The sequence below is a fragment of the Vulpes lagopus genome, chromosome 2 (assembly GCF_018345385.1).
Source record: "Vulpes lagopus strain Blue_001 chromosome 2, ASM1834538v1, whole genome shotgun sequence".
Taxonomy (NCBI): domain Eukaryota; kingdom Metazoa; phylum Chordata; class Mammalia; order Carnivora; family Canidae; genus Vulpes; species Vulpes lagopus.
The window spans coordinates 68330320-68618677 of NC_054825.1; the positions used below are offsets into that span (position 1 = coordinate 68330320).

At 35.7% G+C, this 288358-nt stretch overlaps 1 protein-coding gene and 2 pseudogenes across 1 annotated transcript; 2 read left to right on the top strand and 1 right to left on the bottom strand.

The window, feature by feature from the left end:
* Window positions 1-61571: 61571 nt before the first annotated feature.
* LOC121480855 lies at window positions 61572-62633 on the bottom strand (annotated as a pseudogene).
* Window positions 62634-99297: 36664 nt separating this feature from the next.
* On the top strand, window positions 99298-211030 carry LOC121477394 (14-3-3 protein zeta/delta-like). The gene is given in 6 exon segments (XM_041731653.1): window positions 99298-99435; window positions 101832-101872; window positions 103294-103374; window positions 188523-188696; window positions 209795-210271; window positions 210273-211030. Coding segments are annotated over 6 exon segments (954 nt in total). The 3' UTR covers window positions 210316-211030.
* A 32551-nt stretch (window positions 211031-243581) lies between these two features.
* Window positions 243582-244255, top strand: LOC121477405 (annotated as a pseudogene).
* Window positions 244256-288358: the final 44103 nt, after the last annotated feature.

Here is a 288358-nt window from a genome sequence, read left to right on the forward strand (position 1 = left end):
TTACTCTTCCATAAAATAGAAAAGAAAGAAATACTGCCAAACTCCTTCTATCAAAAGCAGTGTTAACCTGATACCAATGTCAGACATCACAGGAAATAAAAGCCTACATATGAATATAAATGCAAATATGTTAGCAAACTGAATCCAGCAGCTTTAATGGGATTACACACCATGAATAAGTGGGATTTATTCCAGGAATAAAAGTTTGGTTCAACATATGAAAATCAATGAATATAATAAACTTTATTAATAAATGATCTTAAAATGATCATTTCCATAGATATAACAAAAGCATCTGGCAACATTCAACATCTTTTCATAATAAAAAAAATGATCCATAAACAAGAAATAAAGAGAAATTCCTTACTGATAAAGAGCATCTACAAAAACACATAGCTAGCATCATGCTTAATTACAAAAGAATGAACTTTTCCCCAAAGACCAAAAATAAGTCAAGGATGTCTGCTCTAGCCACTTCTATTCAACATTGTTAACTATACTGGAATTAAAATTTAAAAAAACTTAATAAAAAACAAAACAAAACATTGTATTGGAAGTTCTAGCCAGGACAATTAAGCAAGCAAAATAAATAAAATAAAAAGCATCCAAATTGGAAAGGAAGAAGTAAAACTATTTCTATTTGCAGATAACATAATATTTTATGCCTTAAGTCCTAAAGAAAACACATACACACACACCATAAGCAGGAGCTTGTAAAAGAATTCAGCAAAGTTGCAGGATATAGGAAGAATGAGCAAAAATCCACAGATTTATTTTTTTAAATTCCAGTTAGTTAACATAAAGTGTTATATTAGTTTCAGGTGTAAAACATAATGATTTAATACTCCACTGATATCTTTACACTTGCAATAGACAATCTGAAAATGAAATAAAGATAATTTCTGTTTATAATAGCATTTAAAATTATTAAATACATAGGAACAAATGTAATCAAGGAAGTACAAGATCTGTACAGCAAAAACTACAAAACACTGGAAATTAAAGAAAACCTATACAAATGGAAAGATATCCTATGTCCACAGATTTGAAGATGCAGTATCATTGGTGTTACTGCCCAAGTTCACCTACAGATTCAGTGGAAACACTAACAAAATTTTAATTGCCATTTTAGCAGAAATGGGCAAGCTTATCCTAAAATTTATACTGAAATTCAAAAGACCCCAAATAGCCAAAGTAATCTTAAAAACAAAAACAAAGTTGGAAGACTCACACTTCCTGATTTCAAAAATTACTACAAAGGTACAGTAACCAAAAGAGTGTGGTACCAGCATAAAAATAAAGAGATAAATGGAATAAAATTAAGAGTCCAGAAAAAAACTCATGTCTGCATTCTACTGATTTTCAACAGGATGCCAAGCCTATTCTATTGAAAAAAAATAGTTGTTTCAACAAACGGTGCTGGGAAAACTGAAGATCCACATGGAAAAGTATAAATTTGGATCACTACCTCTTTCCATATATATATAAATTAACTTGAAATGAATTAAAGACTTAAAGGTAAAAGTTAAAAGTGTAAAACTCTTAGAAGGAAACACAGGGGTAAATCTTTATGAGCTTGGTTCAGGCAGTGGTTTCTTAAAAAATGACACTAGAAGCACATGTAACAACAACAAAATAAAAATAAATTGGACATTATCATAATTAAATTTTTTTGTGTGTCAAAGAACACTATGAAGAAAGTGAAAAGATAATCCACAGAATGGGAGAAAATGTTTGCACATCTGATATATAAATGGAATATATAAATATATATATATGTATATATATACACACACACATATATAGTATACATATATAAAAAGAAAGAGAGAATTCAAAATATACAACTTAACAAAAAAAACACAACCTAATTTAAAACCTTGCAAAATATTTGACTAGCCATTTCTCCAAACAAGATACACAAATGACAAACACATGAAAAGATGCTCAACACCATTATTTATTAGAGAAATGCTAACCAAAGTCATAATGAGATACCACCCCATAATCACTAGGTTGGCTATAATAGTAAAAAACAAAAACAAAAATCCCATAAAATAACAAGTGTTAGTGGTACCTGGGTTGCTCAGTGGTTGAGCATCTGCCTTCAGCTCAGGTTGTGATCCCGAGTCCTGGGACTGAATCCCTCTGCCTTCATCTCTGCCTTTCTCTGTGTGTCTCTCATGAATAAACAAATAAAACCTTAAAAAATATATTTATAAAAAAATAACAAGTGTTAGAATGAGGAAAAATTCCCTCATACATGGCTGATGGGAATATAAAATGTGGTAGCCACTGTGGAAAACAATTTGACGGTTCCTCAAAAATTTCAATGTAGACTTACCATCTAATCCAGCAATTCCATCCCTAGGTACATACTCAAGTATCCACAGAAAATCCTCACCACAAATTATATCAACTAATAAATGGATAAGCAATATGTGATAAATGCTTATAGTTAAACAGTATACAGCCACAAAAAAGACTGAAGTACTAACATATGTTAAAACATGGTTGAACTATACTAACTAAATGAGAGTAGTCAGAGAGAAAAAGTCACACATTGTATGTTCCATTTAAATGAAACATCCAGAAAAGGCAGTCTACAGAGACACTAAGTAGTTTGGTGGTTTCCAGGAACTAGAGGAAGGAAGACATTGGAACTGACTGCTATTAAGATGTTTCTTTTTGAAGTGATAGAAATGTTCTGGAATTAGTGCTCACAAAATTCGTAAAATTATGAATTTACTAAAAACCACTGAAACGTATATTTTTAAATGGTGAATTTTGTGTAAGAAAAAAATCAATTGCCAAAGAAAGGTTCTAATTTCTGTCTAGCCTATGGGTTATGCTAACACATTTTTTTTTTAAAAAAACAACAAATGCAGGCTAAGAATTAGGAAATACTTCTTGTTCTAACTGACATCTCCTGAAGGGATAATCTGCTGGGGCACAGTTTCATGTAATAAGAAATAGAAGAATAGTCCTGTGTAGAAAACAAAAGTAATTATGAATTAAATATATAGAAACTCAGTGAATGGCCAATTCTGGAAAGTATAAGCGACAAATTTCATTTCCTCAATTATGTGTGTGAATTTAAAAGCATCCCTGCTTAGAAAAAGTGGGAGTAATGGTGATGAAAAGTGGATTTTAGTGGGTGTTGTTTGTTGGGTGGTAACTTGCTAGAATAGCAAGCACTAGCTGAGATCTGAAAGATCAAGGCAGAGCCAAATGATAAGAGAGAAGTGTGTAGAAGCTACAGAACTAGGAAAGGGGACAAAAAAGATTGGTTAAGAGCAGCCAGTTTGGCTGAGTGAGGATTTTTCAGTATTAGTAAAGAAGATGCTAGTCCAGGGTCATTTGTGTGAGTGAGAGAAAGGATTTACTTGAAGGATTTCTGCGCCTAAACTGAAAATTTCAACCAAATAGAGAGGAAAGGAAAAGGGGGAGAAGGGGGAAGAGGAAGAAGATGGAAGTGAGGAAGAGAAGGAGAAAGGAGAGGAAAGGAAAGATGACCAGAAGTTTCTTGTAAATGTACCAACATGGTAAAGTTGAAGAAACAAGGCTTACTCTGAGGAAGACGACAATGTGGGAGGAGAAAAAAGACACTAAAACAGAGGAAATGCCTAGTAAAAATCAGACTAGTGACTTTGATTTATTTGCATCAACTACATGTAAGCAGTGTGAAAATTACCCACATATCCATTATCTGCATTTTATAGATAAGAATATAGGAAACCATTTGTCGTCCTAGTGGCTCCTTACAAATGAGTCAGAATTACCCAGAGGGCTTGTTACAACCCAAGCTGTTGATCCTTCCTAGATCTTTGCAGGCCTGGGACTGAGAAGGAACCCAAGACTGTGCAATTCTGACAAGGTCCCCGTGTGCCTGACAGCTGCTGGTTCAGAGACCACACCCTGAGAATCACTAACGTAGAACAGCAGGGTGCAAAGAAAGAAATCCTGGTGGCCTGTGACTCTAGTGTCTGTAAAAGGATGGATGAGAGTAGAGAAGGCCGACCATGAGCCAGTTATTTACAGAACACGTGCCTACCTTGTGCTAGGTACTAGAGATGCAAGATGGAAGCAGAACAGGCAAATGGTTACTCTCATGTGGCTGATAGAATACTAATGCCTATGCACTTGCATCTCAATTTTTGATAGTGACGTTATTTTTGTTCGAATTTTACATGCTAATTGTTCTTATATGTAACCATGGAAATCCAGGATTAGTAAAATGTATTGTGAATTTCAATCCAAGATATACAATTTTGTATATATCAGATTCTGTTATGAGAAGAATGGTACAAAAAGGATATGTTACAATAAAGTCTATTAAATGAGGGCATGAGGATCAAACAGCAAAAGCCGGAGCAGATAAATCAAGAAACCCCAGTAGACCTATGCCCCAAGGGTTAAAAGCTAAAAAAATTGAGTTGGTTGCTTAATTTCCAAGTAGTCTTTATGCCAAAGGAGAATGTCTTTAAGAGGCCTGAAGTGAAAACAGACCAGAATTAGCAAATAAAAATATAGGATACTCAGTTAAATGTGAATTTCAGATATACAATGAGGTTGGTTTATTGTTTTTTTTTTTTTTATGTAAGTGTTGTGTATTATTTGGAACAAACTTATACTAAAAACTTTCTCATTATGTACCTGAAATTCACATCTCACTAGGTGTTCTGTATTTTATCTGGAAACTCTAATCTAAATGGACTTTGACCAAACATTCATTCAGTGAACATTTAATATGTCATTAGTCTTATGAAGAGGATAGAAGCATAGAAGATATCCTGTGCCACACATGAGACAATAAAGAATAAAATGATGTCCAAATGGCAAAGGCTTTTGGGGGGATCCCTGGGTGGCTCAGCGGTTTAGCGCCTGCCTTTGGCCCAGGACATGATCCTGGAGTCCCGGGATCGAGTCCCATGTTGGGTAACCTGCATGGAGCCTGCTTCTCCCTCTGCCTGTGTCTCTGCCTCTCTCTCTCTCTCTCTCTCTCTCTCTCTCTCTCTGTGTGTGTGTGTGTGTGTGTGTGTGTGTGTGTGTCTCATGAATAAATAAAATCCTTTAAAAATATGGCAAAGGCTTTAAGTAAAATGGAAAGAGAGACTAATGTGACTGGAAGAGTCAAGGAAGGGGCACTCCATCAGCAAATACAACTTCATCTGCTACTGAAGGTAAGTAGAATTTGATAAGCCAAAAGCTGGTAACAAATCTATGTAAAAGAGGTAAACAGCATGAATATGAAGTGTAGCATCTGGACCAAGGACAGCAGGCAAATGGGAAAGGAACGAGATCACTTGTGACAGATTGAGCCAATTCCCTCACCAGCTGTATAGCATATAAGACCTCTTAGAGCACAATTACTGACCCTCATCAATATTTCAATATATATCCATGACCATCAACTGTATCCCCATTTTGTTTCAACTTCACTAGAACCACATGGAGAGATTTGAATGCAAAGCACACCATAGGATATCCAGACAGTCTGAGCTTTTAAGACAAAGAAATAGAATCTGATGGTTGGGATGCTTTTATAATTACAAAATAAGTGCATCTCTGGTCCCAATGCAATCTCTGATTCCAGTTTGAAATGAAGGTCTGTGCTACAGCATCTTGGAGTCAGTAGATCTGGGTCCTGTCTCTTGAGTATTGCTCACAAGTGACAGTCTTTTGGCTTCAGTTTCCCAGCTGTAATGTGACAATCTGAGATTATATGATCTTTCAGGGCCCTTCCAATTTAACATTCAGTGATTAATTGAATAAATCATCCATTCATTAAACACTTACTGAGAGCCTGCCATATGTAAGGCAATTTGTTAGGAGCTGTGATGGATACAAAGGGAGTTATTTATTCATAGTTATTTATTCATCATTAGGCAAAACTCTGAAGCAAATAGTTAGCTCCCTTTCCCCATCTTTATGCTGAGAGACCTACTTGGGCACTCCATAGAGGGTCTGGCCTCTGGCCCACTGAACTCAGCTTGCCAGGATTTGTTCTCCTGCCTCTCCTTTATTTTACTCCATCTTCTAAGTTTTCTCAAGGAAACTCCCCACCCATCTGCATTTCAGTCACTGGGGGTTCCTGGCCTCAGCTTTCTGGAGTGAGAATTAATTCATCTGATGAACTCAAAGGTGTCAAAACCCTAAACGGGGAAAGAGGGGGGCTTACATAGAAGTACCTGAAAGTAAAAGGGGCCTTACTTTTTTTTTTTTTTCTATAGACTTCAATTGAAAGAAATTCATTCAGACTTCAATTGAAAGAAATTCATTCAGATTAAACAAAGCCAATAGAAAGAAAATAAACATTTCTCAGGGTTAACTAGTGCTAGGACAGAGCTAAGTGCTACCATGCATCACCTTATTTGATCTGCATAACCATCTCGTGACAACAGTTTATTATCTTATAGATAAAGCTGAGACAGGGAATAGGCAGTAAACTTGCCTTAGGGCAAAAACACCAGCGCCATGGGTGGTCTAGATTCCTCTAAATACCACATGGATGCTCTTTCCACAGGCATGGTTCCAGGTAGCCAATATATTTCAAATAGCTGTGTGGCATATCAGCTAGTAACAGTTGAAGTAACAGACAGTGTTTAAAGAATAGATCAATTTTTTATAATAATCTCAACTTCAATGGCTTCATTCCAACATGCTTTTGTTGCTGTTGTTCAAAGTAGATTTACAGCTCAAGGTGAGGCTTTACATATAATTCCTGCAACAGCAATACTTGCTCACCCGATGCCATACGTCATTCGTATTATAGCTGGAACAAATACTGGAAAGTACTAAATGGGAATCAGTTGAGTGTGGGGATTCTTTGGCAAGTGAGCTTCATTCTAGTCCTGTATATTTGTAAGGCTGGCCTGCATCTTTAAAGGAGGGGCTTGTGTGTGACACAGGTGGGAGAGGAAGCAGGTAAGCAGAAGGAGAAAGGAAAAGAAAGAGAGGGAGAGAACACAAAACACAGAGAGCTAGAAACAGCTCTCTAATACCCATAAGGAGTTAATTTGGACACCATGACTTTAAGGCAACTGAGCTTTTTAATGATTTATATAGCAAAAGGAGAAGCTTTTCGAAGTTGTATTATTATACATGTAGCTGTCTTTTTAATCTTTTTGTGACCCAGGGTCTCTGTGATAATCATATAGTACTTTGTAAATACAGCAATGCCCTTGAGGATAATCATGTGTTCAAGGATGTATGCCTCTACCCTAATGAGCTCCTGATCACTTTGTTTTTCGTGGTCGTGTGCATTTTAACAAATGAGTTCTATTTCCCTTAGCTGGCAGGAGGGAGCTTGGAAGAAAAACTTTTTTGGGTATAGGATACATACCGAACCATCAGACTTACCAGGTTAAAAATTCAAGGAGAGCATGGTTGAGCCAGAAAGGACAATTAGAAAAGTGAAACCAGAATATAAGCCTGAACAATGATACCTGGTGCAAACCAAAGCAAAGATTTTTTTAAAAAATGGGATGAAGGAATGAGCTTTGGAGAGTTAGAGAAAGGGAGACTCCCAAGGCGAAGTCTATGGATGATGAGCCAGACCCTGCTCATCCTGTTCAGGGCGTGACTTCTTTATAGGCAACAATGTTCCCTGATTGTCTCTGATACTGTTTGTTTTTCCTGGGTTCTCTGACTTCTCCTCTCTTGCTATTTTATCATTCTCTATTGCCACCTTCCAAGGCAGTGTCTATGTAGGAACCCCTCTTGGCCCTTTGAATCATTTGCTACAGGTATGGATTTGAAAAACAAAGACAGTTAATAGAACTGTAAGTTAAAAATGAATGAACAGGCTGTCTGTGAGGGCCTAAAGGTAGCACAGTACTCATGTTTGGGTCTATCCATGACATCTATTGTAGCTATTGAGATAACTTCTTGATTTGTTTATGGATTTTATCTATGCTTTAGACGGGAGATGGTCTATATAGATAGATAATTGCATTCATTTCCTCCAGCTTCCATAATGAAGTGCCACAAACTAGACGGGTTAAACAACAGAAATTTATTTTCTCACAGTTCTGGAGCCTAGAATTCTGAGGTCAGGATGTTGGCAGGGTTGACTCCTTCCAGGGGCAGTGGGGGAAAATTTGTTCTACGTCTCCGACCCCCAGCTTCTAGTGGTTTGCTGGCAGTCTTTGGTGTTCCTCAACTTGGAGATGTATCTCCTAGATCTCTGCCCTCATCTTGAACATGATATTCTTCATATCTGTGTCTCTGTGCCCAAATGTCCCCTTTTTATAAGAACACAGTCATATTATATTAAAGTCTGCCCTAATGACCTTGATTATATGGAAAGATCCTATTTTCAAATAACATCGCATTTATAGATGTGTGGGTTAGGACTTCAACATCTTTTGGGAGTAGGGAAAGGCACAACTCAACCTATAACAATAATGTGTTTGTGTGCATATATTCTATAAGGGAAAAGGAGCACTGCTTAGGCTCCTATATAAATAGGACCTCTGTGAGGTGTGCCTTTTCTTACTCAAGTGTCCAGTTATAAAAGCCAGACTCATCAAATCTGGGCAGACCACATGATTCAGGGACTTGGTCCTCTGCTCTGCTTGAGACTAGAAGATGCCAAGGGCTTTCTAGGCAGGTGTAATGGGAAGGAGAAGAGTGCACTCAGGACCTCAGAAATTAGACTAAAGATCTTCTGCCAATACATAACCAAGCAGAGTTCCCTCCAATATCTCTACATCTGTACTGAGCAGTGAGGGGGGGGAGAGAGAACCTATGAATAAGTTAAGAAATGTAAAAGTATTGGCTTGGAGTGAAAAGAAATAGGTCAAGATGATATTAAATAAGGATAAAAGAGCATTTTTGGTGAGTTGTAGTTGTTAGTAGGTCCCAGAAGTACTTGTACATTTAACTGAATAATTACTGATGCGAAGAATTTCCTTGCATAGTCATTTATTCAACAAATACTCATTGAGCACTTACCATGTGACAAGAATTTGGGTGACTGGGAATAAAATGATGAATAAATCACAATCTTTCTTTTAAAGTAACAGTCATGAGTGGCTGCTAAGTTTTTAAGGTGAGACCTGAGATCAGATTCCATCTGCAGTCTGTCTGCACTTGTTTCCTTATTCATAAAATGGAGGCAATAATAATACCTAACTCACAGTGTTATTATTAGAATTAAGCTAGCTATTATATGGAAAGTACTTAGCACACTGCCTGGAAAACATTAAGTGCCAATGAATACAATTATCTGTATTATGATATATTCATAATTAATATTATTATTTTATCTATAGCATGGGGGAAAGAAGAGTTAATTCTGGTGGGACCAGCCTAAGAATGGAATCACCAAGGAGATGATATTCAACCTGGCCTTGGAAGTCTGGGTTAGGATGAAAGTTAAAGGGTGGAAATATAATAATAAACAGTACCCCATACTTTCTACCATAAGCACCAATTTGTTCAGAATTAAAATGCTTTTGCATTTTAGTCACAACTTTATAGCAAATTTTAAAGAAAAAGATAATTTGTCATTTTTGCTCAGACTTGTCAATTATATATATATAATTTTTATATTTATATTTATGTATATAAATATATAGCACTTCAGAGGGTAATGAAGGGGGAATAGAGCAAGGGAATATAATTGGAGATATAAAAAGAATAATTCAAAAAGTATATATGCCATTTGTACATCTAAGAATTATGTTTTGCAGGACAATATCCTCTGCTGAACTACCTATAGTTTTACTCACCAGTCAGAATTGGGGCTTCTTAATAAGCTACTGACCATCAAAAAGAGCAAGCAGAGGTACACAATCACATAATTTATCAACAGGTAAGTGCACACAGAGGAAGGCAATCTTTAAGCCTCTCCTTTCAAAGCTGAAGAGTAGCTTAAAGCCCATCTGACAGAAAGTGACAACACACAAGTTTGATGTTGGAAAACTGGCCATGTAAAGCACAGTTCAAAAATCCTTAAAGAGCACTGCCACAGGTGACAAATAAGAATGAAACTCAAAAGGAGAAAATTTGGAGAGAACTTAAACTTCACTAAGACCCTCAAACATCTCTGGAGAAGGGACTATAAATAGCTTTGGGGAAAAAATTACAGAAATAAAACAAAGAGACAAGATGAAATGTTGAAAATATTATTCAAAGGGTAAGTGTGGTAGGAAAATTAACTTTAAAAGATAAAACTAACTTACAAATTGTGATACTACATATCATTCTTAATACTTTAAGAAGATAATTTTAAAACAGAATTTTTCATATTTCAAAATAAGAAAAATTAGGATGGGGGAAATGAAAAAGGATGGTTAGCCAAGAGTGGAAACTGTGGAATATGTATATATGTATACATATATATATACACATACACGATGATATATTACATATATGTAATCAAAAGAATGCAATTTTTTCTCTATCCCTTGAAGAAGAGAGTATTATTACTTGAGAGCTCACTATTCAAATAGATATGTGTTAGCACTGATTTATATGGGGCCAAAAAAAAAAAAAAAAATCAAAGAAGATAGTCACAACCCTTGTAAAGATTTTGTAATTATCTACAAAGAAACAAAATATTTAGGGAGAATGGTCAGCATTTTAGTTTATCTCTCTAAAGCGTTACTGTGTTGACTCTGTCTCTGCCTCTGAGAAATATGCCGTCAATAAATAGCCCACACTATGCACCCGGTCCTTAGTGGACCTACTAATCAATAAACCCTCCCTTAGCATGGTTTTTCAATCACTAAATCTGTTGACAAAACAAACCCTCCTTGCCCAGGCTGAAATTTGCATCTCATTTATTAATCCAATAAGCATAATCAAACTCCTGGTATTAGGATCTGAGAATACTAAAATACATAAAGGGAAACGTTGTTCTCAAAGAGCAAGTTAACGGGGAAGGTCATTCAGTTGTGGTATTACACTAGTGGTCATCTAGAGCTCTGCATGGTTAATCTGAACAGGGAAAATGTGTGAGACTGACTACCCTGGCAGGACTAAATTCTGTTTTTTAGTGACAAAGGCAAAATTTAGCTAACATATTTGTTCCAGGTTAAAAGTGAGTATGAGGCTTTTTGGTGCTATTGGATGACCCTTGTTTTGGTGTGTTTGGTTGTAGCCAGTGTTGTGATCCATAAGTGTGTTCTCACCTTGGGAATGAAAATGGACTGTTTGGGAAACAAGGTTCCGGATATGGAGAGGGTTTCAAGCAGACACTCTCACGTGAAAGGGGATAAGTGGCAAGAGCATGGAACCAAAAGGAAAATAAGTGGCATCTGAAAAGGAAACAGGTTGGGGTAAATTCAAGTGGCAGAGAAAGTATGAGAAGCCTGAGTCCTTTATCCAGTGGGACTTGAGGGGCAATGATCCCTTTCTGAGCAGACATCTCTGTGACTGATTGTTCCTATCTGGAAATCCCATATAATGGGTTATTCATTCCTGTAGGATATCTTTTCCTAAAGTGTATTTTGTAAAAGACTAGTTCCATTAAATACTAATCCATGAACATGAAAAATGGGTTTCTTGGTTAAATAATTGGAAAACTCATGTTATATCTGTATTGATTCTGCAGGATATATAATTCACTCAGATGATTTAGGAGTTCTTAATTTCATGTGTATGTGCATGGGTGTGTGTGTGCATGTGTGTAATATATGTGTGATGAAACTCTTTGGAAGTCAGGTGAAGCCTATGAAACCCATTTCAGAAAATACATAAAATGAAATGCATAAAGATTATAAAAGGATACCAATTAAGTTAAAATTCAGTTAACACATTTTTTAAAAAAGTTTTAGTTTTGGAATAAATATTAAATATGCTTCTATACTACATCATCTAAATACTATTATGAAGCATCAGGTCTCAAAATGAACGTAGTTTCAAACCACTGATAACAATGAACAATATTTCCAGATATCAAAACTGCAGTATGATGTGAAAAAAACTGATACCTCCTGATGACAGTCAGGTACTGTGAATGTCTTTTACGTACATTCATAACTGAAGGAAATGATAAATTTCTTTCAGATGTTGGTGAAAATAAAGGGGTAAGTTTTTTACTAAGCCGGTTCATAGCGCAGTCTTTTTTTCCCCATTCAAGCTCACTGATCCTCTGTTTGCTATCTATAATGTCATTGAGGTCCTTGAACCCCAGGAGAAGAAAATCCCTAAAGATAGACTTTAATGTTGCAATTTCTTAAGGAAGTGCAGGCAGGGTTAATAAAACAATAAAGGGATGCAGAAACACCCAAGGGGAGAGCAACAACAAAGAAGCCTGTGGTTGAGTGGAGGGAAGAGGAATAGTGTTTCTAGAATGCAGGGAGGACTGAAGCCATGGGGAGGATCTGCCCTATAAGACCTACCATCACAGAAGAGGTCAGCCACTGCCACTTCACTGACACCAAAGCGGGGGCGGGGGGGGGGGGGAAGCTGGGAAGAAAAATTCATTCTCCTCGTGCTTTTTTATCTTCTGCAGATCTTCTATTGGCCAAACTCCATAAAAGGTCAGCTGGCACAAAGCCTGGGTAAAACTTTTCCCAAGGGTTAGCCTCCAGGGGATCCACAGCAGGGCAAAGAAAGATGGATAATAGCTTGGTGTGGCAAGGAATATGAGAAAAACTAGCACACTAGCTAGGGCAGATTTTTCTGATGCTTCAATATGCACTGTGCTCACTCAATATATATAAAATTATTAATTTAATAAGGGGTGTTTATTAAAGCTATCTTATCTCAGGATCCAGTTTTCAAGGGACATCATGGAGGATTAATATTCTGTAGAACACAAGTTTGCAGATGCCACTCTAGGATTTGCTGGAGATATGTGTATTTTATAACATCAAGTTATTTAGCTATCTGGCCAGGGTAGCATATTAGTTAGCAAACACCTGTGAGAAACCAAAAAGACCTGATTTGTGGAATAGCTACAATTATTTGGCAGCAGTGAGAACCAAGAATGAATACAATGGAAGGAAAATATATCCATACAGCCTCGATAACTTACTCTGGGTTTTTTTGTTGTTGTTGTTGGTTGGTTGGTTTTTTGGATTGTTTCTGTTTTTGTTTTGTTTTGGGGAATTTTTTGTTGCTTTTTACTAGAAGAAATAGTTGAGAAAGTATCCATTCCATCATAACAGTATAGAGAGCCCATCCCTCATACCTAGTTCAGGAACTCCAGACTCCTTGTGTGGCAAGCAGTTCGCACATCCCAAGTGGTCAGCATGGATCCTGGGCAGATGAGAGTGTTCTACGGCCTTTTCACTGAGGACATCAGCTTGTGGTAACCACTCTGATCACAATATATCTTTCAAACATCATGAATAAACCATTGTGTACCTGTCACTGAAGTTACCTAACTCTCACTGGCATAGCACCTTAGTCCAGGTTAGCCAAATGCTAAAAATTACTTTGTTGAGAGGTAGAGAAGAGCCATAAAGAAAGAGGTGTTAGTTGATTGTTTGCAAAAAGGGCCAATCTCCACTCTTTCCCGCATCCACACCATTTGCAATGTGGCTTTGCAGCTCCTTCCTTTAAGGAGTGGAGTCAGTTTCTCACTTCCTGTAAATGGGGTGCCCTTACAATTTGCTTTGGACAATATAATATTGCAGGGAATACAGTATACCAGTTCTGAGCCCAGGCATTAAGAGACTTTATCTGCATCTGCTCGCTGTCTTGGAAGACTGCCCAGCAGCCATGTGAACGAACCGGAGCTAGCCTGCAAGAGGATGAGATACCATGTGGATCAGCATCAAGTCAGACCATTTGTCCTAGCCAAGGCCTCAGATGTGTGAGAGCCAAGTCAAAATCAGTAAAGCTGGTCTACAGCTGACCTGAGCTGACCACAAATTAATACAGAAGTCTAGCCAAGACTAAAGCAGTACCCAGTAGACTCCAAATTATATTGCTGACCCACTCAAACATCGGTAAAATAAAAGCTTGTTGTTTTCAACCACTGCTTTTGGGGATGGTTTGTTATGCACCAATAGCTAATTGATAAGTAAAGCACAGAATAGAACTCTATCTGGGCTCATTGTAGTTCACAATTTTTAAAAACAATTACCGAAAGGCATGTGGGTATCATAAAAACATCAGGTTTCTTGTCCTTGAGAAATTAGTAGGAGATTCAGAGAGGAAATACAAAATAGAAGTAGTGCAAAAATTCAACTTTGAACACTTCGCATTTGTACATAGGACAACAGTTATAGTCCTGGATATAGTACATAAGGAGATAACCATAGTCCATAAAGAAAAAAGAGCAATAAAAAACACATTCTTAAGGATCCTATGTCATGTTGTCTAAAACCTTGAATTTCTCGATGCTAGAGCAACAGTGCTTATGACCTGTCAGCTTCTAACCTCCTCGTGGAATCCTAGTGAATGTGTTTTGTGTATGGGCAGGAGTTTTAGGGTCATGGTCCACCTCTGGCAACTGACTGGTGAGCATCTTGACACAGTAAACTTATAGAAAAGCCATTCCAAAAGCTTTTAGTAAGTACATGGGCAACCATACAAAGAATAATGACTCCTGCCAATAAAAAAGTGTTTTTTTATAAGACAGTCCCTGAGAAATTGCTCTACCAAGGTCAGAAAAGCTTTCTTTAAACAGCAAGTTTAAAGCTGTACAAGAGGACTATGAAGGGTTAAGTGTTGTAGTGCCAATGCTGACAGGAAAAAAAAAATCAAGAACAACTATGGAAGTAAGAAGTAGGAAGCTTTGGAGCAGCACACTTCAATCAGTTAGCAAGCACTAGAAAAAGCATAGGCTTTGGCACCAGATGGTCCTGGATTTAAACTTCAATTTTGTCCCTTACAACCTATAAGGCCTTGTCCATATTGCTTACTCTCTGAGTCTATTTCATGTTTTAGGAGATGGTAAGAGCAATGCTTGCCTCAGAGGGTTATCCTGCAGGTTAAATGAGATAGTACCTATCAAAAAATTGACACAGTGGCTGGCATATAGCAAGTGCTCAATAAATTTACATTGCTAGTTCCTTATGTTGAAGGCACAGCATAATCTTCATAAATACTTTACTTTGGCTATCATAGTGTTTAAACTGAACAGAGTTTTTATCAAGAGCTCAATCATACTCTTCGGAGGCAGTAAAAAGCATGACTGTGAGTTGTAGATAATAAGCAAAATTGAGAAAGAATGCATCTTCGTTTGATGCTGTTAGTCACCGTCCAGGAACCCTCCAATTTTCAAAGGATGCATTCCAAAACTAAATTTGAGTCATATTCTGGAAACAATTTTATAGATGGTGGTTAGATTCTCAAGCCACCTCAGAAGAGTATGCTTAACCCAAAACATGGTTGACTAAAGTACCTGAACTCTGAGTCCCAGGAGGAGAGCCTCATGTGGTAGAACAGAAAGTTACCATGAAGAAGAGGAGAAGGGAAATGTGGAGGGGGAAAAAAAAAACCCTCAAAGTATCGGATAAATGAAAATAGCTAACATTTATGGTGCATCCTTTAGGTTCCAGGCATTGAGCTATGTGCATAGCAGTTTTATTATTTAATCTGTATAGCATCTCCTTGAATAAGGCATTTCCCCAATAAACATAAATAAACAGCAATAAAAACAACCTAGAAGTTCAAGAAGACTAAGTAATTTATCCAAAGTCACAATGTGGTAAAGTCAGTGACTAATCAAGAGGTGATCAAGAAACAAGAATTCAGGGGATCCCTGGGTGGCCCAGCGGTTTGGCGCCTGCCTTTGGCCCAGGGCAGAATCCTGGAGACCCGGGATCAAATCCCACATCAGGCTCCCATTGCATGGCACCTGCTTCTCCCTCTGCCTATGTCTCTGCCTCTCTCTCTCTCTCTCTGTGTGGCTATCATAAATAAATAAATAAATAAATAAATAAATAAATAAATAAATAAATAACAAATAGACCCCACCCCCAGCAGAAGAAGAGAGTTAATTAAAATTCGAGCAGAACTCAATGATATCGAGACCAAAAGAACTGTGGAACAGATCAACAGAACCAGGAGTTGGTTCTTTGAAAGAATTAATAAGATAGATAAACCATTAGCCAACCTTATTAAAAAGAAGAGAGAGAAGACTCAAATTAATAAAATCATGAATGAGAAAGGGGACATCACTACCAACGCCAAGGAAATACAAACGATTTTAAAAACATATTATGAACAGCTGTACGCCAATAAATTAGGAAATCTAGAAGAAATGGACGCATTCCTGGAAAGCCACAAACTACCAAAACTGGAGCAGGAAGAAATAGAAAACCTGAACAGGCCAATAACCAGGGAGGAAATTGAAGCAGTCATCAAAAACCTCCCAAGACACAAGAGTCCAGGGCCAGATGGCTTCCCAGGGGAATTCTATCAAACGTTTAAAGAAGAAATCATACCTATTCTACTAAAGCTGTTTGGAAAGATAGAAAGAGATGGAGTACTTCCAAATTCGTTCTATGAGGCCAGCATCACCTTAATTCCGAAACCAGACAAAGACCCCACCAAAAAGGAGAATTACAGACCAATATCCCTGATGAACATGGATGCAAAAATTCTCAACAAGATACTAGCCAATAGGATCCAACAACACATTAAGAAAATTATTCACCATGACCAAGTAGGATTTATCCCTGGGACACAAGGCTGGTTCAACACTCGTAAAACCATCAATGTGATTCATCATATCAGCAAGAGAAAAACCAAGAACCATATGATCCTCTCATTAGATGCAGAGAAAGCATTTGACAAAATACAGCATCCATTCCTGATCAAAACCCTTCAGAGTGTTGGGATAGAGGGAACTTTCCTCAACATCTTAAAAGCCATCTACGAAAAGCCCACAGCAAATATCATTCTCAATGGGGAAGCACTGGGAGCCTTTCCCCTAAGATCAGGAACAAGACAGGGATGTCCACTCTCACCACTGCTGTTCAACATAGTTATGGAAGTCCTCGCCTCAGCAATCAGACAACAAAAAGACATTAAAGGCATTCAAATTGGCAAAGAAGAAGTCAAACTCTCCCTCTTCGCCGATGACATGATACTCTACATAGAAAACCCAAAAGCCTCCACCCCCAGATTGCTAGAACTCATACAGCAATTTGGTAGCGTGGCAGGATACAAAATCAATGCCCAGAAATCAATGGCATTTCTATACACTAACAATGAGACTGAAGAAAGAGAAATTAAGGAGTCAATCCCATTTACAATTGCACCCAAAAGCATAAGATACCTAGGAATAAACCTAACCAAAGAGGTAAAAGATCTATACCCTAAAAACTATAGAACACTTCTGAAAGAAATTGAGGAAGACACAAAGAGATGGAAAAATATTCCATGCTCATGGATTGGCAGAATTAATATTGTAAAAATGTCAATGTTACCCAGGGCAATTTATACGTTTAATGCAATCCCTATCAAAATACCATGGACTTTCTTCAGAGAGTTAGAACAAATTATTTTAAGATTTGTGTGGAATCAGAAAAGACCCCGAATAGCCAGGGGAATTTTAAAAAAGAAAACCTTAGCTGGGGGCATCACAATGCCAGATTTCAGGTTGTATTACAAAGCTGTGGTCATCAAGACAGTGTGGTACTGGCACAAAAACAGACACATAGATCAATGGAACAGAATAGAGAACCCAGAAGTGGACCCTGAAATGTACGGCCATCTAATATTCGATAAAGGAGGAAAGACTATCCATTGGAAGAAAGACAGTCTCTTCAATAAATGGTGCTGGGAAAATTGGACATCCACATGCAGAAGAATGAAACTGGACCACTCTCTTTCACCATACACAAAGATAAACTCAAAATGGATGAGAGATCTAAATGTGAGACAAGATTCCATCAAAATCCTAGAGGAGAACACAGGCAACACCCTTTTTGAACTTGGCCACAGTAACTTCTTGCAAGATACATCCACGAAGGCAAAAGAAACAAAAGCAAAAATGAACTATTGGGACTTCATCAAGATAAGAAGCTTTTGCACAGCAAAGGATACAGTCAACAAAACTAAAAGACAACCTACAGAATGGGAGAAGATATTTGCAAATGACATATCAGATAAAGGGCTAGTTTCCAAAATCTATAAAGAACTTATTAAACTCAACACCAAAGAAACAAACAATCCAATCATGAAATGGGCAAAAGACATGAAGAGAAATCTCACAGAGGAAGACATGGACATGGCCAACATGCACATGAGAAAATGCTCTGCATCACTTGCCATCAGGGAAATACAAATCAAAACCACAATGAGATACCACCTCACACCAGTGAGAATGGGGAAAATTAACAAGGCAGGAAACAACAAATGTTGGAGAGGATGCGGAGAAAAGGGAACCCTCTTACACTGTTGGTGGGAATGTGAACTGGTGCAGCCACTCTGGAAAACTGTGTGGAGGTTCCTCAAAGAGTTAAAAATAGACCTGCCCTACGACCCAGCAATTGCACTGTTGGGGATTTACCCCAAAGATTCAGATGCAATGAAACGTCGGGACACCTGCACCCCGATGTTTCTATCAGCAATGGCCACAATAGCCAAACTGTGGAAGGAGCCTCGGTGTCCATCGAAAGATGAATGGATAAAGAAGATGTGGTTTATGTATACAATGGAATATTACTCAGCAATTAGAAACGACAAATACCCACCATTTGCTTCAACGTGGATGGAACTGGAGGGTATTATGCTGAGTGAAATAAGTCAATCGGAGAAGGACAAACAGTGTATGTTCTCATTCATTTGGGGAATATGAATAATAGTGAAAGGGAATATAAAGGAAGGGAAAAGAAATGTTGGGAAATATCAGGAAGGGAGACAGAACATAAAGACTCCTAACTCTGGGAAACGAACTAGGGGTGGTGGAAGGGGAGGAGGGCGGGTGTTGGAGGGGAATGGGTGACGGGCACTGAGGTGGACACTTGACGGGATGAGCACTGGGTGTTTTTCTGTATGTTGGTAAATTAAACACCAATAAAAGTTAATTTAAAAAAATAAATAAATAAATAAATAAATAAATAAATAAATAAATAAATAAAGGAAACAAGACTTCAGCTAATGGATTTCAGGTGGAGTTACCTTCATATGGGGAATATCCTTTACAGGTATTGGCTAAAAAATAGTTTACAGAAGTGTGTGTCTATACATATGCACACTTATATCGACATACAATTTGTCTATTTAAATATATGTAATTAAATGAAATCTAGACAAATGATACACAATTTTTCAAATAGTACAGGAAGATATAAAATGAAAGTTAAGTAACTCCCACCACCTAAAGTTCTATCCGTATTCTTCCAGTAAAGCATATGACTACTGCACATACACAAAGGAGAATGTATACCGCATGCTGTGTATATTACTTAATAATACATCTTAAAGCTCTCTCTACATCATCAATAGGTGAAACTCATTCTTTTCACAGATGCAGAATATTCTGTGCAAAATGTTAACTTATTAGTAATTGCTATTGATGGAGAATTTTGTGTTTTCCAATTGTTTGCTATTGCAAGGTATATCCCATTCAGATATCTTAACTTACTTGTGCAACATATCATTAGGGTAACTCCTGAAATGTGAAGTTACTGGGTCAAAGGTCTTATAATTAAAATTTTTGATTAACAATGTCAAATTTCCTTTCAAAAATGTTGCACCAGTTTCTAGTTCCACTTATACTGTCTGAGATAGCTTCTTTCTTCACACCCTCACCAATGCTAAATATTACTGGATTACCTTTTTGCCAAACCCAATACAAAAAATTGTATCTTAGTTTGACTTTAAGTATGTGTGATATTCATGATTTTTATATGTTTACTAGTTATCTGTACTTAACTTTTCTATGAATTGTTTTCACTTGGTAGTTATCCATCTTTTTGCCCATTTTTTTAACTCACATTATTTTTTCTTATTGATTTGTATAAGCTTTTTCTTTTTTTTTTAATTAATTTTTATTGGTGTTCAATTTACCAACATACAGAAAAACACCCAGTGCTCATCCCGTCAAGTGTCCACCTTAGTGCCCGTCACCCATTCCCCTCCAACACCCGCCATCCTCCCCTTCCACCACCCCTAGTTCGTTTCCCCGAGTTAGGAGTCTTCATGTTCTGTCTCCCTTCCTGATATTTCCCAACATTTCTTTTCCCTTCCTTTATATTATAAGCTTTTTCAAAATTAACAAACTGCCTCTTTGTTTTTCATGCCTCTTGCGTATTTTTTTTTCTTTCTACTAATCAGCCACCTCTTCGACTTCAACTTCATCTTCTTATGCAAATTTCTGATTATGATCTGACTTTCTGTTAAATTATCTTGCAAGAGAATATGTTCTGGTTATGCTATTAGGAATAGTCTATGAAGCTTGGGCAGCCTGGGTGGCTCAGCGGTTTAGCGCCACCTTCAGTCCAGGGTGTAATCCTGGAGACCCAGGATTGAGTCCCATGTCAGGCTCCCTGCATGGAGCCTGCTTCTCCCTCTGCCTCTTTCTTTCTCTGTGTCTCTCATGAGTAAATAAATAAAATCTTTTTAAAAATTATTTTTAAAAAGGAATATTCTGCAATGTGTAAGAGTTTTATTTCCTCTAGTGAAGTGACACATTGGCAATCTAGTTTTAAATATACTGCTCAGAATTATGTATGTCCGTGTACATAAGCTTGTTTTGAATCTTTGTTATTTTGAATTCTCAAAGATAGATCCAATTTTGGTGAGCAAAGAAAACATTTTCTTTTTTCTTTTTTATTTTTTGTAATTCCAGCATAGTTAATACACAGTGTTAAGTCTGTTTCAGGTAGGAAATCATTTTCTGATCCTACAAGACTGAGAGCAACACATGGGGTCATTGTTAATGCCACATTCATGCTAACTCTGCAAGGTAGCTCAGGGTGTCCCATATGCCTGCCAATCGCTTTCTTCTGGAAATTGCCAACCTTGCCTTTACCTCTTCATTCCAACTTTTTAGAGAGCACCGGGGCATCAACAGAAGAAAAATGTAGAGGTAGGGCTCTGGTCATTGTTGATCTTTGTAAACCAAGGAGAATTCTGGGGAGATGGATTGTTCGGGAGCATGAGGCAGCTTTAAACATTTAAAGAGAATTAGATGCTGCACTGGGAGGATTCAAGGGATTTGGAACACTGAACCTCCAAACTCTGTGCTCCTCCTGAGAGCCTTGTAAAGGTTCACATTTACTCATCTCAGTTCACAATTATTAATAATTAACATTGATTACGTATTTTGCAGCTTCAAAACTATAGTCTGTCAAACAAATAATTAGTAAATACATAATTTAAAACCTTGCAGTCTTATTCAAGCTCATGAAAAACCTGTTGCATTTTTAAATAATTTTATTATAATTTTACATAAAATCTTCAAATAATAAGGCAAACCAGCCTAGTACTATATCTAAAAGATAAAAAAATGACCATTCAACAGGATCAGTTACCTCTGCAGGGTTGTAATTAGACATCAGGACTAATTTTAGTCCTGAGTGTCATGACAGAAGAACTTCCTGTCATTTTACAAATTATCTAATTATGTTTGGGGGAAATGCCAATTCTATGACCCTATAATTTAAAAAATAGCACTTATAAGTGGATTACATAGTCTTTCCCCACAACTCTACAGGAATATTGATTCCCTAATCCTCTGTCATTACACTTTACATGCTTCTTAGGTGAGAACCACATTCTTCAAGTATTTGGCATATGAATACTCAGTTCCTATGTGGTATATAATATTATCATGTTGTGTATAAGGAATGAGAGTTGTTGGGAAAAAAAGCAAAATACTCAAAACTCTGAGCTATAGCTAATTATTTTCAGTTTTTAAATTTTGAGATCCCAATTTATTATGTACATACATGTGTATCTATACCATTTACCGACTGACAAGTATTACCATTTATAAATACATGGTTCATATATATGAAGTACAGCTATAAATTAATTAATATATAAATAGAATTAATATATCTATGAATTGAAATTTACTTATGATTGCATATAAACAAAATTATTAAATAAGACAATATCTGTACAGAAAATATACAAATAGCATAATGTATGGCATTATTCATTCAAAACACATATTATTTGAAAAGTAGCAAACATTTTTAAAAGTCCTCCTTGTAGCAAAATGTGTTTGTGCTTATTTGTGCAATCCCCTTTAATACATCTGTGGACAAAGGAAAGCATCCTTGATTTTCAAGGGCAACTACAACCTGGTTCCAATAACTAGAGTTTAGAAAATGCTCATTTTTCCTTTAAACTCCTCAGAGAACAAAGATTCTCTAGCTACAGATCTTTAATAGCTTCTGTCTAGATTCAGGTAGATTACACAATATAAAGTATAAACAGCAGATGTTAATTTGAATTTAAATGCAATTGAATTGTCCATCAAAAGGAACATCGCTCCAATTTATAATTAGCCTCCAAATAAATGAAAACCTATTCCTGTCTAAAATGAAGCTTAGGTCTGTTTATAGAACAGTCATCAGATCATGTGCTTCCACTGCTTACAGACAGAACCCACTCTTCCCTAATGGACTTTTAAATCCATGTAACTGTCAGCAAGGAAAGAACAAACTAAGTGGGCATATGATACTACATTAGCCAAACTTCCCCCTTCCTCCAGCAATCAGGGGGTCTGATACGGTCTTTGTGCCCATCTGCATTTTCTAGAATGAACTCAGACTCTAACCAGAGAAAACTGGGAAATATTAATCTTCCCATGCAGTTTACCTTAATATCAAAACGAATTAGAAGTGATCACAGTTTTCCTCAGGATGAAATGTCATTATAAATGGTCATTTATTTGTATCTGGGCTGGAAGATTAGAGAGTCCTATGAGAATTTCTAACATGTCATCTTTTCTATAACAGTTTTGTTCTGCCCATAAGTAAAATAGAGGAACCAGACAAGAACAGATGCCAAATTCCCTCATTATGTATATTCTAAACACAAGTGTCTTCAGAATCTACAAAAACCTGAACACATTCAAGAACTCAGTTAAATAATCATTCTGCATGCTGCTAGCAATATTATATTACTTCCTGACCTTCAGACATGTCTTCATGTGACCTTTTCCTCCTTTTCCATTAAATGTTTTAAACGTCTCTTCTTGTGAAGCCTTCCAGACTCTGTGCTTTTCAACTTTGTCCTAATCCCCCTAATACCTCTCCCACTGCATCACCTTTCCCTTCTCTCTGTCAACAAGAGATTCCTTGACCCTATTTTGCCTTAAAAACACATTCATTTAAGTCAGACTTTTTACATTTAAAATAGTCTAATTACTAAATAGCTACCATCTTTTTTTTTAATAACAAGATTTAGGCAGGGAGAGAGAAATGAGTAGTCCCCATAACCAGACATCAGTATAATGTACAGCTTGACATCATATTGCTTATGGTGCTTTTAACAGTTTTCTCCATGGTGACACACATGGATGACATTCTGATCAATGACCCAATCTCATAGGTGAACCCAGGTATGGGAGCAACCATCAGAGTGCCAGACACAACTCTACACCACCTTTCTTTCCCACTCAAGGAGCAAAATAGAATGTAAATGAATAAGACCTACTTCCTTATACCAGTGATCAGAATTGTTTTAATTTCTTAAAACAAAAAGGGAAACACCTTGCAAATGTTGACACTGTATTAATAGAAACAAATTATTTACCACGTACCACAGAAATGATCACAGCTTATCAGTGTGTTGTGTCTCTGTGGTTAAGACTACTTGCTACAGACTGTTATTTTCTCATATACTTTCTCTAAACCTTGTCATTCACCAAACAATGTTAAGCATACCACAGGAAACCCTTTATTGATTTTGTGGCTAGGTTTAAAAATAAGTGATTTCAGAAAAATCCAATCAGATATATAAGAGTTTTTGAATTAAAAAATTAGGAACAGATAAGCACAGAAGGATATCAAATGTGGGTAGAGTTAAACCTAATCACAGTAGAAAAAGAGAACCAAAAACACATTACAAACACTTGGAGTTAATAGATCAATCTACCCATTCCTCAAAACAACTGGCATCAGATAAACTCTCAAAATGCCAATCTGCCAAGTTGTCGACTAGCACTTGTGATACTCTAGAATTGTGCTGTTCAATAAGGTAGACGGTAGTCAGCTGTGACTATTCAAATATAAATGAAAATGAACTAAAATATACCAAATTAAAAATTCAGTTCTGCAGTCACACTAGTCCTACTCATAGCCTATAGTTTCAGATGCTGTCCAACTGAACTTTTAAGAAAAGAAAAATGGAGGTTCCTGGGTAGCTCAGTTGGTTAAGTGTCTGCCTTCAGCTCAGGTCACGATCTCAGGGTCCTTGGATTGAGCCCCACATTGGGCTCCCTGCTCAGCAGAGAGCCTGCTTCTCCCTCTCCCTCTGCCACTCCCCCTGCTTGTGTTCTCTCAGTGTCTCTATACATATCAAATAAATAGTAAAATCTTTAAAAAAAAGAAAAGAAAAATGTTCTGTATTCATGCTGTCCAATATGTGTAGTCCCTAGCAGTGGCTACTGAACATTTGAAATGTGTTTAGTACAAATGAAGAACTGAAATTTTAATATAAATTAAATTAAATTTAAACAGTTATATGTGGCTAGTGTTCTATACATATAGAACATTTCCATCACTGAAGAAAGTTCTATTATACAGTGCTACTCTAGCACCATAGGATCTCTTATGTTGGGATGCTAAGAAAGGGAATGGGAGAGTGTAAAAAACAAGAGTGATGCTACAGCAGAAAAATAATATTTTTTCACTACCTACTATCTGCCAAGCACTTTGTTAATACGCTTTCCATTTGTCACTTCACTTAATATTCACAGCCCCAAAATTGCTATTGTCCTAACAGCAGTAGCTTGGAAAATATTTGAGTCCACATCTGTGTGATATCTCATGTCATACTCTTTCTACTACTCCTTGACACAGTATAGTTATGGCTAGTATTCACATGGTCAAGATAAAGGAGTTTAAGAATGAAGTCCCATGTCACGAAAGCACGTAAAAGGAGGAAATGCTACTTTATATATCCAGCAAACATGCAAAATGTGTTATTTTGAAAGATGGTATAGACCAAAAAGGAAACAGAATTATGGAAAATGAATGACTGAGTTTCATTATTAAGGGAAGATAGAAATGAGTGAATTGCCAAAACTAAAACTGTAGTAGCAGTGATCATCATAACAACAGCTACCATTTATTGAATGCTTACTGTGCTCAATACTTCATGTTCATAATCAGCCACCTTCTGAAGTGCAGGTGAGAATGTCACTGTCAGAAATAAAATAGCAGTCTGGGAAGCAGAAAGGTCTGACTGATTAACCTCTTTCTTATCGTCTTAAGTGAAATTTCCCAAAGCCTTTTCCCAGGTACACACAACAAAGTGATGAAAGAAAAGATAATGTCCAATGACAGTCGGTGAAGAAATGCATTGCCATTGTTGAAAGTCCTCATTTAAATTTTAATTTGCCTGTTTCTTAATTATCCTTTCATATGTCCTAATTTTTTTTTCTCTAAGTTTGTACGTGGTATTCATAATCATTTTCAAGGCTGACATTAAAGTTTTCTAGGTTGGTAGGCTTGGGTGAATGGCTTAATTTTATGCATTTTTTACAGACCTGTAAGGTTATTGTTGATATTAGAAAGGATCTCCGTCCATCTTGGCCTTTTTAGCATTATCTCCTTTCTAGTTGTTTTTACCAGCAGTCATGGGGCAGAACTGTTATGGATGAAAGTACATTTAAGGAAATAATAGACTCTTGACTGCTGCAATATCCATCTCATACTGGCTGGAAATAACTTCAGGAAAGCTAATTATTAAATAATCAATACCAATAGTCTCTTAATTAAAGATAGTGTATGTGTTAACACTGAACACAATCCTTGGCACATAAAACTCACAATTATTTCCTTTTCTCCCTTTCCTCATCTTATCCCCATGATTGGGACAGATTATAATAAAAATTGTGACTATAAGTAAATTTGGCTAGGCATTTTCCTCTTTGATTCAAGATCACAGCAGAAAACCAATTTCTGTTCCAAATCTTCTATAGATATGGTATAAGGAGAATAATTACCAATTCTGACTTTCAAATCTCCTATAATTACTATTAATGCTAACGGATACTTAGTCTATATATATATATCTCAAAAGATGGTCAAATTAGGATCACACATTTAAAGAATATATATGTATCTTAATAAGAAAACATATTCTTGGAAATGTACTACTTTGTCTTAATGGGCTAAAACAAAGTAAGGAAAATATACTTTTATTTTGCCTACAAAACAACTTTAAAAATTGGCCCCACTGATTAATTTGTGATAGATTTTGTGGCAGAATAATTGTGTAGCCATTAAAAAGAATGAAGAAAATCTATAATTATTAGAATGAAAAAAGATCCAAGATATATAGTTATGTGAAAACAGTCAAGTGTACAAGTGTAAGCATGCTATGATTTCTTTTTAAGCAACCTGAAAATTTGAATGACTGTCAAATTGATAGACAAGAAATACAGAGTGATGGATGAATGCCGGTAGATTATTATCATCACCATTAAGCATCACACACAAAAATCTCTTAATAGTAGTTACCTCCATGGAGGGTGGTGTGACATTTTATTTTATACTTAAGTATAATTTAAATTTTCTAATCATGTACATGTATTACTTTTAGAAACTATCACCAGGAGTTACATGGGCATTGACATTGTAATCCTCTTGCTTTCCTACTTCTATTAAACACACACACACACACACACACACATATACAGTGTATGTCATTTTATAAATGACCTTTCATACTGTTGATGAAAGTTTAACTGGTCTGTCATTTTCTTTGCAAAACTTGCATTGCCAAACGGCTGGGTTTTTAGGAGCTGCCTTCTAAAATAATAGAGTGATATTGGTTTGGGTACCTAACAATTGGGTCAAAGAAATACCACTGGTCATGAGTGCCTATCCTAAAAGGAAAAAAAAAAAAAAATCACAGCCTGTATCTTAAAAAAAAAAAAAAAAGGTCACATAATATCCTCCATTTATTTATGATGACTTTCCAAAATTCTACCTTCTTTTGTGTGTTCCCCTGCCTGCAGATTGAAATAGAAATATGATGCAGAAAAATAAATTATGGCTTGGAAGAATTATTATTTTGTAACCATTCAAAGTTCCACTAACATCTGGACACAGTAAAAGCGAACAATATCTCCCTTTTTTTTTTTTTAAGAAAATGTACAGAGGGCAGCCCGGGTGGCTCAGCGGTTTAGCGCTGCCTTTGGCCCAGGGCCTGATCCTGGAGACCTGGGATTGAGTCCCACATCTGGCTCCCTACATGGAGCCTCCTTCTCCCTCTGCCTGTGTCTCTGCCTCTCTCTCCACCTGTGTCTTTCATGAATAAATAAATAAAATCTTTTTTAAAAAAAAAGGAAAATGTTATAGAAATGTTTAGGAAGCTAACTATATTCAAAAATATTAAAGTTTTATTTTTTTTATTTATTTTTTTTTATTTTTTTTATTTTTTTTTTTTTTAAATATTAAAGTTTTAAATGTAAAGGTAGGTCATGATGGAAAAGATCTAGTACTTTCTCAGAAAGAGGACATCTATCACAAGCAGACTTGTTACCTCATTTTCCTCACCCCAGTCCCCTTTTTCAAACAAAGGAGTGTAGTACATTTTCTTTCTTCCAGGACAAAAAAACTAACATTCACAACTGGAACAAAACCTGCCAGCCATTCCACTTTAAGGGCCTGATGGACCCTTGTCAATTACTCCTTTGGCCCAATGAATCAAGTATGAGTAATAATTTCAATTTTTTTCCCTTTTTATACTAAAAGACTAAGGATTGAAAGCCTCTTAGAAACTTAAGTGTCAGTTAAGCCCTGGGCCATCTGGTGGCTCAGTGGGTTAAGCATCTGCCTTCCACTGAGGTTAGGATCCCAAGGTCCTGGGATGGAGCCGGGAATGGCCTCTGGCTCCCTGCTCATCAGGGAGTCTGCTTCTCCCTCTCCCTCTGCCATGCCCAACTCCCACCTTGCTCATGCTTTCTTTTGCTTGCTCTCAAATAAATAAATAAAATACTTAAAAAAAAAAAAAAAGAAAGTTAACCCTTGTTTGTTTGGCATATGAACGTTGGTGGGGACCTGAATAGGTAATATGAACCAAGAAATAATATGGGCTTAAGATTTCTTCCTCACATTCAACATTTGCATAAATTCTTAAATGAAATATTCAGAAAATGTATACCATTCCTGAGATTTTTGAACTGAAAGAATAGGATGTGTTATAGTGTAGTGGGGGATAAATATGTAGTTTTCAAATTTGCTATTTTTGATGTGTCTTCAGGTAAGTAACTTTTCCCTACAGAACCTTAGATAGAAGTGGCTCAGTGGTTGAGCATCTGCTTTTGGCTCAGGTCATGATCCTGGAGTCCTGGTATGGAGTCCTGCATCAGGCTCCCCACAGGGAGCCTGCTTCTCCCCCTGCCTATTTCTCTGTGTGTGTGTGTGTGTGTCTCATGAATAAATAAATAAAATCTAAAAAAAAAAAAAAAAGAACCTTAGATAGAAAACTAGCTTGCTATATGGTTAACACTTATTTAAAAGCCCAAACTGGTAATACTCTTCTTGCATTTGCAAAAGTACAGATACCTTTTGAAAAACACGGGTTTGAACTGTGTATGGGTCTACTTATATTCTAATTTTTTTCAATAAATATAATATAGTAGAGTACAGTAAATGTATTTTCTCTTCCCTATGATTTGCTTGATAATATTTTCTCTTCTCTTGCTTACTTTACTATAAGAATACAGTACATAATAATATACAAAATGTGTGTTAATCGACTGTTTATGTTATTAGTAAAGCTTCCAGTCAATAGTAGCCTATTAGTAAAGTTTCAAGGAGTCAAAAGTTATACACAAATTTTTATGGCCCAGGAGATCAGTGACCCTAAAACCCACTTGTCCAAGAGTCAACTATATATCCATGGAACACTCACCCATGGGTTCATGATCAAAACATTTTGGAAGCATTTTGTACTATATCTTCCTAATGGTAATTCACAGTGTACATTTACATATTCCAGACTCCTGAGTAGTCAAACAAATAAGCAAGTTTAATTTTTTTTTACATATTTTTAAAAGATTTTATTTATTTATGAGAGACAGAGAGAGGCAGAGACATAGGCAGAGGGAGAAGCAGGCTCCCTGTGTGGAGCCTGATGCAGGACTCGATCCCAGAACCCTGGGATCACAACCTGAGCTGAAGGCAGATGCTCAATCACTGAGCCAACCAGGTGTCCCTGTTTTACGTATTATTTCTCAATCTTTTTTATCATGGAAATATTTTCCTCATGTACTTATTCATATTTCATTTAACTAATATTCCATAAAGAGGATACTTTGGATAACACTAGATAACCCTACCTGTTTAGAATAACAGAATGGTTGTGAGCAAGCAACCACAGAAGACAGTGAGTATCTCAATGAAAAAAAGGATAAAAAGGAAAGATCCACATGCTAGGTCAATGCCCTATTAGGATTCTCAAATTGGGCCAACTAGACTACATATTAATGGATATTCTTGCCTTATTGTGACTCAGATTTGGACAAGAGGCAGAGTGAGACAAACCACTGGGGGAAATAGGGATGCACTTTAGACATCCCGGAGGTCAACTCAATCTCATTTGCAAATGACAATAATAATCCCAGAAATACTGCATAATATATTCAAGACTATTCTGGTGGTCAGGAGCAGCCCTGGTATGAAAACTCATTTTGTTTTTTGGGTTTTTTTTTTTAATATTTTATTTATTTATTCATGAGAATACACAGAGAGGAGAGAGAGAGGGGCAGAGACACAGGCAGAGGGAGAAGCAGGCTTCACGTAGGGAGCCCGCTGTGGGACTTGATCCCGGGTCTCCAGGATCACGCCCTGGGCTGCAGGCGGGGCTAAACCGCTGAGCCACCCGGGCTGTCCGAGAACCCATTTTGAATGTGATGCCAAAATACTTCTCTTCCAGAGAAGAATGCTATAGCTAGGTGAACACATTAATGCTTTCCTAAGAGCCCACATCAACTTCTGTCCAGTGATGAGTTGAAAGATGATTAATTAGCTTAAATATAATTGAACACTATTATTTGGGGGCCCATATAAATCTATGCTGAGAAAAGAACTGAAGACACTTAAATATTTTCCAATATTTGGGATCCCTGGGTGGCTCAGAGGTTTAGCCCCTGCCTTCGGCCCAGGGTGTGATACTGGAGTCCCGGGACTGAATCCCACATCAGGCTCCCTACATGGAGCCTGCTTCTCCCTCTCCCTCTGCCTATGTCTCTCTCTCTCTCCCTCTCTCTGTGTCTCTTATGAATAAATAAATAAAATCTTTAAATTTTTTTTCAATATTTCTTCCATGCTGTATAATTTCTATGGATCCTATGATCTTTGAACTGAAGAAACAGAAAGCAATGGAATGCATAACAGTACAGTATAGTGATGAGTGTAGTGGCTAGATATCACTCATCTACTGAGCACAGAAAACACAAAACCTATAAGCCTCTATAGAACCACAAGTTAAAAATAACCTGGTCTATGATATATAATGGGTTTAAGGGGTCTCATGTACCAGTAGTTTTGTTTTATTTACCCTGGGGGCTTAAATAGAGGCTAACTCCTACCCCTCATCTGCATTTTTCTAAGACTCTATGCATAAACTTCCTTATGATAATGATAATTATAATAATAATGAGGAGGACTAGTAAGAGTAATAACAATTACTGGATGTTTTCTATATCTCCTATACTGTTCTGAATGTTTTAAATATGTTTACTCATTTAGTCCCTATAATAATGCCCTGTAGCAGGTTAAAATTATTTTTCTCATTCGCAAAATGTGGTAACTAAAAGACCAGCTAGCATTCTAAACTTGCCCCAAATCTCATAGTTCTAAGTAGCAGAGATGGGATTTAAACCCAGGTAATCTGATTCCACAGGTGACAGTCTTTAATCATTATCTTTAATCATTTAATTATATATTGCTCATCTATGTCTGCTGGTGGTCATTTACTTCATTCATTTCCACAATCACTACCTCTTGTGATTCCTCTGTCATTGATTTCTAAGCCTGGAGAAGTATCAGGATCATCTAGAGACAGCAGAATTCTCTCTTCAAGATACTCTGATCCATACTAGACTGAGTAATTTCAAAAAGCACAAGTTAATCTGGAGGCAGATTCAAGGACCCATGTTTGGAAGCCATTGATTTAGAACCCTTCTCTCTTGACCTTATATATCAAAGACACTGTCCAGGTTCACAGAAGCCAATAGAGGAGGAAGGACACAAAGCATAGTCAGATATATTGGTGAAATCAGCCTGTTAATCAGCCTGAAGTCTTTGCATCTTCTTCTCACACTATTAAATCCTTGAGGACAAGAACATAGCATTGCTCAGATTTGACCTTCTATGAGTGAGACTAGTGCTTGATTCATAGTAGATGCTCAGTTAATACTTAATGCCTAGGTTTCTGGGTGAATCTTTTTTTTTTTTTTTTTTTTGGTTCCGGGTGAATCTTACTGAAAAAAATGGCAGTAAAATAATGGTTTTCCAAAACACTAAGTTTTCTGACTAGTTATCACCTATTGGTCTGATTATAAAAGAATCATTACTTTTCCCACAACATTGTAAATGGGACATAGTAAGAGGGCTTATTCACTATATTGACACGAAGGAAGAAATGGGAGCAAAGGAGGAAACCATGTTTAAATCGTGCCTGGTTAGACAAACTACACATCAATGTAGAGATCTATATTCATTTCACCACATTCATTAAATCAAATGAGTAGAGCTTTTTAAAAATTCTTTCAAGGTTGGCTTCATAGGACCCTCAAATGAATTTACCCACTCATCCCCCCTTCACTGCTGCCTAATTGGCCCACCACAGGCTAATAGTCAAACAATCTTCAGCAACGATATATCTTTTTTGAAGTCTTTTCCTAGAGCCCCCTTTAAGGATAGCAGTAGGTTTTCCCTTGAAGCTATTTTTTCTCTCTTATTTGTTGTTGGTTTTTGGGTGTTTTTTTTTTTTTTCAAGCATTTTGGAGAGGGTTTTTTGCTGCTTGTGTCTGAAGCAAATCAGGAACAATAATTTGTTCTTTGTGGATTTTTGGAAGCTACCCCAGTGGGAGCAGCTTGCTGTGACCAGGATTTCTGCCTGCGATGGTGGGGAGGGGGGCCACAGGAAGGCTGCTGAGGCAGAGAAGAATGCTATAGCTAGGTGAACACATTAATGCTATAGAGCTGAGAAGCATAACTTCTGATCTCAGGAAGATGCAACCAATGAGTATATGCAGACAAGACTACCTGAGAGTTACACAGTTATCTCTGTAAAATTGTATACAAAGTAGCAATTACTGGATGAGGTGGAAACACCTGTTTCCTTAGACACAGGAATGTCATACAGATATGATACTACAGGTAGAGAAAAGTCTTCATGGGCTCTGAAGTTGAAAGGAAGCTGACAGCTCATTTTAGGATGACAGGGAAAGCATTCTAGATGAGGGGTGGCTGGAAAAGATCTCAGCTCACTCAGAACATGTACATTTTGATCCTGGCTCTGCCATTAACTGGCATGGTAGCCCTGTCTAAATCACTTCATCTCTCTGCCAGAGTTCCCTCACCTGTAAAATCAGCAGCTCCAACTGCTGGCCAAGAGTTCCTTTATAGTGTAATGTGCTGCTTCCAAATTAACAAAGATACACACGCACATTTGTATCTTTTGACTTTTTACCACCAGGTAAAAAGCTTTTGACTTTTTATCTTAAATTGACTTTCCGGGAAAACATACTATAAGAGAAAAGTAATGTGTTTTAGGGATTTATGTTTTAAAACAACCTTCAAAATATATAGCCAGAGACACATTTAACCCAGTCATCTATTCCAAAATTTCAGGACAGTGATGTTAAGAACAACTGATGATGAATCTCAGGCCCTATAAAGACACTGAATTATCAGATAAAAAGGCAACACAAGATATATTTATGACAAAAGAAAATGGGATAATTTTTAGAAATATATTGAAAGGTAATATAAATGTTTTTTAAATGCAAAATCACTTATCATATCATCCTGACACAACTACTCTTATTTATCCATATCATCTATACATACATACTATATTTATATTATGACAATGATACACATAGTATTTTACATTTCACTATTTTCACAAAACTGTCTCATAAACATAACTTGGTGTTTCTACATAATTATCATTTAAATGGCTTCATAGTATTAAACTCTGTTAATGTACCATAATCTATTAAATCATTATTTTACTAGACTTTTATTTTGTCCCCAACTCTTTGCTATTAATATTGATTATAATAATTTTTTTTATATTCAGTATGCTTTGTTCCTGTTCAAATGTTTCCATAAAAGAAGAATTTCTCAGGCGATGCATATGAATATATTTGTGGCTTTTGCTACAGATGGTCATGTTACTAAAGGGATTATCAACTGGTAATACCACTAGCAAGGAATGAGCACATCATATTTACCAAAACTTCATCATCTCTGATGATGATCATTTTTATTATGTAATATTTTATGCATTTCAAAACTGGCAGAGTGACAATGATATATGTATGACAGAGAGTCCTCAATAAATATTTTTACTCTTCTCATAAAAACTCTGGACTTATGTTGGAGATTCATGTATTCATTCATTCATTCATCCTAATTGATTTATTCAGTCATCCATTCAAAAATCTTTTACTGGGCACAACTATGTAATGTTAATATGCTAGACACTGGCTATTCAAAGTTATACCCTCCCTTGATGGGGGGTACCTGAGTGGCACATTCAGTTAAGTATTAGACTCTTGGTTTTGGCTTAGGGTCGTGAGATCAAGCTCTGTGTGAGGCTTTGCACTCAGTGTTCAATCTGCTTAAGTTTCTCTCTTCCTCTCCCCCTGTCCCTCCCCTGCCATGTGCACACTTTCTCTTTCTCTGTCTCTCTCTCAAATAAATAAATAAATCTTTAAAGTTATACCTTCCCTTGACAGTTGGGTTTCTCAAAAAGAGAAATCTATGTGAGGACATATGTGGTCACTTCTTTAATCACCGTATGTTCCAGGATGTGAAGACAAAAATATAGGTCAGCTAAGTATTAATTTTGATGTTCTCCTTCTCCCTCTTACATGGCTTTCTCTTCTTCTCTGTTCCTGCTACACTATCCAAAACACAGTAAGTGCTTAATAAATTGTGATTTTTAAAAAAGATTTATTTGTTCATGAGAGACACACAGAGAGAGAGGCAGAGACACAGGCAGAGGGAGAAGCAGGCTCCTTGCAGGGAGCCCGATGTGGGACTCAATCCCAGGACCTGGGATCACGGCCTGAGCTGAAGGCAGATGCTCAACCGCTGAGCCCACCCAGGCATCCCTAAACTGTGATTTTTATGACTCTTTCTCCCTCATCCCCAAAGATGTATGTATGCATGTATATATATATATATATATATATATATATATATACACACACACACATATGTTTATGTTATTCCAACAAATTTAACTATTCTCCAACATGAATCCTCCCTCAAGAGCCATCATTGAGTGCTTAAAATATGTCATGCACTATAGTAAATGATACACATATTTTATTTTATTTTTACAGAATCTGCCCTATAGCCTCATACATTCAAGAAATTATGTAGTTTGACCAAGTTCTTCCATCCTCCAAACCAGCTACTGAAGCCACCAAACTTCTGGTGAGCTTAAATAATATCTATATTATTAAACCAACCCTTCTGATGTGACTCTTAAAGGAAAATTTAAAAAAAAAAAGACCAAAGTCAGGGATACAGGAAAGATTATTAATGTGTCTTTTCTATTTACTCCATTCCCCCCTCCCTTGGCTTGAAAGCATTATTATTCTTTCTTAGATAAATTAGTGCCTATGAATTTCATAAATAAGTCTGTACAACAGACCTATTCAGACATATGGTAGAGATTTCTGTAATACATGCCATTCATCCTTAATGGTTTTTATTTTGAAATTCTCTTTGTAAAGTGCAGCGTTAGTTCATTTTGCTTCGTGAAACACTTGTGTAAGTATTGTTCTCTACAAACAAAGCAGCATAATGTAGAAACAAATTATTTAGAAGTAAATTAAAAGGACTGAGCATTCTAAAATGCAAATCACACAGCTTTCTACTAAACAGATAAGCCAAGGCAGAAGATGATTTTTCTTGTCTCAACAGACTACCTTGAGTACAGCTTCCATATTGCCTCCTGTATCCTCCCTCTCTTCTCCCTCTCCCTTGAAACACACCCAGAGAGACCATGCAGCTCTAATGAAAGAAGATACCATTAAGTCATCATATTGTTCTGGCAATATTTTTCAAAACAATCAAGAATTAGAATGCTGCCCCAAACTCTCCTGGTTTCTATGCACTGCAAAATAATTCTTGATTGTACAAATGTGTAAGATGTATCCCCATAATGTCTATAGGGCAGTCAAAAAAAAAAAAAAAAAAAACACCCTGCCATGCTTTTTAAATTTAGCCTGAAAATGTCAGCACAAGTAGAACAGTAAAATGAATGCATTGTATTCTAATACCAGGTTGAAACTTTTGATGACTCAACTCTGGAACTTTTGATTTGGTGGAAATAGTGTATAATGAGTTTTTCTTCATTTTAACCACTCACTAGAATAAAATAGTTAACAATAGTTAACATTGACTGAGATGAGAAGAACTATAAATTAAAAGTAGGACTTTGGATTTCCTTCAGGCATGTTTTATGCTTTTTAGTAAACATTTTATTTCTAACAGATAGCTGAATTTTATAAAACATAATATCCCAACCAGAGAAGGATTGCCAATTCTACCATGAATATGTATCACTTAACGTTGGTTGGTTGGCTGGTTTTTGTTTCCCACCCTTCTTTATTCGTAAGACACTTTGCAGAGATGCAGTTGGTCTTCCCAACAAATTGATAAAGTAAGTACATCAGATATTCACATGGTGAGGAAGCAGAGAAACTGGATTAAAGCTTGGGTCTTCTGCGAGCATGTGGTGGCACAATTGTATGAGCAACCAACTCAGGGTCATGGCTTTAGGGTCTTGAGATCAAGCCCCATGTCAATGTGGAATCTCCTTGTCTTTCTCTTTCCCTCCCCCTTTGTTCCTTCTGCTCACTCACTCCCATTCTCTAAAATAAATTAATACATCTTAAAAAAAAAAAAAACAAAACTTAGGTCCTCTGATTCATCTCACTGATTTTTACCTTATCCTCTGGCAACTTAAGCACAGAGATAATCTTCCACATGCTCCTTCCTTGAGGAATCTTGCTTTCAAGTTTACTGAACACTTTGCTCTGCTTCAGAAGGCCAGGAAACATGATGAAGAGTGTAGTCTCTGAGGTTGGCTTCAGTCCCACCCTCAACAAGCTGAAGGCTGAGCACACTATTTGAAACTCTCAATGACCCAGTTTTCTTATCTGTCAAATAGTATCAATTATATGAACCTTCATAATGAGCATGAAATGAGATTAATATATGGAACTACCTAACCTAACAGAGTGCAAGGCATATAGCATTAATTTAATAAATGTCAACTACTTTTATTAGATATCTCAGCTTACACATTCGAGAAAATACTCTAGAATAAGTTTTCTGTGTTACTTCTGTGAAGGCATGAGAGATACCTCATTTAGCTTATGAAATTCTTTTGGAAAAAATATTTGAGGAATGTTTTACCAGGGCAGAGTTCACTGTGGGAAAATACATTTTTAATTCCTTTGCAATGAGATTTTTACCTTGAAATGACATAATTTTCTTGAAGGAACTGCGAAAATGTCACGCATGCACACTTAGATATTTACATGTTCATTCTAAAACATTTTACAAATAAAACAGGAATGCTGGCATTCTCTGTCCTTTTGGGTAAGGCACATATATATGCACTCATCCTCAGATAGAGCTGTCAGTGGCTTAAGCTTTGCCTTGTTTACTTTAAAACCTAATCTGCACCAAGATTGCCCAGCAAACACCTTGCTGGAAAGATACTTTTAATTCACTGGAATAGTGGAGTTCTTCAGGTGAGGTGATTCATGGCTGGTGATGAGAGCAGCTGAAACAACCTGTTTTCATAGATTTCTTCCTCACTTTATTATAAACCTCATTAGTCAATAGGCCCATTGAACTATCCTAACAGCTTTAGTACCTCAAATATTTTTGTGGGAGGGTTAGGAATAAAGAGACAGAAACAAATAAACAAACAATTGGACTTGCAGATGGAAACTTTCAATGGTCTTAAAAGGCCAAGTACCTACCATAGGTGCTTAGGTACACAGGCAAAACCAAAAAAGGGAAAATGCCTAAGAGGTTAGAGTTCTTCTTTTCCACCTCTCCCTTTTACCTGTTTAAAGTCTTCAGAGTGAGGTTTCTAGAGAAAGTTCCTTTCCAGGAAGGGACTTCACACTACACCCAACAAAATCTCGTTACTTGGAGGCCAAAACATATAGACATATATAGCTGCCCTCTCTCCTGTCACCATATATTGTTGTTATCGTTTGCTACCAAAATGTCATAAAAATATTGGTGCCAATGAAGTGGAATTAAAAATCTGGGTCTAGATTTAGAAAAAAAAAGTTTGAATATTGGCTCTTTTGTGTATTAATTTATGAATTCTTTTCACCCTCCCCCAAATGAAAGAAAAAAAATGACCTCATCAAAGTGTGAGGAAGAATGCAGGTCCCTGTGTTGTGTACCTACAGTGTTAAAAGTTCCCCTTGGAATTATGCAACAGGAATTTATTTCAGAGATGAAAACGATGGGATCCAAAGCACTGCTGTTTTCAATTATTTCACTGTCTTAAATCACTATCTGTAGGGAACAACATGATCTTAGCCACAATGGGATCCACATTTTTAAAAAGGGAGAACAGCATAGAGGTTAAGAGACAAAACCAAAGAAATGGGTTGATTACTAGGTTTGGAAATAGACCCACTCAGATGTATGCAGTTAGAGGAAGGAAACATAGAAAAGACAATGGGCTGATGGTACCACCTCTGGATTAGACTTGGAAAAGTCTAGTGTAAGCGAGACACTTAAAGAAGGAGGCAATGCAAAGCAATGTGTGACTCCCTATAGATTTCTGAACACATATGAGAAGCAAGAGGAATGAACCAAAGGAATCAGAGGTCAGCTTGGGCCATAGTTCCAAAATTATTGCTGCCATAGAGGAATCAGCAAGCATATGTAGGAGGTAGGAGGAGATTTATTCACCCTATTCTGAGATGTGAAAAGAACATATAGTTTCTTTATTTGTCTCACATGATTCTTCTTTAAACTGCACATTTGGACTTCCTAATTCACAATATTTTTCTTTTTTCTAGTTTGAGCAGTCTCCTTTAAATACTGGGTCTATTCAAAGTTAAGTCACTAGTAGGACTATTTATTTCATCATGTTCTGGAGGATATAGTCTTTTTATCATACATGTTCTGTCTTTTCACATTTCTTCCTTTTCTCTCATTCTTTCCTGAGATAATTTGTAGACTGACCATGGGTTCACCACAGTGAATAGAAGGAGCTTCAATCCATGCCAATTAACTTCAGATGCTCTCACGTCCCAGAATTAGAGAAGTTGGACTAGTCTGCTCTCTATGTGGATAGCCGGAAGTAAATTCAAAATATTTAGCAATGAGTATACCATAGCATGAACCAATCAAAACAGATGCCCAGTTGATAAAAATATCAGAAGAGATACTGACTATAAACACATGATATAAGCATGCCATTGCAGACCTGCTAAATATAAGCCCTGTGCGTGACTACTGAAATTTGAATGTCCCACCTAGGCTTTTGGAAGAACCTGCAGGTACCCCTCATTGGTGTCCACTGCACAAGCTTTTCTCCTGTCAAGGGTCAGGATCTTAAAAACCCGCCACCTCATTCCCTAATTCCAAAACTGTTTTTCTTGACATAATTATATAGGGCCAGAGGAGCAGGTTTTCCATTTTCTCAGTCTCATCATGAGTTTGCTCTACCCCTTGAAATGCGCTAAACCTCTCTGATCTATTCTACCATTCTTGTTTCTTGACTTGTTGAGAGTTAATGGATTTGATTTACTAACAGCTAATGGATTTAGAAAATCCCTTTTCCTCAACAATACCTGATTTTCAAGAACATTATTGTGCTAAAGCAGTCAAGAAGTTAAGCTTTGAAATGCAAAGCTGATCACTGAACCTCCTATTTAATGTAGTAACCACATTTTGTCCTTTTGCAGGGCAATGGCCTCTTGACTTAGCAAGGCAAAGATTTAAATATATACAAAAATTGTTCCTTTACAAGTATGAATTAAATATTGACAGTAAAAATTATAATCAATTTTAAAAATTAGGAAAATATAGGAAATATTAATTGTTAGAACACTGTAATTTATATCTTAAGCAGTATATTAATTAAAGGTAGCATGGGAAATCCAGATCCATATATCAAGAGATCAAATCAAGACATTTTTGATAAATTGCCCAAAGCAGCCAAAGAAATAGAAATTGGTAGTCTGGGAAAAGCCCTTCAGTGAGTCATGGATCGTCAAGCAGGATTTTAGGCTATGCTGGGATTTTTTTTTTCCCCACTAATTTTGTTGTTAGAGTTAGATCAGAGGCCATGAAAAAGACCACTGTGGATTTATCTCAATTAATTTTCCAATCCTACTCCCTACTTGCAATCCCTAACCTAAGTCTTCACCACAAAAAGATACTATTGCAAGCCTCAACCTCTGAGGTAAATATAACAAAGCAAAGGAAGACAGAATAGCAGTCTATAGGACACCTGCAATCTAATTTAAATGTAGAATTTAAGGAGCCATCCTATTCATCCTTCTGATTTTCTACCCTATTCCAAAAATTTAAGAGAGAGAATTTACTGCCTGCTAAAACTTAAAAGTGTCAGCACACGGAGAACCAGTTAAGTTTGACTCTCTAAGTATCTAGAAGATGACTTCCCACACAAAATACAAGTGTAAATCATCATGGTCTACCATGACAGAAGTTTCTGTGATGGAGAGTAAAATCTCACAGGTTTGGGGGAAGAACAATTGTTCTCAAAAACACCAAAGCGATATTAAAGAATTCACTGCAGAAGGTCTGAATCACTGCCTACATCCAACCATCAGAGGTATGTAAATCCAAACACAGAAAGGTGGAGGTTCAGATTCTCCATCTGAATGCATAGATGAACAAACATTTTCTGAATCTTTAAGTGATTTTTTTCCTGAGCAGTGCTAAGATCTACTGGTATATGCTATCCTATTCAAGATACCGTTTTCTAGCGTTTAGAATCTGGCATTTTTCCCAGTTACTAAAATTCTAATGAAAAGAAGCAGTCACACAAACCCAACCTGACAAGCTTAAGATCTTTTTTTGGTTGTCTTCTATAATTGCTATTACTTGTATATTTAGAATAAATGGACACTGTACCTCTGTGTCAGTCACTCATTCTTACATGTTTCACATTCTCTTGAATTATGTGCAACTTTAGAAATTCCCAATCATCTTACCTTTAAACACCTCAGCTTACAATATAAAAGGACGTAAAGCTTATTTAAATGAAGACATTTTACATGGCTTTGCCTGCACTCTTTCAAAATACTCAGTCAATTAACATAAGCTACCTTCCAGAGGATTTGCTTTAAGTCAGGTGGAAAGGAATATTATTTCAGAACTAAAGAAAGAAAAAAGAACATGGAATGAACAGCAAACCAAACATCTGAAAAAGCATTAAGACTGTTCAATTTCCCATACTTTAAAGACGGTGGTGTGGTCTTTTTTTTCCCCTTTAAAACGTTCTGCCAAAGATTGCGTTTTGGGCACAACAAAAAGGCCTCGAGGAGGTCTCCGAAGGGATATAATGTCCAAAATGTTTCAGTCCCTTCTATCAGACGCTCAGGAAGTCTCTCTGCAGCCTCCAAAATATTGCAGGCTCAATTACCCTCGGGGTGCAGTGAGCGGGCAGCACCATTAATCATTCCCTGGGCACTAAATGCCCTGGGAACAATCCTGAGTCCTGTAGCATTAAGGATGTCCAGGGACTGAGCTGGTCTCTGACAGCTGGGCCATGCTGCCACCTGGAGGTCAGCAAAAAACACAGCTCCTCAGATGCCAGGCTTTTCCCTCCAGTTTTGAGGGGCTACAAGGTGTGGGCTGTGCTGAATATTCTCTCCTTTCTGAGCATTTAACCCTGTACTTACTCCTCCTCCAAAATGTGGGGACTTTGCTCTTCATCGTGCAGTGGCTTGTGGAGCAAGTGAGGCCTACAGCAGTGGGTGAGGGCCGGCAGTCCAACAGTCCTTGCCCTTCATGCCTTCCTTCGTCCATACTCTCACTGACCTTGGAGCCCCATCTTTGGATGCACCTTTTCTCTTGTTCACCCACCCATTAACAGCAACACTGGGTATCTCGTGTTCTGTTCTAGAGACATCATACCCATGCTCTGAGTAAAGCGCTCCTCTGGGTGAAGAGGGAGAAAAAAAATAGAGGGTCGCGGCCCAGGGTTCACACTGGGTGAGCACCAGCCATTGTGGGACAAGCAGAAGGGATCCCTAAATCTGTCAGGGATGTTAGGAAAGTACCTGACAGGAGGGACTCTTCAGAGGCATCATGGAAGGAACAAGGGTGTGGTGTGCTTTAGAAATTTGATGAGCCAATGGTCAAATCATATCTACAACTACAAATCATGCAACCTTTCCAATTTTTATTTTCCTGACCTGGAAAGTTTTTCATAATAACACCTATTATATAATGGTATTATAAATGGTATTTCAGAGGCGGTAGAAATTATATGTGTCAAAAAGCTGGGATGGTGTATTAGCTCAACACCATACACTTGTTTTTAATTATAACAGCTCTAGCAAAGCAGGCTGCACTTCTCTGGGCAGAGAAGGGGGCAGGGAAGGGACAGTACACGCCATGTCAGACAGTGGGAGAAGAGTGGCTTTAGGGTTCTCCATGTGGCGTGTGATCACTAGAAACACTTCTTTTCAGTTTCACCTTTCTTTTCGGCTCTCTCTCTGTCTGTCTCTCCTCCTTTACCTTGTTCTTTGTTGCTGTTGTTGTTTTTCCACATTGTCCCCACTCAACATTGTAAGGAAAGTAAGAATGCTGCTTGTTGGGGGTTTGGGGGGGCTCAATCGGTTAAGCATCTGCCTTTAGCTCAGGTCCTGAGATTGAGCCCCACATCTGGCTCCCTGCTCAGCAGGAAGTCTGCTTCTCCTTTCACCTTGGCCACTCCCCCCTGCTGCTTGTGTTATCTCTCTCTCTCTCTCTCTCTCTCTCTCTCTCTCAAATAAAATTTAAAAAAAAAAAAAAAAGAGGAAGAAGAATGCTGTTTGTTTCCAGAATATTAAACAAGTCTTTAAGGTTTCAGCTAATTCATGATAAAAATGTTTGTTTGGAGAAGTAGGCACCTGATTTTTCATCAGATTTCCTTTAAGAACTCAGTAGAGAGCCTGGTAAGTGGTACTGCTATTCTGATAAAACGCTAGGACTACTTTGTCCCTACAGAATGCACTAGGTAAGTTTGAGTGAGCTGTAGTGACACCTCCTGGTAAGAGAAAGGGAACATCGCTTGATAGAAAACTCCATGCCTTTACAATATTAGGATCAAAAGCAATACATGAGAACATTTTTTTTTCACATGCAGGGTTTTCCTGTCTAAAAAAAAAAAAAGTTTGCAAAGATGGATACACATTCATATATACACATACTCAGGTTTCACTAGCTTCCATTTAAAAAACCAGCTAAATCCAAAGAAGAAAAATATTGTTTTTATTTCAGGACACCAAATAACTAATTTGACTTCTTAAAAAATCTTTCATCCACTTTTTTTGGCATTGTATGTAAGAACCACATTCAACATTCTCAACAGTCTCACTAAGAAGTGAGATGCTAGGGAAGTTTCTGTATGTATTATTTTTAACGTAGGTTTTTATGAAATGCTGATCTGATACTTCCTCTTGAATGCCTCAACTATCAACTCTCTGAAACCCCACCCCCAAGCCCACTCTGTATCCCAACACTGCAGTTTCACTTAGGCCATCCCGGGACTGAAATATCTTCAGGTCTAGAGTTTTCCCAGCCCACCCTATCGCTCACCTCTCCACTCTCAAGCTCTCTACCTCTTTCAAAATGCATTTGTGTTTTGACAAGTGTATTTAGGGCCCTGTGTACCAGAGCCAAAATAATAAGTGTTAATAATTTAACCTTTTGTATCTCCTTAGTGACATATAGCCTTTGCAAATATGAAGTTAGCCCTTCTATGCAATTCCTTGATTACAAGAGTTAGAATCTCAGCCATCTATCCATCCAACCATCCATCCATTCAATATTTTTTCACTTGCCTAGTACTACATGCCAGACCATCTGCTAGATATTGGGGCAGACAAATGTAACCATGACAGACATTATCTTTGTTTTAGAAAATTTAAATTGTTGTGGTCAAATGGGGTGGGGGTAGTTAACAAACAAACAAAAAGTTCAAGTTGTGGTAGGGCCTATTATGGAAACAGTGTGGTATAGAGACTGAAAAAAGAATAGCAGGTATCCCTTAGATAAGTAGAAGTCAGGACAGGGCTCTAAGAAGAGAGGTTGTGGATGGAAGACTTGTAGGACATAAAGCAACTATATGGACAGTTTGCTAAGAGAGTTCCAGGAAGAGGAAACAGCGTGTACAAAGGCCCTGTGATAGAATGGAGTTGGTATTTTCACGGAAATAGTGAAGAAACAAAGTGGCAAGAGATGATGTTGATGTAGGTGATCATAAGGGTTTAATTCAAAGTGCAATGAGAAGTCCTTGAATGGTTTTAAAGAAGAAAAGGTATAATCTAATTTGGGTCTTGACAAATAGGTAATAATACATGATAGTACTTATTTTATGCCACTCATAAAAAAATTATCCCCATAATTATTCCCAATTTTATCAGTGGGAAAATGGGAGTAAAGAGAAATCAAGTAACTTGCTCCCTGGTCTCACTGCCAATAAGCAGTGCTGAGATTTAAAATCGGGCCACCCATCCATGGGGTCCATGCTTCAAATACTATGCAATGTAGCCTCTCTTATCATCATCTCTGCTAGAGCAAAAGTGGGAATAACCTGCTAGAAGCTGAGGCAATGATCCAGGCTGACATTATGGTGTCTCACTCCAGAAAAATAGCAGTAGAGATGGTAAAAATTTAATGGATTCATGATATATTTTAGCAGTAAATTCTATATGTCTTGGTGGATTGAATGTGGCAGGCAAGGGGAATGTCTGGTAGGGACAGATATTTCAAGAACAATTGAATCACACGGCAGAAATGGCTTTTACTATTATTCCTTCAGTGTACATTTTCTATGCTACCAGCATCTTCCCATCAAGAAGTTTTCTCTTGGAATGCCTGAGTGGCTCACTGGTTGAGAGTCTGCCTTTGGCTCAGGTCATGGTCCCAAGGTCCTGGGATTGAGGACTATCCCTCTGCCTATGTCTCTGCCTCTCTCTATCTGTATCTCTCATGAATAAATATATAAAATCTTAAAAAAAAAAAAAAAAAAGTTTTTTTCTTTCAGGCTAATATATTCAAAGGATTTGCTAAAGAGCACACACTTCATCTCAATATTCATTGGAACAACCTTTTAATGTGGTTCATTAACTTTTCTGGTCGTTTCTACATACATATACAAAATTGTATGATGTACTATGTACAGTTTAGGATTTTTTCTTTTACACTACATCATTTACTTTTACCTTGCCAATAGTTATTTTTTGAAAGGATTAGTTTTAAATAATGCTTAACATTCTATTCTAAAAATGTGCTATACTTCATTGTTTTATTCACTCTTTGGGCAGCTGTGTTGCTTCTATTTTTCTCTATTCCAGGTAACATACTTTATATTCTTTCTTTGACTGCAACCCTGATTATCTCCCAATGCTAAACAACTAAAAATGTAAGTTTTAGGTCTCATGGAATATTTTTATTCCCTAACAAATTACATGTACGTATTTCTAACTTGTAGTCCACTAAAATATAATAATTGATCAGTGCTGTAGGAGAGAATCTGCAAGAAGGCAGATTATGTGGGAGCAAATACTAGTAGGTGGATAAATGTGGCAGTGAGTATCTGTAAAAATTATTTTTTGATTGAGTCACTTATATCAGTGAATAATAGGAAGCAAGGCAGTCATCTGAGAGTGAAGGTGTAGAAAGATATACAGACTGTTTAAGGAGAGAAGGCAAAGTAGATATAGTCTAAGAGAGGGAATGTAATAAACTAACACAATAAGAGTATCTCATAACTTCAAGAACCCATTAACCATTAATGCATATGTACCTCATACACAGTCCATTGAATAAGTCCTTATTCAAGGACTCAATAAGTCCTCATGAGTCCAATAAGGATTTATTCAATGGTAGTGTAATTTTCCTAGTCAGGGAGTAAATTTCCTGATACCATCAAGTCGCCTTGATCTCTCTCTCCCTTTGCCCTCCCCCCACCAGCATGTTCCTCCCCGTCCCCCCCCCAAAAAAAAACAGATAAATAAATCTTTAAGTAAACCTTTAGGCAAAGATAGGCATTTTACCAATTTGGTAGGGAAAATAGGACGTTTCCAATTGAGTATTGCATGAAGAAAATATCAAAAGGTTAATAAATTGTAAACTCCTCTAATATGCCATATCTTTGTAGGCAGAAATTTGCAGCATATCTCTTTGCTTCCTGGTACCATGTACAAAATACATACTGAACAAAAATGTGGAGAATAAATGAAGTATTTACCTTTTCCTTTTTTATTTGGTTATTCTTCCTTTAGGCAGATATAGACATGGCATAAAGAAAGGAAAGGCCAAATTCTGACCTAATACCATAGTATAAAAAATCGCAGTTACGTTATAATTCTCTCACTGCATTCTAGAGACACTTCAATAGCCATTAGAGAATAGAATAGGATTTCAACTCAGATCTTTAGAGGCAGCTATTCTTAAAAATTAATTCACTTGATAAATGTTCAAGTTTCTTCCTCACTTTTTTCTATGTGAACATTTATCCTATGTGCTTTGAATGGATGTTACCAAATCTCTGAGTTCAAATTCATAGCCCCAAGAGTTATTCATACCTCAACAAGCTGGTGAAGAATACTTAACTGGTCTCCAAATCTCCGAGGGATAATTTGAAGACAAGTTCTCTATCCAAATGTTATTAATTACATATTTAGCACCTTAGGTAGCTTATTTCTGAGAGGCTTTAGAGATCAAAAGAGATATGAAAAAAAGTGAAGAGAATCAAAGCTAAAACATCAATTTGAATTGAGCTGCACAATGAGAATTTACTCCAGTACTTTGTAGCAATGTAATCTATAAATAACCCTCTGAGGTTCACTTGCCAATTAAGAATCATCACATGGCATGCACCTTAGATGTCAGGAGCTAATTTGCATGTCTGTGAAACATTAATTTGATGAAAATTTTAAAGCTTTATGCACTACTTATATCATAATTGGAAGCACAGTAAGTGTACCAATATACAGATTTTCATTGTATCCAATGTGCTTCTTAAAAGGCCACCTTTAAATGATTAGTATTTATCATTGTCTGTTGGAGAGTTTGCTTCAGTTCAGGACAACATATCTGTGTTTTAGACTTTAAATTATTTTTAACATTAACCAAAATGGAGATGTCTGGGAAAAGATGGGAGACAGAGAAGATGAGAATCAGATTTATACCTAGAGGTAGCTGGTCAGATTTAGAAGTTTAATTCAGAGTCTGTGGCCTTAGCCATAAACATGTCACCCCGGGTCAATAATTTAGTTCTAATTTTTTTTCAAGTTTTTACCTTTTTTCTCCTTGAGTCTTTCAACAGTTCAAAAAGAACAGTTTTGTGGGTGGTCCCTTCTAAAAGCTTAAAATGGTTGTTGATTCAAGCACAAAGGGAAACAACCAGTGGGCACTTACATTTAACTACTGTATTTAAGTACAGTACTTTGAAAAAAATATTGTATTTACATGGCCAGAAATTTCATAAACTGACAGCTTGGTGGAGTGAGCTTGCTTTCAGAATTGCCATACTTGTCAGTCAGGTCCAGCCACTGGCTGACTAGGTAGCAAGCAGAAAAGCCAATTAGAGACCAGGGAAGAGGGGAAGAGAGAAAGAGAAGAGAAATATCTGAAAATCTCCACTACCAAAGAATCACAATGATCTTTCCAACAATTATTTCCACTCTCGAGTCTTCAGGCTATTTGGAGATTAGTACACCCAGAGGGGAATTCTTTCTAATGAAAATATTTGGTTACTTTCCTTTACCGGTTGTTACTATTAATAGTGTTTTTCCAGAAAGTGGAGCTAAGCTTCATTAAAGATGAGGTCTGGATTTTTAATTTAATGCAACAGATATGCAAATATATGTTGACTCATTATTACCTAATTTGTTATGTGTGTATGAATGACTTCTCTATCCTGCCAGAATATAAGTATCTTTAAATCAGAAGTCATGCCTAACTTTGGCTAGTAGACCTTAATAACTACTTTCAGATTTGATTGTATTTCTGAACACCTACTCATATTCATTTTGATCGTCTGTCACCCCACACGATAAAAAATATACATTTCCACAAAATACACAGATAAGTGGAATAAGATAAAGTCACTGAGAAATATAACACACACACATACATATATTACAGAGCTTTAGATGATCAATAAATTACTCAGATTGGCTCTGAGCCTTCTTTTGGCCAAAGCAAAAGAGAAAATGTGATCAGTTAAGAAATACACATTATTCCTTAGATTAAAAATAATTTATCATTGAAAGCTATATATAAAAAGTACACACAATTTCCATTGTTCTGTATCTTCATTTCATAAATGTCTACATTTTATCACTCAATTATGTTAATCTTTAATTTAAAGAAAATCTAAACAAATATTGGCTATTAAAAAAATCTAATTCAATACTTCTTCATAGTAGTTTATGGGAAGGAAAACTAAATTTAAGATTTAAATGCACTTATTTGAATCACTTAACCAATTTGTTCATGGTTGCATCCAGTTATGAAAATTGAGTGTCAAGTTTCATCTTCCTCATTAATCATTTACTAAGTTCTAAACTTGTAAGAGGAAACTGAACCTTTTTAAATAAAATGTCTCCAAAATAAACGTTGACAATTTTTATTTTTATGTAAATAGAACAGCATTCCCTCCCCTCCAGCCTTCCTCACACACCTCACACCTGGTACCAAAGGGGAAAAAAAAAAAAAGTATAAGAAAACAATGGGTAGTTTTCATTACTTAGGACAAAGAAAAATTAATGGAATTAAAGTCATTTTTCAAACCTAACAAAGCAACGCACTATGATACTCTATTACTTTGCCTTATGATACGAGAAGATAGTGCCTGAATTATTCAAATGTATATTAATGTGCCACACAGCTTGGACTTTTTTAAAGGTCAAAGAAGTATTCCTCAATGAATTTATTCAGTGAAACCTGCCCTTCTCTTCCTGTGTTAAGCTCTGACTCTTTCCAGGTTTAATAAAAGTTGTTCTCTCTCTCTGCACTCTTCCCCACACTAATCCCTGCATTTTCAACAGGAAGTTCCTTACAATGTTGAAGATATTTACACATAAATTTATGACATAGGATAAAAATAACAGAAGATTCAGAGTCAACAGAGTATTATTTTAAAAGGAAATCAATTGTGAAGAAGAGGATCAACATAAACTCGGCGACAGTCTGAATGATAGTATATAGTACAAATAATTCTCTATTTGGGGGTCCTGAGAAATTTCAGCAAGTGGTTGTGGAGTAATGAATGTTTGTAATTCATTAGCTACTATTTTAAAATGCAAAGCACACCATGACATCAATGATGTTCTTTTTAATCTCAGCAAACAGGCTATTACAATTAAAGCACTTTCAAAAAGACAGTATATTTGAATATAGATTTTGATAAGATTTCAATATTTTAATAACAATAATTCAATAACATTTCATAATTCTATAGAAAGAAGGAAATGTGTTGTAAGATTGGCTCAAAAATATATGTTTATATACACCAACCTTCTGTGCATATTTAGTAAGAGCTAGCATTTCTATCCTGAAAATGTCTTTTCCTTGGTATCCTTTAGTAAGGTTTCAGCATATCTTTAAGAAAATAATCACTGTTTACTTAAAAAAATATATTTTTCCCAAGTAGAGAAAATAATAGATTTTAAAGTGCTTGATTTTCTTTTCGCACTTTCCATCTTCCTTCAGCTCCTAGACAACAAAACAATGGTTCTTTCTTCATGTGGAAGAGTAAACTCAATAAACACAAATGGCTAGGGGGCCTCACAGCAGTGAAATTATGGCTTCACAAGGACTTTTTTTTTTTCTTTTTGAAAAAACACATTTAAAAGGGCCTTTTTCAACATACTTTAAAGTCATGCATATTTCAATGATGTAATTAAATTGGCAACACTAAACATTGCTGATTGATAAATGAGGCCAAAATAATTAAGTTCTGTTTTTTGTACAATCAAGATTTAGTACAACAATCAATCTGGGTAAGAATTTGGAGTCAGGAGATTTCAGAAGATGAACAAGCAACTAGATAAAACTGGTCATGTGGGAAGGTGATTAAATGAGTCTACAGTTTATGCATAGCTGTGGATACCTTCCATGCCTTAATCTTCATTAGAACCTGATTGATTCATTGTTCATGTGGTCTCATACTAAACTGGACATGGTGTGCAAGTAGACAAACAAAAGAACAGCTGAGAAGATAATCCTATGCACTCAATGAGCGCAACTGATCTTGAAAATGTAAAAATACTAATAGGTTGAAAATACAGAAGTTTTTTTCAAAGCCAAAAAAAAAAAAAGAAGAAGAAAGAAACCAACTAAGAGGCTCAAATGCTGCCACGGAAAAGATTAAGGAATAAACGTTAAGAGTCGTAAGAGTGTGTGTGGGGTGACACAATTTACTTCCACGTGTATATTTATGGAACTGAGTACGTTGGATGTCTACTCAGGTTTCCAATTTTATTTGTCTTCTACCTAAGTCTCTTCTCCTTCCTTAGGGTAAATCACACGGTTTTCCATACCCTATTAACAACACCCGCACTCTGCATGGTCTTCCCTGTGGAATCAGACTATGGGCAGAAAGAGGTGTTCATGTTATTTCTCTTGGGGGCTGGAACTCCAGGCTTCAGCACACTGATGCACTTAGCAGGTGCATCAGGCCAGTCAGAGTAAAATAGAGCCAGGGCAGTTGGGTGTGTTAGCAGCTACTGGGATTTACAACGAGCTACAAAGATAATATATCAATATATGTACATACACATAAATTAAAAAAAAAAAAAAACCCTTCTTGTCGAGAGCTTACTCCGATTAGTAGCCAAGGACTTTAGAGAAAGAAGGAATATCCTTCGCAGGAAAACGCACCTTCCTTTGTAGTGGGCTACAGAATAAGCATGAACAGGTGATAGCGCTGTAATTCAGAAAAATGGGAAAACTCAGGAGTGTCCTACTCCCCAACAAGAGGGGCAAACACTAGCTGCGTTTTGGCATCTTCAACTGCGGATCAGCCTCGCCGTCCCTCTCTGGGTCCCTCTCTGGGTCCCTCTCTGGGTCCCTCTCTGGGTCCCTCTCTCTGGGTCCCTCTCTGGGTCCCTCTCTGGCTCCGGGGGCACACGTCCGCCTCCATGAATGTCTGCACGCGGCCGGGGGGGCAGAGCAGTGACCGCGAGCACACTAGTGCTTGCCCGTTTGGAGAGTGGAAATTGCACTTTGCTTGTAAAAACGGATCCCCCCCCCCACCGCACACACACACACACACACACACACACACACACCCGAGCCATGCAATTCAACTAGCTGAAAGCACACAGAGAATTAAAGCCACATTCAAAGCCAGAGGGGGAGGGGGCGAGGGGATAAACCCCACCCAGGAACCTTTAAGAGAAACAGGTGCCAGCAGGAGACAGCAGCCACTTGCCACTAACACTTAAAACTCCATCTTCCTGACTCTGCAAACAATTTCTAGGGGGTGGGGGTCCGCGCCCCGTTTCCGAGGGCTTGATTCCCCGGGTTGTCCCCTGCGAACTGGAGTCGGATCTAAGTTTCGCGCTCGGGAGCGGGGTTCGCGGTCGGCTGCCCCCGCCCTCCCCGCGCCCCGAGAAGTCCGTGTCCACACCGGGGAAGCCCCGCGGCTCGCCCCCCGCAGCCGTCACTTCGGTCCAGGGCCCGGGGAGCAGGGTCTGCGTCGCCCGCCGGGCCCAGGCACGGTCGCGGCGAACAATGAGCCCGAGGAGGGACCCACCCAGCGAACGCCCGCGCCGCAGCCCGAGGGCCACGGGGACGCACGTCGTTGCCTGCACCGGGCGAGCCTCGCTCCCGGAGCCCACCCGGTAAGACGCCGCGTCCGCAACGGAAAACCCGAAGGGGGGCGGCGCGGCGGGCCGGACCCCGGGAACCAGCCCCCGGGGGGGCACTCACTTAAGCCCGAGTCACCGCGGGGGATTCGGGGTGGCGGCAAGAGGTGGGGCCAGGAGCCATAAAGTGGCTTCCGCCCCCTCCCCCGGCCTGGCACGGCTCTGGGATCGGGCAAGACACAAAAGACGGGCGGGAGCGGTGCCACCAACTCCGCGGCCGCCCGCAGCTGCGCTGCGCGGGCGAACGCGGCGGGGCCTCGGCCCGGGTCCCCGCGCCGGCCCGGGCGCGCCCGCAGGCTCGGAGCATCCCTGCGCCGCCGGCTGCCCGGGCGCTCGCCCCCCCCCCGCCCCCCGGAGCTTGGAGCTCCGCAGAGAAAGAGGCTGAGGGTGCAGAGACGGGGAGAAAAGGCGAGACTTACTTGGCGGCCCGAGACTCCCGCTCCGGACTCGGCAGGTGGCGGCCCCGCGGCCCGGCGGAAGGCGCTGGCGCGGCCCCGGCCCCGAGCGAGCCCACTCGGGCGAGCGCGCAAACTCCCCTGGCCCCGCGCCGCGCCCGGCTGCCCGCGCCCCGGCTGCCCGCGCCCCGGCTGCCGCCCCCGTCCCGGAGCCGCCTCTGCCCTGGGCTCCCGGGCGGCTGCTCCGCCACAGACCACGCCCTGTCACCTCGCCAGCCCTGCACTCCTTCCCCGCTGACACTTCCACCGGTTACTCCGCCGTCTGCGTCCTCCCACCCCCTCAGCCCACGTGCTCCTGCCGCTCCCTCGGCTCCAAACTTCCCCTGCCCGAGCGCCCCCGCCCCCCCCCCCCCCCCGAGCCTCCGAAAACCCGGGGTCTCGGCGGAGGCAGGGTCGGGGCGGCGCGCAGCTGACTGCCCACGGGGTCACCCCCCGCCCCCGCCGCTTGAGGGAGCAGAACCCCTTATTTTGATCCCCTTAGTGAGATGCTTTAGGCATCGGGTGTCACCTATAGGGGTGTGTGTTATCGATATGTCACATATCGCTCTTCATAGAAGTGTCACTCGGTAACCATCCAGCAGCTGGCTCCCCATTGACCTTTGGGGTTTGCACTATCAGCCCAGCTTTCTTCATATGCAAAGGAAAAAAAAAAAAAAACTCAGCAAAATTCCAGAAAACCAGCTTTTGCCCAATCCAGTTTTTTTTTTTAAATGCCCGTTTCTATTGACAGCCCATCTCCCCCTTTTTTGCTGTTGTTATAGGATGATCCTGATATTCACTTTTTCCCTGTTCCTGCGGACAGAATTAGAGATCCCTTTCTCAGGGACCCCCCTCAGCGCTCTGTTCATTCTCCGCCCATGGTATTATTCTCCCCGTGTGACCGCCTTCACTACTGGTCCCTAAGTTTCTCCAGGCAGAAGTTTGTCATGCTCTAACTTTATCAGCAGCTTCTAATGTAATCCCCAGGAAATACTATATATGCTTATATACTAAAAAAACAACTGTTCAAGGAATGAGCGCCCTTTAAATGTGATGCCAACGTTGGTGGTTTTCTATCCCGTTTAAAGGACTGAAACCTTCAATCACATGCTTGTCTGCAACTCAACTAATAGGTCATGTTGAAAACTAAAACCTTTTTACATTTGGCTGGGTGATCTCTCATACATTCTTTAATGTGACCCTTAAAACAAGTCCTCTTTGGAGGTGTTACTCACTCCAACTTGCTGAGTATCACAGAGTTCAAGGCTCCTAAGCAGCAGAGCTGGGTTCCTCATTTCTCCAGACTAGCGCAAGCTGCGTGGGGTTGGCATTCTTATCACACTACCACCCTGCTCTGACTGCCCAATGCCACATGCCAAAGCCACCTACTAGCTCCATGCAAGAGCCTGCTCCACCAGCCTTCTCCAAGTACCATTTTTCCCTTCCTTTGTTCTCTCCTGTGACTCTTGAGCCTCCTAAGTCAGAGCTCTAAAAACAAACAAGCAAAAAAACAGCAAAAACAGAAATTTCCCCAAACTCAGACCTCTTATAAGCACTTATTGTCTTAACTCTTACACTTAAAGAGATAAGTTGTTTTATATATATCTTGCCTCAGCTGTCCTGTGTCTTACGCAGGGATTTATTTCTTTGGTTCCTCAGTTGAAATAAAGAACAGATAACATTGTTAGAAACATCATCTAACAGTCAGCCATTAGTCTGAGCGCTTTGTACATGTGATTAGCTCATTTAATCCTCAACAACTTTAAAAACTAGAGACTATTTTATAAATGGGAAACAGACACAGAGGAGGAGGGGCCACCCAGCCAGTAATTAGCTGAACAGGGGTTAGATGTCTGCCCCAGAGGCTGTTCTCTCTCCACCTTCAGTGATGCCTTGTACCTAAGAGATGTTAACAAATACTTCTAAATAATACATATTTATTCCTTTACAGGAAATAGGCAGAACTCCAGGTTATCGAGGACATGTGATTGGCCCTAATACCACCAGAACTGCTTTCTTTGGTGGTGTCATAGACTCTGCCTCTGACATATATTTGAAATACGAGAGGAACACAACCCAGGCTCAAGGCTTCAGGTGTGTGTGAGACATCACCAAGACTTCAAGGTTGAATTCCAGGGCTTTCCTCATAGTCAGCGAAAGACATCCCCAGCTAAATTGACTGCTGGCTAAGCCCACCCAGATGAATTTGTGTTCTTTTAGGGATCCTGCTCTGTGTGAGTCACCCCCCCCCCATGCCCTCGTCCCTGTGGCAGGCTGAATAATGGTTCCCAAAAGACATCCTTGTATTAATCGCTGAATCCTGCCAGTATTCTTTATGTGGCAAAAAAATGGACTTTGCTGATGTGATTAATTATGGGTCTTGAGATGGGAAGATTATCCTCATCCTAAATGCAGTTGCCATGTCCCTGTAAGAAGCAGCAGGAAATTTGACACTCAGAAGAGAAGGCTACATGATTACAAAATGATGCAGCCACAAGCCTAGGGATGCCAGCAGAAGCTGGAGGAAGCGAGAGAGGGATTCTCTCCAAGAGCCTCTTGAGAGAGCATGGTCCTGCCTCTGTGATGATTTTGGTCCAGGAAAAGTGATTTTGGACTTCTCGCCTCCAGAAATGGAGGAAAATAAATATTTGTCTTAAACCACCAAGTTTGTGGCAATTTGTAAAGCAGCCAAAGGAAACTACTACAGTCCTCAATCTAGAAGATGACTTCCTGTACCTAGGGTTGAAATAGATGTCCCAAAGAGTTGGTCAGCCCTCTACTGTGGTTGGCAGAGCCAATCAATTGATAGAGAAAGAAGGGGCCATTTGACCCCTCAGCATAATACTATAAAAAAGCCCTATAATTTAGACTTTGTCATTACCTCCAAATAATAAATACATAAAATAACTGGGATACACTTACACAATTTAAAGTAAACTTGAAATTTTATTTTGTTTTCCTCTATTTGACCATATACCTAAAGTATACAATGGTTTAATATTAAAATACATATGCTATCATTATGTGGTGAATAGCAAAAATATATCTTGATTGAGTTAGAAGTGTTAATTTGTAAAATGAAAAAAATGTATAAACACTTCATAAACTTTATAACACATTTTGGAACTATTCTTACATTTCATTATACTTGAAATTCCAGAACAAAGAAACAAACAAAAAATGTGGCCTAGACTTTTTTCACCTCTGAGAGGTCCTAGTAACTGAGATGAAGAACTTTGATGAATTTACTAAATTTTTCTTTCCTCTTTTTTTTTTTTTAACTAGGCCTACCAGAAAATACAGGACACCCAATTAAACTAGAATTACAGATAAATAGCTAGTAATTTTAAAAAAATAGCTAGTAATTTTTTAGTATAAGTCCACATGCCATTCAATATTTGGTACTGCAAATCCTCTCTATCTTGTTTTTGTTTTGTTTTTTTAAGATTTTATTTATTTATTCATGAGAGACACAGAAAGAGAGACATAGGGAGAAGCAGACTCCCTGCAGGAAGCCTGATGTTGGACTCCGTTCCAGGACCCTGGGATCATGACCTGAGCCGAAGGCAGATGCTCAACCACTGAGCCACTCAGGTACCCCAATCATCTCTATTTTGAAAGCTGTTGTTAACCATGCATTATTTAGGATTTGGGGGCATGTTTATACTGAAAAGTTATTTATTGTTTATCTAAAATTCAAATTTAACTGGGTGCTCTGTATTTTTATTTGCCCCATCGGACAATCCTAATTTTGACTCTTAAGTCTATTATGCATTTTCCCGTTCTTTTCCCTTCCCCAGAACCTCCAGCTTTCCCCCTTCAGTTTTCATTGGGACTAATTTACATTTACTTAAAGCAAGACTAAAACAAAATTTAACCCTTCACTGCTGGCCTAGGTTCCAAAGGCTTGCTGCATATAGAAGCAGAAGGAGAATGATGTGAGTCTTCTAAGATTTGGTCATAGGGCATAAATCTGGTCCACCATTAGAGGATTTCCCATTAGGTTACACAGAGTATTAGGCATGCTACTATTTATCATACAAATAGTAGATTGGATTAAGATGAAGACTTGTTTTTCCCTTTTGAACTCCTTCCCCATCACTCACAGGCCTTTGAATTTAGTACGGTAATTCTGGCCAGCAGTAAGTACATATTCCTGGTTCATTTTACATTCTTTCCCTATAATTTCTGGCACCTAGATGTATAGTGGAAGGGGCGGGAGCAGAAAGGATAATTTGTGTGGCCTGTATTAGAAACATGAGCAGTACAAATAAAGCAAGTCAAATAAATCACTAAGTTATTTGAGATTTAGTTTCTTCTTCTGAAGAAATAGAACACAAATCCTCATTCTACACATTCTATATCTCGCTTGTATCATATTTATATCTTCTTAAGACATCTAACACTCTCCATTTTGAATTAAAATTATTTGGGGAGACAGAGTCAGATTTGGATACTAGTACTTTTGCTTTCTAGTTGAGTGAACTCGGCAGGTTTTTAATCTCTTTTAAAGATTCTCAAGTGAAAACAGAGGGATAAACTAACAAGAATCACCTCATAAAGTTGTTAAGAAATTAAATGAGAAAATATCTACAAAATGTTTTACATAGGGCCTCAATATAGTTTAATCAATCAATAAATGTTAACAATTTTTTTGGCCTTACGTGATATTATCAAGCCATACAATGCTGTATTCCCCAGACACGTCTCCTACAATAATGTGCACATATTATGTGCTCAAAGCATATTAGCTGAATCAATGGACAAATGGATATAAGGTAATTTATATTAAAGTGCTGTGAAATTGACAAAGTGTTATAGAATTTTAAGAGGTTAGTACTAATAGTAATAATTAATAAGTAATAATAGGTAACACCACGGAGTCTTTGATTCTGGCTCAGCTTTGAGAACTGCTCTGCAAGAAATGTTTGATGCCTAACCTTTTTCATCAAAAAATTCAACAGTGAGAGATACTGTCTACAGAACAGCAACATCTACTGATCAATGGAAAATGTTTCATTCATTCCACTTTGCTCAATAAAAATTCCCTATCTTCCTCCAAAGACTTTTTACTAAATTTCTTTTACTGCACCTATATTAAGTTTTATTTAAATCTGACAGAGACTGCCCCTTTACCCCCACAAAAAATGGTTTTTGTTTGTCTCTCCCTCTCAGAGTGGGGTTCGGTGGGTCATAGCCAAGGTGGTAACCCCAGATTCCTGAGGGATGCAGACTCCAAATTCCCTGAATTGCCTTTTGACTGATGATGGCTTTCGGGTCTCCAGAAATCACTTGTCTCTACACTACAAATAGAAGGGGAAGGTTAAAGGGTAGAAGGGTAGAAAATGAGCCCCCATTGCTGAGTCAACCTTCTTGAAAGAGCTTTCCAAAGCTCTCTGCAATGAATTTTACCTACCCTGGGTGCACGAAGAAGCAGGGAAATGCCACTTTTAGCAGGACACATTGCTGCTTGAATGCAATTAGGGTTCTGTTACTCAGGAGAAAGAAGAGAATGGATATTAGGCAAATAATGAGCTTTGTTTGCCATTGACCTCTCTGCTTTTCCCTTTCATCTTCATCTTTTAAGTCCTGCTTTGTTACCCAATCAGCAACTCCTTGAATGCTCTGTAACCTGAATAATTTCTTTCTGTGTGTGCCTTTTTCACTATTTCACAAATCCACTGCTTTCTCTTTTATTTTATCCACACACTCTTTTTTCAGTTCTTATATTGGTTGCTTACTCACCCTAAAGTTCTTTGTACATTTTATTTTTATTCAATTATCAACTTCTCATACTATCCACTATTTTCTTTCTCTGTTGTCCAGCTCTGCTCTTTGACTCCACAATCATTGACTTTATGCATTTTTCTACGTTTAATCCAGATGCTTTCAGAGCCTTTGATCTTTTGTAATCTAGAAAACATTAGTTTGTAATATGATGTCTGGTGTTTGCTTCAGAATAACTCAGTGTTGGAAGAGGAGGGAAGTCAGTGGTGTACAAATGAAACAAGATTAGCCATCTGTAGGGGAATCCCTGGGTAGCTCAGTGGTTGAGCGCTTGCCTTCGGCCCAGGGCGTGATCCTGGAGTCCCAGGATCGAATCCCACGTTGGGCTCCCTGCAAGGTGCCTGCTTCTCCCTCTGCCTGTGTCTCTGCCTCTCTTTCTCTCTCTTTCTGTGTGTCTCTTGTAATAAATAAATAAAATCTTAAAAAGAAAAAGACTAGCCGTCTGTTAAGATTATTGAAACTGGGTGATGAATATGTGGGAATACATTATATCATTACTTCTAATCTTCTGGATGTTTTACAAAGTATATAATAAAAATTAAAGAAAGAAATGATTGCTTGAACCTCGATTTTGCAGACTCTCAAAGTATAAAGTCACCCCCAAAATTTCTTCAGAAAATTTTGGGAGGCTTACATTGTGTTGGCCACTTCCACTTTTGGGATTTTTTTCTCACATTGGTGGCGCTCTGCTATCCATATCTTCTCATATATAACTGTCTTTTCAGCAAATTACAAACACACATGCATATTCCTTTCACACAAAGTAATTTGAATAAGGTAGCCCTTATGAAGTGCTATTGGCCCTATGCAGGGTTTCTAATATTGCATATATACATATTGCATAGCTATGTAAAATAATACCTTTCTCTTCTTTCCTTTGAGCTATGTGTGGCCTTTTAACTTAGTTTCCTTGAGATATAAACAGAAGTTTTGCGCAATTCCCTGCTCCTCTACCCTTGTTTTTTCCCCTGCTAATTGAAATGCAGACCTAAATTTCAGAGCCTGGCCAGCCATCATGGACCGTGAGGCAAAGCTGTTAGATGGCAAAGTGACAGGGTAGAAAGAGCCTGAGTCCCAGAAAACCGGAGGCTACCATGTCAGGCCTGGACTGTCTTCCTTTGGTTTTGTTTATGAAGGCAAGGGGAGTAAACATCTATCTTATTTAAGCCACTGTTGTGTTATATGTGTTTTTTCTATTACATGCTGCCAAACCTAATCCTATTTGATATACTTACCAAGGAATTTTCTTTTTTTTCTAAACAAGTGCATTTCTGAGCCTAAGAGAAATTCTACCACCAGATATTAATAACTCTTTTCCTCCACCTTATTACACCTAATTCCTATATCCATTCCCAGGTCCAGTGATAGACCCTTTCTTCTCTCCTTGACTTGTTATTGTCTAAATACAAATGCATTGCAATGGTCATCTCTAAGTGGTTTAAATATTAATTTAACAGAAGAATATGTTGACTCTTTCAGTTGTCTATTGTTGCTAACAATTCACTTCAAAACTTAGTAGCTGAAAATAGCAATGTGTCATTTTTTCTCACAAATATGTGGATTTACTGGGATCAATTGGATAGGTTCTTCTGTTCCACACAATAGAGCTGAGGTTCCTCAGGGAGGTATATTCAGCTGGAAGATCTGTTGTGGCTGAAACGTTGACCATGGCTTCTTACCTCTAGGGCTTCCCTCCATCTGGCCTTGCATTATTTTGTTGTCTAGCCTAAGCATCTTCACAGCATGATGGCTGACATCCAAAAAAGGAGATTCTGAGGGGACAAGCCCTAAAGTGCAAGTACTTATTAAACTTTTCCTTGCATAATGCTTGCTAATTTCCAATTAATTTCAAACCTGCAGATGAGGAAACTGAGTACAGGGAGTTTTAATGATTTATCCAGAGTCATGGATTTGGTCAGTGGCAAAGTCAGGTTTTAAAACTGGTTATGCTGACTCCACACCATAAGATGCAATTATGGCTGGGACCGCAGAGTTTGGAACATGATTATTGTCTATTTTACATATGTAAGCTTTGGCTCTCCAATTATTTCCAATTAGAAAATCTAAAGGCAGCGTATTATGCAGCTTTTCAGGGTAAAATCATGAGTGTGTTTTGAAATTTATAAAACATCGCACAAATGCTAAAATGTGAGAGCTGCTTTATCTTAGCGTATCCTCCATAGTGCTGGCTGAGAGTTGCTGTGTTACACTTTAGTTGCACACAGTGTGACTAAATGCTGTGTCCTCTGGAGCAAGACTGGTGCATGGCTAACTTCTGGAGGGATGGGGGGCATGGGAGAAGGGCTATGTCTTTCTCATGTCAGTTGAATTTCCAGGCATCACTCTGCTTACCTCAGAGTTCAGACTCACTCTTGCAACAAATGCAGAAAATATACAGAAACCCTTAGATGACCGGTTGAGTTTGCATGAAATCATCACCGTGTGTCATCACTAGCAAAGAAGTCTGAAGGGAACACATGGGGCACCTTTAGCATTTTTAATGATGTCCACTTCAGTTCATATGCCAAGGATGCAATGAATTCAAGTCAGTTGTTTTAGGAAATGCTTGGAGTCCAAAATGCACTGCAGTATAATTTATTTTGCAGGAATATCACAAAATGTTTCACAGGTAATTATGTTTGATGTAGAAAAACACAAATTCTGAATGTGAAAATTTGTTATGCAGGTTGCATTTAGAAAAGAGGTAGGTAAGGTTAAGGCAGATTGCAAAGACTAGGGAAATAAAATTTTCAAATAATAGGATTCTGAGAGTCTTGTTTAATTAAAGGAGTGATGGGGTAAGTTTTAAAAGGGCTTAAAAGTGAGAAGGGATTCCTGTAGGGAATCAGGTTCCTCGTGTCCTTTGGTGTAAAACCTACTAACTATACTTAATTAAAGTAAGGGTAATTACATTAACATATTTAATATCTTTTGTTTCTTGTGTACCACTTTGATCGTCTGTGCAAAGTGACATGCCCTCCCCTGCCATCTCCTACTCTCTTTCATGCTTGCCCTACTCCAGCCACATTGGTGTCCTTGGTGTTCTTCACACATACCAGGCCCACTCCTGTTTCCTACGCCTGGAACATCTTTCCTTCAGCTGTATGCACAGCTAACTTTTTTACCTCTTTCAAATCTTTGCTTAAATTTCACCTTCTCTATAAGGCCCTATTTAAAAGTGCAACCACCCCCCCAATCTCAGTATTTCCCAATATCCTTCATCTGCTCTGCTCTTTTTTAGACCAAAATCACCTTCTAATAGCATAGTTTACTGTTCACTTTATTGTTTAGCTCCATTTCTGCTTTGTCTGCCTAGAAAGCCCTACAATGGCTTGAAAGCTTTTCAAGTCTATTAAATGCTTATCTCAAGATTTTAAAAAATTGGGGGGGTACAAATGGTTGGTGGTTTTATTAAAGCATGGGGAGAGGACCCATGGGCAGAAAGAGCTGCACCTGGGTTGTGAGGGGTGGCTGATTATATACTTGGGAGTTGGGGGAAATCAGAAAAAGGAAGGTTTTCAAAAGAACTTTCCTATGCTAAAGAGGACCTACAAGATACTGGAGGCTTTGCCATAATCAAGTTAAGGTTGTTTTTCTCTCTAGCAAGACATTCACATTAAGACAGTTGGGAGCTCCCTGGAGGAATGTTATGTATATCCCACCCAGGAGAGGTAAGGTTGGGGATATCAGCTCATGTTTTGTCCTCAGCTAGCCTTCTGCCCCCCCATCAGTATGACTTCCACACAGATGTCCACTGGCTGTGGTGAGCAGCACTAACAGAACATGATTCAGTAGAATTTTTAAGGTATTTTTGGTTCAAAGCTCCTCTGGTTATCCATGATTCAGATGAGATGTTTCTTCTCTTTAGGGCCACATGGGCCTCTCTATTCTATAGATTCTGCTGCTTTAATAACTTCTTTTGGCTTCTTCTCTTGCTGCTTCTATGCTTTCTGCTCTTTTGCCACAAGTTGATAATTGATGCCCATGCCAATGAAGAGATAGATGCCTGCAATAATTAGGATCACGCCACATGCCCAGTAGGCATATTTGTAGTTTCTATAGATGTTATTCAGACGACCTAAAAGTGGTGGCCCCAGGAGGACAGGACAGCATTCCACAATGATCACCAATCCCACGGTGCTGGAGAACCTCTGGGATCCAATGAGGTCCATCAGTGTTTCAAATAACACCAAACTGAGCCATCCAAATGCAAATCCAAGGAAGCCCACATAGATGCAGAACCCAATGTAGCTGGAGGATAAAGGTGCTAGTAGATGACACACTCCACTTGCAACAATAGAAGCTGCAAAAAAATGCTGAACTCGAGGTCTTATCCACTTGGTGTTGGCTACAAGTCCCATAGAAGGTCTGGCTATAATATTGAGAAAAGACAGAATAGAAAGAAGGAAGGCAGACTTTCTCACTAGAGTAATGTTGACTCTTGGCATAACTATTAAGAAAGACTAAAGGAGTAGCCAGCCCAAAAACCATGATCACATTCCCAGAGAGGTATTGTAGAAAGCCTCTGTGGGTAAACAGGGATAAGTCCAACTGTTTCTCAACTGTTTGAAAAACTGATGGTTTCTCTTCTTTAGGGTTTCTGCCATTAAAGTCTGTATTTGCATCACCTGCTCCCTTTTTCTCATCAGGTTTTCCAGCTTCCTGAAGGGATTCTTTAGACCTATCTTTCCCTGCACTGGTTGGTGCCAGCCCTATTGGTCGCATCAGGGCTCCAGCTTCACAGCAGTTTAGTAGGAGGCCCCCAAGAATTAGGAAGCTTCCTCTCCAGCCAAAGATATCAAAGAGAGACTGATTGAGGGGAGCCAGAGTAGAGAGGAACACAGGGCTGCCTGCCATGACCAGTCCATTAGCCAGCGGTCACCTCTTGTAGAAATACTTGCCAATAATGGTCAGAGCTGGATTCAAGTGGGAGGCAATGTACTAGGCTCTTGAGATAAGTTGAAGGCAAGCCCAAGACCTCCAATGAATCCAATGAATCCAATATACAAGTAAAGTTAAAGGTAACACAGAAGATGCTCAATAAATACTGGTTGAATAAACAGTAAAGCTCTCAATTGTGCAATGTCTATTCTTAAATAAGCCTTTTGTGACACCTTAATGTTTAGACTTCACGTTGCCATGCGGTTATAACAGAGCGTCATGCTTAATGTCATGAGAAATGAAGAGCGAGTTGTATGAAAAAAAAAAAAAAGAAATTGAAGAAAGGATCTGAACCAAAAGAAAGAGAATGTTGTTCTGAGATAATATAGTTAGGAAACAGATGCCCTAATGCCACAGTTCTAGTTCAGGATCTACAAATAATAGTCCTAAAAATTGAGCTGGAAGAGGCATAGGGCTAAGAATAACCAGTATGGTAGAGACATTTTGATTTGTCTCACTTTCAAATTAATCCCTGTTTGAAAATTCTGACACAAAATCGTTCCTCAAGAAGATTCTTGCAAATATGGAATTACTAATTACTTTATATTTTTAAGGTTTAGTTAGCAATGAGTTTGCCGACTCCAAAACAAGAATTTTTCTAAAAAGCCCCATCTCATGTTCAAAAATTTCAGGTGGTTAGTACAAACTGGAATGCTAAGGTAAAAGTGATTCCTGGGCTATATTCAGCATTAAAATAAATGGCCATCAATATTGATGGTCAATGTCTGCCATGGGCTTGGAAGGTGGGAGTGTGACATTAATGCCTATATTTACCACCCTGGGCCTAAAAGATCTCTAAGTTATATCATGCTCTGTGAAAGACAATGTATTAAACATTAGCAAAAATTCTGACAGGAAATTTCAAGTGAATATATTAAGGATTATAACTAGCTGGAAGGCAAGCAGTGGAAATAAAGCATCACTGAAGATAAAATTTAAGTTAGAACTGCCATGTTAATATATGGACTTATTCACATATATTACTTAATAAATGAGGCTTCTTATTAAAATACATCTGAAAATTTTTCAGAAGACTTAAGGGATGCATATGTGTGTGTGTGTATGTGTGTGTGTGTGTGTGCATGAGCATCTGCATCTGTGTGTTCCTTTTTTTTTACTTGTTTATTATCTGTGTCCCCAAGTAGGCTGTATGTTTCATAATGGTAGGAACCATATATAATTTGTTCATGAGTTCCTCAAACATAATAGGAACTTATTTTTTTTTAAGATTTTATTTATTTATTCATGAGAGAGAGAGAGAGAGAGAGAGAGAGAGAGAGAGGCAGAGACACAGGCAGAGGGAGAAGCAGGCTCCATGTAGGGAGCCCAACGTGGGACTCGATTCCAGGTCTCCAGGATCACGCCCAGGGCTGAAGGTGGCGCTAAACCGCAGAGCCACCAGGGCTGCCCAATAGGAAATTATTAAATACATTTTAAATGCATAAGTTGAAATATGGCTGGTACTTGTGCAACATGACCCTAAGGACGTCATAACATTTTGTTGGGAAAATAGTGGCAAGAAAATCATCACTTTGATTCATTTTTTTTGTTCCTCCTAAGAATTCTAGCATAATTGCAATTATAACAAATATTTTTATTAACAAACCATAAATCTGTTATCATAATAGTTACATTTTTCAGATTTTTACTGAGATATATCAGCCATACATTATGCTGTGCCCTATTCCAACTATGTACAACATCATTTGGGTCTACAGTTTAAATATATCTATTTTAAATGCATATTTCTAAGTAATTACTTTCAGAAAGTAAGAAGTTAATCTAAACATTTGTTAACCCTATGGACAACTCCAAGTACAACTAAAAAATAGAATTTCTACTTGACAAATGTAGGGGGTAAAAACAAATAAAGTCTGCAAAGAAAACTACAAAAATACAAGGTACCTAGTAAGCCAAAAAAAAAAAAAAATAGAGAAGGCATAAAATAATAGAACTAAGATTAAATATATTTATTATGACACTTACCTGTGAGTTAAACTTGGCTCTCAATAGCAGATGCAAAAAAAAAAAAAAAAGAGAGAGAGAGATGGAAGCAAAAGTCACAATAATAATATCAAAGTAGAACTCAAGGAGAAAAAAAAGCATTGAATGGGACAGTAGGTAATTCACTTGATAAAATTCATTGTGAAGGGATAACAACAATAAATCTCCATGCACATAAAATACAGCAAGAAAAATATTATAAATAATTTGACATCAAAAACCACTATAGTGAGGTGCTTCAGCTAAGTACTTTGACAAATTAAGACACAAAGTAAATAAGCACAAATGCTTGTTAACAATATAAATTTATACTCACAAATAGAAAATACATATGTTGTCAAACGTGGGAAATGTTTATAAAACTTAATCATATATTCAAAGCCATGAGAAAACCCTCAATTTAAATAAAAATGGAAACTAGATGGGCCAGTTTACATCTTTTTACCAAATATCCACAAAACTAAAAATTAAGATTCCATTGAATAGCAATTTAGTTAAAGAGGGAATAAAAATGCAATTAAAATGTCTTTAGAAAATAATTAAAAAGAGAATCCTATATATCAAAATTTCTAGGATAGTCCAAAATACATATTCAAAAGTAAACTTATATCCCTATGGGTTATCATTTAAGAAAGATAAATGAATGAGATATCATCTTATTTGAGAAGCTAGAAAGTTTTAAACAAGGCAGCTGTAAAGAAGGCAAGAAAAGAAAAACTAATGGATTCACAATTAGAAAAAATATAAAGTGAAGAGATAAATATGTAGAGTTTTTTAATGGACATATCTAGAAAATATAGTTATTAAAAAGAAGGAATGTAAGCAGATATCAACAAAGGGCTGGATATGTAGAGGCTTTTTAAACTTGAAGGCAATATATAAAATTACAACTGGGGATCTATTGGATTGCTTGATCATTTTAAAAAATGGGAATGGCAAAAGCTTAAGCATATTAGAAGGCAAAGTGGGAAAATTCTTTGTGCCTGATACGCCAGAAAAAAGATGGTATCCTTAACTTCAAAGAAAGCATGACAAATTATTAAGAAAGTGGTAGTACTTCACTGGAAAAACACCAAACAATGTATAAAAACATATCTAACCTCATTAGAAACAAAGAAATGGAAATTAATATAACAAGAACTATATTTCACTAAACAATTTGATGGGTTTTTTAAATTACAGTGTCTAGTCTAGTAAGGAGTGTAATAAAATGTGTACAATATAGTTATTAAATTAGTTGAGAATCTAAAACTTCATACATATGCTAAGTAGGAATAATAGCATGGAAAAAGAATTGGATGGAAATACAACAACATACAATAAAACTCATCTCCTGGCTGTGAGAAATTAGGTTTTTGTTTCAGTTTTCCTAGTTTTCCAAATGTGAAACAAAATTGTCCAAAATGTGTACACAAAATTACCCCAATTTTAAGCCTAAATAGGTAATTAACGTACATAATTTATGTATTGGTCAATAAAAAAGGCAGCATAAAAATGTGTCACTATATGATCTCAGGTATACAAACAAAAAGTTATGAAAAATAATAAAAAGTAGCACTGAAAATTTGAACAATGATTTTTTTCTGGATCACTGGATTAAGTGATATTTTTTCTCCTTTGCATTTTTGCTAACTCTAGTTTTTCTTACAAGCATGAATTACTTTCACATTCAGGAAAAGAGTTCAAATTTAAAATATTAATGGGGATGAAATGTATTCAGTTGTAATAATATGGTTTATAAATTTGAGGGTGGTACTTCTGTAATTTGAGTTATGCCTATATGCTTTTCCTCTATTAAGAAAACTAACAGGAACTTCTTTTGTGGGATCATGTAAGTGTGAATGGGATTTAAGAGGCTTGATTAAATAGACATGACTTACCTGTATAATAAAACAGTAATTAAATAATTATGCTCTGATTAGATTTAGTGTTCAAATGCACTAATACAATAACCTTTCTAGGTACATCTTTGTTTTTCCAAGGGGTTATGTTTTGTCAGGCTATTTGGTTAAATCAATGTAAAATTCCTATCCCAATCCTGTTGGGTTTGATATGAGATCAATCTGCTCTTCAATGGATAGCCTTGGGAAAATTTCCAGGATAAGGGAAAGAGCTTGAAGCACTACAGTTAACTTTTATATGATTGTGATGCTATAAAGCTAAATGATAACTCTGTAATGGGCTGGGTTTGTTCAAGAGTAGAATAGCCATTAAAACCTTATTATCTTTATATGTGGGGCTTCTCTGCCTCCGCTTCAGAAGATTCTGCTTGGGTATTATCACTGGGCTGTTACCACCAAAAATGATAATGATGAAAGACCTGGGGCTTAAGCTATCATGGTAACAGTTAAAAGAAATGAAGATTTTTGTGAAGGATATTTTTGTGTGTATGTGTCCAAATGTGTGCCTATTTTTTATTAGATTGATTGACTTTTTATTATTGAATTATAGTGATTGTTTATATGACTTGAATACAAGCTTTTTTTTTTTTTTTTTTGTCAGATACACATATCACAGATATTTTCTCCCAGTCAATGGACAGCCTTTTTGTTCTCTTGATAACATCATGTTATCTTATCTAATAAATCTTGATAATGTTATGTTATCTTATCTAATAAATCTTTTCCTACTTTAGAGTTATGAAGTTTTCCTCTAGGAAGTTTAAGTTTAAGCTTTTACATTTAGTTCTGGTTCATGTCAAATTAAATTTTGTGTATAATGTGAAACTGGAATGAGGCTCATTAATTTCAATAGGGATACCCAGTTGCTTTAGCACATTTGTTTAAAAGACTTTTTCCTTCATTGAATTGAATTGACACCTTTCCAAAAATTATTTGATTATACATGTATGATCTATTTATGGAATCTCTATTCTATTCCATTGATCTGTAGGTTTATTTTTATATCAATACAATGTTATCATGACTGTTGTCATGAATTACTGCCATATGTCTTGAAATCAGGCAATGTACATCCTCCAATTTTGTTCTTATTCAGGATTTTGACTATTTTAAATACATTTCTTTTCCATATCAATTTTAGAATTAGTTCATCAACAAAAAGACTACTAAAAATTTGAGATTTCATTAAATACATTGATTAATCTGGGGAAAATGAACACTTTAACAGTTTGAGTCTTCCATTTTTTTAAAATGATTTATCATTCTGCTCTGCTTATTTAGATATTCTTTTAGTGTTAATTAAACATTGTTGAATTATTTTCTTTTTTACATGATTCAATAGTTATGACCAATCTTTCCTTGTAAAAACAAAATGCCCCTTTCAAAACTACATTGTGATGTGATACAGGCTTTTTTGTTTTTGATACAGCTCTAGAAAATAGTCGGCACCAAATGCACGTAAAAAAAGTTTTAAGAGTTACTAAAAATGCAGACTAATAATTTCTCAATGCAGCTTAGAGGTTGAGAACAGGATGCTAAGAGTTAATGAATGTTCCAAATACAGGCAGTCCCTAATGTATAGAGCATTTCCCAAATATAAATGGCCACCCCATCAGGCTCACAGGAGCAGCAGAAACTCCTCTCCTGCTTCTCCCAGTGACTATACTACCAGACACTCTAAACCCATTTCTATGGCCCCAAGGAGGGAAAGATGGGAAGAAAAGAGAGGCAAAGCATCTGTCTCCCCTGCACAGAGGCTTTTCCTACAGTTCATGTTTGCTGCCATTCCCACATTTGCCTCCCTGTCTCCACCCAAGTTACCAGCCAGTGGACGGAACTAGAGAGCTCTTCTCACTGTGTGAACATTGAGGGCAGGGAGGAAGCCACAGGGGCCAGCACTACAGGGCCTGAGTTCCTGGCAATCCAATTTGGAATTCACAAATCATTTTCTTGCATATTAAAAAACAAAACAAAACATAATCACAAATGGCAGTTCACTTCTACCATTAGAACGTTGCATTCATTGTTAAGCAAGTTAGTGTGTTTGGGCTTACACCCCAGGCACCATTTATGACACTCTTTAATGGGGAAAATGCTCTGAATTCCAAACAACTTTCTTATATATGGCCCCTTGAAAATGCAGCATGGAATGAGTTTCTTGACTCCCGAGTGAACAGGGCAGTTGAAAGGGGGGCGGGGGGGGAGGAATTGTTTTTTGGTTAACAAAGCCATGTGCAGATCCCTTCAATGGGCCACATGTAAGAGGTGGAGCTCAGCAGATAGCTCCTGAAGGCACTTAAGTGTCTAGGGCCACTATGAGTGTGACTAAACAGCATTGTTTATTTTCAAAATTTTAACAAGGATGCAGGTATTTTTAGCACCTGGCATTAGCTTTGTAGGCACTCATACCAATAGCTACCCCACCCAAACCCCATCCTCTGTTAACTGGTGGTCCAACAGGAGTGAAATATAAGAACCGAAGTTTAAGAGACCTTTAGGGGATAGCTGGGAGAAATTTTTGCCTGATGACTTAAAGCAACATGACTGGCCAGTCCACTATCTTTCCTGCAAGAATCGTGGAATTGGCCATTTGAGACTTTGTTGTCAAACTACTTAATCTTCTGGCCTAAGGTCTCCAGGTCTCTTCTGGAAACTGAATATGGTTCAGAGGTTCTGCAAAGTTTTATAAAGAGCAGTTAAGCAAACTTTTCTTTCTCTTTGCTGTACCAGAGCAAATGACTTTTTCCTAGAAAGGTGTCAGAAACAGATCAGTCATCAGTCACTTGTGTAAAGCTGGTATTTTAGAATAGCTCTTTAGATATTATTGAAAATTCAAACCTAAGAATGCAAGGTTCTGGAGCATCTCTTCTTTCCACTGTCAACAGGAATAAAGTAAGATTGATAAAGGATTTAAATAAGCCTATTATCTGGATGCACGTGGACAGAGTTTTAAAGTTGCTGAAGTCATGGGGCCTTCCAAATAGGAAGAACTGTGACTTGTGAAAGGAGCTGTCCACATCCTAGGTGATGGGCAAAGGCCTCTACTGGAGGCTGATGAGAAGAAAAAGGGAATAATTCCCAGCAAAATGAACCTGTGAGTGGAAGGCAGAGATTCCTCCATAAGATCTAGCCAAGCTTTTAGATGGCAGAAATGGAGTACCTCAGAGGATCTGGGCACAAAATCTTTCCATAAAGCTGAGACTGAGAATGACTTTTTGTTTTTTTGTCAACAGCTGTTGAGGACAAGCAACTGAGGTGTCTCAAGAAGAGTGCAGAGCAACACATTTGGGGCCAACTGGAAAGGAGGCACTGGGAGCCAGTAGCTGTAGCCCTGGGGTCAGAAACCATGCCTGGGGAATGATGTGGCCCTCAATCCCCACCATTAGTGTTTTGACTCCCTCCTGTATATGACAGCAACAGAAAGGTAGTTTTTTATTTTCTTGCCAAGGTTTTATACTCTGTTACTAGTGAATCCTGGACCCCAGGTCAGCCAGCCAAGCTCTGGTGCAATGAGGCTGTAGGCAGTCCTCCATCACCAGGCCGCACTGTGGCCTTGCACCTCCTGCCCTCACACCTCTCATAGAGTCTTGTCACATCTGCAGTTTACAAGGGAGTGGGCACACAGGAAGTCACATTTTATCCCTACCAGGACATGTCTCTTGGCAGCGGTCTGGAAGGTGGGATCCTTCACAACTCTGTGATGGCAATGGAGCTTAAACAGAGCACCTACAGATACACAACCCACCATCTCCCCACCTGGCTCCTTTGGGCTAAAAAAAAAACTATGTTTGAAATCCTACCTCTCTAGAGTTTTGTTTGGCTACAAAGGAAGCAGCACTCTCTTTGTAGAAAGAGATACTGGATTTGCCTCCAGACAGGTTCAGGACTTTGTTGTGAGGAGATGATGGGCCCAACCCGGGCTTATGACTATTACCTATGGACCTGGGCATGGGCTGCTAGATGAGGCCTGCTTCTCCAGGGCTGCCCTTTTTACCCAGCTCTTCTCTGCATGAGGTGCTCATTGCAGTTTTAAGGGCTGATTTGAGGTCTCCTCCTTCACACAAGAACATGTGATCCTTGGGTTTATTTGGGTGTGCCAAAGGTAAAGTGGCAGTGACTGGGGACCCAAATATATTACCAGGTGGGTTCAGACGCTGAATCTGCATAGGCATCAAAGGTACCACTTCCTTTCCCCTTTGGGGGATTGGTCCTTTTAGGTATGTTCTAAGTGAGGCTTTTCAGTTGGTCTAAAAGTATTAGATGCCATCCTTTTGGGCCTGCTCAAAGGATCAGCTTCCAAAAAGATTGCTCACCCCTCCCACCAAGGACTTCATGGCTGGAGCCAACCAGACACTCTCTGGACCCTGGAACACGTCACCTATGGACAGGGGCACCTCCTCCAAACCTTGTTAAATACATTTGGCCTTAGTTTTAACTTGATTTCCCAATTGTTTGTTGTTAATATATAGAAATACAATTACTTTTACTATATTGACCTTTTATTCTGCAACCTTGTTAAATTCTCTTGTTTTTCTAGCAGGCTTTTCTTCTTTCTTTCTTTCTTTCTTTCTTTCTTTCTTTCTTTCTTTCTTTCCTTCTTTCTTTCTTTCTTTCTTTTTTTTCAATATTTCTTAGTATTTTCTATGTAGACAATTAAGGGGAGCAGATTTTGCCACCCCAGATATGCCTTGCACATAAGAATTGTTTTAGGCTTATTATTTTAAAGAAAGAAGAACCTCTGAAAACAGAGTAGAACTCGCCCTTTTGTAAGAGACATTTATATTTATTAGGGAACCTCTATGTATAAAGGTGTCTCTTCAGTCTCTGTACAAGGAATAGAAAGATGACTAAATCTTCAGAAACTTACCAATGGAGAACGGAAGGATTTAGATCTCCACAGCAACCACACTCTTACTTGTTACTATGCTTTTCCTGGCAACCCCTCAATTAACAGGCCTCCCTTCATATCACCCCCCCTCCCAACATCTTTCTTTTGTAGTTAGCTGAAGATGGTATTTAAGGTATTAGCTTAAGCCATTTTGGGGAATTACTCAGTTTTCCATGTATATAGAAAGTATGTGTATATAGAAGGTACACCTGTTATTAAACTTGTTTGTTTTTCTCCTATTAATCTCTTTTGATACAGGGGATCTCAGCTAAGAACCAAAGAAGTTAAAGAAAAATTATTTTTCCTTCCCAACAACTATCATATAATTTATGAATAAGGAAAATTTTACTTCTATCCTTCTATGTTTTGTCTTTTTTAAAACATATCTTTTGTCTTCTTGCTTTATTGTACTGGCTAAGAACCGTTGATGAGTGATGAGTTTTAAGAAAAGACATCCTTGCCTTTTGTTCTGGTATTAAGGGGCAAATATTCCTTCATTTGCCATTAAGTATGTTACCTTTAGATATTGAAGATGCACACTCACACACACGTATTTTAATGTTTTGGAAAAACAGATATTTGGTCAGTATGGTAAATGGTTTGTGTATATGAACCCTTATTAGTATATTTAAATATTATGTTTACATTATTACTATCTATTAACTCCAACATTAAACTGAGCCTTTAACAAATTAAGGCATAAAGACTAGTATTTTGAAGAGGTGTGGCAGTAAGCATACCTGGAGGAGGTCATTTCCGAATCCTTTGTGTTATTTTTATTTAATTTTAATAATTAATTTTTTTATTTGAGTGTATTTGACACACAATGATATGTTAGTTTCAAGAGTACAAAAACGTTTATGCGTTATACTGTGTTCACCGCCAGTGTAGCTACCATCTGTCCCTATATAAAGTTATTGCGATACCATCGACTATATTCCTCATGCTATGCCTTTGATTTCCATGACTTACTCATTCGGTAACTGGAACCCTGAATCTCCCTCTCCTTTTCACCCATTTTTCTCATTCCTCTACCTGTTTGTGTTGCTTTTGAATTAAAAAATAAATGCACACAATAGTTCTGTAAAAGTTGAAATATTTAGGAATAAGAACTGATAAAGACACTGACTGACAACACTATAGTTCCACGAATACATCACTATATTAAGGATTTTGTTAAGCTTATCTTCCAGATACAGATATCTCAGTTACTTCCCCATGTTTCCTGGACACCAAATCCCCATTATTGCCAGGAATCTGGGTGCAATTATTACACAGTGTCAATGGCCCCATGGGATCTCCTACAAACTCAGGGGCCCTCACCTCCACTATGAACTTCATTTGTCACTTTTCCTGCCCCAACTCCCAAATGTTCTGATCTGACCTTATGGAGGCTACTTTGATTCCTTTCCCTTTCTGCCTTTCAGTTGTTTATATGTAACAGAGAGGAGGGTTGGGAGCTAAACACAATGTTTATTAAAATATTGAAAAACAAATTCATGTTTTATATAGAATTGGCTGTGTGTGTGTATATATATATGTATATGTATATATATTAGCTTTAAAAACAAAGCAGGAGAAAAAATCGTTCTACTGAAGAGTCAGAGTATGTCAGGAATGGCTCCATTATGGGAGACTCCTGACATCCAGGGAGTTGGCAAGCTCAGGCACTACTTTTGTACTTGAGAACAAAGAATGTAAATCCTTTTATAAAGTTAAGAATCCCTTTGTTCACAAAATAATCACATCCTATTTTATCTGTTTTGTAAGTTTGGATTTTTGTATTCTGGGTCTAGTTAAAGCCAAGCACACCCATGGTAAACACAAAAGTATACTGCTTTGTTCCACAGTACTTTTAAGCCTGCTGTTTCATATGATCAAAATACAGGGCAGCATACAAATGCATTCAGTGTATGTAGAAACTCTTATTGTAATATTGGCTAGATGGATTCCTCTCCAAGTTCATCTGCTGTAAAGCTACTCCTTCACCCCTACTGGACTCCACCACACGCCCCCTTATTAGCTTTCTGTAGTAATTATGCTTTCACTACAACAAAATTTTTACCTTTCCTTGAATTGCTATCTTCCTTTAGATCTCCATGCTGTTTCACTAGTTGTCTTTGTTGCCTGGAACATCCTTTCTCTCCTCTCAACTGATTAGATCTTACCCAGTTCTTAAGATCTAATGCAAAAAGTGTTTATCTCTGAAGCCTTCCCTGAATTGTTAGCTACTATTGAAAGTCACCATAGCACTCTATACCCATTTTTATTAGAGAATTTACAGACAACAGCTTGGCTGTTCGTGTTGTTCATGTATCTTAACTAGACTAAGCAGGGCCATGTCTAACTCATTTTATATTCTGAATACTGAGGACAAAATAGATTCTTGAGAATCGCTGGCTGAGTGGCTAAGTGAGTGAATGAATGAATAAATTGAATGAATGAATTTTTAATTTTCCTTGTTCTGCTTTCTTGAACTCCCTTCCTTTCCTCTAGTATCTTTTCCACAGCACTTAATGCATTCTAACATACTACATAATTTTCTTGCTTTTTATATTTATTGTCACTGTCCTCCTAGTAAGGCATGGTGTTATCTTTAGAATGTCTTAATATTTATTTAAGCAATTCATAAAATAAATAATTCCTGCCACATATTTTCCCTTCTAATCTCATGTCTTTGATTTTTGTGATTTAGGAAGTAGGCTGACTTTATATATTATCCTTATTTGTAATTTCCCAGTATCCTGACACCTTTGTCTGAAATTCCTTATCATCTGAATAGGATTCTTTGTGATAAGGATTTGAGTTTCTGTTAAGTATTTAACCACCAGCTAAAGGTTCTCACATTTTATCAGCCTAAATGAGTTAACCCAAATAAATTTATCAAACTGGCTATAGTAGAAAACATGACACAGGAAAGCATTCACCCATTCAATTGGTATTTTTCTAGCACTACCCATGTGCCTTTGTTCACTAAGGTGGACACAGTCACTACCCTGACAGAGCTGAAATCTATTGCTGAGAGCCTCAGACATTTGGTATTTGCAACATACTTACAAATGCTGGAATTTGGGTTTGATTAAAAAACTGCAATGTTCATATGTAATCATTATCATAAGACTGCATCTCTATAAAAGTGTCCACAATTATCAACAAGTGTCCATGATGATTAATATTATTTTATCAATAAAATCTTTTTAAAAAATTTAAAATAATACAGGGGCCTGAACGGTGGTATTAGGAAGTCAACAGTGTAATTTATATGCATATCACCCAATCTCAGCCTTCCCAGAGGCAGGGTCAGGTTATCAGAGTCCAAAAGTCAAGTTTGAAATAGCAATCCAAGACCAAGACCAAGCTGAATTCTATCCAAAGGAAGCCCAGGTGTTTTCTGCAAGAGAATTTCTGTGTAAATCAGCTCCAGACCCTGGAACAGTTGTACTGGCCTGGGGATGTAGTTCCTTCAGTAGCGGAGGGATATTTGGAGATTAATATTGAAAACTACATTTGGTCTAGGTATCATCAAGAATCTGCTGTAGCTCCTCATCTTCAAACCACCCCTCCAGGCTTAGAATAAGGGCCTTTGACTTCTCAGCAGCTCTTTGGGCAAAGGCTGGCCAAACAGGCCAATGTAAACTCATGAAGCTTTTTCTGGAGCAACTAGCTATGGACACTGGCAATAGTCTGTTTTTGAAACAACTGAAATGGGCTGTGTGTAATTTAAAGTTTTCAGGAAGACCTCAGACAGTTCCTATTCATCCTCTGCACTCTCATTCTGTTGCTTTCTATTGTTCAGAAGCATATGAACTTCTGAACTGAGTAGTGTCTCAGCTGTTACCCCTTTAGCTCCATGTTTCTGTTTTCTGAAAACTGTTTACTACCTAGACTAAGCTCTATTATATAATAAAAAGGCTAAGGTCTCATATAACCTAGTAAACATTCTGCCTTCCCATGATGTTAGTCTGACCTCATAGTACAGTGCTTATCTCTTGCTTCTTAGCTTTCTACCCCTTCCACAGACCATTCAACAACAAAAAAAATTTTTATAAGCCAAAGCAAAAGCAGTTTAGTTACAGGAATAAATTGTATACTTTGATAAAAATTTGGGGGTACACTGAGAATTTCTGATTTTGGATATTGTGCAAGTTTGTCATGGGAATGGGAAAATGGAAATGTCTCTTTGATAGAAAGATGTGAAGCTAGTTGGCAGGGATGTAAGAATTCTATGTAGTCAGCAGGCAGTGTGAAGGCCCTAAGAAGGTCCTCGTCCAAGGAAGAAGGATGGTGGTGCCTATACTTCTACCTCACACATTCAAGACCTACTGGTATTCTGAGGTGTTGTTGATTCATAGTTATGGTAAATTTCATTCAACCTTAGCCTAGTATACAATTGTAGGTCTATTGTCACATTCCGTTCCTCTGGATGCATGCATTCCTCAGGCAGTCTTCCAGAACTAGGCTAGTCTTCTAGTCTTCACTATTAAGCCTTTCCCCAAAAGCACAAGCTCTCTCTCTCTCTCTCTCTCTCTCTCTCTTTTTTTTAAGATTTTATTTATTTATTCATGAGAGACACAGAGAGAGGCAGAGACATAGGCAGAGGGAGAAGCACACCCCTTGAGGGGAGCCTGATGCGGGAATTTATCCTGGGACTCCAGGACCACACCCTGAGCCAAAGGCAGCCGCTCAATCACTAAGCCACCCAGGCATCCCATAAGCTCTTTTTCCCTTCTTCCTTAGACAGGGCTCTAATTCCTTCCAGTAACCACTGCTTTTTAAATAACATGCTACAATTTCCTTATAAACTACATCTGTCTATACTCTTTTTTCCTAGTGTTCCTTACTTCTTGCTAGGTATAAATATCATGTTAATTGAGTTTCATTTTTTTTCCTGTTAAATGTAGGATGACATTTCACTCCTTACAACAGCAGCTTTCCACCTATATTTGACAGTAGTTTTTATTTTTCTCTTGTAGTTAAACTAGTACTTAATAGAATAGAAAATGTAGAAATAAATACATATAAAAGTTTGTAAACCTGCGGATTGAGAATCATTTTACAATATACATTTAACAAGAGATATCCCCAAAGTATAAGGACTTTCACATCTTTGAAAGTAAAAGGTAGAAAAAGATATGACAGGGAATTCTAAGCAAATGAGAGCTGTTGATTCTTATGTGCCATGTGCATAGGGAGACACATTCAAGAGTGTTCAAAGCAGGAATATTCATAATAGGTCAATCTGCAGGTCAATGGATAAACAAATAAAAATATGTTCATAACAAATCCTCTACATCAGAGTCAAAGAATAAGCACATCAACATGGATGAATCACAAGAATGTGTTGTTTGGCAAAAGATAGAAATCACTAAGAATACATATGTAGAATTGTTTTATATGTAAAATGATAACTATTGATTAAGAACATGGAGATATTGGTTAAACTGGAAAAATGGTAAGGAGATAATTAATTACAAACCATCAGATTTGTAGTCACTTAAGGATAAGGTGTGTGAACGGAAGTTGATGTGATTACTGAAGGGCACACCAGAAGGTCAAAGTATTGTCCATATCCCATTTCTAGAGCTGGGTAGGAGAATATATGGATCTTCATTTTACTATTATTATCTATGATTCAATATGTTCTAAATATAATTTTGCATATACTTAATAATTAATAAAACAATTAAAAATAAAAACATCATAATGAAAAGAAATGGGAAAATATTAACTTGTACTCATATTTAGCATAGTAGCTGGAATACAATTTAATATATGAACAGCTTTTTCTCAAGAAATTAATAGACTTTGGCAACTTTCTTGTAGGGTATAAATTCTGTAATCTCAGATTTTCTGAAAATTGCCATGTGGCTTTCTAGCTTCATGTTCTATTAATAACATAATAATTAAATATTAATTACTGATTCATAAATGGTTAAACACATTTAATGGTGCATTTTGCTTAGGAATCTTTAGTGCAATGTATACACACAGTGTATTTTGAGAGGCATATTATCTTTGGTCTGTTATGTATGTGTTTGCATGTTTGTGTGAATCCAATTTCCCTATAAGACTCACAGAGAGATGTGGAAATCCAGGAATCAACAATGACTTCCCTGTCTCCAATTTTTTTCACTCTGCTTCCTACATAACATTTAAAATCATCCTCTCCTCTGCATTCTCACTGTCTCTACCTTGGTTCAGATCCTCATCATCCTCTGTTTTTATTATTTTAATAGCTTTATACTTGTCTTTCCTGCCCCATCTTTCTCTGCCAGTTCAACCTCCACAGAACCTACAGACTGATATTTCTAGAACACAAATCTTGCCCTAAATTCCTAATTTCCTGCAGAGTAGAACTTAAACTCCCCAGAATGACATGAAAATCTTTTAAAAATCCACGGCAGCCTATTTTTCTAGTCTTATATACACCTCATATATATCTTTTCTACTCTTATATATTCCTTCAGCTTCACCAAGCTATTTCTACTTTCTCTGATGTATGTAATTTTCCTTCTTGGCAATTGATTGCTATTTGTACACTCTTAACAAATCTATATCTTCTCTCTAAAACTTGTCTTCATCATTACCTCTTTTGTCCTCATCCTATCTGACCTAATCTCATCCACTGGTACTTTTTCTTCTGTACTTCTTCGATATGTAGGACATATTTCTGTGACCGAATTTTTTTAATCATATAGTAGACAAACTCCTTTGTTTGTCTCTTCTAAGCTTTGTGCACCTTGAGAAAGGAGGCTGTAAGTTATTTCTCTTTGTATTCCTGGGGTTAAAGCATTATCTGGAAAACAGTTCTGTTGAATAAATAAGAGAATTGAAATAAAGAAACCATTGAAGAGGGTAAATATAGATGCACAACTTGGGCTAAAGATGAGAAGAAGGAGAAAGATCCTGAGTTTCAAGCTGTTCCTAGCTTGAACATAAGGAAATTAACCAAAGAACATAGTAAAATGTTTCATTCACTCAGAGTGAAGTATTCCTCACCAGGTACCATCAGCTTAATCAAATAAAACATTGGGAAAAAAATCATTAAATGAGAATGAGATAGTGAAAGAAAGAAAGAAAGAAAGAAAGAAAGAAAGAAAGAAAGAAAGAAAGAAAGAAAGAAAGAAAAAGGAAAAATTTCATTTTTGGTGTCCTGAACCCATGTCCAGAAGATGCCAAGCAAATATTTTGGGAAGGAGAAAACCAGTGCACATAGGTGCAGAAGCTTCTTTGTGGGCAAATACGATCTATGTGATGAAATGTTTGATCAAAATGTTTATTTGAAATGTTGGTGTTCTACTAGACTCAGGAAAGTCTTCTATTCCAAACATTTGCTTTTTGTCATTGTGAAAGAGAGTTCAGTGAATCCAATTAACTGAGCAGAAAAGACTACCTAAGGCCAGATGCACTCCTTTATTCCTTCCCAGAGGGCACTATGTTGTTTAAACTGACTTGGGCATTCCAGCATTTGTCTGGGCTTCTCAGAAATCAGCTAGACTATCTGTACTTTTCTGAGAGGAAAAAAAATAAAGGGAGCAGCTATGGCCTCCTGTGGGATGTGTGAAGCCTAGCAGCTAACTCTGCAGTCTGCTCTCTGATAGCACTGCTAGTTGCCACTTTACACGGGGCCCCTAGGGTGCCAGGCACTGTGCAAAGCACTTTATATGCATTTGTCGTCTCATTTAACTGTCACAACAATGCTGTTAGAAGTATTGTTGCTCCCATTTAACTGAAGAAAAGATAGAGTCTCAAATAACTTACTTTAAAGTCACATAATACAGATGTTTAAGCACTGGAGCCAAGAATTGAACATAACATTTCTTAGTTGCCAGAATTGGCAAAAAAACAAATTCAAGACACCCAGATATTGTATGAGACATGCTTGCACCAAAAAGTTAGTCATTGTTCATCTTAAATTCAAATTAAATTGAATGTCCTGTATTTTTGGTAACCTTATTTTGAGCAAGCCTAACCCCTGTAACCTGTGGCTACCCAGTAGACTACTTTGGCATTTTAGCAGATGATGTCAAACATGTGTTTGGATGAGCAAATTGACAAAGCATAGATAATAAAAATGTAGATCCAGATTTTTCTTTTTAGCTCCAGATTTGACAGAGTTGCATGTCTTCCATGTACCAGATGCAATCTCTTATGTAGATCCCAGCTATTTGCGAGGCTGGGATTAGGACCTTGGATTGAGGAAACTAAAGCACAAAATCACATCCAGCTACAGAGGTAGATTTCTATAAATTTGATGAAGCTTAAGTCTCAAGGCTTCTCACTTGTATAGGCCTCTAGTCCTAATTTTATAGTTTTTTTTATAGTGGACTCTATAAATTATATAAACATCAGACCCCAAAACCTGGGTCTGTCCCACACAAAGAGTTTATGTAAGAACCAGACTTCAAAGCCAAAATTTTTCCCTTCCCAAGTTTTTTTTGCTTTTAAAATTCTGGTTTGAACCTAAAAAAAAAAAAAAAAACTGGCTTGAAATTGCTTAGAATTGGTCCTTACACCTAAGAAGTGCTTAATGCATGTTTGGTAAATGGATTAATGAACAAATGGATGAATGGATAGCAGATTTGAGAAAATCAGTTAGAAAATTCATGCTCTTCTCAGTGCCCATCAGTGAGGGGGGCACTTGGCGGAAAGAGCACTGGATGTTAAGCTATATGTTGGCAAATTGAACTCCAATAAAAAAAAATTAAAAAAAAATAAAGAAAATTCATGCTCTTAAATACATTATCAAGAACTTGATTATTCACATTGTTATACAAGTCCTGACCACTTGACCTCTTCTTCACATTGTTTCATGTTTTCTCTCTGAAAAGAAGTACATTTATTTAACAGTATGATATCTGTTACCAGGGACAGGAATTAGGAACAGTCTCCTTTATTCCTCAGGCCCAGTAGAATTGGAAGGTGGTCCCAGAATTTGTCTTTGTAAGGCCACTCTCTGCATTATCTAAGCTGAGGTGTCTCAGCATGGCTTTATTGTAATTGCATTTGTTCCTATTATGTTATAAGGGGGTTGTCCCAGCTGTTTTTACCTTATTAAACTGTTTAGAAAGCTGCTTATCTTTTGCCTGGTTACTCTTAACTAATTGAATGCTTGGGATAGAACGGACTCTGGGCATATTTCTCACCCAGTTAATTACTTTCCTGCTCATTGGGATAATTGCATGTTTTGTCTGCCCTAGAGAAAGGACACCCAAATCAATAGTAAGAAGACTGCAGAGATGGGGAACAGGTTAGGCATGGGATACTTATTCTTATATGTACTCAATAGCAATACAGTCTACTGCAGAAGCAAAATTCCATACTGAAAGTCCTGAAGGGACACAGCACCTCACTTACAATGTATCTTCCCAGTACCACAATATGATATTATGATAAAGCAATATCCTGTAAGGACATGTAACTACAAACAGTAGAGTTGGAAGTTAAACTATATTCCGTTCTGTGTCTTTGCCTTGTACAAAAAAATTGTCAGTCTGAATCCTGTCATTCTTTTAATATTTAACTATTTTTATTCATTGATATTAAAAGATATTTATCCACACATAGCACATTTGTAAAACATAGAAAAGTACAGAGAAGAAAATAAAAATCAACTGTATTCTGATAGCTAATAACATTTTATATGTATATTGTTTTCCAGTGTTTTCATACGTACATACGTACACATGAGCTTTTTTTAGAGTAGGTTGAAATCACATATCCAAGAAAACTATATAATTTTTAAGGCATTCTTTTGTAAAATATATCTGATAGAAGTTGAGAAATATGCAAGATATTAGTCTAAAATTAGGTTATAAACAAATTCATTAGTTAACATCATATTTATACCTACATTATTTATTGCAATCCTCTATCTGAAATTAGATCTCTAATGGTTTATCATCTATTGGTATCTATCAATAAAAGAAAATATTAAAACATTTCACAGGGATATCTGAGTTCAATTTCCTTACATTAACCTTAATCCAAAGCATTTTCCCTTATTAAGTTACATTCAGAGAATGAGGTCTTATCCAACCTACAAACAACCATCCATCATGTTAGATGGACATCTAGAACGATAATAATTGTCATAGTTGCTGTCTTCCAGTTAATATTGTTAGTATTCATTCAGAAATCTGTTAATACACTAAAATATATATAATGAATGACACAATTTAGAATGGTCCAAAGCCTGTTAACTAAAGCACCACTATGAACACTATGAATGGACTTTTAATCTGATACATCTAGCCTTTTTTTTTTTTAAGGACATATCACAACATAAAGCTCATTGAAATTTGAGAATTTGAGAACTCATTGAGTAGGCTCCCAAAATGGGTGCAAGACTCTACCCTTGCGCTTCTGAGTCTCCAAATTCACATAATTTTTTAAAGTTTATTTATTTATTTTTTTAGTAATCTCTACCCACAGTGTGGGGCTCAAACTCATGACCCTGAGATCAAGAGTCTCATGCTCTTCTGACTGAGCCAGGCAGGTGCCCTGAAATTCACATAATTTTTAAACAATAAACTATGATATGTCCTAATGAAAACAATTTCTTCACATCTTGACACTCATATGAATTAGACAAGAGTTGCAAACCTTCTTTCTTTCCAAATTGGTGGAAAGTAGGAGCAATGAGATCTTGTTTTACCATTGCTGTTGCTAACTGTGATTACTCCTGTTGTCACAAGTCCGGTCAGAAATACTGGCAGCTGGTCCATTCAAAAACCAATAGCTGTTGGCTGCCAAGTGTAGATCCACTATTAGGTTATAGAACAGCTTCAACAGTATAAATAAATATATGTTATAGTAATCTCTTGCAATCTGACAAGTATTTGAAAGTCATACCTAATGATTTGAAATTAAACTACTAGCTTCCTAACAGAGAGCAATTGTCATAAGAACAAATTTTAGCCTCCTCAGCTACATGGCTAGATTGTGGCTATTTTACTTATTTATATTTTAATTTCTCCATCCTTTTGTACCTTAAGTATTAAAAAAATAATATTATGGCTTATATAAATTATAGATATGCAATACAAAAAATATCTGTAAAATCCTAAGAAAAAGGGGAAACATATTTTATAGTTAATAAATATTGACAGTGACTTAACATTAAATTTGGCTCTCAGCAGCCTAACAGTCAAGACAAAAGTAGAAACACAAAAGATTCCCTGATCTTCTTTTATATAATATAATAAAATATATTAATTACTCAGGATTGACAAACATTTCCTAGTACAAATAACTATTAAGAGTTTATTGCAAGAGACTTTAATGAAAGGACTCTGAAATTTTTTTCAATACCTACCTTACATAAAATGCCATATCTTTCTTCAAATACTTTTTTTTTTTTTTCCAATTGGCCCTCAGGTGCAGTCTTGAGTTAATTATGCTCCTAGTTAATGGTATATGATTTTTTTTTCATGTTTTAGCCTTAAAAAAATCAGTATTATATTTTATCTCAATGAGGATGGTTCTAGGGAAGCATGTAGCTTTCTGATGATGTAAATTAATAGAGGTTTGAAGAGCAACATAGAGAAAAATCTTTCATAGATAAGATTAGATTTATATTTGTTATTCCAGTGGTCTTCCTGCTGGAATATGCTTTCCCCTGGGAGTCCATTAAGACTTTCCACTAGGCACTCAGGCAGGAATCGTCTTAAGGAAATCCATTTTCAAATCTTCAATTGCCATATGTATAGTTTTCTAGAACTGATGTGCCTGACAATTTGCCAGTGGTCAATGCATCATGCTAGAAGCTTCCTGTCTATTCTCCTTTCCCAATTTCTCTTTCATAATTGCTTTTCTCTCACCTTACAAAAGAAAATCATAGATTTCACACAAGGGGAATCTATATGGTGCATTACCTCTGGGTGAGGGCCTAATCAAAGGAATAATTTAAATGATACTAATGACTAGAAAATAATTTTTTTTGTCAATCATGTGGCTTCTAATTCTTTACTTTCAATAAAATTGAATGAAGAACTAATCTAGTAATTAGATCACTACAGATATATTTTTAATGAGTGATCAATATGTGATTTTTGTCTTATGACTTGAAAGGAATTCAATGAATTGAGCTTCTTTGCCATAGCAAAACTCTTTTCATTCCCATATATTTATATGAGAACAAGTTATCTCAATAAATATGTCTATAAAAACAAAAACATAATTGATCTTGAAACCTGCTTTATTTTAGAAGAGGATAACAAACTAATTGAAACAAAACAAGAGTATACATCATCTATTTCATTAGGCAATGCATTCCTAATAACATTCTACCTATTGCCCTTAATGATTATGTATGAACATATGTAATACATTTGTTTTGCCTTGGTCAACAAAGATGATCATAGAATATTATAAAAAATATATTTGTACACATTTGCTACAGTTTAGTATAGAATTATCTAGAAAAGATTCTTGTACACTACATTTATTTTATAAGGATAAGATTATATGGGGAAGTAGAGTGGAAATACAAGAATAAGATGAAAAAGCAATGATGGTAGATTTTTGAAGAACTTATTCATTTCTTTCATAACAGTTGACAGTGGTCATCAAATCACCATAATAATTAGATTTCATTGAAAACATGTGAAATAGCCATATAACAATTTTCTTTTAAATGTTAATATTAGAAAAAACACTAGCTCTTTTATTCTTTTTAAAGATTTTTAATTTATTTGTTCATGAGAGACACAGAGAGAGAGAGAGGCAGAAGGCGGCTCCATGCAGGGAGTCCGACGTGGGACTCAATCTCGGGTCTCCAGGACCACGCCTGGGGCCAAAGGTGGCACTAAACCGCTGAGCCACCTGGCCTGCCCAATACTAGCTCTTATACATATTTGAAACTATTTAAAGGTAAAATGAGAGAAAAATTCGGATGTCAACTTAAAAAAATATTTTAGTGAATATAAATAAAATGTTAGAAAGTTGCTGTATTTACCTATGATATAGAGATTTCATTTCTTTCACCCAGGCTTTTGATGAGGAAAGATGATAGGAAGTGTAAGACCTTTTTATCACAAGGGTACTAGCAATGCTGGAATTCTGTGATCTTGACTGGCATTCTCTACAAGGCTTAAAAAGCCCAATCCGGGCCAGAAAACAAGGTCACCCAACCTTCTCATGAGATAAGCAAATCTATCTCCTAACAAAGAAACATTAGTTCCTCCTAAGAAGAGCAAAAGATTTGATAAAAAAAACTCATATGATCTTTGTTTTGTGTCTATGGTGGGTGGAGTCTTTCTTGTTTTTCCAATACAATGTTGTCTTTTCTATTGTAAACCCATCCCACTCCCAAATTCATAGGTTATTTATTTAACACACACATTCATTTTTCCTTAAATATATTGTCTTTGGGTATTCACTATTGAAATCTGTGAACTCCAACTCTTAAGAACATTTTGTAGGTGCTGCCAGATTAAAAGAGCAAGTAACCTCTTCAGTGCTTGTATTCCAAATGAGGGCAATATTTGTTGTTCCTTGGTCCTATGTTCACTGGTCCTGGTTCTTTGTGTTGCTGCATTTCTTTGTATAGTTCTTTGGAGTGACTAGCCTTCCCTTGAATCTTGTGGTTTCCTGGAGCCAGTGTTAAGGCAGAAGAGAATTCAGCCCAAAGGAAGATTTGAGATATTTAATAGACTTTGACACTGCTAAGATAGGTGATTTCCTGTCTTTACAGGACTTTGATTTCCTTATCTATAAAATGAGATTGGATTAGATGCCACAAAACTTTATTCAACTCCCAAAAGTCTGTACATACATGTAGGAACTTTTTAAGATAATGAAATGTTTTATTTCATGATTATTGTCTACATTGTAGACATTGTATACTAGTCTACTTGCGTACTATGTACATTATAAAAACTCACTGGTGATTTTATGATAATAAAGTTGACAGAAATGAATGACTTACAGAAATAATGATAACAATAACATTTATTGAGTGTCCTGTGTCAGTTACTAATGTCTTTATATGTATTATTTCATCAACTTATTACACTTACTCTAAGATTTGATACTAAAATTTGATAAAATTTTTATACTGATCCTAATAGGAGGTAACACGGACTTGCCCAAAGTCACACATGTAGCTGGGGGCAAAACCAGAACTCAGATACCTTTTGGCCAATTCCAAAGTCTGTGTTTGGATAATTTCTTTATCATTAGAAGAAAAGCTGGAGAATGATGTGTGTATACTGAGCTATTCCCTCCCAGATCTATACAGCAGAAAGAAAACAGAAACTTGTTTTTTTTTTTTTCCCATCCTTATCAAAAACCAGTGAGGGTTTCTAGGATTTTCCTGATACCCACCACAGGCCTGAGGATTCGATACCTTTCCTTACAGACTTAAAGGCATCACTACTTACATGGAAAAATGCAGAAAAAGTAGGCACACAAACTGAGCAAAATCACAACACAGGAATTTATGTTTTTGGCATTGATGTACATACACGTTTTAATGTAAGATGTACTCAGCTGATTATAAATCATCAAGTACACATAGAATCTTAAGGGAATGCTAAACTTTGCCGTCTACCTCACCTGAATATTGTCATATTCCCTTATAAATCAATCCTACAATGTGCGTTTTTGTTAGAATATGTGCTGTATCAAGTGATTTTTAGAGGAAGAAAATTTTGTATAATCAGCAAGGTTACTTGTGACCTTATTTTAAGTAATAGTAAATAAACATGTCTAGACCTATAGGGAAGAAGGCTTGGCTGGCAAAACCAAGTTAAAAAAGAAGTGACCATTGTTTTTGTTTTTCCCATTAGAATTCTTTCTAGCAGTCCATATTGTTTTGGGTTTAGTTAGATGCCTTTTTGAAGAAAGATGCAATTATAATATGTGTTGTTTTAAGATACATGGCATGAAGTAATGACCGAAATGTTTTCTGTCTCCAAATCAACATGAGAGCTGCCTGCATTGTGGGAGCTGATTGGTAGTATCCAGAGGGATATGCCTAGAAATTAAAGATTGATACTGGGAGCCGTTAGTCTTTCCCAGGAGAACATTAACAGCATTTGAGGTCTAAGAGTCTTACCCTCAGGAATTTTGCCTGAGAAATTATCACTGGATTTCTTTGGGTCATTGATTCTATTAATGTACAAGTAATAGATGCTCTCTGCTTCTGTCTTTGAGATATAATTATACCCATTCTTATGAATTAAAATTAAGTAGTTATTTTATGTCCAGAAAGTCCTTAAATATGCTTTCATACTGGCGTTTTCTAGAGCCTTAAGTGGTAACATTAAAAAATGTTTAGAATTATCTTTTGGAGTAGACGGGTGAGGAAGCTATCAAAATTAAGATTAATTTACATAAGGGGAAATAAACTGCCTCCCACTAAATTTTCCAATCTTTGGTGTCATCTGTGCTAAAACCACACCGAGAGATTTGTAAAGCACATGTCCTACCCTAGGCTTGCTTTCGAATTGAGCCTTATTTTCGTGTGCAGAAGCAGAATGAATTATAAATAATTATAACATTTAAATTCTAGGTTTATTTTCAAGTGTAGCTGAGTTGACTTAAATGGGAATTCTGTAGTTATTTAGTAATTAGGAATTATAGTTCTCTGCAATTCATAATTGGATCCAAAACAGGTGTGTTTTCTTCCCTCCTTCCTTCCTTTCTTTCTTTAAAATTAGAAGCATTTTTAGCTTTGGCAGAAGAATACATTTACTGATGGCTATGATCTAATGAAAAATTTAGCTGAATATAAAAGACAGAAAGTTTGTATTTCTTGTTATATTTTTAGAAGGTATTTTTATTGAACAAATTAAAGGAATCTGCATTCCTAATTAATGTGTGCATCATTTGAGGTTTTGGTGCCAGCGAGCCAGTCAGAGGTGATGGTTTAAATGGGCATTAAAGGATAGTAATAAGAGAAGTGCCTGGGCGGCTCAGCTGGTTGAGCATGTGACTCTTGGTTTCTGCTCAGGTCCTGATCTCAGGGTTCTGGGAACAAGCCCCGAGCCCCTGGGGGTTTTGTGCTCAACTGGGAATCTGCTTGTCTCTCTCTCTCCCCTTAAGAGCCCTCCTCCCCCACTCACCACTCCTCTTTCTCTCTCAAAATAAATAAAATCTTTAAAAAAAGGATAGTAATAAGAGAATTAAAAGGAAATAAACTCATACAACTACGAGTAAGCCATTATTCCAGAATACACAAACACTTATGTATGTGTGCAAAATTGGACTCTTCATATTATGAACTAAACATTAATACAGAACAAAAGCTATATCTTACTTCACTATCAGAATCAAAATAATGTTGGGTCATAACTTATTTGGGATCACTAATGACCACAAGAGTCTAAGAATTGTGTAATGCTAACAAGATAAGTTACTAATAGATGGCCCACAGCAATTTCCCAACCTAAAATGTCGATTCAAAACAGTTTGAATGGAGTATATGTTTCTGATTACATTCCCAAAGTAGCATATGTTTAAAATAACTTACAGACAGGATGCCTGGGTGGCTCAGTTATTGAGCATCTGCCTTAGCTCAGAGTGTGATCCTGGGGTTCTGGAATAGTCCCACATCAGGCTCCCCATGGGGAGTCTGCTTCTCCCTCTGCCTATGTCTCTGCCTCTCTCTCTGTCTCTCATGGATAAATAAATAAAATCTTAAAAAAAAAAAAGACTACAAAACAGAATTAAGAGGAAGGTTATCACAACGTGGACCTATCAAGAGGATTCTGCTGTCTTATTAGAGTGTATAATCTTGGGCTAATACCAACTGCTGGTAGGAGTGCTCCCAAGAATGACACAAAAGCAAATAGATAGCCTGCAACAAACAATGTTATCAACTAACATAAAGATTTCCTTTTTCTTTTAAAGGGATGTGAAGTAAAGGGATGTGAAGTAAAGGATGTGAAGAAGCTCCTGATTTACATGAAATAATGAATTAGAAAACAATGACCTGAACTAAAGATGTTTACTGGAAGATTGTAGCAATTAATCAGATGGAAGGTCATTCCTTTTCTTCTTTTGCTTCATTATGTATCCAAATTGTCTTATGGAAGATGTATAACGTCTCTTTTAAACTTCCCCTTAACTAGCTATCTGCCAGGTCTATGTCTGGAAATTTACTGTGAGTTTGAATTCATCCTGTTTTAAAGTTTACTTTAACTTTTCCTTTTAGAAAAATGAACACAGCTTATTTGAAATATTCTGGATATGGAGTAAAATTGAAGAAAGAAAGAAAGAAAAAACCACATATGGTCTTTTCCCTCAGTAATGGACAGTTTAATGCACTGTGTGGCTGAATGAGAAAGCCTCTGATATTGTTTACCATGTTGTATAAATATAGACTCTAGGGTGATAAAGTGTACATCCACATAGGCAATATGATGACCATAGGACTGAAGGAAGGTATGACGGCTGTAGGTATATTGAGAGGACCGCTGTGTGAGCCATCCCCTCTACTGCCAGAATCTTCTTTGAGGAGAAGATGCAAAAATAAGAGGGAAGAACTTTGGACCATGCCTGGGCCTTCTTAAATCCAACCACTTTGCTTTTTTAAGCAAGAATTTTTTTTTTTTTTAAGCACACTCCTTTGCAATTTTATTATATTTTCTTCTTCACATGTTTGGCCTTTAGATTCTCCCTGTTTAAGTTAGGATCCTTGAGCTCTTCATGGATGGTGCCTTCATTCTGGTTTGTAATGCTAATCACAGGAGAGGTCTGAATGAATTTCCAAGTAGGCGACGGGATGACCCAAGAATTAATTTGGATCACAGCCTTGTTATAAATTTATTGAAATCTTATCACGATAACCCATTAGGCAAAACTTTCTTCTTCTCTCTTCAATTGCTTCTCTATAAAATGTCTATTACTTTTTAAGCACAAGAAATGTAGTAGCCTTAGAGAATCCCCGAATAATTCTTCTAATACTGTACATAACTCCCAAGCTAGGAAGATTTATTCCAGAACTCCAGAAAGCCCATTATTTCCAAACACCAGATGTATATAGTTTTGTATTAAACATAAGTCCTCCTGGTAGCATTCTTGTTATTAAAAATTAAAGTACACTGTGCACTAATCTGTTTATATTGGGTACAGAGTACCCAGAGTACACATCTTAGTCATTCTCAGAATTCAGAAAGAAAAACCTGATATTGATTTTGAAGCCTACCATTGAGAAACTAAGGGCTTAAATAACTTCCTAGTGACATTTTCCATGTCAAGATTTAAGAAAGAAGAGAACAAAGGTCACTTTGATAACTTACTTGATTGAATTACTTGGCTGAATCCAGAGTATATGAACACATTGATGAATATTTTCCACGATAGACAAAAAAGGATAATCCTCAGCTCTATTTTGAAAAACAGGTCTCCATTTTATTTTAGCTCCTACCTAAAGAATCAGTCTATTTCTCAAAGAATTTTTTCTCTTGACATTTCTGCCTTCAATGCATCACGCTTTTATTCATATATATTTGTGTCTGTCCTTTTAACAGCTATGCCATCTGCAATCAAGTATCTGATTTGATTTTCTTCAAAGATCTGATCTCAGATACCTTATCCTCACAGCAGGCAATTTTTATGTAAAACACTGGTATCAACTCTAATGGATTTGATGACAGTTTTAAAACCTTTCTACATTAATGACCTTTCCATTGTATTTAAGTGTCATGTCTCTTATATGCTGTGATGAATGTGACACTGCCATTATAATGTCCTAAGTAACCACTCTGAATGGGACACTATCCATTCTTCAAAATTGTAATTGCCTAATGCAATATATCATTACAATTTATGACTTCCAGGGGAAAAATATCCCTTTAACTTAGATGAGTATTCAGTTATAAATGTGTGATTATGTGGTTACTTTGCTATGGGAATGTATTTAGAAAAGACAGACCTTAGAGTAAGGACTGCTCCTGATAGGGCTATTAAAATTTCATATATTGATGCTTACCTGAAATCTCCAAATTATTTGGGGGGAGTTATTTTCTGCTTATTAGCATATTATAAAAATATCCAGAACCAAATTTAACAATACTTAATTAAACAAACTTTATTGAGATATAATTGCCATACCATACAAGGCAAGCATTTAAAGTGTACAGTTTGGGACGCCTGGGTGGCTCAGTGGTTGAGCGTCTGCCTTCGACTCAGGGCATGATCCTGGAGTCCTTGGATGGAGTCCCACATCGGGCTCCTTGCATGGAGCCTGCTTCTCCCTCTGCCTGTTTCTCTGCCTCTCTCTCTCTCTCTCTCTCTCCCTCTCTCTCTCTCTCTCTCTCTCTCTCTCATGGATAAACAAATAAAATCTTAAAAAAAATAAAGTGCAAAGTTTGATCGGTATTGATCTATGTATATATCCATGAAACCACCAGCACAATTAAGAGTATGAACAAATTCATTATGGCCAAACGTTTTCCTGTGCCCTTTTATAAATCCCCCACTTTACTTCTGTCTATCTCCACCCCATCTCCTAGCAGCCATGGGTCTGCTTTCTGTACTATTGATTAGCTTGCACCTTTTAGCATTTTAAATAAATGAAATCATACAAAATGTACTCTCTTGGCACTCGTTGCTTTCATTCAGTGTAATTCTTTTTAAAATTCAGGTGTATGTATGTATCAATAGTTTGCCTTTTTTTTTAATCTGAGTAGTATTCCATGGTCTAAATATCAAATTTGCTTGCCTATTCTCCTGTTAATAGGGATTTGGATTGTTTTCATGTTTGGTTAGTACAAATAAAACTTGCTAATATTCCCAAACACTGATAAAATAAATCAAATTTCTACTGCATATGCTGTGATAGGAGAAATATACTCAGATATATTCATGGATTGGAAGATAAAAATTAAGATGTCAATTCTCTCCAATTTGATGTATATTTTTAACTCAATCTCAGTGAAAAAATACCCCAGTATTTTTATAGATATTGACAAAATGATCATGAAATTTACATGGAAAGGCAAAGGAAATGGAATAAACAAAACAATTAAAAAAAAAAAAAGGTATGAGGTTGGAGGATCCCAACCAGCCAATTTCAAGATTTATCATTACACTATAGTAACTAAGTGTGGGATTGGTGAAAGGATGTAGTGCATAGATATTGAAGCAGATTACAGAGGCCAGAAATAGGCTGGCATAAATATGTCAATTTGTTTTTGACAAAATTGCAAAGGCCATTCAATGGAGAAATGATTGTTTTTAAAACAGATGGTGCTAGAACAATTGGATATGGAGCAGGGACTGTGATGCTGATACTGATTGCTGGGCTGGATCCCAGGACTCTGGGATTATGACTAGAGGCAAAGGCAGAAGCTTGACCAACTGAGCCATCCAGGTGTCCCTGTATCTCACATTTTATTTGTTTGTTTGTTTATTTAAGATTTTATTTATTTATTCATGAGATACACAGAGAGAGGTGGGGGGCAGAGACACAGGCAGAGGGAGAAGCAGGCTCCATGCAGGGAGCCCGACGTGGGACTTGATCCCGGGTGTCCAGGATCAGGCCCTGGACTGAAGGTGGCACTAAACCGCTGAGCCACCCGGGCTGCCCCTGTATCTCACCCTTTAAATGAAAACTTAACCTCATATAAATCATAGCCCAATGATATTAGCTGATATTTGCAGATACCCTTTATTAGTTAAAGGAATTTCTATTCATAATTTACTGGGAGTTTTTATTATAAACAAATGCTGAATTTTGCAATACTTTGTCAATATTTTTGCATCTATTGACATGAGCATGTGTTTTATTCTTAACCTAATGTAGTAAACTACATGCAGTGATTTTTGAATGTTGAAGAAGACTTGTATTCTTGGGAAAATTCCACTTGCTCATGATGTTTTATCCTTATCCTTAATGTATTATTCTTTTTATATATTGATATAATTGATATTTTTCTTCTTTATAGTGGCTATGTTCAATTTAGTATTGGGGTATTGCTGGCCTTACAAAATGAATTCTGAAGTATTTCTTTTTCTTCTATTTTCTGGAGGAGACTGTAAAGAATTAGAACTGTTTCTTCTCTACATGTTTGGTAGAATTGCCAGTGAAATTACCTGGGCATTCAGTTTTCTCTTTTGGAAAATTTTAAATAGAAATTCAATTTCTTTAGATATGTAACCATTATGTTATTTATTTCTTCCAAAAAGAGTTTTGATAGTTTGTATTTTTCAAGGCATTGGTCCATTTTATATGAGTTGTCAAATTTATTGGCTCACAGTAAGTATTGTCTTATTTTCCATTGGATGTCTATGGCAGGACTATGATGTACCCATTTTAATTCCTGGTATTAATCATTGTGTCATTTTTCTCTCATCAGTTGGATAGAGGTCTACAATTTCATTCATCTTTCCAAAGATCCAGATTTTGGTTTCATTAATATCTGTTTTGTGTTATTTGTTTTGTTTTGTTTGCTTTAATTTCTGCTCTGATTCTTTTTCTTTCTTTTTACTTCTGGTTTTGTCTTCTTTTTCAAGTATCTTAAGGTGTAAGTGTAAGTTAGTGATTTTCTATCTTTCTGCTCCTTGAATATAAATATTTAATGCTATCAATTGCCCTTTAAACACTGCTTTAGTTGCAACCCACAGACTTTGGTGTATTTTTGGTATATATATCTTTACATAGTTTAGGATATTTTTAAACTTCCCCTGAGACTTCTTCCTCTTTGACTCATGGATTATTTAGAAGTTTTCAAATATCCAAATATTTAGGAATTCTCTGGGTATTGTCTGTTCATAATGTTAGTTTATTATCTTTATGGCTACAGAACATAATATTTTGTATGACTTCAATTTTTTAGAACTTATTGAAACTTCTTATTTCCCATAATGAAGTCTAACTTGATAATATATGCATGTAATATAGAAATGCAGCTATCCTGAAAGAAATATCATATCTATATCTTCGTTTTTAAAATAAGTTTTGTGAAAGTGTCAGTTACCCTGAAGCGCAAAAGTTAACTGAAAATAATAATTTATATTTAAGATAAATGAATATAAAAAGAGAGATGAAGGAAAGGAGGAAAAGAAAAAGAGAAAAATGTCATAGATCATTGAAGCAGTCAATAGAGTTGGACTTAGAATATGCAAATTGTTTGTTACAGAATTTTGGTGGACAAAGGATAACTGAAACATTGCTTCTGGGATGCTTTACCATCACAGTTCCTAAACTCATTGAAGGTACCATTGGCTCTTCATCTTCACCATCTATTCATATAAGCCTAAAACTTTAAGGTTAGGTAAACAAATGTGGCATTTGTTTAATGATCATTAAATTTTACTTCTTTTTCTTAGCCAATAACTCAAAAAGCTATCACATTCCAAAATATAACATGCATGACTACTTCTAGATTTGTGAATGTGTTGAGTCAAAAATTAACACAGTTTTCATCAAAGACCGTAATATATATTTTCCCTTTCCTTAATTATGTGTATAATTTGCTTAAGCATATATTTTGTTCCCTTAGTGAGGATATGCCCTGAAATTATTGTATTGCAGGTCTCAGGAGTTTAGTCCCTCTGTTATGTCTTTAGAAGGCTTCCTAGAAGTGTACCAAAAGACATTTTAACTGAGGTGTTGACTTTTCTTGCCCAGTTTTTGTATATCAGAATTATTTTGAAAGAAGTGGTAAGATATTTCAAATTAAGTGGTGTGACTAATGTGACTTTTTCATTTATGCCTGAAGAAAATTGTTACTTTCCTCCATGTTATGTCAGAATCTTGCAAACAATATTTTAATTTTAATTAATTAATTAATATTTTAAAAGACTTTATTTATTTTTTTGAGAGAGATAGCAAGCAGACTCCCTGCTGAGCAGGGAACCTAAAACCCAAAAAGGGCTCCATCCCAGGACCCTGGGCTCATGACCTGAGCTGAAGGCAGATGTTTAATGGACTGAGCCATCAGGTGCCCCCAAAATATTTTTAAATATTCTCTTTGAAGAGCAATATGGCAATACCTCCTAAAGTTTAAGATGAGCATGACAATCTATTAATTTTTCTGCTTAATTTCCATTCTAGAAAAATATTGCACATGCATACAGGTAGTAGAATTCTTTTTACAGCAGTGTTTTAATAGGAAGAATTGAGGGCCATCTGGGGGACTCAGTGGTTGAGCATCTGCCTTTGGCTCAGGTTATCATCCTGGGGTCCTGGGATGGAGTCTGCATTGGGCTCCCTGCAGGGAGCCTACTTCTCCCTCTGCCAATGTCTTTGCCTCTCTGTGTCTCTTATGAATAAATAAATAAAATCTTTAAAAGTTAAATAAAGATATAATGTCTCATTTCTCTGGCTTACTTCATACTCTTTTCCACAGTGGCTGCATCATTTTATATTCCTATTAGCAGTGTACAAGGGTTCCAATTTCTCTACATCTTTACCAACATTTGTTATTTACTGTTTTTTTTTTTTTTATAGTCATCATCCTAGTGGTTGTGAGTGGTATTATAGTTGATTTGCATTTCCCTAAGGGATCACATTATAGTTGATTTGCATTTCCCTAATGATTAATGATGTTGAGCATCTTTTCGTGTGCTTATTGGCAATTCGTGTATCTTATTTGGAGAAACAGATGCTCAAGTCCTTGGCCCATGTTTGAATTGGTTGTTTTCAAGTTCTAGGAGTTGTCTATAAATTCTAGTTATTAATCCTTTATGAGATATATGACTTGCAAATATTTTCACCCATTCTCTAGGTTGTCTTTGTTGATCTTAAAAAACAGAGTGAGTTATTTAACCAGCAAAAATGAGTTTATTCAGGAATAGTGGAGAATTGCAACTTGAGCTATAGCAAAAACCATAGGCTGGTCCCACAAACAAAGGGGAGGAATGCTGTGTTATGGAAAAGAAGGAGGAAATTGAGAGAGGTTGAGAATGAAAGTCCATTGGAGAGAAGCAAAGGTTTAGGGTAGTGATGGTTTCCAATTGGCTACATTGCTGAGGTAGTTGATTTCTTTTTGGAGATGCAATGTACATCTTTTCCTCCTAGGGTCTGTAATTGATTATTCTTCCTATGATTGACGCTGAGTGGTATGGTATGGAAGCTCCCCCTCTGGCCTCCTGACTTCAAAATACTGAGGCTTCCCTTTATTAATTTTCACATTTCTCCTTCTTTTTAAAGAGTTTATTTATTTATTCATGAGAGACACAGACAGAGAAAGGCAGAGACACAGGCAGAGAGAGAGAAGCAGGCTCCATGCAGGGAGCCCGATGTGGTACTCGATGCCGGGACTCCAAGATCACACCCTGGGCTGAAGGCAGGCACTCAACCATTGAGCCACCCAGGCATCCCACATTTCTCCTTTTTGATCAAGATTTTCTCCACAATCATTGCTAATCAAATCATGTTTTCTTAATTCAGTGGCCTTTTGTTTCTTGGGGCCAGGAAGGTCTTTCCTTGGTGTCATGTCCCATTTTGGAGGAAAGTTGTGCAGATTGTAAACCTACTAAGATCACATTGAAGTAATAAAAAGGGACAGAAAGTTTATAGTAGTTTATATTTATCAAGATTGTAAACAGTGGAAATCATCTCCATATTGGGTATACCATTTTTGTTTGTTTAGGTTTGAGAGGCATCAAGTACAGAATCAAAAGTAACATGACAATTCCAAATTATATTATGGCTCTGAATCAAGACCATAGGTCTGAAAGTAGCCAACTGAAAATATTTATTGGTACTTATTTGACTTTGAGGAGAAAAGATCTCCCTATGGGAGCAAACCTGGAATCATCTATGCCTCTAGGAAGTTCCTGCTTAATGTGACCATGAAAGTAGAATAGTTAATACTGCAAAAGCACACTGAAAGCATTAACTGCACTTGAGTATATCCAGTGCAGGCATAAACCTGAAGCAATAGCTGATGAATTTCTTGCAAACAGCAAAACTTCAAAAATGTTTTGAAACTGTATCGAAACTAATAATAAATAGTTATTTCAAAACTATTTGTTACCAAATGTGTTATCAGTAATACAGCCTGTAAAGTTGTAAGTTCAGAAACCATGAATGTAGATACAAATCCAGAGTCAGTTAATATTTCAGATGGAAAAGAAAGACTTCTGTGAAGCCTGAACCTTTTATCAGGCCTAGTCCAGACATCTTGGAAAAACTGTCTAATTAGATGTTATCTGCTTTAATTCTGTGAAATCTTCACTTTTAGATCACCAGATGGTGTCCAGGTCAAGTCCCGATTTGGTGTTTCCTTTAGCAGTTAGCACATGAATACAAAAAGCTATTCCCTGGAGTTTGGTGGCAAAGGGTTAGTGAGGAGAAACTGCTAGGAGCCTTTCCAGTGAGGTTGAAGAGAATCTTTCTAGATATGTCTTTCCATTAGATGAAATCTTTGGGTTGCAAGGTGTGATGCTTAAGGTCTTCATCTCCTGGGAGTACACTGTAAAAGATTGCTCTACTAAAGCATACCTATTTTGAATAGAAACAATTAGGTCTTTGCAATATTGAAGTGTATCTCTTTTTCTTGACCATTGGTCAATGGAAGTGGGATCAAGTACATTGGGCACTCTATGATTGTCTTAATGAATGAGAGCCTATGAGTTCAAAGGGGGTAGATCTGAGATTTAGTAGAACCAATGGCAATACTTTTTAGCTAATGTATTTGGAGGGTCTCTGTATATTTTGCCAGTTCAGCTTTAATAGTGCCATTAGTGTGTTTGACAAACTCTGAGAGTTGAGGATGATGTGCACAATAAAAGTGTTGTAAAACCAGCCAAACAGCACAGACTTGTTGAAGCACCTGATTAGTGAAATGGGTTTGCAAGTCACTGTGAAGTTTGGAAGGGATTCCACCTGGAGGGATAATCCTTTGTGACAGAATTTTAGCCCCAGAAGAAGTAGTGCCTATCTACAAGGGAAAGCTTATACAGACCATGAATGAACGTATTTATATCCATGAGATTGGGGAAGCTATATGAAACCCATATGGCAAACCTCAGATAGTACACTGGTCAGTTCAAAGTGGGAGCAGTTTGAGCAGGTTTTCCTGGATTGCACTTCAGACAGGAGGGATGCATGAGGTAGGTACTCTTTGTGGCCTTATTAATATTTCCCGACCAATATTGGTTCATGAATCCTATAGTTTTGTCAGTAGACCTGTTGTTTAATTCATATACAATGTAAGTAGTGGGAATTTTAGAATTTTTGGTAGAACTAGATCGTTATGTGTCCAGAACCAGAATTCTCTACCAAACCAATGATTATTGGATTTCTTTTATTTTTTAAAATTTTATTTATTCATGAGAGACACACAGAAAGAGTCAGAGCCATAGGCAGAGGGAGAAGCAGGCTCCAAGTAGGGAGCCTGATGAAGGACTCAATCCCAGGACCCTGGGATCACACCCTGAGCCAAAGGCATATGCTCAACCGCTGAGCCACCCAGGTGCCATGATTATTGGATTTCTAATATTGTTTTTCTCTTTCTGGGGCCAGCTGACGGGCATTTCTGGTCAATTTTTATTTGATGATGATAATGATAATTATTTCAGAGAACATCTCTATGGACCATGATAGATTTTGGTGATTGGTTTCCTTGAAAATAGCATTTTTGACAGAAATATGAGTGAGGTGGTTTCCTTTGACCTCCAGGGGTTTGAGTCCAGAATGCCTGATAGTAAACTTAGTAATAAAACAACCAGCAAAAGTATGGCATCTAATAAATTTTTGACATGAGAGCCATTTTAAATTGTATTCTCATTGGAGGTAAGGAAACCTTGCTCTTGCCATACCATTCCAAAATCATGGGCTACTCCAAAGGCATACTGATTATTGGTACAAATATTTGCAGTTTTACCCATGGCTAAGCCCAAGCCTGAGTAAGGACATATAGCTCAGCCTGTTTGATTGAAGTAGACAAGGATAGAGGTGCTGTCTTAATGACTTCAAAGGAGTTGCAATAAAATACCCAATATATTTACCATTTTTATCCTTTAAATAAGAACCATCAGTAAACCAGGAAAAAACTGCAGTGTTTAAAGGAATTTTCTATAAATTCTCACAAGGTGTCAAAAGGTGATCTGCCAGTATTAAGCAATCATGAGGGGTTTCATTTATGAAAGAGAGGAGAAGAACAGCAGGGGTGAGATTATTGCAGCAAGAAAGAGTGATCTCAGGAGTAGTTGACAAGATAATTTCCTAAGAGGAGAGATGACTGAAATTAGGTGATGAGAATTAAGGAGGATTCTACTGCATGTGGCACAAAGATGTTCAAAGGGTTTCCCATCATTATTTCTACAGTGGCCCTAATTAAAAGGGCAGTGGCAGGAAAGACTCTGGGGCAAGAGGGAATATCCCTGTGCCACAGAGTCTCGTTCCCAAAAGTTATGCCATCCCAATCTTCCAATAAGTGTCAGTTTTGTCATTTTTTAGTAAAGCATATAGAGGTTAAGCCATAAGAGACGTTTGGAATCCTTTTTTGACAGTAGCCAGCTAGTCTAAGAAAACCTAATAATTGGTGCTTAATATTAGGTTTTGGGAAATTCAGGTTGCTATGAAACCCATCTGGATTCAAATGTAGTCCTTGTTCTGAGATCACTCCTAAGTATCAAACCTGAATTTGAGCAAACTGCAATTTTTCTTTGGAGACTTTTTGTCCTTTCAATGTCAGAAGTTAGAATAGATGGATAATGTCTACCGGTAGAGTGGTTTGAGAAGGGGAGCAGAGAGGCAAATCATCTTCGTATTGTAACAAAGTAGAGCCTGCAGAAAAGTTTATACCATCCAAATCTGCCTTTAGGGTTTGTGAAAAGCAAAAAGGACTCTGTGAAACTCCAAAGTATTATCGTTCTGGTGTATTATTATTCTGCCCAAGTGAAAACAAAAAGATGCTGGCTGTCTTTATCAATTGGAATATTAAAAAATTTGCTGTATTGATCAATTACATTGAAAAATTTGCTTTCAGCAAAAATGGATATTAATAATATATGGGGATTAGGAACAACATGATGCCAAGGGATAACAATGTTATTTATCACTTCGAGGTCCTGGACAAACCTCCATCTTTGGCCATTGGGTTTTCTCACAGGTTAAATCGGGGTATTACGGGAAAAAGTGCAGGAGATAATGAGGCCTTGAACCTTGTAATTTATTATGGGCTTGATGCCTTGAATGGTTTCTTCATATGGTATTGAATGGTATCTTCAATATGGTATGGATTAATTCTAGGAGGGGAAAGTTTTGAGGGATCCATTTGAATCTTGATGGGAGGTACACTGTGGATTCTGCCAATATCAGTTGAAGGTTTTTCCTATAAAGAGGATGGTAGCTGATCCAATAGGGACAAATGATCAGTGTTCCCAGACTTAGTTGTAATGCCATCAGAGATGGTGCAAATGAAAGATGCCAAAGGGTCATTTAATTCACATGGTTGGAGATTTTGATTACTACTGGTAAGTTTTGGAGTTATTTCCCCTTTTTGGGAGAAAGAAATTCCAGCAAATTTTTCTAAGAAATCTCAGACCATAAATGAATAGGTAGAAAAGAGTGGCTGTCTCTTAAAGGGCCTCAACAAAAAGGAATAGGTTCAGAGACAGGAACCTGTTGATGTTTATTGGAGACCCCCCACTGAACCATTTTAGGCGGGAGTTGATTTACAGCATTGGGGTTGAGCACCAAGAGGATAGCTCTGGTGTCAATAAGGGCAGAGAGAGATTCATTTCCAATCTGGAGAGTTGTTTCTCCAAGGCAATTAAGAGGGAAGATTGTGAAGAGCCCTTGTAATTCCTCAGAGTCCCGTCATTGGGAATTACAAGAACATTGGAAAGGCTGGCTAGAAGGCACCTGGAATACTTAGGTTGGTAACAGTCTTTTTTTTCCTCAAACGTTCTGGCTTCCTTATAATAGCAGAGACCCTGTTTTCGGGTTTTGTTTGTTTGTTTGTTTGGAGGCCTCCATTTGCTGGAGTTGAATATTAAGAATTTTAGCAGTCTTTCTTTTAGGTGATTCATTTAAGATGTGAGCCAGCTCCTTTTGCTCCCCTGGAAGTTGGGATAGGGTGGAATTGAACATGCTAACCTCCAATCACATGACTGGCTCCACTGACAATCAGCCATTGTCCCAAAAGTCACCTTATTAACTTAACAAAAGATAGTTTTATGGCTCTCATTCCTTAAAAACTTCCAAGGGTTTTAGGAGTTTTGTGCTAGAAACGTCAATGAAGATCAAATGTATTTCTTATTAAAAATTGCAATAATGCCCCACTTTTATTTCTGATTAATTTGAATCCCCCCCCCCCCCATTTAGTTCATCTAGCTGAAGGTTTGTTAATTTTTTCTGAGAGCCAATTTTTGGTTTCGTTGATATTATTTATCATCTTTAATTCTCTGTTTTATCTTTAATATAATATTCCTTCCTTTCGGTAGCTTTGAGTTTAGTTTATTCTTCTTTCTCTAGTTCCTTAAGTTATAAGTTAGGTTGTTGATTTGAGATCTTTCTAGTTTCTTAATATAAGCATTTATAGCTATGAATTTCTCCTTTTGCACTACTTTCACTGTATCCCATAAATTTTGATATGTTGTATTTTTGTCTCCATTGGTTTCTTAAGTATTTTCCAATTTCCCTTTTGATTTGTTAATCCATTAATTAAGACTATTTTGTCTAATTGCCACTAATTTATGAGTTTTCAAGTTTTATTTCTCTTACTAATTTCTAACTCCAGCCCACTGTGGTTGGAGAAGATGCTTTGTATGGATTGAATCTTATAAAATCTGTTGAGACTTAATTTGTGGTCTAACATATTGTCTATTCTGTAAAATGTGCCATATGCTCTTGAGTAGAATGTGAATTCTGTTGTTATTTGGTAGAGAATTCTGTATATATCAGTTATATCTGGTTGATTTTTGTGTTGTTCAGGTCCTCTGATTCCTTATTTATCTTTTGTCTGATTGTTCTATGAATTATTAGAAGAGGGGTATTGAAGTCTCCAACTATCATTGTAGAACTGTCTATTTCTCCCTTAAGTTCTGTCGGTTTTTGCTTCATATATTTTGATACTCTGTTATTAAGTGTGTCAATGTTTAACACTGTCATATCTTCTTGCTGTATTGTGCTCTTTATTAATATATAATGACTTTCTTTATCACTTGTAACCTTTTAGGATTTTAAAGTTTATTTTGTCTCATATTAGTATAGCCATCGCTTCTTGCTACTGGTTACTATTTTCATGAAATATCTTTTTTTTTTCTGTCATCCTATATGTGTATTTAAATCTAAAGTGAATCTATTGTAGACTGCATACAGCTGGATCATGTCTTTAAATATGTTCTGCCAATCTCTGTCATTTGATTAGAGAATTTAATCAATTTATATTTAAAATAATTATTAATAAGGAAGGTCCTAATTTGTCATTTTTTTCTGTATACTTTATAGATTATTTGTCCCTCATTTCTTGTACTACTATCTTCTTTTGTGTTTAATTTTTTGTAATGAAGTGTTTAAATTCCTTTTTCATTTTCATTTTTTCCCTTTTCTTTTTAAGCTGGGTTTGCAGCAGGACTTGGGGAATGATGGAAGTCATATGTGAGATGCCTGTTAGATATATGGATAGAGATATCAGCTATGCAGTTGGATAGGTGGGTCTGGAGTCATAAAGTGATGTCTAGGCTTGAATTATATATTTGGGATCCATGAATGTATGGTTGATATTTAAGGATATCAAGGGAATGAGTGTCAAAATTGAATACAAGAGGACCAAAAATTGAACCCTGGGGGATGCTAATGTGAAGAGGTTACAGAGAATGGGGGGAAGGATCACTAGAAGTCTAAAACACTGCCATCTCCTTCATACTTTCAGATAGCTCCAGATCCTCAAATAATTAGGTTTTTTTGTTGTTGTTGTTTTCTTTTGTTTCTTCCTGCTATATTTTGGTGCACAGGATTTTTGGAGCTCTGAGAATCCATCCATCATACTAGGAAATGCATCTTTCCTCTGTGCTTCATGGCGCCTCTTTGTTTTATGTTCTGTCACTTCTCTGCTTCCTAGCACCTGGGCATTTATATTGCTGATTCCAGTGTCAATATTCTCCCACTTTTGGTACAGCAAAGTCATTTCTTTTTGTGTACATTCTTTAGCTATATTTTTGTGGTTACCATGGGGACTGCATTTAACATCCTAAAGTTGTAACAGTCTAATTTGAATTCATACTAGCTTAACTTCAGTAACGTACAAAAACTCATTAACAACTCCATCCCACCCCTTTTAGTTGTTATGTAACAGAATTACATCTTTATACCTGTTTGCCCCCAAACATAAATGAGTAATTTTTTTAATGCATTAACCTGTTAAATTGTATGGAAAATAAAATGTGAAGTTTCAAAGTTGTTTTTTTTAATCATTATATATTTATGATAGTCACACAGAGAGAGAGAGAGAGAGGCAGAGACATAGGCAGAGACAGAAGCAGGCTCCATGCACCAGGAGCCCGACGTGGGATTTGATCCCGGGTCTCCAGGATCGCGCCCTGGGCCAAAGGCAGGCGCTAAACCGCTGCACCACCCAGGGACCCCAAATGTGAAGTTTCAAACCAAAGTTACAATAATACTAGCTTTAAACTAATAGTTGTTTTAAAAATATATATATACATTTCTAAAATGTGTTATTTGAGTATACTTCTTAAATAACTTTAAGAGATTTAGATCTCTTAAATCATATAGAAAACAAAAAGTGAACTTATACCATTGTTAATAAGTGGCTTTTATAATTGTCTATGTATTTATCTTTACCAAAATCTTTATTTCTTCATATGTTCTTGAGCTACTGTCCAATATCTTTACATTTCAAACTGAAGGATTCCTGTAGCATTTCTTGCAAGGAAGCTCTAGTGGTAAGAAACTCTCAGCCTTTTTTAAATCTGGGAATGTCTTAATTTCTCCCTCACTTTTGAAGGATATTTTTGCCAGATTTAGGATTCGTGGTGTAACAGGGTTATTTTTTCTTTTAGCACGTTGGATATATCAACCCACTTTCTTCTGGACTCCAAAGTTTCTGATGAGAAATCTGCTACTCCTGCTGAGGAGCTCTTGTATGTGATAAGTTGCCTCTCTCTTGCTGCTTTCAGAATTCTGTCTTTCGATTGTTTGAATATATGTCTTAGTGTGGGTCTCTTTGAGTTTATCCTACTTAGGATTTCTTGAGTTCCTTGGATGTTGGTATTCATGTTTTTCATCAAATTTGGGAATTTTCATCCATTATTTCTTTAAGTACTCTCTTTGTCTTTCCTCCTTGTGAATTCCTATAACTTTATGCACAACGTGGTCCACTGGATGGTATTCCAGAGATGCCTATGCTTTGTTCACTTTTCTTCTATCTTTTTTCTTTCTGTTCCTCAGATTCAGTACTTTCCATCATCCTATTACATCAAATAAATAGATTCTTTCTTCTGTCTATTTAAATATGTCTTTGACTTTCCAGTAAATTTTTAAATTTCATTTATACTTTTCAGCTTCAAAATTTCTTTTTGGTTTCTTTTTGTGTTTTCTATCTCTTTATAGTTATTTCCATTTTGTGCCTTCATTTTTTTTTTAATTGGAGTTCAATTTGCCAACATATAGCTTATCACCAGTGTGTTTTCTTAATTCTCTCCAGGTATTCCTTCTGTTCTTTGAGCATCTTGAAGAAAGTTCTATTAAAATTTTTGTGTAGTAGATTTACCATCAGATCTTTGGGAATAGTTTATCTTGTTATAATTTTTTTCCCTTTTGAATGAGCTATACTTTCCTACTTATCTGTATGCCTTTTGATATTGTTGTTGAAAACTAGATATTTCAGTCTAATAATGTGGTTATTCTGGAACTTGGATTCTTCCCCTTTCCCAGGATTTTCTTTTTTTTTTTTTTTTTCTTGTTATTGATGATAGGATGTCTCTGTACTAAAGATCAGTCTGAGGTGTAAACTTAAGACTCCTTAGGTCTTTTTGATCCTATACCTTCCCCTGGACATGTGGCTTTGTAATTTCCTTTATATCTCCAGTTACTTTTGAATGTCCTACTCTTCAGTGCCTGGCTTCCAAAAGGGGAAAAAGAAAAATGAAGGAGGGAAAAGACATTGGCCCTTTAAATTCCTCTGGAAGTCACTTCAGCCATAGAGTCTTGCAATAATGGGGAGTGGTTGCAACAATGGCCACTACCTCTTTGTGTACACCACAGTGTACACTGCTGTGATCAACAGCAGTAGTCAGTAATCAAAGCATAGATCCTTGATATTTGAAGTACGGGGTCCTTTTTTGTCCACTTGATCCAGCAAGCTATGTGTAAGGTGTTTTGGGAACATGTGGAAAACTCCTTGCCATGGGGCTGAGGGTGATATCTGCTACTATTCTAAAAGCTGAAATTGACTGCCCTGTACAAAGTTTTCTCTTGAAGTTGCAAGCCTTTAGCAGACTCCAGAGTGAAAAATAATGATATCAGATAGATTTTGCCAGTGCAATTGTTGTCTGGGTAAGGAGACAGACTTTTGATGCTTCCTACTCTGCCTTCTTCCAAGAGTCCTCTATAGTCCATTTCAATAGATACATTATCCATGTTTGTGATAATCATGCCAAGATGAACTTCATCATAGGAATGGCATAGGCCATCCCTTATCAAAGGGGAGGAAAGAACACTTGCAATTAGAAGAAATGATATAATTAGATCTTTGGGGTTATTCAGCACTGAGAAATATGGGTAACAAATATACAAATGTATTAATTGTTAAGAATATTAATAAGTGTGAGCACACGTAAACAATATCTGTTCCTTATCTAAATGCTGTAATTATGCTTTTCTTCCAGAAATATGTTTAAAGCCATAGTTCCTAACTCGGGATAAGTTTCATATGTTGGGGGAGGGAAAACAAGTTCTGGAAGCCACTTAAGCTAGCCTGGGAGTTTGCTAAAACTTTCTCCATGCTTCCCAAATTTTATAATTGTGAAGAAATACTCAAAATTCAGGTAAAAGTTGCCAATTTTTAATACTTTTTCAAAGATATTTTCATAATATAGTTACATTTGGTGATTTCTGGCTTCTGTATTGAAATAGTTCTTCAGTGTTCAGTCATATATAAAGCTTCCTGTCTTGAGTGAACATGGTATATAGTAGTAATTGTTTTGGTAATTGACAATTATCTTTTAAACATTTTTAAAAAATAATAAATTACCATGGAATTCCTTAAATTTTATTTAAATATATAACACATTTTTTCTGTCTTATAAATCAATAATATAATGTTTTGAAAAATAAGGAAAAGTTACCTCATTTTAAAGCTCATATCGTCAACATTTAAACCTTATAGTTTGTCAGCCTCTAGTTAATTGACATTTCTGTTGAGAAATTAAAATAACAATTATGTGTATTTATACATTTTTTATCAATATTCTAAAATTTTGCTATCTTTCTATGACCCTGACAACACAGCCAATTACTCTGTAGAAGCTTAGAAACAGGACATGCAGCATCTCTGCTGTCAATCATCAAAATTAGGATTCAACTCCATGAACAGCTCATGTGAGAACCTATAGACCAGGACACACATTAGAGGCACAAGATATAGGAGTGATTATGCCACTTTAATTACCCTCAGGAGACTAAAGGCAGGAACAGAACAATCCACTTGACCTTAATGGAAAGATAAAAGAGGAAAAACCGAGTATATCTTCCTAAAGCTGAGAAGAAATTTCCATTATGCTCTTGAAAGCCGTAGGCTATCTCTATCTGAAAGTGAAGTAGTATTCATTCTACCAGCAAATTTCAAAATGTGGTCCATGGATTACTTCATTGAGGATTAAATTGTGGCTCTGGGACTCTATTCCCCTATACGTCCTGAATCAGAATCTCTGAGGATGAATTTCAAGAATTTCCATTTCTAAACAGAGAGCTAGATTATTATTTTTTTTAAATAATAACTCCTGGAGATAAAGCTACATATAGTAAATTATGTGTGATGACCATGTAGATCAAGATATAGAACATCTCCATCATTCCAGAAAGTTCCTTTTGCACCTTTCCAGTCAGTTCTCTTCATATCCAAACTGTGTTGAGCAGTTATAACTTTTCTCTCTATATATTGGTTATATCTATGCTTGAACCTCATCAAAATGGAACCTATAGTAGATAATCTTTTGCTTCTGTTTTCCTTCCCTCAGCATACTATTTTTGAAGCCAGTTATGTTTTAGGTACACTAGAATTTGAGAACCACAGCTTTCTGAAGCAGAAATCATTATTAGGAAGCCTAATGTTGGAGCTCTTCTGAAGCTCATCAAACTACCCCATTTTAAGGCCATCTTGTACCTGAGACAAATATATTACATGGTTGCCAGATAGTCTTTTATTTTTTTTATTTGTTTTTTAAAGTTGTGGTATAATTAACATACAGTGTTATATTAGTTTCAGGTGTACAATATAATGGTTCAGCAATTCTATACATTTCTCAGTGCAAGTGTACTTTCCATTCTCTTTATTTTATCCATCTCTTACCTCTCCTCTGACAACCACCAGTTCTCTGTATATAAGGTCCATTTTTTTTGTCTCAAAATTTTTCCTTGTTTTGTTTCTTCAGTTCCACATAAAAGTGAAATTACATGATATTTTATTTTCTCTTACTGACATATTTCACTTAGCATCGTAATCTCTAGGTCTGACCATATGGTTGCAAATGTTAATTTGAGCTCTCCTGCATTGATGATTTCAGTCAAACCAGCCTCCATGAAATCAACACTGCATTTTCATCGTCATACTTTCCCCATTCCTAAATTTATACTTTCTTCATTTTGAAATTCTTTGTGGAGAATTTTATTTTTTCTGAGAATTTTAATAGTACTATAATGACAACTAGTCAAAATTTCAGTAGTATTTCGCTGTACATAAAATAATCACAAGTCCAAATAAATTAGCATTCACCATTTCTTCTCAGAATCCTTTCAGTTTGATTTCTACAGGCTTTCACTCAAAAATTCTAAGTAGTTTCTCAGAATGAGAATAACACAGCAAGAAAGTGAAGTTGTAATTATCAGAGAAGCATGAAAATTATGATGGAAAACACCTATTAGACCACCTAGGCTTCAGCCCTGCTAGGGAGATGTGGGTCACTGTGGTAGGTTACCACATGTTTTGCTGAGTTCATTGCTTTAAGCAGTTTGGCTCCTGCTATACTTTTGGCTTTCGCTGCTCTTTTGGCTGAGTCTTCTGCAATCAGATAATTGTTGTAGGATCAGAGTTTTACTAGAGATATAACCTAACTTTTCCTTCTAAATTGGACAAACACACTCCTGTTTTACTCTTTTATTCTCACACTACTACCACATTTCACTTATGACACTAGATGTATGAGTTTTCCACACATTAAGCAAGTTGTCCTGTAATTCATTTCAGTTCTGACACTACCAACTGGAGACAGCATTAGCTCTCACAAGGTAAGGGCTAAGTCCTATAAGACTGCCCCCACTTCAAATGCCAATCATAAGTCTAGGTTGTTTATTGTACTTCTGACTGACAGGCTCTAAATTGAGGTTCCCATGACCCCTTCTGTAGGTTTGATGATTTGTTAGAATGGCTGGTTAATTATAAAAAATACAGTAAATGATACAGATAAACAGCCAAACGAAGAGACATGTAGGGAGAAGTCTGTCCCTGTGGGGTTGGGGTATATCACCAGCCAAGTATGTGGCTGTATTCATCAACCTAGAACCTCTCCCAACCCTGTACTTCTGGGATTTTTATGGAGGCTTCATCACATAAGCATAAATGATCAACTCAATCTCTAGTCCCTTGTCTCTTTCCAGAGGATGAAGGGTAGACCTGAAAGTTCTAAGCTTATAATCATGGCTTGGTATCTGGTGACCAGCCCCAATCTTAAAGCTATTCATGAGCCTACCAAAATTTGCCTCAATAGAACAAAAGCCACTACTGTTGCCTAGCAAATTGCAAGGGATTTAGGAACTCTGTGTCAGGAATCACAGTCAAAGAGACCAAATGTTAGAACAAAAGATGTTCCTGGTACTCTCATCATTTAGCATGTAACAAGGGATTTAGGAGCAATGTGTCAGAAACAGGGGGCAGAGACCAATTATATTTTCAGTTATTTTATACTTTATGTTTCCATCTACAGACTCAAATGTCAACTAGCTTTTTATTAAATAGTGGTCTCTTGGCCTCTGATGTCAGAAGATTTCTTTATAAAAGTTAGAAGTGAACTGTTTTACTTTCCTACTGCTATTATACCAAAAAGCTCCTTTGAAGGGGTGGGGAAAAGCATATGCGATTAAATGCCAAGAGGAATAATCTAGACTATAGGGGACATCTGCATGACTGATGAGCAACATGGAAACATGCAGTTCAGGCATTCCTGAGAGAAGGCCACTAAAGACACTGTTAGCTAAAATTGGCCTCATCAGGGGAATGTGGTGGGGAAATTTGAAACCTCAAATATTCCCCTTTTACCTGGCATTGTTAATACAAAGAACTTTAAAAAAAAACTTTATTTTTTAATTTCATTTGGTTTAATTCATTTTTTTAATTAACTATCAGTTTTCAAAAAATATATATAAAGTATAATTCAGTTCATAGACTTGAAAATTGTTCTTTTTTGAAATGGATATTTAACCATATGAGATCTTTAACTCTATCATGTACAAAACATATTAAATTTCACCAAGAGATGAATCAACTTCTAACTGTGGGATATTTAAAATAGCCAATAAGAGGCTCACAGATTATAGTCACCATTCTGCAGGATGCCGTGGTTTCTACTCTCATCTATTGTAGGAGTAAAGGAATGAAAGCCACTATAACTCTGGGTCATTCAGATGGCCTGATTATTCCCATTACCGTCTGCTTCAAAGAAGAATACATCATTGAGAATGTCACTAATTCTGAGCTGAGGTCTTTTCCATCTCTTTGACCTTTGATGCTTTTCTACTGATTTAGCATGAATTCTGTTTCATAGAGATGGAGATGAAATGCACATTTCCACTCTTTGTTCCATCCCATATATCTCTATTGGAAAAATGGACATTTTATAACTTTTATGTTTTGTGCTAAAATATTAGGTATCCAAAAAAAGGAAAGAAATATTTGATTCTCAGGAGTCTTAAGAGAGATCACAAAGTGATTTATTAAAACAGAATGTTTAGATCGGGACAAAAAGATATGGGACAGAATCATGGCTTCATTACTGACTAGCTGTAAATCATATTATCTGAACCTTATTTTCTTCATCTGTGAATTGGAGATAGTAATATTTGGTCAGCCTGATGGAGAGATTTGTGTGTGTGTGTGTGTGTGTGTGTGTGTGTGTGAAGATCAAATAAAATAATCTGTGTGAATGCATTTTGTATACTAAAAGGTATTATGGAGGTGCTAACTGTTCCTTTTACTGCTACGGGTGCTGGTGGTGATGGCAACCATTATGGCATGCTGGAAGTCAGACTGGAGTTCCAACCCAAGTTGCTGTTAGACTTGGTGTGTACCGTGCTTTTATATCATAGTTTCCTCACCTGTAAAATGGGATGAAAATTATTTTTCTTAATAAACCAACAGAAATATAACTGGTTAGCATATAAAATATATAGTTGTTAATAAATATTAAACATGCAACAGATGACCAGTAAATATCAATTTTTCTTCTAATTCCTCCCCCTGTCCCATGCACACACTCTGAAACATAAATTTGGGACTAGGTCAGCATTTGGTAACTTATAGCCTTTGGGCTATATCTGGCCCACCGTTTGACTTAATAAATAAAGTTTTATTTGAATTTAGTCTTACTCATTTGCTTACATTGTGTCTACAAATGCTTCTACATAATATGACAATATTAACTATTTGTGACAGAGACTGTATGGCCCACAAAACCTAGAATATCTGCAGGCTCATATAGCCCTTTACATAAAAGTTTGGTGATCCCTGATATAGAGAAAGTTCTAATATTAAAAACATAAGTAACAAACCTAGTGATTATTTACTTGAACCACAGATAAACTTGGGAGGAATAGATGGTCCTAACACCAAAGTTTTTTGGTGTTAGGACCACTTTCCTTCTTTTTTTTTTTAAATAAATTAATTTTTTATTGGTGTTCAATTTACCAACATACAGAATAACATCCAGTGCTCATCCCATCAAGTGCCCCCCTCAGTGCCCGTCACCCATTCACCCCCACCCCCCCGCCCTCCTCCCCTTCCACCACCCCTAGTTCGTTTCCCCGAGTTAGGAGTCTTTTTCTTCTCCCTTCCCTTATATTCCCTTTCACTGTTATTTTTAATCCCCAAATGAATGAGAACATACACTGTTTGTAGGACCACTTTCCAATGTAAAAAGCTTTTATTTATGTTAGTTTTAACTATATATATCATATTCTAAATTAAAAACAGAATTTAAAAATGTATATTAATTTAAGGATAGACATAGTAAATGTATTACACTTATACATTAAAATAAATAACATTTTAATGGAAAATAACTATATTTTACAAAGAAAAATTAATGAAAAGGTTAAAAAGCAATCTTGATGTTTTTAGAAATCTCTTTGTGTCTGGCTTAATTGAAAACTGTGGGAATCTTGTATTTGTGTCTGTATTCGGTCTGTTCATATATCACATATATGTAGCCCCTGTAAAATTCTACTATACATCTGTAAAAGAATGATAGTGCAAAAGGAAAAGAATATCATAGCATTATTATGAAAATGGTTTTGAGTTTGGGGACCTTTAGTTGTCCCAGATTACACTTTGAGAATTACTTTTATAAGGTGATGTGTACCTGAAGTTATACTGGAGCAAAATCCAAACCAGGAGAATATAACTCCTCAAAAAATAAAATTTGACTCAAAATTTTGAGCCTGATCGATTTTACTCCCTTCCTTACAGTGAATAATTTATTTTGAATATAGATATAGTTTGTTAAGCAAAGGGCTAGTGGTCTAAAATATAGTCCTTAGACTAAAGTCCCATGTGTAAAAACCATATATTTTCTATTGATTTGCATTTTAAGAAATACAGATGCAGTCACATTTGCCAGGCTTAAAATACTTTTTATAGCTGTAATCATATGTTTCCCTTACCGAGAAGACACATCATACTAGCCCAGAATCAGGGTTTTGTGAGGACTCATTTTAAATATAGTTGCTTCTTTATTTCTAAGTCCTTGCTGTAAAAATAAATAAATAAAAACATACATAAGGTTTGATATAAATAAAATGATCTTTAAAAGTTACACCATAATACATGCTCATTGTACATGATTTACAAATACAGATGAGCAAAATCAAAAAGAAAAATACATACTGAATACCACAGGAACTGGTATTGGACTTTTTCTAGTATTTTAATCTGACACCTGTGGTCCTGTGTGCCCAAAACTTAAAAACTGTAGTATTGAATTATTTTATTTTTTCCTAAGATAATCACTTCATTGAAAAACCTAACATACTGTCTTCACAAAATCTCATCACAGTAAACTCTTTTGAAAATACTAAAGATATATTATCTTTTAAAAATATTTTGCTAGGGATGCCTAGGTGGCTCAGCGGTTGAGTGTCTGCCTTCAGTTCAGGGTGTGATCCCCGGAATCCAGAATCAAGTCCCACCTTGGGCTCCTTGCACTGAGCCTGCTTCTCCTTCTACCTGTGTCTCTGCCTCTCTCTCTGTGTCTCTAATGAATAAATAATAAAATCTTTAAAAAATGTATTTTGCTTAACAAATTATTTTGCTTAGGATTTAAAAATGACTTAGACTTCTAATTATTATTTTTTGCATGTAAGGACAAAGTACTTCTTCTTTTTTTATTAGAGGGTAGAAAAATAAATGAAATACCCCTTGAGGTTGAAATAAGATCAAATAAACTGGTGTAAAAATGCATTATTGCAATAAGTTGAACATGACATTATTATTATGTTTTCAACTTTATTTATGATAGTCACAGAGAGAGAGAGAGGCAGAGAGACAGGCAGAGGGAGAAGCAGGCTCCATGCACTGGGAGCCCGACGTGGGATTCGATGCCAGGTCTCCAGGATCGCGCCCCCGGCCAAAGGCAGGCGCTAAACCGCTGCACCACCCAGGGATCCCTGAACATGACATTATTTTAAGCAGGAAAGACTAAGTAACGAAATGAACAATGTTGAGATTCTGATTAGCTGAACAATGAAAATTTAATTTTTCAAAAGTAGAGTGACTTAAAAAATAGATTTGACTTTTGGCTAATAAAGTCCCTCAGTTATCAATCATATTTAGGATAATTAAGTTTAAAAATGACAGTGAACTCAGAAAATATTACAAGCTTCCATGTCACATGATACTTTATTTTTAAAAAAGATTTATTTATTTATTTTTGAGAGACATGGAGAGAGAGAGCCTGAGCAAGCAGGGAAGGGGCAGAGGGAGAGAGACACTTAAATAGATTACCTGCTGGGCATGGAGCCAGATCTGGGGCTTGACCATAGGACCTTGAAATCAAGACTTGAGCTGAAACTGAGTTGGATACTCAACCAACTGCCCTACGCAGGCACCTCTCACTGTACTTTGCATGTATAATTTCAGTATTTGAAAGTCTCTTACAGCCTCAGAATTTCCAACTTCATCAATATAGTCAACATGCAGCAAAATAATTGTAATGGAACCATGAGAAATAAAATGCCATGAAAGCATATATATACTGAATAAATATATTTTAGGAATAACAATCTTATTTCAAGAAAACATAGTCCTTTATTGGTTAATGGCATAAAGTATTTTCTCTTCTGGCAGTCATGTTTATTTTTTACAAAATACATATAGCAACAGTACTGAATTAATAGTCCATCCTCATTAGTATAAGTGAATATTACTTCTCAAAGAAATATAAATTAATATAAATTCCTCAGTGAAATTTCACAGGCTATCTTTTGGGTCTGAAAATTATTTTGTAAATGGACCAGGTTTTGTGCTTGTACAGGGTATTGGAGCTGTACACATGAGAATGAGAGATTTATGCTTCAGAAGAAGGAACTTCAAAGAATCAAATGCCAAGGTCAGGTAGCAGTAATTCTGCATGGGTGGAAGGTGGAGTAGGATAACATAAGCAAGTTGTGTGTGGAAAAGAATCTTATTTTCATGCACGGATCTACTGCTATAAACTTCCATCAAAAAGTGGCTTCTTTCCAGATGTTTCCCATGATAGAAACATCATTTTTCCTTCCTTGTCCTATAGATCAGCTTTTCTTCCAAAGTTCCTCTTTTCTATATAAATAAAGTCCAGGAGAAGAAATGCTTAATTGTTACAATCATTAAAGTTATGCTCATTTACATCTAGGGTAGGAGATAGACATCCCAACTTTAGCAATACATCTGCCAACTTCTCTTTCTCTCTGAAGAAAGCATATAGGAATGAAAGTGAGTGGTGTTATTCTAGGGAAAACCTTGAATCTTCTTTAATTCATGAAAGAATAAATTATTCATAATTAGGAGACTTTATTATCAGTAATACATTACTTATGACATTTTTCATCAGTATGTCTCAATTCTGAAGGTTGAGACTTTTCTGCTAAAAATGATACCATATTATTCCCATTCACTGTGGTTCATAACCCTTGTAGTCTTCTGTGGCTCCTCATTCTTCCATCACTTGCATAACTAATTGTCAAGTCTAGCCAATTCTTATTCCTTCGTATTGTGTTTAGTGTCTCTCCTTTCATTATCATTTCCACTGCCACATCTTAATACAGATTTCTGTTATTTGTCATCTCAAAAATCATAGTCTCTGATCGATGGTGCACGGGGAGCTGAGAATATGTATATGGATATTTTCCATCCCCCACCCCAAACACTTTGGTCATTTGACTCTGTGATTGTATCGGTTCTCTGCTCAAAAGCCATCAGTGGCCTTCCACGGCTTATCTAAAAGAGTCCAAGCAGCTGATTGAATACCAATATATCTTACAGTGAGATTACTCTTATTTCATTACAGAAAAGTTAGGTTTCAATCCGGACATTTTATTAAAATAAAGTAATATTAAAATTGAAATAAATATCCTAAGTTATTGAACAAAATTCAAGATTTATTTCTGATTAGAAATAAAATGAACAAAAAAAACACAACTTATAGAAGTATAAGTACCAGTATACTTACTTAATATATTAAGCATGCCAATAAAATTTATAAACATCATATTTATTGAATTCATTACTATTGAATGAGCAAGAACCTAAGAATAATTTGCATTTTGACACATTCCTGAGGATCCTGATCAATGCAATAAAATTAAAAACAGGAATAAGTAATTTAAAGAAATGATAGTTTTTGTTGTTTATTAATATTACAGATATAAGGAAACAAAATGATCATGACTTCTGATTAGTTATAAGAATGTTTGAAATCTTTTTTTTTTCTTACAAATTTATTTTTTATTGCTGTTCAATTTGCCAACATATAGAATAACACCCAGTGCTCATCCCATCAATTGCCCACCTTGGTGCCCGTCACCCAGTCACCCCCACCCCCCACCCACCTTCCCTTCCACCACCCTAGTTCGTTTTCCAGAGTTAGGAGTCTTTCATGTTCTGTCTCCCTTTCTGATATTTCCCACTCATTTTTCCTCCTTTCCCCTTTATTCCCTTTCACTATTTTTTATATTCCCCAAATGAATGAGACCATATAATGTTTGTCCTTCTCTGATTGACTTATTTCACTCAGCATAATACCCTCCAGTTCCATCCACGTTGAAGCAAATGGTGCATATTTGTTATTTCTAATGGCTGAGGAATATTCCATTGTGTACATAAACCACATCTTTTTATCCATCATCTTTCGATGGACACCGAGACTCCTTCCACAGTTTGGCTATTGTGGCCATTGCTGCTATAAACATCGGGGTGCAGGTGTCACAGCGTTTCATTGCATCTGAATCTTTGGGGTAAATCCCCAGCAGTGCAATTGCTGGGTGGTAGGGCAGGTCTATTTTTAACTCTTTGAGGAACCTCCACACAGTTTTCCAGAGTGGCTGCACCAGTTCACATTCCCACCAACAGTATAAGAGGGTTCCCTTTTCTCCGCATCCTCTCCAACATTTGTGGTTTCCTGCTTTGTTAATTTTCCCCATTCTCACTGGTGTGAGGTGGTATCTCATTGTGGTTTTTATTTGTATTTCCCTGATGGCAAGTGATGTGGAGCATTTCCTCATGTGCTCGTTGGCCATGTCTATGTCTTCTTCTCTGAGATTTCTGTTCATGTCTTTTGCTCTTTTGCCCATTTCATGATTGGGTTGTTTGTTTCTATGGTGTTGAGTTTAATAAGTTCTTTATAGATCTTGGAAACTAGCCCTTTATTTGATATGTCATTTGCAAATATCTTCTCCCATTCTGTAGGTTGTCTTTGAATTCTGTTGACAGTATCTTTTGCTTTGCAAAAGCTTCTTATCTTGATGAAGCCCCAATAGTTCATTTTTGCTTTTGTTTCTCTTGCCTTCAGGGATGAGTCTTGTAAGAAGTTACTGTGGCCAAGTTCAAAAGGGTGTTGCCTGTGTTCTCCTCTAGGATTTTGGTGGAATCTTGTTTCACATTAAGATCTTTCATCCATTTTGAGTTTATCTTTGTTTATGGTGAAAGAGAGTGGTCTAGTTTCATTCTTCTGCTTGTGGATGTCCAATTTTCCCAGCACCATTTATTGAAGAGACTGTCTTTTTTCCAGTGGATAGTCTTTCCTGCTTTGTCAAATATTAGTTGACCATAAAGTTGAGGGTCCACTTCTGGATTCTCTATTCTGTTCCATTGATCTATGTGTCTGTTTTTGTGCCAGTACCACACTGTCTTGATGACCACAGCTTTGTAGTACAACCTGAAATCTGAAATCTACCTGAAGATAATGCTAAGAAAAAAGTTATGAACAAAAATGTTTTTTGAAGTTATTTATGTTAACAAAAATTTTGAAAGACTTAAGTATTTAGCTATAGGGAAATAATTTGTGAATATGGTACATTTATTTGGAATGGCATTAAATTTAATTTGTTTAAAAGATTTTATTTATTTATTCATGAGAGACACACAGAGAGAGGCAGAGACACAGGCAGAGGGAGAAGCAGGCTCCACGCAGGAAGCCCGACATGGGACCCGATCCCAGGACTCCAGGATCACGCCCTGGGCCGAGGGCAGACACTAAACCGCTGAGCCACCCAGGGATCCCCTAAACTTAATTTTTATGAGATATTTGTATCACTCAGAGTCTGTGTGCATAGACATTGCCAAAACACAAAGAGAATTGTATATTGAATATATGACATTAAAGTAGTTGTATAGAGAATACCAGAGGAGAAAATGAAATGAAAACAACAGAGGTTGGTATAGTGATTGTCTTTGGCAGTGGAGTCTTAGCTTCTTTTGTTCTTCTTACTAATTTGAAATTACAAATTTATTAATGTGAGATTACATTATTTTTATGATTAAGATATGAAACGAGTACTAAGCAAACAAATATGCCAAATGCAGTTTAAAATTCAATTCCCTCAGGAAACCTTCTTTGATTAATCTCACTGGTGCCGATCATTTCTTTGTACCATGCCCCCATACTTGTGTATTCTGTTGGTACCATATTAATTAGCATGTTTCAAAAAATCAATTTATGAGCATAATTATGGTATTTCCACATGTATATGGTGTAGTCCTCACACTGAAGTATAAACTTGAGAGAATATGAGGAACCTCAAGTGTATGTCTTGCTGTATTTCTGGAATAATTCATGTACTTTTCACAGATTGAATGTTAACTTACTGAACACCTGATGAACCATTGGAAATGTGGTGACATGTAACAAGAGGAATAAACATGAAATACAGTCCAACATTCTCTACAATTTTTATTGCCACTAAACTCTAGTTGTTGAATTTTAAAAATATATATGCAAAAATGTTGAGTATTATACTTTTATAGCTGTACATTATCATTTCAAATCAAGCTCATAGTTTATCCAGCAATGCTGTCCATATAAAAATGTTAAGCTCTAATTTTCTATCAATAGTATATTATCATTATGTTCATATATGCCACAATTTTATCTGAGTTTCCATCAGAAATCAGCTACAGTATTTTCTTGTAAAACTAGATAGTAAAGAGAAAATGGATAACTTCATGTAGTAGGTAGAAGTCACTACTGCTGAATAGCCTATTAACACATACACACTGTTTCTTTGTGTCCCAGATGTTCAGGCATATGGGAATGAAAAAATCAATGAATTGGAACCTTTTGATTCTGTTATTCTGCTGCTCATTGATGATTGTTTTACCCTTGACAAAGTGGCTACAATTGTTACTTGCAGATGTAGCTACAGTTAATTTCTTTTCTCAATTCCCCACACCACTTTGTCATTCTGGATCAGAAGGGAAAAAAAAAAACCAAAAAAAAAAAAAAATCCCAAGAAACAACCCAAAACATACCACTAACTGCATGTGCTCTCTCTACTTATCGATTAGCTAAGGGATATTATTAGTGCTTCTTAGTGAAACCAGATGAGAAAAAATGATACATTAAATCCAGTCATTTATCAAAGATCTCCACTCATTTCAAGGAATGCGGTTTTGGTCAAAAATTGTGAACAACTCTGGGCAGCCCTGGTGGCTCAGCGGTTTAGCGTTGCCTTAGACCCAGGGTGTGATCCTGGGGACCCTGGATCGAGTCCCACGTCAGGTTCCCTGCATGGAGCCTGCTTCTCCCTCTGCCTGTGTCTCTGCCCACCCCCCCCCCGTCCCATCTCACATGAATAAATAAAATATTTTTTTAAAAAAGAATTTTGAACAACTCTTGAGAAAGGATAAGATAATATAGATCCTAATGATAGTTAAATTTTTCCAAAAGCAAATGAAAATGTAGACATATAAATTCAAATAGTATTTTTTTTTTAATTTTAAAGATTTATTTATTTGGGTGGTGGGAGAGGGCAAGAGAGTCTTAAACTGATCCTATGCTGAGCACATAGCCCCATGTGGGGCTCAATCTCATGATCATGAGATCACAACCAGAGCCTAACCCAAGAGCCAGATGCTTAACCAACTGAGCCACCCAGGCGCACCTCAAATAGTATTTTAAGATCAGGCAAAGGTAGATGTGGATTTGTGAGTCATATATGAATTGATTTGAACATGAACATTGACCCAGAAATCCAGTTGGAAGGAAAATAAGCTGGGTGAATAGTGGTTGGAGTGTTAATAAAATAATGTGATTGGCAGCTCACTCAGTTGGGAGAGGCAGAAAAGCAGTGACACTACATCTGATGTATGGATGACAATACAAAGGCTAATGTTAGAATATAATTTAAAAAGAAGAAATTAGAGCAAAGAATGAAAAGACAAATGAACTTGTCTATTTTCATCCTTGTGCAAATCTTCATATATCTAACACTTGTGCTCAAGGCTATTCTAAATGTCAGGTGGCTATTCTTTGGCTTTGGGCTATTTTTCTACAAGCAAATTTTGCTAAAATATGTGATTCAATACAAATACTGTTTTCTTCCACAAATGTTTATCCTAGTCCAAAGGTTGAAAGTCGAGATACATATCAAAAATACACATTTGAAAAGAGCAGAGAATCTAGAATGCTTAAATGGATTACATTAGTAGAGGCAAATTCAAATAGCAAAATGGAAAAGAATGTAAACACAGAGAATCAGGGAGGAACATTTAATTTTAGCACTGATGAAAAACTGAAACATGGGTTCTTTCAGTTGTGCAATAGTACAAACTTTTTTTTTTTTTCCAGTCGCGATACAATCACTTTCATTTGATGTAATGCCAGAAGGATTAATATTTTGGAGAAATTGTAATGAAATATTTATCAAGATCTTTTTTTTTAAAGATTTTATTTATTTATTCACGATAGACATAGAGAAAGGCAGAGAGAGAAGCAGACTCCATGCCAGGAGCCCGACGCGGGACTCGATCCCCGGACTCCAGGATCGCGCCCTGGGCCAAAGGCAGGCACCAAACCGCTGAGCCACCCGGGGACCCCCCGTTTATCGGGTTCTATCTGCACTTGATGTGCACTGTTTTCAATACATATATTTTGACAAGATTCACATGTTTAACACAAGACTTGGCTGCTGACGTTACAGCAGTTTTTACCAGCATATACACTGGAAGAAAACAATTATCTTCTGTTGTCTGGGGTGAGCATGGACATGTGGTGTTTATGCAAATTAAGGAATTGGAGGCATTTATATGTTTAGTTTAGTGAACACTTATTGACAATGTGCTAATCTTGGCCAGGAGTGAAGATAGTTTGGAGGCGAGAGAGAGATTTAAGTTTGGACGGCCAAGTGCTAATTCTATAAGGGCTGACAATACATACAAGTCAGGAACACATAAAAATCACTGAAATGCAAGGAAGATGGCTATAGGTGTTACAGTATACCCAAATCAATTCCTATTTATATAGTTAGTCCTTTGAATGGATGAATTTTTTTTAAAAAGGTACTTAGTTTCTGGTTGAGGTGGGAGAAATCATCTAGGAAGCTTTCTCAGAAAATTGTATTAATTTTGATTGCTACTTCGGGAGACAAAGGTTATTCTAAAAAGACGAGATAGCTGAAGCAAGGCACAGAGTAATTTTCTTCTTGCACAATCTCAGAGAATCCAACAGTTTTAGTAGCAGAAGCTACTTTTAATTTCCTTGGATCTTTGAGGTCATCTGGGAGGGTGGTGGTGGTAAGTAAGGTGCTAATGAAGACTTTGGTTTTCCCATTTGAAATAGGAAGGATATTAACTCCAGGTCAGCTTTTCCAAGAATAGAATCCTGCTTCTCCTGGCTTCTTTCTGCTCCAGGCAATTATCTGTATGCTAGACTACCTTTATTACTAAGCCAGTCCCAACCAAAGGCTAGAAGCATTTGAGAAGATGGAAGCACACTTGAGGCAGTTCTAGGATTAGGATTCTGCTTTACATCCAGTATCAAGGTACACAATGGATCATAGATTTCTCATGAACCAAGTCTAGTGAGTTTTCCTATTAGTAATGGTTATATTTTGTCTTGATTACATGTTAACACAATTCCCTGCTGGGTCTACATTACTGTTCCAAATGTTTTTTAATTTATATGCTGATAATGTGCCTAGTACTTTGTGGTTTCATATTCTAGTAGCTGGAGTCTGCTTTAGAACAAAATGATCATTCACATGACCGTTCTTGTCTATTTCCACCTATCAAATAAATGTTTCAGTATTAACATCAGTTCCATTCAAGCTTGAATTTGTTTTGATTAAGTGATAGATCTATAACTTAATATAATTCACCTTTTCCCAGACTGGCTCAATGCTATCTTCTTTTTCTTATACCATTAACAGTTACTAAGACACGAGCTTTCCTTGAGGCTCAAATTCTTTTTAAGTTTCATAATTGATGATTCCATAAGCTATGTCTTTGTTGCCCTTTTCATAATATTTTTCACTGTGGAAAAATACATTCTAAACATTATTCGTATTCTAAGAATCTCAGCTGTGTCTTTGTAACAAAAATGAAGTGGAAACTTGCCAAATGCTATGGTAGAGAAAGAAGGTAAAATCATTGCTCTGAATTATTCATAAAAATCACAAAATTTAGGGACAAACAGTAAACAAGGAAGCATTACTCAATGGCCTGAAACTGAGAAATTTTCTTTAGTTTCTCATGTAATTTGAAATGTATTGCAATTCACACTCTCACTGTTATAAACATATGGATGGTTCTCTTTTAGTGAAAAGCACCCAATAGAATTGTTAGACAAATAAGATGAGCTTTTCTCCTCTTTCCATCTCTAAAAGCAATTTTTACACCAACATGTCTACAAATGTATGTTTTAATAGACCTAATCTCTCCATGATGTCATTTTCCCCCAGACTACCAGAATATATATTTATTCCTCTAGAATTATTTAGCTCTCAGGTGCTGAGTTACTATTTCCCTGGAGTTGCATTGCCCAAAGTAATGTGGGCATTTTTCTCATTTTAACTTTCACCTCATATGGTCCCTTGGTTTGTAACATTTGCAGCTGTTTTTATTTCTTTTCTTCTCTGTGGAAATTCTTTGCAAAGTCAGGAGAAAAAGAGTTGATGTTATTTCCTTATTCAAAAATTATGGTGGATGAAAACAAAATCTGATTAGGCAACTCCATTGCAGACTGTTCCAATCTTTTACTAAAATGAACACGAGGGCACTGAAAAGGTGAGAACTCAGGCCACTGAAAATTTAGAATGTAAGTCAACATCATGCTGCAATTTGAGGAGACCATCAATAATTCAGTGAGTTTGTGGTGGCTTCATGAAAAGTAACAATTAGAAGCAAAAATGCCATGGCTTCTTTTTATGACAAAGAAAAGACATCCTGAAAATAAGTAGAGAAGCCCTTTATGTAGCCCTATAATTGTTTCCTGACAAAATATAAGGACCTATGCCAATAGGGAAACTATATAGATGTACTCCTATTCTTCTGGTCTTGGTACAGAGAGGATTTGGCCCTCTTCACCATTCCTCTAACCTCTGTATTATCATATTCGTAATATCGAAACATTTGCAGTATAAATTCTGGCAGGATAATAAACTGGAGTGGACTGCTATCTCCCTAACCAGAATCCAGATCTAAGGTGTCACACAAGTGAAGGGTTCATGTTTGCACCTAAGAAGTGAATGTGGAAACTGTGAGGAAGCCTTTGAGCTCTAATGTCTAGAAGAAATGGCAGTTGGAGGCTGATGACCTCGTATCATTTGTACTATTTCTCATCTCAGAGCAATAAGCACCTAACTGGTCTCTCTGCTGCTAGCTTTGCACTATAGTCTCTACTCTGTAGAGTAGGTACAGTGACCTTGTTGAAATATAAAGCAGATAATTTGATTCTTCTGCTGAAAAACATTGTTCTGCTATCAGTGGCTTCCTATCCTATCCAGATTAAAATTCAAAGTTCTTGCCAAGCTTACAAGCCTGTACAGGATCCTGTCCCTCAACTGCCTCTCTGAAAAAATCTTCAACCTCCCCATTGCTCACTCCTGTCAGTCACTCTGGTGTCATTGCTGTTGTTTTGAAATAAGTGAAGCATGATTCCAATTCAGGGTCTTTATCCTTGCTGTTTTCTCTGCATGCCTTGCTGGATGCCTTGGGCGTTCCACATGGCTTACTTCCTTACTGCCCTCAAGTTCTTTGCTCATATGCCAGTTTAACACAGAAATATTTACTCACTAAACTTGCACACATATCCTTAGTTTCTTCTCTTGCTCCTAACATCCTTGCAGCATTTGTCACTATTACTTACTACTTCATCTTTTCCCACTAAAATATAAGCTCAATATGGACAGTTTTTTTTTTTACTATGGTAAGAAACACAGCATGAAATCTACCCTCTTAAAATTATCTAAGTGTAAATGACATTATTGTCAACTATATGCATATTGTTGTACAGTAGATCTCTAGAACTTATTTATCTTCTTAATTGAAACTCTGTAACCATTGAACAACATTTCTCTCTCCTGCCAGCCCCTGGCAAACAACATTTTACTCTTTGTGTCTATGAGTTTGACTAATTTAGATATTTCTTGTAAGTTGAATCATGTAGCACATAAAAATATTTCCTTTCCTAAGTCTGAATAATTTTTCATCGTATGAATATAACACATTTTCTTTATCCATTCATCTGTTAATGGACATTTAGATTGTTTCTATCCCTTGGCTATTGTGAATAATGCAGCAATGAACATGGGAGTGCAAATGCTGTTTGGCTGGAGTTTTTATTCTTTTATTTTTATTTTTTTAAAGATTTTATTTATTTATTCATGAGAGACACAGAGAGAGAAGGGAGAGGCAGAGACACAGGCAGAGGGAAAAGCAGACTCCATGCAGGAAGCCTGACATGGGACTCGATCCCGGATCTCCAAGATCAGGCACTGGGCTGAAGTCGGCGCTAAACTGCTGAGCCACCTAGGCTGCCCAGGTTGGAGTTTTTAATACTTTGGATAAATACTCACAGGTGGGATTGTGGGATCAGATATTATTTCTGCTTTTAATTTTTGTAGGAACCTCCATACTGTTTTCCATAGCTGCTGTGCCATTTTACATTCCCACCAGCAGTGCACAAGGGTTCCACTTTTGTCTACATTCTTACTAATATTTATTTTCTGTTTTTTTTGTAATGTCCATCCTAACAGGTATGATATAAAATCTCATTGTGGTTTTGATTTGCATTTCCCTGATGATTAGTGATGGTGAGCATTTTTTAATATATCTGTGGCTATTTGTATGTCTTGGAGAAATGATTATTCAAGTCTTTCTCATGTTTAAATTGATTATGTGTGTATGCATGCATGCATGTATGTATGTATATATATATATGTATTTTACAAACTGAGTTTGTAGTTCTTTATATACTTTGAATATTCACCCCTTGTCATATATGTGGGTTACAAATATTTTCTTATATTCCATGGGTTGCCTTTTTACTTTGTTGATTGTTTTCTTTATTGTACAGTAACCTTTTATTTTGATGTGGTCTTTTTGTCTGTTTTTGTTTTGTTGTTTGTGCTTTTGATGTTATATCCAAGAAATCTTTGCCACAACCAATGCTATGAAGTTTTTTGCTTGTTTTCTTCTAGAAGTTTTATCGTTTTAGGTCCCATGTTTAAGTCTTTATTCCATTTTAAATTGATTTTTATGTATGGTATAAGGGTCCAATTTCATTCTTCTGCATTTGGATGTAGTTTTTCTCAACATGTTTTGTTGAAAAAACTATCCTTTCTCCATTATGTAGTCTTGGAACCCTCATCAAAGATCAGTTGGCCATATATGAATGGATTTATTTCTCGAATCTATTCAGTTCCACTCGTATTTATATGTAGATATTGATACTGATATATGTCTTCATGCAGCTGTCATCATTCTTTGATTACTATAGTCTTGTGATATGTTTTCAAGTCAGGAAGTACAAGTCTCCTTTTTTCAGCAATATTTTGGCAATTTAGGGTTCTTTGTGGTCCAATAGTAATTTTAGGGTGAGTTTTTCTACTTCTGCAGAAACTGTCATTGGAATTTTGATAGGGATTGCATTGATTCTGTGATCACTGAATAGTACAGACATTTTAACAGTATTGAGTTTTCCAATCTATGAATGTGACATGTCTTTCCATTTATTTGTGTCTTCTTAGATTTCATTCCACAACAGGTTGTGGTTTTCATTGTACAAGTCTTTCACCTCCTTGGTTAAGTTTATTCATAAGTATTTTGTTCTTTTTGATACTACTGTAAATGAGATTTTCTTGATTTCCTTTTCTTATTGTTCATTGTTAGTGTATAGATGTGTAACTGATTTTAGTATTGTTGATTTTGTATCCTGTGATTTTGCTAATTGTGTTTATTAGTTCTACAGGTGTGTGTGTTTGTGTGTGTGTGTGTGTGTATGATCTTAGAGTTTTCTACATGAAGGATCCTATCACCTGCAAATAAAGATACTTTTATCTCTTCCTTTCTGATTTGGATACATTTTATTTATTTTTCTTGCCTACTTTTTTTGCCCCTTGGCAAGGACTTCCATCTATTGTAATGTCTTATCCTTTATTTCGGATTTCATCTAGTTGAGTCTGTTCTCTTTTTTTTCTTCTTTGTCTAGCTGGACATTTGTTAATTTTGTTGATCTTTTAGGAAAACCTTCTTTTTGTTTCTTTTTTATTTATGTGTTTTCTAATACTTTATTTCTTCTCCAATCTTCATCTCCTTCTTTTTGCTATCTTTGGGCCTAGTTTGTTCTTTGCTATTTAGCTAGTTGAGGTGTAAGTTTAGATGGCTTATTTGAAAGATCTTTCTTCTTTGTAATGTAGGTGTTTAGTACTATCAGTGTCTCACTTAGTACTGTTTTTGCCTCATCCTTATGTTTTTGTATATTTTCATGTTTATTTTTCTGAATGCATTTTCTAATTTCCTTTTTAATTTCTTCTTTGACTCATTGGTTGTTCAAGATATTGTGCTTTATTTTCCACATATTTGTGCATTTTCTAGTTTTCCTGACCCTGTTGATTTCTCGTTTCTTTACATTGTGGTCAGAAAAGTTGGTGGTTATAATTTTAGTCTTCTTAAATTTGTTAAGACTTATCTTGTAACCTAGCATGTGATCTATCCTGGAAGATGTTTTCTGGACACTGGAAAGAATGTGTGTTCTGCAGTTGTTAAGTGGAATGTTATATATATGTCTATTAGGTCTATTTGCTCTATAGTGGTGTTCAACTCCTCTGTTTCCTTACTGTTCCTTTGCCTAGATGTTCCATATATTTTAAAAGTGGGGTATTGAAATCTCCTATTATTATTATGTTACTGTCCATCTCTTTCATGTTTGTTAAGGTTTGATTCATGCATTTAGGTTGTCTGATGTTGGGTGTATATGTATTTATATATTTATTATTTTCCTAGTTAATTGACTCTTATCATTATATAATGTTCTTCCTTGTCTCTTGTGATAGTTCTTGGCTTAAAGTCTCTTTTGTCTTATATAAGTATGCCTACACTTACTCTTTTTTGGTTACTTATTTGCATCGAATATCTTTTTCTCTCCTTTTTCTTTCAGCCTATGTGAGTCCTTAAGTCCATAATGAGTTCCTGGTAGACACCATGTAATTGGACCTTGTTTATTTTTCCATTCACCATTCTACGTCTTTTATTTGGAGAGTTCATTTCATTTACTTTTAAAGTGATTACTGATAAAGTCTTACTCTTGCTAGTCTGTTAAATGTTTTCTATCTTGAGAATCCCCCTTTTTTTTGTAATGACATGCTTTGATTTCTTATTTTCTATTGTGTATTTTCTACAGTTTTTTTTTTAAATCCTTATCATGAAGTTTGGATAAAACCTCTTAGAGTTATAAAAATCTGTTTTAAGCTGATAACTTTAATTTCATATGAAAGTTCTATTCTTTTGCCTCTCTTCTCTACAAACTTTGTTATTGATGCCACAAATTACATCTTTTTATACTGTATATCTATTACAAATCTTTGTAGTTATAGTTATATTTTATATTTTTGTCTTTTAATTCTTTTTTAAAAAAGATTTTATTTTCTTATTCATGAGAGACACAGAGAGAGAGAATAGAGAGAGAAGTAGGCTTCATGCAGGGAGCCGGATGTGGGACTCGATCCGGGGACTCCAGGATCACGCCCTGGGCTGAAGACAGGTGCTAAACCGCTGAGTCACCAGAGATCCCACTTTTAATTCTTATAACACAATGAAAAGTAATTCCTGTCACATTGTTGTTTAATTAAAGCATTCTGCATCTATCTACATCTATCTATATATTTACCTTTACCATGAACTTCACAATTTCACATGCTTTTGTGTTGATGTCAGGTGTTCCATTGTTTCAACTTGAAGTTTTCCCTTTAATGTTTCTTGTAAGGTTGGTCTACTGGTGATGAACTCCTTCAGCTTTTGTTTTTTTCTTTGAAAGTCTTTATTTCCCCTTTATATTTGAAGGGCAAGTTATGCCTAATATGGTATCTTGGCATGTTTTTTATTTCTTCATTTGAATTTATCATCCCACTTGTCTTGGGCAGCAAGGTCTCTGCTGAAAAATCTACTGGCCTTTAGAGGATCAGTTCCATGTGTCAAGTCACTCTTCTTCTGGTGCTTTGAAAATTCTCTGTTTTTGACTTTTGGCAATTAGAATATAATGTATCTTCATTTGGACTTCTTTGGTTTCTTTTGATCAGAGTGTGTTGGGCTTCCTGAAATTTGATGTTCATTTCCTTCCCCAGATTTAAGTCTTCAGGCATTATTTCTTCAAATAAATTTCATTTCCCTATCATTCTAGAGCTTATAGGAATCCCATAATATATTTATTGTTCTTTTGATAATGTCCTGTAATCCCTACTCTTTACTCTTTTGCACTCTGTTTCTTTTTGCTCCTCTGACTATATCATTTCAAATGGTCTGTATTTGAGTTCATTGATTCTTTCTTCTATTTGATCAAATCTGATATTGAATCTTTCTAGTGGATTTTCTTCAACTTTAAATTTTTTTAATATATATTTTATACCTTTTTGTTGATATTTTCATTTTCTTCATGCATGTTTCCCTGAGTTCACTCAGCACCTTTATGCCAGTCATTTTGAATTCTTTGTTAGATAAATCTTACACCTAAATTTCTTTAGGGTTGGTTTCTGGAGATTTATTTCATCCTTTTGTTGGGGTGTGTTTCTCTGTTTCTTCAAATTCTTTATATCTTTGTTTTGGGAACAAAACATTTGAAAAAACTGCTATTTTTCCCAGTCTTTACAGATTGGCTTTGTCCAGGGAAAGGTCTTTACCATTTTGGCTAGACATTCTTAGGACCTCTCAAACATTTCTGTGGATACAATTTCTTTGGTTTATGCATTTTAATTCCAGATTAAGGGATTTACCAGTTCCTTTTGTCAGGAGCTCATAATCTCTTGCACCCTCTGGTGTCTGTTTGCAGTAATGCAAGTTATCTGGTGCTGTTGTAAACTTTTCACTTCTCTTTTGTTCTCAGCTGACACCTGTGCCCCAAGTGAAACAAGAAGTCAAGTGAAACAGAAACTAGTCCCTAGGCAGCTCCCACAAAAGCCTCAAAGTTGGATGTGTGCTCCACTCTTAGCTTTAGTCCTTGAGGGGCCAGGCCGCTGAGCTGTATCTGCCTGTTTGCTATACTGTGGACCCTTTGGAGCAGTAGCAAGTCATGTAGGTTTCTTGTTTTCAGAGCTTGCCAAACATCTAGAGTATGCTAGGTCTCATCAGTGTACTTAAATAGACAAGACAGAAATCAGTCTTTTCAGTAGTCCCTGGAAAAGGTGGAACATTGGACACATACATACAACACACACACGTGCACACACACACACAAGTTATTTCCATCCCAGGGGGAATCCAGGACTTGGGAGTTTTCTTCTACTCATTCCACATTGGGTCAGAGGAACTACAGTGAGAGAATGCTCCAAACCATTGCCTTTGTTTTCAGTGGTCCCCCACCTTATGCTTTTTCCTGTCAGTATTTAGATGCAGGCAAGACAGAAGCCAGTCTCTTGGGAAGTCCCGCCAAAAACTCAGATTGTTGGATATATGATCCATATTTCTCTTTTTATCCTGGAAGAGAAGCCAGGAGTTGGGGAGCTTCCTTTCACTTGTATTGTGCTGTGCTGGGAAGAAGGACTATAGCTAATGGGTGTCATATTTTTTCTCACCAGCTTTGATGCTCCTAATTCAGAATTTGCCGGGTTTGCAGAAGAATCTTTACTGATTTCTGGATTTTTCACAAAAGGAATTGGTCTATGTTGCTGTGGAGTCAATGTCTCTGTGGGGAAAAATATCTGGGTTTTTTTGTTCCTCTATCTTGCTGATGTCTAGACAGAAATTTTTAACCTGGCCCTCCTCTACTCCTGGTTGGAGAATGGACCTTAGTATATAAGAGACACCCATGAATAGTTGATGGAGGAATTATTATTTGTCATTGATTTCAAAACTTTAAAAATTTTCATTATGGGAAATAATTTTTTGATCACTAGTGAAAGTTGTTGAATCACCAATTAATTACTTTCAGAAGGGAGTAATTTAAGGATTTATCTTGTTTTGTTCTGTTCAAGCTGTGTTTTAGAGTAACCAATATGTGTTAGGGAGAAATTTTTTAAAGAATGATACCAAAAAAAAAGAAAGAATGATACCAGCTGGGGTGCCTGGGTGGCTCAGTCAGTTAAACATCTGCCTGGGTTCGAGCTCCATGTCAGATGGGGCTTCTCCTACCCCCTATTTGTGCATTTTCTTGCTATCTCTCTCTCAAATAAATAAAACTTAAAAATGAATGATACCAACTAATAAAGGATAAGTGAAACAATTTAATACCCTTATATAATGTTTAGTAAAATAATTGTTTAAGCAAAGTTTCACAATGAAAGTTAAAACATGGGCAGCCTGGGTGGCTCAGTGGTTTAGCACCGCCTTCGGCACAGGGCATGGTCCTGGAGACTCGGGATCCAGTCCCACGTCAGGCTCCCTGCATGGAGCCTGCTTCTCCCTCGGCCTGTGTCTCTGCCTCTCTCTCTCTCTCTCTCTCTCTCTCTCTGTGTCTCTCATGGATAAATAAATAAAATCTTTAAAAAAAAAAAGAAGAAAGCTAAAACATGTGAAAATTTCATAGAGAACTTTATTATGGTTGAATTTAGCTGACATTAATTTCTTATCTAATATAGATGTTAAAAACTTTAGAACCCCTTTGAATTCAAAAAGGATTTTAGTCTAATTTTTTAGTCTATTTTTTTCTCTTTTATTTTTTTTTTTTTTTTTTTTTATTTTTTTGTTTCTTGTTTTATTTTATTTTATTTTTTTTTAACTTTTATTGGTGTTTAATTTACCAACATACAGAAAAACACCCAGTGCTCATCCCGTCAAGTGTCCACTTTTATTTTCATATAAATAAATATATGTGTAAGATCAACTATTAACTAATATATTTTATGGCCTTTTGGTGAGAGACTATAAATTTCGCCCTTTGTATGAAGATCTTCTCTATTCCGTCAGAAGAAATCTTATTCTAGATGAGGTCTAGGTCCATCTTCAAATGTTTCTCCTCCATTCATCTTGGATAAATGTAAGTTACACTTTGTTTTAGAACTCTAATCTATAAATTCTAAAATAAGTTCGGGCAATTTTCTTGACTCCTGAATAATTTTACCAAAGAAAGCAAACATTTTTGGAACATTTTTAGATAATGAATAACGGAGAAAGTTTTTAAAAAATGTTAGTGATTCTGTTTAAATAAAGAGAATCTGCCAAAATTATTGCATTCTTTATATGACAGCATTTTACATTAAATTTACTTAGTACCACTCATTTGCAGTATTTTAAAATATCTATATTGGTTAATGATTTTATATGCTAACAGAATAGATAAGGCACTGTAGTATCAAGTAAACATGATAATTCAATATTTATTTTCATATTTTACAGCAATAAGCTTTAAAAATTTCTTCTAAGCTTTATCAGGCTGCTCATTAGAACAGTTAAAATATCTCTATTTACATTTCCAAGATGATAAACAAATCTTTTCTTTCACTAGAATAAAATGGGCAAAATCTTTCTCATATGTTGTGATTTTAATAGCTTAAGTTTCTCTCCGTCTATCCTGTGGTGAATTTCAATTCTTTTATTCGAGCCTCATCTTAGTGACTAGTGACCATTCAGGTTCCATCTAACTTTCTGCAGTCAGGTCCCAAATTAGCCTTCCTGCCCTAACAGTTTCAAGGGTCTAGCTCTTATGAGAACAAAACAGTCACATGTTTTTCAAACTAATGAAGAATTTTTGGACCATTTCCAGTATAGAAACAAAAATATAATTTAAGTATAAGGTAAAGATTCCAATTAGAGGAGAGACATTTGAAGATGAATGTTTCAAAATACAACTGCTGTGTTGATGTGAATCTGGTTATGGACCACATTAATTATGTCTATTTGTTTTGAAGATATAGAGTAACAGGTCATATCTTCTTGAAACGAAATTCAGACCTAAAACCATGGTGGTGAAATGTGAGGCCTAAGCAAGACATGTTTGTGGAAGACATGGACTGATCCATAACAAATATCACTTGAAGTAGTAAAATCACAAACTTTACTTATTTAGAAAACATGCAAGTAAGAAGTTTCCTAAATTTATACATATATACTTTCTGTGTAAATCATATTACAAGAGTCTGATTAATACAGATATATACATTAAGTTCTAAAGTAACGTTATATTCACTTAAGAGAGAAGCTTTTGGCTAGTTACTCTGACATGTACCCCCCCCCCTTTTTTTGATGTACCCCTTTCAAATCCATCACTGGTTCTGGGCAGAATATTTTATAATGTGACTTTAATCATTGCATCTTTTTATCAGGAATCTATAATTCTCAATTTTCTTTGTTTTATATTAAGTTCTTCATTATTGTTTTAATCTTTCTCTATCCCCTGGTCCCACAATACTTAGCTAATTTTTTTTTGGTCATTGTTGTTTAAATTTCCAATTTTGCTCCAAAGCCCACTGATAGGTATTTTTTCCTGTCCTTCCCATGCATTCTTATCAAACCCCATGATTTCTCTTTTGTGTTTTTCTTGCCAAAATGTTCTTTCTTCTCTATCCTGCCATACTATTATTAGCCATCCTTCTATTGACTGACTAAATTTACCTCTTTCCTCACCTATTCTCTCCTTGATCATTGTCCTTTCTGAATTCCTTCATAGTACTTATAACCTGTCTCTTAAAAGGCAACATTTAATGTATACTCTTATGATATTATTTTTAATATTATTGTGTGTTTTAGTTTTGAATAATAGTCAGTAGGCAGAGCACAAGCAGGCTGTCAATAGCATTCTCTATTATGCCAGAAATTATTGCAAATCAAACTTACCTTATAGGGCAGCCTTGGTGGCTCAGGGGTTTAGCGCCGCCTCCAGCCCGGGGTGTGATCCTGGAGACCCGGAATGGAGTCCCATGTCAGGCTCCCTGCATGGAGCCTGCTTCTCCCTCTGCCTGTGTCTCTATCTCTCTCTCTCTGTGTCTCTCATGAATAAATAAATAAAATCTTAAAAAAAAAAAACTTACCTTGTATTACTACTCTACTTACATTATCTCAAAAAGGACTGAAAATTTCCATCACTGATTCACAGTTTTTCTTTGCATATTTACTGTACTTTTTTCTTATTTAACATAATATTTAATATCATAATATTTCAATATCATGAAAATGTCCTTTGGCAAAAATATTTCCATTTCACTCATATATATAGAAGTTTGGACCTGGTGACTTCATAGCTTGCTCAGGAAGTAGGGGAAGTTAGGGCACCCAGGTGGTGTTTATTCTTGCTTATTCTTATATTCTCACTAAAGACGGTGTCGAATTTGCCTCTTTCCTTAGTAGGCTCTCATTACCACAACGTGAAGGCAGGAAATAGTAATTTATGAAAACTACAATGGCTATAGTACTTACCTAGTATTACTTTTTAAAATTTTCTAATTGAAATAGCATTTTATAAATGATCTTTACAAAAACTCAAAAGGTCCAAAAGTATATATAATATAATATAATATAATATAATATAATATAATATAATATAAATTGAAATGTCCCTGTTTACACTAACACACTTGCCACACCTTTCCATCTATTGGAAACCACTGATAAAAATTTAGATCATATCACCAGTACTGCAAGTTATGAATAGACATGTAAATGTACCTTTTGAAAAATGATTATACTAATTATGACTTATAATTATCCAAACATTATTAAAATATATTAAACATCTTACATTATTTTATTTCTTATCTTTCAAAGATTTATGTATTTTTTTTAAAGATATTATTTATTTATTCATAAGAAACACACAGAGAGAGGCTGAGACACAGGCAGAGGGAGAAGCAGGCTCCATGCAGGAAGCCAGATGTGGGACTCAATCCAGGATCTCCAGGATCATGCCCTGGGCTGAAGGTGGTGCTAAACTGCTGAGCCACCAGGGCTGCCCAAGATTTCTGTGTTTATTTTAGATTTAACTTGCCCTCACACAAGTCAATAGAAATTTAGTGTGCATCTTTGCGGGAGTTGGGGGGAGGGGCAGAGGGAGAAGGAGAGACATGGAAAGTAGACCACACGCTGGTCACCTCAGGCTCTTTGGGGCTCTATCTTACGACTCAGATCACAACCTGAGCCGAAACCAAGAGTCAGACACTTAACCATCTGTGCCACCCAGGTGCCACTTATCATTATTTTCAAGTCACTGTAAAATGTTAATTTTTACCTGCATTTAAACAAACCATAATTGGTGAAAATTTAGGGCATTTCCCTTTTTTTTTTTCCATTTTACAAACTACTGTATAAAAAACAACCTTTTACACACTGATTCACTTATTTGTTTAATTACTTAATGAGGGTCTTATCTGTGAACACAAATTGAGAGTGAGATGGTTTCATAGGACCACTTCTTAAGAGTGCTTTGGGAAATGTATGTCATATTTGGTTTTATCAATGACAAGACATGCCTAGCATTTAGTGATTTAGAGAGTCTGTGTGTCCTGTAGGTGGGTCAAGTAGTCCTCCTTAAGGAAGAATGGTTGAGTCTGAAGGTCCAGTTTATTACTTGGTGAAACATGGCAGAATGAAGAGTTTCACTATTTTAAGAAATTTTACACAATTTTCCTATTTTCCAGTAAACTTGTATTACTCATAATTTGCAAAACAATATACTCCTACTTAAAGGATTTAACTTGCCCTCACACCAGTCAATAGAAATTTAGTGTGAATCAAGGGTAGGGTTCTTTGAAAAGACACATACATTAGATAGTAAACAAAGGAAAATATAGATTTATACATGAAGAAGAGTGAGATAGGATGACTTAAAATTTTTGAAAGAATACAATACGTAAATTTTGGCCAACACATATGAAAATGTATATAAGGCGATTACCTTTTTTTTTAAGATTTTGTTTATTTATTCATGAGAGGCACACAGAGAGAGTCAGAGACACAGTCAGAGGGAGAAGCAGGCTCCCCACAAGGAGCCTGATGCAAGACTCGATCCTGGAACCCCGGGATCACGCCCTGAGTGAAGACAGACTCTCAACTACTGAGCCACCCAGGTATCCTAAGAGATTAATTTTTTTGGAAAATTTAACTATAAAAATTGAATACAAAAGAATGAAAGCCACCAACACAGAAGAAAAGGAAATGGTTGTAAATTCCTATCACTCTTGTGAAGTTAGAGGCAAAACCAGAGATAAAACTCAGGAAAGTTGGTTGGTGGTATGTTTCTTAATGCCCACTCCACCAAGTCTAGTGAATGCCTCCTCTCCCTTTTAGCAGAAAAGTATTGTCCTCTGGAGAGGTAAAACAGGGAATCTCGAGATGGGAGATATCAACTTTGTTAGTTATACATAAAAGAGAGGCTAAAACAAACATTAACTACTGAAAACCAAGATCTCTTCTCTCTTTATATCTCCCTTAAGTCCATACCCTCAGAGAAGGAGATTGGCAGAGCCTAATTTGAATAACATGATTAGCCCAAAAGAATAGGCTAAAGGGTATGTTATGAAGGGTTTCCCCAAGGAAATTGTCCATATAGGTTATTCCATAGTGAAGCCACAGTTGAAAATTACTATTAAGATTACTATAACATTTATTAACTGCTCTTGAATATAAACACATAACTAAGAACTGTGAGAACCAGTTAAGATGATAACCAGTAAGGTAAAATACAGAGACAAAAATAAGCAAAACAATTAGAAGTAAAAAGAGTCTATATAGGGAGGAAAGAAAATCATCATTAATGTTCTCAGAGATAAGATAGTACATCCATACCAACCTTACAATAAATGTTTAAGTGGAAATGAAAAGGTCATAACTAGAAGTAAGAAATTTGTTAATAAAAAAAATTTCACTGATAAAAGCAAACATAGAGTAAATTGTAGATCAATCACTAATTAAGTTGATATGAAGGTTAAAGGACAAAAGTAGTAAAGTCAAATATATCTACAGTAATTAGTTAAGGGATAGACAAAATAAAAAAATGTTAAATATAATATCATATAATAAAGCATGGGGAGGAGTAGTAAAATATAGTAGTGCTTTTAAATGTGTTTGAATTGAAGTGATCGTCAACTTAAAATAGACTGCTGTATAAATAGAATGTTATATATGAACCCCATGGTAACCACAAATCAAAGACCTATAAAAGGTACATAAAAATAAAGAGAAAGGAATACAAGCAGAACACTAAAACAAGCTATCGCATTACCAGGGAAGAGGGCAAGAGAAGAAGAAAGAAACAGAACTACAGAAACAACCAGAAAACAACAAAATGGCAATAAATACATGACTATTAATAATTACTTTATGTACGTAGACTGAATGCTTTAATCAGAAAGCTTAGGGTGAATGAATGGATAAAAAGACCAAGACCCATCCATATGCTGCCTACAGGAGACTCGCATCAGACTTAACTACATATATAGACTGAAAGTTGGGGGATGGAAAAATATTCCATACAAAGGGGCATGAAAAAAACTGGGATAACAATTCTTATGGCAGATAAAATAGACTTTAAAACAAAGATTGTAACAAGAGACAAAGAAGGACATTGCATAATAATGAAGGAATCAATCCAACAAGAGGATATAACAAATGTAAATATCTATGTACCCAGAATAGGAATTTATTTAAATTAAGCAAATACAGACATACAAGGAAATGTTGACAATAATATAATAGTAGTATAGAATTTTAATATCACATTTACATCAATGGATATATCATCCAGATACGAAATAAATACGGAATGGACTAAAGAGATAAACAGAACATTTTATCCAAAAAGAGCAAAATGCGCTTTCCTTTCAAGTGCACAGTGAACATTCTCCAGGATGGATCTTATGTTAGGATACAAAACAAGTTTCAATAAATTTAAGATGACTAAAATCATTGCAAGTATCTTTTCCAACCACAGGGGTATGAAACTAGAAATCAATTACAAGAAAAAAACACAAACACACAGTGGCTAAGCAACATGCAACTAAACAATCAATTGGTCAATAAGGAAATCAAAGAAGAAATAAAGAAAACACCCTGAGAAAAATGAGAATGGAAACACAGCATTCCAAAATCTTTGGGATGCAGCAAAAGCTCTAAGAGAGAAATTTTTAGTGACATAGGCCTACCTTAGTAAACCAGAACAATTTCAAATAAGCAATCTAACCTTATACCTAAAGGAAATAGAAAAAAAAAAATCAAAGAAAGCTCAAAGTTGAGTCAATCCCATTTACAATTGCACCCAAAAGCATAAGATACCTAGGAATAAACCTAACCAAAGAGGTAAAGGATCTATACCCTAAAAACTACAGAACGCTTCTGAAAGAAATTGAGGAAGACACAAAGAGATGGAAAAATATCCCATGCTCATGGATTGGAAGAATTAATATTGTGAAAATGTCAATGTTACCCAGGGCAATTTACACATTTAATGCAATCCCTATCAAACTACTGTGGACTTTCATCACAGAGTTGGATCAAATAATCTTAAGATTTGTGTGGAATCAGAAAAGACCCCGAATAGCCACGAATAGCCAGGGGAATATTGAAAAAGAAAACCAGAGCTGAGGGCATCACAATGCCAGATTTCAGGTTGTACTACAAAGCTGTGATCATCAAGACAGTGTGGTACTGACAGAAAAACAGACACGTGGATCAATGGAACAGAATAGAGAACCCAGAAATGGGCCCTCAACTATATGGTCAACTAATATTTGACAAAGCAGGAAAGACTATCCACTGGAAAAAGGACAGTCTCTTCAATAAATGGTGCTGGGAAAATTGGACAGCCACATGCAGAAGAATGAAACTAGACCATTTTCTTTCACCATACACAAAGATAAACTCAAAATGGATGAGAGATCTAAAGTGAGACAAGATTCCATCAAAATCCTAGAGGAGAACACAGGCAACACCTTTTCTGAACTTGGCCACAGCAACTTCTTGCAAGATACATCAATAAAGGCAAGAGAAACAAAAGCAAAAATGAACTATTGGGACTTACTCAAGATTAAAAGCTTCTGCACAGTAAAAGTAACAGTCAACAAAACTAAAAGACAACCTACAGAATGGAAGAACATATTTGCAAATGACGTATCAGATAAAGGGCTAGTATCCAAGATCTATAAAGAACTTATTAAACTCAACAGCAAAGAAACAAACAATCGAATCATGAAATGGGCAAAAGACATGAACAGAAATTTCACAGAGGAAGACACAGACATGGCCAACGAGCACATGAGAAAATGCTCTGCATCACTTGCCATCAGGGAAATATAAATCAAAACCACAAGGTGATACCATCTCACACCAGTGAGAATGGTGAAAATTAACAAGACGGGAAACAACAAATGTTGGAGAGGATGTGGAGAAAGGGGAACCCTCTTGCACTGTTGGTGGGAATGTGAACTGGTGCAGCCACTCTGGAAAACTGTGTGGAGGTTCCTCAAAGAGTTAAAAATAGACCTGCCCTACAACCCAGCAATTGCACTGCTGGGGATTTACCTCAAAGATACAGATGCAGTGAAATGGCAGGATACCTGCACCCCGATGTTTATAGCAGCAATAGCCAAACTGTGGAAGGAGCTTTGGTGTCCCCTGAAAGATGAATGGATAAAGAAGATGTGGTCTATATATACAATGGAATATTACTCAGTCATTAGAAATGACAAATACCCACCATCTGCTTCAATGTGGATGGAACTGGAGGGTATTATGCTGAGTGAAGTAAGTCAATCAGAGAAGTACAAACATATGGTCTCATTCATTTGGGGAATATAAAAAATAGTAAAAGGGCGTAAAGGGGAAAGGAGAGAAAATGAGTGGGAAATATCAGAGAGGGTGACAGAACATGAGATACTCCTAACTCTGGGAAATGAACAAGGGTAGTGGAGGGGGAGGTGGGTGGGGGGATGAGGTGACTGGGTGACAGGCACTGAGGGGGCACTTGATGGGATGAGCACTGGTGTTATGCTATATGTTGGCAAATTGAACTCCAATAAAAATATACCAAAAAAAAGCAAGCTCAAAGTTGGTAAAAGGAAGGAAATAATGAACAGAGTGAAAATAGATGAAATAGAAACTAAAAAACAATAGGAAAGATCAATGAAATCAAGAGTTAGTTCTTTGAAAAGGTAAACAAAATTGATAAACTTTAGCTAGATTTAAAAAAGACTTAAATAAAATCAGAAATGAAAGAGAACTTACAGTTGATACCACAGAAACAAAGGATTATGAGAGAACTAAAAAAAATTTATGCCACCAAACTGGACAATCCGGAAGAAATGAATAAATTCCCCCAAATATAGTCTATTAAGACTGAATCAGGAAGAAATAGAAACTCTGAATAGACTGACTACTAATAACAAAGTGAACCAGTAATCAAAAAAACTCCCAACAAACAGAAGCACAGGACTAGATGGCTTCACAAGGAATTCTACCAAACATTTAAAGATTAATTAATACTTATCCTTTTCAAGCTAATCCAAATAATTGAAGAGGACAAAAAGTTTCCAAATTCATTCTACAAAGCCATAATATGGGGTATTTGAGTGGCTCAGACAGTTAAGTGTCTGCGTTTGGCTCAGGTCATGATCTCAGTGTCCGGGGATTGAGCTGTGCATAGGGCTCTCTGTTCAGGGACAGTCCACTTCTCCCTCTGTGCTCTCTTTCCCTCTCTCTCAAATAAATAAATAAATAAATAAATAAATAAATAAATAAATAAAATCTTAAAAAAAAAAAAAAGAAAAACAAGGCCAGTCATACCTGATACTGATATCAAAGACATTATAAACAAATAAAACTGCAGGCCAATATTCCTTTTGAAATAGATGAAAAAAAATTCTTGGCAAAATATTAGCCAAATTAATCAATACATTTAAAGGCTCATTTGCCATGATCAAGTGGGATTTGTTCTAGGGTTGCAGGTATGGTTCAACCTCTGCAAGTCAATTAATATAGTATATCACATTTACACTTTTTAAAGCAATCTACAGAATCAGTGCCTTCATTTTCAGAATACCAGTAACATTTTTGAGAAGATTGGAACAAATAATCCTAAAGTTTGTATGGAACTACAAGAGACTCTCATTAGTTGAAGCAATCTTGAGAAAGAAAAACAAAACAAAGCTGGAAGTAGCACACTCCCAGATTTCTAACTTTAATACAAAGTTAAAGTAATCAAATTAGTGTGGTACTGGCACAAATATAGACACACAGATCCATGGAACAGAACAGAGTTCAGAATTAACTTCATACCCTGTGGTCAATTTATGACAAAGGAGCAAAACTTATAAAGGGAAAAAGACTAATTTATTCATGAAGTCTCTTCAATAAATGGTGTCGGGAAAACTGGACTGCTACATGCAAAAGAATGGAATTGGATGGACTGTTTTTATACCCTACACAAAAATAAACTCAAAATGGGTTAAAGATCTAAAAGAATTGAAATTAATAAGATTCTAAAAGCAAACATAAGCAATACATGCTTAGATGTGGGTCTAGCAATTTATTTTTTGATTTGTCATCTTAGGGAAAAGTAACAAAAGCAAAAGTAAACAATTGAGACTACTTTAAAAAGCTTTTGCACAGCGAAGAAAACCATCAACAAAATGAAAATGCCACCTACTGAATGGGAAAAGACATTTGCAAATGATATTTGCATTAACATGCAAATTATATTTGCATTAACATGCAAATTATATAAAGAACTCATACAACTGAACTCCAGAAAATAAAAAATTGAGTTAAAAATGGGCAGAGGATCAGAATGGATATTTTTCAAAAGAAGACATATCAATAGCCAAAAGACAATTGAAAAAAATGTTCTATATCACTAACCATTAGAAACATGCAAATGAAAACCACAATGAAATTATCACCTCAAACCTGTCAGAATGACTAGTATCAAAAAGAGAAGAAATAGCATGTTGGTGAGGATGTGGGAAAATGGGAACCCTCATGCTCTGCTGGTGGGAATATAAACTGGTGCAGCCACTATTGAAAAAGCATGGCGATTCCCCAAAATTAAAACTAGAAATACCATATAATTCAGCAATTCCACTTTCTTTCTGGGTATTTACCTGAAGTAATGAGTACACTAATTTGAGAAGATATATGCAATCTTATGTTTATTACAGCATCATTTGGAATAGTCATTATAAAGAATCAATGTAACTATCCATTAATAGATGAATGGATAAAGAAAGATATTACACACATGCACACAGAGGAATATTATATTTAGCCATAAAAAGAATGAAATCTTGCCATTTTCAACAACATGGGTGGACCTACAGGGTATTATGCTAAGTGAAATAAATCAGAAACAAAACAAATGAACAGCATAAAACAGTTTTAAATCCAGAGAACAAACTGGTGGTTGCCAATGAGGAGACTGTGGGGCTGGGTGGGGGATATTGGAAAGACTGGTGAAGGAGATTAGAGTTTCAAACTTTATAAAGTGATAATTCATGTAGATATAAAGTACAGCATAGGAAATATAGTTAATAAAATTGTAATAACTGGTGATGGATGATTACACTTATCATGGTGAGCATATTATAATGCATATAATTGTTAAATCAGTGTGTTATACACCTGAAACTAATATAATCTTGTATGTGAACTATACTTTAATTGAAATAAAAGGTAATACACTCATGCAATAAGAATAAGATATGAGAGAATGAATTAACAAAAGATTTAATAGAATTCTTAATAATTAAAAAATTTATTGTAAAAATATATAACTTAGCAGTTGATTTTGAAGATAAAGTCAACTGTATATCCTGGAAAATTGAGTAAATAAGATAGTTTGAAATTGGGAAAGAAAAGTTTAGTGAAATAAAATATCAGTCCAATGGGACCAACAGCTAAAATATAGAGTGAAAGAGATCTCTAATGACAGAACAGTACACTGGAGTGTGATATACATAAATAATTTTTTAAAAGGGGGTGAGAATTAAAGTTCATGAGTTTTCAAATTCAATGTATTCACCACGGTTCAACCTAGTAGATGAAAATAGACCTATACCAACATCAAGAAAAATAATGAAGAAAATCAGCACACTGAGATAAAACAGGATAATTCTAGCTTTCTGAGAGGAAAAGCACAAATAGGTCATTAGAAGATAGGATATCTACATCTTATAAATTGTAAGAAAAATTATTTTCAATGTAGAATAGTATGTCTAGTGAAACTATAAGTCAATAAGAGGTATTAATAAAAAGCATTTTAATATGCAAGTTTCCAAAACAGTACTTCCAATGTTACTATCTCAGAAAGTTACTGAAGAATGTTACACTAAATTGAATAATATATGAGGAAAGAGAAGGGCATAAGGCATAGGAATCCACCAGATATATAAGGAAGAGAGAATGTGTAAATACCAATCATTGTAAATCAGAACTAATGAAAAACATTCTTGAAAATAATAAAACTGTTAAAATACCTAATGTCTCTGAATGTGTTGATATATATATATACACATATATATATATATCAATGAATATATATATATATTCATTAGACAGTTGGGGTACAGTTGGGAACTAATTTACATATACATGAACAATAGTTTCAGTATTAGACTATTGTTTTAGAGATATAGAAGTAAAATTCAAATGCATTGCTAAATTAATTGAAAGAAATTTCTTCAGAGGAGGGACAAATGCAATGGAAGGAATTGGATATTGCCATTTTATATAACAAGCATTGAGGAAGGTTTTCAATTCTTGAACTTATGTGCATATATAACATCTTAAAAAAATAGCAAGAAGAAAGAAATGATGCATGATCTTCAGATTATAGAGAGTAAAATTTCTAGAGGACCTATGGCTCAAAGTGTTTTATAGTAACTGTAAGTGGGCATTTTGGGGTGTTTTCTTACTATTTCTTTTGAGTATAAAAAGGATTATTGACAATGATTTCAATATTTTGCATTACTGTGCAGCATATTAAAATAGGAACTTAAAACACTTAAATTTGGAGTTTAAAAATGAAAACTTATTCTAGTTATGAAATTCATATATTTAAAAATAATTTTTAAGGGGGATTTTTGTAAATGTTTGGTTCCGTTTCCAATTTAGTTAATAAAAATCACTTAAAGCTTTGTTTTTTATTTTACATATCTTAACTTTTCATTTTACTTTGAATCAAGTATAGTTAACATTTATTAGTTTCAGGTATAAAAGGTAGTGATTCAGCAATTTTATTCTTTACTCAGTGTTCATCAAGATAAGTGTCCTCTTAATCCCCTTCACCTGATCTGGATTTCTCTTTCCTTCCCCCCGACTGAGGAAGTTTTTAGCTATTATTTCTTCAGATAAGTTTTCTGCTGCCTTTCTGTTTCTTCTCCTGACATCCCTATAATGTGAATGTTTTCACTTGATATTGTTGCTGAATTCCCTAAGTCTATTTTCATTTTATTTTTTTCCTTCTCACCTTTTTAGCCTGATTGCTTTCCATTACTTTTTCCTCAAGCTCGCTGATCCATTCTTGTGTTCCTTTAGTCTACTATTCATTCCCTCTAGTGTATTTTCAATTCATTTATTGATTTCTTCATCTCTGATTGGTTCTTTTATTACGTTTTCTATCTATTAAGAGTCTTACTGAAGTCCTCCACTTTTTTGTCAAGTCCTGTAGCTTTATGACCATTACTTTAAATTGTCTATATGACATATTACTTACATCTGTTTTGTTTAGGTCTCTTGGTGTGATTTTGCCCTGTTCTTTCCTTTGGGACACATTCTTCTGTGTCCTCATTTGTCTAAGTCTTTGAACCTGTTATTATGTGTTAGGAAAGTCAGCTACATCTTCTGTTCTTGAAGGTAGTGGCCTTATGAAGAAGTTCTGTAGTGCCCTGCAATACAGTGTCCCCTGTTCATCAAAACCTGGTGGCTCAGGGTGTCTCTTATGTGTGTTGTGTGCACCTTGCTGCTGTGACTGAGCTGATTTTGCCTTCTGTCCAGTCATCTGCCATGGCTCTTTGCCTGTTTTGGGCAGTGTTTGGTCCCTGCGTTGTTAGGAAGCCAGTCTTGGGCTGGGCTACTTTGGGCTTGAGCTGAGTCAGACTGGGCATTTGACAGAGATACAGTTATACCAAAATGTAGGATGCTTTTCCTGTGTTGTTCCTGAGAAGCTTCTTTTAGTGGGCAAGCCGGCAATCAGACCAGGTTTCTGCTCTCAGCCCACTGCTGCGGCTGTGGTTCTGATTGTTGTGGCTGTGGTTGCCTTCCTGGGGCAGGAGTCACTTTGGAGTGGTGCTGGTCCCTGTTAGGGCTGTTTGCTTACTGCCAGGTTTGTGGTACCACTTTGGGTGGGCTTTGGGCAAGAGCTAGCATCTCTAAAATATGAATATTATAGTTTTTATTTACATCATCTCTGTACTTAAAAAAAAATGGTTTCCCAAGTTAAAAAGAAGGGAAAAAAAGATGCCTTGAAAATGATTGTGCTCTCTTAAGCAAATGGGGTTATCAGTCCAAGTGAACTGTAGCTACTTTCTCAGTTTTTTACTTGACATACATTTTGGTTGGAAGAGGAGCTCTAGAGCCACAGGTATTCAGGGTGATTTTTTAAAAAAGATTTTATTTATTTATTCATGAGAGACAGAGACATAGGCAGAGGGAGAAGCAGGCTCCATGCACCGGGAGCCCGACTAAAGATTCGATCCCGGGTCTCCAGGATCGCGCCCTGGGCCAAAGACAGGCGCTAAACCACTGCGCCACCCAGAGATCCCCCAACCCCCCCTTTTTTAAATAATAGATGGACAAAGGGATCCCTGGGTGGCTCAGCAGTTTAGCGCCACCTTCAGCCCAGGCATGATCCTGGAGTCCCGGGATCGAGTCCCACATCTGGCTCCCTGCATGGAGCCTGCATCTCCCTCTCCCTCTGCCTGTGTCTCTGCCTCTCCCTCTCTCTCTCTCCCTCTCTCTCTCTCTCTCTGTCTCTCTTTGTGTCTCTCATGAGTAAATAAATTAAAAAAATCTTAAAAAATAATAGATGGACTAGTTGGCACTTTTATAGAGTTATGATAAATAGAAACTCCCAGTCCATGAACTCTAAATGAAATAGGTGTGCAATTCATATTCACCTTACTTATACCTTTTTCACATTACCTTATATTCAGCCTGATTTTGATACCTAATCTCCCTGCCCAGATTGGTTGGCACTAAAATGGATTAAAAATCTATTCATTATGATTTGTGTCAGAGTCCTTTTTATATTCTTCCTACTTGGCGTAGTCATAACTTTTCTAGATATTTAAATGATATAAAAATGGATTCTTTATCTCATACCTAAATGTACCTCAGTGGTCAGTTTCCAAGGCCAGATCTGTGATACAGCCAGACAGATTTAACTGCTGGTCATGAAAAGTGTTATTCTCACAGATTACTTAGTTGCTGAAAAGATATTTAGGAAAAATAAACCTTAATTTATATTGCTTGTTGACATAATTTATCTTCTTTACCATTTTAACAAATAACCCAGGTAAAAAGGGCCCCATCCAAAGGTAAAAAAGATGATACAATTGTGCCTGGACATGTGCCTGGACAAAATGTACTTTGTTGAAGTTAAATAGAGAAAAGTGGCAGGGACAATATGACAGTAAAAGTTAAACAAAAATGCAGATGACATCAATTACCTTTGAGCCACAATGCTAATGGAAATTTAAAATACATTATCCCTTAAAATCAAAACAATCAAGAAACTTCCCAAACAAATAGGAATCCTTTGACATAAATGATCAAAAATGAGATAGTAAGACTTAAGGTAGATATAAGATAAATGAAATACATGAAAAGTGAGCTTAGGAAAAAAGAAAATAAATATCTTTAATTTCAGAAATATAGTGGGAATAGCAAAATGGAGAATAGATGTTTTCAGAATTTACTGAAGGAAGTGTAGTAGAAACAAGAAAAATAATCAAGCCAAACAAAATGGAAATCAGTAGAGAGATAACAACTGTAGAACAATATTTATAGTTATTTCAAGACAGACAAAACTGATCCAACATAAGTTGTTTTATATATTTTATCTAGTTTTATAAATTTTTCTATGCCTGGATTGGTAATAGTTACTTCATTGTGTCTGCATGTGTAAGACTCAAAACTTATATCCTTTACTTCTTATATCTTTGTATGGACTATTACATATTTTTCTTCTCCTTCTCCTTCTCCTCTTCTTCCTCCTGCTCCTTCTTCTTCTATGTTTTCATGATGTATATTATATAATGAATTATGCAGTCAATGACAAAATGTAAAATATCAACAAAATAACCTCAAAGGAATGAACATTTTTTTAGACTGGAGCAGGAATTCATGACTTGAAAATATAATGATAAGATAACAAATAAACCCAAGAATTAGTTCTTTGGATAAAATAAAAACAATATACCACAGTAAAATATTTCACAGAAGTTTCAATCTAGACAAATAAGAAACAAATCCGTAATATTAACATTAAAGGGGAAATGAAAATATAATCCTAGAAATTAATCAAATTAAATAATTGTACAAGACTACTTTCTTAACTTTTGCAAATACAGATCACCTTTGAACAACATGGGTTTGAACAGGGCAGGTCCATTTATACATGAAATTTTTTCAGTAAATACAGTGCAGTACTGTAAATGTATTTTCTCTTCTTTATTATATTCTTAATATTTTATTTTGTCTAGCTTCCTTTAAGAATACAGTATGCAATACATATACAAAATAGGGGATCCCTGGGTGGCTCAGTGGTTTAGCACCTGCCTTCGGCCCAGGTCGTGATCCTGGGGTCCTGGGATGGAGTCCCACATTGAGTCCCACATCGGGCTCCCTGCATGGGAGCCCTCTGCCTGTGTCTCTGCCCCCCCCCCTCTCTCTCTCTCTCTGTGTCTCTCATGAATAAATAAATAAAATCTTTAAAAAATACATATACAAAATACATGTTAATTAACTATGTTATTGGTTAGACTTCCAGTCACCTGTAGGAAGTTATTAATTAAGTTTTTGGGTAGATGAAAGTTTTACACAGATTTTCTACTGTGTGGGGGATTGGTGTTCCCTAACCCCCATGTTGTTCAAGACTCAATTGTATATTGGAAGCCCTGGATAATATGATTTTTTTCTTAGGAAAACCTAAATGACCAACATTTCCAAAAGGGTTAGAAAATCAATATCTTATTAATAAAGAAAAAGATGTGAGAGGTATAAAAGTATGTATATTTTTGTCTCAACAAAAGACAAATAAAAAGCCAAACAAAGCAGCACACATGGCTATTTTTAGGTAGAAATATATTAAGACATGAAAGCACTAATAACTCAATGCTACCTAAAGTGTTCCACTTCTAATTCCAGCTATATCAAAATAATTTGTATCAAGCCATTCCACTTGGCAAGAACAATTATGAAATGTGGATAAAATTAATTAAAAATAAATAGCTGTTTAAAAACATCAGATACCAGTTGAATATCCAAGCTCCTAGAGATGAGAGAAACACATTAATGTGACTTCAGCATTCTCCACTCCTTTTCATTTGATACATTTGCTGAGTAGGTAGTCAAGAAGAAAGTGGCTCAATGGGTATGCAAATCTCATAAATCAACATAGACAAAAATTTGCAGTTCTTGCCTACCTAGGTGACCAGGAGGTAAGGGGCCAATAGAAGGGAAATTGCTGACACTCTGTATGACTTCTCCCCTCAAAACTTTTTCTGATTCCCTAGTTGCAGAGGGTGAGAGAGTGAGAAACAAAACAGCCCTCAACTGACTAAAAAAAAAGTTAAGCAAAAGGATAGGCAAAATTTGGTGTTCCAGGGCCATCAAGAAAGAGGGCCTACGGTGATGTCCCAAGCCCATTAAGATCATACTTCATTATCAGATGGAAGTCAAAAGTAAGTGAGAATGGGTGACTATTAGGAAATACTTTATTGTCATTGACCATATTAATTTGTCAAAGGAAAATGATAGTGATCATTTTCAGAAACTTCAACCCTAATAACCCATTAAATGATCTTAGCAGAATGGCAAGAAATAATATATAGATAATAAAATAGAAAATAAAAACAATAAAAGAAGTAATTTAACCCAAATTTCAGAACCACGTTTAAAGAAGAGGATTTCATTAAATTCAGAAAAAAAAGTTAAGATTGTTAATTCTAAACATATTATTTTTTGCATGTTGTATCATTGAATATTATTTAATATTTTGTAACAATAGCATAAAAATTATACAAATGGAGGATGTAAGAAATAGGCAATTTGGAAAGAGACAAGATTTACATTATTTATAAGTATTTTAAATTCATTATCAAATCTATGAGAATCAACTAAAAAATCCATAAGTGAATTTAGAAATGTGACTGATGATAAAATTAATATACTAAAATCAATAGTTTCCCTGTTCTCCTAACAATAACTAGGAAAAACTACCTAAGGATAAGCATAATAAATGAAAAGTATATATAAGAAGAAAATCTAAAATCTTTTTGATGGGCAAAAATGATGCTTGAACAAGTGAAAATATACTTCTTTTTAAAGAAGATTCAATAATAATTTTTTAAAAAAAAGTCTTCCTAAATTCATCAAAAACTCAAGGGTTTTCATTTAGAACTAAAGCAACTTTTTTATGAAGCACATATGGAAAAAAGCAAGACACATTCAGCCATATCTTCACTTTAGTATTAGAGTTATCTCTAAACTTGATCATGTTATTCACCTTTCCTTCAATCTCCTAAGACCTTTCAGTAGTTTACAACTGACTATAGGATGAGAGCTAACATTTCAGCATGCATTACAAATACTCAACTGCAATCACTCTGTTGTCTGGTGCCATTTTCCCCTTGTCTTTTTCTCATTTCTTCCAGAGTTAACTCTTCCTTGAATCTTTTACTGTACCCTTGTTCACCGTATCATCTTTATGCTGAATCTGGGACTTTTTTTTCTTGTTGTTTTGCAATATTATATTTATTTAATATTATATTTAATATTTTAATACTACTTATATATTTTTTATAATTGGATTAAATGTTATCTCCCCAGCTACATTCTTCTGTGCACAAACATGCACACAATTATCTTGTATGCAGGAATCAAAAGTATTATGTATATGGTAGGCACCATGGATGCAAAGAAGAATGTATATACACACAGATGTGTATATATATATATGTGTATATATATATACACACACACACACACACACACACAGATATATCTGCAGATGGCATGTATCTTAAGTAAAACATAATTGTTAGTGTCTCAGAATCATTTGATGTATTTGATCTGGTAAAGGTACCATCCTTAAAGGCAAAACAAAAGCAACGGATGCCACAATTTAATAGCATGAATTTATGAATCAGTGAAGGCCATTCTGGAAAGCATGTTGGTGAATCTAATATTACAGAAAACAAATATTTTCCTTGTGTTATAAACTGGCACCAACTTTTTAGCCTCAAAAATTTTGAAGCTCTTATATTGTTTCTCGAATGACTGCATCATAAATTATTCATATTTCATCATTAGCACTTACACATGACATATCAAGTAAGGTGATTTTCTTCTGTTTTACTGTTGACCCTTGAACAACATGGGTTTGAACTGTGCAGGCCCACTTAAATATGCTTTTTTAAGATAAATATAGCACAATACTATATTTTCTCCTCCTTATGATTTTCTTAATAATGCTTTCTTTCCTTTACCTTACTTTATTGTAAAGATACAGTATATGATACAAATAACATATAAGTTATGTATTAATTGTTTATGTTATTGGTGTGACTTTCAGTAAACAGTAAGCTAGTTAAGTTTTCAGAGTTGCCAAGTTGTATGCAGATTTTCAACTGTGCAGAGGGTTAGAATCCCTGGCTCCACCACAGTCCAAGGGTTTATTATACTTTTTTTTATCTCCAGTAGATATCTCATCTGTAAACATATTTTAGGAATTCTTTGTTCATTATTTTTGGTTGATTCCATGAGGAAAATTTGATGCCAAAATCCACTGTCCTGTTATCCTAGAATCCTAGAAAGATGTCCTAAAGTACTGAAAAATTCCAAAGGCAGCAGAAATTCCAGAAAGAGGACAGAATAAAGTAATAACATCTACCTATTACCAAGCATTACTCATTAAAATATAGAAATAGTACCAGGAAATTATTACAGATTATCTTCTGTAAGCATTGAATCATTATTAAATAATCTGTACTATCTTTAATTCAGAGCTGAGAATAGAGAAGACTCTTTAGGCATTGGTTTTTGACAATAAGTGTATGTTCTTGAATTACATAGCATAGTATGTAGATCTGGGCATTGGGAATATAAGGATGAGGCCTATAAATATATTTCTGGCTTTGAAGAAGATCAGATGTCAAAAGTTCCCAGCCTTGTTCATTGAATCCCTTCGAGTAAAAGCATTTTATGCAAACTTAATATGTGTAATTTATGTGTACATATGTATATAGAAACATAAAAATAGTATACAAATTAAGAGATAAGGAAGCAAGAATAATTTAAAAAATATTTAATTTTCTTTTTTATCTTTTCATCATGGAAGTTTATGGGAATAAATCCATTTTAAGATTTTTTTGATAATTAAAATAATTTTGGATGGAGCACCAGGGTTTCTAGGTTGGACATCTGGCTCTTGGTTTTGGCTCAGATCATGATCTCATGGATCATGGGATGAGCCCAAGCACCTGGCTCCAGGCTAAACAAGGAGTCTGCCTGAAGATTGTCTCCCTTTGCCCCTCCCCCTACACATGCATGCACAAAACCCACACTCTCTAAAATAAATCTTAAAAAAAAATTAGGCTAATTTTTGTCAGATAAGTTTAGATTGTTAGCATTACCATAGAAATAGGGGTGACAAAGACCCAGCTTATTTGAAAAGTAGGGCAAGCATCAATTTTGCCCTTTTCTTGTTCTTGTTGTATAACTAAGGCAATGTTTTTTTTTTTTTTTTAAGATTTTATTTATTTATTCATGAGAGACAGAGAGAGAAATAGAGACACAGGCAGAGAGAGAAGCAGGCTCCATGCAGGGAGCCTGACGTGGGACTCGATCCTGGGTTTCCAGGATCACACCTTGGGCTGAAGGTGGGCCTAAACCGCTGAGCCACCCAGGGTGCCCTGAGGTAACGTTAAATATGTAATATCTTTCCAATTCCTCTTAATTTGCTTGATCATTTTATCAAGGTAACTTAATTAAAACTGTTTAACTGGGTACACGTCAATTGCTGTAGATCATAATGTGCTGAAAACTAACAAATAAAAGAAAGCACCATTGTCCTCCTCTTTGCAAGGTGGAACTCCCATTGTCCTCAGGATTGGCTAGTTGCTGTTGATAAAACACAACCTTTTGATGTAACAACTAATTGGGGGCACTGCTGTGAATATATATGGTAATGTTAGGAAAGGTTATTTTGCTTCCTATATTTTAGATTAGAAAGTAAATGAAAGGCTTAAAAATTAACGATTAAAAAGTAAATGTAAATAAAATTCTTATAAAACTTTTTCAGCACCTCATTAGATAATCTTGTCTATCCCTGAAGTACATACATCCCATTGTAGAAGCTTTCTCACTCCATTGCGAGAAGAGAACACAAGGTAAAATTTAGGTACAATATAAATTATCCCAAAGCGTAGAAGACATGATAAAATCCAAGCAAATATTAAGAGGATGACAATTGTAAATGGTTTTATTTCCTACCAGAAAGCAAAGAAAACCAGAATGAATTAGTAAAAAGCAATTGCTACCCTATTATGCTTATAAAAATAATTTTAAAACCCAGTGAAACAGGACAAATATTTGTCAGGGGGAAGGGGCTAAAGGTGAACAAAGATATATATATACTCACCCAATGGAAAGACAAATCAAATCCAGGTGAGCCATATTAATTTCAGAGTAGAATTCAAGACTAAAATTTTTACAGGCTGAAAGTGCACACATTTACCAATATCTTTCTTATAGATGTGTCAATAAATCCTCTAAATAACAAAACAATTATATAGAGAGCAAAATTCAAACTATACAGTTTTCATCCTTTATAACAAAATACTCCCAAATTGAAGATTGGTATTCAAAATTTAGGAGAGAAAACCTAAAACCATCTCAAGATTAAGAACTAAAATAATTCGGGGCAGCCCCGGTGGCTCAGTGATTTAGCGCCGCCTTCCCCCCAGGGTGTGATTCTAGAGACCCGGGATCGAGTTCCATAGTGGGCTCCCTGCAGGGAGCTTGCTTCTCCCTCTGCCTGTGTCTTGGCCTTCCTCTCTCTCTCTCGATGTCTCTCATGCATAAATTAATAAAATATTTTAAAAAAGAACTAAAGTAATCATGCCAAATATCAATAAATTCAGATTTAAAAATTATGGATAATCTAGAGAATCACAGTAGTGAGAGCACTAACACTATTGATGAGGTGAAATCTTCAAAAGGGAAGTTAAAAAAAAAAAGAATAGAGATAATTTAGGAAATTCCCAACACTTTTCATCAGAATTTGGGGGAGATCAGAGCCCTGCTCAGAATTTTGTACATAACATTAAACATTTGCCATGAATAAAAAAGAAAATCAAAATTAAAAAATATTCATAGCAAGAAACTCAAATGAATCTATGTGAAAAGTAAAATAAAAGGACTTTGTTAATTAAAAATATATTGATATAATAGAAAACTGAAAAAATAAAAATGAAGTATTCATAAATCTAATCACAGAATTTTTTATAACCATGACAGAAAATCTGTTTTTTACTTTCAGCCTAACACCCAAACAAATATCAATAGGATTAAAGAATAAATCTCCCCAAAACCTAAACTTAAAGCATAATCAGAATCAGAATTGTAAATGAAGATTCACAATGTAATTTGAGGCAATCAAAGAAATATATCCTAAGGAAATTATTGGATTTATATTAAAAATGTATGCTAAAGTTCTCATTGTAGCACTATTCATAAATCTAAAAAGTTAAACACAGTGATTGGGTTATGGCTATGTTGATTATGGTATATTCATATCTTGGAACATAATGTGATAATTTTTTAAAGTTTCTAAGGCATTTTTAGTAAATTAGAAAAGTTTTTTGATGTGTCAAATTAAAAATTCTGGATACTAAATTACATATAAAGTATAATTTCAACTATTTTCTGAAAAATGCATGGTACATGACTAAAAGTAAATGCAGCAGCTCATAGTAGTAGAATTCTATTTTATAATAGTGAAATAATGAAGCAAGTCCTTTGACTTACTATTTATGTTCTTACACATTTTCTCTTTACCAATACATTCAATATTTATGGCTTAAACCAATGACTTACTACTAGGCATCGTGGCTTTGTCACTATTCCAGTCAGTGGGCTATAGGTAGAGTGTCTGTATGTTTCAGCTTCTGACTATTGTCCTGGCATAATTATTAATAGTGCCCTTCTCACTTTAATAGTGCCCTAGTTTGGACAATGAATTATATGGTTATCCAAGATATGGGAAACCTGATTCTCATCCTGTTTTTCCATTGAAAGCCTACAAAATTCTGGATAAATCATCTATCCATGAGAGATTTTCATCCCTGCCCTAAAATAGAAATAGTATCTCTGCTGGTTAACTTCATAGGAATGCTTTGAGGATTAATGTTGGAAAATACTTTGAGCTCCTCAGAGAAAAGTGCTATGATATTGTTACTGTTATATTTCTCTACTAGCTTGCCATATGGGAAGTCAGGGGAAATCAAGATTTTGCAAGTATCAGCAATGAAACCAGATCAATCAAGCATGTTCTGGCAGCACATTTTATACAAGTGCCCCAGAGTATGAGATCTAGTGAACCTAAGATTCCTCCAAACATACAAATTACTAGAGACGTATAGACTAAATTTTGATCCTAAATTGGCTATTCAATTAGGAGTTTTGAGTAAATATATTGAATTTCCCTTTCTGGGTGAAAATATTGTGCTCTATCAAGTATTAACCATAAGGAGTATTTGGAAGCTGAACAAAGACTGTTCATTAAAAGCTTGAAAGAGACAGATCTGAGCCAGCCAGCACTTGTAGCCTGGCATCAGGCCTCTAAACCAAACCTATTATTTTAGAGGGTAATTATGTTCTCTAGTAACTCAGTGGAAAGGCTGCATCTTCACAAAATATTTCCAGTACCTGATAAATTGAGTACCTTGATCTAGCACTAAAGATTTTTTGAAATTATTACAAGTCAAAATCAAAATCAATAAATTAATCCAGTTCCCAGGCAACAAAGAAGCTGATGAAAGGCAAGAATGAAGCAGATTAAAGTTCTAGCGATGATGCTCCAAATATAATAGAGCCTTTATTTTATTAACAGTCAGGAAGCACCTGGAAGAAGTGCAGCCAAATCTTGCTCTTCATCCCTTTGTTCTCCCTAAAACCCATATCCCTTGTTTTAATTCTAGTACCATATCTGATACTCTAAAGTTGAGACATAATGCTTTATTTTTTTCTGACATTGCAAATGCATTATATACCACCAAGTTGTTTCTCTTTTCACAAGAGAAGCTGTTCCCCTATCTAAAATTCATGCCTTGAGCTTACATGTCTGTCTTCTAGAACAAATCATCTTTCTCTCACTGTCCATTAAGGTGGTCTCTGTCTTTGCTGTATACTGGAAAGGAAGAAAGCATATCTTACATTGGGACATTAGGACATTACATTTTGAGTTCATGGTAGGATTATTTCTTCCTCACATAGATTGAACATTGTGGCTGCTGCTGTGTCAAATGTGTTTTGGTTTAATTTATCTGTACTATTTGGAATCCTGTGGAAATACATGATTATTATGCACTTTCCCAGATAAGGGACAATTTTGCTTCCTGATTGTTTTCTTTTGCCTGCTTTTATGTGGCACTGATCTAGTAAAGTCAAGCATTAGACCAGTATGTTTATTTTCACATTAGGCATGTGATTACCTATGAATTGCTTTTCTCTATGATATTCTCAGATGTAAAGCCTTGAAAGTGAGAATGTGGTCAGACCCTTATTTGATTTTGTTTGATAATAATTTTGCCTTTGTTTCTCAGTTTCAGTTGGCATCACTTATGGAAGACTCTAGCAGTGAGAGCTCTTAGAACAGTGATCTTGTGACTTCTATATATGACAACTGGAGACTTCATTGAGTTTGTCTTTTTGTATAGGAAGCAGAGAAGAGATTACTGTTGCTACCAGAGCTCTCATTTTGGTTATAATGCTTTTGCACAAGTAACATTGCACGGCTTCATTGGAGGTCCTAAATCTTGATGAATGGAGGGCAACTGAGTTGCTGGTTATAGATTTATGTTAGAATCTAATCACTAGTTCATTCATAATAAACATTGTGGGCATGACTGTATAGTGCAAGATACTGTGCTAGACTATCATATTTAAAAATGTATACGTTATGACCTCGATTCTCAAGGAACTATTTGTTTGTGCATATTGTGTGTTTTGAGGGAGGAGTTGGTAAGGGTGAATGAAGAAGGAGAGCAAGATTTGGGGAAAACACAAACATTTACCTAATTTATGATGAGGTCATTGAAGAGTCTGTACCTATGAAATGCCAACACACCCATCTGATTCAATAAGAACTGAACTTGAATCATTGTAGGTGGCAGTGGATTATATCAGATTTTTTTCTTTCAGACTTGGGAACCATATCCCAACAATATTTGTCTGTTGGTTATGCCACTTGAACTCACAAAACACTTCAGTTTACTCATTTAAAAATAGATATTCTGTTTTATAGGCTTCACTTGTAAAGTTATTGTCATGATTAGAAAATAAATATGGATGGATACACAGTAATGCATAATATACAGTAGGTACTAAATAAGCTACTATACCTATTACGTTTTTGTTATTTTCATCATAATTCATGTTTCATCTAAGTGATTTTTGTAGTAACTTTACTTTTGAATACTACATGCTTATTCTTATTATTTTAAAAAATTTTAACAGTATATAAAATAAGAAACAAGGAGAAACAAGTTACCCAGAATTGCCAGATATAACCTGTGTTGAGCTGGCAAAATTCATTTTGGATTATTTATTTCTTCTTTGTACTTTTTGGTGTTCAAATTTAAAACTAATAAGTATGTCCTGTTAGTTGTAAAAATGTTTCAAATTTTACACATCCTAAAAGTCTGCATTGATTGGTAGATATGTGTATAGATGGATATATAAAGAATATAGAATACATAAGAAAAATAGTTTTATAATAAGAGAGTCTACTATTTTAAATAAAAGGACTACATTTATTTACTTCTTTATTTCCTAAAAGATTATACTTTTATTAAGAAAAAAATATGAAAAACAGTAGGTGATTGAGGCATTAGAATTTCCTTGTTAAATTTTAATTATATGTATATATATGTGTGTTATTCACATATATATGTGTATAGTATATATAAAGCCAAGACATAAAGGTGCATGAAATTTATATAGCTCAGGAATTATAACAAAATAAATATTTTAGCAACTACCACTCAGGTGAGGAATACTTTCTGCAAAATAGATCACCACCTCTTTCTTTGTTTTCAAAGATATCACTATATGGAATATACTTTTCTTATGAAATTTACATATCCACTCTGTGGTAAGCTGATAATGGTTTCCAAAGATATGGCTACATCTAATCCCTGTAAATTTTACTTTATTTTGAAAAAGAGTATTTGTAGATGTAATTAAGGATTTTGAAATGAGAGGATTATCTTGGGTTTATCTGGCTAGGCACTACATGTCATTACAAGTGTCTTTATAAAAGAGAAGGCAGAAGGAAGTGTGACAATGGGAGCAGATAGATTTGAGGATGAGGAAGTTTGCGGTTTGGGAAATGGAGAAAGAGGCCATAAGCCAAGGAATACAGCTTCAGTTTTAGAAGAGTCAATTAACAGATTATCTTCGAGAATCTCCAGAGGGAGTGCCGCTCAGTGAAACTGGGCTAGGGAAACTGACGTTGGACTTCTAGCTTCTTGAACTGTGAGAGAATAGATTTCTGTTGTTTCAAGTCACTGTGGTAATTTGTTAGAGTAGCCACAGGAAACTAATGCATATTGTTTTTGTTTAACATTATGCATGTGAGATTGATCAGTGTTGGTACATGTAGTTCTAATTTATTCATTTTCATTGCTGTGTAGTGGTTCACAGCACTTTCTTTTTTTTTTTTACAAGTAATGTTGCTTTGAACATGTCTTACAATGTAAATGTGTAAACGTGTAGCTTTACCCATTTATTTTTCTCTCCAGCAATGTAGAGAATTCTCAATGTTCTATTTCTCCATCAATAATTGTTACTGTTAGTATTTTTAATGTTAGAGAATCTGGTGTGTGTACAGTGGTATCACTTTGTAGTTTAATTTGAATTTTACTAATGAAGAATGGTCATTTTTTCATATTTATTTGATAGGTCAGAATGAGTCAAGACAGGCACCTAGGGTGCACAATTTATTTATTTTTTTGAATTCTTTTCTTAATAATAAATTTATTTTTTATTGGTGTTAAATTTGCCAACATACAGAATAACACCCAGTGCTCATCCCGTCAAGTGCCCCCCTCAGTGCCCCGTCACCCATTCACCCCCACCCCCCCGCCCTCCTCCCCTTCCACCACCCCTAGTTCGTTTCCCAGAGTTAGGAGTCTTTATGTTCTGTCTCCCTTTCTTATATTTCCCACACATTTCTTCTCCCTTCCCTTATATTCCCTTTCACTATTATTTATATTCCCCAAATGAATGAGAACATACACTGTTTGTCCTTCTCCGATTGACTTACTTCACTCAGCAAAATACCCTCCAGTTCCATCCACGTTGAAGCAAATGGTGGGTATTTGTTGTTTCTAATGCTGAGTAATATTCCATTGTATACATAGACCACAGCCTCTTTATCCATTCATCTTTCGATGGACACCGAGGCTCCTTCCACAGTTTGGCTATTGTGGACATTGCTGCTAGAAACATCGGGGTGCAGGTGTCACAGCGTTTCATTGCATCTGAATCTTTGGGGTAAATCCCCAGCAGTGCAATTGCTGGGTCGTAGGGCAGGTCTATTTTTAACTCTTTGAGGAACCTCCACCCAGTTTTCCAGAGTGGCTGCACCAGTTCACATTCCCACCAACAGTGCAGGAGGGTTCCCCTTTCTCCACATCCTCTCCAACATTTGTGGTTTCCTGTCTTGTTAATTTTCCCCATTTTCACTGGTGTGAGGTGGTATCTCATTGTGGTTTTGATTTGTATTTCCCTGATGGCAAGTGATGCAGAGCATTTTCTCATGTGTGTGTTGGCCATGTCCATGTCTTCCTCTGTGAGATTTCTCTTCATGTCTTTTGCCCATTTCATAATTGGATTGTTTGTTTTTTTGGTGTTGAGTTTAATAAGTTCTTTATAGATTTTGGAAAGTAGCGCTTTATCTGATACATCATTTGCAAATATCTTCTCCCATTCTGTAGGTTTTCTTTTAGTTTTGTTGACTGTATCCTTTGCTGGGGTGCACAATTTAAAGTTGAGGTTATTCCCTTTCCTTCTGCACTATTTTTGATGAACTATTTCTACTTTGTCAAGCAAGCAGCATATAACATTATTCTCTCACTCTTGTCCGTAACTTTGTTGTAGCCTTAGATATACAGTTATATATATATATATAATACATATATGTATATTATGTGTAGAAATAAGAGCTGATTCATATTTTCAAAATGTGATATTTGACAAGACCAATAAACTAAACTTTTAGCAAGTTTAAGGAAAAATTAGAAGATCTTAAACTAGAAAAAAGTACTATACCTATTGATAACCGAAGAAATTGTAAAACTTCATGACCATATTAATTATACAGCAAAAAAGGCTGATTTAGAATCCTGCTTTTTTTCCAAGTTTTTACTTAAATTCCAGTTAGTGAATTAGTTAACATAAAGTATAATATTAGTTTGAGGTGTAGGATTTAGTGATTCATCACTTACATGCAACACCTGATGCTCATCCCAGCAAGTGCCCTCCTTAAACCTCATCACCCATTTTAACCCATCACTCCACCCACTACCTCTCCAGCAACTATCAGTTTGTTCTCTATTTAAGAGTCTGTTTCTTGGTTTGCCTCTCTTTTATTCCCTATGTTCATTTGTTTTGTTTCTGAAATTCCACATGAGTAAAATCTACATTAAAAATATACCGAAATAAATTCTAGATGTATTTTAAAGACTAAGATAAAAATTATTAATGTATAGGGCACCTGGGTGGCACAGTTGGTTGAGTGTTTGACTTTGTTTTTGGCTTAGGTCAGATCGCAGACCTAAGGTCATCAGATCAAGCACTGATGTGTGGAGGCTCCGCACTCAGTGGGGAGTCTACTTGAGACCCTTTCTCCCTCTCCCTCTGCTCCTCTTCCTTTCTAAAATAAATTAAATCTTAAAAAATTATTAATGTAAAAAATTAAAATAGGGAATAATATTTTAATAATGGAGGAAGTAGTAGACCTGCTTAAATAATAAAAATACTTAAAGGAAAAACAGATTTGAATATATTAAGAAAATTACTGTTCTTGAACTATGAGAGCTGTTGTAAACAGAATTAATGATATGATATAAATTAGGAGAAAATACCTACATAGTACTAACAGGAAAATCTTATTTATAGTGCATTTTGGTAGTACTATATTTTATTAAATTTAAGATGTCATTAGTTATAAGACAAACTATGTTTTATGTACTAATTTTATGTACTAAGAACAAAGACTACAATACTGGGAATTAGCTATGATGCAACACTTTCTTATCACATTGAATTTTTGTTATATATTCTTTAAATTTACTTAAACAGATTTTTAAGTTAAATATCACTGCTGTGCATATATTGAAAAAGGTAAGTTTTAAAATTTCTCTTGAATTAACAATCTAAAAATTGTATTTACTGATTAACTCCAAGTCATCTGTGTTTCTCTTTGCCCACTCATCATTATTTACCATACCATCATGAGCATTGGCAGTAAATCATTTCTCATCGACAGTGCTCCAATACTGTTACCAGGCCTTCCTTTCATGCCATTCTGCAAGTTTTGGTTCTAGTTCTTGTATAATCTCACCAGAATGTGTCAATAGAAGATGTTCAGATAACAAATAGCAAATTACAAATAGGTCATTGTGAGAAAAATAAGTAGGTTATATTCATCTAGCCATGCCGTAAAGAATTACAACCAAATTTACCTACATCAGCAAGGACAACCATATAATGACTATGATACATTATGATCCTCTAAGAGATACTTTATAATTTCAAATCTGTTAAAATGTAAAAATGTACACTTAGGGTCATTAAATATGGTAAGTATCTGAATTTATAATGCATATATTCTTTGACTCAGCATTTTTCACCTCTAGCAGGTAGTCTTAGATTTCTTACAGGATCAGTAACAGCTCCATGGCAAATCATATGGGAACCAGAAACAAAAGGAAAAATCCGTAATACTGATTTTGTCTATTTAAAATGTTGATATGTTGCTCATCAAGGATTTTTTGCATTAACTTTGATTTAGTGAAATGTTGCATTAAAATACTATTTACCTTGATTATGGAGCTTTTTGGCACCATTTAAGTTTTATCTCTGAGGAAGACATCTCACTTGTTTCACCCTAAATGAAGGCCTGCACAAGACCTAGTAATTTTACATTTATATCCACTTAGCATTTAATAGGCAGATGAGATCTTGGCTTTTCTGTTTCTCTATAGCTTACTCCAAAGAATTAGTAAGAGATATTTGCAGAGGGCTATAGTCTTTTATTGTTATTTCCAGAAAGATAGCTGTATGCCCCTGATTACATTGCAGAGTTTGGAGATTTTTTGCTTCACTGTTTTTTGTTGTTGTTGTTTGTTTTGTTTTGTTTTTTCTTCCTCTTTCTTTCCTCCAGTTTGTTTGTTTTCCAGAAAACCAGATAATAGGCACATAGGTAGAAGAATTTCTACCTAAGTGACATCGGATGAATTACTTTACTTGTCTGAGTCTCAATGTTCTTGAGATTCTACCTATGTGACATCGGATGAATTACTTTACTTGTCTGAGTCTCAATTTTCTTGTAAAGTGGGGGTAATTTTCAATATACAAGGTTCTTGTGTGAATAAATACCATGTATACAAAAACTTCCATCACATACCTAGTCTACAATCTGCACCTAATAAATATCATTTTACTTTTCTACTCTTTTGCTTCCCATTATTCCTCAACTTGATACTAATAAGCTGATATACCACATGGTACATATAATATATGGTTTAGTTTTATGATACAGAACTAAAAATTTTTTTGAAGTGCTTCTACCTGTGTCCTTTATTGGTATTATTCACATTAGTTACATAGAGATCAATGATAGAGTTTCTTCATTTGAAGTTCACCCAGTTATGTTTCAAAAATAGTTTCATACTTTAAACATAATGAAAGGAAGGAGTTCATTAGTTATTTATCATAGGAGGAAGAAGTAACCAATAGGATTATTAAATTCTGATTCCTTATCTAAGCCCCAGTATTCAGTTAAATTGTTCTGATAGTGCATACAATTTTGGAAATTTATATTCCTGTTTATAAAATCTCAATGTGTTATTAGTTGTTGGAAAGAGAAACAAGAGAAAAAAAAACCCTTTATTTATTCTAAACCTGTTCTCACTCCATAGAAGCTATCAAAAGTTATTAATATAAAATAACAAAAATATTTGTAAGTGCACCAAAAATGAACTTGAGCAGGCCACTATCTAGTATTTGTGGAACAAAATGTAAGCCTCAGTTTCTCAATTGTTTTCAAGTCACACAAGCATTTGCTTAACATTTTAATGAACAAAACTGATTTTTCAAATGACTACTATAATATCAGAAAATAAAATTTGACATTGATTCTCAGATATTAGTGTCAACCTTATAAATAATGAGAACTCAGACTTGTAAATAATGAGACAATTTACTGCTCGTCATTGTTTAATTAAAAAAAATAGGAACTCAACTTTATAAATGAGACAATTTACTGCTCATTGTTTAAGTTTGATTTAAAAAATGAAACAACTGTATCTGAAAAGGAATTATTAACAGAAAGCAATTAATGATATCTTAATTAAAAATTAAGATTTAGGGATGCTGGTAGCTTAGTGGATTGACCATCTGATTCCTTTTCTGTTGGTGTCCTGATCTTGAGGTCCTGAGATCAAGCCCTGCCTCTGGCTCTGTGCTCAGCACAGTCTGCTTGTTCCTCTCTTTACCCCATTCTCCTCTTTCCCCTCCAGCTTGCTCCTGTGTGTGTGTGTGTGTATGTGTGTGTGCCCTCTCTCTCAAATAAATAAATAAATAAATTCTTTAAAAAAATTAAGATTTAAGGGCAAATATGTTAAAATCTTTGCTTTACAATAAAAAAATCAAATACTATGGTTTTCTTTACATTATGTGAGGCTGAATAATCTTATGTGGATACACAAGTTGTACTATGTAATATATCTTTTCAATTGATCATATTTAAATTACATCAGTTTACAACAAACACATATAATTAAAACCAATAAATTCAGGCATCCTTCTCTAATTGTTACCATTTTAAAAATGATGAATAGCAGATTTGTCTTTTGGGGCTTTTTGTAATCATAGAGTGAATAAGCCACTATTTAATGTTTTAACAACAACAAAATGTTTCTTTGTTAAAGAATTTGAAGACTTCTTGTGTAAGTTAGTGTTTCTTGAATAATGACTGCAGGAACGGTTCCTTTTTCAGTTAGATTTTATTTCTCATCTACTGGGAGATTTTGAGATCAAATTGGGTATTAAAAACAAAAAACAAAAAACAAAAACAAAAACAAAACAAAAAAAAAATAAATAAAATAAAAACAAAAAACACAAAACCTTAGTTTCAAGTAGCGGTGGAAAGTTATCTCCTTGGTGACTACAGTAAATAAGATTGCATATCATTTCTCTTTAGCATGAGAAAGTATCCTTCATAGGCAAGAGAAGACATTGTATGTGGGGAATGGTGTTTGATAACAATGGCTAATAAAAGCTTCTCTGAAAATGGTGACAAAGGTAAAAAAAAAAAGAGAAATCCTTATTTTTAACTAGATGTAATGATATTCTGGGAGGGGTGAGAGAGTAACAAGGAAGGAACATGAAAGTATGTCACTGATGCCAGTTTGTGACACAGATTCTTCCAAATTGATTTGAGTTTGACAAACAAACCCTGAGGCCATACCTGAAGATTTTGGTTTGGTTTCCAAATAAATTTTCTGTATTTTCCATCATTTTCCTCTTCTCATATTACAAGAGTAATTAGAAGCATTTAGGCTTAAAAAATCCTACCTATAAATGAAGTTGAAAATGCCAAGTATACTCACATTCTCGGGGTTTTACTGAGAATAAAATTTATACCTGGAGAGGATTTTAATGCAAGCAGTGAGAAGCTCTTGAAAAACAAAAAAGAGAGGGATGGGCTAATAGAAGTAGTGTAGCAAAATTTTATACAAATTAAACATAATTGTAAAAGATGTTATTAGTATCCTCTTTTCCCCCAGGTCTTCCATGTTTTCACAAAATTCATGAGATGTTTTTTAACCTTCCTGAAAATCATGATCTCTTTATGTTCTAATCTCATTCTGAAATACCCTCAGTTTTCTATTGCCACTGTAACAAAATACAACAAATTTAATGGCTTAAGCAACATAAATTATTACCTCACAATTTCCTAGGACAGAAGTCTCACAAGGTCCAAATGAAGGTGTCAGGTAGTGGGGCTTTTTTTAGAAAGCTTTCGGAAAGAGACTGTTTCGAAGTCCATTCTGGTTATTTGTAGAGTTTGCAGTTTTAGGTTACCTCTTGTACAGTTGCAGACCGCTGGTTCCTTGCTGGCATCTGCTGGAGGCTGCCTTTAGCTCCAAGAGGCCCAACTCCTGTCTTCCCATGTGAATTCCTACTTCTCAAAACCAGCAGTGGCACATTGAATCCATTACCTCACTGACATTTATACTCTACATTTTCTTAAAAATTTCACTCTGGGTTGAGCTGAAGCACAATAATAAGGGGAAGTCTAGACCATTAAAAATGAAAACATACTAAGAACCAGGTCAAAGCTTCATTATTTTTTGAAGTTTTATTCAGTTTGTAATTAACATGTAACTGATCATTTGTTTCATGGAATGTTTTAATAAACACTCATAATTTGCACTGATTATGTGGCTGGACTTGAGGGATTAATAACATTAATTCAAATGGGTATCTCTGAAAAGATTTCCATTTTCCTATCCTGTTACTGCTAGAGTTTTGTAAGACCTTGGAAAAGACTGGAATTTCCTACTAATCTGAAACTATATGCCCATTTTTTTTAAGATTTTGTTTATTTATTCATGATAGATTATATATATATATATATATATATATATATATAGAGAGAGAGAGAGAGAGAGAGAGAGAGAGAGGCCGAGACAAAGGCAGAGGGAGAAGCAGGCTCCATGCAGGGAGCCTGACGCAGGACTCGATCTGGGGACTCCAGGGTTGCGCCCTGGGCCAAAGGCAGGCGTTAAACTGCTGAGCCACCCAGGGATCACCAGCCAGCTTTTTTTTTTTTTTTTTTTTTTAAGATTTTATTTATTAAAAAAAAAAAAAAGATTTTATTTATTTATTCATGAGAAACATAGAGAAGGAGGCAGAGGCAGAGGCAGAGGGAGAAGCAGGCTCGCTGTGGGGAGCCTGATGCAGTACTCAATCCCAGGACCCCAGGATCACCACCTGAGCTGAAGGCTCACCCACTGAGCCACCCAGGGATCCCTATGCCCAACTTTTCAGCATTAATTGAATTCTAAGACAACATGCAATAGATCTCTATGAGGTTATTGACCAAATGACTTCTGTGAATTGTTTCAGGAGGCAAATGCTCTTTCATGGGAATGAGGGAGAAGGGATTACTGAAAAGAAAGGACCATGGTCCTAAATAATACTCTCCAACTTTGTAGTATTTTCATTCCTTGAAACCTAGTATTTTAAAACTTTTCATGGTGTTTGTATTTCTTGAAGCAATATTTGAAACTTTTCCCAATAGTGCAGGAATCATTCTTTTCTGTCCCTGCCAGGATTGTCACTGTTACCACATGTAGAGATAAAAACTCAAGGGTACTGACACAACTAAGAAGGCAAGGTTTATGTTCATACATAACAATCTATGTGCTACTGAGGGTGATTTCATTTACCCATGTCTCTCATTATCCATCTATTACACATTTTGCTTCTACATATGTTATATACCCCGCAATATCTAATTGTTTTTATTAGTCATGTGTATTTTATTTTTTTATTTTTATTATTTTTAAAGATTTTATTTATTTATTCATGATAGAGAGAGAGAGAGAGAGAGAGAGAGAGGCAGAGACACAGGCAGAGGGAGAAGCAGGCTCCCTGTGGGGAGCCCGATGCAAGACTCCATCCCAGGACCCTGAGATCACCACCTTAGCCAAAGGCAGATGCTCAACCACTGAACCACTCAGACGCCCTAAATTTGCATTTTGTATCAGTACCCTTCTGCCTGAAAAGATCTTCAAACATTCAGTCCTACTGCTGTTCCATTGGTAACAAATTCCCTCACCTTTTACTTATCTGCAAAAGTATTCATTTTGCCTTTACTTTTGGAGGTTATTTTCACTGGATATATAATTCTGGGATGATTTTTATTTATTAGTATTTAAAATATTTTTTCAAGTGTCAGCTGGCTTAAATTTATTCCGATGTGAAGTTAGCAGTATTCCTTATCATCATTCCCTTTTATGTTATGTGTCTTCAATGCTGGCTACATTTAAGACTTAAAGATTTTTATTTCTCTGCTGATAATCCCTGTATCTTCTCTTTCTTCCATCTTTTCATTAAAATCTTTGATATGTTTCAATACCTGATATGTGCTTGTTTGCTATTAACAACATCCTGGTTATCTGCAGACCTGTTCTGTCCTAATTTTTGTTTGTTCTATTTCACAGTCTCCTGTTTTGTTTTGTTTGTTTTTCATTTTAAATAATTGCTTTAATTTTATGCTTTTTATTTTCCATGCTCTGTTGAGAGCTTAGATTTTTGTCTTCTATGAATTTTGAATTTTGTGCTGAGCAGGCTGTTAATTTACTGTCAGGTCAGTTTGATTCATTTATGCGTGGTTTTAAGCTTTTTATAGCTGCTTTTAGAGCACATAAGGGTAAATTATCCCTACTTTGGAGACATTACTTTCCTGAATTCTCACTTAAATAACTGGACATGCTCAGTGAGGTCTCTTCAATTTGGAGTTGAAACTCTAATGCCTTCCAACATTATACAACCAGCGGAAGGAATCTCTCTTTAGCTCATTGGTGCTCAGTAACTGTTCTCTCTTTTTCTTTTAAGATTTTATTTATTTATTCATGAGAGAGAGAGAGAGAGAGAGAGAGAGAGAGAGAGAGAGAGACAGGCAGAGGGAGAAGCAGGCTCCATTTAAGGAGCCTGACGCGGGACTCGATCCCAGGTCTCCAAGATCACACACCGGACTGCAGGCAGCGCTAAACCACCGGGGCTGCCCTCAGTAACTGTTCTAAATCTGGTCACGTAGAATCTCTTTCTGTGTATGTACAATTTAGTTATCAGTCAAAAATTCAAGAAGATTCATATGTAGGTTTTTGGGTCTCCTTATTGCAGCTTTCTCTTTTCTAGGACCTTCCTCATAAATTCTAACCACCTCAGCTTCATCCTAAAATCTGTTTCTCTATCCAGAAAAATTATTGCTATCTGAGTTTCTCCTTCCTTCCCTGCACTTTTAAAATTGAACATATATAGGGATGCCTGGATGGTTTGGTTGGTTAAGCATCTGACTTTTGGTTTTGGCTCAGGTCATGAACTTGGCGTTTTGTAGGATCAAGCTGCTTCAGGTTCTTTCTCCCTCTCCCTTTGTCCCTCCCTGCTTGTATTCTTTCTCTCCCTCTCAAATAAATAAATAAATTCTTTAAAAAATGTAGACATCTACAGAAGGCCAATTTTAAATATGGAACTCACTTTCAGGATCACACCTCTATACTGCTTGTTGCACAATGCTTGGAACCTATTGCATCATATATTTTGTACAGTTTATTGTGGGAGAATAAGCTTCAAGTATTTTATTTTATTATGACCAGAACCAGGAATCAAACACTCTGATTTTAAAAGAGCATGTATTGTGTGCCTGCTATCTGCCATGAACCATACTAAATGTTTTCGAAAATATAATCAAGTCATCCTTTATTATTTGCTGTTTACCCAGAAAAGGTAGGATTTTTTAAAGTACAAGTTACTTAAAAAGTACAAGATGGCGGGGCAATCCCACCAACCAAAGCTTTGCACATTAACAACAAGATTTTTTTTTTTAAGTATAAGTTATTTAGTGATAGAACTGGATTTCAAGCCCCAAGTTTCCAACTCCAAATCTAGTAATTGTTACTTCACTACATTCATGATTGCCTTCACTCCTATTAGCCCAACCAATAGGAAAAGAATACTATGGTCTTTAAATATCAGTATAATTACAGAACATCAGAATTGAAAAGGTCAGTAAAGCTTAATTAGTCTAACTCCCCATTCGATGCCCAAATGTCCTCCACAGCATCTCCAACGACAAAATTATTGCAACCCTTCTGTTTGCATCTTTAGCCTCTTAAAGCGATCAATATCTAATTGTTATCATTAATTCCTTATAGTTGTTCAAATTTGCAATCGTAAAGTGTCTAGCCATCATTTCTTTCTTTCTCCATTATGGCAGTATAAAATTTGTCTTTGTGGTCATCTACTGAAAAGCTTTCAAATGTTCATATATCTTTCTTTCAAGCTAAACATCTCTAGTTAACTTTATTTGTTCTTCATGTTACCTAGTTTTCACTCCTTACATCAGATATCCTGCAGTTGTGGCAGTCTAGTCTTTTAAGGGATCCAAAGCAATAAAACTCATTATCCTATATGATCAGATAGATTACTGTGAGACTATTATCTTAGGTGTTATCACAAAGTTCTTACTTTTCCTTTCGAAAATAAACAATGGAACAGCACAAATAAAGGAATTTTCGTCCTGAACTTGGAAGGATAAGAGTAGTTATAATTTAGAGATGAAAGCCTACGAGCAGTCTTCCTGTAAGATATTAGACTACCTTTTCAAGAGGTAGAGGTAGATAATATATAATATTTTCCAATTATCTGCCCTATTCCTTCAGTCTTGTCGTTCTCTTATGTTGTCTTGACTAGTAAACAAAAGGAAATAAGAGAGGCAGTGAATGAGTTATATGTGAAACATGCTCCATCTTTTTCCTGACCACTAGTCTAGATGAATAAGCAATGAAATACAGGGGTGAAGATGGATTTTATGATTCTGTAAAGTTAGATAATACATATTTAAATATTAATTCTGCAATCTTAAAAATGATTTTCACTGTAAATCAATAGCTGATGGGTGGGAGTTGGATGTTATAGAGAAAATATAGACTAAAAGAGATTATGAATGTAGGTATTATAGAGGATCCACATTTTAATTGGGTGAATGAAGTAAACTCTTGGCTGGATTAAAAGGTTAGATTCTGGTTGATTGTGGTTTTCTCTTAAGTTCCAGAAGTTCCAATTTAGAGCAAAGATCCAAATTCACAAAAAAAGGAAGATATCCCCTTTCCTACCCAGTAGAAGAAATTAATGTATTCATCAGACCATCCATAATGCCATAATTTTGAGATTTTACTTATAAGCAATGAACTTGTAACAATATCTTATCTAATTTTTTGGTGTTTATTAGAAATCTATAATCGTTCTCTGAGATGGAGTATTGGCTTATGAACCAGGGTCAATGTGCACATATTTCTGAGCAGGCTGTTTACCACTGCTTCTCCAGGGTCCTAAATATTTCTTTTCTCATAAAAGCACAGACATGCATTCATATGTGTGCATGTGTGCGCCCATGTGCGCATGCGCACACACACACACACACACACACACACACACACACAAAGAATGTGCCAGTTTTTGGCTTTACCCACTGTATTGGACTAAATCTCCATTTACCTTCAAATTTAGCCTCAGACTTTGGCAGATCAGATTAGACAAACCTATTGTACCATTATTTCTGGCATCCTTGAACTTGGATAGGATCAATAATCACACAGTACCCTAGGTTTATTATACAAATATGAATATTTACTTTGAAAGATTGATTCATCTAGGTGAAATCTTAAAATCTTCAGCTAAAGATATACCATTGACATACATACAATTTTGAAACTGCTTTAACAGGAACCTATACAATATACTGATTTCAGCAACAATTAATTACATGTTGAAATGTTTGAAACAAACCTTAATAATAGTACTTTGCATAACAGGACTTATTGACATCCAGTTATTGATTACAGAGAAATTTGTTTGTTAGAATTTTGTGAGAAAATAACCAATAAAATATTTCCTTAGAATGCACATATTTCTTTTGGGGTACCTACTGAGAAGACCATCTTAAACGGGAAAGTTGCTGAAACTAGTGTGTATGGTGAAAGTTGAGATGCGATTGAAAAGTTAGATATAATGGTTTTATCTTGAAAGCCAATTTCATCCTCCATTGTTACATTTTATTTTATTTTTTTAAATATTGTATTTATTTATTCATAAGAGACACAGAGTGAGAGAGAGAGAGTCAGAGACACATGCAGAGGGAGAAGCAGGCTCCATGCAGGGAGCCCATCATGGGACTCGATTCCGGGACTCCAGGATCATGCCCTGGGCCAAAGGCAGTGCTAAACTGCTGAGCCATCCGGGCTGCCCCCATTGCTGCATTTTAAATTTTATTTATTTATTTTTATTTATTTATGATAAGTCACACAGAGAGAGAGAGAGAGGCAGAGACACAGACAGAGGGAGAAGCAGGCTCCATGCACCGGGAGCCCGAAGTGGGACTCAATCCCGGGTCTCCAGGATCGCGCCCTGGGCCAAAGGCAGGCGCTAAACCACTGCGCCACCCAGGGATCCCCATTGCTGCATTTTAAAAGCGGAGACTTACAGGTAAATATTCTCAAGTGATTTTATAGAACAACTAGAGCAGGCAAATACAGAAATAAAAAGATGTAAATCAGCCTAACAGTCCTAATTCTGCTTCTGAAAATATTGTTAGTGTGCAAAGCTTTGGTTGGTGGGATTGCTCCAGTGAAGCTGTTATCACCATTAACTATATTTTCAGAATCCAGAATCTTCAAATGTGTACCTCAATTCTTTAATATTAAAGAGGGAGAAAATGTAATAATTTTGATGGGAAGATCATCATGAATATGATAGTGGAGAAGGTAGCTAAGTTAGTAGCTACCTATGCTATGGTGACCAAAGGAACAATCTAGCAGCCAGCAGTGCTAAGAAATTATAGTCCTATACTATATAATATTAAGCTTTACAATTACGATTTAAAATTTCAGAAACAAAATTCCAGTCATGACTGACTTTGATTAAAGTTCAGATTTGTTCTATGAAAGCAATATTTAGATTCAGGTGAATAATGAGTTTGACACTCAGCCTTTCAGCATTTGGCCAACATTTATTTAGAGCATTTCTATATATATTTACAAATTTAAAAGTCAGTTTTCATTTTTTCTAGTAATAACCTTCCTAACTAATACATACATGTACACGGGTACATAATCTGATGGAAAACAAACACAAATGTATATACCAGAAATATATTATAGGGCCATGTTATGTCAAACTAAATATATCTTCACTATTGTATATAACATTTATAGATATAAAATATTAATTTTAACAATTAAAGGAAACATTTATATTAGAGGAGAAAAAAATGTGTTGTTCATCTGTTTCTTCTTTTAAGAGCTCTTCTGAAAACTTTACTGCTCATTTCTGTGTTCCAGAAAGCAAACTCTAGTTGGTATATCTCTGTTCCTGAGCATCTCTTTCTTTTTCTTCATATTTTTAACCCTAGCTATGTCTTTGTAAACAGGCTCTTTATTAGGTTCTCTACAGTTGATCCTCTGAGAGGAATCATGATTCCTTCCAATTTTATCTAGTAACAGTGCCAGTGATTTATGGTATACAAGAAGTGTATCTAATAAAAATTAAATCAAAAAGCTTGAAAATGAAGCTTTGGGCTAAGGTATGGAAGGCCAATGAAAACCAAGAAAAAAGCAAGGATCACAGTATTAATATAAAGTAAGTATAATTTGTGTTTGATGGGATCCCTGGGTGGCGCAGCGGTTTGGCGCCTGCCTTTGGCCCAGGGCGCGATCCTGGAGATCCGGGATCGAATCCCACGTCGGGCTCCCGGTGCATGGAGCCTGCTTCTCCCTCTGCCTGTGTCTCTGCCTCTCTCTCTCTCTCTCTCTGTGACTATCATAAATAAATGAAAATTTAAAAAAAAAAAAAATTTGTGTTTGATAAAAAAAATCTGAATAGGACAAAGAGGGACACTATTAATAAAGAGGATGATATACATAAATACCTTATAAATATTAATTTATTAAGTGCCATGCTTACACAATTAATAAAATAAGAACTTCATTAAGTAGAAACATTTTTACTTTTTAAGGATTTATTTATTTATTTGTTTGTTTGTTTGTTTATATAGAGAGAGTGAGTGCACATGCATAGAGTGGAGTTGTGGGGCAGAGGGATCCTTAAGATCCTTAAGAAGGATCCTCCCCACTGAGCATGGAGACTGTGCGGGCCTCCATCTCAGGACCCTGAGATTATGACCTGAGCCAAAATCAAGAGTCAACTGCTTAACCAACTGAGCCACCCAGGTGCCCTAATTAGAAACATATATTTAAAAGAAAATTTTCTGTGCTCTTTCCTCAGCTGATGAAAGATCAAATAGACAAAATGGGGATGTTGGGTAACTCAGTGGTTAAGTGTCTGACTTTGGCTTAGGTCCCAGGGTCCCAGAATAGAGTCCCACATCAGGCTCCCTGCATGGAGAATGCTTCTCCCTCTGCCTGTGTCTCTGCCTCTCTCTCTGTCTCTCATGAATAAATAAATAAAATCTTAAAAAAATAGGCAAAACATAAGTGAGATTAAAGAGGACATAACTAATGGTGGAGAAGTAATATGTGGTTCTTCATTCAAATGCTCATAGAATAGGCTAAGTGGACAAAGTATTGGGCCTCAAGGAAGATCTCAGGATATTTGAAAAAGGAAAAACAATGCAGATATTAGTCTATGAGGACAAAGTAACAAAACTAGCAATAATAATAACTGTAAACAGAAAATACCACCTTTTGTAACATCTTTGTCTTGTCCTTAGGACAAAGAACAAATCAAAATTAAAATTGTAGTCTAACTAGGAAATAATAATGAAGTATTATACTTTTTTTAAATAAAGATTTTATTTATTTATTCATGAGAGACACAGAAAGAGGCAGAGACACAGGCAGAGGGAGAAGCAGGGTCCTCGCAGGGAGCCCGATGCAGAACTTGATCCCCAGACCCCAGGATCACACCCTGAGTTGAAGGCAGACACTCAACCACTGAGCTATCCAGGCATCCCTGAAGTATTATTTTAAACATTGAATATAGCTATAGTCGCCTCAGAGAATAGTTACTTTATTTTTAAATATTTTATTTATATATTTGAGAGAGAGAACAGAGAGAGAGGGAGAGGGAGATGAATACTCCCCACTGAGCAGGGAGCCTGTTGTAGGGCTCCATCCCAGGACCCTGAGGTCCTAGTTACTTTAAATACTTAATTTTACATAAAAAGAAAAAAATAAGCTTTATAAGTTAATCATTCAAATAAAGAATTAAAAATGTAACAATGGATTTATCCTTTGAAAGGATAGATGAAGAATAACTTTTTTTTCAGTTATCTTGTTTACAATTATTTTATATTTATATATTATTATATATATTTATATATTTATATTTATATTCAACAGAATAAATATTGTTCATTTTTGTACTAAAATAATAAAAATCTCCAAGTACATACAAAAGTTAATAATATATAATTTAAGAATACTGTACAAATACCAAACTTAGAAAATAAGTAAACAATGGTACCACATAGCTTTTCCTGGTTCAGCAAACATCTATTGTGCTAATAGCCACTAAGAAGGTCAGGATTTTATCATTAAAGTAAGATAAGACATGCCATCTATCTGGACCTCTCTATCTGGAGGATACATGGTTGTTAGTTGCAATAGAGCCCTATTATCTATTTTAATGTTGTACATATATAGTAATTTTCTGTTCAGAAATTTCGATTTATTTAAAAATTACTTTTTATTATTACAAAAGCAATATGTATGCATTATAACAAAATTAGAAAATACAGAGGAATAAAATGAGCTGAAATACTCCTTCCTCCCAGAGATCATCAATACATTTTCTTCTAGTCTTACGTGTTACTTTTTATCAAATGCAAACTCACTATGTTATTGTTTTGTATTCTACTCTTTCAGTCAATAATCTTCACATTTATATTTTTGTATATTTTCTTTACATATAATATCCAGACTGTATTTAGAATCCTTCAATTAATTAAAAATGTTATTTAGAATGAATTTCTCCAAACTGGTATCATTGTAGTACCATATACTCTGATTGTCATGCCCCTTAGATTTCTTTTATTCTAGAACTAACCCCCTTTTTATGACACGGAATTGCTGAAGGAGTGAGACCAACTGATCTACCTTCTGGACTTGTCTGATTGCTTTCTTGTGGAATCACTTAAGTTGTATCTCTATATCTATAGGTATATCTTAAGCTATTTATCAATAGTTTCTTTTTTTGTTGTTGTTTTTTTGTTTTTTTAAAGATTTTATTTATTTAGTCATGAGAGACACACAGAGAGAGGCAGAGACACAGGCAGAGAGAGAAGCAGGCTCCATGCAGGGAGCCTGATGTGGGACTCGATCCCGGGACTCCAGGATCATGCCCTGGGCCAAAGGCAGGCACTAAACCGCTGAGCCACCCAGGGATTCCCTATCAATAGTTTCAAGTTAAACATGTTTGACTAAAGTAAGTCTTAGGTGATATTGTATCACATGGTACATCACATCAGAAAATACACATCAGAAAATGCACATTTGATTCACTGTTAGTGATGGTTAAGATTGATCACTGGTATATGTGATATCTGATCCTTTAATTTAGTTGGATTGTTCCCCTTACAAGTATGAGCCTATATGACTGCCTACTGTTCCATTAAATATTTAATGGATTTTAACTGTTGCTTGAATTGATAGTTCATTTAGGGTTTCCAAAATTATTTTTTCCTAGCTCAAATTATTCTTTTTCCATATTAGCTGTTGATGGAAATACCTGTAAAGTAGAACTTTCTCTCATCAACTGGAGCTATTTGATTGTCCTTAAATATAATTCTTTACTGGAAGGGCAATATAAATACTTAAATATTTACCTTTAGTTATCAAGTTTCAGAATAGGGAGTTTAGTAGTAAGGAATTCCTTTTCATAGCTTCCTTGAAGGATGAAGGGTCACAGATGAGCTTTTGCCTGACTTTTTCTTTTACCTTTTCTTTCCTTTTCTTTCTTTTCTTTTTTTTCTCTTTCCTTTCTTTCTTTCTTTCTTTCTTTCTTTCTTTCTTTCTTTCTTTCTTTCTTTCTTTTTCTTATTTGGAAATCATTATGGACTACTGGATTTTTATTGGTCCAGTGTGTTCTAACCTACTACAATCATTTTTCTTTTGGTTGCTAAAATGGTCACAAAATTCACTAGTGGGAAATTCTTCAAGATGTGTGTTTGGTTCTTTTGACATAATGCAGTTCCTCTACTAAACAAATCATACCTTTTTAGTTTATTGTTCTATTCTTAAACATTCATTGGAATATAGTATACATACTTTAAATTGTACAAATCATATGTATACAACTCAATGGATTACCATGGAATGAATACAACCTAGAAACTACCATACTAGGTTAAGAAATAGAAGATTAATAGGACCTAGAATCCTCCTCATGCCCCATCCCAATCACTATCCTTTTTTTTTTTTCCAATCACTATCCTTAACCTCCTCTCAAAATGTAGTCATTATCTTGACTGTTAATGGTATAGAATATTTTAAACCTTAACATTTTATATAAATATATTAATATTATTATATTATATATTAATATATATAATATTATTATATTATATATATTAATATATATTAATATAGAATGTTTTCATTTGCTCCTCTTGCCCAAAATTATGATTGAGATTCACATACATTATTTTGTGTGTCTCTATCATATTTATATAGTAGTACATTCTATGCATGTACTACTACTATGTATTCTTTCCTGTCTTGCTAAACATTGTTTTCAGTTTGGGGCTATTATAAATAATCGTTTTGTGAACATTCATAAAATTTTCTATTAGTGCATACATACACATATGTCTGTTGAAAAGAAATGTAGAAGCATAGAAATAAAAATTCTGAGTCATTTAGTAAACATGTGCTCAAATACAGCAGGTAATGTGAATCCCTTTTCCAAAGTGGTTGTTCCAGTTGCATCCAAAAGCATGTAAGAGATTTCCAGTTGCTCCAAAACCTCATCAGCAATTTTTATTTTTTAAAAAATTTTAGCTGTTCTGGTGGATAGATAGTGGTTTTTCATGGTGGATTTAGCTATCATTAATATAGTTGAGAACTAATGAAGTTGAACACCTTTTCAAATGTTTATTGGGTATTTTATATAGCCTGTTTTGTAAACGGCTTTTTTCAAAACTCTTAGCCATTTTTCTGTTGTGTTGCCTCTGTTGTTGTATTTTTTGTTCATTCTGCATGTAAGCCATTTTTCAGTTATATTAGTTATAAATAATTTATAAATAACTTTTTTTTTAGACTTTTAGCTAGCTTTTGAGCAGGTCCTGGCCCTTTTTAAGAGACTGTAATACTTAATTTAAGTGTAGTTCAAATTATTAATGTTTTTTTATGTCTTTTAAAAAACATCTTTGCCTGCCTAAGCCCTGAAAATACTCTTCTATGTTACCTTCTAAAATTATTATTGCTTTACCTTTCTTATTTAGATCTTTGATAAATGAAAATGACTTTGGGGAATGGTGTGAGGTAAGAGTCTGGATTTGCTTTTCCTTATGAATACTCAGTTGCTAAGTGCCATTTATTGAAAAGATCATCCCTCCTACACTGCTTTGTCCCCTTAGTCATAAATCAGGTTGTTCTTTTTAGGTCTCTGTTCTGTTATATTGGTCTATCTAATCTTATAATAATCCTTCACTGTCTTTATTATGATAGTTTATATAATAGGCCTTGATATCTGTTACCTGAAGTACTTTATTCTTTGTAAAGATGTGAGCTATTCTTAGCCTTTACATCTGAATTTTAGAATTGGTGTGTCAGTTTTTGAAAATAAAGAAGACTACTGAGCTGTGATTGCTATTGTAATCAATAGATTAGAAGAATGAATATATTTATAAATTTGAATTTTAAATCTATGAATGTATTTTATCTCCATTTATTTAGGTTTGATTCAATTTTACTCAATAATGCTATATGTTTTTTTAAATTTATTTATTTATGATAGTCACACAGAGAAAGATGAGAGAGAGGCAGAGACACAGGCAGAGGGAGAAGCAGGCTCCATGCACCGGGAGCCCGATGTGGGATTCGATCCCGTGTCTCCAGGATCGCGCCCTGGGCCAAAGGCAGGCGCCAAACCGCTGCGCCACCCAGGGATCCCCTAAACTGTGTTATTTCTAATAATTTAGTAGAAAATTCTCTTGGGTTTTACTTGGATACAGACATATAGTCTGAGAATGAGAGTATCATTTTCCACTTTCTTTTTACAATTACTCTTTTCTCTTTTCTTTATTACACTGGCCATGAATAAAATCGGATGAAATTTACCAGAAATTATGAAAGTAATCTAGGAAGGAAAATGTTTTGCCCTCAATTTTATCTTGGAGGGAAAAATCTTAACATTTCACATTAAGAAGGATTTTTACTACAATTTTTTCTCATTTTTTGAAGATTTTATCAAATAAAAGAGTTGCCTTCTGCCATTGCAGAGGTTTTACCTAAATTGGTTTTGATTTCTAGTCTATACCATTCTTCATAGATTTTAGAAAATCATCTGATTTGTCTTTTCATTCACTGGTAGATTATTATTATTTCTTTTTTACTGGTAGATTATTCTGATTGTTTTTAAAATGTATTTTTGGCAAATTTAGAGGGCAGTGGAAAACATTTCAAACTAACAGGAAAGTTGCAAGAAAAATAAAAAACACTAACTCCAAGGCATATATGTACCTCAATATATATATAGCAGCATTATCTATAATAGTCATTATGGAAACAACCCAAGTGTCCATTGATGAATGGATAAAGAAGATGTGACATTTCTATATATATATATATATATGTATTTTTTTTTCACCTCACAGTTACATAAGTCTATTCATGCCACAGCAGACACAACACATATACATGTGTATATTGGGGCTCCATGTTCCTGGCTAACCAAGTGAGCGGAGATTTACAGCCAGACTGACGTTCCATCTCATGTGTTCCCCGAGCTGGTTAATGATGGCCATGAGCAGGGGCAGGACTCGAGGCTTTCAAAGCTTTACTTCTTTTATCAGCACTCCTCATTTTATAAGTGATGAGACTCATCAACCCCATTCCTAACCAAATCTCCTGGTAAGCTTGGGTATAGTAGGGCTTCATGGGGACCCAATGAATATATATATATTTATGTATAAATATATATATATATATATATAAAACTCCATGATATACATATACATATGTGTGTGTATGTGTATATATATATACGATATAAACACACACACACACACACACACACACACACACACATATATATATATATCGTGGAATATTACTCAGCCATAAAAAGTGATGAAATCTTGCTTATTTGCAATGACATGGATGGAGCTAGAGAGTATAGTGCTAAGCAAATATAAGTCTATCAGAGAAAAACAAATACCATATGATTTTACTCATATGTGGAATTTGAGAAAGAAAACAAATGAACAAAGGGACAAAAAAGAGAGAGGGGCAAACCAAGAAACAGACTTTTAACTATAGAGAACAAACTGATGCTTACCAGAAGGGAAGGTTTGAGGGGGAGGTGCTAAGTAAGTGATGGGGATTAGGGAGTACACTTGTGATGAGCACCAGGTTTTGTATGGCAGTGTTGAATCACTATATTGTACATTTGAAACTAATACTACACTGTATGTTAGCCAACTAGAATTTAAATAAAACTTTTTAAAAAGTATAAAAGATGACTATACATTCAGATTTGTCAGATGTTTAGGTTTTGCCCATTTGTTTATGATTCTCTTACCCCCTTTCTTTCTGAATCATTTAAAAGTAATTTGTCAAATTTGCCCCTTCATCCCTAAATTAATCAGCTTGATTTCCTGAAAACTGGGACATCTACCCATAACCACAGTACAATGACAAAAACCCAACTTTATTTATTGATATTTATTGTTAAAATGTCCTTGCATTTCAAGAATAAAGATAAATCTTTCAGGCTATATTAAAATCTTTATATGTTGCTGGATTTGTTTTGCAGATATCTGTGTAGGAGTTTTGCCTCAATTTTTATAAGACTAGATTGTGCTTTTCTTTCATATAGTATCCCATCAGATAGTCTATCCAGATAATGTTGGCTTCATAAAATGTGTTGGAAAGGCTTTCTACAGTTTCTGTTCTCTGTAAATGTTAGTCTGGAATTATTATTACTTTCTTAAAAGATTTTTTTTTCTTAAAAGATTTTTTAAGTTGCAGATGAATTCTAACTTGTAGTATTCCAAAATTGAATATAATTAATATTTAATTTTACTAATATATATTAGATTACTTAGATTTTTTATTTTTATTGTATCTATTTTAGTACTATTTTTCTTAGATGTATCTATTTTACATTTTCAAATAATTGCCATAAAGTAGTTCATAAGTCCATCATCATAAATTTTCAAAAATCACATTTATTGATGCATTATCTATATTCTTTAAAATTCACTGTTTTTAGGTATATTGTTTCTGTGATTATTGACAAATATATATATATCATATGTAACCACCATCAAAATTAAGATATAGAATATTTCCATCATCCCAATGAATTCCTTCATGTTCCTTTGAACTAAATCTCTAGCCCCTCTCATAGGCCCTGACAACCACTGGTGTGATTTGTCTCTATAGTTATGCCTTTTCCAGAATATCATATTATGGAATGAAACAGTTATTTTTTGTGTCTTTTGGGAGGTTAATTTATGTTCTTGCATAGATTTGAAATTTGTCCTTTTAAAATTGCTAATTTTAGTTTTGTATATACTAGCTGATGTACATTTAAGGTTGTTACCTGTTTTAGGGCATTGTGAATAATGATGCTATAAATATTTGCATATTGGTGTTTAGATGGGCTTCTTACCATCTCCCTTTTTGGGACAAATTTTTAGGAGAGCAGTTCCTAGGTTGTATATAAATATATGTTTAAAGTTACAAGAAACTGCCAAGTAGTTTTCCAAAATGAATACACCATTTTTAATCCCCACCAGTAAAGTAGAATATTTCTGTTGTTCCAAATCCTCATTAGCTCTTGATGTTTTCAGTTTTATTTAATTTTTAGGTTTTAGCCAATTTAGTATATGTATAGTGGCATCTTATTGTAGTTTTAATTATATTTCTCTAAATGAATAATGCTATTATTTTTTCATGTGTTTATGGGTCATTTGTATATCTTTCTTAGTGAAGAAAAAATATTTGTTCAAATATTTTCTTAGTTTTAAATTCTTAAGTCAAAGGATGCCCGCGTGGCTCAGCGGTGGAGCACCTGCCTTCAGCCCAAGGTGTGATCCTGGAGTCCTGGGATCGAGTCCCCCATCGGGCTCCCTGCATGGAGCCTGCTTCTCCCTCTGCCTGTGTCTCTCCTCTCTCTGTGTCTCTCATGAATAAATAAAAATAAACTCTTAAAAAAATTCTTAAGTCAAAAACAAATTATTTCAGGTTTTGCCAGTGTTTTGCATCTTTAGTTTGTTAAACACTGAAGGGGCTAATTCCAACAAACTGGTAGAATCTGTTGTGTCTTATAACTTATGTATTTACAATAACTGGTGCAGAGTTGTGATTACTGATTAAAAATCTGAGAAAGAATAAGAAACAAGCATTTTTGAGCCATTAGAGAAAATCATTCATTTTCCTGGACTAGATTTACAAACCAAAATTGATTCTTCACTACATGTTTATGATTATGCTCAAAGAACAACATTGTCAGAAGGTAATTCCAAATATACCAAAAAAAAATATTGCATTTATTTCTAGTCTACTTCTGTACCTTTACATTTGTCCCTACTTTCTATACACTTATTCCAAGCAATTACTTTGTGTTTCTCTAGTTCATTTTTGAGTCAGGATCTTAAGCTTCTTTCAGTTCCATGGATTTCTTGAACTGATGGTATCTGTGAGAACCATTCTTTGAAAAGCAAAACACAAACCAAAAGTCAAAAGTTTGATAACCAATGAACATTTTCGTGGCAAATGTTAGAACACCATACTGTCAGTATGCTTCTGTGGTAGGCTTTGCAGATTTAATGAAATCAAACATATGAGTCTCAGACAACAGAAGATTAGAGACTGACTTGTGGAAAATGTCTCAGACTTAAGATTTGGTCAGCCTCCACGTAAGAAGCTGTATACACTTGCTTTTTAGCTCTTTCTCCAGTAAGATTTTATCTTTATCAGGACGAAAGTTTTATATATATATACATATATAACTTTATATATGTATATATATAAAACTAATGCATAATATATATCTAAATATGTATACAGTAGTTAAAAGCAAGTAAGAAATGAGCAGGCCTCTTGTACTGCAACAATTACTTATAACTCCATTGTAAGTCATATCACTGCCAATCATCTGGAAGACCAAGGAAGGGCCTCATCAGTGTACTCTATAGTATGTATTATGCCTTTCTCTTTTTGGACATAACAATCTGAATTAAAATGGTACTATTTCATTAATAAATATGATATTTAAATCAGCAAATTAAAAATCACCACTATGTGTTAAAATTCCCTCTGATGACACTTCACAATGCAGAACATGGTAATTACTTTGAGAAATCAGCTATTCCAAGGTAACTGGGCAGTTACAATATTTTATCGAGTAAATTACCAGTCACCATCAACATTCATCAAGGCCTCATTTGGATTTTATTACAGGTTGACATTTACTTATTTGCCCAATTTTTAAAATTACAACTGTTGCACGATTGCCCCAGGGTGCAACTGTAGAAAATTAGCACACTAATCACATTAATTATCATAAATAAAAGGTTATAAAAGAGCAGCAAGTAATAGCATAGAATTTTTTAAAAGCAACTTAGGGCATCCCCTAATAATACTTTAAATTTATATGCCACATTGAAATTGTCAAGACTCTTTTACTTCTATAGTTTCTAACTTGAACACCTCTGCCATAGGGATGTTATTATTGATACCATTTCAGAAATGAAGAAGTGGAAGCCTTAAAATGGCCCTTTGGCTGACCTAAGATCATCTGGCTAGATAGATTTAAAGTCAAGAACTAAGTCTCCTGACCTACCAACACTCCATTTCCCCTCTATATTTCTCTTTCAGTGATCCAGAGTAGAATATCATTCATGTTTTATGCTTCCATCTATGAACATATTCAGTGAACTGAGGATCCAAAATATATCCTGATTTGCTTGCCTCTTTCTACCTTCATTGCTACCAACTCAGTTTAAGCAAACATCATGTCACATCTGGACTACCTTTTGTGATAACTCATTTCCTTCTAGCCCCAGTGAACTACATATTATACAGAGTAACTCAAATGATTTTCAAAAAAATGTGAGATCATAGCATTTTCATGCTTAAGTGAATATGGATCCCTGTAACCTGACCCCCTCCAATTTCATCTCTTAATGGTCTCTAGCTTCTCCTTACTCTACTACCATTTTTTCTGTATGTTGGGCATGTCAAGATTCTGCTTCAAAGTCTTGTGACACATGACACGTACTGATGAGAGGCAAAATGATTACTCAGAGTCCAATATCTTGGAATAAAGAGAGGCCCAAAGGGGCTACATGGTCAGGCACCTCCAAGAAGTGCAGTTGCCCAGGTAAAGCCCCAAGTCTGGGTTGCCTCTCATCATAGAATGAGAGTATGTGGAAACAACTCAACATTTTATTATCGTAGAATGTAAAGTATGTAAAGTCTGTGGAAACAACTCAAGAAGCCAATAGTGTGAGGGACAGCAGGGAACTGTGTATGTGACTGCATGGGTCTCAGAGGAACACTAACTAGGGGCAGCAGGGATGGGACCCCTGACCTCTGCAGGCCTGGCTGTCTCTCCACCATCATTGCTGTTTGCAGCATGGACTGTTTTCAGTATCAACTGATGGTGGGAATAACTGGCTTTTGCTACACACATAAAGCTGTTACCATTAATACATGTCCCTGTTCTTATTGTTTTTGTTTTGTTTTGTTTTGTTTTGTTTTGTTTTTTTACCCACTGAGGTTTTGCTCTCCCACAGTCTTGGTTCTTATATTTTGCTCTGCTTGGGATTTTTACAGAACTTATTTGAAATTCTTCTTCCTTAGAGTTTATTTCGTAACTGAACCTAACCTGGCTTCTCCTCCTTCCTCCATTTCTATCTCATTCCATCCTCCAGTCATTCTTCATCATGTGATTATGTTTTATTTGTAAAGCATGAGTCTTTAGCCCTTGGAAATGACCTCATCCATGTATTTATTTGTGTATTGTATATCAATTCCTATGCAGGATCAGATTCATAAGAGCGGAGATATTCTATATCTTGTTCACTGCTTGTAACAGATGCTCTTCATTCTCCACTCATACCCCTTAAGGCCACCCTGGAAATTTAAGCTCCTTTAGTTACCAGTGTCTATATACCCTAAAGAGCTTCCTACCTCAACACTTCCCTCCCTGAGGGCATTTTCTGGGCTTTCTTCCTGGTAGGTAAGAAATGCCAGAAAGTTAATGCCTCCAAGATATAACCCTCAGTCGGCAAATAAAGTGAGGAAATCAGTAAGTACACATTTCCTTCACTCCTCAGATAGACAGTTTATAAGGTCAAAATTATGACATGTTTTACATCTTTCAGAGATTCTCCAGTGTAAGTGAATCCTCATTGCACACAGAAGTAACTGGCTTATTCATGTGCATTCTCTTTCAGTGATCTCTTTCAGTCATTAGCATTCGTTTTTTCATCTTATTGGTAGTTATTAAATAAAAGAAAAAAGTATTTTAAAAATCACACCTATTTTCATTTCCACAGTACTTTTTTTCTTAAGATTTTATTTATTTATTCATGAGACACACACACACACACACACACACACACACACACACAGAGGCAGAGACACAGCAGAGGGAGAAGCAGGCTCCATGCCGGGAGCCTGATGTGGGACTCCATCCTGAGACTTCAGGATCACATCTTGGGCTGAAGGCAGGTGCTAAACTGCTGAGCCACCCAGGGATCCCTGATTTCCCCAGTACTTGATTGGATTGTACTGTTCCCTTCTCTGTTCTAATTAATTGATTAATTAATTTTTTATTGAAGTTCGATTTGGTGACATATACTATAACACTCAGTGCTCATCACATCAGGTGCCCTCCTCAGTGCCCATCACCGCACCTTCCTCCCCTTCCACTACCTTTGTTCATTTCCCAGAGTTAGGAGTCGCTTATGTTTTGTCACCCTCTCTAATTTTCCCACTCATTTTCTCTCCTTTCCCTTATAATCCCTTTCACTATTTCTTATATCCCCCATATGAGTGAACCATACAATGTTTGTACTTCTTCAACTGCCTTAGTTGACTCAGCATAGTACCCTCCAGTTCCACCCACGATGAAGTAAAAGGTGGGTATTTGTCATTTCTAATGGCTGAGCAATATTCCATTGTATACATAGACCACAGCTTCTTTATCCATTCATCTGTCGAAGGACACCGAGGCTCCTTCTACAGTTTGGCTATTGTGGACATTGCTGCTAGAAACATCGGGGTACAGGTGTCCTGCTGTTTCACTGCATCAGTATCTTTGGGGTAAATACCCAGCAGTGCAGTTGCTAGGTTGTAGGGTAGCTCTATTTTTAACTCTTTGAGGAACCTCCACACAGTTTTCCAGAGTGGCTGTACCCGTTTGCATTTCCACCAAAAGTGCAAGAGGGTTCCCCTTTCTCCACATCTTCTCCAACATTTGTTTCCTGTCTTGTTAATTTTCCCCATTCTCACTGGTGTGAGGTGGTATCTCATTGAGGTTTTGATTTGTATTTCCCTGATGTCAAGTGATGCAGAGCATTTTCTCATATGCCTGTTGGCCATGTGTATGTCCTCTTTGGAGGAATGTCTGTTTATATCTTCTGTCCATTTCATGACTGGATTGTTGGTTTCTTGGGTGTTGAGTTTAATAAGTTCTTTATAGATCATGGAAACTAGCCCTTTATCTGATACGTCATTTGCAAATATCTTCTCCCATTCTGCAGGTTGTCTTTTAGTTTTGATGACTGTTTCCTTTGCTGTGCAGAAGCTCTATCCTGATTAAGTCCCAATAGTTCATTTTTGCTTTTGTTTCCTTTGCCTTCATAGATGTATCTTGCTGTGGCCGAGTTCAAAAAGGGTGTTGCCTGTGTTCTCTAGGATTTTGATGGAATCTTGTCTCACTTTAGATCTCTCATCCATTTTGAGTTTATCTTTGTGTATGGTGTAAGAGAATGGTCATTCATTCTTCTGCATGTGGCTGTCCAATTTTCCCAGCACCGTTTATTGAAGAGACTGTCCTTTTTTCAGTGGATAGTCTTTCCTGCTTTGTTGAATATTAGTTGACCATAGATTTGAGGGCCCATTTCTGGGTTCTCTATTCTGTTCCATTGATCTATGTGTCTGTTTTTGTGCCAGTACCACACTGTCTTGATGATCATAGCTTTGTAGTACAACCTGAAATCCGGCATTGTGATGCCCCCAGCTCTGGTTTTCTTTTTCAATATTCCCCTGGCTATTCGGGGTCTTTTCTGATTCCACAAAATCTTAAGATTATTTGTTCCAACTCTCTGAAGAAAGTCCACAGTAGTTTGATAGGGATTGTATTAAATGTGTAAATTGCCCTGGGAAGCATTGATATTTTCACAATATTAATTCTTCCAATCCATGAGCATGGAATATTTTTCCATCTCCTTGTGTCTTCCTCAATTTCTTTCAGAAGTGTTCTGTAATTTTTAGGGTATAGATCCCTTACCTCTTTGGTTAGGTTTATTCCTAGGTATCTTATGCTTTTGGGTGCAATTGTAAATAGGATTGACTCCTTAATTTCTCTTTCTTCAGTCTCATTGTTAGTGTATAGAAATGCCACTGACTTCTGGGCATTGATTTTGTATCCTGCCATGCTACCAAATTGCTGTATGAGTTCTAGCAATCTTGGGGTGGAGTCTTGGGTTTTCTAGGGACAGTATCATGTCATTTGTGAAGAGGGAGAATTTGACTTCTTTTCCAATTTGAATGCCTTTTATTTCTTTTTGTTGCCTGATTGCTGAGGCTAGGACTTCTAGTACTATGTTGAATAGCAGTGGTGAGAGTGGACATGCCTGTCATGTTCCTGATCATAAGGGAAAGGCTCTCAGTTTTTCCTCATTGAAAATATATATGCTTTGGCCTTTCCATAGATGGCTTTTAAGATGCTGAGGAATGTTCCCTCTATCTGTACACTCTGAAGAGTTTTGATCGGGAATGGATGCTGTATTTTGTGGAATGCTTTCTCTGCAGCTATTGAGAGGATCATATGGTTCTTGTTTTTCTCTTGTTGATGTGACCTATCACGTTGATTGCTTTATGAGTGTTGAACCAGCCTTGCATCCTGGGGATAAATCCCACTTGGTCATGGTGAATAATCTTCTTAATGTACTGTTGGATCCTATTAGCTAGTATCTTGTTGAGAATTTCTGCATCTGTGTTCATCAGGGATATTGGTCTGTAATTCTCCTTTTTGGTGGGGTCTTTGTCTGGTTTTGGAATCAAGGTGATTCTGGCCTCATAAAACAAGTTTGGAAGTATTCTCTCCCTTTCTATCCTTTGAAACAGCTTTAGTAGAATAGGTATTATTTCTTTCTTAAACATTTGATAGAATTCCTCTGAGAAACCATCTGGCCCTGGACATTTGTGTCTTGGGAGGTTTTTGATGACTGCCTCAATTCCTCACTGGTTATTGGCTTGTTCAGGTTTTCTATTTCTTCCTGTTCCAGTTTTGGTAATTTGTGAGTTTCCAGAAATGCGTTAATTTTTTCTAGATTGCCTAATTTATTGGCAAATAGCTGCTCATAATATGTTTTTAAGCTCGTTTGTATTTCCTTGGTATTGGTTGTGACCTCTCCTCTTTCATTCATGATTTTATTTAGTCTTTTCTTTTTAATAAGGCTGGCTAATGGTTTATCTATCTTATTCATTCTTTCAAAGAACCAACTCCTGGTTTTGTTGATCTGTTCTACAATTCTTCTGGTCTCTAGTTCATTTAGTTCTGCTTGGATCTTTATTAACTCTCTTCTTCTGCTGGGTGTAGGTTTTACTTGGTGTTCTTTATCCAATTCCTTTAGGTGCAAGGTTAGTTTGTATATTTCAGTTTTTTCCAATATTTTGAGGGAGGCTTGTATTGCAATGTATTTCTCTTTAGGACCACTTTTGCTGTATCCCAAAGATTTTGAATGGTTGTATCTTCATTTTCATTAGTTTCCATGAATCTTTTAAATTCTTCTCTAATTTCCTGGTTGACCATTCATGTTTTAGTAGGGTGCTCTTTAACCTCCATGTGTTTGAGTTTCTTCCAAACTTCCTCTTGTGATGAGTTCTGATTTCAAGCGTTGTGGTCTGAAAAGAGGCAGGGGACAATCCCAATCTTTTGGTATTTGATGAGACCTGATTTCTGACCCAGTATGTGGTCTGTTCTGAAGAAAGTTCTATGTGCACTTGAGAAGAATGTGTATTCAGTTGCATTTGGATATAAAGTTCTGTAAATATCTGTGAAATCCATCTGCTCCAGTGTATCATTTAAAGCTCTTGTTTCTTTGGAGATGTGCTTAGAATATCTATCATTTGCAGGAAGTGTCGTGTTGAAGTCTCCCAGTATTAGTGTATTATTATCTAAGTATGTCTTTACTTTGGTTATTAATTGATTGATATACTTGGCAGCTCCCACATTAGGGGCATAAATATTTATGATTGTAGGTCCTCTTGTTGGATAGATCCTTTAAGCATGATATAGTGCCCTTCTTCGTTTCTTACTATAGTCTTTGGGAGAAACTTTAATTTGTCTGATATGAGGACTGCTACCCCTACTTTCTTTTGAGGACCATTTGAATGATAAATGGTTCTCCACCCTTTCATTTTCAGGCTGTAGGTGTCCTTAGGTCTAAAATGAGTCTCTGGGGATCCCTGGGTGGCGCAGCGGTTTGGCGCCTGCCTTTGGCCCAGGGCGCGATCCTGGAGACCCAGGATCGAATCCCACGTCGGGCTCCCGGTGCATGGAGCCTGCTTCTCCCTCTGCCTGTGTCTCTGCCTGTCTCTCTCTCTCTCTGTGTGACTATCATAAATAAAAAAATAAATAAAAAAAATAAAATGAGTCTCTTGTAGACAGCAAATCAATGGGTCTTGCTTTTTTATCCAGTCTGAAACCCTGCGTCTTTTTGGGATCATTAAGCCTGTTCACATTCAGAGTTACTATTGAAAGATACGAATTAAGTGTCATCATGATACCTACTCAGTCCCTGTTATTGTGGATTATTTCTTTGGGTGTCCTCTTTCTTTTATAGAGTCCCCATCAATATTTCTTGCAGAGCTGATTTGATGGTCACATATTCTTTCAGTTTCTGCCTATCTTGGAAGCTCTTTAACTCTCCTTCTATTATGAATGAGAGCCTTGCTGGATAAAGTATTCTTGGTTGTGTGTTCTTCTCATTTAGGACCCTGAATATATCCTGCCAGCCCTTTCTGGCCTGCCAGGTCTCTGTGGAGAGGTCTGCTGTTAATCTGATATTTCTCCCCATATAAATTAAGAATCTCTATCTCTTACTGCATTGAGGATTTTCTCTTTATCTTTGGAATTTGCTAGTTTCACTATTAAATGTCGAGGTGTTGAATGGTTTTTTATTGTTTTTTGGGGGGAAGCTCTATATCTCCTGGATCTGAATGTCTGTTTCCCACCCCGAATTATGGAAGTTCTCAGCTATGATTTGTTCAAATATACTTTTTGCCCCTCTCTCCCTCTTGGAGTCTTCTGGAACCCCAGTTATATGTAGATTCTTCCTTCTGAGCCTATCATTTATTTCCCTTTGCCTTTCCTCATGGTCTCTTAATTGTTTTTCTCTATTTTTTTTTTCTCAGCTTCCTTCCTTACCATCAACTTGTTTTCTATGTCACTCTCTTTTTCTTCAATCTCATTAACTCTAGCAGTTAGGACATCCAGTTTGGATTACATCTCATTTAATTTATTTTAAATTTCAGCCTGATTAGATCTCAATTCTGCAGTAACGAAGTCTCTTGATTCCTTTATGCTTTTTCCAGAGCCACCAGTAGCTTTATAATTGTGCTTCTGAATTGACTTCCTGACATAGAATTGAAACCCATATTTTGTAACTCTGTGGCAGAGAGTACTGTTTCTGATTCTTCCTTCTAGTCATTTTGTTCAGTGCAGAGTGGCTGTATGAGTGGACTGAGTCAAGAATATCAACCATGACCTAAGTAAATTCCATCCTACGTGATTCTGCAGGGTCCTAGAGGGTGATCCTCTTGGTTCTGAGTGTATTTTGTTCTGTATGTTAGAAGATGCTCAGTCCCAAATTTATATAAACCAGAAATACTTATAGAGAGCTGCAACACTGACCACCAAAACATATACAAGGTAAAAGAGGGGGGCAGAATGGGAATAAAGAGGGAATATAATCTCACAGAATGAACCAGCACAGTATACCACCTCGTTCTAGGTACATGCTGGTCATGTTTTAGAAGGTATTAACACCTGCCATTGTGGAACAAAAGGAGGCAGAGAAAACAAAAAACACAAAACAAAAACCCATATCTAGTGTATCTCCCAGAATTAAATTGAATATGTTGAAGGGAATCCAGAAGTGAAAAATATATCTAAGACAAGTAATTATAGGAATATGAAAGTCAAAAAGGAAAAAATTTAAAATTGAGGAGTTGGTAAAATATTGTAGTTAAGGCAGGAAAATAAAAAATATTGGAAATTTGTAGTCTGATGTAAAAAAGAATTGTAATGGAAAACGGAAAAAATATTAAAAAGGGGGAACCTCTAGTTCTTTTTTTTAATAATAAATTTATTTTTTATTGGTGTTCAATTTGCCAACATACAGAATAACACCCGGTGCTCATCCCGTCAAGTGCCCCCCTCAGTGCCCGTCACCCATTCCCCCCCACCCCCCTGCCCTCCTCCCCTTCCACCACCCCTAGTTCGTTTCCCAGAGTTAGGAGTCTTTATGTTCTCTCTCTAGATCTATATGCTACATTCCCTCAATTTTCCCTTGTTCCTGGAGCTTTCCAGTGCTACTCGATCAAGAACTTGCTCTTCCCCTGTCCTTCCAGCTGGTCTTCTGGAAGAGGGGCTGCTGTGCTGATTCTCAGGTGTGTGAGATGTCCCGTCCCCTGCCAGGTGCTGGCCTCAGGGGGAGATGTTTATCCCATGAGGCCCCTGTTCCTTGGCGGCCCCCCTCCGTCCCAGGCGCGCGGTGACACCAGGAGAAGCAGCCCCACTGGCGGCGGCCAGCTCTCCAGCCCCGGAGCAGCTCTCGCAGTCACTACCGCAGTCTCCGGTCCGCACCGGCCAGGATGCTCCGGGGACGGGGGTGCTGACCTGCGAGCTTGGAGCGCCCCGGGCTGCTGGAGCGTCCTCGCTGTCCTGGGCCCTCCCCGCCTCCGTCTGTCCCAGGGGGAGCTCAGGATCCCAGCTCTGTCCCCGAGCGCCCTGGGCTCCGGGGCCTGCGCGGCTGCAATCCCGCTCCTGGCCGGGGCTGCGGAAAGCAGCAGACGCAGCCCCCTCCGTCGGGAGCCGCCGCCCGAGCTGCTCCCCGCTCCACCGAGCTCGGCCCACGGGGTGCGGTGCGCTCTCTCCCGGGGACCCCGGCAGGCTGGAGGCTCCCCTGCCCCTCCTGCGCTTCTGCCCCAGCTCCCCGCTAAGCGCCTTTCCGTCCCGGAAGAATCCAGCGCGGGGTTTTAAAGTTCCCGCTTCTCCGAGGCTGGACGTTCCTGTCCCGGGGCTCTCCCCTCCCCGCTCCGCTGTAGCGCGGCTCCTCGTGCCCCTCCCCCACTGGATTCTATTTATTTATTTATTTATTTATTTTTTATTTCCACCTTCCTACCTTGTTGGAAGCAAAAGCTTTCTTCTCTCTGTAGCGTTCTGGCCGTTCTCTCTTCCAATCTCAGGTGGAATTCGTAGGTGTTCTGGATGCTTTGAAAGCCCTGTAGGTCAGGTGAGTTGAGGACCCCTAGTCCTCTGCCATCTCGCCCCTAGTCCCCCTTCTCTGTTCTTTGCTTCTGTCTTCAATACTTTTTCTTTCTTTCTTTCTTTCTTTCTTTCTTTCTTTCTTTCTTTCTTTCTTTCTTCTTTCTTTCTTCTTTCTTTCTTTCTTTCTTTCTTTCTTTCTTTCTTTCTTTCTTTTTTTTTTACTGTCCTTGCTTGTCTTGTCCCTCCAATAAGGATTTTTCTTTCTAATTTTCTTCCTTGGTCCATATTACTTTATCTTGCATGCATTTAATGTTTAACCTTACTTTTCAAGTTTGACAGTGATGTGAGCCCTGAGTAAGCTGGTGCTGTGTCAACAATTTGTTACTATAGGCATGAATCCCTCGTGTCATTCCTTTCTAATGCAAAGGAACAAAGTCTTCATGATAAATACTTTCTGAGTCACTCCAAATGAATTTCTTTTCCCAGAGGTGGCTGGCTAGTTGTTTTCGGTAACCATCCATGTTTTTGTCTTCCATAGTTGACCTTGTGGTCACTCAAATTAAGGACTTTTTTCCCGTGCTTCATTGCAAAAAAGTGTGGATAAGTTTTGGCTAAAAGCACGAGAGCCCAGAAGAAACATGGGCAATTCAAGTTTATGCATTTGAAGGGAATGAGAGTGTTTTTTCTCCTTTCATTTCTCTTTCTTTTGGCTATAATGAGGATATGGTGGTACAACATCCTTGGGCAGCATGGAATAAAAAGTTGAGTCTTTGCAGTAGTGGTGTCCCATTTCTAATGCTTTTCTGAAGCAGGCTGCCATCCAGAGTGGACTTAATGTGAAGGAAATAAGAAGTACCTTGTTTAAGCTAATCTTGTTTACTATCTTTGTTCTATGGAGCTAACTCATGGATGGTCCAAATGACTAGAGCTGTCCAATAGACTTAGACTCTGGTGCGCTGCCCCTCTTTCCATGGATATGTATGTGTGTGTGTGTGTGTGTGTGTGTGTATTCATATACATACATACATATATATATTTCCATAACAAAGTGGTACAGACCCATAAAACTCAAACACATTTAACTAGAATATCTGATATATAAAAGAGCACGTTTTATTTATAAGACAAAGAGTATCAGAATGTTTTCTCCTCAAAATAATGTGATGTATTTATTGTCTTTGGGGTTATCTGTGAGGTGTATGCACAGGTGTAGTAGTGCATGAGAAAAATAACAATGACTCATTCTATACTAGAGTTTTCCTCCCATCACAATCTGGGGGGCCCCAGCTTTATTCTTTTGACAGATGTCAATGTGAGATTTGGATAATGAGTAGTCTAACAGTGGTTGAAAGATAGTAGTGTTTGACATGTTTTGTATTAAAGCATTACTGGAGGAATTGTAATATATAAAAGTTAAAATGTACTCTACTTTTTTGGTGGTTACCTCTAAAGCTAGTTATATATATATAGTTATATAGTTATATAGTTATGTAGTTAGTTATATAGTTAGTTAGTTATATAGTTAGTTAGTTATATAGTTATATAGTTATGTAGTTAGTTATATAGTTAGTTATATAGTTATATAGTTAGTTAGTTATATAGTTAGTTAGTTATATAGTTATATAACTGAATTACCAGCCAACTTCACCCTTGAGTATTCTAATTCTGTTTTTATCATTATAGTAGAGAGGGCTGCCTGGGTGGCTCAGCCAGTTAAGTGTCCAACTCTTGATTTCATCTCAGATCTTGATCTCAGGGTCATGAGGTCAAGTCCCACATTGGGTTTCCTGCTGGGTATAGAGCCTGCTTAAGATTCTTTCTCTCTCTCTCCCTCTGTCCCTCTCTGCTGCTCTCACGTATCTGTGTGTGCTCACTCTTTCAAAAAATAAAATTATAGTAGAGAAACTCTACATGTTTGTATGAATTATATACAAGGAAGACAGCACTGTGATACTAAAAGGACCATCTTATAAATTATCTGTAGTCCACTTGCACTTAAAATCATGTTTTGAGTGGGTCGAAATGAAGCTAATGAAGTGCATGAACATGCTGGAATACTAGGTTAGTGGTTTCTCTGCAGTTATTGAAAACTGTGAAGTGGGCAATGGCAGGTACTTGATTTGGGGGCAGGTATTTGGGTCCCCCAGCCAGGAAAAACCCAGTGTTTTTCTAGTATTAGATATCTTCCCATTGGCCCTTTGAGAGTTTCTTTTTATTCTTGTTCATGTACTCAGTAGCTTTAAGTATCTGCTGTTATGGAACACCTCAGTGTGCTTCCTTGACTTCTGGCTCCCAGTGGATGTTATCAGTAGTGAGGAAAGAGGGGGTTAAATGATCTTTTTTCCTTTAAGGATGATCACAGAATAGGTGTTACTCGAAAGTCACTGCTCTTAAAAGTGACTATCCCATACAACCTTTTTGTCTCCAGGTTTTAATAACTTCTTTTATTCTCCACCCCTTCTGGTCTAGAGATGGTACCAGCTGCAAGGTACCATACAGAGTTATCCCTTTTGGTTTATCTGTATGCCACCCACAATTTTGAAATCTCTCATTTTATGATACTGTATTCAAATTACCCTTTTAAGTATATCTTATATTTCTTCTTAGTACCCTGACTAGTACAGTTTGCAAATTAAGGCTTTGTTGAATATTCCAATAGGACTTTCTTCTTTCTTACTTCGTATTGTATTTTTCACTTTTTTTTGCATTTGATTTAAAAATTACAGCAGATTCAGTAGTTAGGACCTAAGAGATTCAGGACTGAAAATCTTTATGCCAGATTGGAAAAGCACATCATGCTGAGGTCTGTAAATATATTCCTATTACTTTGCTATTCACTAAAGTCATAAGAACCATAATGATTTTTATCTATTTCTGCCTTTTTTTTTTTTTGATTCTCAGAGAAGCTACTCTATTTGTTCTTTTTTTTTTTTTCCTTCGGAGCTCTTATTTTTGTCCTAGCTAAAGCAACCTCTCCCAGTCTTCTCTTTTGGAAGCAAACCGTTTTAGATTAGCATGAAATTTTTTTTCTCCTATTTAGCTGTCTTCAGTTTTATTTTATGTATTACATTTGTAGGATGAAATCCAGACATCTAAAATATAGGTATATTTTAGGTAACTCATATCTTAATCAGGACATACAACATTTCTATCATCTCATAAGATTCACTCAAGCCATGTTCCAATAAATAATCCCCCAGTCTAAGGCAAGCAGTGATTTGATTTCTATAACCTTAGATTACTTCTGCCAGTTCCTGAATATAATATGAATGGAACCATAACATATGTAATTTTTTTTGTGTCTGACTTCTTTCACAGCCTAGGGTGTTTTGAAATTCACTTTATTTCTGTGTCTTGATAGTTTGTTCTTTTTCATTGCTGAATACTATTCCATTTTGTGAATATACTACAATTTGCTTATTCTTTGATGGACAGCTGGTTATTTTTAGTTATGCTTCTCCTCTTCCCTTCACATTTCTTTTTTTGTGATGATGAAAGTTGATGGCAATTCACTGAAAAATTGGGTTCTCTCTCTCATTATTCCTTTCTTATCATCTACTACTAACCTTGAACTCCAGGCTAATGTCTAAGTGGACTTTGAATTTGACTTTTAAAGGAAGGAATTATTGATCCCAAACAACAAAAAATTAATTGAATATTGATAAACTACTTAGCAGAACAATTATAAATTGGCACACTAGATGTCATTACACTAAGAGCCCAGAAGAGTAATCTCTAGCATTGGGGAAATAAGTGGTTAAACTTATCTCCAAAAATAGACATGACACCATGTCTGCTTTTATGATGCAAAGCCATTGCATAAAGTTTTGCAAGTTGTGCCCTTTACATGGTTGGCCAGCAGATAGGGGAAAGTGGCATGATCATGCTCAGACTCTGCTCTCAAGCCCTCATCCATGGACTGAGACTCTACCCTTCAGTGTGCAGCAAATAAAATACCTTGTCTCTAATTTTGTGAATACTTAAGTGGGATAGGCCATGAAATTGAGAAGTTCATCTACCTGTGGATTCTGTCTTTATTCAAGTGCATTCAAAAAGCTATTTGGGATAGCCACATGCTGTTTCAAAGGTTCTATCATTTCAAAAGGAAATGCTTATAATGAATATCATATTTTCATAAAGCATCGTAAAAGCATATTTATATATGGCATGTAACTGTTACTATTTTTTAAATTCTTGAACTTTAATGGAAGACAGTAATTTCAAAATTTTGGAAAATTTTCTGCTTTAAAGAGGTTGTGACATGAATTTATCTTTGAGGTTTCACATTTTTGGTGAAAAAATTACAAAAATTTGGAATTTAATTATACAAATATGAAACAAATATCTGTCGATTATTCCTTGGAAAAGCTTGAGTTAATTATTAAAAATAATTCTTTTATTTTTAAACACATTTTTTTCTTGGTGTCACTAAGTGTCAAAATTTTAATATAGAGTATTTAAAAATGTTGACAAATTTTCCCTGGATTTCAGAAGAAAAAGAAATTTTCCTCCTAAAAATCAGCGATAAAAATGAGAAATTGAGCTTGATAGAGCAATGAAAAGAAAGTTTAATACAAGGAAGGCACTAATCTGGTTATTACATGTGAATGGGAATCTGTCTATGCAGATATTCTTCTTTGTAGTGAGTTTGTGGTTTCTTTTTAAATGTAGGGATTTAGATTTTATTGTCCCTGGAAATTAGCACGTAATCTCAGAGGGAATTTGTTTTTTTGACAAGTTATTTTATTAAGTTGGCAACAGGTGCCACAGAGGTTGGAAAGAAAAAAAAGACATACAAGCCTGATATTTACCCTCTAGCAGTGAAAAAATGGTAAAAAGGCAGTTGGAATGGGCAACCAAAGCTCAATATGGACCAGTTGGCTAGTGTCCCAGATGTGACTACGTACCCAGTCTTAGGAAAGATATTGTGTAGTTGTATAATGCTGGAATTATTCCTTGATATTCATCCAGCAGTTTCACTCCAGGAAGTGGAAATGAGTATCTTATGAGAGCTTTGAAAATGCCAACCACGCATCATTCTTAAAAGATGGGACAGGAAATGAGGACTGGAAACTGTGGGCTCTGCCCATGAGTTGTTGTCCATCCCCCCACCCCTCAACCCCCACTTTCTGAACTCTGTGGTTATTGCCCTTGGAATAAAGGTAGTTAAGAAAGAATACATCACTGTATACAATGAATTCACCTTCTGCTTCAGGGCAGCATTCAGGAAACCAGGCAAATGACATTCTACTTGAAACTTCTAAGAATGGGTCTGAGTCTAAATTTTGTGCTGGTAGGCTAGTCACTTCTGGCAGCACTTTACTATTTCTGTTATACTTCTATTCTTTTACACTTGAACTTTTGTAAATCTTGTTCAGGTGGTGTAGCATTGCCTCAGCTATTACTGCTAAGAATTAAAGCAAGTGTTTGTTCCTACATATGGAACAAACTAATTCCAGATATTCTAGCGCAAATGTAAGTACTTCAGGAACAGTGAAGGTGGTCAGCAGTGTAGCCAGCCAATTAGATACTTGAGCTACAAGCGTGTTATAATACACACAATATATATGCCTACTTGTGGGAAATACAGAAAGTATTTGGGGAAATAAAGCTAATGAACAAATCAACAAAACAAAAAAAATTAATTAAGTATGCATTTACTGCAGAATAGTGGGATGGGATCAAGAATTATTACAATTTTAGGACAAACTAGTAATAAGATCTTGTTTTGTGATTATAATGTGGCAAAACCTTGTCACATATAACTATTTTCCTTTAATTCTATAATTTTTTTTAGGATATAGCCAATAAGGTTTATTTGTCCATTCTTGGATGGCTTTATACTGAAAGTTAAAATGTACTGGAGAGCAGCATTGATTAGGAAAAAGGAGACTGCTCCTGCCAACCTGCCTAGTTCTTTTCACAGTACTAAACAGAGTGAAGACTGAAGGATAGGGATGAAAATACAGGGTTCTAGAAATTCAACGTACTTTATTTTCTATTTCCATTCATTTATACATAAGTGAAATCAAGTGAAAACAAACATAAAGGAAAGCTTCCCAGGAGAAAAAAATTAAAAGTGCTCCCAAGATTGGGCAATTTGTAGGCATGAGATAGTCATCATCATCAATTTATAATAATTGCTACAGTTTATAGAGCACTTACTCTTTGCCAATATGCTTTGCATATGTTATCTCTAATCCTTTTTTACAATAATGTGAATAAAGTGTTATAATTCCTGATGACCAAGCTGAGGCTCAGAGATGTTAAGTGATTTGCTAACCATAGCACGGTCAAGAAGTGACTTGCTTCTTGAATCTTTTTTTTTTTTAATTTTTATTTATTTATGATAGTCACACAGAGAGAGAGAGAGAGAGAGGCAGAGACACAGGCAGAGGGAGAAGCAGGGTCCATGCACCGGGACCCGACTTGGGATTCCATCCCAGGTCTCCAGGATCGCGCCCTGGGCCAAAGGCAGGCGCCAAACCGCTGTGCCACCCAGGGATCCCTGCTTCTTGAATCTTGTCTGTGATTCAGTCATTGAGTTCTGCGAGCCAGGGTACTGCCAGACACGATTTTGTCTAGATTGTATTTTATCTGTGAGTTCTTTGGTCCTTTTTGTTTGTTTGTTTTAACTTTTCATTTCCTTTTCATTTCTTTTTTTTTTTTAATTTTTTTTTTTTTATTTATTTATGATAGTCACAGAGAGAGAGAGAGGCAGAGACACAGGCGGAGGGAGAAGCAGGCTCCATGCACCGGGAGCCTGATGTGGGATTCGATCCCGGGTCTCCAGGATCGCGCCCTGGGCCAAAGGCACGCGCCAAACCGCTGCGCCACCCAGGGATCCCTCCTTTTCATTTCTTAAAGTAACCAAGCCATCTTCTTTCCATGGTAATATCTGTGACTCATCAAAATGATAGGTCTGATTTGTTACTACATATGGTTATACTTCTGGAATACTCCAAAGTAAAGTTAGCCCATGATTACCGACAGGTAGCCAGTCTCTTTTTTTTCCCCAGCGAGCAGAAAGCTAGAGGCTCTTTAACTGACATAACATTACTTGTTATATTAATTCTTAAACTGCTCGAATTGTTTGTTTTATGCATCTCTACTCATGAGTAATCAGAAATTGACTAGAGTTAGGATCAATGAGATTAAATTAAATCGAATTATACCTTTATTTAAATCATTAGTTAGAAAGATTTGATTTATGTCTTTCCTTCCCCTATTTCACGAGAAGCATTACTACTTGACATAACCTAAACCATAATTCATAATTTTCAGAACTCAGACAAGAATGTCAATTTAATTTTTAGAAGTTACACGGTGTGCATTTGCAATGATTTATAATGTTATTTTATCAGATTAATTCTACTGTTGCATCAGAAAACTGCACATCTAGATTTTGCACATCTAAACAGTTTTACATTCATCACCTTCAAATATTTTCTCCCAGAAAAGGAACATTTTTCACAAGCGTTGTTAGTTTGAGCTATTTCTTAGGTGAGCTGTTTGGACTTTACATAAGTGCCCTCCACTAAAACATTCTGAAACAGAAAGGTTACATTTTGGTTTTACTGCCACAGTAGGTTTTCTTTGTTTCATACCATCATGTCATTAAATCTCAAATGAATGAAGGCTAATACATACAAATACCTGATTACTAAAAATTCTTATTATTTGCCAGGTATTATCCTGATCACTTTGCCTCCATAATTTTATTAGTTCTCATTCCCTTATTCATAGTCAGTTTTTTTATACCTATTTTATTTATAAAAACAAAACTATATGCAGAGAGATAAGAGGTAATGTGTCAAAAGCCACACTGTAAATGTTATTCAAATATATATTATTACAATTCTAAAAACCATACTGTATCCACCATGTGGATAAAAGCACAAGTATGCTTTTCTGGGCCATGCTTGAGATCTAATTCCTTATTGTTTCTGGATTGTTTTATTGAAATGATTGCAGTGTCCCTTCTTTGTGTTTCCCCTCCTTGATTTGACCTACTCTGCTCCTGAAGGTAATTTTACTGTTTTGAAATTTAGCCATTTTTAAAGCTGCTCCAATTTGACAAGAAAGAGGAAAAAATAGGTAAAACAAGGAGGACATACCTATTTTATGTTTGAGAAAGTTAATGTGCAGAAATATTAAATGACTTACAGAGGTATCAACAAAGATGACTAAGGCCAGTAAAGAAGCTGCTGTCTCTTCTTTGCATTTTAATTTTTTGGAAAATATATGTTTTCTCTGTTTTTGTGAGAGTGAACACTAATTGCATGATCTCAAAGATATGTTATTCAAATGACAGCATATCTCACTTAAAACTTAACTGGAGAAAAGGATAGTTGAAAGGTTGACATCTCTAAAAAGGATAAACTTTGATTTCCTAAGATTAGGATCCAGAATACAATATGGATCATAGTATATAAAGCTAGGATAATCATGAAAGGGAAAGAAAATGGAAGCAATTATTCCTTTAATAAAAACCAGAGTTACAGGTAAAAGAAATTAAAATGCATTAATGTAACAAATGTTAAATACAATGGATGGGTATAGAGAGATTTTATAAGAAAAAATTAACATAATGTGATAAATTCAAAGAATTCAACAATTTGTTAAATCTATTTAAAAGTAGCAGTGTAATTGTACCATCATAAAATTTTTAATTACCCGTAAGAGTTCATAGTAATTGAAGCTCTGAATGAAAATGTTAGCTATAATGCTAAGATCTCTGACAATTGGATAATACAGGAAAACAAAGTGCAATTAGCATAAATCAGGAAAAAAAAAAGTTTAATATGGTCAAGAAATCCTGCACTCATCTGGATGGGAAAAAAAAATGCCACCCGAATAAAGAATGAAGAGAGGTTTTGGTAACGTAACTATATAAATAATTTTTGGAAAAATCTCAAATTACTAATGATTATGTAACACTTATTAAAAGGATATTGCCAGTGTCCTTGACATCTGTAACACTGAGAAGCCAATTTAATTAGATGACAATAATCTTGGTTACTTTAAAATGTAAAATAACATAGTTTTATATTCTAATATTTTGGCTTTCTCCTATATACATAAGCTATAGAGGAGATGTGACAACACTCATTGGTAGTAGAAATCTATTAGGCACAGTTAATTTGCCACTAATCACTTATACATCCCTCAATTTATATTTGGCTTCAGAATGTGAAACCACATTTACCTCCATCTGTGGCTAGGTTTGACCAGTTTCCCTGCTTCATTTGCATAGTTCCAGCAAACCAACTAAGAAGTTTCTGTATTGATACCCAAATGCATAGAAGGGTGACAAAGTGAATTTCTTAATTTTCTACAGAGATACAGAAGGTATCAATACCTTCAATTTGAAGGTTTCATTACTTTACAAAGGTGGATACTGAACTTCAAGTTTTATATAGCTACTATGAGTATATAACTTTGCCTCATTTATTCTTAATGATTACTGCATTTTCTATCCCATAGATATTGAAATGCAAAATATATACATATACTATGTGATATGTATTTTTAAATTTATGTAATATTTATATTTATAATTTGTCATATTTACATTTTTAAAATTTCACCTGCTCTCAACTGTTTCTTAATACCAATCAAAGATATTTTAAAAATGTTAAATTTAAAAATTTTTAAAAAGTGTTGAAGCTCAAGACTTCCTGGATTAGAAAACGGTTTTCATAGAGATAAGTGTTATTTCACTTAAGTGTATAAAAGACATATTTTACAATTTTTTAAACTCAATTACCTGTTATATTTCCATCTGATCCAGTGAATCTTGCAATGCTGAACTGGGTAAGAGATTTTGGAACATTGTAGAAATAGAGGCTGAAGAGCTAAGTGTGTCTATAGATAAACATCCTTCAAAATAGTGATTGGTCTTGGGTGACAAAGCTTTGCTTCTGTGATAAAAAGCTTGCTAACAGTGTTTTAATTGAAACTTTTAATCTGAATGTTGTCTGAATCCTGTTAAATGTTACTTTCCTGCCTCAATTCAAATTTTCTTAATCTTCATTTTCACGTTGAATATTGTTACACTGTCTGCCTCATTATGCTAAAGAAAGATGAAGTAAGCTATTAACATTCTGAACGGCCTATGAGATGTTATGATATAGAATGTCATTCATTTTTATGAGTTGGCTGTCAGTGTGGGCTGCAGTAAAGTTATAATTCCTCCCTGGAAGTATGTGATGCCTGGTGTTGCTGCAAACCCTTATTAAAATTTCAATAATTGTAAATTAAAGCAAAAGTAAATAGGACTTTTATGAAATGGTTGTTTCTGAAAGTCAAGTGGTAGATAACAGGACTCTACAAGATTGGCATTATTTGCTTTGTGGCTCTAAATCATCATCATCCTACTGCTATTTTCTTTATTGAAAAAAAAAATTTGGACTCTTAGTCATTCTGTAGTTTGAGCTACAGAGGCTTGCTTATGCTTAGAGAGGTGAGGTGACAAAGCAGAATTGTGGCTTCCCCATGTCTACTCTTAAATTTCTGCATGATGTTATTTGCCAGAAAACCTGAAGGTTGTAATTTGAATAGGTTTTTAAAATTTAAATATTTGGAAGGAAAGGGGCAGCCAGTGCCTTACATGTCATCTCATGGCCTTATTAAATGAATATGTTAATATAGCATTCAGCTTGCAAATTTTCTCACACAAAATAGAAAACAACCATGAGGAAGATTCTCCTAGGACAGATAATGCTGTATTATTTAGGAATGTGTTACCAAAAAATGCAAACTGTCATTCAGAAAAAAGGAATTTATACTGGGAGGTATCTTGTGTGTTTGTTGTTTAGCTGGCAGGAGAGTATGTAGTTGCAAAGATAGGAAATATTTTATTTTTATTTTTTTATTTTCTTAATGAGATACAAGAAATATTTCAAATTAAGTAGATGATACATTTCATTATAATGAATATGATTGGAAAAGAACATGTAAAGGAAGACTAGTAATTTTATGTCATATTTCATTGCATTTATTCTCATTGCTATCATCTTCTTAGATTACAGTAACTTGAGTTTAGAAGTTTGGTGCTTCTAAAGATTTGTCTTTGTTTCATGTTAGTAAAATGCCATACTCAGAGTCCAGCTTACAAATAAGTAAGGGCCCATAAAATTTGCGTGGAAGTATGGAAGTATGAGGGCAGCTTGCCCTGACTCTCGAAGACCTCCATAGCAGCTTCCCTTGTAGTCAGTCTCCTTTTACTTACTGAGGTTTTACCTTTCTCTTTCCAGTTTTTGGGAAACAGCACTGTTTAGGTGTTCATTGGCCTAAGCTTCGCGTAGTGCAATAAAGATGTCCTTATCCAAACCTCTTCCATTAGATGTATTAGAAAAATGCTACATTGTCCTAGATTCTTTCATCCCTCTGTGTAACTGGGAATTATTGACTATAGTTTAGGCAGCTTTTCTGATAAATAATGACCTGTCAGTATCTCTCCATCAGTGACAAGTTTATCATCCCTTTTCTCTGTTATACCCCAAAGATAGCACAGATAGATAAAATTAGTACTTGTTCTCTGAGGCAGTCAGCTGAACATCCCTGCTCCCCTCCTCCCCAGCTGTTTTTGTTATTGTTGCTGTTGTTATTGTTGTTGTTCCCTTAGAAGATCAAATTGAGTTCTAACCACTCATCTTGTCTCTCAATTTTCATGGTTGCTCCTATACTGGGACTTATAACCTTGTGCCTCTGGGCCCAGTGGAGTGAGAGTGTTCTTTGTTTTTCAATTGTTTAAGTTTAAGGATATTAAAAATCAAGGAGGCTTCTTCAACCACACAGTGATCCATAGAGACATCGTTTTTGTTGTTGTTTTTAGATATTGTTTTATAGATAAGTTTATCTTTTAAAATTCACCAATTTGAATTTTGATACCATTTTTATTGATTTAGGAAATGGTTTAAGATTGCTAACATATCCCACGATACTTAGAAATATTTCTGGTCAATGACAAAGATCATTGTGAATTAAAAAGACGATCATAATTTTTGCAGATGAGTCTCATTAATTACCTATATATATATTAGGCCAGTTGGTTTACTTCATCTTCAGTTTGCTCAGTTCTAAAGTGAAGATAAGAAAGTGGTGAAAAAGTGATCAGCTGTTTAAGGTGTCTAACACAGGACTTAGCAGTCAGGGACATCCCACAAATGTCAGTTTCCCTCATCTGTCTTACTCAGCTTCCAATTATTAACAGTTATCTCTCTTAAATACATGAGTAAAATAAAATCACATTTTGTTAAATATCCAAGCAGATGATTATATTTTTAGCAGTAATCTTGTGAAGAAGAGATCATGAGCACTATTCCTTTCTCTCCTCTTATCAGGAAAGAAGTAAAAAAAAAAAAAATCTTATCCCTACAAATTCAAATCGTCAAAAATTTCTAATAAATAAGGATTGTGAATGTTTTTTACACACTCATCATATACTTATCACACTAAAAAGAATCCTTTTTTTTCCTTTTAGAACAAGGAGGAGGGGAAGAGGGAAAGGGAGAGAATCTTAAGCAGGCTCCACACCCAGCTTGGAGCTCCACACAGAGCTTGATCTCACAATCCTGAGATCATGACCTGAGCCAAAATCAAGAGCCAGAATGCTTAACAAACTGAGCTACCCAGGTGACCCTAAAAAGAATCCTTTAAATTATTCCCCTGAAAAAAAAATCCTTTATATGATTCCGTTGGGCGTAGGGGTGTTGGGAGGGAAAGCAGCTCATCACCATAAGGAAAACAAGAGAAATAGCACACATACATAAAACACACATACACACGTATGGATACATAAGTACCATACAAAAAATGGAATCTCTTCCAATAGGACAAATTTTCACAATGAATCTCTATAAAATACCCTAAGATATTTTCTTATATTTATCTTTCTATTATTAATTAATTCATGAAAACAAAGCAAATAATGTATGAGACGTGCTACTAATATTTCCTGTCTTTTGTTGCTTCTGATCTTTCATAATCCATCCTGCATAATGTTGTGGGGATGAATGGGCAAATCACCACCCCTTTCTCCTTTTAGGATACTTGTTTATTATAGTAAGCTTTCATAACTTCAAAATGGATTTGAGGATTTTGCAAATTAGGTATGTATTCTTGTATCTATGAAACTCAGGGACAACTATTCTGTATTATGTGCTGTCACTATGGTCACTAAACCCGTAAAAGGTGACTGAATAGTCTAGAAGGATTAAGAAATGAAAGTTACATTTTAGTATTTTGACTTGGAGTCATTTAATCTTTTCCAACTTCTGTTATGAATTTACTTCCTCAGCAAAAGTGTTGACTATCTACTAACTGCACATTTTTTGTGATGGGGGCACAGAAGAGATGACAATAATATAAGATCTCCACTCTTGATATATTTGCAGTTTAATAGAAAAGCAGAAAATGGTTAATGTTCATGTGAATAGAAAATACAAAAATTCAATCTCTGAGCAGATAACGCTATTTTTAAACATACAAATTAGTATAGTCACCTCGGGAAGCTTTTATCATAATGTTTCCATTTCAAAAATTATATTGGAAACCTTATAAGCTTTGTGAGGACTGTTTAATAACTATTTAAAAGCTTATTTTATTATGTTAAGAACATAATATGAGTTCTATCTTTTTAACAAATTGAATGCACAGTGCATTATTGTTGACTATACCACAATGTTGTAAAGATCTTTAGAACTTATTCATCTTACTTAACTGAAATTTTATTCCTATTGATTTGTATCTACCCATATCCCTCTCCCTAGGGTCCCTTGTAACCACCATTTCATACTTTGATTGTATGAATTTGACTATTTTAGGTATTTCATGTCAGTGGAATATGTAGCATTTGTCTCTCTCTGTGACTGGCTTATTTCACTTAGCATAATGCCTTCAAGGTTTATCCATATTGTGGCAGATTACAGAATTTGCCTCTTTTTTAAAAGTTGAATAGAATTCCATTGTATATTTTATCACATTTTCCTTATCTATTTATTTGTTCATGGATGGATATTTAGGTTATTTCCATATCTTGTCTTATGCAAGTAATGCTGCAATGAACATAGAATACTATATCTCTTGAAGATCCTAATTTTTTAAAAGATTTTATTCACTTATTTTAGAGAAAGAGAGACAGAGAGCACAAGTGGGGTGAGGGGTGGAGGGAGAAGCAGAGTCCCCACTAGCCCAGAGCCCAATGCAGGGCTTGATCACTTGACCCTGAGATCATGACCTGAGCCAAAACCAAGAGAAAGATTCATAACTGACTGAGAAGATCCTAATTTCAATTTTATCGGATAAATAACCAGATGTAGGATTGCTGGATGATAAGGAAGTTCTATTTTTTTTATTTTTAAGGAAATTCCATGCTACTTTCCACAGTGGCTGCACCCATTTACCCCACCAAGGGTATGCAAGTATTCTAATTTCTTCACATCCCACTAACACTGTTGTTATTTGCCTATTGATAATAGCTAACCTACAAGATGTGAGATGACACCTTAATGTGGTTTTGACTATTTTAAGTACAAATTTTTTTTTTTGAATTTCCATTTTAGTTTTTCAAGGGCTTTTGAAATTTTATTTTTTATTTTTTTATTCGTAAAAATGTCAAGTTCAATTAATGATCATATATTACATCATTAGTTTCAGATACTATAGTTTTCAAATTATTTAAAATTCAAGTTTGGGCAGCCCGGGTGGCTCAGCGGTTTAGCGCCGCCTTCAGCCCAGGGCGTGATCCTGGAGACCGGGGATCGAGTCCCATGTTGGGCTCCCTGCATGGAGCCTGCTTCTCCCTCTGCCTGTGTCTCTGTCTCTCTCTCTCTGTGTCTCTCATGAATAAATAAATAAAATCTTAAAAAAACAAAATAAAATTCAAGTTCAATTAATGATCATATATTACATCATAAGTTTCAGATACTATAGTGTTCAATAATTCGTCATTTGCATATAACACCCATTGCTCATTACATCACGTGCCCTCTTTAATGCCCATCACCCAATTACTGCAAGTCCTTACCCACCTCCTGTCCAGCAACTTTCAGGTTGTTTCCTGTAGTTAGAAGTGTCTCTCTCTCTGATTTTGTCACATTTGGGTTTCACTTCCTTACCTTATAATGCTCTGTGCTGTTTCTTATATTTCCACGTATGATTGAAACCATATGATAATTGTCTTTCTTTGATTGACTTATTTCACTCAACATAATAGCCTCCAGTTGTATGCATGTTAATATAAATGGTAAGATTTCATCCTTTCTGATGGCTGAGTAACATCCCATTGTGTGTCTCACACACATACACACACATATATATATATATATATATATATATATATATATGCCACATCTTCTTTATCTGTTGATGGACATCTGGATTCTTTCCATAGATTGGCTACTTTGGACAAGGTTGCTATAAAAATTGGGGTGTAAGTGCCCCTTTGGATCTCTACCTTTGTATCTTTGGGGGTAAATACCTAGTCGTGCAATTGATGGGTGGTAGCATAGCTCTATTTTTAATGATTTGAGGAAGCTCCATACTGTTTTCCAGAATGGCTGCACCAGCTTGTATTCCCACCAACAGTGTAAAAGTGTTCCCCTTTTCCCACATCCTCACCAACATCTGTTTGCTTCTTGAGTTTTTAATATTAGCCATTTTTAAAATATTTTATTTATGTATTCATGAGAGACACACAGAGAGGCAGATATATAGGTAGAGGGAGAAAGAGGCTCCCTGCAGGGAGCCGGATGTGGGACTCCATCCCCAGACCTGGGATCACACCTTGAGCTGAAGGCAGATGCTCAACCACTGAGTCACCCAGGTGTCCCTAATTTTAGCCAGGTTGTATCTATTTTGGTTTTCATTTGTATTTCCCTGATGATGAGTGATGTTGAGCATTTTTTCATGCATCTGACCCATTTGTATGTTCTCTTTGGAGAATGTCTGTTCATGTCTTTTGCTCATTTCTTGACTAGATTATTTGTTCTTTGGGTGTTAAGTTTGATAAGTTCTTTGGAGATTAGGGATACTAGTCCTGTATCTGATATATCAGTTCGCAGTTATCTTCTCCCATTCTGTAGGTTGTCTTTTGGTTTGTCAACTGTTTCCTTTGCTATGCAAAAGTGCCTTATCTTGATTAAGTACCAATAGTTCATTTTTGCTTTTGTTTACTTGCCTTTGGAGATGTGTCTAGTAAGTTGTTTCTGTGGACAAGATCAAAGAGATTGCTGCCCCGTGTTCTCCTCTAGGATTTTTTTTAAACATTTTATTTATTTATTCATAGAGATGCAGAGAGAGAGAGAGAGAGAGAGAGAGAGAAGCAGGCTCCATGCAGAAAGCCTGATGTGGGACTCGATCCAGGGTCTCCAGGATCACGCCCTGGGCTGCAGGCAGCGCTAAACCGCTGCACCACCAGGGCTGCCCTCCTCTAGGATTTTGATGGACTCCTGTTTCACATTTAGGTCTTTCATCCATTTTGAGTTTATCTTTGTGTATGGTGTAAAAAAATGGTCCAGCTTCATTCTTCTGTGTGTGGTGTCCAATTTTCCCAGCATCATTTGTTGAAGACACTCTTTTTTCCATTGGATATTCTTTGGTGGTTTATCGAAGATTAGTTGACCATAGAGTTGAAGGTCCATTTTTGGGTTCTCTATTCTGTTTCATTGATCTATGTTTTTGTGTCAGTACCATACTGTCTTGATGATCACAGCTTTGTAGTATAGTTTGAAGCCCGGAATTTTGATGCCACCAGCTTTGGTTTTCTTTTTCGTCCCTCCTTTGCCTATTTAGGGGTCTTTTCTGGTTCCATACAAATTTTAGGATTCTTTTTTTGAGCCCTGTGAAAAATACCTTGATGGTATTTTGATAGGGATTGCATCGAATGTATGATTGCTCTGGGTAGCATAGACATTGTAACAATATTTGTTCTTCCAATCCATGAGTGTGGAGTGATTTCCATTTCTTTGTGCTTGGTCAATTTATTTCATACGTGTTCTGTAATATTTCTTTGTTTATTTATTTATTTATTTATTTTTGTTCTGTAGTTTTACAGGACAGATCCTTGACCCCTTTGATTAGGTTAATTCCTAGGTATCTTATGGTTTTTGGTGCAGTGGTAAATGGGATCAATTACTAATTTCTCTTTCTTCTTTGTTAGTATATAGAAATGCAACTGATTTCTGTAGATTGAATCCATTTCTTGCTACTTTGATGATTCCTGTATGAGTTCTAGCAATTTTGGGTTGGAGTCTTTTGGGTTTTTCACATATGTATCAGGTCATCTGGGAAGAGTGAGAGTTTGACTCCTTATTTGATGATTTGAATGACTTATTTCCCCTTTTTGTCTATTTGCTGAGGCTAGGACTTCTAGTACTGTGTCGAAAAATAGTGGTGAAAGTGGACATCTCTCTTGTGTTGTGAGAATGATATTTGCTGTGAGCTTTTTGTTTATGGCTTTTGTGATAGAGATATGCTCCCTCTATCCCTACACTATGGAAGGTTTTAATCAAGAAAGGATGCTGTACTTTGTCAAATGCTTCTTCTGCATCAATTGAGAGGATCATATGGTTTTTCTCCCTTCTTTTATTAATGTGTTATATCACATGGATTGAATTGCTGATGTTGAACCACTCTTGCAGCCCAGGAATAAATCCTACTTGGTTGTGGTGGATATTCCTTTGAATTTACTGTTGGATACTGTTGGCTAGAATTCTGGTGAGAATTTTGGCATCCATGTTCATCAGGGATATTGGTCTATAGTTCTCCTTTTTGGTGGAGTCTTTGTCTGGTTTTGGGATCAAGATAATGCTGGTCTCATGGAACTAGTTGGAGGTTTTCCTTCCATTTCTATTTTTTGAAATAGCTTCAGAAGAATAGAATAGTTCTTCTTTAAATATTTGGTAGAATTCCACTGGGAAACCATCTGGCCCTAGACTGTTGTTTGTTGGGAGATTTTTTAAATTACTGCTTCAATTTTCTTGCTGGTTATGGATCTGTTCAGGTTTTCTATTTCTTCCTGTTTCAGTTTGATGGCTTATACGTCTCTAGGAATGCATCCATTTTTTTTCCAGATTGCCTAATTTGTTGGCATATAGTTGTTCATAGTATGTTCTTATAATTGTTTGTATTTTTTTGGTGTTGGTTGTGATCTCTCCTCTTTTAATCATGATATTATTAACTTGGGTCCTTTTTTCTTTTTGATAAGTCTAGCTAAGGGTTTATCAATCCTATTAATTCATTCAAAGAACCAGCTTTAGTTGGTCTGTTCTACTGTTCTTTTAGTTTCTATTTCATTGATTTCTGCTCTAATCTTGATCAATTCTTGTCTTCTACTTTGTTTAGGCTTTATTTGCTGTTCTACCTGTTGCTCATTTAGGTGTAATATTAGGTTGTATATTTAAGACTTGTTTCTTGAGAAAGGCTTTTTTATTGGTATGTGTTTCCATTTTTAGGACCACCTCTGCTGCATCCCAAAGATTTTGAACAGTTCTTTTTTCATTTTCATTTGTTTCCATGAATTTTTAAAATTCTTCTTTAATTTCCCTGAGTGACCCATTCCTTCTTTAGTAGGATGCTCTTTAACCTCCAAGTGTTTGGGTTCTTTCCAAATGTCTTCTTGTGATTGAGTTCAAGTTTCAAAGCAAAGTGGTCTGAAAATATGCAGGGATAATCAGGTGGAAACCTGATTTGTGACCCAGTATGTGATCTATTCTGGAAAATGTTCCATGTGCACACGAGAAGAAAGTGTATTCCGTTTTTTTTAGGATGGTGCTCTCTATATATCTTTGAAGTTTGTCTGGTCCAGTGTGTCATTCAAAGACCTTGTTTCCTTATTGATCTTCTGCCTAGATGATCAACAGATCAATGATCTGTCCATTGCTGTGAGTGGAGTGTTAAACTCCTCTACTATTATTGTATTATTCTTAATGTGTTTATTTAATTTCATTATTAATTGATTTATATAATACACTGCCCCCAAGTAAGAGGCATAAATATTTACAATTGTTAGATCTTCTTGTTGGATAGAAACATTAAGTATGATATAGTGTCCTTCCTTGTCTCTTATTATAGTCTGGTTGAAATCTAACTTGTCTGATATAATGATTGCTATCCCAACTTTCTTTTGATGTCCATTAGTATGAAAAATGGTTCTCCACTCCCTCACTTTCAATCTGGAGATGTCTTTGGGTCTAAAATGTGTCTCCTGTAGATAGTATATTGATGGGTCTGACTTTTTATTTATTTAATTTATTTTTTAAGATTTTATTTTTTTTATTTTTTTTCCCATCATCAATATTTATTGAGCATTTACAGTGTACTAGGCACAATAGAACATACAGAAAACATTGTCCCTGCTCTTGTGGAGCTTACATTCTAAAAGAAAAAAAAATACACCTCTTTTAAAATGGTATTTTTGTTTGGTGTTTTCTGCAAGGTACTGAGGAAATAGTCTGTAGGGTGAGCTTTGGGTATAACTTAGCCCCATCATTATTTAAAGAGAGGAAGAGGAAGGATTTTAAAGGCAGACAATGACAGACCATTCAGGATAGGTAGGGCTTACAAGGAGATAAACACAATCTCATCAACTAAGGAGAGATTTGCTGCAGTAAATAGGATGAGGGAAATAGTTTGTGGGATGCAAGCAAAGGAAGCAAGGTATCCTTAGACATTGAGTGGAGCCAGAAAGATCATGCGGCCTTTTATCCAAGTACATGGCCACCAAGTAGGAATGGTTGGTGACAAGACAGAAGGCTAAAAAAGGTAATCCTGTGCACCTGACAGAAAGAATAAAGGATCAAAATTGAAGGCAGGCTATAACAATATCAAGAAATTCTTAAAAACAAAAGTGATTTGGAAGCACAAAACTTAGTTAATGCTACCCAATGTCATGATGGGCCAAGAACATTGTGGCTTCCTAAGTTAGAAAATACCATATACCAAAATTTTAAATGGAACACATTACTTTTTTCCCATCAATCCTGTCTCTGAAAAAAAGCTTTTTTTCCCCCCCAGGGTAGGGGAGGAATATGGGACATGGTTGGGAACAGTAGTAGTTATATTAGTAGTATTTTGTTATGATAAACTTTGTATTTAAACTTGGTAAAAGCCCATTAGCTGCCAAGAGGGAATAAGGAATAAATTTCCAAAAATGTACAATTTCCTTTAAAGAAGTTTCAGAACCAAGAAACTAATTTACATGAAAAGCTGTAGAGAAAGTAGTTGAAAAGTCCATTCATAAAACTTTTATTCCACTTACATGAACTTAATACACGTGTTCTTAACAATTATGCTTGGATTGTTCATGAAAATTTCATAAGACATTAAACAAAGCTAGCCATCATCTCAAGTTATTTCCCTGTTAACTATTTTTACAGCACATGCATGTTAGGCAAGTATCAAAAAAAAAAAAAAAAAAGAATCACAAAAGCAAAAAACCAAAACAAAACAAACAAAAAAAAAACCCTAAAAAAAAAAAAAAGTTAAATACATGGGATTTTTGTTTTGCTGCTATGCTTGATATACATAAAGTAATGGATATCAAGCAAGAAAAAACAGCAGATGGCTCGAGAATACAGAGAGAAAATTGAGACCGAGCTAAGAGATATCTGCAATGATGTACTGTCTCTTTTGGAAAAGTTTTTGATCCCCAATGCTTCACAAGCAGAGAGCAAAGTCTTCTATTTGAAAATGAAAGGAGACTACTACCGTTACTTGGCTGAAGTTGCTGCTGGTGATGACAAGAAAGGGATTGTGGATCAGTCACAACAAGCATACCAAGAAGCTTTTGAAATCAGCAAAAAGGAAATGCAACCAACACATCCTATCAGATTGGGTCTGGCCCTTAACTTCTCTGTGTTCTACTACGAAATTCTGAACTCCCCGGAGAAAGCCTGCTCTCTTGCAAAGACAGCTTTTGATGAAGCCATTGCTGAACTTGATACATTAAGTGAAGAGTCATACAAAGACAGCACGCTAATAATGCAATTACTGAGAGACAACTTGACATTGTGGACATCGGACCCAAGGAGACGAAGCTGAAGCAGGAGAAGGAGGGGAAAATTAACCGGCCTCCCTACTTTTGTCTGCCTCATTCTAAAATTTACACAGTAGACCATTTGTCATTCATGCTGTCCCACAAATAGTTTTTTTTTGTTTACGATTTATGACAGGTTTATGTTACTTCTATTTGAATTTCTATATTTCCCATGTGGTTTTTATGTTGAATATTAGGGGAGTAGAGCCAGTTAACATTTAGGGAGTTATCTGTTTTCATCTTGAGGTGGCCAATATGGGGATGTGGAATTTTTATACTAGTTATAAATGTTTGGCATAGTACTTTTGGTACATTGTGGCTTCACAAGGGCCAGTGTTAAAACTGCTTCCATGTCTAAGCAAAGAAAACTGCCTACATATTGGTTTGTCCTGGTGGGGAGTAAAAGGGATAATTGGATTGGTTCCAGATACAGGTGTAGTTATTGTGGATACTTTAAGGTTTAGAGCACTTACAAGGCTGTAGTAGAAATGGGTATCCCATAGATACTACATGTGAACCACAAGTATCTGTGGAATACTCATTCTCAATGTGCACACCTTTGACTACAGTTGCAGAAGTGTTCCTTTAGTTGTGACCCAATTTACTCTGGATAAGGGCAGAAACGGTTCACATTCCATTATTTGTAAAGTTACCTGCTGTTTGCTTTCATTATTTTTGCTACACTCCTTTTATTTGTATTTAAATGTTTTAGACAACCTAAGAACAAATGTACAAGTAAAGATGCAGTAAAGATTTTATTTATTCATGAGAGTCAGAGAGAGAGAGGGAGGGAGAGAAAGAAGAGAGAGAGAGAGAAAGGCAGAGACACAGGCAGAGGGAGAAGCAGGCTCCATGCAGGGAGCCCGATGTGGGACTTGATCCCGGGTCTCCAGGATCATGCCCTGGGAGGAAGGCAGCGCTAAACCACTGAGCCACCCAGGCTGCCCGGGTCTGACTTTTTAAATCCAATTTGATACCCTCTGTTTTTTTATTGGAGCATTTAGCCCATTCACATTCAGAGTAACTACTGAAAGATAGGAATTTAGTGCAGTTGTATTACCTGTAAAGGCACTGTTTCTGTACATTGTCTGTTTGTTGTTGTTGTTGTTGTTGTTTGTTATTTTGGGCTCTTTCTTTGCTTAAAGGATCCCCTTTAAATATTTCTTGCATGACTTATTTAGTGATCACAGTTTCTTTTAGTATCTGTTTATCCTGAAAGCTCTTTATCTCTCCTTCTACTCTGAGTGACAGACTTGCTGGATAAAATATTCTTGGATGACTATTTTTGTCATTTCACACTCTGAAAATATCTTGCCAGTCCTCTTCTTGGCTGCCAGGTCTCTGTGGATAGTTCTGTTGCCATCCTTATGTTTCTACCTCTGTAAGTTAAGTATCTCTTGTCCCAAGCTGCTTTTAGGATTTTCTCTGTATCCCTGAAATATGCAAGCTTCACTATTATATGTTGGGATGTTGATCTATTTTTATTGATTTTGAGAGGGGTTCTCCCTGCTTCCTGGAGTTGAATGCTTGTTTCCTTCCCCAAAATAGGGAAGTTCTCAGTTATAATTTGCTCAAATATACCTTCAGCAGCCCCTTTCCTCTTCCTCTGGGATCCCAATTATTCTAATATTGTTTTGCTTTATGATATTACTGATGTCTCAAATCTTCCCCTCATGATCTAGTAGTTGTTTATCTCTCTTCAATTTCTTTATTCTCCATAATTCTGCCTTCTATATTACTGTTTCTGTCTTCTGCCTCATTTATCTAGCAGTAAGAGCTATTTTTTATTGCATCTCATTAATAGCCCTTTTGATTTTGACCTGATTTGATTTTAGGTCTTTCATTTCTCCAGCAAGAGATTCTCTAGTATATAATATCCTTTTTTCAAGCCTATCTAGTATCTTTATAATAATTATTTTGAATTTTAGCTCCCGTATTTGACCAATGTCCATATTTATTAAATCTCTGGCAATTAGTACTGCCTCTTTTTCTTTTTTTCTGGGAATTTTTCTGTCCTGTCTTTTTGTCCAGAGAAGGACAAACATGAGAACAAAATATAAAATATCAACCATGACCATCATGAAATATACACTAGACAAATCAAAAGATATTATAAACCAAAAAAAAAAAAAAGAAAAAGACAAGGTGAAAAAGAGAAAATAAAATTAAACAGGTAGACAGAACAGAGTGATTCACCCAAAATAAGTCCTGGGTATACTTTGGTTGTTTGTTAGAAGACAGACAAAATTATAAAGAAAGAAAGACTTTTATATATATATATACATATGCAAAAATAAAATTGAATATAATAAAAGGAAGCTAAAAATGAAGAATATATATAAGAAACATAAATGTAAAAATGAAAATTTAAAGTCTTAAAAAAGGGTTGTTCAAATAAGAAACTAGTTGAAAAGGTAAAAAAAGAAAAATTTTAAACTGAAAGACTAAAGAATCATGAGAAAAAACCTTGAATTCTATTTATTTTCCTCCATCATTGGTGTTTTTCAGTTTTGTGTGATGGGTAAAATTGGTATTAGCTACATGTTCCTGCTGATCTTCTGGAGGAGGGGCCTGTTTCACTGATTCTCAGGTATCTTTGCCTGGGCAGAGTTGTATTTCTTTTGCTCAGGTTTGGGCTCTGTAGCAGCTCAGAGTTGCCCTAAGTGCCTTTGTTTCCTGAAGGCTTTCCATGACACTTTAAAGGATGAAAACAAAAATGGTGGCACCGCATCTCCAGCCCCAGAGCTGAAAGTGCACTCTCAGGGAAAAGCAGTCAATCACTTTTGTGGGTGCCAAACTCTGCAGACTCCTGCAGTGTACACCTGCAAAGATCCTCTCTGGGGAAAGGAGGAGGGTCTCACCTTGGTTATACTGCTTGCTGAGCCCCTCCTCAAAGAGCAGTTGCTTGATCAAGTCGTGGTTCATGGGTTACGGTAACACCAAGCTGAAATTGTATCTCTTGGCTCACTGTTTACAGTTGGCTTCCCAGCTCCAGTGTTTGGGAACTCTGTAGCACTCAGGCATCCTTGTTCTTTCTGTAACCCTAGAGATTCTGAGACTACACTGTCCCACCTAGGATTCTGCCCCACTTTGTCACTTGAACACCTTTCCTGCAGGGATGTCCCTCACTGGAGCAGACTCCTAAAAAGTTCTGATTTCATGCTATATCACTTTCTGGTAGCTGGCTTTCAGAGGGTTCCTCCCCTTGCCGTAGTTTATCTTCCAAAAATCCCCTCAGATGCACTTCACCACACCTACTACCTTGCAAAAAATTGGTTGCTTTTCTATTTGTGGAATTGCAGTAATTATTTTCTTTTATCTCGGGTTGGGTCCACAGGTGTTCGAGAATGGTTTGATAGCTAGCTGGCTGAATTCAAGGGACCAGAGGAAACAAGGGTCCACTACTCTTCCACCATACCTCCCTGTAAGTCCAAAATTTTTAAGTCAGATACTAGTTCTTTGTTCACCCTTGAAGAAGTTGGGACATTGGACACACAGATTGATTCTTTTCCTCCTTAGAGGGAAGCTAAGAATTGAGAATTTTCATACATTTACTCTGTGGATGGTGGCTATGAGCCCAGGTGTTTGTCTTCAAGTGTCTTTGTTGTACTTTGCTGGGCCTATCAGAACTCTAAGTTTGGCAAGTTCTCTGGGGACTCCTCTTAGAAAAGTTGGGACACTAGATGCATGAACTAAGCCCTTTCCTCCCCTGGAATAAATTGGGTGCTAAGAGGTCTTCTGATTGTATGGTTTGTGTCAGAGCCACAAACTATAGAAAAGGTGTCCTGATCTCCATTCAGGCATCAGTTAGTCTGGGTTTGCATTCATCATGGGTGCAGGAACCTTTTAATTAGTTTCTAGATTTTTCACAAAGTAAGTTTATCTGTGTGTTATTGTTGATTTTGTGTGTGTGTGTTGGCAGAGGGATTATAGAAGGCTTCCTACTTGTCATCTTGCAGATGTCACTTCCTATGTATTTATTTTTTTATAACTTACCTTTATCCAATTATGTAGCTTGACTATTCACATTATTTAGCAGAATTGTATGTCAATAACTTTTGCTGCCTCCAAATCTCCAATATACTATCAAAAATGTTTAGTAATAATATTGAAGACATGCCAAATAATTTCTCCATAAGGTAAGAGGTTGTCTTCATGTTAAGGTGTCAGTTCTCACCATTTTCCTCTATAGATTGAATGCAATCCCCATCAAATTCCTCATCTACTTTAAAAAATAGATATTGACAAGCTGATTTTAAAATTAATATGGAAAAATAAAAGAAGGAGAATAATCAAAATAATTTTGTATATGGATCTTGAGGTAGGAAAGGACTTTTATATGAATACAAGAAGCATGAATGAAAAATGATAGATTGAACTTTATCAACATTAAAATCTTGTTCAATAAGGTCAATGAGGGGAACCTGGGTTGCTCAATTTGTTAAGCGTCTGACTCTTGGTTTCAGCTCAGGTCATGAATTCATGGGTCATGAGATGGAGCCCCACATCATTCTCCACACTTAGTAGGGACTCCATTTGAGATTCCCTCCCTCTGTCCCACCTCCCTCATGTGCACCCTCTCTCTCTCTGTCTAAAAAGAAATAAATAAAAATAAATAAGATCTTGTTCAATGAAAGACACTGAGAAGAAAATAAAAAGACATGACATGGACAAGTAGAAAATATTTTCCTGCAATCTTTCTAAGAATTTGTATTGAGAATATATTTAAAAACTCTCAAAACTTAATAAAAACTTAATAAAAGAGGGCAAAAGTTCTAAACATATACCTTACCAAAGAAGATATGCAGATTACAAATACCCATGAAAAGAGGCTCAATATCATTAGCAGTTAGGGAAATGTGAACTACAACCACAATGAAATGCCTCTATGCAACTATGGAGTGACTGAAAAAAAAAATAAGGTCTGGTAATATAAATAAGATAAGGTCAAGAAAATTTGCAAAAATGAGGAAATTTGCATAAATGGCGAGAAAAGAAATCAAGAGTCAGGAAATAAGAGATAAAAGTTAAGAAACATGGAGAATCATTACTATGTCCCATATCTGTCTCATAGGATGGCCAATAAAAGGAGTAAGAGATAGATAATGGAAGAATAATCTGAAAGACTATAGAAGGAAATTTCCTTTGGGTGAATAGAACATCCAAGTTGAAAGGGCCCATCAAAGGATGAATATGATGAATGAAGAAATATTCTACACCTTGGCATACTCTTCTAATGTTGCTGAATTCTAAAAATAAAAAGCAAATTTCAGTAACTTACAGAAAATGAAAATAAAATATCACGAGGAAATGAGACCCAGACTCAATTTAGAATAGAGATATGCTATAAATGCTGCATGAATGTGTAACTCTCATACTGTCCTTGAATTTTTTACTGTATCCTCCCCAAATTGTTAAAACACTATTTATTATCCAAACAGTTAAAGTGTCTATATTAATATATTTATCCAAATGTTTTGATGCTAAACTGGCCTGTACATTCTAATCATACTTACTTTAATAGACTTTTTTCCTCTTCAATTTCCATTTGTCTCTTTATCTTTCAAAATATTTCAGTTGTTCCAGCATATCAGTTTTTTGTTCTGTTTTCATTTGTTAAGGGTTGGTAAGACCTATCTACCATTGTGTTCCAATAGGTGCTGCTTATTTTAAGACTCACTGTATTGTATCAATCTAATAAGGATGGATTGTTACTGGAATCTCAGTTTTTTCAGTTTCTATGTTTACATCTTTATTCTATTATTACATCAATCATTTATCTTTCTTAGAAAGGTTTATAGAAGTAAAATTACTGTGCCATTATGTGCTTGGAAATGCCTTTTCTGTACACTTTCCTTTTTATTTTTAATTATATACCTAAGAACTGAGTATAGAACTCTAGGTTGAAAGATAGTTCCTAAAGCAATATTCATTTAAAAAAAATAGCCAATACTTCTGTTGTGTAGTCTCATACCCTTCTTCTTTTGTCTTTTTGTATCTCATCTCTTGATTTCTTTTTGGAGTTTTGGAGCATCTCTTAACTCTAATTTTCAGGAATTTTCTGATTATATAATGCATGTCTGTTTTTATTCATTTTGCTGAGGACTTGATATATCCATTCAATCCACATGTATTAAAGTATCTTATTTATTTTATCCTTACTCTCTGGAATTTTTATCAATTAGATAATGGCCTTTTTTTTTAATCCACTGAATTAAAAATATTTAGCTTATTGCGTGAATTTTCTCCTATTCCCTACCTCTTGAGAAATTCTTCAAATTTTAATTTGAAATTGCATCTCAGCAATGCTTTACACTTCTAAGAGCTCTTTATTATTTTCTGGTTATTGATTTCTTTTTTTTTAATTCTTTGTTTACCTGAAATCCAAATTTATAGGCATCTTATATTTTAAAGTACTAAACCTGGGAATCTTACCCTCTTTTGCCAAAATTTAATTAGGCCTCAAAAATACACATATTCATGTACACACACACACACATACACCTTTCATATTTATTGTTTTATTGTTCTGAGCAATTTGTACTTGTTTTATGGTTAAACATGAGGTCGACCTAACATACTGGTTTTATACACACATACATACAGACATACACATTAAGAAAACATATGTAAAGGAATAGGGGATCACATCAATAGGAATGAGATTAAATGTATAGTACTAGACATCAGCACGGAGGAAAACTATGAAGATATTAGAAAAATCAAAGTAGATCTTTATTTATTAATTTGAAAAGTATCCATAAAAGGACATACACATTCATTATTTATGCTATAAATATTTATTGAACATCTATATTAGGCATTGTTCTAGGCATTGGGAATACAGCTGTGGGCAAAATAAACAAATTCCCTTAGCCCTTTACTTCAAATAGTGGTAAGTAATATATAAATCAGGAGGTGTATATAGAACAATAGAAGAATAATCAAGGAAAGTCTCTGATAATATTTAAATATATGATTGAAATAAGGTTTTTAAAATTTTTTAAATTTTAATTCCAGTATAGTTAACATAACAGTGTAATATTAGTTTCAGGTATACAATATAGTGATTCAACAATTCATGATTATTCAGTGCTCATATGATAAGTATGCTTTTTCATCTCCATCATCTATTTCACCCATCCCCAACCTACCTTCCTTCTGATAACCATCAGTTCTTTAGAGTGAAGTGTCTGTTTCTTGATTTGGCTCTCTTTATTCTCTTTGCTTGCTTGTTTTTTTCTTAAATTCCATATATAAGTGAATTCATATGGTATGTCTTTCTCTGACTGACTGACTTTGCTTAGCATTATACTCTCTAGCTCTCCATGCATGTTATTGCAAATGGCAAGATTGCATTTGGTTTTATGGCTGAAAAATATTCCATTGTATATATATACCACATATTTTTTATCTGTTCATCTATCAGTGAGCACTTGGGCTGCTTCCATAATTTGGCAATTTTAAATTATGCTGTAATAAACATAGGGATACATATATCCCTTCAAATTTGTGTTTTTTGTATCCTTTGAGTAAATACCTAGTGGCATGACTATGGAGTTGTAGGATAGTTCCATTTTTAAATTTTTGAGGAACATCCACACTGTTTCCATAGAAGCTTCACCAACTGTTGGCATTCCTACCCAACAATACACGAGGATTCCCCCTCTCTCCAAATCCTCACCAACACATTATTTCTTGTGTTGTTGATTCTAGTCATCTGACAGATGTGAGTTGATATCTCATTGTAGTTTTGATTTGCTTTTCTCTGATGATGAGTGATGTTCAGCATCTTTTCATGTGTCTGTTGGCCACCTAAATGTCTTCTTTGGAGAAATTTCTCTTCATATCTTCTATCCACTTTTAAAGTAGATTATTTGTTTTTGAATGTTGAGTTGTATAAATTATTTATATATTTTGGATACTATTTATCAGATATGTCATTAGCAAATATATTCTCCCATTCAGTAGGTTGCCTTTTAGTTTTGTTATTTCTTTTGCTGACAGAAGCTTTTGATTTTGATGTAGTCTCAATAGTTTATTTTTGCTTTTGTTTCCCTTGCCTCAGGAGGAATATATAGAAAAATATTGCTATGGCCTGTGTAAGATGAATTACTAAGTGTGCTCTCTTCTAAAACTTTTATGGCTTCAGGTCTCATATTTAGGTCTTTAATCCATTTTGAGTATATTTTTTGTGTATGGTGTAAGGAAGCAGTCTAATTTCATTCTTTTGCTTGTTGTTGTCCAGTTTTACCAGCACCATTTGTTGAAGAGACTTTTTCATGTTGTACATTCTTTCTTCCTTTGTCAAAGATTAATTGACTATAGACTTGTGAGTTTATTTCTTGATTTACACTTCTGTTCCATTGATCTATGTGCCTATTTTTGTGCCAGTACCACACTTTTGTATATACTGTTTTGATTACTATATCTTTGTAATATAACTTGAAGTCTGGAATAGTGATACTTCCAGTTTAGTTTTTGTTTTGCAAGATTGCATTGGCTTTTGGAGGGCTTTTGTGGTATCATATAAATTTTAGGATAGTCTGTTCTACTGTGAAAAATGCTGTTAGTATTCTGATAGGGGTTACTTTAAATTTCTAGATTGCTTAAGGTAGTAGAGACATTTTAAAAATATTTGTTCTTCCAACATATGAACATGGAGTATCTTTCCATTTCTTTGTATCATCTTCAGTTTTCTTATCAGTGTTTCACAGGTTTCAGAGTATAGATCTTTCACCTCTTTGCTTAAGTATATCCCTAGGTATTTTATTACTTTTCATGTACCTGTAAATGGGACTGTTTTTTAGATTTCTATTTCTGCATTTTCATTATCAGTGTATGGAATGCAACAGATTTCTGTACAATGATTTTGTATCCTGCAATTTTACTGAATTTATTTATTAGTCCTGGTAGTTTTTTGGTGGAGTCTTCAGGATTTTCTTTTCTTTTCTTTTTTTCTTTTCTTTTCTTTTTTTCTTTTCTTTTCTTTCTCTTTTCTTTTCTTTCTTTCTTATCTTTCTTTTCTTTCTTTCTTCTTTCTTCTTTCTTTCCTTTTCCTTCCTTCTTTCTTTCTTTCTTTCTTTCTTTCTTTCTTTCTTTCCTTTCTTTCTTTCTCTTTCTTTCTTTCTTTCTTTCTTTCTTTCTTTCTTTCTTCCTTTCTTCTTTCTTTCTTTTTAAAGATTTGCTTATTTATTTATGAGAGACACAGAAAAGAGGCAGAAACATAGGCAGAGGGAGAAGGAGGCTACTCACAGGGAGCCCAATGCAGGACTTGATCTCTGACCCTGGGATCACACCCTAAGCTAAAGGCAGATGGCTCACCACTGAGCCACCCAAGCGTCCCTCTTCAGGGTTTTCTATGTATAGTACCATGTAATCTGCAAATAGTGCAAGTTTTACTTCTTCCTTTACGATTTGGATGCCTTCTTCTTTTCTTTGACTGCTGTGGCTAGAACTTCCAGTACCATGTTGAATAAAAATGGTGAGAGTCGATGTTCTTGTCCTGTTCTTAATCTTAGGGGAAAAATCTCTTCACTTTTCCCCATTTATTATGATGTTGGCTGTGGGATTTTCATACAAGGCCCTTTATTATGTTGAGGTATGTTTCCTCTAGACCTCCTTTGTTGACAGTTTTTTATCAAGAATGGATGTTGTACTTTCTTAAATGTTTTATTTGCATCTATTGAATTTATCACATGGTTCTTATCCTTTCACTTATTGATGTGATACAACACATTGATTGTTTTGTGAATATCGAACCATGCTTATATCCCAGGAATAAATCCTACCTGATCATCCTAATGTAACTTTAGATTTGGCTTGCTAAGTTTTGTTGAGGATTTTGGCATCTCTGTTCATCAGAAATATTGGCCTGTTCTCCTTTTTTTGTGGTGTCTTTTTTCTGGCTTTGATACCAGGATAATGCTGGCCTCATGGAATAATGAAAGTTTTCCTTCCTCTTATATTTTTTGGAATATTCGAGAAGAATAGATATTAACTCTTATTTAAATGTTTGGTAGGATTCACCTGTGAAGTCATCTGGTTCTCTGTTTTACCTTTGTTGGGAGGTTTTGGATTATCAATTCAGTTTCATTGACAGTAATTGGTATATTTAAATTTTCTATTTCTTCCTGCTTCAGTTTTGGAAGGTTATATGTATCTAGGATATTTCCAACCTAGATACAAACAACTAATTTCTTTAGGTTGTCCAAATGGTTGGCATATAATTTTTCATAATATTCTCTTGTAATCCTTTGTACGTCTGTGATGTTGGTTGTTATTTCTTTCCTTTCTGATTTTGTTTGAGTTCTCTTTTTCTCTCTCTCTGTTTTTTTTTTATGAAGTTTATCATTTATTTCATTTTTAAAAAGAATCAGCTCTTGGTTTCATTGATCTGTCCTATTTGTTTTTTTTTTAATTTATATCATTTATTTCAGTTTTAAGATTTATTATTTCCTTTCTTCTGCCAGTTTTGGGATTTGTTTGTTGTTCTCTTTCTAGCTCATTTAAGTGTAAGATTAGGTTGTTTATTTGAGATTTTTCTTACTTCTTAAGGTGGGTTGGTATTGCTGTAAACTTCCCTCTTAGAACTGTTTTTGCTGCATCCCCAAAGTTTTTGATCATTATGTTCCCATTTTCATGTTTCCATGTAACTTTTAATTTTTCTTTGATTTCTTGGTTGACCCACTTACTGTTTAGTAACATGTTATTTGACCTCCTTGTATTTGTCTTCTTTCCAGATTTTTTCTTGTGGTTGATTTTTAGTTTCAAAGAAGTATGGTGAGAAAAGACGCATGGTGTGCCTTCAGTCATTTTTGAGATTTGTTTTATAGCCTTATATGTGATGTATTTTATGTGCATTTGAAAATAGTATGTATTCTGCTGTTTTAGGATGGAATGCTCTGAATGTTAAAATTGTTGAGGTGTGTTTTTACAATAAAATGTTAAAATCATATGGTCTAGTATGTCACTCAAAGCCAGTGTTTCCTTGTTGATTTTCTGTTTGTATGATTTAACCATTAACATAAGTGGGGAGTTAAAGTCCACTGTTATTGTATTATTTTCAATTAGTTCCTTTATGTTTCTTATTAATTGTTTTATGTATTTGTTATGCTCCCATTTTGGGTGCATAAATGTTTAGAGTTGCATATCTTCTTCTTGGATTGTTTCCTTTATTATTTATAGTGCTCTTCTTTGTCTCTGGTTATCGTCTTTGTTTTAAAGACTATTTTGCCCAATATAAGTATTGCTACTCTGGCATTCTTTTGACATCCACGTACATGAGAAATGTTTCTCCATCTCTTTCAATCTGCAGGTGTGGTTTGGTCTGAAATGAGGCTCTTATAGGCAGCATTTATTTATTTATTTATTTATTTATTTATTTATTTATTGGCAGCATTTAGATGCATTTTTTTCTTTCTTAAGTAGCAGAGGCAGGATTTTTTTTTCTTCTGAATTTTTATTTAAATTCAAGTTAGTTGCATCTTGTTTTTTGATCCACTTTGTCACCCTTTGTTTTTATTGGCGTGTTTAGTCCATTTACATTCAAAGTAATTATTGATAATTTATTTTTTGCCATGTTGTTACTTGTTTTGTGGTTGTTATTATAGCTTTCTCTTATCGTTTCTTCTCTTGTCCTTTATCATGGTTCATTGAATTTCTTTAGTGATATACTGGGTCTTTATTCTTTGAATATCCATTATTGTTTTTTGATTTGTAGTTGCCATTTGGTTTGTATATAACATCCGATGCATGTTATATTCTATGTTAAATTGATGGTCACTTATGTTTGAAACCATTCTTTACTCCTCCCACCACGTTTTAGGCATATGTTGTCATATTTTACATCTTTTTATTTTATGGTCCCTTAAGTGATTTTATAAAAATACTTATATCAAAAAAAAATAAAAAATAAAAATAAAAATACTTATATTTACTGCTTTTGTGTTTTTTAAATTATCATATTAATTGTCTTTCCTTTCCCACTTTAAAGATCCCCTTTAGTGTTTCTTTGTAGGGCTGGCTTAGTGGTCATGAATTTTATTAGTTTTTGCTTGTCTGAAAACTCTTTATTCCTTTTTCTATTTTGAATGATAGCTTTGATGTGTAGTGTATTCTAAGCTACAGATTTTTCCCTTTCAATATGTTGAATAAATCATGCCACTTTTTTCTGGCCTGCAAAGTTTCTGCTGAATAATCAACTCATAACCTTATCATGGTTCCCTTTTGTATTACTATCTTCTTTTTGCTTGCTACTTTCACATTTTTTTTCTTTATCACTGCTGTTTGCCATTTTAATCACTATGTGTCTTGGTTTGGCCTCTTTGGGTTGGTTTTTAGGGGGGATTTCTGTCTCCTGGATCTGGATATCTGTTTCATTCCCCAGATTTGGGAAGTTTTCAGCTATTATTTCTTCAAATAAATTATCTGCCCCGTTTTTCTCTCTCTCTAGGGATCCCTGTAATGTGAATATTATTGTGCTTGAAGGAGTCACTGGGTTTCCTAAGACTTTTCTCAAGTTGCATAACTTTCTTTCCCTCATTTCTTGCAATCAGCTTGATTACTTTCTATTACTCTGTGTTCTAGGTCATTAATTCATCTCTCTGATTCCTCCAGCCTCCTATTTATTCCATCAGTGTATTTTAAATATTTTTATTGTGTTCTTCATCTCCGATTTGTTCATTTTTATCTCTTTGTTAAGGGTCTCACTGATGTGCTCCACTCTTTACTAGGGTCCAATGAGTATCTTTATGATTATTATATAAAAATTCTCAGCCTGGAATGTTAGTTATATCCATTTCACTTAGTTCTCTTGCTGTGGTTTTTGTCCTGTTGTCTCATTTTGGATATATTCCTCTGTCTCCTCATTTTGTCTAACTTTCTGTGTCTGTTTCTCTGTTAGGAAAGTCAATTCTGTCTTCTGTTCTTGAAGGTAATGGCTTTGAGAAGAAGAGGTGCTATAGTGCCCTGAAACTCAGTTTCTCCTTTTCCTCAGGACCTGGTGCTTCAGGGAGTACCTTCTGTGTGTGTTAGATATGCTCTGCTATTTAGTCCTGGCTGCTTTTTCCACTTTTCCCCTCATTCTAGTTTTCTGCAGAGACTCTCCTTGCTTGTTGTGGGCAGTGTTTTGTCTTTGGATGGTTGGGGTGTGTTTTTACAAGTTCTACACTGGTGTGCTTGCAAAATGAGATCTGCTGCCATTGCCCTTGGAATTGAGGTCCTGCAAAAGATGCAGGATAGGAGAGAGGTGTTGGTGGGGTTTGCCTAGGTGTTCTTGTGGATGGGGCTGGCATCACCAGGATTATGGCAATTGTGACTGGAAAAAGAGGATCTAGGAAGCACAGTGGGCTGGGGCTTAGTGTAAGCAAGTTAGGGAGCGAGTGCCATTGCCATGCTGATTCCTGCAGGTGGCTGTGTGTTTATGCTCTGGAGTGGAGAAGGAAGTGGTACCTCCCAGCTACTTAGTTCCTGGAGGGGTCACCCCATGATCCTGCCTCTCCAGGCCACACTCTGAGATGAATAAATAACTTTCCCTCCCATTTGCTCCCTGCATTTTTCAAACTGCTGATTTTATGTTTTATCTCTGTTGGCTCTTTGTTATGCTGTATTTTTAAGAGCAGGGACTCCACTTCCTAAGGCCTTCCAGGCTCTCCCAGAATGAGCCTTCAATTTTTAAAATTCCAGGCTTAAGTCACCCTGGTTGTAAGAACTCACGAGATGCCAAATGTTATGGGGATTCGTCTTCACTATGCAGGCTCCCAGTGTTATAGTCTGTTTTTTGTCCGTATCCAGGCCACTGACTCCCTCTGGAGCTCAGTCAGCCAAGGTCTGTTTTACTCTCAAACCATGTCTTCACCTTCCTCCCTTCTTTGATATGGCCTCTTTTCTTCCTTTACTTGCGGAGTTTGTTCTGCTAGTCTTTGCTCTGTTTTCTGAGTTATTTACATTGATGTGAGTTTTATCTAGTATATTAGTGGGACAAAGTGAGTTTAGGGTCCTCCTACTCTGCCATCTTCTCAGTCTCTCTCTGAAAATAAGGCTTTATGCAATGTGTATATCTGAATATTGGTGGACTGATTCAGTTGATGGGAATATGTATGTAAGTTTCTGTGTACTTGCATTTATATTTATATTCATGGTAAAGTAAAAACAAATTTTGAAGTATATATATTAAATGTTGGTGATTGGGAAAAGAAAAGAGGAAATGAGTTTTACTACTTTTAATAGTCAATATACATTCCATGAATTTACAAAATGCAATAGACCTTATATAAATAAATAGACAAATGTTTTAAAACAAAAAATAGCAAAGCTTTTAAACACAAAGTTTAATTTGTTTCTGCCATTTTTAAAGGAACCACTACATTAAAGGTGTCTTTATAGTTTCTTTATTGTTATTGTGGACGAAGTACTGATAAAGTTTTTGCCACAAAATACTAATTATCCAGTTTTCATGTATTAATTATTGATATGTTTAATTTTTATTTTTTGGTTCTAAAGTAGATATATTTATGTTTCATCCTGACCTGAATGGGGAACATCTCATTGATTATAATATACTAGTTATTATGTAACATAAATATTATGGGTTACCTTAATTCCAACTTTATAAATGCACAGAAATGAGGAATATTACATAACTTCTTAGATATTGCCACTCCTTTCCACATTTGATTCCCTTTTACTTGGAAGTTCCACGACTCTAGAATGTGTATGAATAATAACTCATTCACATTTTAGAAAATGTTTTCCTCAGAATCTTCATTCTAATATTGATTTAATTTAAAAAAAAAGTTTTATTGAGGTGTAATTCATATATTATACTATTCACACGTTTGAAGTGTGCAATTTAGTGTTTTCAGTATATTCATGGTTTTGGGAAATCTGCCACAGTCAATTTTAGATTTTCGACAACTCAGAAGGAAATTCTATTTACGTTGGGTATTTGATTTCCTAATCCCCATCTCTTCCCTTGCCCCAAGGAAATACTAATCTAATTTATGACTCTGCTTTATGACTCTAGATTTTTTATTCTGGACATTTCATGTAGTGGAATCATAGAATGTGTGGTCTTTCGTGGATGGATTTCTTTATGTGACACATTTTCAAGGTTCTACCATGCTATAGCATATATCTGTATTTAATTCATTTTTATTGCTGAAAAATACTGCATTGTATGAACATACCTCATTTTATTTATTCATTCATTTGTTGATGAACAGGTGGAGTGTTTCCACATTTTTACTATTATGAATAATGGCTCTATCACTTTATATTTTCCACCATCAATGTATGAAATTTCAATTGCTTCACATTCTTGCAAATACTAGTTATTATCTGACTTTTAAAATTTTAGGTTCCTAATGGTATCACCATGTGATGTGGTATCTCATTGTAATTTTGATTTGCATTTCCGGATGACTGATGATATTGAATATCTTTTAAGTGTTTATTGGTTATGTGTATATATTCCTTGGGAAATGTCTATTAAGATCCCTTGCCCATTTTTTAATTTACTAAGAATTCTTTTTATATTTTCAACAAAAGCCTCATATATATGTATATATAACTTGCAAATATTTTCTTCAATTCTGTGGGTTGTTTCTCTTTCTTGATATGCCCTTTAAATAGCAAAGTTTTAAATTTTGATGAAGTCCAGTTTATTTATGTTTTCTTTGGTTGCTTGTGCCTTTGGTATTGTATCTAAGAATTCATTGTCAAATCCAAGTTCATAAAGATTTACCCATAACATTTCTTTTAAGATTTTTATGATTTCATCCCTTACATTTTGGTCTTTTTGATCCATTTTGTGTAAATTTTTGTAAATGGTGAAAGGTAGGGGTTCCACTTCATTCCAGGACTTTCTTGCTGTCCTGGCACGATTTGTTGAAAAGATGATCCTATTCCTATCGAATGGCCATTGGCATTTTGGTCAAAAATCAGTTGACTACATTTTTATTTCAATTACAGAATATGTATGTGGTTCTTTTTTTATAGTTCCTTTTTGCTAATACTCTCTATTTGATGTGACATCATACTTTACTTTTTAATTATGATTTTCTTTGAACATATTTATAATGGATGCTTTGAACACTTTCTCTGTTAAATCGGACATCTGGATTCTTTCACAGATTTTTTTTTTTTCCCTGATGTCTGAGTCATACTTTCTTGTTTTTATTCCTGATGCCTGAGTCATACCTTCTTGTTTCTTTGTATGTCTCATAATTTTATGTTAGAAACTATAGATTTTGGATAATAATTGTGGCAACTCTGGGCATTACCATTCTCTCCTCCACCTCTATAACCTGTTACTATTATTTGCTTATACATTTATGACTCGCTGGATGATTTATTTTGAAGCCCCTGATGTTGTTCCTCAAATGGTGCAGCCTTGGGTGTGTCCACAGTTTCTCAGATAATAGTGATTTACCTGATCAAACCAAGCTGCCAAATTGTATAATTGACAGCTGATTTGTTTATTGTTTTCAGCAATGCCCTGGGGTATAAGTTGCTCCCTACACTAAACCAATCAAATTTCAGTTCCTTTAACAGGAGCTGAGGTCAGCATTTGAAATTTTGAAATTTTTTCTGATCCTAGGTCAATTTATCTCATCCTCCTTGGTCCTCTCTCTCCTATCCCCCTTCTATCAGGCAAACTAGCTGGCCTACAGTTTAACCTATACGTCTACTGGATCTATGAATTTCTGTTTGATTGCCTTTGGCTTAGTATCGGAGCCATTGTTTTCCAGTGCCCATTATGGTGCTTTTCTCTGAATAAAGGAACTAGGAACAGCCCGTCAATGATGCAGCCATATCCTCTGCTGAAGCATCTTAAAATCTGGAGTACAGGGATGCCTGGGTGGCTCAGTGGTTGAGCATCTGTCTTGGCTCAGGTTGTGATCCTGGAATCCCGGGATGGAGTCCCACATCAGGCTGTCTGCATGGAGTGTGCTTCTCCCTCTCCCCGTGTCTCTGCCTCTCTCTCTCTCTCTCTCTGTGTGTCTCTCATGAATAAATAAATAAAATCTTAAAAAAAATCTGGAGTACAATTCAAATAATAAAAATGCTCATATAAGGAACTTATCTTAGTATTAATATATTTTGCTTGGTTACCATCAAACATTTTATAAAACAATAAGTTAATAGTATGTGTATTTAATTTTCCCAAATGCAAATTATAAATCATTCAAATAGAAAAAAATGCCAAGGTTTCACCTTGAAAAATGGTTGCCTTGTAATTTTAAACGCAACTGAAAGAATATTCGTCCTAGTGAATTCATAATCTTAATAAAAGTCTTAGGAAAAATTATGTATTCATTAGAGAGGGAATACAATAAGGGAAGAATAGTTATTTTTTTACATTGCAACATCTGCTTTTATTTAAAAATCACTTTCAGGTATTTTTGTAATATATTTATTGATTAACATTTTTATTAGGTTATAAGTGAAATGGTTGCTATGCTGGTAATGCACATTTTCCCATTACAGTGTCTAAAACATCTAGACTCATAAGATGAATTGGAAAGATGTACCAAAAATAACAAAGAACATTAAGTTAGCACAAGTTAAATGTCATAGTAATATTTGAAACATTCAAGAAAATTGTCTACAAAAGTAATACCAGTGGCATTAATACTTAATATAGTATTTATACCCTCTCAGGTTATGTTTAGGTAGATAACAATAACATGCAGCTAAATGTGCAGTATTTGTATTATCGGTGTCAGTGATTTCAAGGATGTGTGAGGAACTGTCAATACTTTGGTAGCATGTTTATTGTGGAAAAAAAAGAAGCATGACACTCCTCAATATCCCTGCTGGGGTGGTGTCAGAAGCCTAGTGGACAGTTGGGACTTTCACTATTGTCCATTGGTAATGAGGCCACTGTTACCATGTTATCACTGGAGACCATCTGGGTGGCTAGAACTCACCTTTCTGCTCATTAGAGACAAGGAGTTCCTCACCTCTGGTGTTAACAGAGGCGAAGTGGAAAACTTGGCCTTTTGCCTCCACCTGCAAGTAGAGAAATGGTCTCACTTTGGCAACAACTATGTCAGAAAAAGCTAATTAAAACACAAGAACTTAATAAGACCTAAAGTCTCATTACATACTATAAAAATATCTAGATTTCAATTTAAAAATCATTTGTTATTCCAAGAACCAGGGAGGTATTGATCTACATGAGAAAAGATAAGCGATAGTTGTTAACAGTTTAAAGACAGAGATTTTAGAAATGACAAAGATTTTAATGCTGCATGATAAAAATGCTTCAAAAATGAACACACTTGAAACAATAAAAATATAAAAAGCCTCAACAAAGAAATAGAATACTTCAACAAAGAAACTGACACTATGAAGAATTAAATGGGAAATTTAGAAATGCAACATCTAGTAACTGAAATAAAAAGTTAAGTGGATTGTCTCAACAGGAGAATGATTGGGGCAGTAAAAAGAATCCATGAACTGAGAGAAAAAAGAAAGTTGCCAATCTAAACAACATAGAATAAATTACTAAATTAAATAAAAGATGAGGGGATCCCTGGGTGGCTCAGCGGTTTGGCACCTGCCTTTGGCCCAGGGCACGATCCTAGAGTCCCCGGATTGAGTCCCGCGTCCGGCTCCCGGCATGGATCCTGCTTCTCCCTCTGCCTGTGGCTCTGCCTCTCTCTCTCTTTGTGTCTATCATAAAATTAATTAATTAATTAAAAAAATAAAAAAAGATGGAAAATGAAAAAAGTTTGAAAGTGTGGAACTATAACAAAAGGTCTAACATTTGTATCTTTGAGTTCTGGAAAGGGAAGAGAAAGAGCACAGGGCTAAAGGGCTAAAACAAAGTACTTGAGCTAATGGCTGAAAACTTTTCAAATTTGGCAAGAGACACAAGATGTTTCAAGAAGCTGAGCAAACTCTAGCCGGGGTTAGCCCAAAGAAATTTATGCAAAAACACATCATAATCACACTTCTGAAAACTATAGTCAAAGAAAAAAATATATTAATAAGTTCAGAGAAAGTTGGTACCTTAGCTCTGGGGGAAAGCATTTGAAATCACAGTAGATTTCTCTTGAGAAATCAAGGAAGCCAGGAAGAAGTCGCACAATACTTTAAGGAGCTGAAAGGAAAAAAAAAAAAAAACTGCCAACATACTCGTTATAAGCCCACTAACTGTATCTTTTAGGAACAAAGGCTAAGTCTAGACATTTTCAGATAAAGGAAAACTTAAGAGAATTTGTTGCCAAGAGATCTACTCTAAAATAATGGCTAACAGATATTCTCTAAACTTAAAATGAAAAGGAAGGAATTTTGGAATATCAGAAAGGAAGAAAGACGTGGTCAGCAAAAACGTGGGTGAATGTAATAGACTTTTCCTTTGTTGATTTTTTTACATTATGTTTGATGATTGAAGCAAAAATTACATTCTCTTATTCTAAATGTATGTAGAAGAAATATTTATACCAATTATATTAAAAGTGAGGTTAAAAAAAGGGACGCCAAAAGTGATAAGATTTCTATATTTCACTCAATGAAAACACAAGTAGTTTGTGAGAAATTATGCATGCATGATGTAATACCTAGAAAAGGTAATAACCATTTTCTTTCTCATACTTCTGTGAAATGACTGGACTCAGCCAGGCAGTTCTCTGGTCCACGTAATTCAGCTGACTGCTTGACTGAGGCTGGAGGAGCCAAGAAGGCTAACTCCCCAGTAGATAGTTGAGGCCGTAGGCAGGGGCTCATCTGCGACTATGGCCAGAACTTCTCCTCCACATGGCTTCTCTGTATGGCCTTTGTTTTCTCACAGGATGGTGGCTGGATTCCAAGAAAGGAAGCAGAAGTTGCCAATCTTCTTAGGCCTCTCATCTCAGAAGTCCTCATCACGTTCATCAGTCACTAAAAAATTTATATGAATAGATACACTCAAAAATAATATATAAAGCAAAATGAAATTCTAAAAAATATGTTGAAATTACCTACAGAGTGGTAGAAAAAAGTGAAAACAGAGATAACAGAAAACAAATAAATGGCAGATTGCATTAACATATCAATAATTAGATTAAACATGAATCATCAAAATATACTAATTGAAGGACAAATAATGGCATAGTGGATTAAAAATGTGACCAATGATAATGCCTTTTACAAGAAACCTGCTTCAGATATGATGATATAGGTAGGTTGAAAATAAATAATAGAAAAAAATACGTATCATGTAAATATTAATTGGAGGAAAGCAGCAGTGACTATATTAATATAAGATAAACCCCAGAAAAAAATTATCAGAGAGAATTCATCATTATATAATGATAAAAGGAGCAGTCCACAAAGAAGGCCTAACAATTCTGAATGTATATGCATCAAACAACAGACCTGTGAAATATGTGAGACTAAAAATGATATGATTAAAAGAAGAAATGGATAAATTAACAATTTTAATCAGAGACTTCAACACTTCTCTCTTACAATTTGATAGAACTAGACTGAAATTAAGGATATAGAGTGATTCAACCACACCATCAAGTAACATGATCTAATGATATTTGTAGAACTCTTCACCCTAAAACAGCAGAATATGCATTCTTCTCAAGTACTTACAGAACATATACCAAGATCATGTAGAGGACCATAAAACAAACTTCAACAAATTTAAGAGTTGGTACCACACAGTGATACACTGACTACAAAGGAATTGAACTAGAAATCATTGTCAGAAAGATACCATGAAATTTCAAAACATTTGGAAAGAAAACAACATACTTCTAAATAGTCTGTGGGTCAAAGAGGAAGTCTTAAGAAAAATAAAATAAATTATGGACTCTGAAAATGGATATATAACATACCAAAATTTGTAAGACCAAGATAAAGCTGTGTTGAAAGGGAATTTTAAAGCACTAAATGCATATATTAGAAAAGAGGAAAAGGCCTAAATCAGTAGTTTGAGATCCTAATTTAAGAACATAAAAATTAAAGAGCAAACTAAAATCCAAAGCTAGCAGAAGGAACTAAAGAATAAACAAAGGAAGAGAAATCAATAATTAAACACATAAAAATAACAGATAAAACCAATAACTGGGACTTTGAAAACAATAATAAAATTAACAAGTCTCTAAGAAGACATACAAAGAAAAAGAAGACACAAATTGCCAGTATCAGAAATGAAAGAGGGGATAGACTGTAGATAGCAAAAGGATAAAAAGAATAAATGCCACAAGCAACTTTATGTACATAAAAATGACAACCTAGATTGCCAAGTCCTCTAAAACAAACACCATAATTCATCATTATGGAATAGATCATTTTAATTGCCTTATGACTGTTAAGAAATTGAATTTGTAATTTGAAGACTACCAAAAATTCTTTCAAGCCAGATGGTTTCACTAGAAAAATCCACCAAATGTTTTAAAATAAGTGAAACAAATTCTACATAATGTCTTCTAAAAAATAGAAGAGGAGAGACTTCTCAACTCTTTTAGAAACTAGTATTACCTTGATATCAAAAACCATACAAAGTATACAAAGAAAAACTACAGACTAATATTCCTCATAAATATACATAATGTCTTAAGAAAATACTAGCAAATAGAATATAATAATAGTAAAGATTGTACATTATCAATATACTGGGTTTATTCCAGAGATTAGAGATTGATTTCACTCTGGAAAATACTTGTCAGGCTTTTTAAGAACAAGAAATGTAATTGCTATATGACCTAGTACTAATCTTTTCAGGCATTTACTCTCAAGAAATAAAGATTTATGTTTACAAACAAACCTGTACTTGAGTGCTTTTAGCAGCTTTATTTACAATAGTCAAAACTGGAAAAAAAATACAGATGTATTTCAATGGGTCAATGCTTAAACAACCTATGATATAATATATCCATACTATGAAATACTACTCTGCAGGAGAAAGGAACAGATTATTGATACATTCAACAACCTGTTTGAATCTCCCAAGAACGTATGTGTTGAATGAAAAAAACCAATCCCAAAGAGTTACATACTGCATTATTCCATTTCCCTAATATTCTTTAAATGACAAAATTGTAGAAAAGGAGGACACAATGTTTGCCTGGATTAAGAAGGTGTGGTGGAGGTGGCAGAAGGTCAATGTGCCTATAAAGGACAAGTGAGATCTTTGTGGATATAGGAATATCCTGTGTCTCGACTCTACCCATGTCAGTATTCTGGTTGTGATAATGTTCTATGATGTTACAAGACACTTTCTTTTTTTTTTGGGGGGGGGGACTATGTAAAGCAGACATGGATTCTCTGTATTATTTTTTACAATTGCATTGTATCTATAAGTATTTGAGGTAAAATCTCAATTAAAAATATGTCTTAGTTAAGTCTGATTGGATTTTGTAATTAAATAACCTCTCAAATTACACTAATTTCACTTCTGAATAGAGAAAAAATATAGAGCCAAAATAATACAAAGGATATACTGTGATTGAGTGCTTTAATTGGATGAATGAATGCCATAATTATTCAAAACTACAGGAAGTTTGATTTTCCAGATTTTCAATGGTTAAGGATGTGAAAAGCGTTTATATACTTTTATGTATTAAGCATTATAAGAGGGTATTTCATTTCTATAGACTCCTTAGGCGTCTAAAATAAATATTAGCAATAAAAGTCTATGTTTTCTTTCTTCAAGTGACATCTTAAGAGTTTCTATAGCTGATGTGTGTGGTTATGCCCACATTTATATAACACAGTAAGTATTTTATACTGTAATAGTGTGCATAAAATAAGATTATAGACAATCACAATTAAGATAGATAAAAATAAGACTGGTTGTTGTAAGTTGGGACAAAGAAAAATGATGAATAGTTTTTTGAAGAATATATTAATTTTATCCTAATACAGGGCTGGTCTTTTCTTTTTAATATCTGACTGTGCTTTTAAATTAAAAATAGTGTTCATCTGTGTTTCTGCCTTGCAGAATGCTAAGAGACTTTGGTGTGAAAGCCTAGAATGGATTTAATACGTCATTTGCAGCACTGGCAGCACTGAGAGGAGGAGGTGGCAATAAAAATATAACTGCATAGCAACTCTGGTGAATATGGGGATCTCCCAGCTGGGAGAAACTGGCATATGGCATCTTATGCTATGTGTGAAAGAAACATAATGGGAAAAATCATGCAATTAGACTGAGGGCTATGACAGAGTCACAAATATGTGTGCAAGCCAAAAATGTATGTTGGGATATTCCAAACTTTTCCAAAGAAAAGCATAGAATCAGTTTTTATATCTGTTCTGGGCACTCTGTGCACTTGCTGACAATCTCCATCCATATTTAGGTACAAGAGGAATAAAGTCACAAATGTCATGAGAAGTAATAAGAACCCTACCAATGTTTTAGCATTCACTATGGGGAGAAAGGCAGTGTTGGATTACTCTATTGAGGGAAAATGTATCCCCCTACCCCTGTAGCATAATCACACTTATATTTTCATGTATTAAAGCACCAGGAAAAAAAAAAAAAGAAAAAAAAAAAAAAAGAAAGCACCAGGATATTGTTGATAATATAATACAAGGTCATTCAGTATCTATTAACATTGAATAAATATTAATTCTTTTAAATAAGATTATTTTACTTTAACTGTCCAGTATTATTTGACTTTCCAGTCTTTTTTGACCTCTAATTTAATATATCAAAGTTCTCTTGAATTTACAGATGCAAACTAAGAATTACCCATGGGTCCATTAAATCTTTAAAAGGTATACTGGTGAGGTTTCAGCTGAAATACGATTGCATGAAAATAATCCAAAACTCGGTAGTTCACCATAAGAAGCATATAAATATTTCTTTCTTTCTCTTAGTTGTGTATTTCTGGTGACCTAGGTTGGGATTACCTGAGGTTAGCTCTTGGCTGAAATTTGGGTTCAATGTTGCTCCATATGTCTTTTCATTCTCTTTGGCCCAGTAATACCCAGGATGTGTTCTTCCCATGACTCGTGGCAGAAGCATAAGGACCCAAATTAACACAAGCATATGTAAAGCCTCTGTTTGAATTGAGCTCTTTAACAGTGCAGTGATCAAAGCAGCCATATGGTCACTAAACATCAATAGGACTGGGCAATAAACTGCACCCACAATATTTGGAGGTACTTTATTTTTTTTTAATTTTTTTATTTTTTTATAATAGTCACAGAGAGAGAGAGAGAGAGAGAGAGAGAGAAAGAGAGAGAGAGAGGCAGAGACACAGGCAAAGGGAGAAGCAGGCTCCATGCACCGGGAGCCCGATGCGGGACTCGATCCCGGGTCTCCAGGATCGCGCCCTGGGCCAAAGGCAGGCACCAAACCGCTGCGCCACCCAGGGATCCCCTGGAGGTACTTTAAAGATTCATGGTATTCATAAATCAAATATGGAAAGGAAGTGACTAATTGGAAAAAAATAACTGAAGAAGCAAGAAACAAAGTAGGTAGAAGGTGGTTGTTCAGATGTTCTTTCTAGTAAGGTTGAATCAAATGGTGCAAAATAGTATATAGTTCATTGAATTATTATAATGTTTGCTAAGAGATTTTATCACAAATAGATCCTGAAATTAAACGAATACCCACCATTTGCTTCAATGTGTATGGAACTGGAGGGTATTACGCTGAGTGAAGTAAGTCAATTGGAGAAGCACAATCATTATATGGTTACACACATATGGGGAGTATAAAAATAGTGAAAGGATTTATAGGGGAAAGGAGAGAAAATGAGTGGAAAAATCAGAGAGGGTGACAAAACATGAGAGACTCCTAACGCTGGGAAATGAACAAGGGGTAGTGAAAAGGGAGGTGGGCGGGGGGTTGTGGTGACTGGGTGACGGGCACTGAGGGGGGCATTTGACGGGATGAGCACTCGGTGTTATACTATATGTTGGCAAATCAAACTCCAATAAAAAATATACAAAAACAAAAGAAAGCTTTATGGTATGTTGAAATGATTTCATAACTTTGTTTCTGTTACTATAGTGAATTGCATTCTTACTATCTTTAAATGTTCACCTGAACTAGTCCTCATGGGATAACACAAATTGTTCATATTTTATCATTTGTCTCCCTCTTGGATTTTATCTTGTTTTATTTTTCTCTCCTCTTCCCCTGCTTCTCTGTTGTGTTTGTTAAATTCCACATATGAATGAAATCATATAATTGTTTTTCTCTGATGGAGTTATTTTGTCTAGCATAATACCCTGTAGTTCCATCCATGTCATTGCAAATGGCAAGATTTCTTTCTTTCTCTTTTTTGATGGATGAGTAACATGTATATATATATATATATATATATATATATATATATATACACATACACATCACATCTGCTTTATCCATCTGCCGATGGACATCTGGGCTCTTTCCATAGTTTGGCTATTGTGGACATTATTGCTATAAACATTGGGGTACAGGTGTCCTGCCGTTTCACTGCATCAGTATCTTTGGGGTAAATACCTAGTAGTGCAATTGATGGGTAGTAGGGTAGCTATATTTTTAACTTCTTGAGGAAACTCTATACTGTTTTCCAGAGTGGCTACACCAGCTTGCATTCCCACCAACAGTGTAAGTGGATTAGCCTTTCTCCACATCCTCACCAACATCTGTTGTTTCATGAATTGTCGATTTTAGCCATTCTGAGTGGTGTGAGGTGGTTACTCCTGTGGTTTTGATTTGTGTTTTCTTGATGCCAGATGATTTTGAGCACTTTTTCATGTGTCTATTGTTCATTTGAATGTCTTCTTTGGAGAAATGTGTGGAGATTTGAGATACTAGCCCTTTATCTGATATGTCAATTTGCAGATATCTTCTCCCATTCATTCAGTTGTCTCTTGGTTTTGTTGACTGTTTCCTTTGCTGTGCAAAAGTGCCTTGTCTGGATGAAGTCCCAATAGTTCATTTTTGCTTTTGTTTCCCTTGCCTTTGGAGATGTGTCTAGCAAGTTGTTGCTGTGGCTGAGATCAAAGAGGTTGCTGCCTGTATTCTCCTCTAGGATTTTGATGGACTCTGGTTTCACATTTAGGTCTTTCATCCATTTTGAGTTTATCTTTGTATATGATGGTCCAGTTTCATTCTTCTGCATGTGGTGTTCAATTTTCCCAGCACCATTTGTTGAAGGCACTGTCTTTTTTTCCATTGGATATTCTTTGGTAGTTTATCGAAGATTAGTTGACCATAGAGTTGAAGGTCCATTTTTGGTTCTGTATTCTGTTCTATGGATGTATGTGTCTGTTTGTTGTTGTTGTTGTTGTTGTTGTTTTGTTAGTACCATATTGTCTTGATGATCACAGCTTTGTAATATAGCTTGAAGCCCAGAATTGTGATGCCACCAGCTTTGGTTTTCTTTTTCAACCTTCCTTTGCCTATTTGGGGGGTCTTTTCTGGTTCCATACAAATTTTAGGATCCTTTTTTTTGACCCTGTGAAAAAATATGTTGATGGTATTTTAATAGGGATTGCACTGAATGTATCAATTGCTTTGGGTAGCATAGACATTATAACAATATTTGTTCTGGTAGCATAGACATTGTAACAATATGTGTTTCTAATACATGAGTGTGGAATGATTTCCATTTCTTTGTGTCTTCATCAATTTATTTCATAAGTGTTCTATAGTTTTCAGAGGACAGATCCTTGACCCTTTTGATTAGTTTTATTCCTAGGTATCTTATGGTTTTTGATGCAGTGGTAAATGGGATTGATTCCTTAATTTATCTTTCTTCTTTGTTAGTGTATAGAAATGCAACTGATTTCTGTATATTGATTCCATATCCTGCCACTTTGCTGAATTCCTATATGAGTTCTAGCAATTTTGGGTTGGAGTCTTTTGGGTTTTCCACATACGTATCAGGTCATCTGGGAAGAGTGAAAGTTTGACTTCTTCTTTGATGATTTGGATGTTTTTTTTTTTCTTTTCTGTTGTCTGATTGCTGAGGCTAGGACTTGTAGTACTATGTTGAACAATGGTGGTTAGAGTGGACATCTCTGTTGTGTTCCTGACCTTCAGGGAAAAGCTCTCAATTTTCCCCCTTGAAAATATTTATTGTGGACTTTTTGTATACAGTTTTTATGATATTATGTTCCCTCTATCCCTACTCTATGGAAAGTTTTAATCAAGAAAGGATGCTTCTTCTGCATCAGTTGAGAGGATCATATGGTTCTTGTCCCTTTTATTCATGTGTTGTATCACGTGGATTGAGTTGCTGATGTTGAACCATTCTTGCGGCCCAGGAATAAATCCCACTTCCTTGTGGTGAATAAGCCTTTGAATTTACTGTTGGATCCTGTTGGCTAGAATCTTGGTGAGCATTTTGGCATCCATGTTCATCAGGGGTATTGGTCTATAGTTCTCCTTTTTGGTGGGGTCTTTGTCTGGTTTTGGGATCAAGATGATGCTGGTCTCATAGAACTAGTTTGGAGGTCTTCCTTCCATTTTTTATTTTTTGAAATAGCTTCAGGAGAATAAATATTAGTTCTTCTTTAAAATTTGGTAGAATTCTCCTGGGAAACCATCTGGCCCTAGACTAGTGTTTGTTGGGAGATTTTTTTTAAAAAAAATTACTGCTTCAATTTTCTTGCTGGTTATGGATCTGTGCAGGTTTGCTATTTCTTCCTGTTTCAGTTTGGTGGTTTATATGTCTCTAGGAATGCATCCATTTTTTTCCAGATTGCCTAATTTGTTGGCATATAGTTGTTCATAGTATGTTCTTATAATTGTTTGTATTTTTTGGGTGTTGGTTGTATCTCTCCTCTTTTAATCATGATGTTATTAATTTGGGTCCTTTTCTCTCTCTCTCTCTCTCTCTCTCTCTCTTTTTTGATTAGTCTAGCTAAGGGTTTATCAATCCTATTAATTCATTCGAAGAACCAGCTCCTAGTTTAGTTGATCTGTTCTATTGTTCTTTTGCTTTCTGATTCATTGATTTATGCTCTAATCTTTATTAATTCTTGTCTCCTACTTTGGTTAGGCTTTATTTGCTATTCTTTCTGTTGCTCATTTAGGTGTAATGTTAGGTTATATATTTGAGACTTTTCTTATTTCCTGAGAAAGGCTTGTATTGCTATATACTTCCCTCTTAGCATCACCTTTGCTGCATCCCAAAGGTTTTGAGCAGTTGTTTTCGTACTCTGCAAAAGATTAATTTACTGCATAGTTGTGGCTTTCTTTCTGGGTTTTCTGTTCTTTTCCACTGATCTGTGTGGGTTTTATTGTACCAGTAATAAACTGTCTTGATCACTAGAACTTTGAAATAGAATTTGAAACCTGGAGCTGTGATGCCTCCAGCTTTACAGATTTTAATGTCAATTTCATTATGGCCATAAAAAATGAAACGAGGAATATCCTCTCTCTCTCTCTCTTTTATTGTCTTGAGTTTTGAGAAGATTAATGTTATATCATTTAAAAATTTTTGAAGAAACTTAAAAGGAAACTTTCATGGCCTTATACTTCATTATAGGAATATATTAAACTCTATTTTGATTTCTTTAATAAAATAGACTATTTGTGCATATGCCAATTTTGGTATGTGGTGTATTTTAAGGAATTTTTCACTTTTTGGCTAAATTTCTTTAGAGTCTACTTTTATTTATTTTTTAATGTTTGTAGAATTGCTGTAATGTCTCTTTTTTTCATTCTTCATATTCATGATATGTTATTTTTTTTCTCCATTTGTCTTGCTGGAGGCTTATTGAGTATATTTGTCTTCTCAATTATCCAGTATTTACAAGTATCTATTTTCTCTATTGTACACGTTTTTTCTTTTTCATTAATACCTGCTGTTGTTTTATTATTTCCATTCATCAATCTTATTTGAATTTGATGTTCTAGTATTCAAAAGCTGTTTGAAATGGATTCTTCTTTTTAAAAAAATATTTACTTATTTATTCTACAGAGCACATGCAAATGTGGGGAGAAGTCGAGGGAGGTAAAGAGAGAGAATCTCAAACAGATTTACTATTGAGTGTGGAGGCTAGTGTGAGCTCTACCCCACTACCCTGAAATCATGATGTGAGACAAAATAGAGTCTGACACTTAATGAATTGAGTTACCTGGTGTGCTGAAAATGGATTCTTGTATCAATTTCCAAGGTTTATTTCTTTCATTTGAATTTTAGTCCCTAATTTTTTTCCTAAGAACTGAGTTAGTTGTATATCTCAAGGATTTTTCCATGTAAAATTCATTTATCATTTAATTAAAATATTTCTTAATGCTCATTGTCTTATCTACTTTAGCCATTGTGTTATTTAGAAGTCAATTCTTACATTCCAAACATCTTAGGGTTTCCTAGACATCGTTTTTGTTACAGATTTCTTGTTTATTCTACTTTGATCAATAAACATTTCTGAGGATTTCTTTATGTTCAAGACATTATTACGTTTGGTAATTTGTGTGAATATGACAAGAATGTGCATTCTGGCTTTTGTTGATCCTGATATTCTTTCTATATATGTATTTTGAGGTCTATATTGAAGTGAATCTTTTAATTGGGTTGTTCACATTTTCTAGTCATGTATACACTTACTTTTCTATCTTATTAATTTACCATGAACTGAATGAGTTTCTCTATTTCATAACTTCTGACTTTGGGTTACTGGATGCATATAGATTTAGAATGTCTGTCAGAAAGAGTGAGCTTTTATTATTTTGGCATTCACTTTTATATTTAAATATGTTTTTGTCTCCATGTGTCCTGTGTCTAATATTAGTACAGCTGAACTGGTATTCATTTGGTTACTATTTCATATCATACACTTTTGGATCAAATTCTACTTTTATGTATTCTTAAATTTATATACTCTGCCTCTTATGTGCAGTATAATGTTTTGAAATCCAATTTGATCGTTTAGTCCATTTACATATTATTGTAGAGATAACTGAATTTATTTTATTTTATGATTTTATTTTCAGATAATCTGTCCATCCAATATGGGGCTCAAACTTTTACAATCCTGAGATCAAGAGTCTCCTGCTCTACTGACTGAGCCAGTCAGGCACCCCAGAGATAATTGAATTTAAATCTGTTCTCTTTGCTCCATATTGATTTTTTTCCTCTTCCACTTTCAGGGTTAGTGATTTATTTTTAAAATTATACAATTTTAGGGATCCCTGGGTGGCGCAGCGGTTTAGCGCCTGCCTTTGGCCAAGGGCGTGATCCTGGAGACCCAGGATCGAATCCCACATCGGGCTCTTGGTGCATGGAGCCTGCTTCTCCCTCTGCCTATGTCTCTGCTCTCTCTCTCTCTCTCTCTGTGTGACTATCATAAATAAATAAAAATTAAAAAAAATGTTTAAAATAATAAAAAAATTATACAATTTTACTTTTATAATTCTTTTATTAATAACATGCATTCTTGACTTATTCAAACTCAAAATAGGGGATCCCTGGGTGGCTCAGTGGTTTAGCACCTGCCTTTGGCCCAGGTTATGATCCTGGAGTTCTGCGATTGAGTCCCACATCAGGCTCCTTGCATGGAGCCTGCTTCTCCCTCTGCCTGTGTCTCTGCCTCTCTCTCTCTCTCTCTCTCTGTGTCTCTCATGAGTGAACAAATAAAATCTTAAAAAAAAACTCAAAATGAATTGAGGAGTTTATAACTTTGCTGACAAAGCATGAATCTTAGAATGCTTACGTCCATCTGTCTTCCTACAAAATTATATGCTTTGAAGGCATATATTCTAATTTTACATAAATTTTTAACCATAAAATTAACTTTTCCTTCAAATACAGTCAATATTTACTTGTATGTATTACATATTTACCTATATGTAATAGGTATATACTAATATACCATTTTACTTGTTCTACATTCCTTTTTTATTTTTTTCCACTTCCATTTAGCATGATTTTTCTCCTTGCCAGAAGAATTTGCTTTGTACCTTTAGGGAGACTTTTAGTAAGATTTGGCCAGTGACGGGTCCTTTCATCTTTTTTTTCTGAATAATAGCACTTTCATGTGACTATATTCTTGAAGAACATTATCACTACTAGAGGTGGTGATAGGGGAGGTGGGCTGGGGTGGGGTGACGGAGTGGCAGGCACTAAGGTGGGCACTTGATGGGATGAGCACTAGGTGTTATTCTGTATGTTGGCAAATTGAACACCAATAAAAAAATAAATTTATTATTAAAAAAAAAAGAAATCTAATTTGACATTTGTTTTCTTTTACCACTTTAAACTGTTTCACATTTTTCTGACTTCCATAACTTTTATTGGAAAGTAAGCCACAAATTTATTGTTCTTCTTTATAGGTAGTATGCAGTATGCTTGTTCTGTCTTTGGTTGCTTGCTTTCTTCTCTTTCTTTAGTTTTTAGTAGTTTGCCTAAGTTTTTCTTGGTGGTGTTGGGTTTGTTTGATTTGTATTTTTCCCTCTACAATTCTTGAGCTACTTGAAAACTCTAACTAGTTGTTTTTTTCAGTTTTGGAAAAATTTTGGCTAATATCATTTCAACTATTGTTTTTACCCCATCCTTTCTTTTTCCTCCTTTTGAAACTCTTTTTACAGATATTTTAGACCTTGTCACTATGGCCCAGAAGTCTCTTATCTTCTTTTTCAGTTGGTCTTACCTTTCCAACTCTATTCTTAGTGTGGATATATTCTATTGAATTGTCATCAATTAATTAATCCTTTCATCTGCTACATTTCATCTGTTTTTAAACCTAAATACTACATTCCCATCATTACTTTTGGTAATTTAAGTCCTAATTTTTGCAATTAATATTTTTATATGACATGGGTTCTCTGGTTTAATTTCCTATCTTATAATTTACTTCATTAACATAATAAGTATAATTATTTTAAAGCTGAAGTTTAAAACCCTAATGCTATTTATATTACTTGAAGTTTATTTCTGTGATGTCCCAACCACCCCTCTCTCCTGTGATATTTGATCAAGTGAGCCTAAAAAATGCTTTGTGTGATACTATATTTCAGACATTGTTTGCAAAAATTTTAGTAAGCTCTGGATATTATTTGTATGTTACTTGTTGCATGTTTTTGAATACTATTTATCAATTTAAGTGAAATATTCTATTATTAGTTTTCTACTGATTTAAAAATTATGAAATGTGATTGAGCTTGGGAAGATGGCAGAAGGGAGGACCTTAAGCTCACCCAGTCCCATGTTTATAACTAGAAATTACTCACATCCATGTAAACAAGCTGGAGAGTAATCTAAAGGCTGGCAGAACAAACTCTACAACTAAATGCAGAGAAAAAGTCACATCTGAGAGGTTAAGAAGGGCAGAAGTAGTGGTTGGGAGTTGCCCACAGGAAGGAAGGAGCTGTGCCCAAGAAATGGGGAAAGAAATGGTCCCTTGCACCAGGGAGCTCACATGGGCAAGACAAACCACACAAAGTCTGGCTTTGAAATTCAGAAAGGCTGAATTCCATGTGGTTGTATAACCAGTGGGACTTGGAGCTTGAAGCTTTACAAGTCATCTAACTCAGCACTGATTAAGCCAGGAGTGCCACTGATAGCTGGGTCTTTGTGCTTAAGAGACAACAGACTAGGGAAGCCAAAATAGAAGCCACAATTTGCACAATTCCTAGGGGAAATAGGAGAGAGATCTCTTTATACAGACTTCAGAGAATTTGGGAGACTTCCTCAGGAATAGAGGAGCTGATGGATGCCATTTTCCTCCTTTATCCCTCTGCATAAACACAGGGCTATCTGCAGAAAGCAGCACTATACAGAAAATTACTATCTAACCTGTTAGCAGTGCACTCAAACCACACATTCTCCTGAGGACTCTTGCACTCAAAGCCTGCTAGTCTAGGCCCTGGACTCAGCACAGATTTTGCTTTCACTGCTGCCTTACCTCTGAGCTTTTCTGTGCTCCAATACCCTAGAACCTGCCTACCTGGGTTTCACTAACTCCACGGAGAGCAAGCACAGCCCACAGCAAGCAGAGAGTAGATTCAGATGTCTGGCCTGAAATAAAAGGTAGACTCAGACACAGTAGCAGGATACTAGCAACACACATAGGCAACTGTTCTGAAGTGCCAGGTTCTGGTTAACAGGGACACTGCACTGCATGGTACTGTAGGACCCCTTCTTCATAAAGCTCCTGCTTTCAAGAGCAGATATAGCTGACTTTTCTAACACAGAGAAACAGAGAGGTAGACAAAATGATAAGACAAAGAAATGTGTTCTAAGTAAAAGAACAGCACAAAATCACAGCAAGAGATTAAGCAAAAACAGAAATATGTAGTATGCCTGATAGAGAATTTAAAGTAATGATGATAAACATACTCATTGGATTTCAGTAAAGGGTGGAGGACATCACTGAGACATTTATCAAATAAATAAAAAATGACTCCCAAGAGGGCGGACCTACTGGGCTCCATCCTGAGCTCCATGGAGAAGCCACCCAGCCTCGGGGACCAGGAGTCTTCAGCGCAAGGCCCAAGAGCAGGCTGCGCACCTGAAGAAACTACAGGAGCAAGAGAAGCAGCAGAAAGTGGAGTTTCGTAAACGGAAGGAGAAAGAGGTATCGGATTTCATCCAAGACAGTGGGCAGATGAAGAAAAAGTTTCAGCCGATGAACAAGATAGGAGCATCCTACACGATGTCGCGGAAGTGGCTGGCCTAACGTCCTTCTCTTTCCAGGAAGATGACAAGAGTCGCTTACATAATGATCTTCAAAAAGGAGTTTGCGCCGTCAGACGAGGAGCTGGACTCCTACCGCCGGGGCAAGGAATGGGACCCCCCCAGAAGGACAAGGAAAAACGGAAGCCGAAGGAGCTGGCCCAGCGGCAAGAGGAGGAGGCGGCACAGCAGGGCCGGGTGGTGGTGAGCCCTGCTAGGGACTACAAAGACCAAGTACACCACCTCATCCGCAAGGGGGCAGCCAAGGACGCCGCCCACATGTTGCAGGCAACAAGACCTATGCATAGCTCGCCCGTGGCCAACAAGAGGCCATGAACGAGATCCGGGCCAAGAAGCGCCTGCAGCAGAGCCGAGAAGAGTTGTCACTCACGTCCTAGGCACTGCGGCCCCGGGGGCAGGCGGGGGGCAGGCGGGGGGACCGGCTGCTGCTGCTAGAACCTATCCTGGAGCCCCAGCTCTGCACTGCCCCTGACAGCCGTGCCTCTGGCTTGGGGGGTGGGGTGGGGGGAGGGTGTGCGAGTGTGCAGGTGGGTATTTAACGTGTATTATTCTTCTTTCTCCTTGGACTGTCTTCCCCGTGAAAGGGGGCTGGGATGACTTCACATTCAATAAACACTGTTGGACCTGAACAAAAAAACAATAAAAATAAAAAATAACATAGATAAAGAACTCCATAAAAGTAAAAATACAATAAATGGAATAAATGGGTTATAGGAAGCTGAGAAACATAAAAGTGGCCTGGAGGATAGAATAATGGAAAACCATCAAGATGAAGAGGGAAGAGAGAAATATTTCATAATAAGAATGGACTTGGAGAACTGAATGACTCCATCAAGCATAATAACATTTATATAGCAAGCCTCCCAGGAGGGCATGAGTAAAAAGGGGGCAGAAAATATATTTGAAGAAATAATAGCTGAAAACTTCCCAAATCTGGTGAGGAAACAAGAAATTCAGATTTAGGAGGTACAGATTCCCCCAACAAATTCAACCAATGGAGGTCAACACCAAGACACATAGTAATTAAAAAGGCAAAAAAAAAAAAAAAGTCATAAAGAATTTTAAAGGTGCAGGGAAAAGAAGACAGTTATGTACAAAGGAAACACATAAGGCTATCAGCTTATTTTTCAGCAGAAATTTTGCAGGCCAGAAGAGGGTGGCATGATATATTCAAAGCATTGAAAAGGAAAAATCTGTAGCCTATCTATTCACCAATAAGGCTATCATTTAGAATAGAGAGATACAGAGTTTCCCAGACAAAAGTTGAAGGCATTATGATCACTAAACCAGGAAACACTTAAAGGAACTCTTTCAGTGGAAAGAAAACACCATACATAAGAATTAAAAAAAAAAAAAGGAAACACAAAAACTAAAAAAATATATCTGTAAAAATCAGTCAAGAGAAGCACAATATGAAATAATTAAAATATGATACCAAATATCTGAAATGTGGAGGGGAGAGGGGAAAAGAATGGGTTCAAAATTAAGCAACTATCAGTTTAATATAGATTGTTATATGCAGAAGATGTTATATATAAACTGAATGGTAAGCAGAAATCCAAAAACAGTAATAGATATGCAAAAATAAAGATTAAGGAATGCAAGTATTTTGCTAAACAAAGTCAACTAATTATGACAAGAGGGAGTAGGAGAAGAAAGGAACAGAGGGGATATAGAAAACAACCAAAAAACAAAACAAAACAAAACAAAAAACAAATAGAAACAACCATAAAACAAGTGAGAAAATGGCAATAAATACATGTCAATACGTATTTTCAATGTAAATGGACAAATATCCAATCAAAAGATATAAGATGTTGGAATGAATAAAAATATAAGTCCAATTTATATGCTGACTATGAGAGACTCATTTCAGATTTGAAAGGAATGGAGAAACATTTATTATGCAAATAGAAGTGCAAAGAAAGCTAGAGTAGCAATACTTACATCAGACAAAATAGAGTTTAAAACAAAGGCTAGGGATCCCTGGGTGGCGCAGCGGTTTGGCGCCTGCCTTTGGCCCAGGGCGCGATCCTGGAGACCCGGGATCGAATCCCACATCGGGCTCCCGGTGCATGGAGCCTGCTTCTCCCTCCGCCTGTGTCTCTGCCTCTCTCTCTCTCTCTCTGTGACTATCATAAATAAATAAAAAATTAAAAAAAAAAAAAAACAAAACAAAAAAAAACAAAGGCTATAAAAGTGAACAAAAAAGGACTATATAATCATAAATGTTATAATCCAACAAGAAGATACAACAATGATAAATAGGGCAGCCCCGGTGGCTTAGTGGTTTAGTGCCACTTTCAGCCCAGGGTGTGATCCTGGAGACCTGGGATCGAGTCCCACATCAGCCTCCCTGCACGGAGCCTGCTTCTCCCTCTGCCTGTGTGCCTACAATTCTCTTTCTGTATCTGTCATGAATAAATAAATAAAATCTTTAAAAAATGATAAATATTAACACTTCCAACATGAGAATACCCAAGTACATAAGTCAGTTAATAACAAACATAAAAGAACTAATTGATAACAAAACAATAATAATAGTGGACTTTAACATTCACTTACATCTATAAATCATCCAAACAGAAAATCAACAAGGAAAACAGTGGTTTTGAGTGACAGCTTGCATCAGATGGATCTTACAGATGTATTCAGAATATTTCATTTTAAAACAGTAAAATCAACTTTTGATTTTCTTGTGTGCATATGCTATTCTTCAGAATAGATCACATTTTAGGCCACAAAACAAGTCTTAAAAAACTCAAAAAGATTGTAATATTACCATGCCCCTCTTTTGACCACATTATGAAAGTAGAAATCATCCACTCCAAACCAATACAAGTAAGAAAATAGTAAAGTTGAGAGCAGAAATAAACTAGAATCAAAACAAAACAAAACCAAAACAAAAAACAAACAAAACCCCATCAATATAACAGATCAATGAAACAGTATCTGATTCTTTGAAAAGATCACCAAAACCAATAAACCTTTTCCTAAATTCATTAAAAAACTAATAAAATAAACCTTTTCCGAGATTCATTAAAAAGAAGGATAAAAGGAGGAGAGAGAGAGAGAAAGAGAGAACTCAAATATCAGAAATAAAAGGGGAGAAATAACTAGTGAAACCACAGAAATACAAAAGAATGTGAGAGAACATTTTGAAAAATTATATGCCAACAAATTGGACAATTTAAAAGAAACATACATTTTTAAGAACATATGACCTCCCAAGGTTAAATCAGGGGGAAGTACAAAAATTTAAGCAGACTGACAACCAGCAATAAAATTGAATCAGTAATAAAAAAAAAAAAACTCTCAGCAAATAAAAGTGCCAGAGCAGATGGCTTCAGAGATGATTTCAATCAAACATTTAAAGAGAAGTTGATACTATCTCAAACTATTCCAAAAACTAGAAGAGGAAAGAAAACTTCCTAATTCATTCTATGAAGCCAGCATTACCCTCATACCAAAACCAGATAAAGACACTACAAAAAAAGGGAGAACTACAGGCCAACATCTCTGATGAACATAGATGTAAAATTCCTCAACAAAATACCGAATCCAATGATACATGAAAAGAATCTTTCACTATGATCAAATGAGATTTATCCCTGGGATGCAAAGGAAGTTCAATATTCACAATGTTAAACATCACGTTAAAAAAAACAAAAAACAAAAAACAAAACATCACATTAATAAAAGAAGGAATGAATACCATATGATCATTTCAATTGATGTAGAGAAAACATTTAACACAGCACCATACGATGCATGATAAAAACCCTCAACAAAATAGGGTTAGAGGGATCCCTGGGTGGCGCAGCGGTTTGGCGCCTGCCTTTGGCCCAGGGCGCGATCCTGGAGACCGGGATCGAATCCCACGTCAGGCTCCCAGTGCATGGAGCCTGCTTCTCCCTCTGCCTATGTCTCTGCCTCTCTCTCTCTCTCTCTCTCTCTCTCTCTCTGTATGACTACATAAATAAATAATAAAAAAAAAAATAGGGTTAGAGGGAACATACTTCAGCATAATACAGGCCATATATGAAAAACTCACAGCTAACATCATACTGAGTGGGGAAAAACTGAAATTGTTTCCCCTAAGGTCAGGAATAAGACAGGAGTATCCAATCTAACCATTGTTATTAAACATAGTCCTAGAAGTCAGAAAGCAGATAAAAAGGAAGGAATAAAAACCATCCAAATTGGTAAGGAAGAAGTAAAACTTTCAGTATTTGGAGATGCCATGATACTATGTTGAAAACCCTAAAGATTCCACTAGTACACTATGAAAAGTGATAAATAATTTGTTGAAGTTGCAGGATATAAAATCTACATATGGAACTCCATGGCGTTTTTATACACTAATATTGAAGCAACATAAAGAAATTGAGGAAGGAATTCCATTTACAATTGCATGAAAGATAATAACATACCTAGGAATAAACTTAACCAAGGAGGTGAAAGATTGGTACTCTGAAAATTGTAAAACATTCATAAAAGATATTGAAAACAGCACAAACAAGTGAAAAGACATCCCATGCTCATTGATTGGAAATAACAATATTGCTAAAATGTCCATCCTACCCAAAGCAATCTATACATTTAATGCAATCCCTTTCAAAATGTCAATAACGTTTTTTTTCACAGAAATAGAACAAAATATCCTAAAATTTGTGCAGAACCACAGAAATCACAGAGTAACCAACATAATCTTGGATGAGGAAAAGCTGGAGGCATCACAATTCCACATTTCAAATTATAAAACAAATTGTCAGTAATCATAATGGTATGGTACTGGCACAAAAATAGGCTTATGGATCAAGGGGTAGAATAAAGACACGGAAATAAACACACATTTATATGGGCAATACATCTTCGACAAAAGAGGAAAGAGCATGCAATGGGAAAAAGATAGTCTCTTTAACAAATGTTGTTGGGAGAAGTAGATAGCTACATGCAAAATAATGATACTGGAACTGGCTTACACCATACAGAAAGATAAATTCAAAATGGGCTAAAGACCTAAATGTGAGGCTGAAAATATAAAAATTTTGGAAGAGAGCACAGACAGTTAATTTCTCTAACATCAGACATAGCAACATTTTTCTAGATATATCTCCTAAGGGAACGGAAACAAACAAAAAAGTAAACTCTTGGGACTACATCGAAATAAAAGCTTTTGCACAATGAAGGAAACAACAAAAGTAAAAGGTGACCGATGGAATGGGGAAGATGTTTGCAAATGACATATCTGATACAGGATTAGTATCCAAAATATATAAATAACTTGGAAAACTCAACACATATACACATACACAAAACAAATTAACTAAGTGGATAGAAGACATGAATAGACATTTCTCCAAAGACATCCAGATAGCCAATAGACACATGTGAAGATGCTCAATATCATGAGTCATCAAGGAAATGCAAATCAAAACTAATACTATATCAACTCGCACCTGTCAAAATGGCTAAAGTAAAAAACACAAGGAACAAGAAGTGTTAGTGAGGACTGGAAAAAAGGGAACCCTCTTTTACTGTTGGTAGAAATGCAAACTTTTGCAGCCACTGTGGAAGACACTATTAAAGTTCCTCAAAAAGTTAAAAATATTCGATGATCCAGTAATTGCACCACTGAGTACCCAAAGAATCCCCTTTGCCAAAAAAGAAACCCACCAAAAAACAAAAAACAAATTCAAAGGAACATATGTACCCCTATATTTATAGTCGCATTATTTACAATAGCCAAGTTATGGAGGCAGTCCAAGTGCCTGTTGATAGACGTATAGATGCAAAGAAGTGGCATATATGTACAATGGAATACTACTCAGCCATAAAAAGAATGAAATGTTTCCATTTGCAACAGCACAGCTGGAGCTAGAGAGTGTTATACTAAGTGAAATAAGACAGTCTGAGAAAGACAAATACCATATGATTTCATTCATATGTAGAGTTTAAGAAACAAAACAAATCAACAAAGGAAAAAAAAGAACCCAAAATATAAACTCTTAACTATAGAGAACAAACTGATGGTTAACAGAGAGGAGATGGATGAAATAGGTGAAGGGGAGTAAGAGTACTTATCTTGATGAACATTGAGTAATGTATCAAATTGTTGAATCACTGTATTGTTCACCTAAAATTAATAAAACATAGTATTTTAACTATATTGGGATTAAAATAAAAACAATAAAGAATTATGGAATGTATTAGAGTTTATCAAGTATTTGTTCATCAATAGTTGAGATAATTTGTGAGTCACATTAATGAATTTTTATATTTCATGGAGTGTAGATAACATACTATAAAATTTAGCCTTTTAAACTATATACAATTTAGTGCTTTTTCATATACTCACAAAGATGTGTGATCGTCATCATTATTGAAATCAAGAACATTTCCATCACTTCAAAGAGACATATACTCATAGTTCTTCCATGAAATCCCCTCTCAGTCCTTCATCGATACTAATCTACTTTTCATCTTCATGAGTTTGCTTATCTTGGACATTTCAAATAAATGGAATCATGTAACTTGCCTTTTGTGAATGGCTTCCTTCATTTAACATAAATTTTCAAGATTCACCTATGTTTAGAATGTGTCAATATTTTTTTAGATGAGTGAATAAAATTCATTCTATGGACTTGCCATGTTTTATTTATCTGTCCATCATTTTAAGGACATTTGAGTTATTTCTACATTTTGGCTATTTTTAATAATGTAGCTATAAATATTCATATAGAAGTTAAAAATTTTTAAGACAGTTCTTTAGAGTTTTATGTTTACAACAAGATTGAGTAGAAGATACATTTATTTTCCATATACCCCTTGCCTTCATATATATGTAGCCTCCCCCTTATCAACATCACACACCATAATGGTACATTTTTACCGAGGATGAAACTATGCTGATACATTTTAATAACTCAAAGTACATAGTTTAAGTTTACTGTAGGATTCACTATTGATGTTGTACATCCCATAGGTTTAGACAAATGTTTAATGACATATTGAAGCTGGAAGTCTTGGTTCTTCTTGTCTCACAGAGTTGAAGAATAAATCTTGCGGACAAAGAAGAGTAAAGCTATAGAAGTTTATTAAGCAAGGATAGAGAAAGCTCTCAGAAGTGAGAGGGGTCCAGATTATATCATCTGCAAATATAGACAGTTTTTAATTCATGTCTTCCAATCTGGATGCTTTTTAAGTATGTTTTTTTGCATAATTTTCTTACATAGAACCTCTAGTACAATGTTGAATAGAAGTGGTGAGAGTGGATATCCTTATTCTGTTGATCATAAGGGAAAGTCCTTGGTCATTTATCACTAAACATGGTGTTTTTTTTGTTTTGTTTTTATAGATGTTATTAAGGAAATCCCTTCTGGTTTTAGTTTCTTGGATGGTATTTTTTTTTTCTTTCAATCATAAAACGGTGTTTGGTGTTTGATCTTGTCAAATGCTTTTTCTACATCTCCTGAGATGTGGGCTTCTTTCCATTACCTATTATCTGTCTATCTATTATCTACTGTGATTGATGAGGGATCAGAAGGCTAGCTGAGGACAAAGCACAAATGGACGTCCTGCATCCCTGTCCCCCCACTTCTGGGTAGGGTATGTGTGACATTCCTCCAGGAAACTTCCAGCTATCTTAATGTTATGCTTTGCTAAAGGGAAAAACAAACTTAGCTTGTTTGTAGAACAAATATAGAAATAACTCAAAATAGCAATGCCTCCAGTATCCTGAGGTAGTTCTTTAGCATATGGAAGTCCTTTTGGAAACTTACCTTTTTCATTACCTCCCCCAACCTGTTAGTATATAATCAGTTTCTCCTCACAACCCCAGTGCAGCTCTTTCTGCCCATGGGTCCTGTCCTAGTGCTTTAATAAAACCACCTTTTTGCCAAAAGTCTCAAGAATTCTTCCTTGGCCATGGGCTCTCGATCTTACCCCAACACACCTCACCTGTATTTAAAAACAGTATCAGTGATGACCAAATGCTTTTTGACCTTTATTCTATTATTGTGGTGTATTACATTGATTGATTTTTGTATATTGAACCAAACTTGAATTTCTGGGATAAATTCCAATTATTCATTATATATATATATATATATATATATATATATATATATATATATACACACACACACACACACACACACACACACACACATTGCTAGATTTGAAATGTTAATTTTTGTTGGGAATTATATCTCTATTCATAAGGGATATTGATCTGCGGTTTTTTTGTTTCTTTAGTTTTGGTTTGTGGATGTCTTTGATTGGACTTTTTATTAGGGTATTATTGGTTATATAGAATGAGTTGAGGGAGTATTCCCTCTTTTGCCTATAAAAGTTTGTGAAGGATTAGCATTCTTTTATGATATTTTTTATTTCTAGTAATGCCTATTCTTTCATTTCTGATTTTAGTAATTTGATTCTTTTTAATTTTGGTCAACTGATGAGGGAGCAGAAGGCAAGCTGAGGACAAAACACAAGCTTGGGGATGCCTGGGTGGCTCAGTTGGTTGGCTACAAGTCTGACTTAAGCTTGGGTCATGATCTCAGAGTCCTGGGATCAAGCCCCATGTTGGGGTCCCTGCTCAGTGGGGAGCCTGCTTCTCCCTCTCCCTCTGCAGCTCCCCCTCCTTGTACGCTCTTTCTCTCTGTATCCAATAAATAATAAAAAAATATTTTAAGAAATTCCCAAGCTGACCCTGCAACCCATCCCCAAGGGGATAAATGTGACATCCTCAGGCACTCCTGTCTGCCCTAAAACTAAGGGAAAGGAAAAAAACGAATAGTGAACTGATAAAGATCCTATGTGATAAAAATACTAGGAACATTTTCTGTTCTAGTATTTTGTCTTTGACTCTGGTTCCTGATACTGAGTTTCTAAATCCCTTGGAATTTCCTGAGTGATAGGAATGACTTTAGTTTAATAAGGTGATTTTTGGGTTTTCTCCTGAAAGGAGCTATCACTAGAAAGTCAAAAGCATGGTTAGTAGCTTGGAAGTTTTAGTCTCACATCCCATTCTTCAGAGAGAGCAAAGGACTAGAAATGAAGTTAATGATCAATCATGCCTCCATTATGAAATTTCTATAAAAATCCTCAAATATGGGATTCAGAGAGCTTCCAGTTTGCTAAACACATAAAGGTACTAGGGAAGTGGTGTGTGTGTGTACAGGGAATGCATGGAAGCTCCATGTATTTTATCACATATCTTGCTCTACACATCTCTTCCACATGGATGTTCATCTGTGTCCATTATTACATCTCTTTATAATAAACCAATAAAGAGCAAGCAAGCTGCTTTCCTGAGTTCTGTGAGTCACTCTAGCAAATTAATTAAACCTGAGAAGGAGGTGATTGGAATCTCTTATAGCTGATTGTTCAGAAGCATGGGTGACAACATGGATTTACAGTTGGCTTGTGAAGTGGGTGGGGTGCATTCTTGTGGGTCTGAGCTTTTAATTCATGGGATTTGATACTATATATAGGAGATAGTGTCAGAATTGAGTTAAATTGCAGGATGCCTAGCTGGTGTTGCAGATGCTTGATGTGGGGAAAAAAATAAAAATGAAAACACATATCTGGTGTCAGAAGTGTTTTCAGTGTGACAATATAAATAAAGGAGAAACACAATGGAGGAGTAGTGTACATTTTCTTTATACCTTTGCTCTTTGGGCTCCATTCCCTTCCAAATCCTTTGTGCTGTTGTTGTCATATAAATTAAATCCTTATCTGTTGTATGCTTACCAACACAGACTTATAATTATTGCTTTATATAGTTGTCTTTTAAACTAGATAAGAGGAAAGAGTTACAAACAAACACTTATACTTTTAAAAAGTTTACCTATAGGGATCCCTGGGTGGCGCAGCGGTTTGGCGCCTGCCTTTGGCCCAGGGCGCGATCCTGGAGACCCGGGATCGAATCCCACATCGGGCTCCCGGTGCATGGAGCCTGCTTCTCCCTCTGCCTGTGTCTCTGCCTCTCTCTCTATCTCTCTGTGACTATCATAAATAAATAAAAATTAAAAAAAAAAGTTTACCTATATAGTTATATTTACTGGTGCCTATTTATTTATTATTGCTTCACCCTGAAGGATTCTCTTCTGTATTTGTTGTAGGGACGTATGCTAACAATGAACTCTCAGTTTTTGTTTTTTCTGGGAATTATTTTAATTTCTCCTTCATTTGTAAAGGATAATTTTGCCTGATATACAATTCTTGGTTGACAGTCTTTTTCTTTCAGCACCTTAAATATACTATGCCATTGCCTTTTGACTCCCATGGATTCTGATGAGAAATCAGTTTATATCTTATTTATGAACACTTGTATATGACAAGGCACTTCTCTATAGCTGTTGTCAAGATTCTCACTTGTTGGCTTTAAATTGTATAATCATGATGTGTCTAGGTTCAGATTTTTTTTGAATTTACCCCACTTTGAGTTAATTCAGACTTTTGAATATGTAGATTAATGTTTCCATCAAATTTTGAACATTTTTGCTTATTATTTCTTCAATATTCATTTGGTCTTTTACTCTACTTTTGGAGCTTTCATTATGTGTATTCTGGTTTTGTTTTATAATTTGCATTTCACGTCTTTATTAATATTCTCTATTTGGTGAGACATTACTTTTCATATATTCCCTGTGGTTTTTTGGTATAGTCTCCTTTAGTTTTTTGGACATATTTTGAAAAGCTGATCTAAAGCCTTTGTCAGATAAGTCCAAAATCTGTGCTTCCTCAGGGACAAATTCTGATCGCCTTTTTCCGCTTGGTTATGGACTATATTTTCTTGTTTCTTTACATTTCATATATATATATGAATATATATATATTTAAATTGAAAATAGTAATCTCTGTAAACTCTGAAAATCATATTCTTCCTCTTATTGAGGTTTTTGTTTTTGCTGTTTGTTGTAGTGTGTTTGTTTAGTGACTTTTTCTGAACTAATTCTGTAAAGTTTTTATTCTTTGTTATATGAGGTTGTGGAGGCTTCAGCTCAGTTATCTTAGTGGTCAGCAAAAGACTGCACAGAGATTTCATGGATACCTGGAACCAGTAATTATTCCAATGTTTGCAAAGGGGCTCTATAGGCATGCTAGTGAATGCATTCTAACATTCAGCCAGGGAGTTTGCAACTCTGCCTTGGCCTTCACTACCTACTTGTGCAGAGCATCATGATTAGCTAGAAGTTAGAGTATAGGGCCTTTGGCACTCTTTCCTGTGGTAGTACAGTGCCCTGGGAATTCAGAGCGCTGTGTACATGGTATTTTAGATTCCTAGAATTACATCAGAATTTTTTCCAAATCTTCTGTTGATGTCTTAGTTGTTTTTTTTTTTCCTTTAAGCTTTTTGGTGAGCCTATTGTGTACTTTGTTTTATCTATCACCTCAAGCCACATCTCAGTATCCATCATGATGTTCAACACTTGTCTCTAGTTGTTTTGGACAAATGCTCCCTTTGCATTTTACTCACAGGAAAAGGCTATGCACACTATGTAGTTACTCTAAGTCACTTTAAATAAAGATAGCATTGCAAGAGAGACCTTCCAAGGAAACACCAGTAGATCAAATAATAAAAAATTCTCTGTGAATAGAGCTGTAAAAAAGACTCAACCCTTTACTAGTCCCTTCTAGTGACTAGTATGCTTCATTTTCACTGTGGTTGCAGGCTTTTGGCTTTCAAGGCTATTGCAAAGCTCAGGAGGTAGAGCAAGTTAAAATATCACAAACATGCTTACAGAGAATCTATTGCTTTTATTGATGATAAATGCTCTCTAGTTTTCTACAAGTCTTTGGTTAATTCCTTGAGTTCTGCAAAAGTTTATTCTGAAATTTTTGCCAATGTTCTCCTTGCTTTTGTGGAGGAGAAAATTTTTTGAGGTCCTTACCCCACAATTTTAACTGATGTCACTACTAATAAATTCTTAATATTATGCCATCCCGGAATTCCTGGACTAAGTTCAATGTGTAGTCTATATGTATTGCTGCATTTAAGCTTTGAAATACTTCATTTAGAATTTTTTTTGATACTGTTCTTACTCTGTTCTTATCTGGTATTGGTATCTTGGTTTTCTAATTTTAATTGAAGAGAGTAACCAAATAATAATTTAAATTTAGCCATTGTCCTGGTGTTGATATGCATACAGACTCTAGTCTTGCCTACAATTTGTACAATTAAAATGGAGGTTTTAAACAATGACCTTTATTTCTATAACAACTAAATCTTTATAAGAATGAAGAATGTGATGCTAAATTTTAGAATAATTTTTATTATATATTCACATAAATATTTTTCAGCTGATTTGATCTCAAGCATTTCACTTCATCAACATTTTTACTGAGATCCAAAATGATTATTGTACCCATATACATTAATCTCACCAGTACCCATGGCCAGGCCACTAAGAATACTTAAAAATACTGAGCAGTTCTTCATGTTGAATGTGTCTTTTTAGATCTGAACATTCCAAATTCCAGCCACAGCCCTTTCAATTACTGCAATATCATCATTTTGATACATATATGCCTAAAATTAGTTTTACCTAAAAATTTAATATCATTTCAAAATATACTAGCATAAGTATATTAATAAGATTGTGTGCCCCTGGTATATATCTATCCATTTAGAAATCCTGTCATTAATTATTTCTTTCTCCCCCTAAAATATTCAATTTTGACCATATACTAAATATTAAATGGACCAGTGATGTTATAAAGAAGAATAACACACATTGTCTTTTTCTTTAAGGAATCCAAGACTGGTGAGGAGGCAGGTACATAAAATCTTGTAATAAGTGCTATGCTTTGGGTGACCACATGAATTGGTTTGCCCAGAGCACTTCTAGGATTATATGTGTTGTCCTAATAAAATTAACTGAATCTTCTCCAAATTTAATAAAAGATCCACCTTGGATGAAAAATATTCTACCTATCTATCATATCCAAAATATTGTGGAAGCAAAAGTGGACTATCACTTTTGGGAAAAAAAAAAAATCTTTATTTTCTATTTTTTTTTCTGTTTTTCTGTGTACTTACTAAAGTTTGCTCTTTTGCTACAACATCTTAGACCCGGGCAGATTCAGTAATTTCTTATTAACAAACTGTCTTTGGACTTTATTTTCTCCTCCCTGGAGGTCTGGGATTCAACAAAGTGAGGATTTAATCACATAGGCTCAGGCCAAACATACTGTGAGAACATGTTCCATTTGTTACTTGGCTCTGCCAATGCACATAAATCTATCCTGACGTTAGACTGCTTTGTATCAGAGGCAAACATCCATAAAGGAGTCTCAGATAATTCTAATAGGGCCTCAGCTGAGATCATCAGATACATCTGCTGGTGGGTATTTGGTTCCCATTGAGACCCAGGTTCCTGAAATAAAATTCTCAACACCAAAATCTCTATGTTCATGGAAAGTTTAACATAACCCACAAAATACATTAATTTATATTGGTATCTTTTAATTTTTAATTGCAGTAATTCAGAGAAGATTAAAAACAAATACTTGGAAACTTAAAAAAAAATAAATTCCAGGTGTCCTTAAGATGTAGGGCCTGAATAGGGTATTGCAAGCCAGGGTTTTTCCTAGATGATATCTGTAGTCAGAGGAAGCAGAATCAAGAAAATCATTTTAGGGATTGGAAGTTCCTCCATAATATGCATGAAATGTCTATGTTAATGCCTTGGTTAATTTTCTTTAAGAATTATTCCTACACCGTGAATTTTTATTTTTGTCTAAATTATGTATATTTGATTTTTGATAGATAGTTCATATACACAGTGAAAAATTCAAACATTATATAAAACTTGGGAAACAATCTTCAATCTACCTCTGATCCCAGCCATATTTCTATTTTATAACAAACAACATTTTCTGTTCCTTAAGTATTTTTGTAAAAATATTTTATGCATATATAACCAAAAACATGCATACATAGTTGTAGAATTTTCTTATGGTTTCTTCAAATAGTACTATGGTTTTATTTACTTATTTTACTTATTTAATTTACATGTACATGCTTCCTTGAAATAACCTGGATAAGATTATTGTTTCCATGTAGATTCTCAACATAGTTTATTAAATAGTCCAACTTTCCCTTTTAATTTAGATGCCTATTTTGTCATATATTAAGTTCCTACATTTTCCTATTCCATTCCTTTGATGTATCTATACTTTATATGAACAAAACTGTCATATTTTAATTACTTAATATTTATAAAATGTTTTAATATATGCTTGAGCTGATTATTTCTCCATATTCTTCCCTTTTCTTCCCTATTCTGACTTATCTCTGACTATTCTTCCTTGTTTTTTATGACCTTGGCATCACCTTCCATATGCTTTTGGTGTTTTCATTGCAATCTTGTTAAATTAAAGATTATTTTATGCAAAGCATTAACTATTACAATGTTGACTTACTAAAAAAAATCTGATTTAAGTTTCTAATAGTTTTACTTTGAGTCTCAGGAAAATTTTCAAGTTTTATAGATATAACATCTTACATATTTCTTATTATCTTTACTTCTAATATATTTCAACATTTTTCTATTGAAAATTAATGTTTATTTTATTTATCTTTTAAAATGTTGCTATTTTAATACATGATAATTACAGATTTGTGTGCAACACGTTACTATCAGCTCACTCTGTGGAATTCTGTTTGTTACTGGTTTTCAGTATTAGTTATCTTCTTTTGATGTAAAATTTTAGTGTCTGAAAGTAGAGATAATTCCATACTGTTTCCTTTCCCTGCTTTAAACTGCAATGATAGTACCTTAAGAACAATGCTAAATAATAGCAGTAACGATAAACATCTTACCTTGCTTATACATTTTTTGGGAATGTATTCAGTGTTTTCTCATTATTTGTGATGTTGGCTTTTGAGTTGGTTATATAATCATGTTATTTATGTCCTGTTCATTGAGATTTTTGGAATCTAGCATGGGTAATTAATATTACCAATTCCTGTTAATGATCTATGGGAATTAACTATTTTTCCTTATGAACTATATGCTTAATTATGTATTTCCCTTTGTTTTTATCCATTGTTGCATTTCTAGAAAAAAATCCCACTTGATTCTTTTTAATGTTCTGCTTCTTTCTGTTTGTTAATATTTTACTTAGAATTTATTATCAATTGTCACGGTGAGATTGCCCACATCTTTTTTTCTTGCAATATTTGTTGCTGCTGCTATATTTTTAAATTATTATCCTCACTTCACATAAAGAATTTAGAAGCTTTCTCTTTCTGTGCTTTGGAAAAATTTAAATAGCATTAACTTGTCTGGTCTTGAGAGATGTAGATCTCTTCTGAAAACTGTCTTAGGCCAGTGCTTTTCAGGAAGTAGCTCTTTGACACCTTTTTCTTTTTTATGGTTGTCTTTTCTGATTTTCTGTTTCTTTACAGTGATTTTCCATAAATATAAATATTTCTGTAGGGTCAGATGGTTTTGCATATAAATTCTATGAAATATTTAATGATAAGAATATTACTAATATTACAACTCAGAAAATAGGGATGGTAGGAACACTTCCAAATTCATTTTATATAGAGATATAATTTATTAGTTGTGTTAGTTAGGCATCTGTATTTTTTGGTTTTTAAAAAATATCCATTTGCTCTGTCATAGACTGAGATTAGTAATTTAAAGTATTTTGCTAATTGATTTCTCTTTGGTTTTTATATGTTTTTAACTCCAATAATCTTTGCTTTATGATTGTTGATGCTTGTGTTATTTGGTAATCATGTCTGTTACTTCATCATAAATTTCACCCTTAATTGCTTAAAGTACCCTACTATAATGTGCTTCGTGTCTTTTTATTTATTAATTTTTTAAGATTTTATTTATTTATTCATGAGTGACAGAGAGAGGCAGTGACACGGGCAGAGGGAGAAGCAGGCTCCATGCAGGGAGCCTGATATGGGACTCGATTCTGGAGTCCAGGATCTCGCCCTGGGCTGAAGGCAGGCGCTAAACCACTGAACCACACAGGGATCCCCTACTTCATGTCTTTTAAGTGAATTTTTATCTTCATCTGATATAAAGATCATGCCCATTGTTCTTTTTTGTTTGTTTAATTTGCATTTTTTTCTTAGATTTTATTTTTTTCTTCATGAGAGACACAGAAGCAGAGAGAGAGGCAGAGACACAGGCAGAGGAAGAAGCAGGCTCCACCCAGGGAGCCCGAGGTGGGAACTGATTCTGGGTCTCCAGGATCAGGCCCTGGGCTGAAGGTCGTGCTAAACAGCTAAGCCATCCGGGGTTGCCCTTAATTTGCATTTTACAAACATTTCTTTGCAATCTTTTATTTATTTTTCAACTCATTTGCTTCGGATTGTGTTTTATAAATAATGTAATTTTTTTAATTTGTAAGGTAATATGAATGTTTTTTACTTTTACTGAGTATAAGCCATTCGCATTTGTTGATATGGCATATATATTTGAGTTATCTCAAGTTTTTTTAATCTATTATTTCATCTGTTTTGTGTTTTGATAACTTGTAAAAATGTTTAATCTGGCTCTTTCTTTGTTTCATTTTTTAACATATATTTCTCATGATATATATGCATTTTTGCCATAGTGGCTATATTTATAACCATTAAGTCATATAATAACCTTACATGATCTTTCTCCAGGATTATTTTTTTAAATCGGTCATACCATGTATCTTGTTTGTGCCTCTTGATCTACTTTCCATATTCTTAATCCCTCTCCTAGGTCTAGAAGTCTGACTGTTATGGATCATATCAATAAATTTCCATAATCTCTAGCTTCTGGTTGGGCTCAGTCAATGATGAAATCTGGCAAGAACTAGTATGGGAAAGGAGAGAAAGTCTTAGTCCCTTGACCTACCATCACTGTCTTTCTTATGGTGATTGATAGTACACAACCCTCTGTACTGCTTCTCTCTCATTCTTTCTGGGATGGGGTAGTAATTCTGGCTCTTGCTCTATTTCTTGTTATTTCTCTAAACCCACGCATTATAAATTATTCCTTTGAAAATAAAACTACCTCAAATTTTCCTACTTTCAGTACGTCATCTCTTTCCTACTGGACCCCTGATTGCTATAACTATTATAAGCAATGATAAAATAAGCACAATTCCTTCTTTTCTCTCCTTCCATTTATCCCACTGACAGATATTAACTGATTATCATTTTTGTTGATGTCTACCATTGTGCCATTACCTATGCTTACAGCTCTATTACTTGAATAGTCACCTCTGTCTTATAAACTCTGAATTCTTGGTATTAAAAATTAAGAACTCTGCACATTTATGCTAGCACTTACATTGCAAACCCCCCCCCCACACACACACACACACTCTCAAAACGTTAGTTATGTTTTCTATGTGGTCAGAGCTTCAGTTTATATACTATTCTACTAAACTACCCACTATATTGTATCATATTGCTCTTCTACTTAAATTTAATGCTTACTGTCATCTCTTTTACTTTAGTTTTATAATTCTCATTGGTTGACTGGAGATCCACTTCTGATACATTTAAGTTACTTCTTAGAAGGGTTGTCAGATAAAATAAAAGACATCTAATTAAGTTTTGAACTTCAGGTAAATAATGAACTTTTTGTAGTATAAGTATGTCCCAAATATTGCATGAGATGTTTTTATTACTCAGTTTGGCAACCTGCTATCTGGCATATATGCTACTGAGTAACACCCTTAGTGTTAACTATTTGTATAATTTGGAGTCTGTCAAAAACCCTGTGTTTTGATGGCAATTATTTATGTTCAGTTTTTCTTGGGACACAGTATGTACTTTCAGCATGCTACTTACATTTTCTTTTATTTCCAGTATTTTTTAAATTATGTACTTATCAAGTAGTACATTAAAGATGACTATAAATTCTGTGCCATCTCTCACCAAAACTGAGTGGTAGGAATATTACCCTTTGAATCTGGGCTGGCTCTGTGTCTGTTTTTGTCCAGAAGAATGTGATAGAAGTGATACTGTACAATGGGAAACTTCTGCTTTCACCCCTCTTGGAAGCCAGCCACCATAAATAAGTCAGACTACTCTGGGGTGAAGCGGAGGTTAGCCTGTAGGAATGTAAGTCTTTGTGTAAGAACTAACTATATTTGGTACTTGAAATCTAGCTCAGTCACTAGTTGACTGCAGTTGACAGGACAGAGAGCAAAAGAACTGTCCAGCACAACTTTTCCTCACCCTCAGAATCTAAACAAGTAAAACGGTTCTTATTTTGGGTCACCAAATTCTAGGGTTGTTTGCTACACAGCAATTAAATTATTATATCAAATTTTTAAAAATGTGAGTACTCAGTTTTATAAATGTATAGTATCCTTTTCTCTATCTCCAGTATTTTCTTTTTTTTTTTTTTTTTAAAGATTTTGTTTATTTATTCATGAGAATACACAGAGAGGAGAGAGAGAGAGGCAGAGACACAGGCAGAGGGAGAAGCAGGCTCCACGCGGGGAGCCTGATGTGGGACTCGATCCCAGGTCTCCAGGATCAAGCCCTGGGCTGAAGGCCGCACTAAAGCGCTGAGCCATCCGGGCTGCCCTATCTCCAGTATTTTCTATTTAAATCTTTTAAGCATTTCTTTTTTCAACATCATTGTTTCATTTTGTTCACTTTAAGTTTTTCATTTTGTAATTCATGATCATTTCTGTGTTTTGGGCACTGTCTCTTTCTTCTTGCAGTCCTTTCAAATTTATCTTAATTTCTGTAAGATTTTATCTCATATTTGTCTTGCACTTCCATTCCTGCATACCGCCTACTCACTGTTAAGCTCTTCTTGATGTTGGCAGTCACTTGGCTGGATTTCTAGATTCTGTGTTTTTGTGCTTTGTTTCAGAGAAGCTTTGGCTTGGTGAACTTTTTTTTTGGTAACTTATAGTGAAATTTGACCACAATTTTCTATGTCTAGACTTTCTTTCTTTTCTTGTAGTACAGTTGTGCAGATTTTCTGCTATTTTCTTTTTTATTAATCATTGAAGTCACAAAGTGAAATTTTCTCCTCTCCCCCCAACCCTCACGCCCCTCAAGTAACAGCTATTTCCTAAATGTTTAATTTAAAGGATGGGTGGCTTCCTGGAATTTCCTTTACTTTCAAGGGTTTTGCATGTGAGATCATGTGGTCATTGCTTCTTGCCATCTATTGGTGATAGATATGTAGTTCTGGGATATTTCTCAATGGGATGGCTTCCTTTTCTCTTGAAGCCACTAAGGCAGACTCTTTAATGAAGACATGGCTAGTTTGTCTGATTTTTATTTAGCCCTGTTTCCTGTGATTCTCAGACTCTAAACTCATCTAGGATAATTTCAGATAATTAGCATATATACCCTATTTCTGCTCATACAAAGAAAGATTTTAGGATTTATGGCTTCGGATATGTCTTTTATCTGTGAAGAGCATAGGTCACTAGTTTGTTGACACTAGCAGCCCCAGTGTTTGCTCTGCTCATCCTATCAGGAAAATGCCTGCTTGTTTCCACTTTCTCTTATATGAGGTCGGAGGTTTTTATCTATGTCCTTATTACATAGCTAATGGAGTATGTAGTTATAAAAAAAATATTCTTGTTGCCTTTGGATACTTTCAAAAAGAGAAGTAGAGATTATCATATTATCATTATCTTCAAATGGAAATCTCCATAGAAACTTGTCATGTTTCATATTTGTTTTTATTTTGTGATTATATCAAAGATATAAAAAGTGTGGACAAAAGTGTAAAGTAGATGAATAATTTTAAAATATAATAAAATTGACACTATTAAACATAAGCTTAAGAAAAACAAGAAAGTGGCTAATACATAACTCCTAATGTGGTTTCTCCATTGAATAAATCACTTTCCATTTTTTTCATTGCTTTTCTTTGTAGGTTTATCATATATGTTATGTTCCAAGACAATATTTTTGAAGTTTTACCTGTTTTTTTCACTTTGTATAAATATATAAAACATACACTTTTGTAACTTATATTTTTAAATGCCTTGTTATACCTTTGAGAACCACCTATGATGACATGTGCATCTGTAGGCCATTCTTTTTTATTGCTGCATTGCATTTCTTTTTTTTTAATAAAAAGACTGTATTTATTTATTCATGAGAGACACACAGAGAGAGAGGCAGAGACATAGGCAGAGGGAGAAGCAGTCTCCCTGCAAGGAACCTGATACGGGATTCAATCCCAGACCCCAACATCATGCCCTGAGCCAAAGGCAAACTCAACCACTGAGCCACCCAGGTGTCCCATGTTGCATTGTATTTCTTTGTTTGAATGCACAACAATGTACCTATTCTATTCTTGATAGGCACTGAATTGCTTCCAGTTTTAACTCTTCTGAATAGTAAAGATATGAGCCTGTCTTCTTGTAGCATAAAATGTTTTTGTCCAAAGAATGTACATAGGTATGGAATTGTTAAATAAAGATTAGGCTTATCTTCATATTTGTAAGGTAATTCCAAATAATTTTCTAAGGAGATTATACCAATTTATATTACTATGAATAGTATACAAGAGTTCCAATTGTCCTAAAACTTGACCAACCTGTATTCTTATTCAAGTGTATTATTGCCAATATATCAGGTAATTGTGATTTTAATTCATATTTACCTGGACAGTGAGGTTGAACCTTGTTTTCATGAGTATATGTATATATATATATATATATATATATATATATATACATAAAATTATATAATTATATATACATGTATATAATATATATGTATATAGGTATGTATATATATGTATATAGATATGTATATACACATCTATATACACATATATATTTCTACCATTAACGCTTCTTCTTTAAAGTACATTTTAATATTTTTCTCTTTTTGCTCTTCTGTGTAAACTTCTTAAATATATATTTTGCCAGCTAATCCACTGTAAATTATATGATTTATAAAAATGTTCTCTCAAATTGTAGTTTACCACTTTATACTGACTATGATTTACTTTGGTGAAAAGGAATTTTTAACTTTAATAAAGTCAAATTTAGCAATTTGTTTCATTTCATAATATTTCTAAGAAATCTTTACCCTAAAACTTGAAGATTTAATGGTTTCCAGAGGCTTTATAGTTTCCCTTCTATTGTTATTTCAGCTAGCTGGAGTTGCTTTTATTTGTGGCTTGAAGTAGGGATCTAATTTTTTTTTTTTCTGCAAAGATACTGAATTTTCCTAGCAGCATATTGTGATTTTACAAATATGAGTCTATTTCTGAGATATCTATTATTTTTCTCTGGTCAATTTTGCTATCATGGATTAATATGTCACTGCATAAAAACTACTTGGAATATGTCCCACTCTTTTCTTTAGGTGTAATTGTCTGTAATTGATTCTTATCAATATAAATTTTAAAATATTTTAAGCTTAATTTTTAAAAGAGCCTATTGCGATTGCATCTACTTAAAGTTCAATTTAGGGAAAAAAGGATAATTTTGTAAGTAGAGTTTTGATCTCTAAGCATGGCATTGAAATCCATTTGTCTGTCTCTAATATCTTTCAAAAAAATTTTTAAAATGTTTTATAATTCTTTCTAATGTATTTTCTGATCTCTTTTGTTCATATTCAGTTTTTAACCTGTAACATTTTTACAAACTGAGCACATCTGTATATAAAGTCCCAAATCATAAAATAGAATGTTACTCCAGAGGACCGATTAATAGTCTCTTCCAGTAATCATGGCAACTACCATGTGGCTTCTAATAGCAAATTTAATTTTGCATGTTTCAGTGCTTTATATACATGGAACCATGCATTATATACTCACATGTTTATATTATTTTTGCTCAATTTTATGAGTGTGTCTCTCTCAATTTGGCACCTATGTATGCATATCACAATGTGATTCTAGCTAGCATTTCTCTAATGATTAATGAAGGGAACACGAAATCATGAGTTGGGAGCTCTGTTGATATATTCCAAAAATATCAGCTTTTCAGGATAGAAACCAGAATGGAAATGGTTGAAAAGTGAATCTGGAGGTGTAAGTAGAAAATATCTCACATAGGATGTCTAATAAATAGTTGTGGTATGATTTTGGAACTTAGAAAAATGGTTGGGGCTAAAAGTATAAATTTGGTAAATATCAGTATATATTTTTTAAGATTTTTATTTATTCATGAGAGACATAGAGAGAGAGAAAGGCAGAGACACAGACAGAGGGAGATGCAGTTTCCATGCAGGGAGCAGATGTGGGACTCGATCCGGGGCCTCCAGGATCATGCCCTGGGCTGAAAGCAGCACTAAACCGCTGAGCCACTCAGGCTGCCCAGTAAATACCAGTATATGGATTGTATTTGAATCCAAAGAACTCAAAGAAATTTTAGTTTGTGATTATAGACAGAGAAAATGAGACCAAAGATGATTCTGCTACTATTTTGCCACCATTAATATTCAGAGTCCTAGGAAAAGAAGAATTTAAAAAAAACAAGCAGCGAGGTGTGGGAAAAACTGGAATATTGAGTCCTGAAAACCAAGTAAAAACATTATTTCAAGGAGAAAGGCATGGTTAAACATGTCAATGATTTTGATGGAATAAATAGATTGAAGCCTAAAAGCTGACCATTGATATATATGGCAAGATGGAGTCATTATGAGTATGATAAGAGTTATTTCAGTGGAGTAGTGGCAAAGAAAGGCTAAATGGAGTATGAATTGAGTGAAGATAATAGGTTTATATGACCCGCTTGGGGACTTTTTAGAATAAATTGGAACAGAAAAATGAAGCCTTGATTGGAAAAGGTTCTGACCTAAAGCAAGTTAATTTTATTTTTATTTTTGTATATGTGTATACATATAACCATTTGTTGGGTATCTCCTGTGGCCTAGATGTGGCTTAATTTACCTTCCTATGTATGTAGAATTAGAATCAACAAGAAAGTGTATAGAACTTACCAAGGTCTTACAGCTGGTAAAACCAGAATTAGGACATAAATGTGGCACCCAAAGTGACACAGTACTTTCTAAAATCAATTAATTAATTTAGAGAGAAAGAGGACACACAGGGGAAGGAAGAGGGAAAGGGAGAGAGAGGATCTATTTCAAGCAGACTATGTGCTGAGTGTGGAGCCCAACTCGGTGTTCTTCCCATGATCCTGAAATCATGACCTGAGCCCAAATCAAGAGTTGGACACTACTGACTGAGCCATCCAGGTGCCTCAAGTTACCCTCAATTTAGAAATGAATTAAAATCTTTGTTCATTCTGAAGATGGCAAATATGGGAGAATTAATGCCTCTGTAAAGTTACAGTTTTTCAAATATTTGTGATATTCTTGGTGCTTTTTTTTCATTTCATTTTTTTACCATAGTAAATATATTCTTTAATTTCCATTACCTATTTCATCCATACTCCCACCCACCTCCCCTCTGCTAACCAGCAGTTGGTTCTCTGTAGTTAAGAGTCTTTTTTTTTATTTGTCTCTCTCTCTTTTTTCCCCTTTACTTATTTGTTCTGTTTTGCAAATTCCACATATGAGTGAAATCATATGGTGTTTGTCTTTTTGTGACTTATTTTAGTTATCATTATACTCTTTACTTGTATCCATGTTGTTACAAAGAGCAAGATACCCTTTTTATGGCTGAATAATATTTCAGTGTGTGTATGTGTGTGTGTGTGTGTGTGTGTGTGTGTGTGTGTATCACACGTTCTTTACCATTCATCTCAGTGGATGCTTGGGCTGATTCCATAATTTGGCTATTGTAGATGCTGCTGCTATAAACACTGGGGTGTGTTCTTTTCTTCTTCTTTTTTTAAAGAGTTTGTTTATTTATTCATGAGAGACACAGGAAGAGAAAGGCAGAAACATAGACAGAGGGAGAAGCAGGATCCCTGTGAGAAAGCCTTATGTGAGACTTGATCCCAGGGTCCTTAGCTGAAGGCAGACGCTTAACCATTGAGTCACTGAGGTATCCCTGGGATGTATTTTCATGTGGACCTCCTTGAGTTGGTTTTTTTGGGGAGAATTTCTGTGCCTCCTGGATCTAGATGTCTGTTTCCTTCCCCAGATTTGGTAAGTTTTCAGCTATTATTTCTTCAAATATTTTTTTTGCCCTCTTATCTTTCTATTCTTCTTCTGAGATCCCTACAAGGCAGATGTTATTCTACTTGATGGAGGTCACTGATTTTCTTTTTATTTTATTTTTTTTCACTGATTTTCTTAAGACTATTCTTAATTTGCCTAATTTTCTTTCCTGTCCTTGGCTCAGCTTGGTTATTTTCCATTCCTCTATCTTCCAGATCATTCATTTGTCCCTCTGCTTCATCTACCTGCTATTTATTCCATCAAATATACTTTTAATTTCATTTATCATGTCCTTGATTTCTGATTTTTTTTTAAATCTCTGTATTAATGGTCTCACTGATGATCTACACTCTTTTTTCTAGTCCAGTGAGTATCTTAGGATCATTACTTCAAATTTTCTTTTTTTAAAAAAAATATTTATTTGAGGGAGAGAGAGAGAGAGCGTGAGAGAGAGCGAGAGAAAGCTTGAGCAGTGGGGAGGGGCAAAGGGAGAGGGAGAAGCAGACTCCCTGCTGAGCAAGGAGCTCCATGTGGGGCTCCATCCTGAGACCCTAAGATCATGACCAGGGCTGAAGGCAGACACTTAACTGACTGAGCCACCCAGGTGCCCCTACTTTAAATTTTCTATCAGGCATATAATTTATATCTGTTTTGCTTTGGTCTCTTGCTATGGTTTGATCCTCTTCTTTCATTTGGGAGCTATTTCTCTGTCTCATTTTGTCTGAATTTCTGTGTTGTTTCTCTGTGTTAGAAGACTTAGCTACTTCTCCTGCTCTTAATGAATAATAGCCTTATGAAGAAGCGGTCTTGTTGTACCTTGAAGTGCATTGTCCCCTATTCCCCAGGGCCTGGCACTTCAGGGAGTGTCACTTATGTATGTTGCATGTGCCTTACTGTTGAGTCTTTCAGTGTGGTTGTCTGTAGAGGCTCTATTTGCCTATTTTGGGCAGTGTTTGGTCCCCAACAGGATTGGGGCATATTTTAACAAGGTGTTCAGTGGTGTGCTATGAAATGAGAGCTGCCCACTTTGGGCAGGCCTGGAGTTGTGGTGTTGGCAGATTTTGTGCTGGTATTTGAGATAAGGGGTCTGCAGCACTGGGACTAAGGCCAAAATGGCTAGGAAGGGTGGACCTGCTGAAGGGGTCTTGACACAAGCATGGTAGGTAGCCAGTATGGATGCTGGATGTGCTGGTTCTTATAGGTGACTATTGTTTATGGTGGGGCATGGGGGAGGGAAATGGGACCTGCCAGCTCCTTCATTCCTGGAGAGGTTGCCCAGTGCTCCTTGTCTGAGACTTGTTCTGAGATGAGCAAATCACTCTCCCCCCAGTCTGCTTCAGGGACTTGTCAAGCTGCTGATAGTCAGCTATATCTGCACTGAGTTGTTTGTCATGTTATCTCTTTAAGGGCAAAGACTCTGCTTCCTAATGCTCCTGTGTCTCTCCCAGAGTCAAGACTGCCAGTTTTTAAAATTTCAGGCTTTACGTCCTGTTGGTTGTAAGAACTCAGGAAATTTGGCCCTTCTCACTTTCAAAGGCATATATTACAGGCATTTATCTGTACAGTTTGTGGGCTCCCTGGTGTGAATGTCTGTTTTCTGCCCTTCTCCCCATCATGCATGGCCAATGTCCATTTTGCTCCCTTACCACCTTTTCACCCTTCCTACCTTCTTCAATATGGCCTCTTCCCAATCTTCAGTTGTGGAGTTTCTTCTGCCAGACTTCTTGTTTTCTGGGCTATTTATGCTGAGATGAATGTTATCTAGTTGTATCAGTGGGGCGAGGTGAGCTTAGGATCCTATACTATTTTGCCATCTTCCTTAAAAATTACTGATTTTTTGATAAAAATATTTTGTATGCTTTATTTTGAGGTTTTTAAATTTTTTTCTTTAAATTCAATTTATTTAAAATATAGTGTATATTATTAGTTTCAGGGATAGAATTTAGTGACTCATCAGTTACATGTAACACCTAGTGCTCATTATGTCAAGTGCCCTCCTTAATTTCCATCACCCAATTACCCCATCCTCAGCCTCCTCCCCTCCAGCAGCCCTCAGTTTATTTCCTATAGTTAAGAGTCTCTTATGGTTTGTCTCCTTATCTGGTTTTATCTTATTTTATTTTACCTTCCCTTTCCTTATGTTCATGTTTTCTTTCTTAAATTCCACATGTGAGTGAAATCATCTAGTATTTACATTCTCTGACTGATTTATTATGCTTAGCATAATACCCTCCAGTTCCATCTATGTCATTGCAAAAATGGCAAGATTTCTTTCTTTTGATGGCTGAGTAATAACCTACTATATATATATCTCACAAATTCTTTATCCATTTAGCTGTTGATAGACAGCTGGGCTCTTTCTGTATTTTTGCTTTTGTGGACATTCCTGCTATAAATATTGGGGTGCATGTGCCCCTTTGAGGCACTATTTTTGTATCCTTTGAATAAATATCTAGTAGTGCAATTGCAAAGTTTTGGATAGTTCTATTTTAACTTTTTGGGGAGCCATCACACTATTTTCCAGAGTGGCTATACCACTTTACATTCCCACCAGGAGTGTAAGGTTCCCCTTTATCTACATCCTCACCAACATCTGTTGTTTCCTCAAGTATTAATTTTGACCATTCTGATAGGTGTCTAAGGTGCTATCTTATTGTGATTTTGATTTTATTTCTCTGATGATGAGCAATGATGAGCATTTTTTTTCATGTGTTTGTTAGCCATTTGTTTGTCTTTCTTGGAGAAATGTCTGTTCATGTCTTCCACCCATATCTTGACTAGATTTTTTTGTTTTTTTCAGTGCTGATTTTGATAAGTTCTCGATAGGTTTTGAATACTAGACCTTTATCTGATATGTCATATTTGCAAATATCTTCTCCCATTTGGTAGGTTACCTTTAGTTTTGTTGATTGTTTCCTTTGCTGTGAAAAAAAAAAAAAGAAAAGAAAAAGCCTTTTATCCTGATGAAGTCCCAACAACTTATTTTTGGTTTTGTTTCCCTTGCCTTTGGGGACAAGTCTCGCAAGAAGTTGCTGTGGGTTGAGGTCGAAGAGGTCCTGCCTGTATTCTCTTCTAGGATTTTGATGGGTTCTTGTTCCACATTTAGGTCTTTCAGCCATTTTGAGTTTATTTTTATGTATGGGAAGAAGATTATGTATTATGTATAAGAAAGTAGTCAAGTTTCATTCTTCTGAATGTGGTGTCCCATTTTCCCGACATCATTTGTTGAAAAGACTGTCTTTTTTCCATTGGAAATTCTTTCTACTTTGTCAAAGATTATTTAATCAAATACTTAAGGGTCCACTTCTGAATTCTCTATTCTATTCCATTGATCTGTGTGTCTGTTTTTTTTTTTTTCAGCACCATGTTGTCTTGATGATTACAACTTTGTAATACAGCTTAGAGTCCAGAATTTTGATGTGTACAGGTTTGGTTTTCTTTTTCAACAGTACTTTTCCAGCTCTGTGAAAAAAGCTGGTGGTATTTTGCTGGAGATTACAATGAATATATAGATTGCTTTGGATAGTATAGACATTTTAACACTATTTGTTCTTCCAACCATTGAACATGGAATGTTTTTCCATTTCTTGTGTTTTCAATTTCTTTCAAAAATGTTCTATAGTTTTCTGAGTACAGAAAACTTTTATCTCTTTGTGTAGGTTTATTACCAGGTATCTTATGGTTTTTGGTGAAGTTAGAAACAGGATTGATTCCCTGATTTTTCTTTCTTCTGCTTCATTGTTAATGTGTAGAAATGCAAAAGACTTCTTCATATTAATTTTATATCCTGTGATTTTGTTGAATTCCTCAACGAGTTCTAGCAATTTTGGAGTGAAGTCTTTTGAGTTTTCTAAGTGGTTATCATGTTGTCTGTGAAGAGTGGATGTTTCACTTCATTGCTCATTTGGATGCCTTTTATTTCTTTTTGTTGTCTGTGAAGGCTATGACTTCCAGTACTATTTAGAACAACAGTGGTGACAGTGGACATCCCAGTCACAGTCCTGACCTTAGGGGAAAGGTCTCAGTTTTTCCCTGTTGAGGATGATATTTACTTCTGGTTTTTCTTATATGGCTTTTATGATATTGAGGTATGTTCCCTCTGTACATTGTGGAGGGTTTTTATTAAGAAAGGATGCTGCTTTTGTCAAATGCTTTTTCTCTATCTATTGATAGGATCATATGTTTCTTTACTCTTATTCATGTGCTATATCATGCTGATTGATTTGTGGATGTTGGACTACCCCTGCAGCCCAGGAATAAATCCCACTTGGTCATGGCAAATAATCCTATTAGTGTACTGTTGGATCCAATTAGCTAGTACCTTGTTGAGAATTTTTGCATTCATGTTTGTCAGGGATATTGGTCTGTAATTCTCCTCTTTAATGGGGTCTTTGTCTGATTTTGAGATCAAGGTAATGCTGGCCTCATGGTATGAATTTGGAAGCTTTCCTTCCATTTCTATTTTTTGGAACAGTTTTAGAAGAATAGGTATTAATTCTTTTTTTAAATGTTTGGTAGAATTCCCCTGGGAAGCCATCCAGCCCTGGAGTCTTGTTTTTTGGTAGATTTTTGATTACTAATTCAATTTCTTTGTTGGATATGGGTCTGTTCAAGTTTTTTATTTCTTCCTGTTCAGTTTTGGTAGTTTATATGTTTCTAGAAATTTATCCAATCTTCCAGATTGCCTAATTTGTTGGCATATAATTGATCATAATATGTTCTTATAATTGTTTGCATTTTTTTGGTGTTGGTTGTGATCTCTCCTCTTTCATTCATGATTTTATTAGTTTGGGTGCTTTGTTCTTTTTAGCAAGTCTGGTTTGAGGTTTATCAATCTTACTAATTCTTTCAAAGAAACAGCTCCTAGTTTGGTCAATCTTTTCTTCTGGTCTTCTGAATTCTATGTCATTGTTTTCTGTTCTAATCTTTATTATTTCTCTTCTCTCACTGGATTTAGGCATTATTTGCTTCTCTTTTTCTAACTTCTTTAGATTTAAGGTTAGGTTGTGTATTTGAGACATTTTTTGCTTCTAGAGGAGGGCCTGTATTGCTATATACTTTGCTCTTTGCTGCATCCCAAAGTTTTTGAACTGTTGTGTTTTCATTTTCATTTGTTTCCATATATCTTTAAAAATTTTTATTAATTTCCTGGTTGACCCATTCATTCTTTAATAGGATATTCCTTAACCATTTATTTGTGATCCTTCCAAATTTTGTCTTGTATTTGACTTCAAGTTTAAAAACATTGTTGTCAGAAACTATGCATGGCATAATATTAATCTTTTTATACTGGTTGAAATATGATATGTGAACCGGTATGTGATCTAATCTGAAGAATGTTCCATGTGCAGTTGAAAAAAATGTGAATTCTGCTAGTTTAGGATGGAATACTCTGAATATATTTGTTAAGTCCATCTGGTTCAGTGTGTCATTCAAAGTCCTTGTTTCCTTGTTGATCTTCTGCTTAGATGACCTATTTATTGCTGTGAGTGTGGTGTTAAAGTCCCCTATTATTATTTTGTCATTATCAATGAGTATCTTTAAGCTTGTTATCCACTGATTTACATATGGCTTCTCCCAAGTTAAGGGCATAAATATTTACAATTGTTAGATCATCTTATTCAATAGACCCTTTAATTGTTATATTGTATCCTTCGTCATTTCTTATTACAATCTTTGATTTAAAATGTGGTTTTTCTGATATACGGAAGGGTATTCCAGGTTTCTTTTTGTGTCCATTAGCATGATAAATGGTTCTTCATCCTCTCACTTTCAATCTTTGTGTCTAATACGTGTCTCTTTTAAGAAGCATATTGATGGGTCTTTTTTTTTTTTAATGTGTTCTGATATTTTATGTCTTTTGGTTGGAACATTTAGTCCATTTTCATTGAGAGTAATTCTTGAAAAATATTAATATTGTGCCATTGTATTACTTGTAAAATATTTCCTGTTGATTGTCTCTGTTCCTTTTTGGTCTTTTTAATTTGTTTGTTTGTTTGTTTATTTAAAGATTTTATTTATTTATTCATAAGAGACACAGAGAGAGAAAGAGAGAGGGAGAGAGGCAGAGACACAAGCAGAGGGAGAAGCAGGCTCCATGCAGCAAGCCCAATGTGGGACTCGATCCTGGGTCCCCAGGATCAGGCCCTGGGCTGAAGGCAGCACTAAACTGCTGAGCCACTCAAGCTGCCCTGGTCTTTTTTATTTTGATCTCTCTTTCCACCCAAAGGATCCCCTTTAATAGTTCTTGCAGTGCTTATTTAGGGTTCACAAATTTGTTTAGTTTTTGTCTTGGAAACTCTTGATCTCTCCTGTTTTTAATGATAGCCTTGCTGGATAAAGTATTCTTGGTTGCATGTTTTTGTCATTTCTTACCCTGAATATATCATGCCAGTCCTCTCTGGGCTGCTAGGACTCTGTGGTTAAGTTGGTTGCCAGCCTTATGTGTCTACCCTTGCAGGTTAAGGACCTCTTGTCCTGGGATACTTTCAAGATTTTCTCTTTATCTTTGTAACTTTCAAGTTTCACTATAATATGTTGAGGTGCTGACCTATTTTTGTTGATTTTGAGGGGAGTTCTCTCTGCCTCATGGATTTGAATATCTGTTTCCTTCTCAATATTTGGGAAGTTCTCAGCTATAATTTGTTTGAATAAACATCCTGCTCTTCATCTTCTGTTACTCTTATAATATGGATATTATTTAATTCTATGGAATCACTGGTTTTCCTAAGGCTACCTTTAGGATCTAATAGTTTTCTTTCCTTCTGTTCATCTTCCTTATTTTCCATAATTTTACCTTCTGTACCACTGATTCACTCTCTGCTTTATTCATTCTTGTTTTTATCGATTCCACTTGGACTGTATTGAATAATAGCATTTTAAATTTTGGCTTGACTAGATTTTAGTTCTTCAATCACAACAATAAGTTATTGTTTAGTGCCTTCTATGCTTTTTTCAAGCTCAGCTTGTATCTTGATAATCATTCTGTTAAATTCTAGTTCAGACATCTTACTTATATTTGTATAATTAAATCCCTGGCTCTGAATATTAAGTCCTGTTCTTCTTTTGGGGTGAATTTCTCTGCCCTGTCATTTTTTCCAGGAAAGAATAGAAGAAAGAAAATGAAAAAAACAAAAGCAACAAGAACAACAAAACAAACAAATCTAGATCCTGAGTGTGTTTTGGTCTGCTTGTTTGATCCCAAATTAGAACATTGGGTTCTAATTGTGTTATATATATATATATATATATATATATATATATACACACACACACACACACACACACACACACACATACACACACACAATAAATACAGTGAAAGGAAACAAAGAATAAAAGATACATAATGTATATGTAAAAGAAAAAATAAAGAATAAAGAAGTAAAAAAATAAGAAAATAACTGAAAAAATACTAATAAAAGACTAAAGAATAAAAATAGAAAGAATGCTATATACCACTTTCCCCAAAAGCTGAAGATTTACAGCCCTCCATAATCAATAAACTTAGTGAGTGTGAGTGAGTTGTTTGTGCAGGTCTTCTGGGGGAAGGGCCTATTGTGCTGGTTCTCAGGTCTACTTGCCCTAGTGGAAATGTGCTTCCAGGGCTCAGGGAGCTTGGGCTTGGTGTAAATGGCTCTTGGCTCCACTAGATGGTACTGTTTTGCTCCCTGAAGACTTCAGCACTGACGGGTGGGATGAATAATATGGTGTGGTAGCCTCCTCTCTCTAGCTCCAGAGCTGAAAATTTGTGCCCCCTTCATAGAGGAGCAATCACTCCTCTCCCTGGTTGCCATTAGAGCTCTATGTTCATCTATCCCGTGTCCAAGTGTTTTTATCGCAGCCACACAACTGAGTTTTCAAAACTACAAATTTTAGGGACTTCTGCAGCTCAGACCCACACTGTTCCTAGGGGGTGGGGGGCAGGGGAGTACTGAGGGGTGCCTCACCTGGCTTCTGCTTTTTGTTGCACCCATTGAGAAATGTTATAACACGATGGTGCAGCAATTTGCAGTTTATGGCAACACAGAGCAGAAAGCCTGCACCTGGACTCACTGTTCTCTGCCAGCTTCCGCACTCCTATGCTTGGGAGCTCTGCTGTACTTAGGCACCAGCCGTTCTTCCTGGGACCCTGGGGATCCTTAGCCCATACTGTCACATCTGGGATTCTGCCCTACTTCACTGCTCGAGCACCTTTAAACTGCGCACATACCCCCTGTAGCAGACTTCTAAAAGTCACAGTTTGGCATCCATTGCTTCTAATACTTTACCTTAGCCTCCATAAGCAGGCCCCCTACCCTCTGCCGTATCTGCAGCTGTATCACATGAGATTCAAGTCTCTGCACCTCCTACCTTCCAAATGTTGGCCACTTTTCTACTTGTAGACCTGCAACATTTGTTTCCTCAGACCTCCAATTGATTTCTCAGGTATTCAGAATGATTTGATAACTATCTAGTTATATTCAAGGGATGAGACAGATGCAGGGTTCCTTTACTCCTCTGCCATCTTAACTCTGCCTGCTGTTTTTATTTTGATTTTAAAAAAATCTGTTATGTCCTTAAACTGTGTTGATCCAGAAAATCGAGGGGCAATTGAAGGAGTAATGAACTTAAGTAATCAATAGAAATGGAAAGAATTGTATACAGTACATAAAGAGAGAGGTTGGTATTCAATAAAGTCAGGAGTGGGTTATCTATTAAAGCAGGGAGAAAGGGTATACACCTACAAATTTAGGTAGAGAACTAGATTTGTCAGTGGGAAACTGAGGTTATTTAGTTGTGGTTGATTCCATATTTTATATGGTAAAAGAAATGAAGTTAATGTAGAACAGTTAGGGAAAGAATATTGCATATTTGAGAAAAGAGAAAGCATCATGAAGGATCTCAGGGAATACATCATTAGAAAGGCACACTTTCATGGAAAGAAGACAATCATTGTTTTGAAATATGGGGTGGAATGCTTCCCAATGACCTGGGAGAAAAAAAGGTAGGGAACCTGGGTAACCAGAGGTTGGACTGGAGAAACGAAAATGGTGGAAATGAGGAAAATGGAATATTGAAATTATCCTGTAAACTATGTTAATTACTTCACCCACCTTGACTTTACAAACTGCAAATAGATATGCTAGAGTAAAAAGTTAGTGGTCGGGCACATTTTGGGGAATGTGTACTATCTGATGTTTAACAACACTCTGATATTCTCTTAAGTATTTGAATATATTAAAGATATGGCATTTTATTTGTAGTTCATTGGTTTCCAAACATTTATTAGCTGTTCTCACTTTCTGCTTCTGTTTTATGGGAAAATGCATACTTAGCTCAGGCAGTCTTTAACATAGGTACCACAGTGTGTGTCTATGGAAAACTGGAGAGACAACTGCAACTAAGAATAAATCCACTATTCATAGAGATTGAGAGTAATCAAGAGTTATGTCAGAGAGTGTTTAAAATCAATGGATTAGTCAAGTTGGGAAAAATTAAAACATGGTAAATTCAGCCACCTCATCCCCCAAAAAGGGAGAGAGTCAACATTTATAAAAAGTCAAAAGACCCGTGAAGAGTGGGAGAATTATGAGCATTAATAATTGGATACATAATTACTATTGGAGTAATAATGTGAAGATAGGGTTGGAAGTTCCCTGTGGTATCCTCTAATTGAGAAGAAACATGGAAAGGAGAGAAGAATCTGCAGAAGAGAGGATGGCTCCAATATTAGGAGAAGAGGTTAATAGAAGGTTAAACCATTGTTAAAGTAGATGGCACAAGATGGTGGCTTTGAACTGAACATGACCCATTGATGGACTTGTTTGTCATTAATAGTGTTTAAAATAAATCAATTTAGTTTCTAACATCCAATAACTTTCAGATTCCTTTGTAGGAGTATCACACTTGAATTTCTCCATCTAGCAAATAAGTAGCTAGAGTTAAGTAGATGCTATTATACTTACGAATATTGTGCACTGTCTTTCTCCAGTTTTCCATGATCCCCAACCAACTAATTTTTCTCTTGTTTAGGGTCTGTCTGGCTCCCATCCCTGGTTTATATAAACACACAGAAATAGGGAAGTGTTGTTAATTGCTAGGAGGGGAAGAGACACTCTGTTTTAGATAAATGGTTCTGAACTAATGATATGTCTGACAGTTACTAGTATGGTTATGCTAATAATAGTTTTATGCCTCAATAATAGTGTAATTTCCTACTAACTCCTTCTCCCAATCTTGGGACCATCCTCTGTTCTGCAAATTTTCCACCTCTCACTATGTTTACTCCCAATTAGCACACATCAAAGGGAACTTCCAAGCCTATCTCTATATAATTACCCCAACAGAAATTACCTATGAAAAGAGGTAAACAGTCACTGTTTCATATATTTCCTGTAAAACCCAATATATACACATAAATGTGAAAGAAACTGTAATTATGGCCTTGAGTCATAGTGTGGATATGAAAGTAATAGTCAACCACATTGCCTGCATGTCATAAAACAGAGAGGGGAGAAGTGTAAAGAAATGGGAAAGAAAGATACATAAATAATACTCAGATTCACATGACATAAAAATGGCAGCTGTACAATAAGATATGGATTCATAATGATATATCAAGAAGAGCTGTTTGCATTAAAGATGAGCATCTGCTCAGAGTACAGCTTTATTACTGGAATGCTGTTATTCTCATTGGTCTAGTAAATTCAATAATTTCTACCCATTCTATATCAGCCTTCTAAAAGTTTCATGGAATGGATCCAACAGTGGTTGTGCAAATGCAAAATGTTTTCTGTTTCAGCATTACCCCAATGAACAAATAATAGAAAATGATGTAGGTGTTAATTTGAAATAATTTTAGAAAGTCTCCAAAGGTCAGTGTCTCTTACCATTGTACCTAGTTTGAAGTAGCAGTGCATTGGGTTATAACTGGAGGCTTTTATTTTTTGAAACTTATTCACTGGAGAAATTTTTTAAACACGATGCAGAAAAATTTCCATAAAAACAGCTCCTTGATATTGTTGTTGGCTCCATTGGACCAAGGATGCTGAACTCTTCTAATATCTCTTATTATGTGACTCGGTCAGGCCATTTAATCTCTGGATGCCTCACTATCCTTGTCTATAAATCAGTGATAACATTTTCTTCAGCTAGCAAATAGAATTGCTACAAAATTCAAGATTATAATGATGTACCTAAAAATTCTTTAAATAACCTAAATTACACTCTAAATGGGTTTTATAATTTGTACTTGAATTTTGATATTGCGAAAAAACTATTAATGGTTGAGTAAAATAATGAGAAATACATTCCAAGTATTTTTTTAAAGATGAAATTATATACAGTAAAATGTATAGATCTTAAATGTATAGTTCAATGAATGTTGACAAATATACAACCTTCTTTAACACCCAATCAAGATACAGAGCATTGCTGCCCTTTAGAAAATTCCCTAAGATCCAGGAAATCTACTCCTAGCTATACATCTAAGGGAACTTAAAGCATTTGTCCACAAAAATAGCTGTGTAAGAATTTTACATGAGCATTATTCATAATAGTTGAGAACTATAAACAATAAAATGCCCAATAACAGGAAAATGTACACACAAATCATGGCACATTCATGCATAAGTACCATTTAGTAATAAAGAGGAACTCAACATTAATACATACAGTAACAGGAATGAAGTTATTAAACATTGACAGAATCCAATTATAAAGAAACAATTCCAAATGATTAAGTCTTGAGATTCTAAAAATCAAATGTTGATGATTCTCAACCCTCTACAGCAAAGAGATTAATACATAGAAATAAATGTTCTGAATCTCAGAAAGAAAGGGAGGAGGCATCTGAGTATACCTGATTCTGCTTATTTTCTTCTCAAAACAAGTATCTTCTTTCCTGTTTTAATGTGTTGAATTTTATGACTTAGGTATATTTTTCTGATGAGAACTATTAACATGTTTGAAATTATAGGAGATAGGAAATATTGTGTTAAATATTAAATGTGTCTTGAAAGGAAAACAAATAATTCCTAGACAAAATGAATAATTCAACTCAGATTCTTCTATTTGAAGTGTAAACAATATGTAATAAAAAATCTATTATTGAGAGGCTGCCACATGAATTTTGAATACAAATAATTTTACAAGAGTTCTCACTATGTAATATTCACCATAAATATACCAACAATGGTCTCTTGGGAAAGTCTTCTGAATATATATATATATATAAATACATATTCTTTTCGTTGTGACATGGTAAACATTTTATCAGAATTTAGTTGGCCTGGTGTCTAGGATTTCTTGGTAATTTTTATGGACTTTGATGTGACAGTATATATGGACAAAATTAACACCGTGTACTATTTAGTTGTTAGATTAAAGACTACTTTGTAACTTCTATGCTCCATTTTATGCTGAAAATTCATGAAGAGTCTCTGACAAAGATGCTAAAACTGATAGGACATTACTAAAAATGTTATGAGGGAAGTAAAAAATGATTATGCTGCTTTTACATTAAAAAGTTATAATTGAATTTGTGCAACTTTTTGAATGGTTTAAGAAGTTTAGGATATTGCATACCTAATATGCAAATATGTTGCTCCTTGGTCCTAATTTGTGACCAAGTGACTGAGCTCTGTCTTGCTTAGTGGAGACCACAGAATCTTCATATTTGAAAGTATGCAAATGAAGATCACATATTTGAAGTTATGCAAAGGATCATGTAAGAATTATCATCTTGGAGAACCTTATGTACATTGTGCAGCTGCTTCTGAAGCCAACCTGCTTTTCACTGTGTTCTTCATCCTTTTTTAATTCTAATTTTTATTATATTTTGTTTTTCTTGTTAGACTTAACAAAGTGAAAGTAAGTGCTGATGATAGTAGCTGACATCACCATTCTTATTTTTCTCTGTGGAGACTTAAAAATAGGAAAATTGCTGCACAGATATAAAAGGATTGTTTTGTTATATCACTTGAACACTATCAGATGGTTTTTATAAAAAGGACACACATCTTTAATTATCTGTAACTATGCAGAATTGGTTCTCTTATGAACTATTTATACATAGACATATCCTAAAGAATTCTTACATGGAATCTGTTCTCACAGTACCTTCAGTTATTTTAGACATGTTTATCTGGCTCCCCCTGTCACTCCCTGCCCAGATTTGGGCTTGCCTTTTTTTTTTAAGATTTTATTTATTTATTCATGAGAAACACAGAGAGAGAGGCAGAGACACAGGCAGAGGGAGTAGCAGCCTCCCTGTAGGGAGTCTGATGTGGGACTCCATCCCAGGACCCTGGGATCACAACCTGAGCCAAAGGCAGATGCTCAGCCACTGAGTCACCCAGGTACCCCCAGGGCCGAGTTTTCTAAGGTAAGTTTCCACTGATTGTAAAACTATACTTTCAAATAAACCAAAGTAGCATGTTTATTTCCAGTTTGTCTTCATTACCCTTCTATAAAGGTCTGGTATTTTGAGGTCAATAACACATGAAGAAAATATCTTCAGGAACCTCTTCCTTTTTTTTCAGATCTTTCTCACTTATATTTTGGTGATCACATAATTGTTTATTATCTCGTAGATTATTTTAATCTTGCTCTTGATACCTGTGTGTCAATTTTCTCTCATTCAGAAATCTTGGTGACATCATCCGATGGTGCGTTATCATCACATTAAATACCTATAACAGCATTGGTCTTTCAGAGATATTCACTTATGAATTAAACATTTGCAGGCACAGTGTTTTGCATATTGTATTTACTCATCTTCCATGTTTTTATAGGTTTTGCATGACTGTCTTAAAAGTTTTGTGTAATAGTTGAATTTGTATATAATATTTATTTTATTCTTTGTAATGAAGTCCTTCCAACATTTTGCATTAACACAACGTAGTACACTTAGGCAATTATTATGTTAGTACACTAGGAGTAAACATACTGTTTGCTTCCAACAAACAGTCTGGGGGCTTCAGCCATCCAAAGACTAAGATGTTGAGGATCAATATCTTGGTATTATTTTGCATGCTGGCAACATAGCAGTGAAAAATATAGGCAAAGTTCCTCTCTGTTTTGTTTACATTATAAGAATGGATAATTTACTATGAACAAATACATAATATGACTATAGAACATAAATAAGGAAAAGAGATAAAGAGTGATGGGACAATAAATAAGTGCCATTTTAAGTAGAAGCATCATCTGAAAAGATTATTTGTGGTTTTTGGAAAAACCAAGAAGTAAACTGAGTGAGAGAATGGGCTTTAGGGAAATGTGAGAGAACATTCCAGTCAAAGGGAACAGTTAAGTATAAAAGTTAGAGTATTAACTGAGATGTTTGAGAAATCCTGGAGAGATATCCCAGGTTGCTGAAGTGGAATAGACGAGGTGAGAATAGGGAAAAATGGGGTTAGAGATGGAGGCAGTGGCACCTTCTAAGCCATGGTAAGAAGTTAGAATTTTATTCTGGGAAATGATTGAGCAGAGGAATTAAATGATTTGACTAATGTTTTAAAAGAATCATGTTGGGATCCCTGGGTGGCTCAGCGGTTTAGCGCCTGCCTTTGGCCCAGGGCGGGATCCTGGAGACCCGGGATCGTGTCCCACGTCGGGCTCCTAGCATGGAGCCTGCTTCTCCCTCTGCCTGTGTCTCTGCCTCTCTCTCTCTCTGTGTGTCTATCATGAATAAATAAATAAAATCTTTAAAAAAAATAAATAAAAGAATCATGTTGCATTCTATGGGAAGAATAGAAGGCAAGGAGACAAAAGATAAGCCTGGGAGACCAGTTAGGAAATTAAAGTAGTAGTTCAAACAAGAGATTACAGTGACTTGGTCTAGGGGATCTAAGGTTTCAGTGGTAGAGAAGGCATGATTAGATTTTTGATTTAAGACTGAACCAATGAGATTTGAGGATGTATACGTTCTTACCTTTCTTACATACGAGAAAACAAATGCTTACAAAAGTTAAATAACCAGAAGCAAAATAATGAAAAGTACACTATTAGGAACATTGGTAATATTCTAGTTCTTTATTTGGGTAGAGATTTCAGAAATGCTCATTTAAAATTATGCTTTAAAATTGTATCAATATTGTGTGGCTTTTTATACTTTGTATATTTTATTTTTCCTTTTATATTAAGTGTGTAAATATTATGTGTGTATTTTTTATATGTATAAAATAGCATATAGAACTTGGGACACCTGGGTGGCTCAGTGGTTGAGCTTCTGCCTTTGGCTCAGGGCATGATCCTGGAGTCCCAGGATTGAGTCCTGCATCAGGCTCTCTGCATGGAGCCTGCTTCTCCTCCCTCTTCCTATGTCTCTGCCTCTCTCTGTCTGTGTCTCTCATGAATAAATAAATAAAATCTTAAAAAAATAACTTATCATTTAAAAAATCTAGTATCCTCTCCAAGATTTCCAAGCTAGTATGTAGCCCTAGCAAGATGAAAAAAAGTAGAATATGGATATGGAGGGCAAATGAAAATTATTTAGCACATCATGCCCTGTTCTCTTAAGTATCCTCTCATCCTTGATTAGTTCTCGTAAAAGTTTACATGTCCTATAATAGACGGGGCATGCAAAGTCACATTAATTACTATATCATCATGGAATGATAACAATTTACTCATCCTTTCATCTAAAACTGAAAATGTTAGTTGCTATATAATGGGATAAAGAAAGGAACATAAAGCAATAAATTAATATAAATCATAGCTGCTGCTACATACACCATTACTACCATTTCTGTAGCTGGTGATGAGGTACTCCTCCTCAGCAGTCATATCTATACAACACTGATGCTATATTGCCTGTACCATCTGCCAACATATCAACTTAATGGTGATTCTTAACCTTTAGGTGACACAGCACTTCATTCATATAGGATCTGAGTCCTTGGTAGTCTTTATTTGGGTTGCTGCAGTTTCCAATTTATTATAATTACTGAACAAAGGAAGTACTAAATAATGAATTCCCTGGGATCCACAATATTCTTTGTGTCCGTTCCATAACACCAATACAATTGGCCCTGATAATCATCATCAGTCACCTTGACCATTAAAATGATCCTCTTCTTTGAATATTTGTTTACCATTATATGAAAATGAAGATGGGGCAGCCCTGGTGGCTCAGCAGTTTAGCGCAGCCTTCAGCCCGGGGTGTGATCCTGGAGACCCGGGATCGAGTCCTGCATCGAGCTCCCTGTTTGGAGCCTGCTTCTCCCTTTGCCTGTGTCTCTGCCTCTCTGTCTCTGTCTGTCATGAATGAATAAATAAAACCTTTAAAAAAATGAAGATGGCCAGTTATAGTAACAGAATCCAAATCACTTGAATCATGATGGTGTTCGGTAATAAGAATATTCTTCTCTGGGCCTTAGGATCTCTAAATTCATTAAGCTCGAGGTCAGAGATATGGGAATCAGTTTCTTCAACTGGGTTAGTTGGAGTATTAGGAAGAAAAGTCAGTTCTGCCTTTTTTTTTTTTTGGAACCTAGACATGTATGGAGAAAGAACTGTTTTGGCTTCTGTGTTAAAATGTATGCTGTGTCCTATAAAATAATACCCTGAACCCATATGGTTAGTTATATGCCAGCTCCATAGATGAACTTTTAGTAGTACATTCCCTTTTATCAAGCTAAAGGGACAATGGGATGTGCTTTAAGAACACTAAATTCTATAAACATGAGGCCATTGCTTCTTCCTTTTTCTTAATATTCATTCATAGAGTATTAACTAGAGAAGTCAAAGCATATCCAGTTTCACTCAATCTTTGTAAGTACAACTTCTGGAATTAAATGTGCCATTTGCCCTAAATGTGTTTTTACCACTTTAATTAATAGTACACATGGCCTGTGTAATCAGAAATGACATGTAACAATAGCAAATTTGTCTTAAATATGTTGCTTTACAGCTTGAGTAGTTTTACCTGAGTACATTAGCAGGAAAGCCACAAAGGTAGAAAACTTTAGATCAATTGCTTTAAAAGTCCTTAGTTGTTAAGTATGTTCCTTTGTCCTTTCTTTTTTTTTTATTTTTTTTATTTTTTATTTTTTTTTTTCCTTTGTCCTTTCTTTCCTTTCCCTTCCTTTATCCCCCTTCTCCCTCCTTCCCTCCCTTCCTCCCTTCCTCTTCCTTCCTTCCTTCCTTCCTTCCTTCCTTCCTTCCTCCCTCCCTCCCTCCCTTCCTTCCTTCCTTCCTTCCTTCCTTCCTTCCTTCCTTCCTTCTTTCCTTCCTTCCTTCTTTCTCTCCCCCACTTCCCCTTCTCCTTCTCTTCTTCCTCCTCCTTCTTCTTTTTCTAGAAAAGATTAATGAGAAAAATTACATCATTCATCTAATTCAGCACGGGAATTGAATCTGAATGTTCTAGAGCACATCAATGATCCTTGTGTTCCCATTTAGAGCATTCTAGAAATTGAGTTCTTCTATCTTCCTTTATTTTTTTATTTTAGAGTGAGAGGAAATCTTAGTGTTAATAATATAAGTTTTGGCTTCCAAGACAATGAGAGCCCCCCCCCCTTTTTTTTCAATAGTAGGATGACCTGAATGAAAAACTAACACTTTTCTGTAAATGTCCCTTTGTTGATAATGAGCATTTAAAAAGTGAGAATATTTTCCCTAACTGATTTGCAGGGAAATCAAACATATGAAGAAATGCCAGTGAAAAATTTAGGAAACAACCCACAGAAGGTATATGAATTATTCTTGTTCTATCACAAATACTGAATTTAACAACATTCTGAGGTGAAGAACCATGGGTGTTACTCAGATCCTATGTTTTATAGTTGTCACAAGGACAAAAATCATAACAAAATATTTATAAATCTTCCCGTTAAGGGTCGCAGATAGAAATCAGGACACCAGTTAAACTTTAATTCCAGGTGAACAACAAATATATTTTCAGTATAAATATATCCAAAATATTTCTTTTGGATGCTCTTATAGTAAAAAAAAAAGATTGTTTTTTAATTTATTTTTTGTTTATTTATGATAGTCACACACACACACACACACACACACAGAGAGAGAGAGAGAGAGAGAGAGAGAGGCAGAGACATAGGCAGAGGGAAAAGCAGGCTCCATGCACCGGGAGCCCGATGTGGGATTCGATCCCGGGTCTCCAGGATCGTGCCCTGGGCCAAAGGCAGGTGCCAAACTGCTGCGCCACCCAGGGATCCCAAAAGATTGTTTTTTAATCCAAAATTCATATTTAACCGCATTTTCTGTATTTTTATTTGCAAAACCTAGCAACTCTATGTCCCTTCCTCCAGGTTTTCCTAGGAAAATTATTTTTTAAAATCCCTATGGGATTTTACTCTTTTGACTGGGGTATTGCATTAAAAGAGGCTAAATAATTAGTAAAAGAGAATACATTTAAAGTAGAAAGAAGGTGAGTATCTTTTTTGAAGAACAAGTGGATCTGACAAGTGGGGATTGGAATAAGAATATGAGGTTGGGGTAGAGATAGAATGTAATGGTAGGTTGAAGCTTTGAGAGATAGAAGAGAGTTTGAGGAATAGGTGCCAAATTATGAGGGGTTTAGAATAGAAGTAGGCTATGACACTTTTTAGAAAGTTTTGCTCTTTGTTATACAATATATTTTCTTTTGATGTCTCATCAATAAGCTTCAGGAAATATATTGCTAGTTTAAAAAAATTTCGTGTATGTATGTGTGTATTTATTTTTGGTGTGAAGGTCAGATGTTGGGTTCCATTTTTCTAAGTTTTGACATTGAGCCTGGAATCAGACAGCTAATGGCCCAATTTAATTTAGGTTACATCAAAGTACAATGCAGATTGATCATTCTCAGAGCATGGGGACTATCCTGTCAAAGGCCAAAAATGCTTCCAGCAGCTTTCAATAAAATTGGAAAACAACAATTTAATATTGACTGAAGGGTTTGGAGTAGTTTGTGAAGTAAGGAAAAATCTCTTTCTAATAGGAGCTATAAAACAGACAAGTGTCAATTTCTAAATTTAGGAAGTCATTTTAGTGAGAGATTCTTGTTGGGGGTGTGTTATGTCTAGTTCTTACAGACATACTTGTCAGTTCAATAGTTCTGCTTCAGGGATTCCCATTAATAAGTTCTTGAGTTACAGCCCTATGTCTGACTGCCCGTAATTATAACTGCAAAATGAGCTATATCTAACAATGTCATTTAGTTCCCCATTAGCATTTATATCTTTGCAGTAGATTTTTGAATTCCTGCCTTTCTGAGGACTCCTGAAGTTTCAAAACAGATTGTAAACTAAGGAATGACCAATAGCAGAGCCATTTTTCAGGCCAGTAGTATAAATCAACATGTCTGTGTGTATTAAACAAAATAGTATTTGTGAAGACTAAGAATATATTGATTTAACAATAAAAGGCCCAGTTTTATTTTTTTAAAGATTTTATTTATTCATGAGAAACACACAGAGAGAGGCAGAGACATAGGCAGAGGGAAATCAGGCTCCCTGGGAGACTGATGTGAGATTTGATCCTTGGGATTGCGACCTGAGCCAAAGCGAGATGCTCAACTACTGAGCCACCTAGGGGCTCCTGAAAGGCCCAGTTGTAAAATACAGAAGAAAATATCAAGAATAATATAATAAACATTCATTTGCCCATACATCCACAAATTTTAAACAGAGGTTAACATTGCTGCTTTAGAGAGTTTTGATAAAAGGTGTAAAGTGGATAAGCATATAACGTCAAACTAACTTTGGTTATCATCTACCCAAGGTCCACAGCCATCAATATTTTGGTGCATATCCTTCCTACTTATATTTCACTTCTCTATATAACTGGTAAATTGAAGAGGCATGACTTTGTGGGATTTAATCATAAAGTAACTTGATGTGTCTACCCTGTTCCTTTATACTGATCCTCTGTATGTTTAGTCTTCTGAAGTGATAGGTGAATATTCTGGTAGTTGATGAAATTTCTGGCTGTCCTTAGCTAATAAAGAATGATATGGCTATTTAGAGACACCAAATATTGTCTCAATTTGGTAATATAGTTTTCAGGTTCTATGGGATCATTAGAGTCTCATGTAATAGTCAAAACACTAAACTTCATTTGGTGTTGGACTCTTCCCCACCTTTGACTTGAGTCAAATGCATGAGTAAAAGTCTGAGGTGAGATGGAGCAAGTATGGCCTCCTTCTTTTCTCTCTGCATTGAATTTCTGGAAGGCATTCCTTGGCCTCTTAACCCTGTTTCTGAGGCCCTCAGAATTGTAGGAGGCTGGGTAGGAAGGAGATAGAAAGGGATGAAAAAAATTCTGACTTAATGGATAAAGGTCTCTGTAAGTCAAGGTGGTAGGAAATAGATGGCACATCCAAAATAGATGACTTCCAAGAGTTTAATGAAGAAAGTGTTTTCCAAAGGAAAGGTAAAAAAGCAAAAACAAAAATAAAAAGAAGACAAAAAAACAAAGGAAAGGTGAAAAATGCCATGGCTAATAGAAGTAAGAAGCCACT